Source organism: Megascapheus bottae, chromosome 23 (assembly GCF_031878675.1).
Source record: "Megascapheus bottae isolate mThoBot1 chromosome 23, mThoBot2.hap1, whole genome shotgun sequence".
NCBI lineage: Eukaryota > Metazoa > Chordata > Mammalia > Rodentia > Geomyidae > Megascapheus > Megascapheus bottae.
This window is the reverse complement of record NC_143531.1, coordinates 17,218,631-17,494,029: the sequence shown is the minus strand read 5'-3', so window position 1 is coordinate 17,494,029 and position 275,399 is coordinate 17,218,631. Positions and strand designations below refer to the sequence as shown.

The 275,399-nt window shown below is 38.4% G+C and overlaps 1 protein-coding gene across 5 annotated transcripts; it reads left to right on the top strand.

Moving 5' to 3' along the window:
• Positions 1-40,014: 40,014 nt before the first annotated feature.
• Positions 40,015-184,177, top strand: Pdlim5 (PDZ and LIM domain 5). Of its 5 annotated transcripts, XM_090356789.1 has the most exons (13): positions 40,015-40,143; positions 86,558-86,709; positions 118,470-118,512; positions 119,931-120,349; positions 129,888-129,905; positions 130,368-130,540; positions 130,970-131,006; positions 155,949-156,124; positions 166,939-167,113; positions 175,754-175,934; positions 177,902-178,022; positions 179,529-179,644; positions 180,639-184,177. In XM_090356789.1, the coding sequence occupies exons 1-13, from the start codon at positions 40,048-40,050 to the stop codon at positions 180,726-180,728; spliced, it is 1,797 nt and encodes a 598-aa protein (XP_090212915.1). In that variant the 5' UTR covers positions 40,015-40,047; the 3' UTR covers positions 180,729-184,177. The 5 variants fall into 5 exon arrangements, with proteins under 5 accessions (XP_090212915.1, XP_090212916.1, XP_090212918.1 ...); XM_090356790.1 differs by lacking the exon at positions 129,888-129,905; XM_090356792.1 differs by lacking the exons at positions 155,949-156,124; positions 166,939-167,113; positions 175,754-175,934; ... (1 more) ...; positions 179,529-179,644; positions 180,639-184,177 and adding an exon at positions 131,553-132,634 and having other exon boundaries at positions 120,258-120,349.
• Positions 184,178-275,399: the final 91,222 nt, after the last annotated feature.

Below are 275,399 nucleotides of genomic sequence, written 5' to 3'. Positions count from 1 at the left end.
CTCATACCAATCTAATCAAGTTTCACATATGTACATCGATTATGAAGATTATATTCTTCTTCCATCCTTCTACCTCTCTGTCAAACTCAGCCTAGGAATGTGTCAACTTGTGGGGCTGGGAGTTTGCCCTAGTGGTAGAGTGCTTACCTAGCATGCACAAAGACCCAGGTTCGATTCCTCGGTACCACATACATAGAAAAAAATCCAGGAATGGTGCTGAGGCTCAAGTGGTAGAGCTCTAGCCTTGAGAAAGTCCAACGACAGTGCTCAGGCCCTGAGCTCAGGGTCTCAAGCCCAGGACTGGCAAAAAAAAAATGTGTCAACTTCTTAGTAATATGCCTTGTTCATGGGGCTTGAACTCAGGGCCTGGGCACTGTCCCTGAGCACTTTCGCTCAAGCCACAACTTCACTTCCAGGTTTTGGGTGGTTAATTAAAGATAAGAGTCTTACAGACTTTCCAGTTCAGTCTGGCTTTGAACCATGATCTTCAGATCTCAGCCTCCTGAGTAGCTAGGATTACAGGTATGAGCCACCAGCACTCAGCTCCTTAGTATTCTTTTTGTTATAACGCATCTGAATTGTTCAAAAGAGTTTCATCACATACCTGTAGTACTTATTATTGTTTCTAACATATACTTTAGAGAATAAAAGATTTGGAATCATGAACTATACATCTACAGGGAACATTTTTGAGTCTTACAGTGACAGTCCATCCCATGAGGTCATTAATGCCTGAGAAAAGCAACGTGAACTATCAGTGGTAGACGGAACAGTGTAAATGAGGGATGTGGTTCTCAGTGCAAGGCCTCCTCTCCATTTCCATCCTCCCCTTCACACATCTATGCAAATTTTACCTAACAATGCACTAGTATCAGTATTATAATTTTCCTTTTAGCTGCTTACTGAGCACTGAAAGCCATCCTTCTGACAATATACTATTAAAGGACCTTTATACTAGTAAACAAAATATGCTTTCCCTATGGTCTTTCTGGAGAAAAAGAATTACATTTATTTCACATTTGTATTGATCATCATCTGCATTGACAGTTTGCTCAGGAATAAGAACTAACTTGTTATCTTTTATATTTTGCTGAATATGAATGTCTATGATAGCAGGGACCAACAATAATGTACCAGTCCTTCAATTAAGCCAATTTGGCTATTTTTTAACCTTTATAATGGTTTGAATGCACAATGTATTCAATGGAAACTCTGCTGTGCTTTTTTTTTTTTTTTGGCCAGTCCTGGGACTTGAATTCAGGGCCTGGGCATTGTCCCTAAGCCTCTCTGTGCTCCAGGCTAGCTCTCTACCACTTAAGCCACAGCACCACTTCACTTTTTCTGTTTATGTGGTCCTGAAGAACTGTACCCAGATTTCATGCATGCTAGACAAGCACTCTACCATTAAGTCACATTCCCAGCTTCTGTTTTGTTTTGCTTTGATTGAAGTTATTCTAGATAACTAAGAGAAGAGATTTACCAGGGTAACAGCTGAAGCAGCAGAGGTGAGTAACAGAGTGAACCACTAGACGGCGCTAGACCCCTCAACTGCCATAATTAGTGTCACTTCAGCAAAACTTACCCTATGCCTATTTCATCTTTCTTTCAGCTAATACGTAATCATTTTCTCCTCCCACAGAAAACATCTACTATGTCATTTCATTATCTTTGAAATCTCAGTCATTTATAGAAACCTAATTCCTGACAGAGTGAGATTGACAGAACATTAAGAATCAGTGACATTTTTATTATTTTGTTGAAATAACTTAGTCAGAGACACCTAGGATTTGGGAGGAAAATGATTTCTCTCATGTCTGTGTTTACAAGTACAATGAAGTCAGAGTTCTGAGTAAATGTTGATTGCTTTTTCACAAGGCACACTTTGCCCTTTATCCTAGCAAACAAGCAGGTGCCAATAGTGCCCCTTCGCTCAAAATAGCTCTCTACCAGCCTGTCTGTCACTCACCTAACATCCATTAGGGCAATGACCTCTAACCTTTTCTAAGCTAGGGATCTTTACAAGCACAATTTCACAGGCTTGGAGGTGGTAAGTCTTGAACTCTTATAAATGTTTAGTAAATATATACAAAGTAATACACATTTAAAATTTTGTAAATCTGTAAGATATATATAGAAGAAATAACAAATATATACTACAAAATAATGTAATTTCAGTAACACTTTTAAAATTTATTTTATTGTTATTCTAAAGGTTATGTACAGAGGGGTTATAGCCGCCTAAGTCAAGTAATGAGTACATTACTTTTTGGACAATGTTACCCCTTCCTTTGCTGTCTCTCATTTTTCCCCCCATTGGTATTGTCTTAGTTATACCAGTCTATTTGAAAAGGTGGCAGAAAAGTGTGAAAAATAAAAAATTTAAATAGTGGTAAAAGTCATTTCCTAAGCATGTTCTGTAGACCTGATACCATCTCATCTCCTAATCCTCACATGGAGCACAAGCTCTGGGCCTGTAGGGAACAATGCATCTTCACTTTAAACACAGAACTTTTTTTTTAATTGTCGGGTAATGTATAGGGGGGTTGGAGTTATAGAAGCCAGGTTGTAGATGTATTACTTTTCACACATTGATACCCTTTCTCATGTTTTTGTCCCCATTTTCCTCCCCCACCCACTTTTTTTGATCCCTGTTTTTGAAACTTTACCAATTCTTAGAAATGGAAAAATGTATATTTGTCTGCATAATGTAAAATGACCGGAGCTCCTGTCATGACTTGAGTTCTTGCACCTGAGGGTAGGTTCTAGCTGCCTACATGATCTTCCTATAAGTGTTTATCAAGGTTAAAGTTCTTGGATTTTTTTTTTTTGTCCTTGTTGGTTGTGGGACATGAACTCTGGGCCTGGGCACTGTCCCTGAGCTCTTCAGCTCATGGCTAGAGCTCTGCCACTTGAGCCACAGTGCCACTTCTGGCTTTTTCTGTGTATGTGGTACCGAGGAATCAAACCTGGGTCTTTGTGCATGCTAGGCAAGCACTCTATCACAGGCCAAACTCCTAGTGCCTAGTTTTGTTTTGGGATTTTTTTTTTTTAATTAAAAAATTTTAATGGGGCCTGAACTCAGGACATGGGCACTGACTAAGCTTTTGTGCTCAAGGCTGGTGATGTACCATTTGGCCTACAGCTCTACTCACAGTTTTTTTGATGGCTAATTTGAGATAAGAGTCTCATAGACTTTCCTGCCCAGGCTGGCTTTGAACTGCAATCCCCAGAACTCAGCCTCCTGAGTAGCTAGGATTACAGGCATGAGTCAGTGACTCCTGGAAAGGTTAGTTTTTGAAGTGTTCAAGGAAGTGTGATCTCTCAAAGACGTCAATTCCAAATACAGTGTCTGTTTGACCTGAACTTTGGTGTCCTACTAGGTATGTAATGTGCATTCTTAGCTCAAATTTCCTGCTAGTTTTGACATCATAGGTGAACTATCTACTGGCACTATTAAAAGAGTATCTGGAATCCTGGAGCTCTGAAGAGAGCCAACATTCCATAGCTGTGTCAGCTGACAGAAACTCTACCACTCAACCAGGAAGAGGCAAATTCAGTCTTTCAAAAAAGTAACTTACTATATACTCTTGTCCTGTAGCTTACTGAAATTTATGAACCAAAGTACAAAATTTCTTTGTTTTGCATTTTTGGATGTATCACACATTTTGTTTGCTATTGTTAGCTACATTTCTCTGCAGAGAATTACAAAAGAGCAAAACACTAGATGAGGTCTCCTTACAGATTTTCAATGTCATTGTATAAATATTTTACTGAAGGTTGATCTAAGAAGAAAAAGTTCAGTACTATTAAAATTGTGTTATGTAAAATGTGTAGATCACACCAGTGCAATTATTTTTGAAAAAGAATTTTTACCAAGTATGTTAGAGAAGATATTAAAATTGCAAAAGATTCCAATTTTAATACAAGTTTGAAGATATTTCTGAAGAGCTCACATATATTTAGATATTGAATCTCCTAAGAGTTTTCCCTAATTCCATTTGGGATATAGGGATTCTCTTTGATTTCTTTGGCAAAGTGCTCTAGCAGTCAATCTATTTTGTTTTTATTATTTTTTAAAATGTAGTGTCTCAAAGAACTATCAGCCAAATTCTGATCTCAGATGTGTGAGGTTATTGCATAGTCATACATTTTCAATTTTGAGGTACTCATGGCAAAGCATAGGACATGTGTATCACATGAAGTTGCATGAATGGACTCCCCAGAACTGAACTAGGGCTTTATTAGCACTAAGTTGTCGGGGTAATGTACAGAGGGGTTACAATTACATTCATCAAGTAGTAGGTGCATTACTTCTCACACATTGATACCCCTTCTCATGTTTTTGTTCCCGTTTCCCACTCCCACCCCTCCCAATTATCTTATTTCCCCCCTTCTTTTCCCTATTTCAAATAAACAAATAAACATATAGATAATATACCAGGTAACAAAATCACATACAGTAACCACATGAGATTAACCATCCTAGAGTTCATTATCTATATGACCTTATGTACATCAGTTTTGAGCAATTATAATCTTCTGCTAGGAGTGTCCTAGATGTGTACTAATTATTACAAATGAGGGAAACCATTGAGTTTATGTTCCTTTGGGTGTGGCTTACTTCAATTAACATATTTTTCCAAGTCTTTCCATTTCCTTACAAATGGGGCAATATCATTCTTTCTGATGGCAGCATAGAATTCCCTTGTGTATAAGTACCACATCTTCTTGATCCATTCATCTACGGAGGGGCATCTGGGTTTGTTCCATATCTTAGCTATGGTAAATAATGCTGCAATGAACATGGTTGTGCTGGGAAGTTTAGTATGCCCTTGTTTCTGGACATTTGGGTAAATGCCAAGGAGTGGGATTGCTGGGCATAGAGTAGCTCTATGTTTAGTTGTGGGTTGTTTTTTTTTTTTTTTTTTTTTGTGGAATCACCATACTGCTTTCCATAGTCGTGAACAAGTTTACACTCCCAGCAACAGTGTAGTAGTGATCCCTCCTGGCTACATCTTCTCCAGCATCTGTTGTTATTAGATTTCTTGATAATGGCCATTCTAACTGGAATGAGGTGGAATCTCAAAGTTGCTTTGAATTGCATTTCTTTTATGGCCAGAGATGTGGAGCATTTTTTTCATGTGTCTATAGACTATTCTTATTTCCTCTTCAGAGAAATCTCTCTTTAAGTCTTTGGGCCAACCTTTTAATGGGATGTTGTTTCTTTCAGGATTTGTTTTTGAGAGATTCAATATTTTGAGCTGTAGGTATATTTTAGATATGAGACCCTTGTCTGTTGTATGGCTAGTGGAGATCTTCTCCCACTCTGTAGGCTTTCTATTTATTTTGCTACCTATGTCCTTTGCCATATAGAAGCTCTGCAGTTTAATGCAGTCCCATTTAGCACAAAGCTTTTTGACTTGAGTAAAACAATCATAACTATGTTATTATCAAAGTGAAGTTCAAAAGTCTGACTATGTTATTAGTCTGAAGAAATCAAACTTTCCAAAAGACAACATTCAGCACCAAAAGCCTATTATGAAAACATCATATAACATGGACAAGTTAACCGATTCTCCCTTCCTCTGAGGGAGGTTATTTACTATCAACCAGAATGACTGTTCCCACTCTTGTCAAATATTCTTACTCTAGGCAAGTGTGGGAGTTATGTCTGTGGGTCCCAGTCTAACAAAGACAGAAGCTTTTCTGTAAAGTATTGGAGCTTGTATCACCCACCTTTTATTTTTTTTCCCAGTCTTGGGCTGGGCTCAGGGCCCGAGCACTGTCCTTGGACTTTCTCAAGGCTAGCACTCTACCACTTGAGCCTCGGCACCACTTCTGGCTTTTTTCTATGTATGTGGTACTGAGGAATCGAACCCGGGTATTCGTGCATGCTAGGCAAGCACTCTACCACTAGGCCAAACTCCTGGCCCATCAGCCACCTTTTTAAAGCTCCATGTGTGGTAGTGAGACTCAGTCGATTTTCAGTTGTATTTATAATCATAGACCCTTCGCTATTTATAGATTTCCCTGAAGTTTGAAGCTCATGGGTTGTGAATTGCAAATCTAGGCAAACCTTTACTTTCTGAGGTCCAGTGTGGGGATTCAGAGCCCTGTGGGAGCTGTGACTGAATGCAGAAAGTATTGCTGGATAGTAAGTGCAATGCCCTGGCCCACACAGGGTTCTCCGGAATTGGAAGCTCATGAGTTGATAATTACTAGTCTAGGATAACCTTTATTGTCTGAGGTCCAGAGAAAATGATTTGTACAAAGTCACACAACTCAGTTAATAAAACGGGGCTATAAAAATTAGCTAAATTACAAGTGTTTTAAGGTTCATCTTCCACAGTTTCTGCTACCCCTAAATTATAGATAAAAGTCCTCAGAATCATTGAAAGAAAACAAATTCCTCTGGTCATTCAGAGAAATATATTTTCTATGAAACTGGTCAGCTTAGTGCTGTTAGCACTATTACAAACTTATAAATAGAATACCTACACATGGCTGGACGTCAGTCTTAAGACATAAATAATGTTTAGTAGGTGTCAAAGCACGGCCTGGTTCTGTTAGATGTTTTCCTCAAGTGACCTCTACATGATAGTGGCAACCTATAGAATCAAAACCTCTCCAAGGAATTTAATACTGCCTGTCCGTGTGTTCTTCCTCAATTTGTCTTTCTTCCATTATCCTTCCCATAGCTCCACTGATCTCATCCAGGAATTATTAATGCTCATTCAGCTATGATTGACTAATATAACAGATCTTCCAAATGCTTTGGCAACTGTCACTTTTTAACTGAGTTTATCTGAAAGATGTGGCTCACATGGCAGAGAACCTGCCTAGGGGATGAGGCCTGAGTACTAGCTGAGTGAGAAGAGACAGTCATTTCTGTGTGGTTCAGCATCTAGACTGTCATTGCTTTCTGCCTCTTAGACCCATAACTCCTTTAAATTCATGAGCAGTTTTCAAATGATGGAAATATGAAGTCACAGCATTCTTTTTTACTGAGCCTGAACAAAACCTCTGAAGTCTCATGGATTAATGAGAAGGATCGGTGCGTGCAATGAGTCTTACTACCATTTCTGATTTAGGGGATGTGAAGTTAGAGACTAATATTTTATAACCTATCAAAGTAGCTCCTTTACTTTTTATATACATGTATATTTATACATATACATATAAGGATTTATCTATACCCATAATCATATAGATGATGGAGTATATATGTACTCTATACTGAAAGAAAAGAGAACATGTCAATAGTTTCAGTTTTTTGTTTTTGTCAGTCATGGGACTCGAACTCAAGGACTGGGTCCTGTCCCTGGGCTTTTTTTGCTCAAGGCTAGGGTTCTACCACTTTGAAACACAATACTACTTTTGCTGTTCCAGTGGTTAATTGGTGATAAGAGTCTCATAGACTTTCCTGAGTAGGCTGGCTTCAAACCATGATACTGAGATATCACAGCCTCTTGTTTTTTGTTTTTCTTTTTTGTTCCTTTCCTCCCCCCACCAATCCTGGGCTTGAACTCAGGGCCTGGGTGCTGTCCCTGAGCCAGTTTGTGCTCCAGGCTAACGCTCTACCACCTTAGCCACAGCACCACTGCAAGCCTTTTCTGTTTATGTGGTAATAAGGAATCAAACCTAGGGCTTTGTGCATGTGAGGAAAGCACTCTACCACTAAGATACATTCCCAGCCCAGATCTCAGTCTCTTGAGTAGCAAGGGCTGCAGGTGTGAGCTAGAGGTGTCCAGCTTAGTTTTAGCTTTATAACAAAGAAAGCAGGTACTTCCATTAGACTTGGTAAAAGGTAAAAAGTAGAAACTAGAAACAACAAGAATGCCTGAAGTTTTGCAAAGTGGAATTTTAGCCATATGTAGTATGTGTTTAATGAACATACCATTACTTTTTAAAAAAAAAATAAAAATGATAGAAAAAGTTCACCAAAATGAAGCTTTTCAAAAGCTGTCACAAGTATCTGACTCGAGCAAGAGTGTAGATTGTCTCAGGCAGACTTTGCTGTTAAAAATATTCCAGTGATGTATTTTTATAGCCAGGGGAGGGAAAATGTCCATAAATAGCCCTAGAACTATGGCCAAGAACTTAAGTTGCCAGTAAAAATATTAATTTGACCACCATCAGAAATATTTCAAATTTGGTGAGTACTTTAAAAGGCAAAAGTAAGAAGGAATGGAATTACAGTAATAATAGAAATTTGTACAAATATTTCCATTACCTATCTTGTGTATTTTTTTCTAATTTTCTCATTTCTCTTGCTATTTTCATATCCTTCATTTTCACCCCAAATTTAATTTTTATTCATCTTTGAGTTAAATGTTCTATTTTTTCTACTTGGATTTAAAACTTTTAAAATTGTTATTATAAAGGTGATATACAGGGATTACAGATATGTAACTCAGGTAATGAGTATGTTTCTTTCTTTCTTTTTCCTTTTCTTTTCTTTTTGCCAGTCCTGGGGCTTGAACTCAGGGCCTGGGTACTGTTCCCAAGCCTCTCTGTGCTCAAGTCTAGTGCTCTATCACTTGAGCCATAGCAAACTTCTGGCTTTTTCTGTGTATATGGTACTGAGGAGTTGAACCTAAGACTTCATGCATGCCAGGCTAGCACTCTACCACGAGGCCACACTCCTGGCCCATGAGTACATTTCTTTGTGGACAATATTAACCCTTCTTTCATCCTCTCCCAGTTTTTCCATCCTGTCCCCAAACAGATGCATAGTTCATTTTCAACATAGTCTAGTAAGTACCACTGCTAAATTGGTTCAGCCTCTGTCCCTTCATTTCTGTGCCTCCCCTTACACTCCCAAAGACATATAAAAGAGCAAACAGGACAAAATAAAACAAAAACAGCAAAGAAACTTCTGTTTCCATTTCCTGGAGTTCATTTCTATACTTCTTGAATTTTTAAAACTTCATCTGGCCAGGCGCTGATGGCTCATCAGGAGATTGAGATCTGAGGCTCTTGGTTGGAAGCCAGCCTGGGAAGGAAAGTCTGTGAGTCTCTTATCTCCAATTAAATCAGAGGAAAAACCAAAAGTGGCATTGTGGCTCAGGTGGTAGAATGCTAGCCTTGAGCAAAAGGAGCTCAGGGGCAGAGCCCAGGCCCAGAGTTCAAGCCTTAGGACCAACAAAGAAAGTAGAAAAACAAAACCCCTCCCCTGAATAACATTCTTTTTGAGTTTAAATCATCCAATGGTCCCTCATTGTTTCTATTTAAGGAGAAATGATTTAAGTGGGTGTGAAGGCTAGGAAGGGAAGATGTCGGCTTTCTCTATCTCCTCTCTTTCCTGCTAGAGGCGTTTCCTTGGGAGTGGACTGTGGTACTCAGCCAGGAGCTGAGACTTGACAGCTCTGGGCTCTAATCCCAACTCAGGTTTGGGACATTTCACCACTTTTCCTTTGAGAGCAGCCAGTGCGGAGCTGGTTCCACAGTACGGAGCACAGACCTTTGCAGAGGGCGCTGCCCCAGGCTGTGCAAGGAAGCAATTCATTGTGGCAGTTACAGCGCATGCCCCTGCCATCCTGCATTCCAGAGTAGCCACCAGAGTGAGGTGGGGCCTCTTTCGGGTAGCCTCTCTCATGTTAGTTGGAGAAAGAGCTAAGAAGGACCTGAGATTCTAGTTAGCTGCATTTCAGAACACTATAATCTGATTTATAGTGGCTTATAACGGACTAATGTCAGACACCAATGGCTTATGCCTTGTAATACTAGCTACTTAGTGAGAGGCTAAGATCTAACCATAGTTTCAGGCTAACTAAGGCAAACAAACTTTCAAAGTCTTATCTTCAGCAAACTAGCAAAAAGGCAGACGTGGAGACATGGCTCAATGGTACCATATTCGTTGTCTGTGAAACTGATGAAGCCCTGAGTTCAAGTCCCAGTGCTGGCATACATGGAAAAACGAATTGTAGTTATTTGATTGCAAATCCAATTAATTAGACAATAACTTTTTTTGAGGTCTCAAGTTAAAAATTGGTAAGTCCTAAGTCGAAGTCATAGGTTTCAGTTTAGGAGAGTTGCTTTAGTTCTTTGTTGATGCCTGACTTAGGGGAGGAGCAGGAACAGGAAGAGGGAATAAGCCTGCTCTTTAATCATCTATCTTAACTTCTGGTTTGGAAAAGCGATCTCCTTTATGCTTTTTGGATATGCAGAATATTCTCCCTTGTCTTAACATTGGCATGCTTAGCCTAATAGCACTTCTTTTTTTTTTTTTTTTTTTGGGTCAGTCCTGGGCTTGAGCTCAGGGCCTGAGCACTGTCCTTGGACTTTCTCAAGGCTAGAGCTCTACCACTTGAGCCTCAGCACCCCACTCCTGGCTTTTTTCTATGTATGTAGTATGGAGAAATTGAACCCAGGTCTTCGTGTGTGCTAGGCAAGCACTCTACCACTAAGCTGAGCTCCCGGCCTCACTAATAGCAGTTCTTACAAATTCCCTTCTGTTCCATTTTGTTTTTTTCTGTGTGTCTACTTTCATAGTTCTTTGGTCATTGCAGCAGGAGGAGTCCTCCTCCTAATTAACCATGGAAGAGAATCGAGTAAGCATTCTTCACAAAAGACTTCTCAACAAGCCGCCTTGGTCAGCTCTTTTTCTTTTTGTTTTGTCAGTTCTGGGGCTTGCACTCTGGGTCTGATCATAATCTCTGAGCTCTTCAGCTCAAGGCTAGCACTCTATCACTTGAGCCACAGCGTCACTTCTGGTTTTCTGGTGGTTAATTGGTGACAAGAGCCTCATGGATGTTTGTGCCTGGGCTGGCTTTCAACTGTGCTTCTCAGATCTCAACCTCCTGAGTCGTAGGAAGGCAAGTCCCCGCCTTTGGTCATGTACTTCTGAAAGCCAGCGAAGAGATCAGGTGTGAGCACAGTCTGTTTTCCTCACTTGTAGTTCCAAATACTTCCTGAGACTTTCACTTCAGACAGGATCTTGCAATGACTTTTCACGGCCTGCTCTCTGAAACCTCCAAGTCTTGTAGACATGTCTGGGATTGTGCAGAGGAACACAGAAGGATCACAAGTAGACTTAATTGGTTTCTCCCATTTCTCCTGGAGTTTAACTTAAGAAAATTGAGGTTTAGGGACAGGAAAAATTAGGCAGGGTTTCAGAAGCTGCTTCCTGGCTCACTGACAATGACCACTGAGAGTGAGCTCTATTTGTTAGTCTTCAAAACAAAGAAAGAAGAGCTACATCTCTGCTCCTTGCAAGGCATCTGTGCGTTTTGAGTGGCTTAGAAGCTGTCACCTTTGGCAAATATATAGAAGGTTAATAAAGCCCTTTGGAATTTTCATTTGCAAACCATTGTCACACATATACTTAAATGCATTCCCAGATGACCTGGAAATGGTAACTATTGGGTGTGAATAACAACGTGTGTTTCTCATGTGAAATGAGACGTCCTGCAAACAATACTAGGAACTGAGCCAGGACAAGTCATTTTCCTCTCTGGGTCCCTTTAGTGTAAGTGTTTCTCCCTCACCCTTCCCTGTCCTGCCCTCTGACTAATCTACTCACTCAAGATCTTTCCTGTCTATGCTGGAAAACAATGATACTTCAAATGCTCACTTCTTAGTAATTGTACCCCACATCCAGCCTCACCCATAAGGACATACAATAAACAGCATTCTGAAAATCTTTCAGTGTGGCTACCCTTTTCATGAACGTCACAGATTACTGAAAGAAGTATCTCCAAATTAAGCTTGGCTATTGGCCTTTCTGTTACAAAACTATTACCGTCAGAATGTACTGGAACCTGAACGAACGATTCCAGCTTTGAAGGATTTGATCTTAGCCCCTCTGATCCATCCAGCCAATGTCTACGCCAAGGAGTATTTCCCAATTCAGCAGAATCTTGTATTTTTTTTTCATATCTTGTGAAATACCCTTTTCTTGACCTTGATTGTTCAACTCGGTGGAACCCATTGTTAGCTGGATAGAAAACTGGACCTTTGCCAACACAGTAGGTGTACTGCCTGAGTCATTTCTCTTCTAGAAACAAGCCACCATCAACTAAGAAGTCTGGAAACATCTGTAAAAGATACTGCCTACAAAAAAAAAACCCCAAAAACACAAGCAGTTGGAGTTTGGTTCACTTTCTTCCCTTAGTGGAGTCTTTGGAAGACACCATATCTTCTGAAGACTTCATGCATGTTGCCTGGTGCTGGTGGCTCATGCCTGTAATTCTGGTGACTCAAGAGGCTGAGATCTGAGAATCATGGTTCAAAGCCAGCACAGGCAGGAAAGTTTGTGAGACTTTTATCTCCAATGAACTGCCAGAAGGCTAGAAGTGGAGGCGTGTAACTCAAGTGGTAGAATGCTAGCCTTAAGTGAAAAAGCTGTGGGATAGTGCCTTGGCCCTGAGTTAAAGCCCCAGGACACCCCCCCCCCACACACACACATTTTCATACACTCTCCACCAGCACCAGATCCACTGCATTAGACTGTACCTCCATCTTGCCTGTGCTCTTTAGAAGAATGCATTGCTAGCTACTCCTACTTCTATTTTGCCTCTTTTCCCTTTGTGATTTCCAGACCTTACTAGGCCTCCTGCTGTACTTACCAGCCTCCATTCCAAGTCTCTGTAATTCCCCACTTGACTGTATAATTTCTGCCCTTCAGGTCCCCTTCCTGTAATTGCCCTATTTTTTTTGTCTTATAATATATAGAAAATAATCACAACTGGAAACTACATTTAACAGTGAGTGTAAAGTGTCATTACTGTACAAGTTTACTAGGTAATTAACATTAACTGAACTTTGTTCTGATTCTCTAACATCCCATAATCCAGTCCAGGGCTTGGAAGGTGAGGTCTGGGTGCTCACAGACTAGGCTGTTGTTGGCTCATGACTGGGGCCACATGATGAAATTCACCTCTTGGGGTCACAGCAGAGATGTGACACAGATCTGCAGGTGCACTGAGCCAAGGGAATGCAGCCACACACTTGCTCAAAGAAAAGAGGGGACAAAGGCTAGCAGGAGGAGGCCTGCAAGCTGGAAAAAAAAAAGGCTGGGAGTTTGGCCTAGTGGTAGAGTACTTGCCTATCATGCACGAAGACCCGGATTTGTTTCCTTGGTACCACATACATAGAGAAAAGCTGAAAGTGGTGCTGAGCCTTGAAAAAGCCCGCGAACAGTACTCAGGCCCTGAGGTCAAGCCCAGGACTGGCAAAAATAAATAAATAAATACATAAATAGCCAGATAGTAGCCCCAAAACTTTTTAGTTTTCATACTTTCATATTTCCACTCACCCAGACACTCAGTTCCAGGAAACTGAGCTTCCAGCTAGCCACTCCCCTCTCTTTTGCTATTTTTCTTTTCTTTTGTTTTATAGATTTCTGTTTGCTTTACCCATTCTCCCCAAATGCAGTCTTGTAAATAGCTATTTTTAGAGACAGGGCAGGGGAAGTCTGGTTCATTTCATTCCTACCTAGTCCACAAGAATTCTTGTCCCCACTGTCATGTAATAAATAATGCTTTATAACATATTTCTCAAGTTCGCTATGTTTTCTCTTGATGGCAAAGCTATACATGTGTGTTGATCAATGGATACATAAGACATATTTCTGTTGTAAACATGTTGAAATGGCTCAGAAGAATTTTATGACTTGTGCTGTGGGTCACTTAGCAGGAAAACTCGTGGGGGTGGTGAAAAATTATGGGCTTATGTCTGAAACTTCAAATGTCTAAAAAGGAGAATATACAAGGCAAGGATTTTCATGAAGAATGTTATGCCAGTGAATTTTTTTGTTAAAAGATTTTATTAACACTGATTTTTTACATCATATTTCAAATGTCATGTTTAACAAACAAGTATTCAAGAAGAGAATCTCTATATTCAATCACTGTAGGCCAGTGAATTTTAGGTAGCATAGTGAATTATGAGGGTGTTGTACCATGTGCTAATTATGTTGCTTCCACCACCCCAATCTCCTCTCTTGTTTCACATCCTTAATGGCAGTATGAGGTAGAAACAGTTATTACCTTCATACCCATAATTACTAAGCCTTTGGCTTAATTTAAACACACACACACACACACACACACACACACACACAGAGGAATTAGGAGAGCTATCTTGTACTTGGTGAGCCTTAGCAATTGGGTCATTTACTCTCTTCTGGTATCATATTCCCCGCCATCATGTCCACTTCTTCTGAAGACCAGCACCCTCAAAAGTCAATTGAGGACCAGGAGTTTGGCCTAGTGGTAGAGTGCTTGGCTAACATGCACAAAGACCTGGGTTCGATTCCTTGGTACCATATACATAGAAAAAAAACCCGGAAGTGGTGCTGAGGCTCAAGTGTTAGAGCTCTAGCCTTGAGAAAGTCCAAGGACAGTGTTCAGGCCCTGAGCTCAAGACCAGGACTGGCAAAAAAAAAAAAAAAAAAAAAAAGACAATTGAGATTCACCAACCTATATGACAAAATGAGCATGTGTTTTTAGTGCTGGTCCTCAAACCCAGGACCTCATCATGCTGGGCAGGCTTTGTCCAGGCTACATCTCCAACTTTCAACTCATAGCTACCAACAGCAGAGCAAGGAGGAGATTCTGGGGTCAGATCTTAATGCTCCACATTGGTTATGGAAACAAGAAAGCCAACATGCACTGTCCAGGTCCTTATACTTATGATGGTTAACTTTGTGTGATAATTTGACTAGGGCATGGAATGTGGCGTACCCACATATTTCCTTGCTTTTGTTTGGGCTGAAAAGAGAATAGTAGTTAAACTGATAGATCGAGTAACGCAGATTACCTTTCTTAATTTGTATGGGCCTCATCCAAGCAGATGACCCCCCATAGAACAAATGGCTGACCCTTGCTCTAGTAAGAGAGCTCTCCTTTGTCTGATTGTCTTCAGACTGAAACAACAGCTCTGCCAGGGTCAGTCCAGCCTGTAAGCCTCTAGACTGGAATTACACTGGCTTCAGCTTCCATAATGGTATGAGTCAGCTCTTCCTAATAAATCTGTGTTGGCACACATGCATGTCATAGTGCTGTTTCTGCTCTCTCAAGAACGCTGGTTTCATCCATGATACCATGGAGAAAAGACACAAATACCATACGTTTTTTCTTATATGCAGAATTCATATTTAGGAGGGGAAAATCTTTTAAAAATTTATTTTATTGTTGGGGTGATGGGCAGAGGGGTTACAATTACATTCATCAGGCAGTGGGGGGAAAATCTTATGAAAGTAGGGAATTGGTGCTGTGGCTCCAGGGGTAGAGTGGTAGCGTTGAGCTGAAGATCTCAGGGACAGCACCCAGGCCTAGAGTTCAAGCCCCATGACCCCTACACACACATATTAAAAAAAATCTTATGAAAGTAGAAAGGACATGATTTGTGAAGAAGGAGGGGAGCAGTAAGAGGAAATACAAGGACAGAGTTGGGAGTATGATATGTTAAAGGACCTTATATCATATGTCATAGCAAAGCCCAACAAAATGCACCATGTAATATAGAAAAAATAATTTCAAAATTGAATTATTTTTCAATTGATCAACCTAAATACTTAGGAATTGAGCAATTAGTATTCATGTCTCAATTTAATCACGTAGTATATAAACACTCTAGGAATGCAATTTTGGTATTGATCCATAGTGATCTGAATGTTTTATAAACTATCGATATGAGTTGTATTTTATACAACTAAAGAGGGCAGAATTATCTTTTCTCATTGACCATGGTCTTTGTCTGAAACACTTCATCTATTTGTCTGTAACTTGATTTTGCTTGTAGTCTCAAAGTGGAATATGGCACATGGTATTTTCTTCTGTAGCAAGTCTCAACTGTTCTTACATACTTTGAAGTTTTCATTAGTAAGTTTGATTGTCATAAGAGGTTTTGTAGTTGACTTTTCGTTTAGAGCATGACACTTTGGAGGTGTTCATTCATGTAGTTAATTGATAAATACACAATGTCATGTTGAAACAGCATCTGCCACTTCAACAACCGTTGATTGCATTCCTCATGTAGTTATTTTAAGTTGGTTCCTCCAATTGATAAGCAAGTTTTGACATGGGACTTGTTCTATTGTAGTTAGTATACTGTAGACCAAGTTAGATTTTTTTAAAAATCTCATTTCCTTTCCTTTATGGTCTCTTAAAATTTGGTGCTCAGAACATGGAAAATCTAGAGAGAAATCTCAGTAAACAATTAAAAATAGAGCTGGTCATATAGCCCATGCCTGTAATCTTAGCTCCTTTGAACGTCGAGATCAGGAAATTGTAGTTTGAGGCCAATCCAGGCTAGAGAGTTATTGAGATTCTATCTCAGTCTATGGCTGAGCTCGATATCAACAGTGCCTGGCATCCTAGCCACAAAGGGAAACTTAAATAAGAAGATCATAATCCATACAGGCCGGGGCCTAAAGTTAGAGTCTATTTTGAAAATAATACCAGAAGAGACTGGTGATATTGTTCAGGTGCTAATGAGTTAGCTTAACAAGGTTGGAGCCCTCATTTTAAACCTTAGTTCTGGGGAGAGGGAAAGGAAAAAAAATAGAACTTCTTGGGAACACAAACTAATATGCAACTAATATGCTTACAATTTTCTGAAGTTGTTATTCCTCTAATACAATATTATGTATAAACTGAGGCCTCACCAATTCTAATTACATTTAGCTTTGTTTTTTTTTTTTCAAATGAACTGAACTGCACTGCAATCCTTTCCCCAGAATTTGAAACATCTAGATCCTTTTCTCCCAGCCACAGAACTTCAAAACAGAAGGATTCTTAGACAGTAGGAAGTGGGAAGTTAAAATATTTGGAGAGCTGGGAATGTGGCTGGGTTGTAGAGTGCTCACCTAGCATGCACGAAGCTCTGGATTGGTTTCCTCAGTACCATATAAACAGAAAAATCTGGAAGTGGTGCTGTGGCTCAAGTGGTAGAGTACTAGCTTTGAGCAAAAGAAGCTCAGGGACAGTGCTCAGGCCCTGAGTTCAAGCCCCAGGACTGGCAAAAAAAAAAAAAAAAAAGAAAAATAAAGAAAAAACCAATCAGTTTATAGACTTTTGAAATGTATGTTAGGGAAGCTTTCTTCATAGTTTAAGTATAAAATGAAAATGAGGGTGTTTTCAAAAATAGTAAAGAGAAAAGAATGGAAGGGAATGGTTTTTAAGATATGTAAGTAGGCAACACGTTTTCCTTATTGCCACCAAATTTCAGCTTTTCTCTTCATGGTTCTGTCCTCTAGCCCACTGAACCACAGTTCCCTTTGGTAAGTTGCATCAAATCTTTCTCTGTGTTTGTTGCTGCCACAACTGCCACAGAACACAATAGGCTTTGTAATTTATAAATGATAGAAGTTATTTCTCACAATTCCAGAGACAGCAAAGTACAAGTCCAATGTGTCAACCCAGTGGAACCCAGTGAGTCTCTATCTTCTGCTAATTGGACGAGCAAAGAATGGATTGGTGAGTTAATAATATGTAGAAGTAAAAAAAAGTAGAACAAAAATGGCAGCAAACGGGAGAGGACTTGGAAAGGCACTCTCAGCAGATTTTTGTAGTGCGCATGGAATATTATTGTGCTGTTTGAATGAATGCGATGATACAATTTCAAAGTCTATATTGTAGAATATCCGAGAAATCATGAAAAATCAAGAAGTAAGGCTAATGGAACATAAAATAATGAATCCAGATGAACCCAGGGAAAAAGAGATGACACAAGAACAGCGAAAAACAAGATACTTTAAAAATGTTACATTTCAAATAATCCAGCAATTAATTTTAATTCTACTTCTTGGTATTTACTCAGCTGATATGAAGCCTAGGACTACCAGCCAATTTATATAAGCCATACTCAACTCAAATATCTATCCATCAGCAGACAGATAAATTGGGTCAGATTTACATAATGACTACTATACAGCAATACAAAAGAGCAAACTACTTACATTTGAAAAACCATACCTGAATTTCAAAACTGTAATACTAAGGCAAAGAATCCATTCTACTGCTCCATAATCTTATGATTCTATTTATAAGACATATGAGAAACAGAAAAACTCTAGAAACAAGGAAGAAGAAAAGTAACTACCAAGAATCTGGAGTAGTGTGAGTAGCAAGACTAGGAAGAGGTATAAAAGAAATTTTGGGGTGATGGGATTATTCTGTATTCATTGTGGTCTTAAAGAAAAAAAAACTATACACATTTTCCAAGACTCTTTGAATGGTATATTTTAAATGACTACCTTATACACTGACAATATTAATGATTTGAAAATCCACCTCTTTAAAAATAGCAAGTTGACACTGTAAGCGAGCTAGTCAATACCCTTGAAATATGACCCCAGTATGGGAAGAAGTGTCACTCTTTGAAAGAATGTGCAGGGAAAAGATCAGTAGAATAGCCCTGTGTCCCAGGAATTCCAGGACTGGGTGTATTAATAGACACTCTAATCCCTTCTCTATAGGAATCTGTTAAAGTGTCTCTGAGAGCTTTGGCCACTGTCTTATCTAAACAGAAAGAGTGACTTCATCACAGCTTGTGTGTCACCTGATTTCATGTCCAAGGCATCAGGGGCCAGGACTAGCTGGAATACCCTTGTATTTGCAACCTAGTTTGGAGGAGCAAATAAGCAGGACTCTAGTAGTTAATAAAGGTCAACTGGTTTGGGTCTCTAGCAACCACTGGATTAGGGACAGACAACAGATACTTTTGAGATGGATGCATGTAAACCATTTTAGAGCCTGAGGCAGAGCATATCATGCTACAAGAGAAGCAGTGTGAGGAGAGCTGGGCAAAGAAAACCAGTGTTACACAGAGGCACCAGTCCAAGTCTTGGGCAAATATGAAGTTAGAAGGAGTTTAGAAGCACTTGTCTACTTATAAGGCTCACTGAGGGGTCAGAGTTTGGAGAGTATTTAATTCTGCTGAGAACCAGGTAACCTCAGTTGGCTTTTTATTCTGTCTGTTGATGTCTCCTCCCTGACATCACTATGTAATTCTTCCATGTTATTGTTGGTTGTCTTTTTGTGGGGAGCAGATAGAACAGAGTAATTGAACTCAGGTAGGTACTCTATTGCTTGAGCTATATCCCTATACCATTCCCTTGTTATCTGAATGTTTAAATTGGTTCAATAAAAGTAATTCATGCCTTTCACTAGGGTCTCAGGCCTGTAATCCTGACTACTCAGAAGGCTGAGTAGTTCAAAGCCAGCCCAGGCATGCGACTCTCATCTCCAATTAATCACCAAAAAAGTAAGAAGTAGAGCTAGAGGGTGGGAGTGGGGAGATTAATCCTCAGGGATATCACTCTAGAACCTGAGTTCAAGCTCCAGGACCAGCACCCCCAAGCAAAGTAATTGGTGAACAAAATAAAAATACTTGAGTGAACACAAAAATATATAAAAAAAGAAACTTGCAACCTACCATGTCTTCCCACTACTCCTGCCTGTTGCTTTCCAGAAACATAGCTAATACCAATGGCTCCTGACTGGGTAGACTGTCCCACTTCAGAGGGTATCCTCTAACCATCTGAGATTTCTTATGGCTAATTCTCATCATTTCACCAAGCATTACTCATGTTTCCCTTCAAATCTTTTGCTCTTCCATTGGTCAGCAAACAACACTGTCATTAGCATCCTAAGTATCTGGAATTAGAGCCATGAACCAGCAGTACTTTTTGCTGTATCATCACTTTAGAGTCAAGCTACATGCCTCTTCTAACTTGTTTCTTTCCTCTTCTTTGGCATTTGGGATTTCAATCCAGGACCATGGTCTTTTTCATGCTCTACTGCTTGAGTCATCACCTAATTGGTCTCTTTGATTCCACTTCCAAGTTTTAAAGTCTCTGCTTCTGAAATCATGCCGTACTCCTGGTGGTTTTGATTGTTTGTCTGTTTGCTTTTGCCTCTATTGACTTTCTAGTACACTGCAATGACACCCAAAGACTTCTTTTCATGACCTATAAAATGTAACATCACCTGGCTTTTGTCTGCTTCTTTGATCTCATACTCAATTCCTCTCCCACTAGTTCAGTATTTGTATTCTTACTGCATCAAAAACAAGTTTACATTATGTTTGGTGTGTATGTATGTGTATATGAAGGGGACTAATTAGAATAAATTGTATAGTTGAGTGGAAATGTAAGATTCTCCCATGTGTACCCAATGTTTGCTAATAAAAAATTTTAAAAAATGAATGCATTTCCTTCTTGAGATCTCTTCTGTATCTGTATCACTTTTTATTCTATTCAGGATATTCTTTAGGATCACTCAGTAGTCTGCTTAATTTTCACCTTAAAGAAGCTCTTTTTCAACAATCACATATTGTTCACAAACCCCACCCCTGCTTCATTCATCTTTACAGCTTTTATTATCACTTTAAAAATTATGTGCTCTCAATTTGGTTGCCTATGAGACACCAAAACACTAACCACTGAGGGTGTGACCTTGGTTTATCACTATAGTGACATCCCTCAAACAGTTTTGGTCACAGGGCAAGTATTCAGTAAATATGAATAAGCCTTGAGCATCTTTAGCTATCTAGCAACAATGAGTTGCTTACCACCATTTATTACGTATGTTCCTATTTGAACAGTCCTATTCTGTTTACAAATTCCAAATCAAGATATCACATTTGTAGCAGACAGCACTAACTAAAAAATATCTAACTCCAGGATTAATTTTTTTTAAATTGCCAATAATCTAATGCTCTGGAATGACTGACTATGAGTTGAAAACTTAGTCTTAAAGTAGACAAAGAAAGTAAATTAAAAAAACCCAATATTAATATGAGTCTACTTCAGAGATTATTTCATTTAATATTTTGGGGTGCACACCTCATTTAACATAGCTCCCAAAGGCCAGGTGCCAGTGGCTCTGTAATCATAGATACTCAGGCAGCTGAGATCTGAGAATTGCAGTTTGAAGCCATCCAGGACAGAAAAGTCATCATGAAACTCTTTTTTTTTTTTTTTTTTTGCCAGTCCTGGGCTTGAGCTCAGGGCCTGAGCACTGTCCTTGGGTTTTCTCAAGGCTAGAGCTCTGCCACTTGAGCCTCAGCACCATTTCCAGCATTTTTTCTACGTATGTGGTACCAAGGAATCGAACCCAGGTCTTCATGCATGCTAGGCAAGCACTTTAACCACTAGGCCAAACTACCGGCCTATCATGAAACTCTTATCTCCAATTAACCACTCAAAAACCAGAAGTGGGACTGTGGTTCAAAGTGATAGAGTGCTACCCTTGAGTAAAAAGAGCTCAGAGACAGCATCCAGGCCCTGAGTTCAAGCCCCACAACTGAAAAAAAAAATCTCTCAGAGGAATGCTGAGTCCCATCATGTTAAGCGCACATTTAGTATCTGGGCTATCATGTATCCTTGAGGCGGCAGTGCTCTATGTTAGGCTGGCTGTCTCCAATTCAGCTGGTCTGGGAACACTGGCAGAGGTGTGAATGTCTTCAAATGTCTATTAGTTTATTTCGATGCCCATCCTGGAACTTGAACTTAGAGCCTGGGTGCCCCTGTCCTTTTTTGCTCAAAGCTAGTACACAGTTGATGCCTGGCTGCTTTTGGTGCTTAACTGAAGATAAAAGTCTCATGAACTTTCCTGCTGAGGCTGGCTTTGAACATGATCCACACATCTCAGCCTTCTGAGTAGTTAGAATTACAGGTGTGAGCCACCAGTGCCAGGCTGCTTCCATCATTTTTGCCAAAAATGATACCTAGTCATCAAGTAAGATAGCTATTCATGGAAAATGATTTTCTCTGTCCATGGGGAATACAGATAAATGTAAGAGAATTTAGGACTTTGGTCTAAAGTGGCTGTTGGCAAACTTAATGTAAAAGAAGTCTTGCTTTGGATATAGCTTGCAAGAGTCATAGGCTTAAATGGCCCTCCCCAAGGAAAACTACCCAACTCTATTAGTCTAATGACCACACAATAGGAAATACATTGACATTCCCATGGAGAGGCAAAGAGAGCCAGGATGAGTGCACGAAACATGACTTGCCAGCATTTGTCTGGGGTTTATGTGAAATCTGTGGAAATTTGGTACTGGATGAGGTGCTGGACAGAAGCAGAAGTGGCCCTGTGGAGACTCCATAGCGATTACTCATCACAGACTTTCAAGCCAATGAAAACAAGCTAGCCTATTTCTAGAAGTCATTGTTATATTTGGAGACTTAGTAAATGGTAGCTGTCATAACTCATGGCATAACAGGACTTAACAGAATTAAGTTCCTGTCGGCCTCAGTCTTCCTGTTTGGAGGTCACTGTGGGTGTCTTCTTTAGTTCTCCTTTGTCCTGGACATGGCCTGTGTCACCTGATCCTAACATGGGAAAATGGATGGCCACTTTGGTGCCATGGTAAGCAAGCTAGGCTGGATGCTTCCTCTGAGCTGGTGCCTCATTCTTTTTCAGTTTATACACTACTGTCTGTACCCGAAATGCTGTTTGCATTCACTTAGATGCACTGCTATGTTGTTCGTGGATGCCATGAAATAGATTTTTTTTCCACTCCTGGGTCTGGGCACTGCCCTTGGACAGAGCCACAGCTCCACTTCTGGCTTTTTCTGTGTATATGGTTCCGAGTAATCACTCCCAGGGCTTCATGCATGCTAGGCGAGCACTCTACCAGTAGGCTACACTCCTGGCCCCAATGAAATTGATTTTTGTAAAAGTAAAGAAATGAGCTAGGGATGGTGGCGCATGCCTGTAATCCTAGCTGCTCAGGAGGCTGAGATCTGAGGATTGCAGTTCAAAGCCAGCCTTGGCACTACTGAAGACCTCTTATCTCCAATTAACCACTAGAGAACCAGAAGTGGCACTATAGTTCAAGTGGTAGGGAGGTATCCTCAAGCTGAAGAGCTCAAGCTGAAGGGCCTAGAGTTCAAGCCCCACAACTGACAAAAGAAAAATAAAAGATACAGAAATACTTTTATTTTGGGGCATCTATTATCAAATATAGACAGTCCCTGACTTCAGTGATTCAGTTGATGATATTTTTTTCCCAACTTGATAATTGTGTGAGAGTGATATGAATTTCATAGAAACACTGCTTTGCGTTTTGTCTTTTCTCTGGTTAGCCTTAGGTAATACCGCCTGCAGGACTTCAGAGTAGCCACAGCACATACTTAGCCATGTGACCATGTGGCTAACTACATGTGTGCTCTACAGTCTGCAGAAGTGGCACAGGTGAGTTATACCCAATGCTTTTTTTTTTTTGTCTGTTGTGGGGCTTGAACTCTAGGCCTGGGCTTGCTTTGTTCCTGAGCTCTTCAGCTCAAGGCTACCACCGCCCTACCCCTTGAGCCACAGTACCACTTCTGTTTTTCTGGTGGTTAATTGAAGATAAGAATCTCAATGGGCTTTAGTGTCTGGGCTGGCTTTGAGCTGCAATCCTCAGATATCAGCCTCCTGAGTAGCTAGGATTATAGGCATGAGCCACTGGGCCTGGCTTGCTTTTTTTGGTCAGTCGTGGGGCTTGAACTCAGGGCACTGTCCCTGAACTTTTCTGCTCAAGGCTAGCACTGGACTACTTTGAGCCACACACAGCTCCACTGCTTGCTTGCTGGTGATTAATTAGACATGAGTCTCATATATTTGCCTGGGCTGGCTTTGAACCATGATGCTCAGATCTCAGCCTCTTGAGTACCTAGGATTACAGGCAGTGAGCCACCAGCACCTGGCAATCTGGACATTTTAAATTAAATTGATACATATTTATTGAGCAATGATACTATAATAGTCACCTTCCTAAGATGTGGAGAAACTTTGAGGAAGAACAGCAAATCCTACTTTTCAAACAGCTTGCATTCTTATGAGGTTTATCTTAAGCCTCACTCCAAAGGGCTTACTTACTCAAGCACCTGAAGAATTTCACTATGACTCTCATCAACCAAGTTCGCTTTCTAGCACTGTCTGAAAAATAGATTCCCAGTAGTTGGCAGAGAGATGAACATAATTTTCAGTGGCCTAAAGATAAGATAGAGAGCATAATAATGTTACTTTCTTAAGCAGATGCCAGACACAGCAATGGTGAAATGGTATAAAACTACAGATCTCTATCTCCCAAGGAAGTGATAATAAAGGGCATGTGGACTTAGTAGTAGGTCAGCAAGTCTGAGCTTCTTTCTGTCATTATGGCTGTGGATGATAGGTGAGTTCTTAGCTAAACTTATTTCAAAATACACAGAAAAACATGCATTTTACTTACAAACTAATTTTGAAACACTGATGTTGGGGGCGGTGGGGCTACAGTTTTAGTTCAGTGTAGACCTGAATTTGAGGCAAGGTACATGAGAAAAAGGCATAGACATAACTTTTCTGAGGGAGATTATTAACATTCCAGTATAGGGGGAAATCACAGCTCTTGGTTTGGTTGATGTATGATTGCCGAAAACAATGTAGTGCTTTTCTTGGTCTCTGAGGACTTTTTGTGTTTTTTTTTTTGGCTCTTTTCAACACTCCATTACCTGTTATTACTTCCTTCCTTATTTTTCTTGGCACTCTCCAGAAGATTAAATAACAGACATTATCATTTATCTCTTTGAACCCACAGAAGTGGAGACATCATTTTATTTTAAGTGGAGGTAAGCGATATGTGGAAAGGTGGATGAAAAGTTTGAAGTCACTGACTTTAATTGATAAGTAGAAAAGCCACAGGACTTCAGGTGAAATTTCTTACACAGGAAGCAATGGGGAAATCTGACAGTGAAGCTTGTTAGGGAAGGGAACATGACTGTTCCATTCCCATCTCTTCCCTAGTGTGGAAAGAGAGAAGGAAAGAAATGGAGGGACGGAGGGTGAACAAATGCACAGTGGCATTCGTTAGATACTATGTCGACAATGAACTCTATAACTTGTGGGTGACGGAAAGGAAAACCTGGGGAGAGCAGGAAGGAAGAGGTAACACTATCCAAACAGAAATATACTCTTTGCCTGGCTTATATAACAGTAGCACCTCTGTGCATCACTTTTATAATAGGAATAAAATATTTAATAATAAAGAAAGAGAAAAGAAAAGAATCTTCCTCCTCCTACCTCTCCTCTTCATCCCTATCATCATCATCATCATCATCATCATCATCATCATCATCATCATCATCATCATTATTTTAGGTCTAGGCTCCATTAAAAAAAACAAACAAACAACTGAGGAGCTGCCTGGCTTTTGAAAGTTGACTTATCTCATTCAGTATGATGACCTCCAGTTCCATTTATTTTGCTGCAAGTGCCATAGTTTCATTTTTCTTTATGGCTGAGTAATTCTCCATGATGTATCTGTGTGTATGTAATACTTTTATCTGTTCATTGGTTAGCACCTTGATTGCATTTATGGAATTCTCACAATGAAACCACATATTATTCATGTATGTGAATTAAAAAATAAGATTACTCTTTAAAAAATTAAAATATTTTATTTAAATTGAAAGATTTCCTAAGCTCTTATGTCACTTAGACATGAGTCACTAGCAGGGAATGCCAGGCAAATTACTTAATCTTGGTAAATATGTGTGCATATGTATGTGCAAAGATGACATTGAAGCAATTAAGGGAAGTACCTCAAATACATAAATAAGACCATGCAGAATCTGACATGACAGGTGAGATATTCTCACTAGAAACGAGAGAAGAAAACTACTCCACTTCTGGCTTTTTGATAGTTAATTGGACCTAACAGTGTCATGGACTCTTTTTCTTTCGTTTTTTTGTTTTGTTTTGTTTTGTTGCCAGTCCTCGGGCTTAAACTCAGGGCCTGAGCACTGTGTTTGGGCTTTCTCAAGGCTAGAGCTCTACACTTGAGCCACAGCACCATTTCTGGCTTTTCCTTGTATGTAGTACCAAGGAATTGAACCCAGGTCTTCGTGCATGCTGGGCAAGCACTATACCAGTAGGCCAAACTCCCAGCCCCTTCATGGACTATTTTTTTTTTTTTTGCATGGCTGGCTTTGAACTTTAATCCTTAGATCTCAGTATCCTGAGTAGCAAGTATTATAGGATTACAAGAATGAGTGGCCAGCACCCTGTCGAATTTTTTTTTCTTTTGGTTGGTTGTGGGACTTGAACTCATATATAGCTTGGGTGCATGGCTCAGTGGTAGAGTGCTTGCCTAGCCCTGGGTTTGATTCCTTGGTACCACATACACAGGAAAAGCCAGAAATGGTGCTGCGGCTCAAGTGGCCAAGTGCTAGCCTTGCATAAAAAGTGTTCAAGGACAGTGTCCAGGCCCTGAGTTCAAGCTCCAGGATTGGCAAAAAATGTTTAAATATCATATTTTTTCATTTAGTTTATGACTGAATTTTATTTAAAACTTTGTATGAAGGGGCCGGGAGTTTGGCCTAGTGGTAGAGTGCTTGCTTAGCATGCACAAAGGCCCGGGTTCGATTCCTCGGTACCACATACATACAAAAAAAAAAAAGCTGGAATGGTGCTGAGGCTCAACTGGTAGAGCTCTAGCTTTGAGAAAGTCCAAGGACAATGCTCAGGCCCTGAGCACAAGCCCAGGACAGGCAAAAATAAATAAATAAAAATAAGACAGGTGTCTCTTTTCCTAATTTTTTTAAATTTTTTTTATTGTAATTAGTAAAAGGGTTACATGATATTTGCCAGATAGAAGGTGCATTAATTCACATACATTGATACCCTTTCACATGTCTTGGTACCCGTATCCCTCCCCCCCCCACACCCCCCACCCGTCTTGGTTTTCCTCCCTTCCCTATCAAATTTCAAATATCCAAATACAAATAAATTCAATAAATCAGATAACAAGGTGAGATACTATACCAATATGAGATAACCAAGGGACAGCAAAGGAGATGAGAGACAACATAGTACATTAAGGACAACAATCATTCATTTTTTTATTAAAAAAAAAAAACAACTTTGTATGAAAACTTCTCAATAATTATCAGTGATGCTGATGATGGATTCTGGGTAGTGAGTACCCTGGTAATCAATTCCATTATTCTTCTTGACAATCGCCTGACAGAAACAATTAACAACAAGAACTTCGAAACAAACCAGGAGATTAAAATTTCATCTCCAAGGAACTATAAAATGGAGGCGATATGACTTGTTCTTTGCCTGGATTTCCAGTGTGTCTGTTTCCATAACAAGCACAGCTTGTGCTCAGGTTACTCAGGCAGTGTGATCAAATGTCCCCAACTGGGCCTGGAGCGTGTGTTCCTTTGCCAGAAGGGACTATATTTGGATCTGTGCGTAACAGTTGGGCTCACGTTGTCATGAGCCAACGCATTTCTTTTCTAGGGTGGATTGGTGATTGCAGTAGTGTCCATATTGGCGTGTCCATGAAAGAGGATTTATTTATTTATTTATTTAGTCGATCCGGTGCTGGAACTCTAGGCCTGAGTTCTTCTCCTCAAGGCTACTGCCCTAGCCCTGAGCCAAGCCCCACTTCCGATTTTCTGGTGGTTAATTAGAAGAGTCTCAGGGATTTTGTGCCCAGGCTAGCTCTGAACCACGTTTCTCAGATCTCAGCCTCCTGAGTAGCTAGGATTACAGAGGTGAGCCACAGTGCCAGGCGGGATTTACTTTTTTTTTAGGTGGGTGTTTCTGCTCTTTGCATAGAAGTTGTCCCAGTGCACTTTGATCTTTGTCCATGTTTATACAAAGGACTCTTGTTTAAAACTGGTATGTTCTTGTCTTGGGGCCATGAACACCTTAGGGTCACAGTCTAAGTTGTAAAATGATAACTTATGGATCGAATTGTCATTATATAGCTATATATATATATTTAATAATGTACATTTCTTTACATTTTTTATTGTTATAAAGGTGATGTCCAGAGGACTTACAGTTACATAAGTCAAGTAAAGTGTGCATTTCTTTTTGGACAATGTCACCCTTCCCTCACTCTCTCCCAGTTGTTCCCTCCCATCCCCACCCACAAGTTGTAAAGTTCATTTTCAATACAGTGTCTAGTGAGTACCACAGCTGCAGTTGTTCAACCTTTGTTCCTCCATTTCTGTGCCTCCTCCTACCCCCATAATGACCAATAAATGAAAAAACAAGGCAAAGAAAAGAAAAACATCAAGGAAGAAAAACATCTCTTGTTTCCATTTCCTGGAGTTCATTGCAATAAATAATAGTTTATATGATCAGATTCATATAGACATTGCACTTTTGTGTTCCTCTCTTAAGAAAACATGCATTTCTAAATAATAACTTTATATATATAATATACAAATAATAAAATAACTATACTGAAAATAATTAGAATATAAAAATTTGTTAACATATCTAACAGAATGGTAAAACTTTACCAATTTATATGAGGGACTTGAGCATAGGTACCTGAGCATATTAAAGGTACCCCTTGGAATCCAAGGAGTGGTGGAACTGATACCTCTTAAAGACTTAGAGATTACAGTACTTTTAAAATATTATCTTTTGGGGCCAGGAGCATGGCCTAGCAGAAGTGTGCTTGCCTAGCATACACCAAGTCCTGGGTTTGATTTATCAGAACCACATACACAGAAAAAGCCAGAAGTGGCACTGTGGCTCAAATGACAGAGCACTAACCTTGAGCAAAAAGTGTCCAAGAACAGTGTTCAGGCCCTGAGTTCAAGTCACAGGACCGGCAAAAAAATAAAAATATTTTATTGAACCTCTGTGCTCAAAGCTCTACCACTTGAGCCACGGGCCAATTCAGTTTTCTCTGAGTAATTTATTAGAGATAAGAGTTTCTTGGTTGGCTTGAACTGTGGTCCTCAGATCCCAGCCTCCTGAGTAGCTAGGATCACAGATATAAGCCACTGGCATCTGGATTAAAATATTATCTCAAGTGGAGTGTTTATAATATTTAATATTATTTTTAATGTTTAATAATCCTGTAAGACTGTTTGTTCCATGGGTCTGTATCAAATGCTAAGATTAAACTTAAAAAAATAAAAGAAATTATGCTTTTGATTTTGTGTAGACCAAACTTTTTTGGGGGGGAAGTTCATTTAGTTTTTTATTAGTATGTACCAGTTGTGTAAGAGGATTTCAGCATGGTATTTTCATACATGCATACAATATTTCCCTGATTACTCTCTTTATCACTCTCCATTCCACTCCCAGCTTCTGAAAATATTTTCAGCAGGTTTTATTGCTCTATTTTCATGCATGAATATAAAGTACCTCAACCATATTCACTCTTCTTTGCCCTCTTCTAGGCCAATTCTGTTGGAACTTTCTGGCTAAATGAGATTGTTTTAGACAAAACTTTTTTTTTTTTCCAGATTGAATTTGTTTGGCTCATGTTGCTGGAGCAACCATTCACTGTGCATATTCTCATATTTTTTGTCTCTAGAAAAAAGTTTATAGGGGCCGGGAGTTTGGCCTAGTGGTAGAGTGCTTGCCTAACATGCACAAAGACCTGGGTTCAATTCCTTGGTACCATATACATAGAAAAAGCCGGAAGTGGTGCTGAGGCTCAAGTGGTAGAGCTCTAGCCTTGAGGCAGTCTAAGGACAGTGCTCAGGCCCTGAGCTCAAGCCCAGGACTGGCAACAAAAAAAAAAAAAAGGAAAAAAAAAAAGAAAAACGTTTATAGAGAAAAATTAGCATTCTGCAGAGATTTGAATTTGAGTTTTCACTCTTTTTCTCATCATGAAAATTTATTATTATTATTTATTATTATTATCAAGGGAGCCTTTTCTGAAGAGAAGTCTATAAATCTTGGTTGAAATCATGGTTTCAGCTTAAAATAAAATTTTTTCTATAGCCAGGTTTAGAAACTTATCTCTCAGTCCTGAAGCAGCTTTTATTATGATCTTGCTGAAACTTATTCAAAGAATCCTGTTTTTTTTTTAATGCAAAACTAGAAGTATTGCTGAAGAAATACAAATTACAACCACACTGATCCGAGTCAAAGAAATTTCTGGAGATAATTTTTTTTTTGCCAGTCCTGGCTTGAATTCAGGGCCTGAACACTGTTCTTAGATTTTCTCAAGGCTAGAGCTCTACCACTTGAGCCACAGCACCACTTCTGGCTTTTTCTTAATATGTGGTATCGAGGAATTGAACCTGGGTGTTCATGCATGGTAGGCAAGCACTCTACCATTAGGCAAAACTCCCAGCCCCTGGAGATACAATTTTCTACACTATTCACTCTGTAAATGCAGCTGTATATTTCAGTTAATACACATTCCTGTAGTCAATTTGCCTTTGTTGAAAACTGAGCTCTGCTAGAGTGAGTCAGCTGTATCATGGAGGAACAAGTTATATCTATTCTGTCCTTACCTGAAAACAATAGTACCTGGCTGTTAAGGTTGCTGTGAGCATGAAATAAGTAAATAAAAATTGAGAGGACTGGAGGCCTGGCTCCTGAGGTAAAGCATGTATTACATCCTGAGTTCAAATCACAGCATGGTCAACAAGGAGACAGAAGCTATTCACTACTGAAGTACTTATTTGGTGATTTGCCTCAAAGGTATCATCTTTGGTTATCATATTATATTACTTATTAACTTATTTTTGCTAGTTCATTAGAGACGAAAGTCTCATGGACTTTCCTGTCTGAGCTGGCTTTGAGCCACAGTCTTCAGATCTCAGCCTCCTAAGTAGCTAGGATTTACAAGTATGAGCCACAAACGCCCAGCTTATATATCAATGTATATAACAATCCAGTTTATATGTCAATTTATATAACCATGTATGTTCATAGAACAATGTTTATGTTTTAATATGTACTAATAATGTCCTCTTAACTTGCAGCTTATTATGAAAAATCAGATATTTTAATAGAAATATTGAACAAAAAAAAGAGCAAGCAGGAGTAGAACAAAATTATACCACATTGGAGCACACAAAGCTCCATTAGTAACATTTATATTTAGACTTTTAAAAATGTAACCTTCCATGCTGAGAGTTCAAGCTCTGAGTAACCTTTAACATATAAAGTGATATCTAACTGGAGTATGTTTTGTTTATAAATATCAGAAGTGCATTTAAAATGATTTTAAAGTCTGAGACGCAGATGTCAAAATTTGGCTACAGTATAGTTAAAAAACAGTTACAAAAGTATTTAGTCATATAGACTAAATAGATCATGAAAATATTTATCGATTCTAGCTTTGAATCTGGCAGATTAAGAAAGAATGACTCTTCCTTGCTTTCTTCAGCAGTTAACTTCTCTATCTGGGTGCAGCTTTGAGGAATTTCCCACAATTTTATGCCCATAGATATACAAATTATATAACACAGCAGAGTTTGGTATTATGTGTAAATTAAGTTGATTCTGGCTTTCATCCATATTCATCATCTTCATGCCCAGTTTATTTTGTGAGATGAGAGCTCACTGACTTTGTACCTGGGCTAGCCTAGAGCCAGGACCTTCCTGATTTCTACCTCCTCTCTGGAGTAGCTACAGGCATTTGCTACCTACTTTCTTGCTAACTAATTGGGTGACTGTACTTCAGGTCTATTTCTTACTTTCTGGATAACATCTTTATATATCAGTTCTTCTTGATGACTGGCCTGATGTATTTTCCAAAACCATTTACATGTTCTCTATCCTCTCAAGCATCTAGCAGATTCCTCAATAGTTTCAGTTTACTTGTGGGAAACATCATACTGGCTGCATCCTGATAGGATCTTGAGGACTAGATCTCTTCATTGGAAATTTCAAGCTCAGAACTCCTTCTTACTTTCTTTGTGATGCTACCTATCTGTCTTTTTCCTTATTCACACCCACCTACCAACTGAATCTTCATACTTATTTGCAGTTTCTTCTAAATCTGCTCCTTCAACAGCAATGATTATTAGCATCCCCAATACTGATACTGAAGTACTAAGAGCTAAATTCAATTTTTTTAAAAAAATTAAACTTTTAACTTCTTATTTGCCCATTTACTCTATTACCTGAACTTCCTTCATCTGCTCTTATCTCCTCCCTCTTTCTTTCATCCTGTGTTCATGGCTGCATTAATCCCGCTCTTCTCCAGGTTTCAATAATAGCCTCAGCATTGCCTGGTACCTTCTATTTCTCTTTATATTGCTAAATCCTTCTTCTCTATCCCCCTCTTCTCTGTTCCTCTCTCTTCTTTTCCCTTCCCTTTCCTTCTTCTCTTCCTTCTCTCCTCTTTCCCTTCCTTCCTTAGTTCTCTCCCTTTCTCTCACTCTCACTCTCTTCCTTCTCCTCCGCCTTTTCCCCTCTTTCCTCCCCCTCCTTCCTTTGCTCCCTTTCCTCCTAGTCCTCCTTCTCCTCCTCTTCCTCCTCCTCTATCTCCTCTATCTACCTCCTTTTCTCCTGCTTTTTCCTCCCCACCCCCAGAATACTGGGGAGTTAACCTCAGGGCCTTGTGCTTGCTTAGGCAGGCACTCCACTGCGTGAGCTAACCCCCTGGGTGTTGTTTGCTTAGCTTTATTTTTTTGGATAGGGTCTCACACTTTTGCCCAGGTCAGCCTCAGGCCTGCTAAGTAATTGGGACTTCACCACACTCTATTTGTTTGAGATGGTTTTCCTTAATTTTCCCTCCGGAGCTGCCCTCCAACAGTATTTGTTTCCTTCTCTACCTCTCAAGCATCTGAGCTAACAGGTTTCTACTACCATGCTCTGACCCATTTAAAAACATATTAGAAGAGTTAATGCTTTCTCCCCATTCTAAATATTAAAATTCATACCTGTGAGTAGTTTATTTGCTTCAGAATTAGGACTTGCATGGTTGAAATGACTTAGAGTAATGTAGAGATTTTTTTTTAAAGACTGGCAACTTATAGTATATTGGATATGAATGTAAAATCTTGACATGGTTATGCCATCTTGCAATTAAAAGTTTCTGTTATTTTTGAAGTACTGCAAGAGTTTCTGAGTCATAGACTGGATAGTAAAATGTACAAGTAAACATTTATACACTAAGGTAAATGGAATATTCTGAAAACTCTCTTTTGAAAAAAAGTTTGAGAATTTTTGGATTTTTTAATTCTCTCTCTAGCTTTTCAGATGCTTTTATTTTTGAAACCAGGGTTTAAACTTAAAGCCCCGTGCTTGCTTAGCTTGCTGGCTAGGCTGATTCTCTATTACTTGAGCTCAGATATTTGTTGTTTTGGAGATGGAGTCTAGTGAGCTTTTCTGCCTGCTGGCCTTGAACTACCTTATCCTCTAGAATCCAGTCCTAATCTCCTGAATGGTTAGGACTACATGTGCTGGGTTTGATGAGTTTAACCTTTTAATATGGCTTCTTTTGTGGTCAGTTCACTATTGCCTGGCCAATAAATCAACAAGACCAAGGATGCCAGATTACTCAGTGACTCCATTATCTTCCTGCTAGTGATGTCACAAAGTATCCTCCAAACCATAGTTAGCTATTTCATAAATATTGGTCATGAAAAACATGAGCTTCAGAATGACCCCAGTAACAATTCATTATAAAATAAGTTATGGTCTGTACCCTACTGGAACTGATTTAAGAATTTCGTCTTTACTCATTTCTATTAGCATCCCAACATTTACCTTACCTTATTTTTCTGTAAATTTCATTGGTATAGTAGTTTTTATATGATTTTATCTGCTGTCTTCTGTTTTTAGGATAGACAGTTACCAAATCTACCAAATCATAGTGTGTTGATGAAGAGGTTTCCGCCACCCCCCCATCCAGCTATGGGCCTTGAATTCAGGGCCTGGGTGCTGTCCCTGAGCTTTTTTTTTTTTTTTTTTGCCACTCCTGGGCTTGAGCTCAGGGCCTGAGCACTGTCCTTGGACTTTCTCAAGGCTAGAGCTCTACACTGGAGCTTCAGCACCACTTCTGGCTTTTTTTTTCTATGTATGTGGTGCCGAGGAATCAAACCGGGTCTTCGTGCATGCTAGGCAAGCACTCTACCACTAGGCCAAACTCCTGGCCCTCCCTGAGCTTTTTTATTCAAGGCTAGCATGCTACCACTTTGAACCACAGCTCCACTTCTGGTTTTCTGGTGGTTAACTGGATATAAAGGTTTCATGGGGATTTTCCCACAGAGGCTGGATTAAAACCACAATGCTAATGTTCCCTCTTTGACTTTTATGATACATTCTTCTGACTTTAATGATACATAAATTCTATCAGTTGGTTAGGAGCTGCCACTTCACATCTCCTTGGTTGCCAACCTGCTTTGTGATTGTTTATCCATGTCGTGAGCTCTCTAGTCCTGAAGCATTATATTAGAAGACTAAGGAAGGATGAAAACCAGTAGAAATAAAGAATAGAAAAATAAAATCAGCTACACTGATCATGTGCAGACTTATTTTGAGAAATCATTTCCCTAGAATACAGTATAATTATGAACATCACCCTTTATATCATATAAGGAAGGCAACGTAGAAGCGACTTAAAGCACACGGAAGGATATGTGTGAACCACTATCTTACATGAGGGCCAGTAGAATTTTGGCATTTGAAAGAATCCTGGAATTGATTCCAAGAAGAATACTGATGATGACTGTATAGTCTAGATCCTTATGATAACCTCCCAGGCTTATTTATTATTATAATTTCATTGAAGAAGAGTAAACTGAGGTAAGTTGCTACTACTTAGTACTTCTAGGTCTCAATTCCCTCACTCCGTAAACAAGACAAAGGGATATGTCTAGAGAAGTAGTTTTTAAACACAGCAGTTTAATAATTACTTGGAGGCCTGGGAAGAAATGCTTGTTTGAAAGGCTGGGGCCTACATCCAAGGATTGATTACAGGTCTGAATGGGACCCAGGAAACTAACTCTCACAAGTTGTCTGTGTCTTTTTTATTACAGGTAGTGTCTTAGAGGATACTCTGATAAGTATGAACCTAAGGAAGATGCCTAAGTTTGGCTCATTTCCTCTTTACCTCTTTGCAGTGGAGCAGCAAGAGGAGGTTCAAAGGGAAACTTGCAATGAGGACTAAGACAGTTGGAGACATCAGACTGTTCACTCTCTCCAGGCTCATCCCCACATGCTTATTCTTCCATAGATATCCTATTGTTTTTGCTGTCTTTGATGAATTTTCCTTGATGAAGGCTCCATTTACTTAGCAGCAACAAACAGTGGGGAAGCAAGTTGTAATTTACAAGGTTAAGCTTAGCACTGATCATATCCTAAAATTTCAATCCCTTGCAATTTTGCTTTTCTTATCTAAAAATTGAGATGATTGACCCTCCTTTTGCTGAAAGGATTTCAGCACTGCCTAGCATGCAAGAAGTTATTTGCAAATAGTTTCTACGTTTTTTTTTTCTTTTTGGGGGAGGGGATATTTTCTTTTCTATTAACTTACATTGGTTATACAGGAGGGTTTCAAAATGTAAGATAGATGGCAAGTCACTTTTTGTGTATTCACTGATCATTCTTCATATTTGCTCATGAGTAAATTCCTCCTGCTCATTCAAGTAACTTTACAGAAGCGAGGAAATGAGCTATGGATTGGGCTTAGAAAAAGAAGCTGAGGATATAGCAACTTTGGCTGTCATTTGCTATCACGGTCTTTTGGTGTGATGACAGATTTACCCTCTACATATTAAGACAGGCGATTTTCACCTTCCTGACAAGTGAACGTCAGGGTTTACACTTCTCAAGAGTTTATAAAGCTCTCTCACAATAAATAGATAAATAAATAAAAACCCAGGCAGTAGCCCTTCAGCTTGCATTGTCAGGGATTTATCCAAAGTCCCTTTCTATTTTTAATCAGAACAATGATTTGCCAGCCAACTTTCTGAGGGAGAGAAATGCACCCAAGTACAAAATAAGTGAAAGGCAAGGTCTTCGCCAGGTGCCATTGGGAATCCCTCTAAGACTACTCCCACCGAAACTCCACAGAGCTAAAGTTTTTCCCACGCAGTTTCCAGCGGGCCCCAGCAAGCCTGAGAGCTTAGCTTCTAGTTAACCATCTAGGCCTGGCCCCAGGAGAGGCGTGGCTAGACGCGGAGGAGGGCGTGGCCAGACCAAGGGGAGCGTCCCAGGAAAGGGGCGTGGTCGAGTATGGAGGGGCGTGGCCAAGCGTAGAGGGGCGTTTCTTCCTCCTATGGGGAGTGGCGGGCAGTGAGGGAGGCGGAAGTTCTCCGAAGGCCTTAGGGACCGCGCCAGCCGGGCGAGTCACTTGTCAGCGCTGGTCCGAGGCGGAGGCTGCCCCGCGCCGCTGCGGAGGTGAGTGAGTGAGTAAGTGGCCGGCCGCCCGCTGGGGAAAGCGGTGTCGTTTTCCTTTCCACAGGGGAGAAGGGAGAGAAGCGGGCGCTCTGCGCCGCCCCGCCGCGCGGGGCGTCTGCGGGACCGGGTGCGCCCGGCGCGCGGTGGCTCCTCAGGTGCGCGCGGCGCCGGGCGGCGGAGGCGGGGGCGGCGGAGGCGGGGACCGCGGCCCGGAGTCCGGCAGGAAGCCGGGGCCGGGAGCGCGGGAGTGGGCGTGAGGGGGACCGGCGAGTCCCCGGTAGTCCTCGCCGCCGGAGCCGGCCACGGCCGAGCGCGCACCGGACTTGGGGTGCATGCGCGGGTGCCGGGACGTGTGTGTGTGGGGGGGGGCGGTACTGAGAGGCTCCAGGGGTCCCGTCCGCACCCCACCCGGCCGGCCCCCCGGCATCCAGGACACCCCGGTCCCGGGTAGAGGTTGTGTTTGCTCTCCTCGTGGGAACCCCCCTCCCCAACCTCCCCCTCCGTTCCCCTTCCCCTCCCCAAATGTGAGCAATTGTGCAACCTGTGCGTTGCACACGGCTCCTGCGCGCAGAAATAAAACGCACTGGGTCGGGGGTGGGGGGGGTTAAAGGAAAAAAACAAAAAAAGCTACTCTTCCTTCGGGCTGGGGCACCACCTTGATGCCTTGCTTGGGTCCCTGTTGGGGAGTTTGGCAATAAGTGAGTAGCGGGTGGAGGAGAGGGAGGGGAAGCGGCGGGGGGGGGGGAGGGTGGCGGGGGCCAAAGTAAAACTAACTGGGCGCGGAAAGCTGAGGTTGTGCCGGGGCAGGGCAGGTCTAGGGTGTGTGATCACCAGATCCTATCCCGAATCCGCCTTCCTGACCGGAGGACGCCTGAACCCGCCTGCCACGGAAACAGCCGGCTCCCACAGCCTTATTTGGCCAACGAGTGCTAGGCGTGAACCTTCAGCTGGGAAACTGGCTCTTCAGCTGCCTTCGTCCAGGGCTGGTGGCTTCAGTTCCTCTGCTCCACCCCAGTTGTATCGCAAAAGGGCGAAGGAAGGGAATTTCGAGATAACTTTTTTGTTTTTGGAGGGGGGGGGTGCCTATTATGGGACTTGAACTCAGGGCCTGGGTTCTGGCCCTGAGCGTTTTTTGTTCAGTGTTAGCTAGCGTTCTACCCACTTGAACCACAGCCTTAAAATATTCCTTTTTAATGTCACCCTGTAGTTCTTCATGAGCTTCCTCTCCTCTACCTCCATTTCAATGAAGCTGATGGGAAAAATAAGTAAACTCCCTCTCCAGCAGTGTAAGACCCAAAGCAGTTATTTGTAAGACTTTCCGCCAAAGAAAAGCCAGTCCTATACAGAAATTCCAACATCATCTACATATCTGAGAGTGAAATAAGCTGCGATTTCCTGCCTGCTTCGTATTTTAGGAAGGCACTAATGCCCAGATGGAGGATACCTACAAAAGGCCAATAATAATATTGCCATTGCTTTGGTATCAGAATATTTTTAAGACAAATGAATTCCAAGTGAAGCCAACAGAGTAGAAAAGAAGTGACTTGATTGGTTATGTGGCTGTGAGGTGTCATTTTTTTTTTCTGCTCCAGTGCTAGGAATTTTAGTGACAGTGGGAGATGTTAGAATATCTGTAAAGAGAATTACTTATGTATACGTGGATACATAGATGGAATGCATTTTCTTGTAGGGAAGGTTGAGACCAAAGAGAGCTGAGTTTAAATTTCACATTCTTCTCTTGTCAGCAGTTAAAGTTTTTTTTTTTTTTTAAAAGATCATAGCTTGTGAAATATCAGTTGGTTTTATACATTTCTGATTTATGTTGTATATTAATATTGACTTCACCAACTATTTTATAGCAGAGAACAGTTGTAATATTTGTAGCTTCTTGGTAACCCCCCACTATTTGTTTTTGTCCTGTATCGATATGACTTCTGGCCCATTCTTAGGGTCTTTTCCTAGTGGTCTATGTCAGTCAGTTCAACACTAATATGGTACTGCCTAGTAATTCAATGTTATTCCATGCTTTTGGAAAAGATGATTAATTTTCTGAGTAGATGCAGCTCACCTTATCCCTTAACTAATTTTTTCTGAGGAGTAGTCTTAAAATATTTCCTCTTTGGAGAGGCAGTGTTTAAGGATATCCACAGCCATATCAGCTGGTATTAATTTGGTATGATGGGACAGAAAATTTTAATGGGTTAAAATACAAAAGCAATATGAAACATTTAAATAAGGCAGTGATTTGGTTTAATAGGTTGCATTTTCTAAGGAATTGGGTCTTAACAACTTCGCTTTAAAAAGTGACTTGTAAAAAAATTACAAGATTATAGTTATCATAAAGAAGAAAAAACCTCTTTTCCTTTTTCCATGAAGAAGAAACTATTAGGTTTCTCAGTATTTTAAAAAAGTTTTTTTTACTTCCAATGTCTTCTATCACTATAGCAATGAATGAAAAATTCCAAATCAGACTTTGTTTTCCTTTTGAAAATTATTTAACAGTACTACTATCTAGTCATTGTGAGCACATGAGCAGCAAAGAAAGCAGTGCTGGAGCACTGCTTGTGGAAGTTGCAATTCAGTCCCATGAATTAAGGCTAATCTTGTATTTTTGCCATTTTTGGTCATCACTTCCATATCTGCTAGTAAAGGTTGATTATCCTGTTCTTGATGATTTGTATCTATAAAACAAAACAAAACAATTACAACTAAAAATAAACCTGTTCTAAATTATTGCCTATCTTTACTTACCTGAAGGAAAAGTAAATATGCCCTTATGTGTGAAAAGTACCATATGTCCATATGAGAAAAGACAAATTAGGTTTTATAATTGGAGAGAACAACTAGGTGTACTAAGAGACCACTTTCCATTTTTAAAGGATTTAGTATTTAGAAAACATGACTGGTTGTCTACTGAATTTCTGCTCCTTTCATATGTTAGAGTAACCTAGAATTTAAGTAAATGGAATTGCAGACCTCCTGCCAACTTCAGGGAAAAGAATACGTGAGGTGAGGAAAAGGGAAAATCATTTTGAATTACAGCTGGAATGAAATCTTGTTTTGGGCTTGGAGTGTCTTTCAGTGGTTATAGTGCTTGCCTGGAATACAAAGGCTCTAAATTTGATCTCCAGTAAAGTGTGAATTCAATTAAAATTCAAATGAAAAAGAGCTACATGATTGTATTGTAGCAAGTTGCAAAACTTGTCAAGTACCTAGAAGTTAATTCAGATACAGAACTTTTAAACTGTAGAAATGGGCACGGGTCTAAAAACTATGTATTTACTAGCTCATATATTCTAGTACTGGGTTTTGAACTACCTGCTTGCTAGGCAGGTGCTGTGGCACTGAGCCACACCTTTGGTCTTTTTTTTTTTTTCTTTTTTTTTTTTTAACATTGGTTGTTTAAGATAGGGTCTTGATTGCTGTTAGGGTACTTACATAGACTTCTGTCCTGGAACGAGTCATGTGCTACCACTCCCAACTTCTTTTTGTTGAGATGGAGTTTTGTTTGACTTTTGTTTTGAAGTTGGAACCATGATTCACCTCCCATGTAGCTAGGATTACAGCTGCCTGCCACGAATCTTATGAACTTCCATCTTCCTATTTTCAGTTTACCAAGTAGGTGAGCTTACAAAACTGAATCACTTGAGCGCCTGGCTGTAGGTTCCTTTGGGTGAAATTAATGAAGAATTTAGACTTATTTCTTCTATCCCTTTATCTCATACCCAAATTCTAATCATGATTTAGTTGGCTTTTTTTTTTTTTTTTTTTTGGTCAGTCAGTTGTGGGGTTTGAACTCTGGGCCTGGGCCTTGTCCCTGAGCTCTTCAGCTCGAGGCTACTGCCCTACCCCTTGGGCCACAGCTTCACTTCTGATTTAGTTGGCTTTATAGTAAATATATTTCGATATTTAATTGGGCTTAAAATACACATTTTTGTTAACCATCTGATTTTCTTTCACAGTCTGATCTTCTATCACTGGACTTTGAGCCATTAGAACCATGAGCAACTACAGTGTGTCCTTGGTTGGCCCAGCTCCATGGGGGTTCCGGTTGCAAGGTGGCAAGGATTTCAACATGCCTCTGACAATCTCCAGTGTAAGGAAACTATCCAGATTTTCCTGCAGATGTTAATACAATATTTGGTTCTGGAAAATTTAGCGCTGGATCTCTGAATTCTTTATTGACCTGTCTATGCTTACAACACTTGTGGGGTTTGTTCACAGCAAACGTAGTTATCCAGTAAAGAATGGGGGTGGGAGACTTAAGCCAGGATAATTTTTGGTTTCACTTCTGCTTATTTTCATCCCTTTCCATATTAACAAAAATAAAATAGAAAAAGCAGTTAATTGAGAAGCAGATTTTAATTTGAACTGCCTCTAACTTGGGTGTTTTCTTCTAACTTGTTTCATATATATTCTATTGCAGTACAGTATTTGAGTGGTGCTTTTCAACTCCCAAAGCTACCTTTTTAAGATTGTTTATTGGGGCCAGGAGCATGGCCTAGTGGTAGAGTGCTTGCCTAGTGTGCAGGAAGACCCAGGTTTTATTCCTGGATACCACATACACAGAGAAAGCCAGAAATGGTGTTCAAGTGGTAGAGTGCTAGCCTTGAGGATTGCCTAAGGACAGTGCTCAGGCACTGAGTCCAAGCCCCAGGACTGGGGAAAAAAAAAAAAAAGATTGTTTATCATAATTGAATAAAGAGTTTTTGGTATTATTTTCTCAGCTCACTTTTCAGTAGAGGTAGGAGGCAATAGTGAAATGGCCAAAAGTGATTTGCTTTTGGAAAGAACACGAAGAAGGGCTTAGATTTCCAAGATTACCTGTAATAATTAGATTTGACTGTTTACCTCATTATGAATTTAGTTAAATGTATTCTGTGTATGTGTTTTGAGAATATTCATAATTGTGATCATACTGATGTGAATTATGATAGCTTCCATTTGTTTCTGTTTGGCATAACAGGCACTGTCTCGCTCATCACCAGTGGCTAAGTGTTACATTTAATTAATTGATAGCTTCCTAGAGTAAATTTTTCTTTTTTATATTAGACAAAGTTGAATTTCTGGTATTAAAATTCTGAACTGTGTATAGTAATGGTTATCATGTAATATTTTGATATATGTATACGATATATAATACTTAAGTCAGTTTAAACATATTTACTATTTCTTGGTGTGTGGTGCACGTGTGCGTGCATGCACATGTATTCGTGGGTGGGTGTAGGAGTGCAAGCCCCAGTACTGGCCTCAATGCTCTCATTTGGACTTTTTGCTCAAGACTGGCGCTTTACCACTTGAACCACATCCAGATTTTTGCTGTTTAATTGGAGAAAAGAGTCTCATGGAATTTTTTGCCTGGGTTGATTTTACTCCTTTATTCTCAGGTGTCAGACTCCAGCATAGCTAGGGATTATATCTGTAAGACATTGGTACCTTGCTAAACAGTTACTGTTTCTTAGTTGTATGTTTCGTTGGTAAATTTAATGTTGAATTTCTAAAGCCTTTCTTCTCCTAGATACATATTTCTATTCTTTTACTCAGTAGTAGCTTATTATATACATACAGTTTCATACTTTGCTTTTTTTTTTCTCAACAATTTGCCATGGAGAACTTTTTCTAGTAGGACATAAGGAGGCTCTTGTTTTGGAAGTAAAGTTTATTTAACCAGTTTCCCACTGGAAGGCATTTGTTTTTGTTTCCTATATTGCTAGTACAGACAGTGCTATAATAAATACTACGTAATGTGAATTCATAGGCATTTATGAATATATAGGTCATTTTGATAACTTGTCAGTTTACACCTTTGTCAAAGATGTATGAAAATACCAACTTAACGTTCCTTCTACTTTAGTCCCTGATTTTCCAAGAAACCTGGATTTTTGCCAAGTGTTGTAAATGTATCTTAATTCTCATGCTAGTCTGTAAAATAGTAGTGTTCATATTGTATAACACTTGTGCAACAGCAGGCCTGGTGTGGAAGAACTGGCTTTTAGCAGTTGCTCTGTGCTGATCCCTTAGCAATCCACTTTGACTTGAGTGTAGTTAGGCTACACACACACACACACACACACACACACACACTAGTTTAGCATAGCACCAGTAGCTTATATCTGTAATCTTAGCAATTCTGGGGGCTGAGATCTTAGGATTTCAGTTCAAAGCTGTAAGAGTCCATAAGATTCTTATCTCTAAATTAACCACCAAAAAGCCAGAAGTGGAGCTCTAGTAGTAGATCACTAAACTTGAGTGAAAAAGCTAAGGACAACATCCAAGCCCTGAATTTTAGCCCCAGGACCAGCACTCCTACGCCTCCCTTTTCCTCCCCTCAAAAAAAGATTAGTTTTTTTATTTCTACATACATGCATATTCTGAATTTTATGGTATATATAAATAAATAAATACACACACACACACACACACACACACACACACACACACATATATATATATATATATATATATATACTGAAAGATTAAAGGTAGCTTTTTTTCCCCCAGTCCTGGGCTTGAGCTCAGAGCCTGCGCACTGTCCTTGCACTTTCTCAAGACTAGAGCTCTACCACTGAGCCTCAGCACCACTTCCAGCTTTTTTTCTGTGTATGTGGTACAGAGGAATAGGATCCGTGTCTTCGTGGATGCTAGGCAAACACTCTACCACCAGGCCAAACTCCAGGCCCCTACAGATAAATTTTTAACACTTGTATATCCCTGTTAAAATACTACAAATCTCCTTTTACTAATGTATTTTCCATTGTTTCTTGGCCGTGGATTTGTTATCTTTGATTTCTCACCAATTTCTGTCTTGATTCCAGTTTTAATCAGATTTTGCAAGGAAATGTAAATAATCCAGCCTGCTAGTTTTAAGACCTTTCAGTGCTTGGGTGAAATTTTGTATATATGGTATCTGTATGAAATGTATGCTAGGAGTTATTGCTGTTTGAGTGAGGCAGTGCTTTTCTTCTAGATTAAGTCTGTTACGAGGACAAAATATTGTCCTAGTTTTATGTTAGTAGTTTTCTACATTAATTAATTGACTAGAGAAAGTTGTTGCTTCATTTAAAATACTTCAGTTTTGGCTGAAAAAAGAACGACAGATGAACACTAAGTGAAATAAACTTCGTCATTACTTTGTGGTTCAGTAATGGAGATGTAAATGGCATATGTAAATTATATGGCATCATGCCTTTAAAAAATTTTATGTGTTTCAATTTCCTGGCAGACGATTTGAGGTACAAGCTCTATGTGTGATGCAGATACAAGGGAACACTGTGTACATATATCTGTGCCCTCCCCTGGCACCCAGAAATGCTTTCCTTGTGTAGACAGAGTGCTAATTAAAGGGTTTTGAACGCACTGATTAAAAGAGACTGTGGTAACAAGCTGCTGAGTTATTTCTGTTCTCTTACAAAAGTCTCTGCCATCCACTGTGACCTTTTTGGGCCTTGTGCAGTAGAGCATGCAATTCACTCTGGGCCAGAGAGGATGGGTAGGGGAGGGGGAGGAGCAGAGGGAATGTTAGCTCAATTGGATCTAGCTGTTGCCCTTTCATTATAGTTATTTTTAACCCCTTGTGTGGTTCAGTTTCAACATGCCTAGTCATATTGCCTCATGAAGAGTTGTACCTAATCACGAATTTATATTGTGGTGAGATTATTAATGTTATAAATGTTAAACTCACTCCCATTTTAATTAGTTCTCTGGTTGTACTTATTCTGTTTTAGCAATGTATAATTACTGGGATATTTTGCAGTCATCATCAGTTCTTTCAATTAATAGTATTAAGAAGCAATTAAAAAGTGTCTTAAAACATGTAATTTAATAATTCCCTTGCTTTAATGATGCATATGAAATTGTTAGCAAGGTTTGGCACACAGTCATCTCTCAATTTTTGCCTTTATAATAATATAAAATTAAATGAAAAATGATCTGGAGACTCGAAACATTAAATCTCTTGTAGTTGTAGTGGACAAAGCAGATGTTTTTGCTTATAATTGAAAAATAAACAAGCTTATGCTTAGTGAGGCATCTTCATCTTTATTATTTATTTATTTATATTTATTATTTAGAGTTCAGAAGTATACTTTTTTCCCATCTATACTTTGTTGAGCCTCAAAAGGCCATTTGTTATTCCTTTATAACTTTGGAAGTCTGACATATCAAATTGTATTTGAGAAAAATAAGCCACTTGAATATACTATCTTCTTGAGTTTTTGTTGTGCTGGCATATAATTTGCTAAATATGACTTGTTTCATAAATAATCAAAAAGTATAAAACTTCATTCACAGTTGTTTATCATTTATATTGTATGAAATTTATATAGCATTTTGTCTCTGGATTTCTGAGATAGGATTGACAATTCCTGCTATTTTTATAAAAGGTCCTCAGATTACTAAAACTGCTTGGTCACATGTCATTGTCTTCAGGTTCCATCCTTAAAAAGGAGTGCTGGCTACAGGATTTTGCAGGCTCTTGTTATGACCCTGTGTTTATGGGAATTGCCCTGGAGCCCTGGAATGTGGGCTTTCATTGTAGCAATGTGGGTTCTTGGTCTAGGCCAGTATATTTTACAAGAGGAAATAGGAGACTTGTTGCACAATTCTAGGCCATATTCTGTCAAGTTGGTATTCCTCATGATGGAATTACAAGAAGGATTATATAGTTGTGAGTAACATCTTGAAAATTCAACACCATCAAGATGTAATTCTCTTGGCTGTGTGTTATTTTCTGATCTATAACATTAGAGTTTTATTATTATTATTATTATTATTATTATTTTTACTGTCAGTATTTGTAGTTCCCAAAAATGATCTCTGAGTTCTTTGTAAACACATTTTGGGAATTTTTTTTTATAGCAGGTAAGAATGAGATGGAATTTTTAAATACTCAAATAATGACTTTGATTCTCAGAAGAGGATAGATTTTTAACGAGTTAAGACAAAATTTTATTTGGATTTGAAAAGCAGCAGAAATTTATTTCCATTTTCTTGTGGAATCTTGTTTGGGAGTAAAAGAAAACGACAGAATTGTAAAACACTTGGCTTGTTAATTCATCTGTTCAGTGGTTATAGGATTACTTCCTAGAAGCTGCTGAAGAAGATACGAAGTACTGAAGAATACAAAGGTTGGGTAGTAAAGAATTTACTATAGTACCACAGTACAGATCGTGTTATAAGATCTGCTACATGGCAGTATTTGATGAAATGACAGACATACTAATCTTTCTTAGCTTTAGTGGGCATAAATCTTTTGTATTTGTGGGAATTTGCTTCCTTCAGAAGGTTTCAATGCAATTGAATTTGAGAGTCTCCACACCAACTTTCTCACTGCTAGCTTTTGGTGCAGAGTGAAGACTTTGCTTACCAATGCTTGGGTCTTACTGTCACTGTGAATATAGCTGAGTGATTGTCCAGACATGGCAGCTGCAATTCTCTTCCTGGAGGACAGACAGAAAGACAGTCCTGTGAAGCTGTAATGGGAGAACTGTCCTACCTTGAATAAATGGGCCCATTGTTGGTTGTAAGCTGTTGAGTATTTTCTTTTACTTTCCCTCCCAGCTTTCTCTGTCATTATGCCAAGTTAGAAAGTTAATTTAGTTTATGCAACCACATAATGTATATTTCACATGTGTCTTTCCTCTGCCTTTAAAACAGCAATTGACTTTTTTGTAGGGCTCTGAGGCTCGCTTTTCCCTATGTGATCACTTCCTATCTTCATGGTCATAAGTGTTAAGAATTTCACAAACATTCTGAAGGTATTTTTCTGGCCTGATATTTGTAAAGAAACAAAGATAGAAGTATTACAAAAAAAGCTTTACTTTAAAAAATGTTTTAAAAAAGCCATATAACGAATAACTTGTCCTTAATGTACTATGTTATCTCTCATCTCCTTTGCTGTCCCTTGGGTATCTCATATTGTTACAGTATCTCACTTGGTTATCTGATATATTGAATTTATTTATATTTGGTTATTTGAAATTTGATAGGGAAGGGGGGAAAACCAAGACGGGGGGGGGGAGGGTAATGGGTACCAAGACATGTGAAAGGGTATCAATGTATGTGAATTAATGCACCTTCTATCTGGCAAATATCATGTAACCCTTTTATTAATTACAATAAAAAATAAAAAAATTAAAAAAAACAAAATAAAAAAATGTTTTAAGAAATTTATCTTCCACTAATATAGATAAGTCTTCATCTTTTGAGGACTTTTTTTATTGGATTTTATTGATGGGGTGATGTATAGAGAGGTTACAGTTACATTGGACTTACCTATTTTATTCTTTTAAACAAATTTATCTCTCTTTTAAAAATTTTGCCAGTCCTGGGGCTTGAACTTAGGGTCTAAGCACTGTTTTTGGGCTTTTCTTAAGGGTAGAGCTCTACCACTTGAGCCACAGCACCACTTCTGATTTTTTCTGGTACTGAGGAATTGAACCTGGGTCTTCATTCATGCTAGGCAAGCATTCTACCACTAGGCCAAACTCTGAGCACAAATTTCTCTCTCTCTCTCTCTTTTTTTTTTTTGGTAGTCCTGGGCTTGAGCTCAGGGCCTAACCACTGTCCTTGGGTTTTTCTCAAGACTAGAGCTCTACCACTTGAGCCACATTACCGCTTCTGGCTTTTTTCTACATATGTGGTACCTGGGGATGGAACCCAGGTCTTTGTCCTTGCGAGGCAAGCACTCTACCACTAGGCCAAACTCCTGGCTCCCAAATTCCTCTTTCCAAAAGAGGAATTTTACTAGTAGACATGATTTTTGTATCTTATGAAGGAAAAGTACCATAGAGTTTGATTGAAGTAAGAATAACATGGTAGACCTAAGTAAAGAAGAGAGCCATATAATTACTCACTTGCTGATGAGTTAATTCTAGTTGCACCTATATAGACCGGGACTCTTTTCTGTCATATTTCCCCTCCCCCCCCCAAAAAAAAGAAGACTGGTTTTATTTTGTGATTGCTGTCAAAGTTGCCTCAGATGATCTTTCTGTATACTGGGTGGACTTGTTTTTGAGACCTTCAGGAAAAAAGAAGCTTGCTTTTATGGTGGTTCTCATTCAGGATGCATGAGTACACATGGGATGTCATTTTCCATGACATCTTGTTTGCATCCTGTTTACCCACAGTCCCATAGCCTCAGGACCAGTCATATCCTTTTCCCCAATTACAACTGCATGAAGGAGAAATCTAATATGATTTCATCAATCTAGAAGCAGACATGTAGACAAAAAAGGGTTTGTTCCTTGGGTGTTTTACAGGTGATTATTGTGTTTCAGCTTTGGCAGGTGAGACTTACGTCTGTATTTCAGTTTCTAAGAGGCAAAAAATATTGAATGTGTACTATGAACTTGACAAAACAAACTTGAGAAAATAAAACTTGATTAATAGCATGTGAAATATGATAATAAGCTTTCCTCTGAGGATTGAATCAGATGGGAGGATCTCAGTTCAAAGCCAGTCTGGGGCAGGAAGGTCTATGAGACTCTTATCTCCCGTTAACCACCTGAAAACCAGAAGTGGTACAGTAGAGCACTAGCCCTTGAGCTAAAGGAGCTTAGTGACAGTTCCCAGGCCCTGATTTCAAGCCCCACTACTGACCAAAAAAACAAACCAAAACAAACTCTGTTCCTTATTGTTCTCTTAGCACACATACTATTCTTCTTAGAAAAAAAAATCCTACTTTTTGTTCTCTTAACAGTAAATTTATCTTCATGTTTTTCATAGTTTCATTGTATTTGGATTTGTCATAACTTGTGTAACTACCTATTGATGGATGGTTAGGTTCTTTCTACTTTTGTGCTTTCTCTGATCTTGCAGTGTCATCTTTGTATGCATGTGCTCATATTTACACAAGTATGTATGTATTGCTGATTCAAAGGGTGGCCCATATTTGTAGTTGTGATTGACATTGCCAGATTTCTCTAGAGATTCTGTTGCCTACAGAGAGTGCCTGTTTCCTCATACTTGTGCTAGAGGGAGTTTCAGCAGACTTTGCAGTTTTCCAATCAGATGGGCATATTTCCACCTGCCTCCCTATTACAAGGTTTAATTACAAGTCTCTACTAAGGATTTTCTATGTTTTAAAGAGGTTCATTGTTTATTTTACAAGGAAACAAATGAAATAAAAATGTACTTCTTTAGATGATGCTATTTCTGAAGGATGCTATTTCTTTGATCTCCATCTAGAGCTCTTGTTTTTTGAAACTTTATGTAGCCTTTGCTGACCTTGTTTTTTGCTGTCATCTTACTACAGACACTCAAGTGCTATGATTACAGAAATATATGACCATACACAGCTTTGAAGAAATGGTGTTGCTGTAGACTGTTAGAAAAATTAAGCAAATCACACTTAATAGATTCAAGGTTGTTACCTTTGGAATTTCTTTTCTACCTTTTTTTTTTTGCCAGTCCTAAGCTTGAGCTCAGGGCCTGAGCACTGTCCTTGGATTTTCTCAAGGCTAGAGCTCTTCTGCTTGAGCCTCAACACCACTTCCGGCTTTTTTCTATGTATGTGGTACCGAGGAATCAAACCTGGGTCTTCATGCATGCTAGGCAAGCACTTTAACCACTAGGCCAAACTCCCGGCCCCGGCCTTTGGAATTTCTTCAGTAGCCTCGTTTCATATGGTCTTGAATCCCACTCTTCCCTCGATCGTTATGTGATATGAGTAGCAGTTGGCTATTATGCAGTGTTCAGTCTGGTTGTGGGGTACAGTAAATTGTCTTTTATGAAACTTACTGTGTTTTTATTGTCTACATTTATTAGCAAGAGAAACTTAACGGAAGTTGAATAGCCTTATAGAGTGCTGTTCATTTTGTAAGCCGGGCAGCGTGGAGGCCTTGCCAGTGTGTGCCACAATATAGTTCTTCATTGTAGTTGGATATAAATAGTGAAGTATATGTGTTGATAAACAAGGTAACAAGAAAGTGGAATGATACCAAGGATGTTTGTGTTTTATCAATAGGAAGAGAAAGGAGGAATTTCCTTCCAGTGGATTGCTGTCACTTTTTAAGTATGATGAGGAATTTTGTACTACGTTAGAACTTGCCATTTCAGAATCAACCCAGTTCTATTTACCAGAAAGATGAGTAGTTACTTCAGTGATGCTAGCAGTTTAATGCCATTTATCATTGCTTTTGCCCAGAGATTTAAGGTTGTGATTCAGTTTATTTGGGAAACTTTCTGTTACTGTAACAAACAGCTGAAATAATCAGCTTCTAGAGAAAAAGTTTATTTTGGCTCACAGTTTTCACAAATTTCAAGTCATGGGTTGGTGGACTGGTTTGCGTTGAGGCTTCTGGTTGGAGACCACCAACATCTCATGGCAAGAGCACATGAAATAGCAAAACTGTTTCCCTATGGATGACAGTGTTATATAGATATAATTTCCATTATGTTGACCATTCTCTTGAAGTCTCTTTGCTCCACTAACTTTCAAATATCCTATACTAAATAAATCTTCTTATACTAGGCATTTCTGTTGTATTTACTTGTAGCTCTATCCATTTTAGAACATTCCAGTTATTTGGTATTTAGTTTTCAGAGTGATACTTTAATATTTCAGCAGAAAGGGCATTTCCAAAATTTACATAAGGCTTTTCTTTTGTCTTTCATTTCCTCTTAGTTTGGTTCCTTATCATCAGACTGACATCTTGCCCAGGCAAGAATTTTAGAATCCTCCATTTAGTACACTCCTGTTTTATTTAAGAACTACAAGAGTTTTTGTCATTTGCTTAACTGCTCTGCTTGACATCCAGCTTGTATATAATTGGATCTTAAGTGATACAGTTGAGTTTATGATTCAAAATGGTAACTTTAATTACTAGAGCTCTTCAGTCTTTTTGCTTAATACTTTTGTTTCTTATCGTACAACAAATCCTTCTATGCCAGGTACTCTTCACAATATTTGATTCTTCTAACTCATAAGGATCTCCTTTATGTAAATAATCATGATAAAAATTTATTAAGACTTTGTTATTGTCTATGTTTTGTTCTAGATGTTTTGCACATGTTTGATGATCCAAACCTTATAACAGCCCCTTTGGGAAGTTTCTTGACTTTGAATCTCCAATTTATAGATAAAGTAATGGAGAGCAGGAAAGTTACATGCCCTAAATAACACAGGTAATAATTGGTGTTAGGCTCATGAATTGAAACAAATTGAATTAAGAAGTACTAATGCTTTTAGCTTTTCTAATGTTTTCTAAGAATAGATGATAGCCTTCACTAAGAGTGATGGCTACGTTTGTGTGTATTTGTAAGAGAGTAGGGGCTGTAGAGTCAAAGGATTGTATATATGGAATAACTGAGATTAGTAAAACAAAATTAGAACTAGTTTCCAGATGAGTTATCCAAATCATCAGTAAGATTTGAAAGTATTCTGGGACTTTTTCCCTTGAGTTTGAGTTTCAGGTATTTAGGGACTCAGTATTTATATTTAAAAAATTCTAAGTACTTCTTCTACATCTTTTTTTGCATTCTATGTTTTATATTGCTATTTGAGAACCATATGTAGGTTTTAAGTCTTTAAACAAATTATTTGAAAGGTTCTTTTTATTATAGAGTTGATGATACTTATATCATTGCAGCAAAAAAGTTAAGGCTAAGTTACTTAGATTCTGAATTGCCATCCACTAAGTAATGTGACAGTCTTCTTTTATCCCCAAACACAGTCTCTTTTATTAGTCTCTCAGAGTTGAGTTGCCATGAGTCAAGTATTGTATTTTAGAAGTAAATGGCAGTTTTAATAATAGGCTTAAGTTATATTTATGATGCTATAAACACTTTTTTCATGAATAAAAGGTTTGGAGAACTTGCTGGTTACATGCTACTTACTGTATTTTAATACTGTATAATACTGAATATGAAATTTGCCAGAGTACTATTTATATATGACTTTGTCATATACCTCAAAGTAAAGCCCAAATGGGCACATTAGATTTTAAAAGACTAGTTCTTTTAAGAGAATGGACCAGAGAGATTAGTTCCAATTTTTGTCTGTGTTAGATTTTAATTACACACACACACACACACACACACACACACATATCATATGTATATATGTCATATATATATATGATATATACTTAGTTAAGTCATGAGCCTCTCTGCTCAACTATAAAACCCACATTGTATGATATTTCTGGGGATTGCTGTGCATGAGAATTGTCAGTGTGATTTGTGACTATTGACCCTAATGCTATCAGAGGACAAATTAGAATTGCAATTGAGATTCTTCTAGATTTGTCAGTGTATATGATTGATGAGAGTTAACTGGGCAAGCATTTTGGGTTTCTTTGTGTTTTCTTTTTTTAAAGTTTTAATCGAGGTTTCAATTTTAAAGAAATGCCCCAGGATAAACTAATGTTAAAGGCATCTGCCCTTTCTGAGTGTTAATCAGAATTTGTTTTCTATATACATGTATAGAAAACTTTGTACTTCCATGCTTTTCTGCCATACACAGCACATGTACATGTATGTACACATGTTAGATTGCTGCTTTCATGGTTGCACTTTAAACAGCACTGTGGTTATTCTCTAGGTAGTTATTGCTTCACATAGTTTGCTCGCATTGTTTCCACATCTTCATACCCTGAAGCAATTGCTTGGCTTTGAAGTATTGCAGTTTTTAAATGTCCCTTTATGTGAAATCCCAGAACGGAGCCTCCCACCTCAGTTGTGTTAGAACCAGTGCAGAAATGTGATTATTAAGTAAAGAAATTGATTTCTGTGTGATCGTTTAATGAGAAAGTTGCTCTGAGCAGAGAGCTTGGTAGAACTTTCACTGTTTCCTCAGTATACCCTTGGTTTACTGTTGATTATATTTTGGGTGAGGAGGCAGTACCGGGGATTGAAGTCAGTCTCATGCATATTAGGCAGACATTCTGCCATGCAAGTTATGCCTCTAGGCTTTTTGCACTTTGGTTATTTCTGAGATTGGGTCTTGTTTTGACCAGAGGGACTGACTGTGCTCTTCCTGCTTGAATTTTCCTGGGTGACTGGGGATGATGAGGTGGTTCCTCTCTACCCAGTCATTGTGCTTCCTAACCCGACCCAGTCATTGGTTGAGATGAAGTCTTGAAAACTACTTCTTTTTTTTTTTTTTTTTTTGCCCCAGCTGGCCTCCAGTTGCCAGGTCCCATCTTTCAGCCTCTCAGCTCCCATTAGCTAGGATTACAAGCTTGACCCACCATGCTAGACATTTTGTTGTTGTTAAGAAAAAGAAAATGTGATTTAGCCTGCCCTTTCTATGTACAAAAATTCAGGCTTGTCTGGACATATGTGCAGGCTAGGAGAGCCTAAGAGGGGCAGGTGTTTGCATGTGCTGTTTGCATGAAAGATCAAGATCTCTGCATGAGAAGAAATTAGGGAAAGAGGTATTTGAGACTCATTGAAACTTCATCCATTGTTTTAATATGATTGCTATATTTAAAAAAAAGATGGTGAAAAAATAAGTATGCTGCACCAAGAATTTTGCCCCCTTTCTTAAATGGACCTACGTTCTCTGGATTGGCTTATACTGAAGGTGGTAGACAACAGCATGTCATGCTTACCGATCTTTCTTAATACATTAGTCTTTAGGTGTACAGGATCACCCTTCCTTCCTCCCTCCCTTATTCCCTTTGTTGGCAGGTTCTCTACCACTGAGGACTGGTGCCAGTTGAGAGTGGTTTTTGAATTTTTTTTTTTATTGAGGACATATGCAACTTGATATGGAACAGTGGAAGAAGCTTGCAGATAGAAAAGGATGTACCTTAGTTCTTCTGCATCTGAGACTTTTGCATCTGTGGTTGGGATCTATCAGAAAAACAGTTGCATCTGCACTGAACATGTGCAAAATTCTTTTATTTATTCTTTAAACAATATAGGGAAACAGCTATTCACATAGCATTTACATTGTATTCATTCCAAGGAATCTAGACACAACTTACAGTGTAAGAAGTTATATGTAAGAACTATGCCATTTTTTTAAAAATAGGGGACTTGAGTGCTTGATGATTTTGGTATACATAATGGGTCCTAGAACCCCTCTCCCTGGATACTCAGTGACTACTGTATCATGTAATTAGATTGAGAAGAAGACATGGTTGTTTAGTGCCACTGTAGCATTTCTAGACTGGGATTTAAGGAATACACAGAGGATACCCAGAAGTAACTACAGCTTACAGAATGTTTTATCAGGCAACGAGAGGCAGTTCACAAGTAAATAAATAAATGGGCAACTCAAGAAAGTGACATAATAGAGAGAAATTGGGAGATGGGATCTAAGGGTATGAGTTTACTTTAGATTGGCAGTCCACACATGCCATTTTGATTGAGAAGGCAACATGGACTAAAAGATACATGATGGGAAGAATCAGGAGAAGACATTGTAGATAGCCAGAACAGCCAGTTTGATAGATTTGCTTAATAAGTTCTCAAAGTACAAAAAGGAGACTAGTATAATGGAAGTGGAGTAGGCAAGAGGTAAGTGTAGTTGTGAGAGAGATGTGAGGTCTGGTGAGTTGTCAGGACAAGAGACAAAGAGGATAACTAGCGGTAAGAGAAGGAAAACACTTGGATATTTGAGATGGATTCTGGTTCTCTGGATTAGAGCTGAGCTGGTATAAGTAGATTATTATTATTATGATCATGCCATATCTACTGTTGATGAGTTTTGTAAATGGCTTTTGAGAGAAATTCCAGGGGCAGAATTCCAAAAACATTTTGAGCAGAGGACTAACTGTATAGTCTTCTAAGGTAACTGTTTGGAAGTACAATACTCATTTTAATATACTTGTTTTGAAAAGCATACCCATATTTTTAAATAGTTATTTTTGTACATGGATTACATTTTCTATTTTGTGCTTTTTAATTTTTATTGTAGGAAGCAGCTTTCTCCCAGATGGCTTCTGTTTTCATTTGCTTGTGATGTTATGACCTTTTCTACTTCAATGAAGAAATGTTGCATACACACTCAGAGGTTGTTTACAAATTATACTAGTAACACATTTGTCAGTCTGCCTTGAAGACAAAGTGAGTGTGAGGAAGTTTTTCCTAGGTAACATTTGTTGAGCTGGAGAAGATTCGAAAATATATATGCCTGTGTTTAAAAGGAATGGTATACCCTGTTGTTTGGTGCAGGCACTCATACAAGAGTTAAGATTTTTAAAATAAATGTTTCTAGTGAATGATATTACAAGATTTATTAGTTTTTATTTCTGAACATTCACAGAGGTCATTTGGTACTAGAAAAGGTCTGGCTAGTATATCAGTAAAGTCAGCATAGTAAACAAAGTGTGCGACTGTTCTGGCAGAGCTGTAGGTGCCCAGTGATAAGACATGCTGCCTGCATCACAGAATAGTAAAGGATGTCACTTCCTGCTTTATTCATAAGATGATGTTTTTGTATGTTTAGGGAACTAATACATTTATCTGTTAGTTTTGGAGTATATTTGTAAAGTAATGGCTTAAAAACCTACTTCTGACTGGTATCACATTAAATATTGCAAAATAATATAACATAAGCCAGGTGCTGTTGGCATATGCCAATAGCCCTAGCTATGTAGGTAGGAGATTAAGATGTGAGAACTGTGGGTCGAAGCCAACCCCGGGCAGGAAAGTCTACGAGATTCTTGTCTGGAAGTTCAATGGTAGACGAAGTGGTAGAGTTACAGCCTTAAGCAAAAAACTCAGTCACAGCATCTCAGCCCTGACTTCAAGCCCCAGGACTAACTTACACACACACACCTATCATGTTCAAATGCTACTTTTGTTACAATTTTCTTAATAACTTTTGAAACAATTTAATAGGATTGATTTCCAGTCCTAAAAAAACTTGAGATGACTAGAATTATGTAATAATAAATGACCAAACATCTATAAATTTTCAAAGCTAATTAGTTTTTTTTAAAAGGAATTGTATTTATAGAATATAATGTATATAATTCTGACAAGTGATTTATTAGAATGCCTTACACTGTAGGATTATGGTAGTCCTGCAATGACATTCTGCAGGCAGGAGAGTCAGGTTCTGGCAGATCCTGGGACTGAGAGACTGAAAGTCCTAGAACACCGATGCAATGACATTTGGAGGCTGAAGGCCTGGATGTATTCTGGAGAGTCTCAGCTGTGAATCCAATCTACTTGGATTCATGGCCTGAAGTTCGCTGGCTATGAGAGTAGCAGTAGACAGAGTTTTTCAGGAAGGGTGGAGTTTGCAGTCTGCTGGCTGGCTTCCTCATTCTTCCTTGTTTTGTTCCATTCAGTGCAGTTGGTTTCTGCAAATGCCTTCACAGGCACATCTAGAAATGTGCTTTACTAGTTTTCTAGTTGCTTCTTGATCCAGTCAAGTTGACAGTCGAGATTAACCATATAACATATTATCATTATGCTTTCATTGATTATTTTTACAGTGATTTTATAAGATTTCTCTCTATATCTGTATATATATGTATATATATATGTATGTATATATATATGTATATATTTTGCCAATCCTGGGGCCTGAACCCAGAGCCTGTGCAGTGTCCTTGGGCTTTCTCAAGGCTGCTAGTGCTCTACCATTTGAGTCACAGTATTACTTCCAGCCTTTTCTGTATATGTGGTACTGAGGAATCGAATTCAGGGCTTCATGCATGCTAGGCAAGCAGTCTACCACTAGGCCATGCTCCTGGCCCCTTGAACTGTATTTTATTTACTTTGAATGTAGTTATTACAGTGCCAGCTTTCAGCAGATGTATGTATGTGAAACCTGGCCCTGCAGTTTATTAATTGTATATATTTGGGCAGATACAAATTAACCATGTCCCAGGCTCTTGTCCTTTTAAGTGGGAAAATAGTTTTACATTATTGGATTTTTAAGAAAATTAAGTAAATTAACACATTTAAAGTTCTTAGGAAGATGCCTCATATATGGTAAGCAGCCACTTAAAGTTACCTTAACAGCACCAGTGTTATTCGTGCTATCATAATGTTACATTATACATCAACTATTTACTAGTAATATCTAATTAAAGAAAATTTGAAAGTTATTGATATGATATTTCATATTAATTCTGGCTTTCCTTTATTTTGTCAGTTATGGGACTGAACTCAGGGCCTGGACCTTGTGCCTCTTTGTGCTAAAGGCTGGTGCTCCACCTAATGAGCCACAGCTCCACTTTTGTTTTTTTAAGTGCTTAATTGGAGATAAGAGTGTCAGAGACTTTATTTCCGAGTTTGGCTTTGAATTGTGATCCTCACATCTCAGCCTTCTGAGTAGTTAGGATTAAAGATGTGATCCTCTGGTGCCTGGCTAATCATTAATCTTTTTCTCTTTCTCTTTTTTTTGTCAGTCATGGGGCTTGAATTCAGGGCCTAGGTGCTGTCCCTGAGTTTTTTTGGTTCAAGGTTAGTGCTGTATTACTTGAGCCACAGTGCCATTTCCAGTTTTCTGGTGGTTAATTGGAGATAAAAGCCTTATGGATATTTTTGTGCCTGGGCTGGCTTTGAACTGTGATCCTCAGATCTCAGCCTCCTGAGTAGCTAGGATCACAGGCTTTTGCTTGGCTGCAAAATATCTTTTTGCAGTGTTTGCATAATAAGTATTTGATGCAGGAATGGTCTGGCATCTACTCTTTTCAAGGAGATTTGAAATGAGGCTTAGCACCAGTAGAGCTTCTAAGTTTGCCATTCTTTCCCCAGTGATTACCGTTCATTTTGGTATTGTTTTCTTAGGAATTATTTTAATGTGACACAATATGCTATATTTTACATGAGAGGCAGTTGTTTTAGGGGACTCCTTTCTTCTCTGGCAAAGGATAAATTTGGTTAAAGAGAAACAATACCACTGAAGTGTAGACTAACAGCTAAGTCACTTGTTAGCTATTGATACTGTTGCATTCTATGAGTATTTGCCTTTGTATGTAGGTCTCTGTACCCCTAATCTGCTGTCCCAGTGCCAGTCAACTGAATGTTGTATGGGTATTTGATCCATCTACAATCATTTATAAACAAAGAAGATCTGTAGATGATCACATTGATAAACTGCGAATATTACAAATATAAAATATCACAAGTCTGAACATTAGCCATGGAATCACTGTTGCTCACTCATTTATTTGTTTGCTCATTATACAAATGTTCATTCAAAATTTGGAATGTTTCATATCATTCTAGGATCTGGAGTTACAACATGAATGAAGCAGTCTGTGCCCTTCCAGAGCTCTATTTAGGAGTGTGAAGAGACAGAGATCAAAGATAGCTTGTGAATAAATGGTATGAGGCCAAACAAGACAATAGGGGAATGGTCAACGAGTGTTACTAATTTGTTGGAAGTAAGTGAATAAGGCCCAATGGATAAAATGACATTGTCACCAGAGACATGAAGTCAGAGTAGAACATTTCATGCCTACAATAGTAAACGATTTTTTTTTTCCTCAAATCTAAAGCTCTGTAAATTGTAGTGGTATTCTGTTAGTTATTAGCATTTGAGGTTAAGAGGTAAATATTGGTATATCTATTATTATTATTATTATTATTATTATTGCCAGTCCTGTGCTTAAGCTCAGGGCTTGAGCACTGTCCTTGGACTTTCTCAAGGCTAGAACTCTACCACTTGAGCCTCAGCACCATTTTCGGCTTTTTTCTACGTATGTGGTACCGAGGAATCGAACCCGGATCTTTGTGCATGCTAGGCAAGCACGCTACCACTAGGCCAAACTCCCTGGTCCCAAGTCTATTATTTTTTATACAGAGGAAAGTAAATGAAAACACGGGTCAGATTAAATATTTATTTTAGTGATGAGGACTTCTTTGGAGTAGTGACCCTCATTTATTTTCATTGCTAGCATTCTAACACTAATAATGCTTACTTAAAAATTAGGGTGACCTAAAATTGTTTCTTTTCCTACTGTAAGTTTTTGTCTTTAGTCTATGGTTTAGCTCAACAAGGGAGATGGAGAAATTTTAGCATCAGTACTTTTCAGAGTGACATGTAGATCATTAGATATATATTAGTAAATATAATGTTTCAGATTCTTTAGAGATTTGTCAGCTAACACTTGAAATTGAAGTGTTAGTTTAAAGAATGTTTCCTAATAAACTTTGGCATCATTTGTTTATAGCTGGCATTCTTTATCTGGTGGACTGGTGATGATAGCCCAATTGTCTCGGCTGCTATTATAGACTGTGACCAAATTTTGTTTATTTCTACTATCTGTATGAGTTGTACAAAGGAGTTTCCACTTAACAAAGCAGCTTATGAATACAATGTATCCTGATCAAGGTCAGCCCTTTCAGCAATCTCACCCATCTCTTCCAACCCACCCCTTGCCTCACTTGAAATTTTAAATGAAAATAAAATTGTGAGATATTTTCTTTAGGATGGCAGTAATTCCAAAGTATTTCCTTTTATTATCACCATTACACATTCATTCCTTTTAGACTTACGTTTTATTATGGTTAGATCAGTATCTAAGTTATACTAATTAAAAGTTTCATAATTGGGTTTTTACGTCAGTGAACTCTTCCCCCTCCTTTTTGTTTTCTTTTTTTGGGGGGGCCAGAGGAGGTGCAGAGGCAAGAAGACATGTTAGGAATTTCCTCATCAAAGAAGATTGCTGTGTAAAGTAGGGAGGAGTTTATTCTAATGGAGAGCTACTTTCTAAATTCACTATAAATGGAATGTTCCAATCTAGAGGATATGCTTTTCCAATATTGGTAACAATTAAAATATTTACACTGATTTTTGCAAATGTGGTTCTTTTTTTTTATAGCGATACTTTATTTATTTATTTATTTATTTATTTATTTATTTATTTATTTATTTGCCAGTCCTGGGCCTTGAACTCAGGGCCTGAGCACTGTCCTTGGGCTTTCTCAAAGCTAGAGCTCTACCACTTGGGTCACAGCACCACTTCTGGCTTTTTTTTTATGTATATGGTACTGAGGAATTGAACCTGGGTCTTTGTGCATGTTAGGCAAGCACTCTACCACTAGGCCAAACTCCTGGCCCAAATGTGATTATTTTCTACAGAATTTAAAAATTGTATTTTATCAGCGCTTTTTCAAATATAATGGACTGTCGACTTACATGGTCAAATTTGGCTTTTCTCCAGAATGATGATTATTATTTGATTGGGATTAGTGTTGTAGTGCTCCTTAGAAGGAAAGTTAAAAAAAAAGAAAGTATGAAAGAAGTAGAAGTAGAATGGTGTTTACCAGGATTAAGAATCAAGAATGTTGTATAAGATATAGTTTCCCTTTTGTCAGATGGGAAACTCTGGATTTGGGGTACAACAGCGTGAATATGTGCATCACTACCAACTTTGCACTTAATGGCTAAGATGGCTTAAAAAATAGTAAAATAGCAGCAAATACTGAACTCCACACTTAAAAAATTACCTTATACATAAAGCACTACTTAGATTGATGTGACTCTTTTATTTGATCAATACAAAATGATTAGCTCATGGATTTCTTTTTGTAAGTTTCTAAGAACACATTTTAAATGTTTTTTTTTCTTAAAGTTTTCAAGGAAATTTTAACATTAAGCTAAGAATTGGTAGGTAGGCAGTGTTTATTGATGTTTACTTGAAATTGTAGGAGCTAAAATTTAGTCTTAGACATTGATATAGTTAGAGTAATGTGATTTCTTGACTAAATTGAGTAAAACGATATAGCTTGTATATTTAAAGTCAGTGTGTCACAATGCACAAGTCATCTTCCAATTCAATAATTCTGACAATTCAATTAAGTTTTGTTTTAAAACTTATTATGATAAATATCTATATGTACATTAACCTTCAGGCCATCTAAATGATTTAATAACCATTAAAGTTGTTTCATGTCTAAACTAAAGATAACACATATCATAAATATCATATATTCTGAATTTGGATAAGGTACTCTGATTATTGAGTATGGATGAGCATAACACTCTAGTTAGTGTAAATTGTTGAACTCTGAATCTGATTCTTCTCATATTGGATAGTAGATATCCACATCTATGCATACATGGCAGAATCATTTTCCTTGTTTCTTTACTGTTTTGCTATGTGTTATGACCTGAGGTGATTAATTATCCAGTAATTTCTAGTAAATCTAAATCAATAGTCTGTACGGAAGTAGGGCATGAAGAATTGTTTAATAGTTACAGCTTGTTGTCTGTATCTCTTGCTGTCTTTTTATTTGTAAAAGTTCTTTGGGACTGAGTTTCCTTGTCAAAAAAATAGTAGTAGGGCCGGGAGTTTGGCTTAGTGGTAGAGTGCTTGCCTAGAATGCACAAAGACTGGGGTTCAATTCCTCAGTACCACATACATAGAAAAAAGCCAGAAGTGGTGCTGAGGCTCAAGTGGTAGAGTTCTAGACTTGAGAAAGCCCAAGGGCAGTGCTCAGGCCCTGAGCTCAAGCCCAGGACTGCCCCCCCCCCCCAAAAAAAATAAAAAAATAGTAGTAGTAGTATATTTGTTAGGGTCTCTGTGAGAATTAGTTTATATTTTTGTAATGCTTCCATCACTCATTACATGGCAGAGTGTATACAATGTAAGTATATTTTGCTGTAGCTCTCATGGTTGGTATGGCTGCTAATATTTTAAGATAGAAAAGTATGTCAAATGATTTTGGGTGTCTAATCTAACCAGCTGCGCAGCCCTCCATCTCTTCCGAAGCTTGAGCATTACCGTTGTTTTAAGTCTGCTGGATGGAGATGGGGTAAGGGTAGAAAGCAGGTTTTAGATTTCAGGGACTTGGGTAGAGTTACCGTTGGCAACCATCCAGGCTTTTCTGGCCATATTGCCTTTGGCGTATTTTGGGTGGCCTTTGAGTACAGCTGCTTAAAGTAGAGCCAGCCCTGCTCTACTCTGGAATCTAGGGAATAGTTTTAAAGATTTTCAACACAAGGCCAGTAAAAGGCAACCTAAGCTAAATATAAGTTAGTGAATTTTGGCATGATGTCCAGTCTGAAGATGTACCTCCAACTTTGCTCACCAGTTTTGTTTTGTATGCTAAAGTGTTCTTCAGTTATTAAAAGTGGATTGGGATCTGAGAAGCACTTTTTGTATTTGGTCTTTTTTTGTGTGCTGGGGCTTGAGCCCAGTGTGTGGACACTGTCCTTGAGCTTGTTTTGCTCAAGGCTAGTGCTTTATCACTTGAACCACAGTTCTGCTTCCATTTTTATTTGTTTATTATTTGTTTTGGTAGCTTATTGGAGATAGAGTTTCACAGATTTTCTTGCCTAGGCTGGCTTTGAACCATGCTCCTCAGATCTTAGCTTCTTGAGTAGCTAGAATTGCAGTCATGAGCCACCAGTACCCAGCTTATTTATTTCACTTTTAATAGCAAGTTAGGTACTTGTTACTGGATAAAAGAAGGTTCTGTGACCATTTTTACATATACAGGTCATAGAGAAGTTCAGTCAGGCTGAAGTATTAGGATATGAGCAGGAATACCTGGCCACTGGCTAAATTTTATAGCACCAGTGATTTGTAATGACAGTGAAAGCCTTCAATTTGCAAAATACACAAAGAGTACTTTTCTAATTCATTTTCTTTTTTCATAGTTTTCTTATTCAATTTCTCCTCTTTCTTGGGGGGGCTAGTCAGAATCGTTTTTGTTTTTGTTTTTGTTTTTTTTTTTGCCAGTCTTGGGCATGGGCTCAGGGCTTGAGCACTGTCCTTGGACTTTCTCAAGGCTAGAGTTCTACCACTTGAGCCTCAGCACCACTTCCGGCTTTTTTCTATGTATGTGGTACCAAGGAATCGAACCCGGGTCTTCGTGCATGCTAGGCAAGCACTTTAACCACTAGGCCAAACTCCCGGCCCCTCAGAATCGTTTTTTAAGGAAGTTTTATATGGAGATCTTTGGATTGTTTTCAAGACAAATCAGGATAGAAGCTAAACTAATTTTTAGATTATCTTATACAGAAATGCTTTTTATGTCTTAAGTTTGTCATACATGAAGTCTATTCATGTCTGTCCATATTGTTAATATCATTTTTTGTTTTGAATGTTTTTAAATTTCAGCCCAAACATACTGGCAACAGTAGACATATGTATGTCTGAATTTCAAGATTTTGTATTCACAATGCTTTTTTTTTTTTGCTTGTTTGTTTTGTTTTTGGAGTTACTGGATCAAACCTGGGGCCTAGTGCATGGTTTGTTAATCACTGCTACTATATATTACCAGTTCCTCTCACCAAGTTTGGATCCATTTTGCTCCTGGTGAAAACTTCAGTAGAAGAAAAGTGAGAAGGCAATAGGAAAAGATCAAGGAAAAGTTAAAGTTAATGCTTGCTTATTCAGTTGGAAGTTACTAACTTCCAAGCCATCTTGTTATTTAGCTCCTCAATTTATTAAAGCATGATGCCACTGTTGGCTCACACCTGTAATCCTAGCTACTCAGGAGGCCAAGATCTGAGGATCTCTGTTCAAAGCCAGCCCAGGCACCAAAGTCTTTTCCATCAGAAAACTGGAAGTAGTGCTGTGGCTCAATGGGTAGAGCGGTAGCCAAGCCTGTAATCCTGTGTATTCCAAAGCTGAGATCTAAGGATCGTGGTTTAAACCCAGTCCAGGCAGGAAAGTTCATGAAACAATTTCTTATCTCCGATTAACCACCAAAAAAGCCAGAAGTAGAGTTATGGCTCACGTGGTATAGTTCTAGTCTTGAACCAAAAAAAAAAAGAGAGAGAGAGAGAGAGGGAAAGCTCAGGGATAGCACTGAGGCCCAGAGTTTAAAAAAGCCCCTGGGCCGGCATACATGTCTGCGTGCACGCACACACACACACACACACACACACACACACAGAGTATTAAACTATTTTTACTCATTACATGCAGTTTTTAAATAGATGGTGTACTACAGAGCATGTACTTAGTATTAAGTGATTCCAGATCATAACTTGCACATCTCAGTTTTCTGTGTTTGAATGTTGATGTGTGTTATTTTTATCCTTCTATAGAGAAAGGACACTAATGAATATTACTTTGAATTATCTTCCTCTTCTTTTAAAATCTGCTATTGAGGTCTTGCAATTGGAGCTAATTTCATCAGGGTCCAGTTAGGAAACTCGGTATTTTTAAAAGCAGGAAGTTTTTTACATTGGTAAAACAGATTTTGGCTGAAAAGCCAGATTGCATTTTAGTGGATTAATCTAGGTGGAGCAACAGGAAACCACTGCCATTCTTAGGACTAAAAGAGATGAGAAGATATAATGTTACCAGAGCTTGAATGCATAATTATATGGCAAGAATAAAAACTGTGGAGATGAGCTGGGCACTGGTGGCTCATGCCTGTAATCCTAGCTACTCAGGCTGAGATCTGAGGAGCACGGTTCAAAGCCAGCCAGATTCAAAAGTTAGGGAAACTCATGTCCAATAAACTATTCAGAAAAAACCAGAAGTGGCTCAAGTGGTAGAGTGCTAGCCTTGAGTACAGAGAGGCTCAGAGACAATGCCTAGGCTCCGAGTTCAAGCTCTAGGACTGGCAACCTCCCTTCCTCCCACCCCCCAAAAAACAAACCACTCACATACAACCAAAAAAACCTGCAGAGATGGCATGGGCCCAGAGTTGGACCACAGAGCCAAGGGCTGACAGAGGTGAGAGGAAACACTAGGGGTAGAATTGCCACCTCTGCTCTTGCCTCTTATTTATAAGACCTATCCAGGTACCAGGGAGCAAAGGAGCCTGGGGAATGTAGTTCCATGCTACATAGAGATGTCAAGAAAGAGAACAGACAAATGACCAGTACAGAGAATAAATAAATAGCAGATTATTTTCTTTCTCTTCAGAAGCTTGTATCTTTGCTTTTTGTGTGTGCTAGGACATTTTTCCTCCTTGGCTTGGGAACCTTTGTATAAGAAGGAAATGATAAGCATGGTGTTGTGTATGTCTGTGATCCCAGCACTCTGAAGGCATGATAATCACTATTAGTTAAAGGCCAATCTGGGCTACCTAGTAAAACTGTCTTGAAAGCCCAAAACTCCCCTAACTAAAAGAAAATGATCAAATATATATGGTCTCAAGTTTTTAATGAACCTTTTACATTAAATAGGATTAAATTGTTATATTTGGTATGTGCATTTTTTTATACATTTTTGACTATGCAATAGTTGTCATTTTTATTTGTTAACTTCCTTTTTGTTGAAGAAGGATTTGGAAGATTAGGAAGTCAATATTGTATATGCTTTTCTATGTGTGTGCCCACGCACAAGTGTGTGTGTGTGTGTGTGTGTGTGTGTGTGTGTGTGTGTGTGTGTGTGTGTGTATTTGGTCCTAGGACATGAATCATGGCATGGCCATTTTCCCTGAGCTTTTGTGCTCAAGGCTAATCATCTACCTATTCTGGATTTTTGGGTGGTTAATTGGAAATAATAGTCTCACAGACTTTACTGTGTCATTGAACCACAATTCTTAGATCTCAGTCTCAGCTAAGATTGCATACATGAATCCAGCTGGCTTTTGATATTTGAAAATTCAGTTCTTTTAAGCTCAAATATTTGAATTCAAATTCTTCTAGAATTAGTTTTGGTATGAGATTAATGCATATTTTCAATGCTGGTTAAAACAGCTTATTCTCATTTTTGAAAATTTAATCCTTTCTTCAAATTCTTTTGTTGATGCTGGATTTGTTTAAACTTCATAATGATCAAAGTAATATTCCAAATCATATTTGAAGTATTGTTTTTCATAATTTATTAACTTGTTGACCATAAGCAACACTTCTACTTTGAATTATTTATAGAGTGGCTATCTAAAGACATTTTACCTCATTTGTAAAAAATTAAAATGTTTTGAATGTCATCTGATTTTGGTAATCTTTAAGACTTTTAATATCAGCTAACAAACAGCTACAAGTTCAGTGTTGATGTGTTCATCTCTATTAATTGCTTTTTATGTACAGGTCTGTGAAATGGCTCATAATTTTCATTGTTAATAGTTTAGCTCACAGTATGGTGATTTTGTGAGGTATTTTCTTAGCATCACTTAATTATACAGAGGGGTTTCAGTTTAGCACATCCATTTATACATACAATCCACCTGTCATTCAAATATTTAATTATTCTTTATCTTTTTTATGGATACATTTATTGACTTGGTTCAAGTATGTCGTTAATTTAAAAAGTTTATTGGGGCCGAGAGTTTGGCCTAGTGGTTAAAGTGCTTGCCCAGCATGCACGAAGACCCGGGTTCGATTCCTTGGTACCACATACATAGGAAAAAAGCCGGAAGTGGTGCTGAGAAAATACAAGGACAGTACTCAGGCCCTGAGCTCAAGCCCAGGACTAGCAAAAATAAATAAATAAATAAATAAAAGTGTATTTAAAATTTATGTATGTGTGTATATTTTTCTTATATCTGTCACAGTCATTGTTCTATTTTTTTAAAAAACCTAATTTCTTTAAACTTTAATAATTTGCATTTATAGGCTCATGGATTTTGGTGTGTCTAATAAATAACTACAAAGATAAAATTCGTCATATATTCACTATCTAAAATCATCTTGAATGCCACACTTAGGAACTGGTGCTCCTTCCTTCTTCTTACCTCCTGTGTTGAAATCTAATCAGTTTCCCCACCAGGACCAGTTTGAAACCTTAGGAACACTTCCTGCGTGTGTCCAGAAACAAGGTACATTCTGTGCACAGTAAACTGCGCTGCTTTGGAGGTGTCTTAGTGTCTGACAACTTGGTATAGTCAGCTCAGCATTTCTGCCTTTCGGGTTCAAATTCCATTACGTGGAATGACATGTCATTTTGTAGAGTAGGGAATAAAAACAGAACTCAGAATCTGGATCATTGCTGATATGTTAAGTGTATTATTGCTAAATAGTGTTAATCAATGCCCAAATATCTTTTTCTTTATGCCAATAGGATTTAAACTTTCAGGGAAGGTCAGATGTGAAGATGATGTCATCAAAAAGAAAGGAGCGATTAAAAAAATTCCTGGGGTCGGGAGCGTAGCCTAATGGCAGAATGCTCACTTAGCATGCACAAAGCCCTGGGTTTGATTCATTGGTTTCACGTACACAGAAAAAGCTGGAAGTGGTGCTGTGGCTCAGGTGGCAGAGCACTAACCTTGAGCAAAAACTGTCCAAGGACAGTTCATAGGGCCCTGAGTTCAAGCCCCAGGACTGGCAAAAAAAATTCTAAAAATTTGTTAGGAAGGACTTCTAGTCAACAAATTGTTTGAAAGTAAGAACTTTGGAAGGAAAGAATTCAATTTACTTTGCATAGTTAATTGCTTTTATATTTCATATGTGGATTTTGTTTCACAAAATACTCTGTAAACAACAAGAAAGTTTTCATGTTACTCTATAAGGATTCCTCAAACTACAGTGCTGAGTGGAGCTGTATAACTTGCCTGTAGACACAGTCAGTGAGGAGGGAGATGGAGATACCAGAACCATGTGGACATTCACCTTCTGTTGTAGCATCAGATATGGTGTCTGGATCTAGTTCCATTTGCTAGCTGAGGTACATGAAGTTGGATATTGTATTTGTAATCCTTGAATTTACATAATGGGATAATTTGCTGTTCAACCTTCTTGACTGCTAAAGGATAACTTTCAACTTTATTTATTTTGCCTGTCCTGAGCACTGTCCTTGGGTTTTCTCAAGGCTAGAGCTCTACCACCTGAGCCACAGCACCACTTCTGGATTTTCCTATGTATGTAGTATCAAGGAATTGAACCCTGGTCTTCGTGCATGCTAGGCAAGCACTCTACCACTAGGCTACTCTCCCAGCCCAGCTAATATAATTTTTAACAAATACTTGAACTAAGAATTCATTACCTCTCTAAAGGTTTTCATAGGAGTCTAAATAAGAAAGCAATATCCAGGAGGCATTCCTGTATGCTTTCTAATACAATGTAGTTTTTGTGGCATTCTGTTTCCTTTAGTTTGGATATCATATGTGGTTGTATATATAAGTATATATATAAATAAGTATACTTATATATAACTATCAATATATATAATATAGAATATCTAAGCATATATAGTTATATAAATAAATATATACACACATATATTTTGGCTTTTTACTGGCTAATTGAAGATAAAGATTTCATGGATCTGCCAGGGCTGTCTTCAAACTGTGAGTCTCGGATCTTAACCTCTTGAGCAGTAGGGTTTTAGATATGAGCCACCAGTGTCCCAGTAGGAATTGCCTTTTGACCTATCTAACGTGAAGTCATTCTTGCCTGGTAAATGGGAATGCTGAAGTTTTTTGTGAGTGGGTTCTCTTCTCTTCCAAGTTTCTTCAGAAACTTGGCAAGGTGTGTGTGAGGTAGTTGGGAGAGGATCTCTTGAACCTGAGTCTCAGTAAATTCCATGTGGCAGAATTAGCTGGAGCTCTTTTAAGAAAACAAGATAGTTGTGCCTCACTCCAGATTTACTGACTTCTCCTTAACTAGAATAGGAAATGGGAATTTCTGTTCTTTGCAGGCTGTATGAGTGAATTCAGAGCAGATGTTTGAGAAATGCAGTTTCTCTGGATTCTCCAGCCTTCAACACAGCCTCCTTAAGTTGTATTTTGTATCATAGTGCTGAAATCACTGGTCCATTCCTGGCGTTGTTGACAGTGTTGCATTCTACCTTGCTGAATGGTGGTTCTGCATGTGAGTTCAACTTTTGGAGTGATTTTACATGAGTGTTCAATGATGAAAAAAGACTATTTGATAACTTTTTTTTTGAAATAATGTGTTTTTCTGCAGATAGCCAGGGCATTGTTTTATGTTTATGTGTCTTGTAAAATTCAGATTTAGTTCTTCTAGAACTTTTTATTACCTTCATTTTTATTGATGCTCACTTTTGTTTTTAAAGCTACTCTTTCTCAAAGCTTTTTTATACATGGGAGTCCAATTTTTGATTGATAAGTCATGCTGTTTTTTAACTTGGCTCTAAAGAGTTTAAAAGAATGTATGTCTATATAATATCTTTGCCTTTAAATGAAAGTCATAAGTAGCTACCAAGAAAAGATCTTCTGTTGATAATTTTGCTACAAAACTTTCACTTTCAGATAAAGTACATGAGCAAACACACCCTTGCATGAGCCGGGATCACTGTGCATTTAAAGTTGAACACTTACGTGTTTTGAAATCCTATCAGATCTCCAACAATACTAATTGCAGTTCAGGTGTCTTAGGGGTTTCTAGGTGAACATGTGGTTTGCATTCCTTTTCTCCACCCTTCTGTTTATTGGACTATTTGATTCGTCATGAAATGCATTACTCTTTACAAAAGCACATGCTGTAAAGCATTTGCCTTATGGGCAATTGCTTCTCTGTGAGTAACATAGATTAAGGGAATAAGTGAACAGAGTACAACTCATCTCCTTTTATGGAGAGAACTATTGTTGGAAGAATCGCTGTCACCACTCAGAAGAGTAAGGCACTTTAGAAGATGCCCTTTTTGGAATGGTCATGAAGGTGTTTTCCTTGTTGATGAAGTATAACCATGCAGGGCTTGGCAGTGCTTCTTTTGTATATTTTTATCTGTCAGAAGAGCCCTGTATTATCTATCTTTGTCATGGAGAACATGTTTTCCAAGTAGGACTTTTTACATGTGAAATGTAAATCTTGCAGTGTTTACTACCAGAGATCCTTGACATTGACTTTGAGATGTGGTCACTTTGTCATTATGGATGGAAGACAGTGATCATCACTTTATTGTGAACAAAGTCAGAGTCTGATCTTATTCTGACTCTGAGAGGGATAAACCTAACTAGCAATCCAGTGTTGGTTCTTAAGAGAATAACTCTTGTCTTGAGTTATTAAGGTGGTCCATAAATCATTATCTCACAGAACATCGTAACAATGACATTGATTATCCTTGTGTGATATTTTGGAATTGATATTATCATACTAGATAATCTCTTACTATTTCCTGTTCATATTTAAATCCTAGAATACTTTCCTTGTCTTTTTGGCCTGAAAACAAATTGGATATTGGATAATCTCTTTGGAATGTCTTTCAGTGCCAGTAAACTTGCTAGATGCATCACTTGCAGATTATATTACTGTTCGTTCATGGCTTGGAAGTTTTCAGTAACAGCTAAGATTTATATAACCCTTACATCTGAGAAGTGTTAACTGTGCTCTATATCTTTTTATAATATTGGTAAGATGAATGCTCACTTTATCATCTTTGTTTAATTGAAATTAGACATGCCAGAATCAGAGGCAGGAAAGAACCTCATAAAATGGAGATCTTCAGCTTCCTTTAAAAATACCCTGTTTTTATATATTTGTTAATATTATATTGAATTGATAAACTGTTTTCTTTTTTTAGTTGTATAGGGTGTTACTGTGTAGAGTGCATCCTCCTCCATTTCACCAACCCCACCCATTTCCTGATTGATAAATTATAATTGTATACATTTATGTGATATAATATGTTTTGATATATGTAAATAACAGAATGCTTAATTCAATCTAATATGCCCATTATCTTATGAACTTTATTTTTTGTGGTGAGACATTTTAAATTATGCTTCATTATTTTAGAATATATAGTAATATTTATGCTGATGAGCAGTAGATCTCAAAACTTATTCCTTGTTTTTTGGAGGTTCTTGGAATTGAACTCAGGGTCTTATCTTTGTTAGGCCTGTACTCTGCCACTTGAGCTACATATCCAGCTCTGCTTTTTGTTGATCATTTTGGAGATGAAGTCTAGCAACTTTTCTGACTAGGCTGGTCTCGAACCATGATCCTTCAGATCTCAACCTTCTGAGTAGCTAGCATTATAGGCCTGAGCCCCCAGTGCTGACTGATGATGATGTGTGTGTGTTTACTATAACATTTTAAAATAATGGCCCTTCACAGATAATTTGGGTTGTATATTTTATAAATTAGTGATATTTGAGCTCTTTGTTTTCCTCTTTCCCTAAGTCCCTTCAGAGGAAGGCTTCTATGATTAATCATTAGTACTGGCCATGGAAGATCTACCAAGGCGAAGTATTGGGAGGAATGAGTACTACATGTACCATCTTGGAAGGCAGACACAGGATAAGCTCCATTTCTCCTCCTCACATGAGCCTCTAAATGGGATTAGTATGTGTAAGATTAAGAGAACTGAAGAGATTTTAAAATGAGGAAGGAAGATGTTGGGGGATCTGTCTCATTTTTTCCCCCTTTCTGTCTCCCTTCCCTTCTTTTTCATCTCTTGCCCCTTTCCTCTTCTGTTTTCTCTACTACTTCCTGTTTTGGTCTAGCTGGTTAGAATTTTTGACTTCGGAATTTGTTTAAAAACTTGGATGGTGTTTGCTGTGTTCCTTTTGGAAGCTAACTGAGATTTAGGGTTAATCAAGATAGTTAATTTAGAGTTAAATTTTAAGGAGGAGAGATTTCCCTTCAAACTCATCCAGCCTACTTTATGTAAGCAAAAGGAACAGATAGCTGGGGTTTAGGGACTAAGCCTTCACAGATAAAACATGTGCCTTTGGCCAGAGTGTAAAATGTCTTATCTCTGGAGAGAGAGTGATAGATGATGAGCCATATGGAAGGACAGTCGAGTTGGGGATCACAAGATGGGTTTTGGAATCCCACTGTCTGGGTTCCTGCCACCCATCTGTGACCTTGCTCTGTGACCTTTCTCTGTGACCTTTGACTAGTAATTTGAGCTTTTCCTGTCTTATTTCCTCAGTTGTAAATTGGAAATAATAGCATTTTTCATTATTACTTTCAGTAGCATCATTATTATTCCTTTATCATTTTCAGCAGTATTACTAATGTTTTTGTGAGGTTAAGTGAGCTAATACATTTAAAATAGCTCTCCTGTATAATTTTTCCTTTTTGCCTTTTCCTTTTCATTGCTGGCATCAAGCTAGAACCAGGCAGCATGTTGATGTAGGTATGACATGGTGCTACTATCCCATTACTTTTCAGGAAAGGCATATGGTGAGGTTTCTTACTTTTTAATTGGTCATTTTGAAATTTCATTGGTTTTAATCAGCAATTGGTATTCATAATTGTGATTGACCTTTTGTTTTCAAGTTTAAAGGTGTTAGGTGGTGTAAGATGTTATTTAAATGATTTCTCTTGTCTCCAGGGAGTTATAGTGTCATACATCAAAAGCAGAGAAAGGTAGACTAGTAGTAAGAGATCTTATAGTCTAAAATAACTCCTACTACTTTTTGGTTTAACTGCTATAAAAGATTAGGACAGAAAAGTTCAGTGACTGGTAGACTCAATTTGGAAGATAACTTTTTCCCTCCCTCCTTCTCCTGGCAATACTATGTTTTAAACTCAGGGCCTGGGTGTTGTCCCTTAGCTTTTTCTCTCAAGGCTAGTGCCCTGCCAGTCAAGCCACAGCTCTATAGCTTTTTGGTGGATCACTCGAGAACTGGAGATAAAAGTCTTATGGACTTTTCTGCCTCCTGTGTAGTAACTTTCTGGAATGTTAATTCAGTATTTAAAGTATTACTACTACAAGAGCCCTTAACTTATCTTTGAGCAGTAGTAGATTTTTTTTTTTCTAGTCATGAGGGTTGAACTCAATGCCTGGATGCTGTCTCTGAGTTCTTTTCACTTAAGGTTTAATATTTTGAGCCACAGCCACTACCAGTTTTCTATGGTTAATTGGAGATAAGAGTCTCATGGACTTTCTTGCCCAAGCTGCCTTTGAACTACAATCCTCAAATCTCAACTTCCTGAGTAGCTAGGATTACAGTTATGAGCCACCAGTGCCAGGCCAGTAGTAGAATTGTTATGTGAGTTATTTAGATGTTGGTCTCTGACCATTCCTTGAATAATAATATTTTGTGGTAGATTTCCAGCATTCACAAGGAAGATGTTGTAGCTGGTGTCACTCCAGGTTGGGACAGAAATGGCAGTGAAATTGTCCAGGTCACCTGTGAATTTGTATTAGAGATCTGCCAAGCCTCTTATCCCACATGCTTATGTCACTTGGCCACCAGCTGGATTTCTTTTAGTACCAGTGAAGCCACTCAGGGTCTGAAGATTGTTCTGTTTTAAAAGGTCCTGACCTATGGCTACCTGTGCTAACTTTAGTGCCCCACACTTGCTTTTTCTCTGTCAAACAAGTAGGGCTGATCACTGGGACTTCTAACTCTGGATCATGAAGCATCTGCTGCTTTTGTATTCCATTCTGGTTTGCTTGTTCTCTTAGCTCCTGAATAGAAATTTAGAATATGCATTAATTTAATTGGAACATTTATATTTATTACAAAATGGTGAAAAGCAATGTCTACCTTTCAACGTATTTAAATTTTTCTATGGAGCCATTATTATTATGTCTTTTTTGTGTGTGTGTGTGTGAGGGGGGTCATGGGACTTGAACTCTGGGCCTGCACACTATCCCTGAGCTCTTTAGCTCAAGGCTACCACCCTACCCCTGGGCCTGGGCGTTGACCCTGAGCTCTTTAGTTCAAGGCTACCGCCCTACCCTTGAGCCAAGCCCCACTTCCCATTTTCTAGAGGTTAATTGGAGAAAAGAGTCTCAGATTCTTTTGTGCCTGGGCTGGCTTTGAACCTTGATCCTCAGATCTCAGTCTCCTGAGTAGCTAGGATTACAGGCAAGAGCCGCCACACCTGTCTCTTTATTATTATATCTTTTATGGAATAATTTAAGTATTCTCTACAGAAACAAATCACAAGGCCCAGAATAATCAGAATTACATCTGGTCTGGCCACTCTTTTTTCTTTCATTTGGTGGGTCTAATAGACAGCATGTCTTTTGAAGGCATGTTTTTTAATAATGTAAGTTTATAAATTCTGAACTCTAGATTCATAATCCCATTTCATCTTTGAGTATTCTCTACAAAAGGCAAAAATGTTTTCAATTTGCCTTAAATGACTGATGTGTAGTAATAATTGGAACTCCATAGTTGTAATATTGTGGAAAAAGGCCGTTAGAAACATGTAGCTAAAGTTGTTTTATGGTATCCTTTTGTCTGGTTGTTTATATACCAACCACTTATTGAATTCATGTTGTTTTTATTGTTTTCAGATTCATATGTCCACTGTCAATACAAAGGTGGTTTGTCTGTCTGTTTAAACATTCTCTGAAATAGGAGTCTTATTACCTTGCAAAGAAGTACACTTTATTTCTAGGAGCAGACATATGATATTAGACAAGTTGAGACTCATCATTGACTAAAATATCATAATTCTAGTTTGTTATTCTGTTGTACTCAATCTGCTCAGAACTAGCCATTTTCAAAGTTTCTGAGTTTTTCACTGGTTGTGGTTGCTTCTCTGGTACTGAATTATACATACCATTCTTGATGTCTCAGCCAAAAACTGACTGGGTAATTTATCAAAGAACAGAAAATTTCCCTCTCAATTATGGAGGCCAATCAACCTTCCTGCAGATTTCGTATTTGATGGGGATTCACTCTTTGCTTCAGACATGGAGCCTTGTAGCTGTGTTCATCTGTGTTGGAAGGGGTAACAAGTTTAATTTTGCCCTCAGGGCCTAATCACCTCCTAAAGACCCCTTATCTTCATGCTGTTTGATAGATTAGATTTCAATATAGAAATTTTTTAGGGGGGGTCAATAATATTCAGGCTTTAGCATGTCATGCAAAATTTCTTCCTTTCTCATATGTAAAATGAACTCACTGCATGTATACTCTGCAAATCTTGTGCAATATTAACTCAAAAGTCCAAAGATTCAGCGGTGTGTTTATCTGCCTGAGATATGAGTAAGATACCAAGTATGATTTATCCTGAGGCAAATTGCTCTCCAGCTGTGAACCTGTGAAGACAAACAAGTAATGTGTTTCCATGGGTGGACACTCCCAGTTCTTATAGGGAAAAATAGGAAGAAAGAAAGGAGTGGCTGATTCCAAGTAAATCTAAAATTCTACAGGGCAAATGGCATTACACCTTAAAGCTAATGTTTTCTGACTCCCTTCTCCAGACACACTTAGCTAAATGATGAGGTTCCTCAAGGTCTTAGGGGGGGATCCTTCTCCCTGGCCTTGCTGGGCAGAGCCTGTGCTTCGTTTCTCATGGGGTTGGATTCTGGTACCTTCAGCTCTTCCAGACTGGAAGAGCCTCAAAGGTTTTGACTTAAACAAGGATAAGGATCCTAGGAGGGTCAAAAGCTTGGCTCCTTAGATCAAATGGTAATGAACACTTCCCGGACTTCAAATAGTCTGTACTTGCCCATGTTCTCTGAGGACAAGACAGTGGTATGGTAGAAGAGCAGTGGAAAGAACCAGGATTTGACATGGTTAGATTTCTTGGAAATAATAAGGCATTCATTCAGGAGTGGTAGCTGTGTTCTATGCACTTCGTGGTAAAAAGAATGAAATCATTTTATTTGAGGGATACTTTTATTCTTCACAGGTTACTCATTGTCACATATTGCACCCTTCCTTAAATAACTTTTGGCAGCATTAGTATTATCGGCTGTGGTTTCCATCACTGTCTCCTTGTGCTGTTAATAAACACTTAACTGTGTAATACTCCCTGGGGGGGGGGGCGGTGATTGCACTTGCATGCTATCATGATAGTGGGCCCGAGCCCTGTCCTTGTACGTTCTCAAGGCTAGAGCTCTACCACTTGAGCCACAGCACCACTTGTGGCTTTTTTCTATGCATGTGGTACCGAGGAATCGAACCCCAGTCTTTGTGCATGCTGGGCAAGCACTCTACCTCTAGGCCCAAATTCCTGGCCCTGTATTTCATGTTTTTGTCTTTGACATGGTTCCACTTTTTGCCTTTTTTGTTTCTGCAGCTTCGTTGATACTCAACCACAATTATCACTAATTCTAAAAAAATCCTGAAGGCATCAATGTGTTTTAGTTGTTTGAGTTTTCAAGTTACTGATTAATTTGATATATTTCATCATTAGCCCAGAGTAGAATATCCTGTTCTTTTTTTTGTTTGCCCCTCTGCTGCAATGGTTTCCCTTCAGACATCTTCACATCATTCTGTTCTTCACATCATTCTGTTCTCTGTTCTAATGGCTCCTCTACAGGAATTACCCTCGCTGTCTTAATTTTATTATATTATCTTGGTCCCTCATGTACTCTTTCTCTGCTCCATTTTTCTTATATAAAGCTTAAAAATACTTATTTGTATTTCTTTATTTTTTTCTCTTTCCTTGGCTGAATTTAATTCCCTAAGGACAAGAAATTAATTTTGTTCATTGCTGAATTATCATGCTTATAGTAGCCTGACACTTACTAGGCTAGTGACCCTCCCCAGCCTTTCATGTAGCAATTGAAATGATAGATGGAATATTTGCCTCCCCTGCACTACTCTAATGATTTATTATTGTAGTCATTAGTAGCTAGTCCTCATGGAATCACTCAGAGTATGTATGATAAATAAGTAAATGCACAATTGAGTATTAAATGCCAGAAAGCTCACTTGTTCTGGATGGAACTAAGATTCTTATCCTGTAAATGAGTGTAGAAGAGGTCAGTAGACAAGCTAGATATTGCTCTGAAATGTCATCTTTTGGGGTTTATAATATTGACGTGATATAGGCGTTTTTATGGGCTGGTACTGGGGCTTGACCTCAGGGCATAGGTTTTGTCCCTGACTTACTTTCTGCTCAAGACAGGGGCTTTACTAGTGGAAGCACAGTTCTACTTCTGTTTTTTTTTTTCTTTTTTCTTCTTTTTTTTTGTTGTTGTTTTTGTATTTTTAGTGGAGATAAGGCTCTCACAGATTTTTCTGCCTGTATTGGCTTCAAATTGTAATCCCCAGGTCTCAGCCTCCTGAGTAGCTGGGATTATAGGCTTGAGCCAACAGTGCCTTATGTTCTAGGTTTTTGAGGCATTTGTATTTTCTAGAAGAGACAAGAGAAAATCATTTGTAAGTTCAATTTCAGTTTATATACCCTATATTTGCTGTAATTTCCTGTCTTGTATTTTTTCTTTTTTTGGTTCATCATCACGTTTTTGATGATTTTCCAGTTTGCATTTTTTGTGTGTGTGATTTGAAGCTTTTTCTTTTTTATAGTGTTATTTATATGTTTCAGTGTATAGCAAGCACCAGGTCTTTTAATAACTTCTAGTTTGACTTCTGAGCATTCAAATTTGCCTTGAGTCTTTTTAATCTATAGTTTTTGTTCTGTTACTATTTTAATCAGTTTTGTAGTAATCGTGTCTTTTGCTCAGAGCTTATTTTAAACATTTTATGTTCTAGAATTGATGTTTCATAATAGAGAAATACGAATCATGCATGAAGTAATGAGAGCAATAAAAATTGATTTTAACATTCATGTGTAAAAATACCAGTGACTTTAGATAAATGGAAGGGCCATGGAAGTACTTACTGGATAATATTTTTGACTTGAAAGTCACCATAGAAACATTTGATCCAGTCATCCTGTCCAGCTGACTAGAGGATTTCATGTTTTCTGTGTGACAATAATTTTATTCCTATTGTATCTGGTAATAAGAAAAATCTTGGTATAGAATCTGATTGGATTCAACTTCCATTTTTCTAGTAATTTGTTAAGAGTCTGCATACATGAGAGATGTTGGGAAACTAACCCGTACCACAGAGTGTAGGGATCTTTGCTATACAGAGAACTGTAGACAACGTCAAGTGAAATACTGTAAAACAGTGGATGAGAGAAAAGGCCATGCCTGTTTTCTCATAGATTTTCTTAGAATTAAAGGTAGTATCTTACTGGACTAGGTTCTCATTAAGTATTGATTTATGCTATGAAGATTATAGCTTTTTAAAATGGAATCCATTTTCTTAAGCTATGCGGATTTGCTATCAGTATGTGAAATCGTGATTTTTGTATCATTTTATATGGTCATTCTGTTTTAAGAGTTCTTTAGTTTTCTTGCTAATGGAGTTTTTGTTTGTTTGTTTTGAAACATCTTTAGTTTGTGGGTTTTGAAAGGCCTGGATTTCACCCCATGTTGTAGAATTATGCTGATGCTTGTGGTTGGGAACCACACTTTAAAAATCTGCTCTAAAGTTTCATTAAATCATAAGTTGTTAAAATTTTTCTTGGTCATGGAGGCCTTTAAGAGTTTGGGGAAAGTTATGGTCCAACTGGGTGGAGAATGCAGTACATCCTTAGAATTTGTATGTAAGTTTAAGTCTTTGAATAGAACCCATTGGAGAGGGAGATTTGTGAAGTGTAGTTACCAATGTTAATCTGCTCAGAAGTAAACTAGAGTTGACTAACTTACCCTTCGACACTTAGACACTTACCCTTACACCTGCGACAGCTTTTTACTATTTCCTTTAGTATTCCAGTGTACAGACACTGAAACACTGATCCCTGTATACATAATGAATTCATTTGGTATTGAGATAATAATGAATTGTTTCATTTTACAGATCACCATATTTGTAAATTTCTGGTAGAATTCTATTTTACTTATTAACTATAAAACACGGTAAACATCTTATCAATCTCTCCCCCATCCCGGTGAAGCTTGGGCTCTGGGCCAAGCTTCCCTGAGCTCTTCAGCTCAAGGCTACCACCCTACCCCTTGAGCCTCAGCACCACTTCCTGTTTTCTAGTGGTTAATTGGAGGTAAGTATCACTTGGTCTTTCGTGCCCAGGCTAGCTTTGAACCGTGGTCCTCAGATCTGAGCCTCCTGAGTAGCAAGGATTAAAGTGTGAGCCACCACGCCCAGCAGTATCTATCTATCTGTCTGTCTGTCTGTCTGTCTGTCTGTCTGTCTGTCTGTCTGTCTGTCTATCTATCTATCTATCTATCTATCTATCTATCTATCTGCCTATCTATCTATCTATCTATCTATCTATCTATCTATCTATCTATCCATCCATGAGGCTTGACACACTGTCTCAGCCCAAGACTAGGGTCTTACACTTTGACACCTAGTACCACTTCTGGGTTTTTGAGTACTTAATTGGAGATAAGAGTCATATGAGGACTTTTCTGCTCGGGCTGCTTTGAACCTCTAGCCTCAGATCTCAGCCTCCTGAGTAGCTGGGTTACAGGCATGAGCCACCAGTGTGCAGCCACAAATCTCTGACATAGACACATATGAGTAATTTATAAAATGAGTGTGTTATGTGACATTAATAGTGAATCACAGCCAAATAAGAGATACTAATTTTTTTTCAGTCTTGGGGCTTGAACTCAGGACCTGGGTACTACCCTTGGGCCTTGTCAAGGCTAGAGCTCTACCACTTGAGCCGCAGAAACACTTCTGGGTTTTTATATGTCTGTACTACAGAGGAATTGAATCGGGTCTTCGTGCATGCTAGGCAAGCATTCTACCACTAAGCCAAACTCCTGGCCCAGACGGGTTTGTTTTTGGTTTGGGGTTTGAATTCTGGGCTTGGGTGCTGACCCTGAGCTCTTCAGCTGAAGGCTACCTTGAACCTTCACAACCAGCCAGATATATTAATTTTCAAGAAGGCATTTTCTTTTTTTCAGTACTGGAATGATCTCAGTTCTTTGTGTTCACTTAGCTTGTTTGATTGGCTGGCACTCTACCACATGAGCCATGTCTTTAGCTCTGCTCTTTGCGGGTTAATTGAAGATATTATCAAACATTTCCTTTCCCTTTCCCTTTCCCTTTCCCTTTCCCTTTCCCTTTCCCTTCCCCTTCCCTTTCTCTTTACCCTTCTTCCCCTTCCCCCTTTTCCCCTTCTCCTTTCCCTTTCCCTTTTCCTTTCCCTATTTGTTTTTTTCTTGGCGGGGGGGTAAGAGGAGATGCTAGTCCTGAGGGGTTTGAATTCTGAGCCTGGACATTGTCCTTGAGTCTTTTGCTCAAGGCTAGTGGTCTACACTTGAGCCATACCTCTCCTTTGGCTTTCTGGTGATTAATTGGTGTTAATAATCGTGTAGACTTTCCAGCCTGAGCTGATGTCTAACCGTGCTTCTTGGATCTCAGCTTCCTGAGTAGCTAAGGTTATAAGCATGATTATTCTTTGATTCTCCAGATTTGAGCCTCCTGAATAGCTAGAATGACAGATATAAGCCACTTGTAGCAAGAAGACATACTTAGATTTTATTAGGACTGGATAGAGTAATCTATTTCAATAAATGATACGAAAGACTTACTAAAGAAATATTACCAGTAACTCTCTGTAGCTAAGTGACTACATAATGAAAGAGGCTTACTCACTACTAACTACTGCTGGGTTTGGGGATACATAATGCCAAGCACTTTGAGGTATTTACTTTGCTACCATATAAGGTATGTTCTTTAACTTTTGGGTAAAATTGGTTATAGTTTGACTCACAGTCCAAAGCCTGTACTTGAAGTATGCACATGAGTCAGAATTTTATTCACTTACTAGAAATCAGTGATTGTTTTTGTTTGTCTTATAAAAAGCCAAATCATTTACCCAGAAAACGGTATCAAATCTAAAGCAAGTTCAGATTTTTTTTTTTTTTTTTTTTTGCCCATCCTGGGCCTTGAGCTCAGGGTCAGAGCACTGTCCTTGGGCTTTCTTAAAGCTGGAACTCGGGCCGGGAGTTTGGCCTAGTCGTTAAAGTACTTGCCTAGCATGCATGAAGACCCGGGTTTAATTCCTCGGTACCGCATATAGAAAAAAGCCAGAAGTGGTGCTGAGGCTCAAGTGGTAGAGCTCTAGCCTTGAGAAAGTCCAAGGACAGTGCTCAGACCCTGAGCTCAAGCCCAGGACTGGCAAAAAAAAAAAAAAAAAAAAAAAAAAAGCTGGAACTCTACCACTTGAGTCAGAGTTTTTTTTTCTATGTATGTGGTACTGAGGAATTGAACGTGCATGCTAGGTAAGTACTCTACCACTGGGCCAAACACCTGACCCTGTAAGTTCAGATTTTTAAAGGAGCATGATTATATGAGATATCTATGTCAGTCAATTATCTTTCTGTAACCAAATTTCTGAGGCTAGGTACTTTATAAAGAAAAGAAATTAAGTTTTAGCTCACCATTTTGGAAGCTTGAAAGTCCAACATCAGATAACTCCCTTGGATCAGCCTCTAGGTAGTTCGTAGCTGGGTTGCCATAATGGTAGGTAGCATCATGGTGTAAGAGGAGACCCCCCCCCCCAAAAAAAAAAAAAAGCTAGAGAGAGTGACTAGTCTTGTTCCTTTTTTTTTGGCTTTAAACAACAAATTTATTTTCACAGTTCATTGTTCCTTTCTAATAATGCACTCTTGTGGACACTAACTCCAGATTTAAAATAACTATGTTATTCCCTTCCACGGGCATCATTGAGCATTGGCCTATGATCTACCTTGCACAACTTTTACCACCTTCTCACATTGTCACACGACTATGAAGCTTTTAGTATCTACCCAGTGAGAAAACCACATTCACAGTGTTACCTAAACCAAAGACAAGTATTTAAAATATGCTGTGTTATCTTTTGTAAGAGTGGTTGAAGTGCCAACACCATGTAACAAGAAATAGTGTAAGCAAAGGGTGGCTTTAAAGTATTAGTATTGTAGTGTAGCCTAATAAAGCGTGGAGTAAGAGTAAACAACTTGAGACTTCAAAAAGCTTTGTGGCTCAGTGCTGGTGGCTCAGCCTTCTCATCCTAGCTACTTGGGAGGCTAAGATTTTTTGAGGATCACAGTTTGAAGCCAGTCAGGCCAGAATAAAAAAATTCCCAAGATACTTCCTCAATGAAGAAATAGATGTGGTAGCCTGCCTCTGTGCATCATAGGTTCGTGGGTCTGGATTCAATGTTTTTGAAGTGGCAGAAAAATGTTTTTTTTGTTGTTGTTGTTGTTGTTCTTCTTCTTCTTCTTTTGCCAGTCCTGGCCTTGAGCTCAGGGCCTGAGCACTGTCCTTGAGTTTTCCCAAGGCTAGAGGTCTACCACTTGATTCAAAACACTACTTCCTGCTTTTTCTATGTATGTGGTACTGAGGAATCAAACCTGAGTCTTCGTGCATGCTAGGCAAGCACTCTACCACTAGGCCAAACTCCCAGCCCCAGAAAATACATCCTAAAACAAAATTAGATTGCTGGTTAGGTTGATTCTTCAAAAATAACAATTTTTTAGTGTTTTCACTCCTTCAAAAATATCATCATGCCATTTTACTAGCAGATATCTTCAGGTTTTGGTATCAAGCAGTGGTAGAAAAAACAATAACCTTTATTTTCCCATGGTTTAGTTCCCATGGTTTTTGACATGAGAAATTTCTGTTAGTATTTCTTGCTGGAACCATCTATTTGTTGTTCCTTTTTTTAAAATGAACCGAGTCTGATGGCATTCCTGCCATACCCATGGTCTTAGGGTCATGTGTTTCTAAGCATTCCATATTTGTTGAAAATATGTAGAAGGTTGAAAACACTATAGAACCAGTACTTTAGTAATGGTTCATTATGTGGATAAATGTTTTCTACTTGTTACCCACAGAGTATTTTTACATACTTAACATATTTTCAATAAATACTTTTTGTGTTGTTCTTGTTTTCTTGATTTTAAACTTATAGCTTATTTCTAAAGGAAGGCAAGTGGAGGATTTTGTTTGTAGATTGAGTATTCCTTTCATATAGAAGAATAAATTTCATTGGAGAATTCTAAGCCACTTCTTTGACTAAGTATTTTGCCTATTATAGAAAAGCTGAAGGCCATGCAGGAGCTGTATTATATGATCATTTTACAGAGAAGCCTTAGGAGTTAGACTGACTTCTAGTGGTATTGCCATAATGGCTTATAGCTTTATAAATGGAAGCTCTGTGGGCTTCTTTCTGTGAGGGAGATGTTATTAGGAGGTAGAGGATGATGGGAATGGTTAGTGTAATAGGAATATCTGATTCCATCTGGAGCCCATGTGGCATATTTCTTTGTGGTAAGATATATTTTCTATTAAGTGTATTTTTGAGACCCTTGTTTTATTAGTCTGCTGTATGAGATACCAGTATTTTATTTTCAATTCAGTTTTATTAAATATGCCGTTCTATATTTTCTGCTCTGTTAAAACATTTTAGGAGAAAACACTTCCAGACCACACATTTGAGTGAAGTATTTGGGAAGAATTTTAGTTATAAATTTCATTTGAGAATAATGTTTTAGTGATATCTTTAATAGTATGCATAAATATTGCTGTGGGGAAATTGATTCTAAATCATACTTAGTAATTATAGTTGCTTATGTTATTTTACCAGTGCAAATCAAAATGTAAATCTTTTCTATTTTTGTGACTACTTTGATGTATTGTTTACATCTAATATTGCATATATATGAATTTAGGTTATAACATACACAGAGGCCGGGCTCAGATATAGTTTTCCATCACTTAGACTATCATGTAGTCCCTTCTTCTCTGATTATCTTGCTTCCATATTTGACATTCTACATCCAGTGCCTCCCTTCATTCTCCCATGTCCTTGTTTTCTTTTTTTCCTGTTCTCCAGCACTCAACTAAGGACATCTTTACCATTCCCTGGGGATCTCTTAACTTTTTGGTACAGTGGCACTACCTTCTTCTGGAGAGCAGCAGGAGCTTACCATTGTGTGGCAGTAGTATGAATCACACTAGGGTTGTGGTTAGCTGTGAGTTAGTGGTGAGTTAGTGGTGAGGTGTTAGAGGAGTGGTTAGCTGTGAGTTAGTGGTGAGGTGCATCTGTGGCCTGTTTTTCTCTATTGCTGAATGAGGGGAAAGTTTAGGCTTGCAAAAGCAAAGGGAAGAGAATGAGTCAAAGAGTGGGGTGTTTGTCTTTCCTTTAATGAAGGACAAGAAAAGCCAGAAGGAGGTCTGACTGCACAGTGTAGAGAACTGTCTTCCTCTACTCTGTAGGCAGAGTGTAATAATGAAAAAGTGATTGTGAACATAGGTTATATATTTTGTGGTGTATACGGTGCTAAGTATGTGGTATTATACTATCCATTTTGAGAGAGAGATGGAGGGAGGGAGGAAGAGAGAGAGAGAGAGAGAGGGAGGGGGGGAGAGGGAGGGAGACCGCGCGCGCGCAAGAGAGAGAGATAGCGCTCAAGTAATCCTTTGTCACATATTTAGCCTGAATTTGAACTCATGTTCAAAACTATGGTCACTGATGTCTTCTTATTTGCTATATAGATATGGCAAGATATAACATTGAGCCTGTTTATAGCTCTGTTTCCAGATTAAAACTGCCTTGTAATAATAATGGGTTTTGAAAGTTCTTCTAAAGTCTTGACATTTTGCTGGTGCTCAATAAACAGTTCCAGTTATTGTTTCCTCAGGGTAGTAAAAGACGTCAAGGAGCTATCCTCAGTAAAGATATTAGTTTCTTTAAGAGCATACGATTGATCAGGTTTACCCCATCAGCAAGCAGAATTGAACTCAGAGGTAGTTCCAATATGGATAGCCACATCTGCAACTTCAAGAAGACCAGAAAGTAAGGTGGACTTTCATTATTGTTGCTAAGTCACAGAACTGCAATTATGTCCTTATGATAAAAGGAGAAGCATTTGCTTGCTTGTGTTTAGTTTGATTTATGCTGATCTTGATCCAGAAGCCTCCTGAGACTGCTTCCTTCCTACACATGGTGCAGTTCTGAAATACACATTACCATGTGACATGTATAAGACAAACTAGTGACAGGACCTTGCTGTTGCAGCAAACAAGGCAGGTTAACCAGACTTGCAAAAGCAGTAAAAGATGAGCTGTGAAAATAATAAATGACCTTGGACTTCCTCTTGTCTCACAATTTATCACAATGCTGCACACCATCCAGTTAAGAGACAAGAAGAAGTGTTTGTCCTTCTGATGAGCAAATGGCATAAGGAAGGGGTTTATGTGGTAACTGAAGCTTATAGGGTCTGCTTAGTGAGATTGAGTGCTATTTTTCCTAATGTCCTAAATTTCTCGGTACAGACAGTGTTTTAGTTGAGCTCTGAGTTTAATTTGTGGGAGTAGAAACCTGGGCACATGAAGGTGATTACAGATGGAAGAAAGATGCCAATGTTGAAAACCTGAGGTGATTAATATTACTGAGCTCAAAGACTATAAACAAAAAAGAATTTATGTGGGAGTTTAAATCTGTGAATGCTTATTTCCGCTTCTGCTGTTGGGGTCATGCTTTTTGTGACACTAGATAAAATACAATTACTTAGGAAAGTTATAGCATTTCTAGATATACTAAGAAGATGGTCTTATTATTTGGTAGTATGGGGTTTGAATTCAAGGCCTCAATGTGTGTGTGTGTGTGTGTGTGCATGTGCGTGTGTGCTGTACTGGGACTTGAACTTAGGGCCTTGTGCTCTCACTTAGTTTTTTTTGCTCAGAGTTGACACTTTTTTGAGCCACACCAAGGACTTCACTCTTGCTAGGCATGTGTGCTTGCATTTAAGCCACATTTCTAGCATTTTTTTATTTTACTTAATTTGTTGTTGTTGTTGTTGTTGGTGGTGGTGGTGGTGGTAGTGGTGGTAGTGGTGGTAGTGGTCATGGGGCTTGAACTCTGTGCCTGGATGCTGTCCCTGAGTTCTTTAGCTGAAGGCTGCTGCCCTACCCCTTGAGCCATAGCACCACTTGTGGTTTTCTGGTCATTAATTGGAGATAAGAGTCTCACAGACTTTAGTGCCTGGGCTGGCTATGAAATGTAATCCTCAGATCTCAGCCTCCCTAGTAGCTAGGATTATAGCAATTTTACTTAATTTTGAAATTGGGCCTTGCATTTTCACCCAGGGTCAGCCTTGGACCTCAGGTCTCTTCTTTGTGCCTCCTCGTATCCGGGAGTATATCTGTGAATCACCATGCCAATCTTCTTGGTTAAGATAGGGTCTCATTAACTTCTTTCCAGGCTGGCCTTGAACTCTGCTTCTCCTCATCTATACCTCTCACCTAGCTGGGATTATAGGCAAAACACATATTTTAATTTATCATGAATTTATGTTTTGTTCTTCTAAATAAAGTATGACAGTTGACTTACTTAGGTCAATTTAGCCTGATGGTATATTAAAGATTCAAATTTTTCAGATTGGAATGTATTTTGTTCTATTTATTGAGTAAAATCAGATTATTTTATCTAAATTTAATATGTTAAATCAATGTAATTATTTATTGATTCAATTTTTGTATTTAAGAGAACAGATCTCCTTGTGTTGCCCAAGTTAAACTTGATTACTTGGGTGTAGATTGTTCTTCTGAACAGCTAGAACTATAGGAATATATCACAGTACACCTGATTTTTTTAACTTAATAAGATCTAATTAAATATTTTTCTTAAACCTATAATTTTCAAGGCTCTTAGGGTAGACAACCTATAAGGTCCCTAACCGTAGGGACCTTAGTTGGAAATGGGTTGGTGACAAATTAGAGATGGTTTGTATTTCAGGCTTTAATTTTATTCTTCATGGTAGGAAGCAGAAGACATTTGAAACTTCTCTTCACCTATTTTATACATGGGGCATTGATATGAACAGAAGACCCTCGTGTTAAGGTCATGAGACCAATGTATTTGTCTATTTTCTGTTGCCAATAGCCTAACACCACAGATTGGGTGAGTTACACAGAGGTTTATTTTGACTCAGCATTCTGGAGTACAATGTGATGGCTGTGTTGGTAATCGTGTTCTTTTTGGCAGAGGCCCAGGATGGTGCAGGGTATCCATCCCATGGGAAGAGATGATGGTAATGATGATGATGATGATGGTGATGATGATGGTGATGATGATGGTGGTGGTGGTGGTGGTGGTGATGGTGATGGTGATGATAGTGTATGTTTGTGTGTGTTGCACTGAAAAAGAGGGATATATATATATATATATATATCACCAGGAATTATCATGGTGCTATACCGTAATTATGCAATCCTAAACCCTCTGGAAAGATCCACCTCATAACATCATCAGTTATCAGACTGGGTTTCCATAATGCCTCATGATGGAAATTGCAGTGCAGAAAATGGTTGCGGACATACTCAAATTAGACTCAAACAATGGTGGCCACCAGTGTGAAACTGTGGAGATAGATGAGAGGGGGTGGAATATGTAGAGTCTGAAGGGAGGGAAAGAAGCCAAGAGGAGGGCAGTAGGTAAGATCGAGGTCAGAGGGCTAGAAGGGAGGGGAATGGATGATTAATTAAATGTAACAGTTTCCTAACAGTACCTAAGAAAGGGGCAGCATTCATGGAGATATGCAGTATTTTTCTGTTTCATGATGTGAAAATAAGAGTGACAGAATAACAAGTCCTTGAAAGACAGAATTCTGAGGTTTTAGTTTTGAAAATTTGGAGATACTCGGATCTCAGGATCTACTATCCTATGAGCCAAAGGAGTAAGAAATATTTGTTATGAAATTGCCTTTGTTATGTTTAATACCTTTATGTAATTAGTGTATTAATTACATAGTGAATTAATATGTATTAATATCTTCATGTAACCTTAATGGCCTGGGAGTATTTAAATGATTTCTGTTGGGGTCATTTAGAATAAATACCGTAGATTTCAGTGTTTCTGTTTTTTTTTTAAACCAGTCCTGGGGCTTGAACTCAGGGCCTAGTCACTGTCCTTGAACTTTCTCAAGGCTAGAGCTCTACCACTTGAGCACAGCACCACTTCCAGCCTTTTCTGTATGTGGTACCAAGGAATCGAACCTGAGTCTGTTAAGCAATGCAGTTTCCTTCTGGTATGAGGAAGTGTGATTTTTCAAATCTGCATCTCTTATTCTTTGTTCTTTTCCTAATTCTTGGTTCCGTTTTTACAGTTGAAGGATGGGGGCAAGGCGTCCCAGGCCAACGTGAGAATAGGTGATGTGGTCATCAGTATTGATGGGGTCAGCGCACAAGGAATGACTCATCTGGAAGCACAGAACAAGATTAAGGCTTGTGCAGGCTCTTTGAATATGACTCTACAAAGGTACATTGCTTTCTGTTCGGTTCTCAGGGAGAAAAGAATACCGAAGGATGAGCTTTTCTGTGTCTTGAGCCCTGATGTTAACTGGACCACAGTTTCTAGTAGATAAATAAAACATATAGTTGTTGTTGTTGTTTTTTAAATCAGTCATGGGGCTTAAACTCTGGGTCTGGGTGCCATCCCTGAGCTCTTTAGCTCCACAGTGCCACTTCAGAACAACCAACGAATAAAACCGTTTAGCAATGTGAATACCAACAAGCGGAAACATGTTCTGTTCTGTGGAGGTAAAGACAGGAGGGGGCATACCAATGCAGAGATGACAGATGAGCAAATGCAGTCCTTATGTCAATGTACATTATGTAAAAATTGAACTATATAACTTGAGGTAGGGGTGAAATGAGGAGATTGGAGAACAATGAAAGGTTTGACATTGATTAAAATGATTTGTACTTATAAACTGATTCATGAAGTTGAAACCCCTCTATACAACTGTTGAGTAAAATTACAAAAAGACAAAAAACTAAAACCAGGGCTGGGAGTTTGGCCTAGTGGTAGAGTGCTTGCCTAGCATGCACGAAGACCTGGGTTTGATTCCTCGGTACCACATACATAGAAAAAAGCCGGAAGTGGTGCTGAAATGCAAGTGGTAGAGCTCTTGTCTTAAGAAAGTCCAAGGACAATGCTCAGGCCCTGAGCTCAAGCCCAGGACTGGCAAAAAAAAACCAAAACCAAAAACAAACAATTCCATGCTGAATCAGAATTTTTGAAAGTAAGAATCAGAATTATATTTGATTAAATATCCTGAGATAATGAATTACAATGTTAGAATGATTGCAGTAATGACAGTGAAAGAATGGAAAGAGGATGATTGAATGAGATGATGATTATGAAAGATTTTAAACAAGTTGGTTTTTTTTCCCTTAACTTTTGTGCTGCTGGGGCTTGAACTCAGGGCCTTATGTTCCTGCTTAGCCAACATTGATACTCTCATTGAACTACTCCTTCTACTACTACTTCTGGTACTTTGTTGACTTATTGAGAGAAGATTCTTGAGGATTTGTCTGTTTAGCTTGGTGTAAAATAGTGATCCTCAGATCCTTAGTAGCTAGGGTTATAGGTATGAGTCACCAGAAACTGTCTGCATTTTATCAAATCTGGAAAATATTAGCTACCTCTTGAAACATCTCATAGACTCCATAAATTACCATGAATATGGATGTCAGTTGACATCTTCCTAATGTGGTGTCTATAGAATCTTTTTTCTCTAGGAGCCTGTCTTGGAGATATTGATGTGGAAAACATTCTAGAAGTGCTGCTTTTTGCTGTTCATTTAGAGATTACTTAAAAGACTTATACAGATAAATTATACTTTTTTTTTGTCATGAATGGCAATTTAAAATTGAGAGGTAAGTTTTTAGAATTTTTACTTTTATACTATCAAGCATAAAATGTATCGTAACTTCCTAATCAGTTCCCTTTATATTGTTTTGGGGGAAGGGGCCGAGGAGAGACAATACTGGGGTTTTAACCCAGGTTTTTATGTTTGTAAGGCAGGTGCTCTGCCACTTGAGTACACCCTCAGTCCTTTTTGCTCTTATTTTTTAAAGTAAATCCTCTGATTTATGCTTCCTACACAACTGGGATTAAAACATGCATCACCACACCCAGCTGTGGATTGGGGTTTTTTCTTTTTTGTCATTGTTGGGGCTTGAACCAGGAGCTTGGACGCTGTCTCTGAGCCTCTTTGTGCTCAAGGTTAGCACTTAACCACTTAAGCCACAGCATCATTTCTGGCTTTTTCTGAGTAGTTTATTGGAGATGAGAGTCTCAGGGACTTTCTGCCCAAGCTGGCTTTGAACTGTGAACCTTAGCTCTCAGCTCCCTGAGTAGGTCAGATTACAGGCCCGAGCCACTAGTGGCTGGATTGAGACACAGTTTTGTGAACATTTTTGTTCAGGCTAACCTTGAACCTTGATCTTCCTGATCTAAGTGTCCCATTGCACCTGAATGTTCTTTTTTAAGTGAAAGAAGTCTCTGTCAGTGAAACCACTGAGTCAATAATTATGTGTATTTTAAATTTTGGTAGATGCTGGATATAAATTTTAATATATAGAAATAGTTAATGAGATAAAATAGTGTATTGCTACAATAACTGTTTTAGTGGCATCCTTCTGCTGTCTCTATTGAATCTTGTAACATACAGTTGCTACTAATTAAATGAAGCTCTCCATTTTTATTTATGGATATTTTTGCCAAGTTTGAATTTTGAAAGGGAACTAAGAACATAAGAAGCTTAGTTTATCTTGGATAGAAAGAAAACAATTTAAGTATTGATAATGTTGGGCTGATTCCCATATTCTAAGATTGAAAGTTTATATAATGGAATAAACTCTTTCTTGGACGAGGCATCATTTCTTTCATCTCTTAGCCTGCTTGTTTTTACATTGTCCTTCTTTTCTAACCCAAGACCCAGTATCTAATTTTCTATTGAAAACACTAGGTCTCATAGGAATAGATGAAAACCAGATGTTACCCTGTTTGGATGCATTTCCAACTCAAACAGTCTGCTACTGACTCTAGTAAAGATTTTTTTTTAAGCTACTTACTGTAAAATCTAACATGACCAGACCAACTTACAAAACCAACCTCTTATAAATACTTAAGAATTCTGTTTAACCTTATCTTCATATTTAGGGCCCCAAATAGAAGGGAGTTTGTTTTTTTGTGGTTTCTTTTGCCAGTCCTGGGCTTGAGCTCAGGACCTGAGCCCTGTCCTTGGACTTTCTCAAGGCTAGACTCTACCACTTGAGCTTCAGCACCACTTCCGGCTTTTTTCTATGCAGGTACCGAGGAATCAAACCATGGTCTTCGTGCATGCTAGGCAAGCACTCTACCACTAGGCCAAACTCCCGGCCCAGAAGGGAGAATTTTTAAGAGTTTTGTTATTAGTTCTCTTCATGTATTTGTACACTGCTTGGCTTATTAGGTTCGATTGGCCTTCTTTGGTAATGTGTGGATTTAAAAAAAAAATCATAGTATCATATTGAAAACGCTACTAAAGAAACAGTTTAGCTTTTTAAGGAAAAAATACAACACTGAAAAGTGATCTTTGATTTTTTTTCTGTACTCAGGCCAGTGTTTTCTAGGTTTCTCTCTTTTTTCTCACATTCTAGAAAACATTTATCAATTTGATCTGCATCCTTAATTGGCTCCCAGTCATTCCTTTATCCCAGTACTCACCAGCCAATCTGCTCTGCATTCTTTTTCCAAACTGGATTAGCTTTCTGTGTGCAACCCTTTTCTTCATAAACATAGTTGTTGTTTTTCTAATGTGGCATTTTCCAAAAACAGTAGGGATTACATGAAGGGTCTTCTTCCAAACGATGCTTGCAGGATAGTGAGTAGAGCAGGATGGTAAAGCAGGAGAAGCGAATGAAAATGTGAGTTCTGGGAATACCTAGCCTGTCCTGATTCAGCAGGGAGCTTGGGAAGAGAATTGCACCCTACATTGTCTTACCCTGAAGTAAGAGATGGGCTTTTGTTGGTGATTGGCAGCCAGTGGTTCTGGGTAGGGGTAGAGGAGCTCTGTTGTTCTCATGGAATGAATTGTAAATAGCAATGTAGGAGCACAGTGAGGGATGGGTGTGCCAAATGTATAGAAAGGTTCTTGAGGATTCAGGCTGGGTGCCAACAGCATAATCTTGAGCTTCTTTCCACATCTAAGTCTTCTGCACAGAACACTTAGGTTCTCTGTAATGATATCTTAAAGAGAGGTTTCTCACTGGCCCTCACACAGCTTTGTGTGTTCTCATGAAATGTGCTTCAGCTGTTTACTGCCATCGGGTGCCATCAGGACCACTAATCCCATCAGGACCCTCATTTTCTGCCTGTAGTGTCTTTCTACTGTTACAATTCATTTGTTTTTCCTCCTTTGAACTAAATGGAGCAGCATTTGCCATTCACTTCAACATTTAATTATATGCTCAAGGTATAACCAGAAGAAACAAGATTGATTCTGTGAGTCATGTACAAATAAACCTAATTAGTTAATAGTTGTAGCTAATGCTGCCTGTGTTATTAGTTAATTACTATCTACATGTATTCTATTTCTCTAACTAGACTTCTTGAAAGCAAAATCCACACTTCCTTTACTAGTTGTAGTTGATGGTAGTATTAGAGGCATTTGAAGGAATAGGGACATCAACATTGAAAGGAAAGGCCAGAGGAGGTAAACTCCTCGGTCATACTATTAGGGGCCCTGCCTTTACTGTGTAGCAGTGTAGAAACACCAAATCATTACTATTGCTGCATGAATGGTCCCTAGAGAATGTAAGAGGGGCATATCTGTCACTCCCTTCTAGTACAGGAGTTTGACTTCATGGCTTTATGGTCATTTGGCTTGTTTGCCAAGTTGGTGCTCTACTACTTGAACCACAGAGCCACTTCCAGTTTTTGAGTGGTTAATAGGAGATAAGGTCTCTCAGGAACTTTGCTGCTCAAGTTGACTTAGAATCATGATTCTCAGATCTCAGTCTCCTGAGTAGCTAGGATTATAGGTATGAGCACCTGGCCCATGCTCATTTTATTTTATTTTTGCCAGCCCCAAGCTTTGAACTCAGGACCTGAGCACTGTCCTTGGACTTTCTCAAGCCTGGAGTTCTACCACTTTAGCCACAGAACCATTTCTAGCTTTTTCTGTGTATGTGGTAACGAGGCTAAGGGTTTGTATATCATAGATACGTATTAATTTATGAAATAAAACATTGTATCTGTAGAGTCATAGGTTTTTATGTCTATGTAGTTGTGTTTATATTTCCAATACCATGTCCATAGCATTGGGTATGCAAATATTGAGTTCTTGCTCTTGTACTGTTTGGATCTAATAGCCACATATTAAGAATACCATGCATATAAATAATATTTTTAAATATGTTAGTTTTTTTAGATAATTCTTTGCATAAAACATTGACAAACCTGCCAGTAATTTAGTGTATGATTTTTAGCAAGTCATTGAACTCCTGGACCTTAATTTTCTTAACTATAAAACAAGGGCATGGGTGATTTCTAAATTCCCTTTTTGTAGTAAAAAAGTGTGGCTCTTGAAATGTACATGGATAAATTTTCTGCAGCTTGCTATTAGATCAAACTAAGGAGTTTGCTTATTTTGGCAGAGAGAATCAGGAAATTGGACTATGTTCATTGGAGCAATATTAAACTGTGCCAGGGTTAGCAGAATGACTTTATTACTTTAAGGTGAAAGGTAGGTTGGATGCATATTCAAGTAGCATTTAATCAGCACAAAATACCATAGGTGTTTATTCTTATTTTATATTTTTACACATGTCCTGTTGGAATTGCAGAAAGAAAACATCTAGTTATTCTAATCTCCCTTGTTTTTTACATTATTAGTAGTGACACATCTGTGGGCTCTTTCTGTTTCTGCTTTTGTTCCTCAGACTTCACTTACTATACATATAACTTGCCATGTTTGGAAATGAAAGATCTAGAAGACTTAAGTTTTGAAAAATATTGGTGTTCTATCTGTCTCCTTCCATCCTGCAAACAATGACAAATAACTTGTCAAAGGTCCAGTAACTACAACTAATGAGTGGCAGATTGGAATAATTTAATAAGCACATTCAGTTACATGAAAATAAAGAGAAAGTATTTGTTGATCCAGACTGAAGCTATTAGCTATCTTTTGTTTCATTTGAACAGATGGCTTAATTCTCTATTACTATTAATTTTATGGATTCAAATTTCCTAATAGCATGGATGAAGAATTTTTTAGAAATTTACAAGTTGGGTTTTTTCTTTCTTTTTTTTAAGATACAAAAATTTCAGTTTTCTATCTGGAATATTTCTGTTTGTAAGAATTTTAAACTTTTAGTTGGATTATGTTTTCTTTTGAAAATCTTAATACTTGAAGATAACCATTGAGGCTATTATTTTTCTTTTTGATGTTTCACCCATTTCTTTAAAAATCTCTGCAATTTGGCTTTTATTATTATTTTTTCCCTAGTTTGGGTTTTGTTCTAAACTCAGAGTTTCCAGCTTGCTTGGCTAGTCCTCTTCCACAGCCTCCTCAGTAACTAGAGTTATAGGAATGAGCCCACTGGCAACCAGATAATAATTTTAAAATAGGGTTTAAAGGACTATTTCCTTAGTATAATACTTGAAACGAGATTGTAATTGTCAGTAAAGCAATCAGTCATAGATTGAAAAGTGTTTATCATATATATCTATTTTTCTTTGGTTTAACAGGAATAAATATAGTAAAAAATAGACCTGAAGGTTTGATGTAGTTCATTGTTTGAGTAGCAGTTTGACAAGCAGATTTGGTAAATATCATTTGGTCAGAGTATATTTTATTTTATTTTTTGCCAGTCTTGGGCTTGAGCTCAGGGTCTGAGCACTGTCCTTGGACTTTCTCAGGGATAGAGTTCTACCACTTGAGCCTCAGCACCACTTCTGGCTTTTTTCTATGTATGTGGTACTAAGGAATCGAACCTGGGTCTTTGTGCATGCTAGGCAAGCACTCTACCACTAGGCCAAACTCCTAACCCCTCAGAGTGTATTTTAAATCTGGAAATTCAACACTTTGAACCTTGATGTTGAACACATGAGGTTATTTTTAAACATAAAAGTCTTATTTTTCTTAAGGAAAAATATTCCAATATTAGAAGCAAATGGAGAAAAAGTATACAAAATAATACATTTAAAGCATGTTTAAGCTGGGCACCGGTGGATCATGCCTGTAATTCTAGCTACTGAGGAGGCTGAGATCTGTCTCTAAGTAACCACCAGAACACTAGAAGTGACACTGTGACTCAAAATGGTTGAGTGCTAGCCTTGAGCAGAAGGAGCTCAGGGACAGTGCCTTGGTCCTGAGTTCAAACTCTACAATTGACAAAAATAAACAAAACAACAACAGAACTTGTTTAATTTTAAATACTTGAAAAAAAGTTTTTTGGATCATACTTAAAATTGCCATTTTAAAATACTATTTTACTGTATGGAATTCTTTGTGTATACAGAATGTTTTGAGAAAGCCACAAAACAGGTATAAAAGAGGGCAAATCCTAATAATACGCGTAATAATTACTGATATAAATCCTGGTTCTTTCACTTATTTGTATGTGCATAGGCAAGTAAAGTAACTGTGTTGCACTTCATTTGTAAAGGACACAGTAATGCCTAGGGCTGTTGTAATAGTTAAATGAAATAGTATATGTAGAGAACATAGGGAATATATGAGGTAAGTTTTCTCTTTTCCCTTTCTCCAGTTGATAAAATGAGTATTGCTATGATACCCACCTGCACTTTCTTCCAGGAAATAGTATACGTTAGGTTTCTTAGCAACACAAATGGGTGTGACTGGAGAGAACCAGGGGAAGGTTAGAGGGAAGTGAGGTGGTTATCTGAGAAAGAAAAATCAGACAAATTCTCTATTCTTACATAAGTAGGTTTTGGCCAGTTGTAATGAAAGTCTTTTCAAAGAGGACACAAAGCCTTTGTTTACTGCTAACTGCTGCTTTGCTTCAAAACTGTTGTCTTAACCAGTGATTTATGGCCATCTAGCAGGGAAAGTAGTGTTGCAAAGAAACCAGTAAATACTTAGCCTTGTTTACTCTGCCAATTCCTCACAACAAGGAATTACCAGGAATCATTCTGCAAACATCAGGAGAGTGGACTCTGTCTCAGGTGTTTTGCCAGATTATGCCTATAGGAGGTGTTCTGCTCCTTTCTCTTCTCATTGGAGGCTTGGTTTATGTACCAGTGTTGCTGCAGCTGCTTCTCAGATGGATGCCTCCAGGGCACCAAGAGGTGGAGGTGAAGGTGGAGGTGACAGGATTGTGAGTTCAAAGCCAGCTAGGACTACTACAGAAATATCCTGTCTTGGAAAAAAAAAATTATAGCTAGGCACAGGTGGCTCATACCTGTCTCTTAGTGACTCAGAAGGCTGAGATCAGAGTATGGCAGCTCAAACTATCCTGAGCAGGAAAGTTTGTGAGACTCTTATCTCCAGTTACTTACTAAAAAGCTGAAAGTGGATCTATGGCTCAAGTGATAGAGGGCCATCCCTGAGTAAAAATGTTAAAGGACAGTGCCCAGGCACTGAGTTCAAGCCCGAATACTGGCGTGTGCACACACACACATGCATGCGCGTGCGTGTGCGCGCGTGCACATACACACACACAATCACATATATAAATTAAAACATCTACGCCACACACACATGTACAAACAGAACTTACAGTGATTTTATGTATGGATAACTTATGAAAGCAAAACTATGTGCCAGTTACCTCCAGCTGCCTGAAGTATGGTTCCATTTGGAAGCCAATTGCCAAAAATATCTCAGCCATCTGAATGTAAATAAATGGAAGCTCAGGAGGTGCAGTGCAGCAGTGGGGGAAGGAAAAAGTGCAGATAGGACACAGACCACAAGACAGTTACAATGAGTAGGGTGACATGAAATGATTCTCCCAACATCATCTGCTTATTTGCAGAATCAAAGGAGGATTCTGCAACATTAGCATTAGATTATTCTATCTTCATTATCATTCAAAGTTGACTGGAAAAAACCTAACAGGGGGCCGGGAGTTTGGCCTAGTGGTTAAAGTGCTTGCCTAGCATGCATGAAGACCCAGGTTCGATTCCTCGGTACCACATACATAGAAAAAAGCCAGAAGTGGCGCTGAGGCTCAAGTGGTAGAGCTGTAGCCTTGCGAAAGTCCAAGGACAGTGCTCAGGCCCTGAGCTCAAGCCCAGGACTGGCAAAAAAAACCAAAAAAACAAAAAAACTAACAGGGATTAAAATGAGAGGCAAATGATAAATGCTAACATATTCACAATCAACTCTTCAAGAGCAGAAATATATAGTACATAAATTGTGTATATATAGTGCCTAACAATGTGTCAAACATTGTGTCAAACATTGTGACTTATAAAAAGACATTTATTGCTTTGCCTTGTAAAGAATGACACTTTTTGCATGAGTAGTTTTTTTTTCTGTTTTCTGGTAAGTTTGGAAATCTTAAAAAATTGTGAAGATCAAAATGGTGAAGATGAGACAAAAACTGACCATCAGCAGTCTTCGTTGGGTCCCAAATAAACTGTTTTGTCCATAGCTTAATGAGCTTTGGAAAACGTTGAAATCTAAGCCATCCCCAACTGTTCTCCTGTGGCTATGGTTGCCATTATCGTCCCAGAGACAGAAATAGCTCTAGCTTTATGTAAGTTGAAAAGTGAATGAAGGAGACTGCCTGTGTAAAACATATGTGTGGCATAATATTCATACTGTCAAAAGTGTCTTGGTTAATGTATTTTAAAGCCTCCATTAAACTGGCTTCATAAGTAGATTTCCAAATGTTACTGATTCTTTTTTTTCTGATCCTTTCTAATAATTTCTTTTTATCTGCTAAGAGCCCTATGAACAGTCTTTGTCTAGAACTAAAATGCACATGAAAAAGTCCTTTATTGCTTTAGTTATCTGTGTGTGTGAATTTTAATTTCTTGGGTAATATAGTCTAAGTGACTATTTCTACATTACAGTAAAAATCTACAAACCTTGGACATGGCACTGTGGCTTAGCATGATAGAGTACTAGCCTTGAACTGAAGAGATAGTGCTCAGGCCCACAGTTCAAGCCCCATGACTGGGGGTGGGGGGGGCAGGGTAAATCTACAAACCTCTGTCACCATCCTGTCTGACTTTATCTTAGCTATATTTACTGAAGTTGATAGCAGTTTTCATGTGAAACTCATCCTGTTACAATAAATTTGAGGGACTTTCCAGACTGTTGTTTTGATAAAATTAGTTTATATACACTGGGCTTTGAAACAGTGAATTGCTTACCAGTGAGTATTTTTATATTAAATAAAGTAGCTAACTGCCTCTCTCAAAATAGAATTTAAATCTCTTTGACATAGTAAAATATGGAACAATATCTTCTGCCCAGTTATCAAGGATTCTATAATGTTTATATAGATGTCCTTTTCTCTTGAGAAGCCTGCTCATAGCAGTATGTCAAAAAATTGTCTTCAAGATATCAAAACTTAATTATAGAATTTTGCTGGCATAATTTTTATTTTTAAATGTAAACTTGTTACTATACCGCTTACAGTTGGAATTACTTTAGTATTTTTTCTTATTTATTAATTTGAAAGCTTATATGAGTTCTAGTATCATTCAACTAACTTTGTTTCATTCACTTTTATTTATTTTTGCCAGTCCTGGGGTTTGAGCTCAGGGCCCGAACACTGTCCTTGGATACTTTTTGCTCAAGGCTAACGCCCTGCCACTTCAGCCACAGTGCCACTTCCAGCTTTTTCTGTGTATGTGGTACTGAGGAATTGAACTCAGGGCTTTGTGCATGCTAGGGAAGCACAACTAGGCCAAACTCCCAGCCCTGCATTCAACTTTTTAAGAATGTTCTATGTTGGGTTTTCTTTTGAGATTTGAAGGAAAAAGTGTGAACATTTCAGGTTCTGTGAGTTAAATAAATACAGCATATTAAATAAAATTTAAAAAGGCACTTGGTTTTCAATTCTTATTCTTAACGAGATACTAGGTTAAAAACTTTATATAGCAATCTTTTAATCGTGTGTGTGTGTGTGTGTGTGTGTGTGTGTGTGTGTGTTTGCTTTCCTTTATGCAATGATCAGGGAATGAGCAGATAAATTAGTGCATCTCTTCAATCCAGCAGCCCCTCTTACTAGCAAGAAACTGCCATATAAGCTGAGATTTTCATAATACAAGTATGCTTCATGGATGGTAGGCCTCTACAGATAGCAGCTGTAGCGTGGAGGTAGGAGGCTGAGTGGTCAAAGGTATCCCAGCAGTTAGTGAACATGGAATAGGTGATGAGTGGGAGGAGGAAAAGGGAGGTTCTTTGCAGAGAGGACAGCTAAGACAAAACCACCTTCAGTTCTGACAACGTATCAATAGGGTTGAAATGTATTCATCATCATTTCCATCATTGTCATCACCATTCTTATTATTTTTGAGTTGGAATTCTGCTGTGTTTCCTTAACTCTAGATCCTCCATCTCAGCCTTCCAAGTTGTTGGTTGGGCTTATAGGTATGTCTGTGAAACCTGGAATGAAATGCAGTTTATGAATGGGACAGGTAGATTAGGGAAGAGTGAGATGGTTGAGAGGGCTCAGATCTTGGCTGCTGTAGTAAAAATTTGCATTTTGTTTCTTAGTTAATGGGAAACTAAGGAATGACTAGCGATATATGTCAATGGTAGAGTGCAAGGCCCTGGGTTCTACCCCCAACACTGCTAAAACTAAAGATTTGATAATAATAAAAGTTTCTGTTAATACTTCTGAGCCGATATTGAGTCAGAGATACTTCTAAGTGCTTTACATATAATTTATTTTAGTTCTTCAAAAATGACATGAGGTTCAGAGCCATTATTCTTACTAAAGATGAGGAAAGTAGCAGGGGAGAACCAGAGCTTCAAAACCTGAGCCTGGAAAAAGAAAAGATTGGTTTGGAGCCTGTTCCACAAGACTAGGTGGAAACTGGGGAAGGCTAGTGCCAGGAGCGATTTGGGTGGAGGAGTGAGAGTTCATTTGGCTTCAGAGAAAGTCCCCAAACTGGTTAAGTAACTTTCTCTTGAGCAGCTGTGCCCATCCCTTCTTTGCCTTCTTTCTATCTTTTTTATCTCCCATGTGAAACTTCATTTTGTTCCTTTTGCTTAATGTCTCTTTACCTCTTAATAGGAGCACTTACTCACATAATAAATATTTGTCAGGCTCTTATAAGGACAGAGATGCTTCAGTTACCATGCAGTTAAAAGAAAAAGGAGGCTTAAGGACAAATCCTGTACCTAAGTCACTGTGAGAAAGGCCATTGAATGGCACAAGCTTCTGGCAGAGAAGCATGTGTCTTTGCCTGTATACTTGGTATTTCCTTAGTACATGAAAAAGTATGTGAAATAACTGCACCTGGCTAGTGAGGCCTCCCTCATTAGGTAGGGAGGCTGTAAAGTTAGAGCTTGATCTTTCTAGTGTACTTAACATTCTCTTTTTAGAATACCTCAAATCTAACACACACTCCTTCCCAATATTTTGACTTACTGAAAAAATAATCTCATATGCTTAAAACCTCATTCAAATCTACCACTGGACTTTAATCCTTATAGCACCGGTCATTCTTACTTTGTTTTCAGTAGTTTTCCTGACATTCCTTGTATACTTACCCTATGCTGTATCTCAGACCAAGTGCCTCTTCCTCTTTTAGGCAGCTGTTGGCATATCTTCATTCTTAATGCTTTGAATTAGCAAATGTAATTTGTATTATTTGTTGTATTTATCATTTAAAATATGTATGCATTATGAACTGGGTAGATCAAACTAATTGAGTTATACATTACTCACATACTTATCATTTTTTGTGGTAAGGACATTTAAAATATAGTTTCTTACCAATTTTCAAGAATGCAGTACATTGTTGTTAACATAATCACCACGTTGTACAGTAGATTTTCTACTCAGTGATTTTTGAGAATATGATACATTGCTATTACCCATAATCACTGTTATGCAATAGATGTCTTGAACTTACTGTTTCCACTGAAATTTTCTGTCCTTTACCAATATCTCCTAACCTACCCCCAACCATAAACACTGTTCTACTGTCAGCGTCCATGACTTCCCCAACAGCTTTAGTATGGGAATGCACTCCATTTATCTTTTTATGCCAGGTTTATTTTGTTTAAATTAAGTCCCTCAGATTTGTCGTAAAATGTAAAATTCCCCCCCTCCCACTCATACTGGATTGTGAACTCTGGTCCTTGTGCTTGCTAGACAGGTGCTCTCATAACTGAGCCACACATGTAGCCCTATTTTCTGCTAGTTATTTTTGGAACTAGGGTGTTGTTTACTGGGCATGTGCCTGGTGAAATATACCTGTGTGTCAGGCTTCCTGGGAGCTAGGAAAATATATCTGTGCCAACTTATCCAGTTCTTTGTTAAGAAGTGTGTCTTGGAAATTTTTCTGCCTAGACTAGCCTTGAATCACAATCTCCACAATCTCAGCCACCCAAGTGGTTAGGTTAATGGGTATGAACTACTGGTTCCCTGTCTTTCTTCCACTCCCCGCCCCCATGGTCAGTCTTGGAGCTGGAACTCTGGGCCTAGGCACAGTCCCTGAGCTCTTCAGCTCAAGGCTACCACTCTACCAATTGAGCCACACTGACACTTCCAGTTTTCTGGTGGTTAGTTGGAGATAAGAGTCTCATGGACTTTAGTGCCTGGGCTGGCTTTGGCTTTGAATTGTGATTCTCAGATCTCAGCCTCCTCAGTAGGTAGGATTCTAGGCATGAGTCACCTGAGCCTTCCTGCTTTTTTTTTTTTTTTTTTTGGTGCCAATCCTGGGCTTGGCTCAGGGCCTGAGTAATGTCCTTGGACTTTCTCAAGGCTAGGGCTCTACCACTTGAGCTTCAGCACCACTTCCAGCTTTTTTCTATATATGTGGTACTGAGGAATCGAACCTGGGTCTTTGTGCATGCTAGGCAGGCACTCTACCACTAGGCCAAACTCCCGGCCCCTGACTTTTTTTTTTTTAAATATAATTTATTGCTATTATCACTAAGGGGTTACCATTTCATAAGTCAGGTAATGGATTAAATTCTTTTTGATCATCCCTTTGTTCATCCTGTCTTCTTCTGTTAGGAAGTACATAGTAGAACTCAAACTTACCATGCTCAGGTCCTTGATGCAACCCCTAGCGCCAAAGTTTAATAATAATAATAATAATAATAATAAATAGTTTCAGATGTTTTTGTATCATTTTTCCTTTATCCATTCATTCATCTGTTGGTGGGCACTTGGATTGATTCCATGAGAGTTGTAAATAAATACTCAGTGAATATAGGTAATAGTGCAGAAAGTGTGAGCTATTTTCATTTCTCTCTGGTACACACACACACACACACACACACACACACACACACACTCCCTCCCTCTCTCTCTCTCTCTCTCCTTACTGGAGAACTGGGAATTTAATTTTTAACATTTTGAAAAACCTTCCTATAGATTGTGCATTGGCTGTACTCACTTATGTTGCCAGGAATAATAGGGATTGCTTCTTTTTCCTCTGTATCCATACCCATATTTGTCAGGTTGTAACCCTTCGTGTGTCTGTCTCCTAGTCTCAGCTTCTGTGGTTATTTTGCATCTTCTCCAATGTCTGGGTATTCTCTTCTGTCTCTTTTGAGATAGATTGTGATTGGGTTTGGGCCTACATGGACAATCCAGGAGGATTTCATCTCAATTGCTGTGACCTAGTTATATCTGGAAAAACCATTTTGGTAAATAGTTAATAGTCATGGGGACTGGGTGTTAGGACATGGACATATCTTATTGGGAGCTACCATTTAATCTCATTTTATAGGGAGCTCCCAGTAGATCTGACACTGGCCAGGCATTGCTATTAGGAGCCATGGCTCTCCACTTTCACTCTGTATTGCCCTATTTATTAAGTCTGTTTTTTATTTGTGAATTGGTTTCTTTTGAGTTATTATGCGTATGAGATCTGTCCTTTAAGGGGCATTTACAGCTGTTTCTGTTGTGGAATGTATGTGCATAAGAGTTACTGATGAATCTCTTTGATGGATGAACTTATCTCTAACAGAAGAAAAGGCAGCCTGCTACTTTGACAACTGAATGTTCCTCTAATAATGACTTTATCATGTACTGTCTATGATTAGCAAGGTGCTTCACATCTTAGAACCCATAAATTAGGAATGTCTATTTTGTAGTTAGCATCTTTCTTTCTTTCTTTCTTTACTTATCTGTTTATTCATTTTATTCGTTGTCAGTCTTGAGTATTGAACCAAGGGACTGAGCACTGTCCTCAAGTTTTTTTTAATTTAATTTAATTTTTTTTTTTTTGGTGAAGGCCAGTTCCTACTATTTGACAAACGGCTCCACTAATGGCTTTTTGCTGGTGAATTGGAGATAAGAGTCTCATGTACTTTCCTGTCGTGACTTGCTTTGGACCTCATCCTCAGATCTCAGCCTATTGAGTAGCTAGGATTATAGGCCACCAGCGCTGGGATTTTTACTTTTGTTTGTGGTATTGAATTTAAAGCCATATTCATACTGAGTAAATGCTCTACCACTGAGCTACATCCTTAACCTTGTTTTAGTTTAGTTTAAATAAACGGCAAGAAGTTTGCCATACTAAGCACCATGAATATTTTAAAAACACAATTCTAATATCTATGAATTTATTCAAGGTTATTTATGCCTCTAACCTGTAATAAATTTATTCTTTTTACAAGCATTTCTTTGTAGTACAAATAATGGAACTTGCTTCTTTAAAAAAATACATCAGCCTCTTTCATTGACTATGCACATATATGGTATCTTTTTAGAAGTCAGAAAAAATACTTGCTTTGCCTATTTGTGGTATCTCCCTCAACACACATTGGTTTTACTGTTTGTATATATTTTCCCTCAAGAAGAAAAAAAGATCATTCCTCTTACCCAGTGCCTGACACACATACCAAAAAGGGAAAAATTGCAAGAAAGAATGTTGTTCAGATCATTGGGTTATTGTACTTTTGTAGTGATAGCTCCTTTATAAGAAGATACTCTTGTTATGGTCACTGTTTCTTTTTAACAGCAGGACACTTTCTTTTTAAGAGCATTGCATTCCAATCTCCAATGTTTCTTAGATAGGAAACATAACTCATCTTTCATTTTTATCATCTTTAGAAGATGTTTTTTGGGAATTTGGGTTGGTAAAGCCAAGTGCTTTCAGATAGAGCTTTAAAAATATAGTTAAGACTATTAGATATGGTTGTATATGTTTTTTTGTCTACATTTTCTGGAAAGGACTGCCTTTCCTCCCAACTTTCTATTTTCTTGTTCTACTAAATTATCAATATTTGAGCAGTTTTCAAAAATAAATTTTTTAGAACAAAATGTTTCTTGAAACGTCTTATTTCTTGGCATTTTATAACATTCTTTGACTTTACTTTTAATGAAATCTTGTCTTCAATGGAGCTTAAATGGAATGTTCACTTGAATAGTATTTTGAAATATATGTTTATGTCCACTTTTATGTGGATACACAATTTATTTTGCTTCTCTGTGAATGTCCTTATATGATTGGGTTTATGAAATATTCTGGCTGGGCATTTGTGTTTTACATCGGTATTCCTAGGTACTCAAAAGCAGAGGTATGAGGATCCCGGTTTGAAGCCTGCCCAGTGAGACCATTTTCTTCAGTCAGCCACCAGAATACCGGAAGTGGTGCTGTGGCTAGTATTGAGTGAAAAAGCTCAGGGATAGCACCCAGACCCTGAGTTCAAGTCCCACTGCTGACACTAACCCCCCCCCAAATACATTTTGATCCAAGTGATATTATGATACCAGTACTGTACCTGCTATTAAGTTTCCTCTGAAAGTAGAAAAAAATTTTGTGTGCTACTACAAACTGTTTAAGGCATCATCCTATTCGCCATTTGTATACTCAACAGCAGAATAGTTTTCAAATGGTGGTAACTAGGTAGGAAAGAAGATGAGGAATATCTTATATGGCTTTTTTATTTTTCACATTGACTTAACATTTTTTTTTTACTGTTAAATGTTTGTACAGGAGATTATAATTCTGTAAGTCAGGTATGAGAACATTGTACTTGACCATTGTTACCTTTCCATTGTTCTTCCCTATATTCCCTCTCTCCAACCCCATCTTCAAGTTATATAGTTCAATTTTTATTTAAAAAAATTTAATCCCCCCCCTTTTTGTTGTTGGTTATGGGGCTTAAACTCTGGGCCTGGGCTCTTCAGTTAAATGCAGGCACTTTGAGCCACAGCAGTGCTTCTGGATTTCTGGTAGTTAATTGGAGGTAAGAGACTTATGGACTTCCATGGCCTGGCTGGCTTTGAGCCATGATCCTCAGATCTCAGCCTCCTGAGTAGCTAGGATCAAAGATGTGAGCCACTGGCACCCGGCTAATTTAGTTTTTACATAACGTACAATGAATATAATGACTGTATTTACTCCCTTTCCCTCCCTACATTTTTGTGCTACCCCTTTGTTCTCATTGCCAGACCATATTTCTGCTTGCACCGACTTTTAAAATGGAAATTAAAAGCTAAATAGCTTTTAGATGGCCAAATGGCCATCTTTGGAATTTATTTTGAAAATATTCTTTCTTTCAGTCCTGGGCTTGAGCTCAGGGCCTGAGCACTGTCCTTTGTCTTTCTCAAGGCTAGAGCTCTACCACTTGAGCCTCAGCACCACTTCTGGCTTTTTTTTTCTATGTATGTGGTACCAAGGAATTGAACCTGGGTCTTCATGGATGCTAGGCAAGCACTCTACCACTAGGCCAAACCCCTGGCCCCTAGACAGATTTTTCTCATATACTACTCTTTTGGAAATACTTTAGTGTGACTTAATTTTTTTATATTAAGTACAAATTTAATTTGTTGTTATCCATGGATACTTTAAACATATGTAGATGTTCTTAAGTTTTATGAACAGGCCATGTAAAATACTACTTTCTTTAGAAATTTAACACTAAATGTTGCAAGAGATACAAACATATTGGATATCTTACATTTTAAAAATGTTTATCTTGGAGGTTAAAGGGAAATTTAGGTTGTTGGTAAAAATTCACTTCTAAAAAATTCATTATACATAATTCTGAAGACCTTAATGTGCTTTATCCATTAAAATCCAAATATCTCAAATTAAAAAAAAATGGTTGCTTTTATTAAAATGTTTATTTATTTTTCGGTTGTGGGGGCTTGGATTCTGGGCCTAGGCACTGTCCCTGAGCTCTTCAGCTCAAGGGTACTGCCCTGCTCCTTGAGTTTGCTGGGTGTCTTTCTGTGTGACTTGCTAGTGCTTTACACAGATGACTACATTTCTATAAATACCTTTGTGTTTATAGAGCACCAGCATCATTAACGACTACTATTAGGAAAGGTTGATGTTTGACATGGCTTCTTATTCCAAGGATGTGCTGCATTACCAAAAAAGGTCTGTTCCCATCTTTCCCTGATACTTTCCTCACTATTCTCATGGCTAATGTTGATGACCTCTGGTTATTGAGTGCCAGGGTTTTGACCCTGGTAATATTTATGGCATTCCAACCTCTGCTTGGTTGTCTTGTTAACTGGTATATCATTCCTTTGCAAGCTTCTTTTGTGTGCAAGGCTAGCCCTCTACCACTTGAGCCATAGCAACACTTCCAGCTGCTGCTGCTGCTTCCCCACCCCCCTCCTCCACGTGTCCCTCCTTCCCCTTCCTCTCCTCCTTCTCTCCCCCCCCTTCTTCTTCTTGAACACTAAATGCAGCAGTAGTGCTCAGTAGACACTGTGTTATAAATGATTCTGTAACTTGTGGGTGGGAACAGGAGGGAAAAACTAGGAGTCAAGCAAAGGAATGTTCAAAAAGAAATGTATTTATTACCTGACGTATGTATGAAATGGTAACTCAACTGTACGTTATCTTAATAAAAGCAACAAGAATATTTAATAAAAAGATAAAGAAAGTTTGGGAATGGAAATGTGCATGACTAGTATATGGTTGTTCAGTAAATGAATCAGCATTTGAATCACATAACTTAGGTCAGGAAAGCCCTTGTCTACCCCTTAACTGTATTGTCATCCAGCATCCATTCTAAAGCCTTTACTTTTAAAACCCATTTCTTGTGATGCTTTTTATAAAGAGGTCTTTTTATTGTTACTGTTATTGTTGGCTATCTTAGGGATTGAACTCAAGACCTCTTACTTGCTAGGTTGATGCTCTAATTACCACTTGAGTAATGCCTCCAGCCCCTAAGGGGTCTTTAATAGGAAAGTCTTTATTTCAACACATTTGCCTGCAAGGCGATGGAAGTAATGGTACCAGTTTTACTCTAACTTACCCATTTAGGGGGCCAGTATAAAAAAAATAGGGATATTACTTATGTTTTTAGTAAGAGATTTGGTAGAAATAGCTCCTATACATATTATTTTCTAAAAATTCAGAAGTGGACAGGGATTGGATTGCTTTCAGGACAATTTTTAAAGGTAAGATAAAGGGAGGAAATAAATCGGTGAACTAAAAGGCATAGATATAAAGTGCCTGTTTACTCCCTTTGAATGACTCACACGATTCTGCTTTAAAAACATGTTAGGAATTCATCTAATCTTCTTAGGGCACACCCACTTCCCTCAGAGGCTAGTATAGTTTACAGATAAATTGGACTCATTAAGTCTCACTGCTTTTGCTATGTAGTCCTTTGCCAATGGTGACTTGATGTCCTGGCCACACTCTTCCTATTTTGTCTCAATTTCTTCCTTCCATAAATAAGTCACTAACTAACACATTTTTATCTAATCCTAAGCTTTGAATTGTCTTGTATCAATGGGTCCTTGAGTTGAAAAAGCTCCCTAGAGCACTATGAACTTATACAATGATGGTCATCTTGTCCTTTCTTTCATGTTTTGCTTTAATTGCTTTCCCTTCTTAGTTTCCTTCTAGGTACCCATAAATTATTATTTGAAACATCACTTTTGTTCCTTGTCCTAATATCAAAGACACTGCATGTAGTGTGTCATTTTTTGGAGCTTAATTTTCCAGAATTTTAAGATTTAGTTTAAAATAGACCTCTTGTTTTAAATATGTGTATACTAATCTGTGACTGCATATATATTACTTTTCTATGTAAAATATTTTTCTCAATTGTTATATTTTATGTTAGGACATTTTAGAAAATTTTATGCTTACCTGTTTTAATAGAAACTTGTAAATTACTTTCCTAGTATGTGCAGATTAAGTGAATCACAGATACAAAATTTAAAAAGTTTGTAAGCAAGGTTTGACATGCTTTTGTCCTTGTAAGATTATTTTTGAACCGTAGCTGTTGGCACATATCAAGAGATGTAAGGAAACAGTGCAACTTTGGCTAGAACTTATCACGATTCAGAATAACTTTGGCATATTATCTCCAAAGAAATTTTAGCTTTGTTGACACAGTTCAAAGTACTCCATCACAGATACCACAGGCTGATGTAAGCTTTCATGACTTGCACTTCAGAAATTTATAAGTTTGAACTCTAGAGAGTTAAAATTCTGAAACTCTTAATTTTTAAATAATATTGCACCTAATAGAAAGTCTCTGTACCTGCGAGCCCAAAAGTGAACAACATGTACAATTAATATGCTTTCATTTTTTCCCTCTTATTAGAAATTATCTATCGTGGGACCAGGAGTTTGGCCTAGTGGTAGCATGTCTGCCTACCATGCACAAAGGCCTGGATTTGATTCATCTGTACCACATACATAGAAAAAGCTGGAAGTGGTGCTATGGCTCAAGTGATAGAACTCTAGCCTTGAGAAAGCCCCAAGGACAGTGCTCAGGCCCTGAGTTTCAAACCCCAGGACTGGCAATTACAACAACAACAAAACAAAAAATGATCCATTTTCTTTGCACAAGCTAGAAGAAATTCAAGAAAATGTTGCCTAACTTTTCTTGGGACTATTTTCTACCTCAACTGAAGCTAAGAGCCTCAAGGGAATGACATTAAATAGATTAAAAAAAATTAAGAGCAGGAAATGACTCAAGTGCTAGAATGCCATCCTTGAGAAAAAAGTTCAGGGACAGTGCCCAGTCCCTGAGTTCAAGCACTAAGACTGACACAAAAACACACCCACGCACACCCACTCACACACCAAAATTCTCTAAAAGAGCAACAACAAGCCACCAAAAACCTTAAACTGAATTTAAAAAGCACAATTGAGACTACTGAGCCTCGTCCCCAGAGACTTTGATTATGAAATACTCTTTCTCTCTTCACAGCTATCTCGTTAAATTAATATTTAGATCTTTGATTAACCTATTCAAGTATCTGGTACCAATAACAGACTTTTGGGACAAAGCTGATGTTAAAGTAACCGTAATGAGGAGGTAATCTAACTAGCACCAGGTCCAATATATGACCCATAAAGTGAAAGTGATGAAGTCTGAGGTCAGCTTAAAAAGAAAAATCTTCGCATGTAGCTAAGCCCAAATTGTGTCTATAGGAGGAAATGGACTAGTCCAAGAGGCTTCTTTTGTTTTTGCCTCACAAATATGTTATTCTGTATACAAAGTCTGACTATTTTTTCCACTATGAACTGATTATTAAGATGTTATGTTGACAAAGAGATTGCATGATGAAATTTATTTATAACATGCTAGGGCTTTTGACTGTTCCTGAACAGTCTGAGACTGGATAATGGTTCCCAGTAGTCTCCTCATATGCAGAGTGATTGTGAAGCTGAGATGACCTGTGGATAAATACATATGTCTTTGGTTGTAAAGCAAACAATTTGATGACTATTATGAATCACTGAGGTTAACTATTTTCAAAATCTGAGGAGCTTAATGTCCTGGAAGTCATATATTATATTTAGTGACACTGTTTCTTGACAGTATAATATATATTGTAGTATAATTTTCAACTGTACACCAGTTGTCACATTGAGTGGTTGAGATATTTGTTTAAAGAAATGTGGATATCATTCTTGTGGTTGGAAAAACTGGGGAAAAATGAAGTTATTGTTTAAAGTTGTTTTTGAAGCTTATGTAATGAAATAGATTATATCTGAGTCGTAGATTCTTTTTAAAAATAAAGTAGACTTTAGTGTTCAAACTCTGTAAATATAACCTATTTGTATTTAAAAGTCATAAAGTATTAAAGTTACTTCCGATTATATATAAAATGACCTAAAAAGTGCTTATTATAAAAATCTCTAAAACATACTAAGTTCTGCTTTAGACAAAAATACATTTTCCTTCCTTCCTTCCTTCCTTCCTTCCTTCCTTCCTTCCTTCCTTCCTTCCTTCCTTCCTTCCTTCCTTCCTCTCTTTGCCAGTCTCGGTGCTTGAACTCAGGGCCTGGGCACTGTCCTTGGACACTTTTTGCTCAAGGCTGGTTGTCTGCCTCTTTAGCCACAGCACCACTTCTGGCTTTTTCTATGTATGTAGTATTGAGGAATCAAACCCAGGTTTTTGTGCATGCCAGGTGAGCACTCTACCACTAGGCTATGCTCCCAGCCCTTGCATGTATTTTTATTTTTTTAACCTTTTCTTACAATCTTTATTGAAGTTATACAAAAAGAATCCCCAAAAGTGAAAAAATACATAGTAAGTGTTGTACAAAGGACTTACTATTTCATAAGTCTGATAATGAGTACATTTCTTTTTGGACACTGTCACCCCTTCTTTCTATTCTCCTATTTCTCCTTCCTGTTCCTTCCCACCAATACTTTTTTTTGGGGGGGGGGTCAATTGTGGGGCTTGAACTCTGGACCTGAGCTCTGTCCTTGAGCTCTTCAGCTCAAGGCTAGCCCTGTACTACTTGAACCATAGCACCTCTTCTAGTTTTCTGGTGGTTAATTGGAATTAATTGGAGAGAAGAGTCTTAAGGACTTTAGTGCCTGGGCTGGTTTTGAACCACTGTCCTTAGATCTCAGCCTCATTAGTAGCTAGGATTTCAGGTGTGAGCCACCAGTGCCCAGCTTCTTTTTTGGTTTTTAATGTCAGTATTGGGGCTTGAACTAAAGACAGGGTGCTCTCCCTTAGCTTTTTACTCAAGGTTAGCCATCTATCATGTTAGCCACAGCTCCTTTTTTACTTGTTAATTGGAGATAAAAGTCTTAAGGACTTTTCTGCTTGGGCTGACTTCAAAGTATAATTTTTCAGGCTGAGCACCGGTGGCTTATGCCTGTAAAATCATATTCTTATGATTATTTGGACTAGACCTAAGAGGAAATAGACCAATGTATTGTTTTCTGTAATGGAATCTAAAAAGTTAGATTGATTGATTTTCATGAGTAAATTTAAGCCTAGGTAACCAGTCTAAGTGTATATAATTTTTGTTTCTTAAATCATTACAAATTCCAGAATCAAGTACTTTTATCAAACACAGACTGTAGCAGAAACCTAGGTTATAACAAATTGTTGGAAACTCTTGGAAGTTGAACCATACCTCTTGTAGTACTAGTGTTTTAACAGGCGAATCTGCCTTTACAAATATCTCTTCTAAATAGCTTCTTTCAGCCATTCTCATGAATGTTCTAACACATTTAACAGTGTTTTTTTTCCCTCCTAGCTCACATAAGGCATGTAATTCAACAAGAGCAGTGAGTCATGCTGCATCTTGTTTTCATAGAAACACCAAAGCCTAAGCATATGCCCTTGTTTGCTTTGGGGGTAGTTTTCCCTAGAAAACAGATCAGTGAGATGTTAAATCCCAATCTTATGTGACAGGCAGCTGAAAACAGGGTCATGGGTGAAACCAGCCAAATTCTTAGATGTTGTGCATGTCAAAACGGGACCCGGGCTTATAATGCAAGTTCAATTTTCTTCAAATATGGATCCCATCATTAATTGAGGTATGCAGCTTACCCACAGCTTTTGGGTGTGGCCCATGAACACAGCTGCCACTTTCATCACTAATTATTGTATTTTATTGTCCTGTATGACTGGGCCTTTGGGTTGTAACTTGTGATACCAAAAGAAGAGAAAGACTGTTAGGTGTACAGAAACATACACACACACACACACACACACACACACACACACAGAAAGACCTATTAGGCGTACAGAAACATACATACATACATACATACATGTTTTGGTCTTTTCTGTTTGTGTCACCCTAAGTTTTCTTTTTAAAATTTGCAGTTGGAAGCACTTTTGGAGGGAATTTTAATAGGGTAGATTTCTTCCTGGGTTTCTAGAACAAAGTTTGTTAACCAGTCTGCAAGAGTTCTTTGTCTGGGTGATTCCAGTACATTGCCTCTGATGGTAGGCACCCATAAATTCTATTCTATGACGAGTGTAGGTATTGCCCTTGTGTCTAATCATAGTGAAAGATCCGAAGGGAATTCAGAAAGGGAGCATGATTGAATTCGCCATGGTGTTTTACTTGTGAATGCTTTTTTTTTTTATTCATATGACATTACAGAATCAAATATAGTCACCCAGGATTGTTGGTCATCGAAGCATTTATTGAGAAGATGAATGGGTTTACTTTACTTTGGGGACTTGGGAATGATTCATTACTTTGAGTGATTTGGAACTCAGTTGTTCCATTTCTCATGACTCCCACACTTCCATCAATGCAGGAGCCAAGAAGAGATATTTTCTTTTCTTTTTAATTTAATTTTATTGTCAGGGTGATGTACAGAGGGATTACAGCTACATGTGTAAGGTAATAAGTACATTTCTTGTTGAACATTGTTAACCCCCCACCACGTTTTTCTCCCTAAGACTCCTGAGGGGATTTTTACAAAACTATGCTATGTTTAGTGCTAGACTCTTATCATAAAAGTATAGATCCTAGCCAGGCACTGGTAGCACATGCTTGAAACCCTAGGTACTCAGAAAGGTGAAATCTAAGAGTCGCAGTTCTCATGAGAACACTCAAAAAACTGAGAGTAGAGCTGTGGCTCAAAATTCTAGAGCACCAGCTTTAAGCAAAAGAGCTCAGGAACTGTACCCAGGCCCTGCATTCAAACCTCATAACTAATAAAAGCAAGCAAAACCAAAGGATTCTAAAAGAGAATTGTAACTGTCATTTAAGTTACTATGATGCTATTTATATAGAGAAAACATAAAAGGCTCCATACAGTCATTTCTCATTTAGTTTTTTGCAGTAATCCTGTGAGATAGGTAACTGTTGTTATTTTTTCCATCTTATAGTAACTTGTTTTAATATGAGCAACTTGTAAATGAAGAAGCTAGAGTTAGAATCTGACCGATCTGTTCTTAAATCAGTGGTACAGACCTGACAGCTCTGTTAACTGATCATCAGTATAGCCTGGCCCAAACAGGTGATTTTTAAAAATTTACTCATGCCTTGCCTGACTGTATATCCAGTGTTACTGTCAAGTTTATTTTCTAGTCTGTTTTATTTCTTCCTACCTTGTCATAAATAAGACCATACATATGTGACAAAGTCCAAATGACCAGCTAATTTCTACACATTATCTGAATGTCAAAGAATACTATGTACCCCGGTGCCAGTGGTTCTACGTACTCAGGAGGCTGAGATCTGAGGATCTCACACTGAGTGCTTCAGTCTATGGGAAAGCTATTCATGTTCCCATAAGCTTGAGGGAGAGGCCTTGGGGGTCAGTTTAGTCAGTCTAGCCTTTCTCTGCCCACGCTCTTGTATGTAAAGAACATAGCAGAATGCCTGACCTAAAGCAAGCAGCCTCCAGTGTACCTTACCCCACTGTGTGTGGGGGGGTGGGAGGGGGGAATCTTTAGTTATGGAAAGTATTTGGTATCTTCTTATTGTGCTGTTGCAATCTAATTATTTCCAAGGAAAGTTTTGAAAAGAAAAAGGGGGAAAAACCCACAAAACAAGAGATGAGCAAGAAAATACCACTTAATACCAATATCACATAATTTCTTACTTATCCTTCTTTAGGAAGTAAGATTGTTCTAGTTTTAAATATAGGAATCAAGGAAGCAGAGCTGGAGTAGATTAAATTAATAAATAAATCTAAATAAGTAAAAGCAGTAATTAATTAAATAGCTTAGAATCTGAATGCAAAACAAGAATTTTAAAAAATTATTAATATTTGTACTAAGAGAGCAGAAGACTTTGAAACCATATTTTCAGATGCTTCTATTTGTGTGCCTACTTTCAGAAATAATAGTAAAGCAAAAGTTAACAAAAGTAATTTGGGTAAAGAACTCCAGAGAATTGTGATTTGAAACAATGCGTAACTGTTAACTTTCTATTATCAACCATTTATTTTCAAACATGTTAATATATGTCATTCTGTAAATAATGATATATATGTATATATGTGCATATATATGCATGTGTGTGAATATCTATAACATGTAATCTCATTCATATATATGAATGTGAATGTATATATGCATGTATTTGTGTATATCTATTCATATATATATATATATATATATGAATGAGATTAGAAATTTCTAGAAAATTCTCAATTGAAGCTAAAAACAACTCCAAAGCAGAGATATGGGCTTTATTCCATCCTTTATTTTGAAATTCTCTACTAACTAAGACCAGTCAGAAGTTTCTTGATTATCTTCTATGATTTTAAGTTGGGCATTCTGTTCAAAACAGTAGCATGTAGATCCCAAAGCAATACGTTGTATGACTTCTTGTGGACATGTATGTAAATAAGGTTTTTAATGCATTGTTGAGCTCACAGTAAGACCCCAATAGATTATAGCTGTGATTCTAAGCCTGATAACTATTTATTTCACCTTTTAAAAATATAGTTTTATTGTTGTTATGAAGGTGTTGTACATAGGGTTTGCCATTTCATAAGTCAGGTAATAGTACATTGCTTTTTTGAACAATGTCATCCCTTTCTTCATTTTGTTCCAGTTTCCTCCTCCTGTCCCTGTCCACAGTTACATAGTTTATTTTCAAGTAGCGTATACTGAATACCATGCTTATGATTATTTTTATTTAGCCTTTAAAGTACATAGATAAATGCTCCACTGACCCTTCAATCTGATGTGACCATTTAGGTGAGTGAAGCTCAGCAGAACTAATTCCCTCCATCCCCAAAGCCCCACCATTATTCCTTGTCTCCCTCCATCCAGCAGTTCTTTAGCTTGGTGCTGAAAACTTCTCAAACAAACCATAAGCAACAGCGGTTCATTCACACTGTTCATATTCACCTTTAGGCAGAAAAGCAGTTATGTGGGGAAGGCCTGTTTTGGATACATCAGAACCAAGCCCAATTTCAGTTTCAGCCAAGGGACAGAGACCCTGCCTGGTACAAATGTCAGCCTTATTTCTTTTTAGTTCCAATATAATCTAGTAGAGAAGATGCAAGGGGAAGAAGATGAGTGTGTGTATCTATAGCATATGTGATACATTGTCTGGTAATAAGCTAATATGACCCATACATATCTAGTGTTTTCATTCATAGGAAATGCAGTAATATTCATGTATTCTCAAATTGTGTCGGCAGCCTCACTGAAACATGGCCACAGGAGATTGGAATGCTTCAGGTTTGTGATTAGAGGACAGTAGACTGACTGTAATAGCGTGGGAGAGCCATCCTTTGGCACTGTCTCAAGTGTTCACTTTTTTCCCCTTGGAGGTCCTTTGTTATTGCAAATTGACAACTTTGCAATTAAAGTGATTAATGATGTGCCCTAGTGTTTATGGGTCCTAAGGTCAGTGGGTCCAAAGATGGCTATGCTGTGGGAAACTTAGATAGAGCTCATCTCATAGGAGGTAAGCCAAATCCTTCCTCATTTCTCTATGATGGTTGGGAAGTTAAATACATTAGCCAGGATTAAATATATTGGACAAGATATTTGTATAATAAACACAGTGAGCAATATAAATAATGTCTATCAGGTTACTTCTGTTGCCTAATCCTTCATTCTTAAACATGAACTTGAAAATTCATTGGCTACTTCATTAATGTAACAATATTATTATATAAAACAGCCTAAGAAAAAGTGTACTAATTACAATAAGTATTAGTTAAAGCTGTGGTAATAATTACAATAAGTATTAGTTAAAGCTATGGTAAGTGTGGCTTCATTTGTGGGTGTTCTTAGGTTGCAATTTTGCTTGATTCTTTTGAAGCTCTAAGGTATGATGAATGAGCTGTTATTATTTTTTATGGCTTTCTTTATTTTATTCTGTTCTTCTGTTTATTGTTCTAACTAGGACATAACAGTTCTGGATTTTAATAAATCTATTATAAAATTCAGAACTTTCAGCTGTTCACCTAGAACTTCTGAAACTAGTCTTAATGTATAAGGTTGTTGTTGTTGTTGTTTTTTTTAATTTGGGTACTTCTTTTATTTAAACCAATCAACTTTTAAAAGATTGCTCTGGCCACACTGGCAGCTTTGTTCTTTGGATTCCACATACTGGGAAGAGTACTGAGCTAAGGCATTGGTGTCTCACCGTCCTGGCTGACTACTGTGCAGGACAGCCCACTAAGGGAAGGAGAATAATGAACATATTGTGAGCCTGTGGCACGAAGCCACTGCCAGGATTTTTGCTGACTTGAAACTCACACACTACACCAGTGTCCTGTGATGCTTACTGTAGTTCAAAGAGAGATACATGATTACATCATGATTTGAAGAAAAAAGTAGGAATAATGTTATAATTACACATCAGTTTTTAACTCTTCACTTATTTAAATATCTTTTTAAAAATTAGCCTTTTAAAAATGTAATCTCTGACAGGCTTCAGGATGTATCTAAAGAAAGAAAACATAATTATAAGAAATTTTATCTTAAAAAAATGCCTTTCCTTATTTACATATTAGAACTTACTCCCCAGGGAATGTTCCAAATAGGCATATTCCAGTTGGTTGAAGGAAACTGAATTTTCCTCTTTAAACATTGGTTGAATCATATTCCTATCTTTGATGGTCTAATTAAACATAAAATTCAAGAAAACACTAGATGAGTAAGATACTTTATGTTGTAAACAAAGGCTTTAAGGACTTAAAGACTGAAATATATTTTATTTTAGCTATTTGTAGGAGACCTAAGTGATCATTTTAGACTTTATAAAGATTGATTCTTTTAAAAAAATTGTTTGTAAGGTGTGTGTGTATGCATGTTTGTGTGCACGCACGCGCGTTTGTGTTACTGGGGTTTGAACTCAGGACTTTTTCTAGGCAGGTGCTGTTCCACTTCGGCCATGCTTCCAGCTTGTCTTTCTTCTGTTTTGGGCCAGAGCTTCCTATTTATACTTACCTGTTACCTCTGGAAGCATACCACCATGTCCTGCTATTGATTGATATAGGGTCTCGAAAACATTTTTCCCAGGGGTGTCAACAAATGATGATGTTCTCAATCTCTCCCTCTCGTTCTCCCTCTCCCTTTCTCAAGATTATAGAAATGAGTCATTGGCGCTCAGTTAAATATTTCTTAAAAATAGCCAGGTGTGGCAATGTACACCTGTAATTCTGTTGTCTTCCTCTCCCCCAGTTGACATGTAAATCATCTTCTCAAAGTTTAATGATTCTGTCCCATTTGATGGTTGTCCAGTATCAACTGTTTTCCAGTCTGTTTTTCCTACAAAAAGGTGTTTGCAGAATGGATTCAATGGGATTTTGAGGGCATGCTGCCATTCTTTTCCCTGATTGTTTATCTTAATTAATGTCACTGCGCTAGTGAGAATATCAGAAGAAAACATGGGCATGCATCCAAATTTGAGATTCTTTCTGTGAGTTCCAAATTTCATTGCTTTTAAAAATAGAATTTTCAGTTAATAAAATATATTAGGAATCATTTTTTTAAATGAATTCTCAACAAAGTAAGTTGGTTTCACTCCACAGTCAGCAAAACTGTTCTGGGCCTGTGGTGGATTTTTGCAGTGATATCTGTATATCTATTCAGTCTACGGGGAATGAGCTGAGGGCCAAATATTCTGTTTCTGAGCTGTATTCCCAGCCCTAAAACGCTTAATTAAAATGAGCATCAGTAAGAAACCAGTAAGGATGGTTTTCATAGAGATATAGATTCTTAGTTTGGCGACAACTTTAGTGACTGTTAGATACTTTATTTCTATTTTGCAGAGCTGAGGATGGAATCCAGAGCTTAGTGCATGTGAGGCAAGTGTTCTATACTGAGCCAAGTAAATTCCTTTTTACAAGTTAGTAGATTTTTTGAGTGGATTAAAAATAGCATACATTAGAAATTATTAGTTTATTAGTTGTTACATCTTCCCCATGTTTATAATATATTTCACTCTATTCTACTCCCCTTCTATCACTCCCTTTCCCCCTTCCTAAAACAAGTTAAAAAGTTTCTTTGTTCTCTTTTCATAGTTGCAAATAATCTATTTCAACTGTATTCATCTTCTTTCATCTTCCTTGTTAGCCTATCCTCCTTCCTCCTCCTACTCACATCCCCAAATTGCTTTTATATTGCTAGAAATAGTCCACATACCTCAAATGTCCAGGTAAAAAAGAAAAAATAAAGAAATGAAAGGATATTGGCTTCTTTGTTTTGGAAAATGCTCAATAATTTACTGGGTGGTATTTATGCTTAGATCCTTTGTGATTAACTTCTTGTGAAATTTCAATGAAAGGAAGGTTTCCACTGTGCTGTGCTTGAACTCATTTTTTTGTTCTGATAATCCTGTAAACTAAAAGAGAGATTGCCTGTTGAGAGTGGACATGGGAAGTTATATAACTGCACTGGGCACAACCTGTACTCTAGTATCTGGATGTTGGCATTCATTGTGGCCTCTTCCCTCAACCAATTGTTCAGTCAATGCTGCCACAGCTAACTAAATTAGTTGTGATTGGAAAATTCAGTTGCTGCTAATAATGTTGATCAGAGTTCAATACTAGGTTATCCTCCTAAAAATCCATACATAGCAATAGTGTTTTCTGTGTGTGATCTGTTGTGATAGTAAAACAATTCATGTTTTATACAGTAAAATTATTATGGCTTAATAATTACCTACTATCTTTGTATTTCTTTTTTCATATATTTTTATTGTAATTAATAATTTGCCAGATAGAAGGTGCATTAATTCACATACATTGATACCCTTTCTCATGTCTTGGTCCCCATTTCCCCCCCCCCCATCTTGTTTTCCCCCCTTCCCTATCCAATTTATCTTTATATTTCTTGAGTTCTAAACTTGATTGTTTTTGTCCTTGTATTGGTATGAGAGGAATGAAATAGATTCTGAAATATTAAAAAATAACATGCATTTAATCCTGAGTAAATATCATTTAAAGCATCAGAGGCTTTTCTGATAATTTTGTTAGTATTTTTGAATACAGACAGAGTTTTGATTTATTTTGTTTGTGCCAGATTGAGGCTTAAACTCGGGGCCAGGGCACTGTTCTTTAGTAGCTTTTCTGCTCAAGACTGGTCTTTAAAACTTGAGCCACAACTTCATTCCCTCCCTCTTCTTCCCCCTCCCCCCATTTCCTGGATCCTGGGGCTTGAACAGTGGGCCTAGCAGCTGCCCGAAGCTTTTGTCCTCAAGGCTAGTGCTCTACCACCTGAGTCTCTGCTTCACTTCTGGCTTGTTCTGTTAGTTTAGTGGAGATAGGACTCTCTAGGAGTTTTCTGCCTGGACTGTGTTTGAACCATGACTCACAGATTGCCTCCTGAGGAAGCTAGGATTAGAAGTGTGAGCCACCAGTGCCTGGTTTCAGACGTGTGTGTGTGTGTGTGTGTGTGTGTGTGTGTGTGTGTGTGTGTGTGAATAATTGAAAATAATTACTTCATAGAAACAGTTTTATTTTTATGAGAGAATTACACCAAACCAATTATTGTTAGTACTTAGTTTGTGATACCTAGAAAAGTACGTAGTATAAAAAAAAGCATATATTAAACTTAAAAATTTATTCAAATTTGTAAAGTGTCATGTATATGTAGACTTCCATCTGGCTTTCCTTTTTTTTTTTTTTCTTCCTGCCACATTCATGACTGATGACCTGGCTCCTGATGAGGAGCTCATATTTATTACACTTTATCTTAAGGTGTAGGATGACTGTCACTTAGCGATGAAACAATATGATTGGCTTCTAATAATTACCTGGTATATAAGGATATTGAGTTTTGTAACATTTGGCTTAACATGAACTAATTAGAAGATGGTGAAGAAAGAGACAGAAATGGAATTATAAAAATATACATGATGATGATTTAGCATATAGTGGTAAAGACTCCATTAATAAGAAACTTGTAAGTGTATAACAATTCATGTGTCTTAAAAATCTTCTCTCTTCTTCCTTTCCCCCAGAGCATCTGCTACATCCAAGCCTGAGCCAGTTACTGTTCAGAAGGTATGTTTCTAATCTCCTGTCACTGGGCTACAATTTGATTGTCCCTCCTGTGTTACTGTTTTTTTTTTTTTTTTCTGTTTCTATCTCAGGATATTGAAATTTAATTTTTAGTCTCAGTACAGTTTAATTAAATTGGAAATCAACAAGTACTACCATATATAATTATATTATTTCTAAAGCTATACACTACCAATAACTTAAGTCCTTATTTCTTATTTTCGTACTTTTCATTTTTCTGCTTTTAATCATGTGTTATAAAAAGAGTAAATAAGTAGTTACCCCAAATGAGATGGGGAGTTTTGATGCCATTCAGTCTAGCTCATGGATTAGGTTATTGGAAACTTCCCCCTTTTTCTCTTACAGATGCTCAAATTGTCTCAAGCTATTATTCATATTATCTGTTTAATTTATGCTTTCTGAGGTTTCTATCATCAGTATTTTGACAGTTTGTTGATTTACTGATTTATGTAGACATCAAGTTACTTGTTTTCCTCAATTACTTTTCACATTTTGTAGATTAATTTAACTTAAAACAGAAAGAATATATAATAAAATCGCCATTGTTTATTTTCTTTTTATTCTTCAATATCATAAAAGCTTACTTCAAAGAAAACAAGCTGTGGGATAAGGATTTATAAACACAAATTCTGATAATTTTAGGAGGAATTGATTTTTACTAGCTTTGGCTGCTAATAAAGAGAGAATATCTAACATAATTATATTCCTCAGAAGGCTGCTAAATAGTTATTTTGGAAAAGGAAAAGAATGTTTCTCCAAATCATATCTCAGAATACTCAGAGGAACAGAAGTGGATTATGGGGAAAAGGATTGATTTTCTCTTTGGATTTGGTTTATAAATTCTTATCCAAAATAACTAGAATGATTTCCATCTGAGTTCAGATGGAAATCATCTAGTTCCTTATTTTTTTTAATTGAAAAGTTTTAAATACATTGCTTCTTCACGAATCAAGTAATTGTACTGTGGAGAGCAATGACACATGTTTAAAAGATGAATTATAATTGACATTCTAAAATGTTTCACTTAGCAGTTATTTTGTTTATTGTGGTATATCTGAGAGACTTTCCTTTACAATATCTAAATTGATAGTGCTATGATGGCCTTCAGGCTTTTCAGTGTTTTTTTTTTTTTTTCTGCTTGGTTTCCTAAATGTTTTGGACTGTCTTTCATTTTTATAAATGAAAATATGCTTCTTGTTTGCATCTGTGCTGTGCATGTGTAGAACAGTTACCGTGCATGCTATGCCTGTTTCAACTCATTGTTTTTCCTGGAAATGTAACATTTGAGCTGCCAGTGTGATTGTGTTTGTCTTTTACAAGTCAACTGTGAGTTTCCAGTGAATATATTTTGCATGTATTTGGTATGTTTTTGTGCCTATGTTTATTTTTATTTCACATAGGGAGAACCTAAAGAAGTAGTTAAGCCTGTGCCCATTACATCTCCTGCTGTGTCCAAAGTCACTTCCACAACCAACATGGCCTACAATAAGGCACCTCGGCCCTTTGGTTCTGTGTCCTCACCAAAAGTCACCTCCATTCCATCACCATCGTCTGCCTTCACCCCAGCCCATGCCACCACCGCATCACATGCTTCCCCTCCACCTGTGGCTGCTGCTGTCACTCCTCCCCCATTTTCTGCATCTGGACTGCATGTTAACGCCAACTCTAGTGCTGACCAGTGTTCTGCACTGAGCACTGGTAAAACTGCAGTTAATGTCCCACGGCAGCCCACAGTCACCAGCGTGTGTTCCGAGCCTGCTCAGGAGCTAGCAGAGGGACAGAGAAGAGGATCCCAGGGTGACAGTAAACAGCAAAATGGGTAGGTGGCCAAGGGGACTTTCTGTTCTTACCAAAACTCTTCTTTCAGTTATTTCCAGGAAACACTTAGCCACATCCCCTCCAGTCAGCTGTTTACTGAAGGAACATGATGTTATCCTTGCTTCATTAACAGAAGTCTTTATGATACATACACAGAGCACCTTCTGCAAAGCAGTTATGTTTAATCAAATCCGATGATGCAGTCTCATGTCTTCTGAGCATGTAACATGCATTGTAACCTCTTTCTTCCACATCCTGGCACATTCAGCAGGCGGCACTTACAATGCAAGGCAAATTTTGAATGTTTCTTCATTAAACTTTTCAGGCTTTCATTGACCACATAAAACTTAAAAAATGGATTATAGTTATTCTCTTACTCGTATCACCTTAAGAAGAGATAAAAAAAAAAATAACAGAATCTGTAAAGTTCTTTCCCCCTGGAAAGTAGTTGAGAAAACAGAAAAAAATAACAAATCAACTTTTGACTTAGATCTATATATGAAGCATTACCTCAGAGCAAATAGCTTACACATCTGGAATGTTTTTTCTAAAAAAAAATCAGTAGTGATAAAACAACAAGGGATGTTTTAAGCATTCATAATTTTCCCCTTTGAGGGATTTTTTAAAGACTTATTTAAACTTGTCTAAAAAATTTGAGCTTTACAGGAATATATATATACATATATTTATATATAAATATAATATTCATATATATAATCTTCAACAGTCTTCAATTTTATATGGTTGTTGTGGTATTTTGAAACTCATTGAAGATACTGTAAGGCAGACATTTAGTTAAAAATCACTTTGATTAGATGAATTGTGGCAAAAAGGGGGAACTTTAAAATGGAAATAGTCTGCGTATGTACTAATTCTCACTCTTGCCAGTCTCCAGAAAAATATAATTAAAATAATTGTGTGGCTAGGTCTTTGTCATGAGCTCTAATCCCTTTTGAGTGTTAATTCAGAGAATGAAGAGGCTGTGCTTTCTGTAACCCTGCTACTATGGCAACTTGGGGCCTTGAAAGAGGTGACAGGGCTCCAGGCTGCTGTTGGGTGGGGAACAAGAGCTCTGGGAGACCAGTTACTGGGTTTTACAGTTGGCTTTGTGCTTGTGGGTGGCTTTTAAAAGTTTTGATGTATTTTGAGGAAGACGAGAGCCCCTCAAAGTCTGTTATTTCTTCTTTCATAGAAACAAGAGAATGCTGTGTAGCATTGAGCTGTGTTTGGTTGTATTTTTATTTTCTGTATATTTAGTTTAAGGCAATAGATTTTAGAGTAATTGAATTAGATAACCTGAAAAGAAAGATGCTACCTGTCAAACACTAGCCCCACAGAAAACTGAAATAGTTTACTATGTGTATGAAGTTCCACTGCCAGAGAAAAAGGTAGTAGTATCTTAAAGTAGTGTTTTGTCCAATTAGCAACTCTTGAAATTAGAAAAGTCTCCCTAATGGAAAACTGTAGTGGTCAAAACAAATTGAAGTTATGGAAAAGTCCTGGATTTAAAAAAAAAAACAAACTTCAATTTTGTGTTTTATAAGCCCAGTTTAGTGATTAGACTTGAAATGCCTTAAAGCTTATTTTCAAGCTGAAACTACTAGGCAGTGTTGTGGTTCCAGAGCTTTTGTGGTGGCATCTTTGTCTGCAGCATTTATTAAGCTCTGGCATGCTGTTCCGAATATGCAGAATCTAAGTAAAAGGGTTTATTACATGTTTTGCATTATTAACAAGCAAGTTATTGCTTTGCATTTGCCAATTGGCTATGTTTTAAGATGGCTTTATTTCAAATATTGTCCAGATGTTAGAACAGTGAAGACATGATTATTCCCCCAAACAAAGTAGGGGTTCTTTCAAAGATAAATTTTCTATATTCTTTCTCTCACTACCTTTAGATTAGAGAAATAAAAAATGAAATCACTTACTCACCACTGATAACAGTCAGTTGGAAGAGCAGGAGTTTTGTGATATTCCTAAATTTTTTCCTGCATCAAACTGATTTTCTCTTTAGCTTTTTACAGTTTTCTTTCCCAGATTTATATTTATATATATATATATGTATATATATAGGTATATATATATATATAGTTTTTGTTCAAAAGTGGTTGCTTTTTATTGGTTACTTTTTATTTATACAATGCATATTAGTAACTAAAATTTTGAGAGCTAAGAAAGATATAAAGCCAAATGCCTCTGTTGGCTCTACCTTAATCCAATAGGAGAATGGTTAGTGTTAATAATGATTAAAAGTGCTCGGCTACTATGCCAATTTTTATAGATATAGACATGTATGGGATGATATGTATGGGACTAAAACATAATCCTAAAAAAGAGCTTATTAATTAAATACCATTGCTAAGAAACAATTAGCTAAGTGCCCTATCACATAGGATGGAACCTGGAGATTATGTTGATATTTTTAGAATATTTCATGATTATGTAAGCATTCTTTTCCTTGTTGTAATTAATAATGCTTACGGCACTTTAGGAAATTTAACTTATTTTTCTACAAATCATTGCTCTGAGCATTCTGTTTTCTTTACTACTGAATGGGATTTTATATTCCAAACCAGAAGAGCAGCTCTCTTAAATAGTAGATTGCTTTTCCCTTTCTACAAGTCCTTACATTATAATGTGCCTCTGCTTTTAGGAGGTAAGTATTTGGTATTTGATATTAATTTTAATTTTGTTTTGACTGAAATTTCTTCTAACAGTTTCTATGTATTTTGAAGAAGCTGCCCTTTGGAAAACATAAGAACTAGGATATGGTAGTAATATTTTAAAATGCTTTTCTTTTTGCAGAAAACGCATGTGACAAAGTTAGTATTCACATTACTGGAGAGGAAATATGGTGATTTATATATGAGTAAACAGCATGAATGCCTGATTTTTGCAAAATGAAATAAAATTTTGCAAAAATGCTATAGTTTACAATAACCACATACAGTGTTTCCAGTCAGTTTGATTTGCATTGCTGTGTTGTGGTGAATTGCTTTACAGTAATACTGTGTTTAAGTTATTTCATGAAATGTATGTGGGGTTTGCTGTGTAATGCTTGGAAAGAGGCTAGGCCTGGGAAATGCAATTTTTAGTAACAAAGGCTATTAAAAGACAAAGATCAGAGTAGGAGAGAAATACAATCATTTGTACTTCCAGTAAATGGCATATGTAAAACTGAGCTGATTGCAAATTAATATCAAAAGCTATTATTTTATAGTTTTCTAACAATTTCCCTGGTTTCAATTCAAGTAGTATTGCTGGCCAGTTTAGATTTCTGTATGTATAGATAATAGAAAATCTGCATATTCTTGAAATTAGTTAACTGAGATAATTGTGAATTTATTAAATGTCTTAGCTAGTTGGCACAACCATTGGGAAGTCATTATGGTACAATTTTCAAATTTTGCTTTTGTGTGTGTTTGTATTGACGCTAAACTGCTAGTGTTTACTTGGCTTTAAAAAACAAAGCAATTAATCATCTGATAATACCACTTTAGATAGACTTAAAATTATTTTGTATCAATTAACTTGTTATTCTGCAAACATGCAGACATTTCCCTATAATGCTATAAAGTAGAATCAGGAATACAGAAAGTCTATCTTGGTATATACAAGTCTATCAGAATTAACTACTGAATTATTAGAGCAGCCTCTTTTATTAAGATTGATCCTACTGTATAATTTCATTTTATATATTCATAGAAATATTACACTCCAATATGTCCTTTAGCATTTATCTGTTTAAAGTTAACATATACAGCAGCTATCCATTTGCTAGATTCTAGTACAGATAATTTGATTTGCTAAAAACAGGATTTGAAAAACTAAAGTTAGATGTTTAAGTTCAATAGAATTTTTCAAAATTAAAGATTCAGATTCACTTATTAATGAATTATTACCTATTAATGATGATTATCATTAGTGATATATTATTATTTATGAGTATGATATATAGGATGCTAAAATAATATATCCCTAATATATTGAATTAATATAGCAATAATATAGCAATTAATGATTACATAAATAATATGTATTAGTTTACTATCCTTCATACTGGGCTTCTAATTACATTATATAATCTACTCTCATTTGAACTGGATTCTGAGGATTACATCGTTTTCTTAACTCGCCTGTTATGTTGAGTGTAGAGCTAAGATTTAAGCCTGGGTCTTTTGGAGCCAAAGTTTTTCTTTCACCATGTCATTGACTTATGACTTGGGCATACTCCTATTACTTTGAGTTAGCATTTATTTTTAGTTTTAATCAAGGCTATATGAATGAATTCATGAACATTAGTAATTGTTGGATCTGTCCTAAGAACATAACAGAGTTGTTTCCAGAGCACCTTTGAATATGTTAAACATTATCCCTTATAAGACACTTGAAGGATAGAAAAAATGCAATGCTCTGAACTGTTGGGAAAAGAAAGATTCTGTTAACTAAATTTGCCAAAGCAGAGAATGGCAGAATGGCTAGGATCAGGTCATCTGGCTGTCTCATTGACATGTCTGCCATTGTTGTATTTTCTTGAATAGTTGAAGCATGTTGATTGAAACACTCTTACTTCCATTAGATGCTCTTTATACAACATTTCCCTGCAACTTTTTTTGTTGTTGTTGTTTTTTGGTCAGTCATGAGGCTTGAACTCACAGGTTGGACGCTATCTCTAAGCTTTTATGTCCAAGGTTAGCGTTCTACCACTTTGAGCCATGTCTACCCTTCCAGTTTGGGGGTGGTTAATTGGAGATAAGAATCTCACTGGCTTCTGTGCCCAGGTTGGCTTCAAACTGTGATCCTCAGATCTCAGCCTTATGAGTAGCTAGGTTTATAGAAGTGAGCCACTGCTTCCCTTTCAATTTTATACTGATATAAAACATTTCCCCTCAATTTAAAAATATTTAAAGTCCTGGGGCTTGACTCAGGGCCTGGGCACTGCCCTTGGACACTTTTTGCTCAAGGCTAGTGTTGCTTCCACTTGAGTCACAGCATCACTTCTGGCTTTTTTTTTTGCGTATATGGTACTGAGGAATCAAACCCAGGGTTTCATGCATGCTAGACAAGCTCTCTACCACTAGGCCATACTCCCAGCCTCAAGAGAGGTTATTTTGTATAAGTATTTCTCTACTATTTAAAATAGCAAGGGAGAGAAGAGAATGCTTTACACGTTGACTAAATGACTACAGAACTATTGAGACGAACTGACTCCTGTATCTCATGTTCATGTGGTAGAAATAAGCCAGGTGTTGAGTTTACAGGTGTTGACTTTGACATATGGGAATATAGCAACACCCATCTTAATGTGAAAGCTGATAGTTTGTTTAGCATGAATTATTATTTACATGGAATACTTAAAACTGAAGAGTATTGTAATGTGTACTTACACTATGAAGTTTATACTTAGTTATCTATAATGGAATGCAAATGTATTTGCATTTTTAATAATCTTACTAGGCTATGTTAGAGAAATATATTGGCAAGTTTTCTCTCTTTGGGTATTGTTAACCAAGTTCCTTTACTATTTCATTTCAAATCAGGTAGATCTTTCTAGGCAATAATTACCAATATAATGCTGTAGTTCTTGCCTATTAACTCTAAAGTTCCAAAATTTGTTTTGGAATGAGGGTGGTGGTAATCAGACAGGCAAGGCTATGAGAATTGAGAAAAAGCCATTTTTCTTGGTCCTCTGTGCTCATTTTTTAAAAAAATTAACCAACATTTTAAGGGAAAATTACTCAAACAGTTTTTGTATTCATGTCATCAGCTTGACTTATATGTGATTACCTTTACATTTAATAGTTATACATTTAATAGTTATAAGACTGGAAGGTTTTTTCTTTTCTGATTTTAAAAGTGACTTTCACAGTTCTCTATTTCTATTTGTTATATCAAATTTCCCCATTCTTCGCCTTTTGTAGGGAACTCAATAACAATTTAAACTTCCACCAAGATGAATTTTTATTTAGCTATTTATTTTTTTGCCAGTCCTGCGCTTGAGCTCAGGGCCTGAGCACTGTCCTTGAACTTTCTCTAGGCCAGAACTCTACCACTTAAGCCTCAGCACGGCTTTTTTTTATGTATGTGGTACTGAGGAATCGAATCTGAGTCTTCATGCATAGGCCAAATTCCCAGCCTACCAATATGAATTTTATATGGATTTTATTATAGATACTTTTTTTTAGTAGGTAGACATTGGTTTTTCAATAACTTGAACCAGTACTACTAATAAATAAACTAGTTTTTAGTGTTGGGAGGATAGAAAACTAGTAAAAATGCCATCCAATCTTAATCAAAGCTTGACAATCTTAGCAGAATTTTAACTAACATTTGTATGTGTTTGGCTATATTTACATGACTATTTTGAAGCATGATTTTTGTGTATTGTCTTCTCTTAAATTCTTTGCTTTAAAAGTTGCTGTTTGTTTTCTTTTCTTTTTCCTCATCTCTGTTTTCCATCATCCTCAAAACATCCATATCTCTTCTATCACATCTTCCTTGTGTTTATTTCCCTCTACAGTAACCCTGGTACCATGTAAGTACTTAACTCCTGGTTTATTTTGTGATTTTCATGATTGTCCTTTTGTAATTTTCCATCTTGCTTTCAACCTTACTGTCATCAACAAATCCTTATTACTGTTATCTCATTCCCCCCCCCTCCCCAAATGTCAAGGAGCTATGAAACATGTTTTTCATGCTGAAGAACTTTTTATAAATATATATACATCAGGTATACCCATGTCTAGGCAGTGAAAAAACATAGAAGGCTTTTTTTTTTTTGCTAGTCCTGGGGCTTGAACTCAGGGCCTGAGTCATTGTCCTTGGGCCTTGGGCTTTACTCAAGGCAAGCACTCTACCACTTGAGCCGCAGCACCATTTCCGGCTTTTTCTGTGTATGTGGTACCAACGAATGGAACCAGGGCTTCATGCATGCTAGGCAAGCACTCTACCACTAGGCCATGTTCCTGGCCCAGGAGGCTAACTTTAGGGGATGAATATTATGTATATGCAAATTAGAGATGTAGTTTGGACCTCTCTTCTTTAGTATTTAAACTTTTCCTTTCTTTCTGTCTGTCTTTCTTTCTTTCTTTCTTTCTTTCTTTCTTTCTTTCTTTCTTTCTTTCTTTCTTTCTTTTTGTTTTTTTTTTTGTCAGTCCTAAGTCTTGAACTCAGGACATAGGCACGCTCCTTGAACTCTTCAGCTCCAGGATAGCACTCTACCACAGCGCCACAGTCTCACATGACTTTCATGCCCAGGCTGACCTTGAACCGTGATCCTCAGATCTTAGCCTCCTGAGTAGCTAGTATTACAGGCATGAGCCACTGGTGCCTGGTTTAGTATTTAAAAAAAAATTTTTTTTTTAGTTGGTTATGGGGCTTGGATTCTGGGCCTGGGCGCTGTCCCTGAGCTCTTCAGTTCAAGGGTATTGCCCTACTCCTTTAGATACAGTGCCACTTCTCATTTTCTAGTAGTTAATTGGAGATAAGAGTCTCACAGTTTTTTGTGCCCAGGCTAGATTTGAACAGTGATCCTCAGATCTCAGCTTCCTGAGTAGCTAGGATTACAGGTGTGAGCCATGATGCCTGGAGTATTTAAATTTCTTTAAAATTGTTGTTATAAAGGTGATGTACAGAAGAATAACAATTATATAAGTGTATTTTGTTTTTCTAACTTTGAAGGGATTTGCTAATTTTGAATGTCTATATTTTGAAGTGAATTACATCTACTATTTTGTGCACACATATTATTGATTCTGTTCCTTTGCATATGCAGATGACCCATAATCTTAATTGATGCACTGCAGTTATTTTTCTAGTCATCGTCAATGATGAGGATCATTATTGTGTGTTAGGAACAGTGGGAAGTACTTTACGTACATTATCTGTCTTATTTATTCCACAGGGCCATCTTTAGGATTCAATTTCCATTTCTCAAATGGAAAAACAGACTTAGAGAGTTAAGTGATTTGCATAAACATATTGGGTGGAGGATGCAATGTTCAAAACTTAGTCTGTTTGACTCTAAGGATGTTATTAAACTCCAAACCTACTGTATTCTTCATTGGGGAGAAACTCCATTGTACTGGAGTTTTGATAATGTTACTATCCACATGACAGCAATCGTGTGACATGCTGATACACTATATACTATGGTTTTCTAGCAGTGAATTAAAGCTTGTAGATCTTGCTACCCACAGCTGCCCATATTTAGAACACTTTACTCAGATCTTCTGCCAGTAGTCCAGTAGTTAAGGCTGACATTTTTTTTCTCTTCTGAACTTATACTCATAGATTCTAGCACTTTTTATTTGTCTTCTTTACAGGGGAAAGAAGTGGGGAATATTTTTTATGTTCTTAAAATGTTAAAGTAATGTAACTTGTAAATCCCTTAATATATACTTCATTCACATGAAAAAAAAAGAATGCTTTTAGCAAACTCAAAATTATTATTATTATTATTTTTTTGCCAGTCCTGTGGCTTGAGCTCAGGGCCTGAGCATTGTCCTTGGGCTTTCTCAAGGCTAGCACTCTACCACTTGAGCCACAGCACCACTTCTGGCTTTTTCTATGTATGTGAAGTGCTGAGGAATCGAACCCTGGTCTTCGTGCATGCTAGGCAAGGACTCTTACCACTAGGCCAAACTCCCAGCCCCAAACTCAAAATTCTTGAACTCTGTAGTTTATATATCTCTTTGACATATATTATTGCACTTAATCCTCAGAATAATGCTTCTTTTATTATTATTAATTTTTTTTTACCATACTGAGGTGCTAACTACATAGGTACTCTATCATTTCGGGCCACTCCCCTAGCCCTTTATGTTTTTTTTGGGGGGGGGGATAGTATCTCACTTTAGACCCAGGTAGCCTGGAGTTTGATCCTTCTAACGCACCAAACCTTAGTTGAGTAGAGTCTTGGAAGTTTTTCTCTGCCTTCCCCTCCCCTTTCCTGCTACCCAGGCTAATCTAGTACCAACCAACCCCCAATCTATTCTTGTTTCTCAAGAAGTTAGAAGAAGCTAGGATTGTAGTCTTGTGCCACCACATGTATCTGTATGCAGAACTCTTTTTTTCCCCTTTGCAGTTTAAGCAAGGATTTATTTTAGTGTAACAGGAAATGGGAGTTAAAGCTCTGTTTATGATTTTTAAAATAAATATCTCAGAGGTTTCTAGTATCCCATATATCTTCTTTGTGCTGATATTACAAATAGACTTTTATTTTTCAAGATAAATGATAGCTAGGTTTTTGACTGAGAAAACCATAGATGACAGTTTTGACCCTTTTCAGAATTACTTTTGGAATTTCTGGTTTAACCTGTAATAAAGCATTCATGGTTGATGGGATCCTTTAATTCTGTTAAAAAGCAAACTTTTCAAGCATCATTTTTATAACACAGGAAGACTGATACATGTTATTTCACATTTTTTTTATTTTGAATATTGTAGACTTTACATTTTCCTTTTATTTCTTATTCTTTTCTTTTCCTTTTCTTCATGTTGGAAATCTTTCTTCTGCTGCCTTCTTCTGCCAATTAAAAAAGGAAAATCCCACCTAAACGGTAATCTCTATGACATATATTCTTACCTACTAGTTTACATTAACATTATAAGTGAATTTATTTTACTAATTCAAGAAAGCTTAGTCTATTTTAGAAAGTATGATTAAAAAAACTGAGGCTGGGCCGGGAGTTTGGCCTAGTGGTTGAGTGCTTGCCTAGCATGCACGATGACCTGAGTTCGATTCCTCGGTTCCACATACATAGAAAAAAGCCAGAAGTGGTGCTGAGGCTCAAGTGGTAGAGCTCTAGCCTTGAGAAAGCCCAGGACTGGCAAAAAAAAAAAAAAAAAAACAAAAAAAAAAAAACAACTGAGGCCAAGTATATTTGCACAAGCTGACTATTTACATGAAAGGAATAGTGAGGATTAAATGTATTAATTATAAATAATTCACCACAGGATCTTTTATCCACAGAATGTAATTTAAAATGTTTTCATTGTTGTTTTCTTCTTTACATCCCTAGCCCACCAAGAAAACACATTGTGGAGCGCAATACAGAGTTTTACCACATACCCACTCACAGTGATGCCAGCAAGAAGAGACTGATGGAGGACACTGAGGACTGGCGCCCACGGACGGGAACAACTCAGTCTCGCTCTTTCCGAATCCTCGCCCAGATCACTGGGACTGACCATGGTAAGAATTCACTTCTAGGAAATTCTTTTTTCCATGTGAGTTGGGGATGGTTTCTTATTTTTTTGTCCACGTGGGTAGAGATCTTAAGGAATGAATATCCTTTGCCCCAGAAAGTGACCTTTAGACTTGTTGGCAGTCATTAGAAAACAATTCTGGGACATACTGTTCACTTTTAAATTAAGTTGTGTATAATACAGGTACTGTAACTAAGATGCCAAGTCTAGGAGACTTACATTGAGAAGACAAGAAGGAGAAGGAAGAGGAGGAGGAGGGGAGAGGAGAACTCTTGATCTAGTAGTTAGCCAGTGATAACATGATATGATGTTTTTTAAATTGCCTCTGAAACTTGGGACAGTTGATATTGATTGAGAGCAGTAATTACTTAAGTGGCTTTCAGGTAAATTAATGTTCAATATTGTTATATTTCAGTGAAGGAATCTGAAACTGACAATGTAAAGAAGGCAAAGTAAGTTCTTTGTTTTTTTTTTAATTGAATGATTCCCTTTCATGAATGGGCTGATTTGATTTTTACAGATTTTGAAGTTTAATGGTATGCCATTCTGTCTTTGCAAATTGGAGCTAAGCATTTCAGTGTGGTGCCACTTGTGACTTAATTGTACACCTTACAGATTTTCAAGTTAGTGATGTTGCCTCTGTTTATGTCTAAGGCATATTCTCTTTAGTGTTGAAAAAGGCATGAAATAAGAAATGTATTTGGGGATGCTTTGCTAACAGTTGATCTTTAGGAATGAGTTGATGTGTTGTCTCAGTTCACTTTGTGTCATACAGATTTATGTTTCCAAGAAGCTTCTGTAGACTTAACTTCTGTATTTCTAAAAATGTTCTACTCTTTAAACTCTTTGCTATTTAACAACAACAACAACAACAACAAAAACTGTGTGAAATGAGCTTTATTTATCAAGCATGTGTTCTGCATGGTGGAATTAGTATAGAACCTGTTTTCTTTCTATTTCTTATGACTCTTCTATCACTCTTGTTTTTATTTCCGCAGGGAAAAGATACCCCTTCACGTCTTTAGTCCCAAATACACAAAATTACGTGACTGGCACCATGAAGTTTCAGCACGTGCTCTTAACGTACAGTGATTTATGAGCCTTGCAACCCCAAGCAGCCAGCACATACCTTTTCACTCACCTTTACTTTTTCAACTTCATAGCAAAATCTGTATTACATTTGACCTCTGAAAAAGTAGAACTTTGCTATACCTTTCTAAGGAATTCCTATTGTGAAAACAAGAAAGATGAACCTGTTATGCCAATTGGTAGCTCACAAATGTTAAAGCAAAAAAAAAAATCAAGGGACTAGATTTATTCAGTGTGTTTACATCTGTTTTCATTATTGTTATGGTCATAATCTTGGAAAAAGAATTATTTTCCTAAGTGTATTTGGCTGGTAGATTGAAGCAGAGGCAGAAGAGCAAATAATGTCTTTATCTAATTTTGAAAATACTTCCTTTATGTTATTACATTTCGCAAGATTACTTTCAGGTCATTACTATGGAATACCCAAAATTGATTGTAAATTATTTTAAGTAAGCAAATGGGAGGAGACAAGATTAAACAGAAGACTTTATTAGATTTTTTTTTTTAATTTAAGAGTTAGGCATCCTATAAAGCAGGGACCGCTTGGAATGGCTATGTGAAAAGGGAGAGAGCAAGATTTTGCTCCTAAACAAAGCAAAGAAGAGAATTCTCTTCTTTTTTGCAGTAGGGAAACATAGTGTTCTTTTGGTTTGGTTAGATTAAAAATTCTATTTTCTACCAAAGTAATATATTTCAGTTTCAGGATAACAGATTTCGGGATGCATACTAGGAAGAGTTGTATAGAAAGGTAGATTTACTTTATTTGCAATTTATAGAAAGTAACAAAGTAAAATGCAGTTTAAATGATTTTACTTTGTATTATATCTGCTGTGTTTTGCTGCTAATCAATCCTAGGAAGTTATGTTTTGAGCAATACATTGAAGCCACATACCTGACCAGAAATGCATTGTGCCTTGTAATATAATGTATTATATATTAGATCTGCATCAGTAATAATTGCATTTTGATGTTTGGAAAAGTATTGTAATAAAGTTGCCTCTAACTTAGCTTTGTACTTGTCCTCTTTCCTTGAGGCTAGTAACTGTGCCATTGAGGATTTGTTATGGTATCATGAGTATATTAAATAATTATCTTGACATTTCATTTGAAAAATAATTTTTAGCTTTATGAAGTTGCTGAAAATTCATAAAGCATGTAATTCACGGCAAAGATCTATATTTTTTTTCCTTTGAAGTGTTACCTTACATTATGTAACATTGTTTGCAATAGTATAATATATAAAATAGGTAGACTGTTGATACAAAAAAGAATTATTCATTGTATGAAAATGATCACTAAAAATTCTTTATATATTTAATGATACATTTTTATTTATGTATAGTTTAATATTACTTTAGAGTAGGACAGATGCTTGATACCTTGAGAAACTAAATTTGTTTCAGTTAGTCATTTATTACTATTTAAAATTTAGCCCCTAAATGTTTGTGTCTAGGATTTTTTATGCTCGTTTCCTCTAAATGTCATGATATAGGATATCTTTCTTTTATTACACCAGTTCTTCTTCAGACACTAAGATGTCTTGCCTGCTGTGCTTTTAGGACCCTAACATCAATCCTAGTTATTACTATGTTTCTGTCCTCTGGAAGAAAATCGACTTTCCTAACCCAGGCTTTCCTGTACCTAATAATTCTTCCTCGATCTCAAAAGACAGTATTGGAAAGATTGAATTAAAGTCACATAAAAATGATATAGTAGGGTAGATGTGATACTTTTACCAAGAACCAAGTCTCTGAAAGAACTACTGAACTGATAGCACTACTAGAAAGAATTTTAGGTAAATTCTTTAATTTTTAATTCTTCCCTAAGACAGACAAAAGAACTTTCTATTTTGAAATAGAAACTAATGAAAACAAAAATTTTGCCCAGCTAAGTATTTTAATGTGTCATTGAAAGTACAGGCTTAGATAATTGAAGCATATGTGAGAATAGGAAGAGATGTTCAGCCAGGATCACAAAGGACATTTCCATCTGACCAAGTTGAATTCTGAGCTTCATGAGTCTTCTGGGACATTTTATATTTGTAGCTAAAAGCTAGCCAAGACTTATAAAAAGTTTCTGCAAAAATATTATTTTAAGTCTAGTGATCTAATTTATGACTTGTTTTTGTTTGTCTTACATAATCTTTCCCTATCAGAGGTTTGTATTGAATATAAAATTGGGAAGTTACTCTTTAGAATTTTCAACATTTAAAAAAAATAGTGTTCTACCAGTGAGAAGATGGAATGTGTCTTAAAAACAGTGGGATATCTTTTTGCTACTTCGAAAAATACATTGTAGGAACAAAACATACTCATTTTCATTTGTTCATCATTCTACCCCAAGGAAAGCTCTGTACAGAAACATCTTAGAGTTGATTATTACGTTATGATATGAAGATACAGAATAGCACTCCCTTCTGTTATTCAGTTATTTGAAAAAGAAAGAATATGGTGGCTTTCCCCCATATAATCTTACAATTATTGTGTTCCTGATGTGTGTTTACAAATCACATGAATCATAAATATTCATTCATTGTCTATTTTCATACTTTCAAATGAGTAATTACTGAGTATTGACATGCCAGACATGCATTTATATGCTCTCTGTACCGCAGTAAGTACAGAGATAAACAAGATGATTTGAGGTAATTTTTTTTTTGCCAAGATAATAAAATAGGTTAAGTCAATAAAACAAAACAAAACAAAACTGGCACAGGTAAGGTAGTATTGCTTTAGATTCTGTGTTGGACCCCTGAGGAAATGACCTTAACACCAGTGCTAGGGAGAGGGAAGGAAGTAAAGTTGACCGACCATGTGATGATCCGAGACTTTAAGACTTGGGAGAAGCAGGTCTGGTAACAACTGTGTCAAGTATTTCGAGCTGGAAGGACATGGGGCCGATATGTGGAAAACAGGAACATTCCAGGCAGAGAAAATGCTTAACCCTAGAGGGGAACAACTTAGATCCTCAATCAAACCACATTTAATTAAAATTAGAAAATCCGTAACCAAGGCCTGGGTTGGGGGGGGAGAAGGGAGGAGAAGGTGGTTATCAGCAATGATTGAGGGCTCTCCTACCATTTGTGTGAGGCGCTAGTCTCCACTGCTGCCTGCCCCCTTCCCCCCCAAAAAAAAATAAGAAAAAGGAAAAGGAAAGGATGGTCCAATGTCTGTTTTCAGCTTGCTAAATAAAATTCACACTTGCTAGGTGCTGGTGGTTCAGGCCTGTAATCCTAGGTACTGAGGAGGTTGAAATCTAAGGATCACAGTTTGAAGTCAGCTTGAGGAAGAAACTCATCCATCGGTCTCTTTATCTTCAGTAAGCTACCTAGAAAAAGCCGGAAGTGGTACTGTGGCTTAAGACTAGTGGTGTGCTAGCTTTACACAAAAGAAACTCGGGCCCTGAGTTCATGCCCCAAGACAGGCAACATGTATGCCTGTTTAGGGCCAGCCACAATTGCCATCAGTGAAATGTTTTTTCCACTGAGATTCAATGAGGTCCTGGAGAAGGGAGGCAGAGATGCACTGTGTATGTGTAACAAATAGGGAACAGAAACCAGATTCTGATACATTGACTATGATGTGCTATTCATAATTTAATGATAAACTTACTAGTTTAGTCCCATTTATAAAAAAGTTGGTTAAAATTGTTTGGAATTATTGTTTCTGTTTATCACATCCAAAAAATTTCCATACACCAAGAAAGTTTTTCCTGGATCACTGTTTCCAAAATAAGCACTAGAGGTGTTTCTCTTGTGCAGTAATGGGAAACAGGTGATGCTCTCGTGGTCCCAGTGATTCTTCTTGAGGAGCACTTCCCATGCTGAACTCCGTCCTGAGGGCTGATTTCTGGAGAATCTAATCTGCAACAGAATCAGATTCTTTAGATCCCAGTTCTCTTCAGCAGGGTCCTTTAATTCATCTTCTTGTTACTTTTTCTGTCTTCTGTCATTTTCTACCTCTTTTTAAAAAATTATTTTTCTCTTTTAATTTTATTTCTTCTATTTATTTATTTTTGTGTATGGTACTGAGGAATCGAACCCAGGACTTTATGAATTCTAGGCATACACTCTACCACCAAGTCACATTCCCAGCACCTCTCTCTTCTTAAGTCTTTAAAAATATCAGTTAAAGGTGCATGGAAATCAGAGGGAAGATGCATTTGTTTTTCGTTGTTGTTGTTTATTTGTGGATTACATTAGAAACCACCTAGGAATAATGAACAAATTTATATTTGAAAATTAAATATAATCAGAACTTTATCAATGAGACAAGAACCTTCAAAATGAAAATGAGGATTAACAGTAGAATCCAATGAATACTTAAAATAGTACCAAACTTTTCCTGAGAATTTGCATGTTGCAGTCTTCCATATGTAGGGATTAGCCCTTTAATCATCCACTTCCTATGTTTTTTTCATATATTTTTATTGTAATTAATAGAAGGGTTACATTATATTCGCCAGATAGAAGGTGCATTAATTCACATACATTGATACCCTTTCTCATGTCTTGGTCCCCATTTCCCTCCCCCCATCCCCACCTCTCATCTTGTTTCCCCTCCTTCCCTATCCAATTTCAAATAACCAAATATAAATATATCCAATATATCAGATAACAAAGTGAGATACTATAACAATATGAGATAACCAAGGGACAGCAAAAGAGATGAGAGATAACAGTACATTAAGGACAACAATCACTCATTATATGGCTTTTATTTCTATATCCTAGAGGTCCTTTCATTTAGCGTCCTACTATATGGCCTTATGTATCTAGGTTTTGCTCTATTGCAAATCTCTGCTAGGAGAGCCCAAGGTTTCTACTGATTATGACCGAACACATCTTATTTCTGCACATTGTTAAGAATTTATGACCATTTCTTTTCTTTAGGTGGGAGGAGACGGTACTGTTAAGTAGCCCTTAGTAATGTTCTGGGTTAAATGCAAATGCAGAAGGGTGGGTGCCACTGGAGGGGATAAAGATATTAAATATGTATGGTATCATGAAAAGAGCCACCCAGCACCAGACACTAATGGTAAACTATGGAGGAACTGGGCCGAGTGCACATGCCGCCTTCTCCATGTCTTATGGTTTCTTACAAGGCCAACCATTGTCTTTTTCTTATAGTGCATCCTCACTTTCGCCATCCGCACCCCGTCCTGGGAACTGACATAGTTCACACTTTTTTCTTTTTTCTTCTCTTTTTCTTTTTAACTCCTCTGGGATTTTCCTTTTCTAAATAGTAGAATGGATATTTATTCACATATCTCAGCTGTCCAACTGTAAGCTCATTGAAGACAAGAAGAGTCTTGTAAGTAATATAGCAGCAGTAAATAATATAAATGGAAATGTTTGATTTCAGCACTGAACACTTGTTAGACAGGTAACCTGCTACTTGAGCTCCAGCCCAAAGATGTATTTTTGTTTTTCAGTTTCAACTATATAGCATTACTAATAGTAATCTGCCATTTTAATGTTTATAAGCAAATAGCATTTTAGTTTAGTATAAAATTCTCTAAAATTATTATAATCAAAACATCGTTTTAACAATCTTTTATCTTTCTTGGTTAGGGAATGATACCACATATTGTGCCTGAGAATTATATGACTTCCCAATTTTCAAAAAATTAAAATACTTAATACTTCTTGTAGCAGAAAACCATTTTAGATTGGGGTCACCAATTATGCTGCATGAAACTGAAACCTTTATGGAGGGAAAAATGCAAAATAAAACACCTTTTTAAGGCTAAAGTACTCCCCAGGTCTGTGTCCATATCTGAATCTTCATTTAGTTGTGTCTGGTTTCATGTGAAGTACTAATATAATGTTCATGTGCTTTGGAGCTGACTGCCTTCAGAGTGGGGGTTGACAATGAAGAATAAATCCTGTTACTTCTTGAACAGAAACCTACCACTATGGCATATCCATTGACAATTTAGAATGAGAAATTTTATGCATATTTCCAAATGTGCTTTTATAACTTGAAAAACTTACAAAACACATCTGTGTATTCACAGATGTTAAGATGGCCTAGCAAAAGAGATTCATGGAGGCACATAGTTTGATGACTTACCCCAGGTCATCATTATTGTGTTTGGAAAAGCAGCCTCTGGTTCAGTATCCTGAAAGCATGTACCAGTTGACTTTATCTATCACCCTAAACTACTGTTTTCTAAGTTATGAAAGGGAAGTGGAAGTCATTCCCTAATGTGACATTTGCACATATTTTTGTGAGGTAAGAATTAACAACCACACTTCCCAAAAGACAGAATATCATCACTCCTATCATTTTGAAATTGAACTTAAAAATTAGTCAGAATCTGTTAGCTAATACCATGATACCCATTTTTAAAGAATTGTCTGCCAGGGCCAAGAGTGGTGCCTACTGGTAAAGTGCTTGCCTAGTACACACAAAGCCTTGGGTTTGATTCCTCAGTATCACATACACAGAGAAAGCTGAAAGTGGGGCTGTGGCTCAAGTGGTAGAATGCTAGCCTTGAGCAAAAAGTGTCCAAGGAAGGTGCCCAGGCCCTGAATCAAACCCCAGGACTGGGGAAAAAAAATCGTCTGCCAAGATATAAGAAAGATTTAAGGTGGGTATATAATCTAGTAATTTGTCCTAGTTGCAAAATATGGAATATTTGTACTGAATCTGCTTTTATTTACTGCTGGAAGTTTTACATGCATGCAAATATGGGGTTGGAGACTACTGTGTAAATGTCGCCATCTACTGAACTTAAGTAGTTACTGCACTTTAGTTCCTTATGTGCGTAGAAGCTTAAGAACCTGTATACATTCACACACAAATTGTTGAGCTCTCTAATTTTGAAAATACTTATCTTTTCCTCCAAAGTACACTTTTATTCATCCAAGTCAGTATTTGTAATATGAAAAATTACACCTCACAGTCCAGAATACGTACCAAGCAGATTTTTTTTCAGTTTAGTCATCTTTCTTCTTTGGTGCTGGTTTGGGTTCTTTTACACAACAGAGTTATTTTACTGAATTAAACCAGAAAATGAAAGGAGTTTGTTGTAAAACTCAATAGTGAGGATGACTTCTGAAGCTTAATGTGGGAAATTTGGCATCCATTCTTCAGTATCAACCAAAAAATCAGAACATGGCAACAGGTAGGAGCACAGATGACAGAGCCTTTGTCATGGTGAAGTATTCATTTTCTATATCTTGGTGCCACTTGATTTTACATATTTCTGTCATATCAAAGGTTTTAGAAGACCAAGTTCCATCTGCTTTACTTCATGTTTACATGAAGATTTGTTTGTTTTAGATAGTGTACTTTTATCAAAGGAAGTGAACAAATAATATTTCTGATATATAAAACATGCTAAGAGGTTCTAAAAGATGTTTATATATACACACATACACACATGTATATATATAATTTTTAGAATATCTACCACAGAAACTGTATGGCTTACAAACCTAATGTATGTGCAATATGACTCTTTACAAAAAACTGTTTTCCAATCCTGTGCACACGAGCCCAGGGTCACATGCATGCTAAGCAAGCACTCTGCCAAAATCCTGGATTCATTTTTTTATTTCATATATGCTTGGTTATACTAATCTATACATTAAATTTCTATAGCTTTTTTTCCCTCCTGAGCTAAGGACTGAACTCAGGGTCTTGCATTTACCAGGCAAGTGCTCTTCCACTGAGCTAAACCCCCAACCCCTGTGTTAAATTCTTAACAAAAATTTCACATACTTTTTGTAGACATTTATCGCACAGTCAGTCTCAATTCTCCATGTTTGGATCTTTCTGTTTTAGTATTTATTAATTGTACCCAACTTACTTATTTACTTCTGATGGGTTTGAATTTGTTTCTTTGAACAGAGACTATGTGAAAGCTAGGATAACTCTGGTGGAAATTTTGATTTAATGGTACATACTTTTTGTTTGTTTGTGGGTTGTGGAGTTGAACTCAGAGCTTGGGCATTGTCCCTGAGCTTTTTTGCTAAAGGCTAGCTAGCATTCTACTACTTGAAATCACAGTGCTACTTCAGATTTCTGGTCATTAACTGGCAATAACAGTTTCATGGACTTTCTTGCCGCAGCTGGCTTCAACCATGATCCTCAAATCTCAGCCTCCTGATTAGCTAGGATTATAACCATATGCCACTGGTGCCTGGCTTTATTTATTTTTCTAATATACTTTATTCATAAAAAGAAAGAAAATTGAGAATGAATTTCTTAAATATTTTAACACCTCCAGGTAGTTGCATATCATTAGTTAAACAATGGCATATTAGATGTTTCTATATAGAGAAAGCAGCACTTCTAAACAAACTTGCTGACATCAAAGTTATCTTTTAGATTCTAACAGGAAAAGAATCAAATGTTTCTTGCTAAAGTCAATGAAGCGTTTTACGAGGATATTGTAGCAGCACTGGTGATGTTAATGAAATGTACAGCAACCATGGAAAAATTCCTTCAAATATGAAAATTGAATCCACCAAATAACATTAATTCAAGTGGGGAAAGAGAAAAACTGAAGTGATATTGCTAGTGGTGTTGGTGGAATTAGGATTCATTGTTGGAAGAGTTAAATAAACATAGATAACCTAGAGTAGAGGCAAATACTGAAATAGTTTTGGGTTGATTTACATCCGGGAGAGAATTGATTTCTGTATACATGACCCTAAACAGTTTTGTCAAACGACTCCATCAGTAATTTCTAGCACAGCATAGTGACCACCTAGGTTTGTGAAGTAGTACTATTTACATTTATTTTAAACTTGGAACATGAGAAAGAAATTAAGAGTGGGGAGGGTGGATGGAGGGAAAGGGGGACAAAAACATGAGAAGGGGTATCAATGTTTGAGAAATAATGCACCCACTACCTGACAAATGTAACTGTAACCCCTCTGTACATTACCCTAACAATAAAAAATTAATATTAAAAAAGAAATTAAGAGTGGGAGAAGCAAGCTGTCAGAAAGAATGGCATCGCCTCATTTGTAAGGAAATGGAAAGACTTAGAAAAAATCATATTAAGTGAAGTAAGCCAGATTCAAAGGAACATAGGCCCAATAGTCTCCCTCATTTGTCATAATCAGTAGGAACCTTGGGCTCTCCTAGCAGAGATTCACAATAGAACAAAATCTACATACATAAGGCCATGTAGTATGACGCTAAATGTAAGGACCTCCAGGATATAGAAACAAAAGCCATATAATGAGTGATTGTGGTGCTTGATGTACTATATTATCTCTCATCTCTTTTACTGTCCCTTGGTTATCTCATATTATTACAATATTTCACCTTGTTATCTGATATATTTTATATATGCTCAATTGGTTGTTTGAAATAGGAGAGGGAAGGGGGAAATCAAGTTGTGAGGGGGAGGGGGAAGGGAAATGGGAAACAGGACATGAGAAAGGGTATCAATATTTGTGAAGTAATGTACCTTCTATCTGATGAATATAATGTAACCCTTCTATTAATTACAATAAAAGTATATGAAAAAAAGAGTTGGAGAAGCAAATATAGTACTGCTTTTCAAAAATGGAAACTCTGACTTTTAAAATATGGTCTAGTTTAAACTTGAGGTCACTTGAGAGAAAATTTAGAAGATATTCTTTCTATTTCTTTTCTTTCTGTTTTGTTTTTGTTTCAGTATTAGGCTTTGAACTCAGGGCTTCACCTTGGCTTTTATGTTTGAAACAGTATTTAACAGTTATGCACATAGGATTTACATTGCATGAAGCATTATAATTCATCTAGAGCCACTTACAATGGCGTAGACCTGAACTCCTCCTAGCTACATGGGAGACTGTGACAATACAGCAAGACCCTGTCCTTTTCTTTTTTACATTAAAAAAGTAAGAATTCTCAGATTTTTGGTACCCTCAGTTTGCTGAAACAAGGCTATAGCTATAAATTCTGTACACAATAAATAAATCCAAAAATGTGCTTTTGTTCCACTTACTCATCGCAGGGTTCTCAGTCTAGAGGCAGACATAGTATGGAAAAGCAGATAATACAGATTTAAATTATGATGTTATATGCAGGGCAGCATGATCAATACAATGAGGGGTGAGGAAGAAAAAGACTGCTGGACACTGGTTAGGGAAAAAGAAGATGCGTGAGACATGAGACACAAATCACCTGTCAGTGTCAGTCATGGGAATATGTAGGAGATATGCTCTCTAGACAAAGATCGAACCAGGAAGTGTGGCCTAGTGGTACAGTGCTTGCCTAGCATGCACAAAGCCCTTCTATGCCACATACACAGAAGAAAGCCAGAAGTGCTGCTGTGGCTCAAGTGGTAGAGTGTTAGCCTTGAGAAAGCTCAAGGACAGTTCAGGCTTAAGTTCAAGGAAAAAGGAAGGGGGGAAGGGAGACGGAAAGAATAGACAAAGGAGATCATATTGGTGTATTCAAGAACTCAAAGAAAATTGTTGTGAATGGCATATGGTAAATAAAGAGGACAGTGATGCAAAAATCAGTTAAGTAACAGTGGAGCAGATCTTTTATTGCCTTGTAGGGAATTTAGATTTTTCTCCCAAAGAAATATGCAACTCAGCAGAGGATTCCACTCATGGGAATAGCACTTAGTATATGTTTCTGAAGGTCATTTTTAATTCCTTGGACAATTAATTGAAAAGGAAGACATAATACAAGCAGGACATGGCAAGTTAGGAGTATTTTTTAAATTAAGGCAAGAGATGACACTGGCTGCAGCCATGGAGTTACTAATGGAGGTGAAGAGAACTGAATAGACTTGTTGAAGAAGAGCTGACATGGTTGTAGAAACTCGGAGAAGTGGGGATTATGGAGAGCACAGAATCACAAAGTTATTGCATTCACTAACAGTCCAGTTAGTAACAGTTAATTCTGCTCAGTGAACTTATGTCATCAAAAGGTAAAAGAAATTGGGCATCAGTGGCAATCTTAACTACTCAGGCGACTGAGATTTAAGGATGGAGGTTCAAAGCCAGCTGGGGCAGGAAAGTCCATGAGACTCTTATCTCTACTAAATTACCAAGAAACCTGCAAATGATGCTGTGGCTCAAGTGATTGGGCACTAGACTTGAGCAAAACAGAGCCCAGGGACAGTGCCTAGGCCCTGTTCAAGCCCCAGGACTGGCACATGAAAAAAGGAAGCGTAAGAAAGAAAGGTGCTTAAAATACAAGTTTCCAGGCATATTGTTCTTGCTGATGCAAAAGTAAAAGGTCATAGCTGGGTACAGTGGTTCACATCTGTAATCCTAGCTACTCAGGAGGCTGAGATCTGAGGTTCATGGTTCAAAGCCAGCCAGTGGACTAAAGACCAAAAGACTCTTATCTCCAATTAACCACTAGAAAACTGGAAGTGGTGCTGTGGCTCAGGGGTAGGGTGGTAGCCTTGAGCTGTAAAGCTCAGGGACATCACCTAGGCCCAGAGTTCAAGCCCCATGAGGTGTCAGGGGGAGTAACTTTGGAGAGCATACTGGAAGTAGTCCAGTCCTAAGGCTTAACATGGAAGAAATATATCATTAAACGGAAGAAATTAGGAAATTCAGTAGCAAGGTCGCTTAGTGATTCCACAGAATTCTATTAAAGTCACTAAGAAAGTTTTAAGGACAAGAGGAAGGCAGAGAGCCAGGGGCTAAAGCTCTTCAGGGTGAGATAGAGTAGATAAGGAGGTAGGTTAGGAGCGGGTAGTAATGAGATAACATCAGCCTCACAGGACTTGGAGTTTCGGTGGTAAAGGTAATTGGTCTTGTCAGAGAGCAGAAAGAGGGGAGGACTTCTGCTCCATTTCACCTCTGGTGAAAGGGAATATGAAAAAGGTTTGAAAGGAGAGAGTATAGTGGGTGATGGTGGGTTCTCAAAGGCCCAGTTGGATTTGGAGATGGGCAAAGCAGTAAAGAATAAGAGTAAGGAGATGATGGATGAGACAGGTGAACAGGTGAGAAGCAGGATGGGACTCCTCTCCAAGGGTAGGGAAAAATTTTAAACTCTATGAAGAGAGATTGGTGAGGTTAGAATATATGAAGATGGCACAATGTGGAAATTCAGGCATTGATTTATTTTTTGGTGAATGAATGAACGAAATAGTGATTGAATTGGGGGATTTAGGATATGTGTCCTATGAGCTAGAGAATACATGACTAATTAGCCATTGTTGATTAATGGTGGTAGGACAAAGACACTTTTACTTGATGTGCTGTTGAAGCTTTTTTAAGTCACCTGGCTTTTCCAAGGGCACCTGGTAGGCGGCTGTTGAATGTAAGGCATTCTAATGTTTATTAGTTTTAAAATAGATAACCCTATCAAATATGAGTAACATATAATTCATTATGAGTAATATATAATTTGTTTGTAGGATGTGGAAGAGAAGCCACTTTGAACTAAGAGATCTCTGAATTCACTGATAGGAAAGATTTAGGGAAGAAATTGCTAACACAGAGTGAGAAGGGTTAAAGTTGAGTTTCCCGCAACTACATAGAGTTGGGCTTTTTGGCAGGATTGTATTTTTTTTTTTAAGCAGCAGCTATGCCTTGAAGGTTTGCACACTATATTTAAAAAAATAGAGTTCAATGTCTATTCATCTTTGCCTGTCTTGCCTTTATACACAATAGCACATTTCCTCTAGAGAGATCAAGGAATGAAATCAGTAACTTGATTTCATAAAATGTTGACTTTGACACATAAGTAAATAAAGGTAATTGCTTTTAGGGAAAACAACAACGGGAACTGTGTGAAAGTTGAGGCACTCTCAAAGGTATGATGACACAGAATGTGTGGGCAAAGAGAAAACTTTCCTCAATTTAGCTGTCTTAATTCAGACTACTATGCCAAGAATACCCTAGGCTGAGTGACCTCAGAGTCAGACGTTTACTGCTTATAGTCTTAGAGGCTGGGGAAGATCAAGACTGGTAGATTCAAGATCTGGTGAGGGCTGTTTTGTGGTTTATAGAGTGCAGCTTTCTTCCTGTGTCTGTATGAGGGATGGGGCCAGGGAACCCCTGGCCTCTTATAAAAGCATTAATTTGCCTTCAAGACCTCATTGTTCACTTTCTGATACCATCATATGGGAGTTTAGAATGTCAACATCAGAGTTAGAGGAGATGCATCCTTTAGTATACAGCAGCAAATAATAAATTCCAGATCCATCAGCAAAATTCCTTTTGGGCTGGGTCCAGGTAGCTCATGCCTGTTATCCTAGCTACTCAGGAGGCTGAGGTCTAAGAATCAAGTTTTGAAGGCAAGACCTTTATCTGTGATGCTTAATCTATGATACCTCCAATTTTTGGGCAGTGAAAAGCTCCCCCCCCAATGGAAATATAACTAAAAAAATGGAATATAGCTTTGAGCTAAGAAAGGTAAGCAAGAGCATAATCCTGAAATGAAAGGACCTTCAGGATATGGAAACAAGAGCTATGTAATGTGTGATTGTTATTCTCAATGTACTTTGTTACTTCTCATCTCTTTGGTTGTCCCTTGGTTATTCTCATATTATTACAGTATCTTACCTTGTTATCAGGTATGTTGTATATATGTTTGTCTATTTGAAATAGGAAAGGGAAGGGGGGAAGCAAGATGAAGGGAGGGTGGTGGAGGGAGGAAAATGGGGACAAAAACTTGAGAAGGGGTATCAATATGTGTGAAGTAATGCACCCATCTGGCCAATATAACTGTAACCCCTCTATTAATTACAGTAAAAAAAATATGCAATTAAGAAAAGAGCATACCTGGAGATCAAACCCCAGAACTGATACACACATAAAATTCCTTTTGGGTCTTTTTGTCTTGCTGCTGTAAATATGCAGTACCTAGAACTCTAGTTCATTGGACTGTGAATTCAGCTCAGTAGTAGAGTTCTTGAAACCTTCCATAAGGCTGCAATTCAGTCCTCAGCAACACCACACACACACACACACACACACACACACACACACACACACACACACACACACACACTTTGTTTTAGCTACTATTTTCATCATTGCTTATTTATAGTTTTCTTGTTGCTTCTGATACACAGTTCTCCTTGAGATATGCATTTAGAGCATAGAAATGGCTGAAATCTGTTAAGAAATATATTTAGTTGTCTCATTGAATGCAAAATTTTACACTTGAGGTTTAGTTGATTTGATTTTCCAGAAGGGTGATTGCAGCTACAAGCAGACACTCAGTATTTACTATGAGGAACTTGCCTTTCCAGACAAATAATAGCTTTCTTGACTAAAATAAACCCCTCTGCTATGTCCTTGAACACTAAATGGCTGAATTCAGTCATGACTTGGATGTATTTCCAGATACTACTTTGAACATTTTCCTGTGTGAAAGTTGTTTCATGGAACAGTGAAAATGCCCCAGATAATTTCTTGTTTTTCCTTCTCTTACTTGATATAAAATGGGTATTTCGGAGTTTATGGATGTTTCCCCCTTATTTTGCAGTGTTGCAGACTTTTTATGTGAAGATGTAGTAAGTTGTCCTGTTCTTCGAATCATATCTGTATGGAGGTTAGCATTTACATTCTTAGTTGAGGACATAGCAAAAATAATTAAGGGAGAAGATTCAAAATGTGCATTGCTGCTTACCAGAAAGAGCTGATACACAATTGTGAATCTGGGACACTATGTGCTAGTGAGGGTTTAAACAGCTTTAAGTTGGAAAGAGTATAACCTCACTCTTTGAATGATGTGACTGCCAAGACAGAACACTTTGAAACTAAGGAACATTCAATGAAGTAATACATTTAAAAAGCAGAAAGTGGGAGAAAAACAGGGGAAGGAATAACTATATTCAAGAAGAAATATATTCACTATCTTATGTATGTAATTGTGACTCCTCTGTACATATTCCTAATGGTAAAGTTTTAATAAATGGCATAAAAATCAAGAAGAGGAGTGGGCAGTTTGTCACAGTTGGTTACACGCCCCTGTGGATGATGGGATGGTATAAGTATCTAAGTGGCAGTCAGAATCATGTAAACAGGTAGTAGAGTGGTATAGCAAGGGATTAAGAGATTTGGAAAGGAGTTGTTGTTTTTTTTTTTTTTTCCCATTTTTGATTTTGGGACTTTAACTCTGGACCTGGACGCAGTCCCTGAGCTCTTTAGCTCAAGGCTCACTCTACCCTCTTGAGCCACAGTACCACTTCCGGTTTTCTGGTGGTTAATATCTTTAGTGCCTGGGGTGGCTTTGAATGGTGATCCTCAGATCTCAGCAAGGATTGCAGGTGTGAGCCATCTCACCTGGCAGAAAGGGAATTTAATGGCATAGCACTTAGCCTTACAAGGTCAAAATGTTTGATTTTTTTCTTTTACAATAGTATGAGCATACTTAATGCTACAGAATGTACACTTTTAGTGGAAAATTTATGTGACATGGTTTTTACCATGACGAGCACAACAAAATACGAATTATCAACAAAATTTAGGCACCAAGGTTAGTGGTGATCTATGCAAGTGTGTGATTTTATTGTGTTGTGGAGTAAGCCACAATCAGAGCCATGTTGTAAGTGTGTGACAGAGAAATAGAAAAATAGGCAGAGGTAGTGTGCTATTGTTACTTTGTTTCAAGAGAACCTACAGTGTTTTCACCCAGGAGTGCAGAACATTCAGAGCCACATTCAGAGCCATGTTGGAAGGATGTGACAGTAAGAGAAATAGAAAAGTAGGCAAAGGTGGTATGCTGTTGTTATTTTGTTTTAAGAGAAGCTGTAGTGTTTTCACAGAGGAGTACAGAACACTCAGAGCCGAATGAAGAGAAGCCAGCTAAGGCACTTGAAAAGGAAAGAGACCGTGAATACTGCATAAAGGCTATGTTTTGGCACAATTAATTTTCAGGATTCAGGGAAAGTATCTTCTCACTTGTTCCTGTAGGATAGACTGAATAAGGTAAACCTGCCTGATTTTTCTGGGCCACACCTTTAGCAGGAGTCCACATTAAAAAGCACAGACATTTCAGAGAAACCCACAGTGCACAAATAGCTCTTTGTTCATTTTCCTAGAGGAAAAGCCAGCCAGCGGCAGTAAGCCCAGTTTTGCAGACATATCTGGGAAGGAACAAGTTCATGCCCCTCTAGTGAGAAATAAAAACTTACTTTAGCAACAAAGTAGAAAGTTTGTTTGCTGTAGAGGATATTTACTCCCTCGAGGGAATAAAAATGAAGGAATGTCAGAGGAGAATTCTGTCTGTTCTATATCAGATGCCTTAGTTTGAGATTTTGTTAGAAATCTAGTATCATTAGAGACTTGCTGTGAAAGTCCATGTGGAGAGAGCAAGGCAGACCTCCCAGGTGCACTTGTTTGAAATCCTGGAAATCTGGCTTTAAACCAGAGGGGAGAAAAATCACTTACTTATGCTGTCCGACATCTATAAAAATAAAGGAGGAAATTGAAAATAGGAGTGATTGTTCATAGTATTTCATGAGCTACATGAACTTTATTTTCGTATTTTCCCAGTCAACATAGCTCAATGAAGCATTAAAAAAAAAAATCTCTTCTTCTTTTTTTTTTTTTTTGGTTGAACATGGGACTTGAAGTCCAGGCCTGGGTGCTATTCCTGAGCTCTTCAGCTCAAAGCTAGCACTCCACAACTTGACCACAGTGCCACTTCTAGTTTTCCAAGATGGGTGGGAGCACCTGAGAGGGCCGAGCAGAGCCCAGTGGAAGTTCTCTGAAGAGCTGGTATCCCCTGATCATGGTACTTTTGAGCAGTGTCTAACAGTCTAAGCAGCATACAGCAAGACTTTTGTCTTGAGATGTTCACTCTGACATAGCTCAGCACCTTTTTCCCTCCCCCCTTTCTGTGAAGATCCAGATAGAAATACATTAAATTTTGTGGACCCTAAGATGTGTAATACTTACTTAACTCTTTCTTATTAAGGAAAGCAGCTGTAGATATGTAAATGAATGAACTTGGTGGTGGTATGTTAAAACTTCATTTGTATATGGAATTTTATGTATTTTCATACATAAAATTGAGCTTGGGGTCTGGGTCCTGTCCCTGAGCTTCCTTGTGCTCTAGGCTAGTGTTCTATCATTTGAGTCACACACTACTTCCAGCTTTTTCTGAGTGGCTTACTGGAGATGTGTCTCAAGGACGTTCCTGCTTAGGCTGACTTTGAACTGAGATCTGAAGATCTCAGTAGCTAGGATTGCAGGCATGAGTCACCAACACCCAGCAACATTCATATGTTAAACAATTAAAAGATGAAAACTATTCTTGTAGGTTAAGAGATGGCAAACCATATTAGACTTTGTAACATAATGTTTTACTCGTCTTTTTCTGTCTACCTTTTAAATGATGTTTTTGTTTCATATGACATTTTCTCAAGTTGTGTGCAGTGTTTACAACAGTAATAAAGAGATGACAGTTCTGGAAGGGACTGGAATATAGTCTGTGCTTAATTCTCTGTCTTAGTAACACTATGTAACTCTAGATCTCAACAGTCTCATGTATAAATAACATTTTTAGCTGCTATGAAGTATGTCATGAAGCTAGCTGGGAGAATTGGGTAATAGAAATAGGTAATAGAATTGGGTAACACAAATAGAATTGAGTAATAGAATAGGCTGACCCATTCCAAATCCCACCAGGCCTGGGCCAATACCTGTGGTGTTGGAAAACTTAAATTCATGGAGCCTGAATTGTTTTAAATCTTTCTCAATGCATGGTCAGTGAACAGGAATTCTCACCTGCCTTTTCTCCTCCATCCACATGGCCATAGTTGTGTTGAAGGACTGGGAGTTTGGCCTAGTGGTAGAGTGCTTGCCTAGCATGCACAAAAGCCCGGGTTTGATTCCTTGGTACCACATACATAGAAAAAAGCCAGAATTGGTGCTGAGCTCTAGCCTTGAGAAAGTCCAAGGACAGTGCTCAGGCCCTGAGCTCAAGCCCAGGACTGGCAAAAAAAACAAAAAACAAAAAAACAAAACCACAACAATAAACAGCCTATATTTCGTGGTGAGAAGAGGTCGTGTTTGGTTTTAACCACTTGCAGAATTGAACTAATGTGTATTTAAAAGATGATGTACATAATACTTCCTGGATTTTTTTTCATGAATGTTTTGGCTTGCTCTTTTTTTTCTTTCTTTCTGAACATATAGCCTTGGCAGTTTTCAGGAAGACATGTGTAAGACTGGAGCTCACCCGCCTGCCTCTTGCCAGGTGTTAAATCTGGGCAGACAAATAGCTACACTTCCTAAAGTGGCCTCTGCGTGTTCTAGGTAGAACTTTGACTTCTTGGTTTGTCTAAGGTTCAGTGCTGGTAAAGCACTGGTTACTAAAACGGTCTTGACTAAAACAGAAAAAGCTGTCATCAGCTACAGAACTGACCTCACTAATAATGTGAGAACGCTTGGTCCTCATCTCAGCACTGCTTCTCACTGCTTTTCAGCTAGTTATATTCTTGTTTGCTTTCTAATGCCTAATGTAGAACCAGGAAATTTGTGTGTTTTATTTACTTACCTTGTGTTTAAAGTCAACTTTTTGAGTTTGTCTTACGTATGCTCTTCTAAATCAGAGCATTTACCTAAGGCAGACAGTTTTTACGTTCCTAAACACCCAGACATGACTCTAAGAATATTCAGATTAGTAATGATACTTATGGGATTTTGGTAGTCCTTTTATATTACTATTTGTGACAAAAATATAAGGAAAAATCGATCATGGTCTCGTTTCTTATTCTTACAGGAGAAGGGTGCTTTAGTGTGTGTGCGTGCATGTGTATTTTTGACAGTTCTGGGATTTGAATTCAGAGCCTTCTGCCTTAGGAAGCGCTTACATGAGTAGTACTTCCAGCTCATTTTTGTTTTTATATTATTTTTTTGCAAGTCCTGGAGCTTGAACTCAGAGCCTGGGTACTGTCCCTGAGCCTGTCTGTGCTGAAAGCTAGCACTCTACCACCACTTCCAGCTTTTAATGTGTATGTGTTACCAAGGAGTCAAACCTAGGGCTTTGTGCATACTAGGCAAGCACTTTACCAGTAGGTCACACTTGAGCCATGTTTTTAGGCTATTTTTGAAATAGAGACTCACACGTTTTTCTTGCTTTTTTTTTGCCCAGTCCATCCTCAGATTTCCTACATCTCATACATAGCTGGGATCCAAGAAGTGAACCACCACACTTAGCATGTTTGTTGAGATGGAATCTTGCTCATTTTCTGCCCAGACTGACCTGAAACCATGCTCTCCCCAGTCTCTATCTCCAGAGTCAAGCCTATAGGCATGACTCACTGTGCCTAGCTAGGTGGTATGTTCTTTTAATCTGACTTCTTAATCATCTAAGTTCTTAGTTCTTATTATTCTCCATTATTTTCCCCAAAGAGTAACCATTGTTTGAAGATATAGAATGATACAGAATGGAAGAGAAACTCCCAAGTTAGGTCCCTTGGTAACTATTCTTCACCTTAACAACATATTGTCCTGCTCTGCCATGTTACCAGCTGTCTCTGCTCTCTTGAGACCCTCCTTTGCTTTTTGTTAAACACTGATAGCAGTGGATAGACATAAATTCAACTCAAAAAAAATCCATACTTGCAAAGATAAAATGCATGTATGTATAATTATTTGCAAATGCATGCACCACTTGTGGCTTTTTCCCTGTATGTGGGACCGAGGAATCAAACCCAAGGCTTCATGCATGCTAGATGAGCATCCTACCACTAAGCCACACTCCCGACCCTCTCAGATCTTTTGACACAGAGAGAAGACTAATCTCCACCTCACAACACAGTGGAGCTGCCATGCCACTAACCTGCATTGAGCACAACACAGAATTATTTAATGTTTAAGGGTTTTGAAGATTAAACTTTATTCCTGCATGTAAAAACTTTTACAGCTATACATGGCAGCTCACATTTATAATCCTACCTTAGATTGGGTAAATCGAAATTCAAGGCCTTCCCCCCCAAAAAGCTCTCACGACTCTATCTCAGGAATAAAAAGCTGGGTACAGTGGTGTGTGCTACCATCTTAGCTGTGCAAGCAAAAGGAAGATCATGATCCAGGTTGGATCATGTACATGATCCCTGGGCATGTACATGAGACCCTATGCAAAAAGGTAACTAAAGCAAAAAGTGCTTTGGTTGTGGCTCAGTTGGCAGGGCACCTGCCTAGCAAGCTCACAGCTTTGAATTCAAACACCAGTACTGAAAAACAAAACAAAACAAAAAACTTTAGAGCTAGAAAACAAAACCATGAAATCTGCAGATGGGGCTTTGATCATAGTCACTGCAATTTTTATTTATTTATTTTACTTTATTTTATGTATGTGGTACTGAGGAATCGAACCTGGGTCTTTGTGCATGCTAGGCAAGCACTCTACCACTAGGCCAAACTCACGGCCTCTTGTTTTTTTATTTTTGCTCAGATGTTTGTCCTCCCCAAACAACTCACTCTGAATAATTTACACTGACTCAGCATCCACAAACTGTTATTTCTAATTCATGTTAATGTATCTTGCTGCTTCTATACAGGCAGCTGTTGAACCTGCTTCTCCTGAAAACACAAGTCTTTTTAAACTGTCATGCTATAGGCATACTTCATCTCTCAGGTAACATTCTTGGCATAGAGACTTTTTTGGGGGTAAAAATACACATAACTTTCTTTCTGCTTATAGAAATTAAAGTCCACTTCACTATTCAGTGCAGGTCATTCTGCAGCTGGGTGGTACATAACTTTGCTAAAATTTTAGAGCTAGAGGGGATCAAGAATATTTCTATGCTAAAGTATCTGTTTTATATTATCGTCAAATTTTTAATTTCTGGAAGAAGTCACAGCCATGGTGAATAAATGACCTGAAGTCCTGTTACCTGATTGATAGTGCATGCCTTTATATCTAAATAGTAATATGGAATGGGGGCTATCTGCTATCGATTCTGCTTACCTGTTCTTCTGTCTTCTTCTCCTCTGTCTGTCTTTCCCTGCTCGTCAGAGTAAGCAGCTCCACAAGGAATGTGGACAGTTCTGTGGAAGGTTTTGGAGGCTCCTCTTCCCTCTCTTCTCCTGGCAGATATAGCAATGCAGCGCTGAGCAGGGCAGCTGCAGCTGTATCTGCCGCCCTTGCAGCAAGAACCAGGTAGAACCACAGGTGTCTCAGCAATCCTCCTGGTTTGATGTCACTTCGGGGCAGGGCACCCACTTGAGATGGTTGAAGCTCTGCGTGAGCCCTGCACTGTGGGTGATACACACACACACACACACACACACACACACACACACACACACACACACACACACACAAACACACACACATTCTCCCAGCTTGTGGGTAATTCCCAGGGGATTGTTGCTGTTGCTGCTGTTTATTTCTCCATCATTACCAAGTATGTACTGTTTTTTCTCTGCTGGATGGATTATTGCAAGTTGTGTGTTTATGGAATTCAAAGTTTTCATGATTTAGAGTGTCAGGGTATATTTGTTGGTATGTTTGTTTGTGTGTTGGTTTTGTACTTAAACTTAGGGTGATTTCCCTTGGCTTTTTTACTCAAGGCTAGTACTTTCCTGCTTTTTCACTTCTGGAATTTTGCTGGTTATTCAGAGATAAGAGTCTCACAGAAATTTTCTACCTAGTTTGGCTCAGAACCTTGATTTTCAGGTTTCAGCCTCCTGATTAGCACGAATTACATGAGCCACTGGCATCTATTTGACTTCCAGTTTTGGTATTTGTTGCAGAATAAAGATACGTGAAGTTTCTATTGCTGTTATCTTTGTCCAAACCCGAGGGTGGACTATATAACCTAATTACTCTGTCATAAATACCTTCCTATTTCCTTCTCCCCCTCCCCCCCAAAAAAGAGTTAAATCATTGTGGGGTTATTTTTTTAAACTTCTATATCTATCTAGTTTTAATTGCTTTCCGAAAGATTGCCTTGCTTAATTTTGGTGACAATTTACTCAACTTATCTAAATGATAAAATAGTACAGCAGGCCAAAGAGAGCCCCTCGTGGCTCTTAAAGCCTACTTTCTTGTATTGGAGTGTAAGTTTTCAATCACAACTCTTTCTCCAATGCTTGCCAGGCTCTCCAGTGCTGAAAGCTCTTTCTCACTCCTGGATGCACTTTGCATCAGCCCCATTTCCAAGCCTTTAGCTTTTCCTTGTCTTCAGGCCACCAGGACATCATCTGGTTCTCTCCAGGTTAAGGAAACCAGGTAACATGAGAGTACTTGTGTGCTTGCTGTGTTGCTTTCTCTAAAACCTAACCACAGCGTTAACCAGCAGGCTCTATGACAGAATCTGGGAGCCGATTTCTTCCCAGTTTTGAATTAACTGTAACCTCACTGCAGTGCTAATTTACTGCCTTTGTTTTTTATGACAACGAGCTCACCTGTTATTCCTTTTTGACACCTTTCATTGGCCCAATTGGTGTTTGGTGTGAAATTATGAGTAATCATGGTAATATTTAATTACAGTCTAATAGTGTCAATATTGCATGAATATAACAAATGACTTTAATATATTACAGAGCTTTCTACTTGCTAGGCAAGTAAATACTTAAATAATCAATGGCAAGAAGGTAAAGCTTTTGGAATAATGTAAAAAAAATTCATTTTGGTTGGCTGCTGTCTTATAGTTCTTAAGCATGAAGGCTTTGTTTAAAAAGGCAACTTTTTTTAAACCATATCTGAGTACTTCTTGAGTTAGTTTCCTGTTGTTGACAAGATTTGTGGGAAAAGCAGTTCATCGAGGGGAAAGGTTGGCTTTGATTTGTGAAATCAGGGGTTTCAGTCCATTGTTTGCTAGCTCTGTGGGGCCTGGGGCAGCTCATGGCCAGGAGGGAGGGTGGATAAACCTGCTCCCTTCCTGGGGTGTCAGGACATTCAATAGTGAGGAGGGGTTGTGTCCTTATATCCCCTTTTTGGTAGGACACACTCTCATGGGATTGACTTATTTCCTGCCTCCCTCCCTCCCTTCCTTCCTTCTTGCTTTCTACTAATGCATCTTGTCACAGCTAGTAAACAATCACCTGCCTACAGGACACTCCAGATCTAAGCCATAGCAGGGTTAAAATACATTGATCAATTTTTCTCCTATACTTAATGATTCAGCCTAAAACTCTCAAGTATAATGTATAAGTAAAACACGAGTCTTAATTATTCACTAAAAGTATAATCTCATTGAATTAACCCTATGAAATCAATGACAGAGTATAAAGCTATAATTATAACTAGTGTATGTGTATTTTGCAGATAGATGATCTGTCATCAAGCTAGCTCCAGATCATTTGATCAGTTTATTGATCAATCATTTTCTGATGTAATTAACAAGGCTGTCCTCTTCAATGTTACGGAAAAATTATTTATTATGGTTCTGGATTACTTTTGAAAAAATAGCCATGAGGTTTGTCCTCAGAACTTTCTAGTTGCTAAGTAAGACATCCGCCTGAGCCACCCACCCCATTCCTTTTTTTTCCATTAGTTATTTTTGAAGTAGGGCCTTACTTCCTGCCTTGGCCAGAGCTTAAATCATGATCCTATTTCATGCTTTTCACTGTAATGACCAGTGCAGACTAATGAAATACTTTATTTTCATTTCTTAGTAGGGAGCTCAGGGCAAGGTAGATATAATTGCTACTTTTGTTAATTGTGAATAGGATTTGATGGGCGTAGAGACATGGTGGAGAAAATACTTCTTATGAAAAGCATGGAAAAGGTGTCACATTTAGGACAGGGTGGCCAGCATACAGGAAGCTGATCACTGTGGTGGAGAGGAAGTCATGGTAGTCTAGTCTGTTTTTACCCCGATGTTAGTGTCTAACATTGGCATTGTCTTAGACAAGTTCTCTCTCTCTCCCTTACCACCAGGTGGCCAGTGGGTAGGGCAGCATGTGGCATACCTTAGGGGTTTGAATAACTGAGTACATAAATGAGCTTACAAGGGAAAGGGCCTAACCAGTTCCATGTCAGAGAAACTTAGTTCATCAAGAAAAATGGGTGTGTGCAAAGGCACTCATTAACGTCATTTCATAGAGGCTACCAAGGTTTACTTAGTAAGCCATTGCCTTCCTCTTGATGGTTCTTCTGAACTGCCAGTAGGAGTAGCTTATGGTTTAAATGGAAGGGTTACTTAAGCTTTTCTTTAGCCAACTTCACATAGTATTTCTTTTAAAGAGCATTTCCAAGGTATAAAACCAATGCTACCAGACTCCTTATCTTTTCTTACTTTTTTTCATTTAAATGAGAACAATCCATCAGTCATAATGTCAATGTTTTGCTTTCCTAAGATAAAAGGATGTCATTTTCCTTCACGATTTAATTCATTTGGAAAAGTAGAAGTGTTTGTTACTAAGGGAGGTTGAAACTGCCTCACCAACAATTGTCTCCTTATTTTGGTTTCAGCCCTGCTGAACACCCCACTTCAGCAGGAGCCTCACCCCAGATGGTGGCTGGAGGTCCGGACAGCACAGGCGTGAGTAGACCCAGCGTGGGCGGCCTCAGCACAACTGCTGCCTTCAAACCCGTAGCATCCACTGGCGCCATCAAGCCACCAAGCTGGCAGCGGCCAAGCCAAGCAGGTATTCCAATGAAATCTCTTACTCCTGGCTTTTCCCAAGCAAGTGCAGATATGAAAGGGTGTTCTTGGCTATGTGACAGAATTTACTAGTAAATCCTGTTCTCAGGCATCTGAGATTTTAGTTCAGACTATGAAGAGAAACTATCTTAGTCTTTATAGTATCTTCGAAACTTTCCCCATGTCTGATACAATTCAGTTTGTCTTTCATAATGATTCAATCTAGCATTGCCTTGATTCCCAATAATGTTCAAAGCAGATTTGGAACTGTAATCCTGGAGTCTTACTTATAACAAACTACTGTTGAGAGGTTCCCTTTGGAACCTATTATTTTTGGTCTTTATAGGTGTACAAACAACGTAAGTTCTATGCTGAGCTAAACAAGTCTTCCCATCCCTGTGACAAAATTCCTAAGCAAATCTCCTTAGGAAAGGAAGCATTTATTTTAGAACTTTAGTCTATTCACAGCTGGCTCCCTTGCTTTTAGGCTTTGGACAAGACAGAAATGTGGCAGAAGGGCTTGGGCCTTTTTCACTGTACTTTTGTTTATAATTTGTTTCATAAAACCATGTAGTACATGCTGCTAATTCACAAACAAACTATAAATACAGTTGTCCTCAGTGTCCCTGGAGGACTGGCCCAGCACTCCCTGCAGATACCAAAATCTATAGCTGCTCAAAAACCTTAATTGAAATAGCCCTCTATTTGCCTCTTACCCATATGCATGCATCCTCCTGTGCACTTTTGCTTCTCTAGATTACTTTTTTTTCTTTTACCAGTCCTCAGGCTTGAACTCATTGCCTGAGCCCTGTCCTTGGGCTTTATCAAGGCTAAAGCCCTACCACTTGATCCACAGCACCACTTCCAGCTTTATCTATGTATATGGTACTGAGGAATCAAACCCGCATCTTTGTGCATGCTAGACAAGTACTCTATCACTAGGCCAAACTCCTGGCCCTCCAGATCACTATTAATACCACATGTAGTATAAGTGATTTATAAGTAGCTGTCATGATGTTTCTTTAGTGAATATGTAAAGAAGACCAAATCCATTCCTGTTCAGAACAGACAGTAGTTCTAGTGTTTCATTTTGTTGGTTGTTGGACCTCCCATTGCGGAGACTGGATGCCGAGTACCGGAATGACTGTCTGTGTTGAGCAGGAAGCACAGACCAAGGCCTCTGGTATAGGGCATCTTGAAAGAGACTCTTCTATTAATTTTAAATTTAAATTGCAGGCTACCACTGTTAGCCATTGAGATTTGTAGACTCTTAACACCTTATCTCTTCTTATTATTCCTATTTTTAAATAATTGTACAAAGGGGTTTCATTTAAGATGTATTATTTGAGGGGAATATTCTGGCAAAGCATGTCCTATTTTGAGTTCTTTTAATTTGCTTATAGGTTCTGTAGGGTAGTGGGGACTCATAGTTATATTCTGTGTGTCTTAAATACAAAAAAAATGTTTTAGCTGTAATGATTGGGAAGTAACAGGAGAATATTTTGTAAGCAGGAAGAAAGAGTAAAGTCTTGAGGCAGAAAATGGAGGAAAGTAAGTATCTGTACTGCTCTTAGGAGTTCTGTTACTAAGAGGAATTCCATTTGATAGGGGGAATTCGTTGGTAATACACTATAACAAAACTGCCAGTAGAGGGCAATGGAATCCTTTATTCTCTGAGTAGATTTTTTTGGAATAACCAGCATGCAAATACCAGCAACTATATTAAAATTTAAAAGATTATGCCCCCCTCCAGAATGTATGTGTGACTATACTATGAAAAAAATACAGGTGTAAAACATACATAAAATAGAACAGTATAAAACAGTATTATCAGAATATTTTCCCATTGGGAACTCAGTGAAATAGATCACAATCCTTAGCTGAAATCAAGAAGTATTTTTTTAACTTCTTGTATTTATTTCATTCTAGGTTTTAGAAATGGGAAAGCCTGTAGATATTTTGGGCTCAAGATAAAGTGTTTTTCTCTCTTACAATTTACAGTTTAAAAAATAGAAGACAGGGGCCGGGAGTTTGGCCTAGTGGTTAAAGTGCTTGCCTAGCATGCATGAAGACCCAGGTTCGATTCCTCGGCACCACATACATAGAAAAAAGCCGGAAGTGGTGCTGAGGCTCAAGTGGTAGAGCTCTAGCCTTGAGAAAGTCCAAGGACAGTGCTCAGGCCCTGAGCTCACGCCCAGGACTGGTAAAAAAAAAAAAAAATAGAAGACAGATTTTTGAAAGTGTTTTAGTCATTCTTTTGTTTATGCAGTGGTGACTAATGCATTTTTAAAATTATGTGCTGAAAAACAAAGACGAAACAAAACAAAAAGAGACAGCACTGAAAAGACTGGGTGAAACCTGAAGAACTACCAGGGTATTTTGAGCCTGTCATCAGTTTCTATAATATTCAACGAATTTCTGATGTGACATTTTAGGTCATTTCACTTGTATTTGGTAGCCTGTATTACCCAGAAATCTTTCAAGCACTCAGTAATGTTATCCCAGTTGATAACTAGGAACTAAGTGTATATGTAACAGCATTATAGCTTAAATTGGATCACCTTTTTCTCAGAATATAGTTTAACATACACCCATTCCTGTTCCCCCACCATCTCAAAGACTTGGCCGCCATTCATAATGATCAGGTATTATAGGATGCAGAATGCTTAGAGATCAATAGTCTAGATGAAAATATGAAGACACAAAAGTCAGAGAATCAAAGCTTGAGTTTCACGCCAGTTAGCTGTACCACTGACCTGTGGCCTTCTGTGGTCAAGGAGTGTGTGGCTCCTGTGATAGAGCCCCTTCCTCACGAGCCCAGGATCCTGAGTTCAAATGCGAGATGGATGCCCACTTCTAAAACAAAAAAAAAGGACTACTTCTGCAAATAAGATTTAGTAATCTTGGAAACATTGACCTGAATCTAGAAAAAACACATGAAAGTTGAGATTTTTCTTCTTTTCAGAATTGAAAAAAGGCACTTTTTACATTTAACTTCTAATATTTGCATTTCTATTAAATATTTCCACATGAAATATTCATATGGCAGATGAAATGACTGTATCCATTGTTTTCAAAATCTTGATGAATTGAGAGGTAAAAGTTTAAAGAAATGTGTCCCTATGTAGATGACCTAGTTTTCCCATATAGTGTTTTTTTTTCCTTGAGTCTGTTTAAATTTAGGGCACCAGATTAGCTAAATTTAGCTCATTAGATGCAAATATATGTACAAAATATAATCTTATCAGATACAGTCTAACATTCTACACAAATCCAGTATTAAGGGTAAAAAGAACATTATATGTTGGAATAGATTAATTTGCTGATTTTAGTTTAATAACACAGAAAATGAAAATGATGTATGTACAGGAATATAAGCAATACTTTGCTAGATCAGGCCCAGTTTTCTTAACAGTTGGTGACCCCAAAGAGCAAAAGTTCATGTCATGTTTTATATGGGTTATAGAAGGTTATTTGTTTTGCTTTTGTGTTATCTTTATTTTTATTTTAGAAAGAAGTTGGTATATAGTGAAAACTACTGTTGTGCTTGAGATTTTCCCTCTGGAGTGCTGGGATTTTTGGCATATCCAACCATGCCCAGTTCTGAGGCTAAATTTGTGAGTCTGCATCTTTCTGGCTGGGAGTTTGGCCTAGTGGTAGAGTGCTTGCCTAGCATGCATGGAAGACCTGGGTTCAATTCCTCAGTACCACATACACAGGAAAAAAATAAAAGCATCTTTCGTTGTCTTTTATAGTGTTTTTGTGGTGACTAAATGATATAAAATATTAAAGTGTCTAGTTCATCATGGACTTGAAAATTTTCTCTTCCGTGATGGCGTTAACAACTTACTTACAATGTTACCGTCCAGCCCATCAGATGGCATGTGTCTGCTCTGCCTGAAACATTCTGAGCTGAGGTGGTCTGTGTTGTAAGACTTCTTACTAGGGCTGTCGTTCCCCTAAAAGCCAGCACCCCCACCTTAACCAGGCTCCCCATGTGTGATTGTTGTCGTGTTACCTGCAGTCCTGCCAGGCTGAAGCTCACAGTTGCATCCATTCCTTGATCACACGCTGTGTGCCACATGCAGGTCCCCATGCATGCTGCTTCAATTTGAAGTGCATTCCTGTCCCTTCTAGCCCTGACTAACCTCCATTCACCTGTTCATTTGACGTCTCTGTGAAGTCTTCATGAGCCTTTAGCCTGCTATGTAATTTTCCTTTCTGCTCCTACAAACCTGGTCACATCTTTGTCATAACCCTCGCATGTTCGTTTTAGTTGTTTGTGTGTGTTTACCACGGGTCTTACATCACTTGGAGGGCAGAGACCCAGGCCCCTGATCTTCATTTTGTGGTTCCTGAACAATGCCTGGCTTTCGGTGACTGAGTGAGTGAAGACATCAGACTTCCTTGTATTAGAAATTTGCATGTAAGTCAAAGGGACACAGCATTCTTTTGTCAAGGTATTGTTCTGTTTCCATTCTGGACTTGGAATTTCCCCAACAGTCACGTTCTGCTAAAGACAGCTATGAAAATACCAAATTGCGTATCAAGTATTAATCTGCCATATGTGTTAAAGGTTGCAGGGCTGGAGACATAGCTAAAGGTGTAGAGTGATCGCCTTGGAGGCATGAGGCCCTGAGTTCAAACCCAAGTGCTGCCAAAAAGGAAAAAAAAAGTCTTTAATCCCCCTTACCTAAATGGGGAACAAGATGTTACTTTCTTCTTCTTACTTTCTTATTTCTTCCAACTTTATCTTTGGGGGAGAAAAAAAAAAAGAACTAGAGCTGGTAGACCTAAGCAGTGAGAGTTTAACCAATGAATTACACTTCTAGAGCATGGTGGTAAGCTCATGCCAAGGAATGTGGCTCACAACATATGGGGCCCACGTAATGGAGTGCAGCAAATGTATTAGAGAGGTAGGCTCATCTGTTTTATCATTTTGGACAAATTAATTTGGATGTAAACTACCATGTTTAACACAGATATCAGCAACAAACATGCCAAGAAGAGTTAAATCAGATTATATGGCCCAGACCCCATGGGCATCGGAATCAATGTAGAGAATGAAATACTTAAATTTCAAAGAATGCAGTCTGGAGATAAGGCATGTATTTGTTTATAGTGAAGTCTTATTTAATTCATGGCTGACCTTTAATGTTTGTGGTAAAAACAAAATCACTTGTAGCTAACACTTTTAAGAAGGAAGTGTTGCAGACTGAGCAAATATATATAAAACTTCCCCTCCCCCACTTGCTTGCTCCTTGATCCTTCAGATAAGATTCTCCTTAATTCAACTGTAGTATACTATGCCTCTGGCATAGATTACATTTTAGAAATGAAGGAAATGTCTTTTCACTTGGTTATGGACAGAGCATTGGAGAGATCTGATAGGTCATTTCTTTTTCTTGTAGAATACTCAGATATACTTGTGTGATTTGATTAAATCAAAAGCTGAATAATGTGCATCTCAGCTATAAGTGGATATAAAATCTATCTCTTATTTGAAGTCTAAAGGAGATAGGGGTGAGAAAGGAAATTACTATTGCTACAACCATCCCAAATTTCATTGTAGGCTTTTGTGCTGCACTAATAAATCGAGATAACTAGATTTGCTTAGCTAAGATGGATAGATTTATTGGTTCCATTTCTAGATTTTTATGTGAATAAGTAAACTGCTACCAGTTGCGCGAATTTCATCTCTTCCAATAGTGTTTTATTGCCAGCTGCTTCCCCTGCATTTTGACATCATTAAACTAAACAGCACACTTGCCACAAAGGCCTCAGCAGAGCTGTCCATTGTCAAAACAAGTGCACATTTGTGAACACTCTTCTCTGTTGCCATTTTCCTTTCATTGTGACTAAAACTTTTTGTAAAGAAACATACCTAGATTTATTCACTGATAAAATATTATGCTTGGTCACATCTGGCTTACCCACCATCTATTTTTTTCTTTGCCAGTCCTGGGGCTTGAACTCAGGGCCTGGGCACGGTCGTTGGGCTTTCTCAAGGTAGTGCTCTGCTACTTGAGCCACAGCACCACTTCTGGCTTTTTCTATGTATATTGTACCAACGATCAAACCCAGAGCTTCATGAATGCTAGGCAAGCACTCTACTAGTAAGCCATACTCCTGCCCCACCCCTATTTATTTTTATAACTAAAGTTTTATTGAAGCCTTGCTTGTTTCTCTATGTATTTTCTGTGGCCTTTCTCATGCTACAGTGATAGAGTAGAACACTTAAGAGTCTACAATGTTAACTATTAGTCTTTCACACAGAAAAACTTTTCCTTGGTTCTTTACTCCTTTTTCAAAAAAAAAAAAAACAAAACAAGAAGCATATTTACCTCTTACAATTAAAGCATGGGCTTATCTTCCTATTATAAGATTACAAATCGAAATAATACTAAGGTTATTATATTGTGATAACTTGTTCACTTTTAATGATAAAGTTAGATCACCTCTCATATTTTCATAGGCAAGGCACATTTCTTTTACTCGTGACTTTGACCTAATGGAAGTTTTCTTTGTAAGGAAAGTTAATAGGGAGAAAGAAACGAGTGTGCGTGTGTGAACTGAACTTTGATGATGTATGATGTAAGAAATTAAAAAGAGAACGGAACGTAATCCAAGTGCCCATACTTACTTAAATTAAGACACCCTAGATCCAATATAATCTGGGTTCTTAGAGTTGAAAGGCTGGTTGCTAATGGAAGAGACCAACCTCCTGAAGTTGAGGAAATATTTGATACACAGTCTTGGTTGCACCTGTTCCAGTTCTTTATGGCATACATTCCAGCATTCTCCACCACTCAGAGAAATGATAATAGTTTAGTCTATCCAATTTGGCTTTTAATCACTGGGTTAAAGTCCTTGATTCCATTTAATAAAACTTGCACAAACCTCCTCAGAATATCCTCTGATCTTAAGTCTTGGCTTAACTTTTTCCATTTCTGCTGGATGTGATTTCACGCCTGGATCACAAAGAATAGCAGTTGTTTACGTTTTGAACAGAGCTTGGTGGACATAAAATGGACAGACCCCCATGCTTCTCTTGGTCACTCTGTATTTGTGGTGGTTAGGGAAGGAGCGGGGAGAAAGCTGCCATTTTGTGAGCAGTATGACACTTGTGCCCATCGTTGTTCCCCAGTCCAGAGCTTGCTGACATTTCTGTCATACCTTTGAGGACAGCCCTGAGCTGTATTTCATCTCCTTGTGAGTACCAGCGTATTATCTTGATGTGGCCCCATTATTTATACAAGCATAAGGTTAGCCTGGATGTTCTGAGCAGGAGCTTCCCTTATGCTGGGGCTACTTTGCTCTCATGCCATCAGCACACCTTGCTGGATGGTGACGTCTGTCTTCTTTATTTTGTGAGAGTAGCATTCATATTCATTGATATTTTAAATATTAGCCTTCTTCTGATAACAGCAATGGACTATTACTGGGATTTTACTAAAGAATTCAGATATTTTATGGTCATCCCTTTATTGGCAGCCAGTTTTCTTTTCTGTTTAACTTAATATCACAATACACTTTTAAAAGTTTTTCAAAATCTAAGGAATCCTGTAACTATTGTTTTATTTCAGGAGCTTTTCACCCATTGTTTATAAAGGCTAAAATCTAGGGAGCAAGATTTAGGACACGAAATACATACCACAATATGTAAATTAATCTTTCATAGAATAAATGGTTGCTGTGTCCTGATCTAACACAAAGAAAAATAAAGATGATGCTGGCAAAAGTAAAATGTTTAAGAAAAAAGGAGAAGAAAAAACAATGATCAAATAATACATTCATCCGTTTGAATATTCTTATTTCCACACTATAGTACCTTCATTAATTGTTCCTAAATTAGCAATTTTTAAAAATTCTTTATCTCTAATTGTAACCTGTAATCCAAAAAAGATACTGTTGAGGTAGCTGATATATAATAAAGTAGGGACTTCTTTGCTTTTTAACATTCTCAGATATAGGCTGGGAGTTTGGCCTAATGGTAGAGTGCTTGCCTAGCATGCAAGAAGACCTGGGTTTGATTCCTCAGTACCACATACGTAGCAAAAAGCCAGAAGTGGTGCTGTGGCTCAATTGGTAGAGCCTAGCCTTGAGAAAATCCAGGTACAGTGCTCAGGCCCTGAGCCCAAGCCCAGACTGGCAAAAAAAAAAAAAAAAAATCCTCAGATATAACACCATGACAAATACTTTTTTCAACCATGTACTGTGAATTAGTTACAGTTTACTTTTTTTTTTTTTGCCAGTCCTGGGGACTGAACTCAGGGCCTGAGCCCTGTCCCTCCCACTGGTTTGTCAAGTGAGCAGAGGCTGGGGGATTGGTACTTTATTCCCAGAAGCTGCCTGTTTTTCTGCTAGAGAAGTAAGAAATTCAGTCTGAGGACAAGAACATCAACACTGGGCTCTGGTGGCTCACACCTGTAATCCTAACTTCCCAGGAAGCTGAGTTCTGAGGATCGTGATTCCAAGACAGCTTGGGGAGGAAAGTCATGAGAACTTACCTCTAGTTGTTTATAAAGGCTGGAAGTGGTGCTGTAGCTCAAATGGTAGAGTACTAGCCTTGAGCAAAAGGAGCTTAGGGACAGTGCCCAGGCCCAGAGTTCAAGGCTCAGGACTGGCAAAAAAGAAAAAATATATGGCTGTCCCTATATTCATATGGGAAATAACCGTGCCTTGGAAATGTTCATGTTTATGGGCTAAGTACTTAGCCAGGCTTGCATCATATTGTATATGGGTGAATGTGCTAACACAGCTTCGAGAGGAATGAGAATGGCCCTGGTATCCGAAGTGGTTAAGGCTCTGCAGTAACAGAAAGCCAAGGCTTCTCTTCTGAGGAGCCGTAGTCGTTGGGTTCAGAGCCCTTCTACATGGTTTGAGAGGAAGTCGTGAGTTGGGTTTTTTTTTGTTTGTTTGTTTAAGAATGGCCTCTAATTTTAGGTAGGTTAGCTCCCCGTATTTCTTCTTAAGGCACAGGCCAGGTGGATCATGTCTCATTTTACAGTGACTAATGGAGAATTTGACACTCTGCTTGCTAAAAAACAACTCAGCACGTCAGGACTTCTGTGTAATCTGGAGTTTAAAAAAAGTGATTTGGAAACATTTTTATTTATTACTTTTTCATCTTCTATTTAAAAGGCAGTTTCCTGTTAGTTGATAAGAGTGTCTTTTTTAATTTAAATTTTATTTTTTGTGTGTTTTTGGTGCTAGTATTGGTGCCTGAGTTCAAGTAAAATAAATGTTTCCTAGTTACTGAGAACTGTCCTTTAGCTTGTTTGCTCAAGGCTAGTTGTGCTTTCCCACTTGAGCCATAGCTCTACTTCTACCTTAATTATGTTCTTATCCCCAATTCATTAATTGACCCTCAAACCTCAAATCTCAGTCTCCTCAGTGGTTAGGATTATGTGAACCACTTCTATCTGCAGGAGTATGTTTTTTGCACCTGTCTTTTCAGAGCTAACCTGGAGAAAAAAAGGATAATAGCAGGATGTCACTGAAGTGTAAAATATGTAGTCAAGGGTACAAGAGATACCAAGAACAAAAGGATGATTCTAAGGGGGATGGTCAGAACTTTTGGAGAAGGAGTGGAACAATTGTGTGAGCCTTGTAGGTAGGAGGCATTTCAGTGGCTGTAGTTCGTAGCAGCAGAGGCTGATACAGTATACTCAAGGGAGCCATGAGTCAAAGTCAGCATAGTGCTTAAGACCACTGAGTGTGGAGCCAAGGCAGTGCCAGTTCTAAACTACCTATTCTTTCTGTTTCTTAGCTTTTCTTCACCTCATATTTCCCATAATGTGCTCATTATATTGAAGTTGTGGACCTATTGTAGACAGTGGCGGCACAGATTAAGTATAATTAATACTCTGGTGAGGAATGTATAGGAAGGTATAGAAAACAGGTGCTTAGAGGATGGAGTGGCTTCACTGAGCACTGGACTCTCAGGACTGCATGCAGTGTGTTGAAGTGCTACAACTAGCAGAATAGGATGAAGAGAAGATCGTGATTAAGAGGCTTGTAGTACTCCAGACTGAATGGAATTCAAGACCAGGACTCAGTGAGGGAACCCAGGCTTGGATTAGAAAGGAAAGATCGACAGGAAAACATTTACTGAGAAACAGTTGCTAGGGTCTGAGGAGGAAGCCTTGGGGCCACAGGGGCAGAATGCCATCAGTGCCTGTCTAAGTGGGAGAACTCAAAATAGAGTTCTTCGGAAAAGCCACAGCATGTGCAAGAAGAGGAGACCAACTTCATATGTCATGAATTTAAAGACAATAACTGAAAATTTGGCATTGAAAGACTTATATGATGCTCTAAGAAGAGAAACAAAAGAGCCACATACAGTTGAGCATTGTACTGTTAAAATAAGTTGGGTGACAAAGGAAGCTGCATAAAGTAAACTTTTAATAATTTTCTTCATTGTTTCTTTAAAAGGAAGCATGAGCCTAAGAGTGGAAACATGTTCTTAACACAGTGGATTCTTGACGTATGGGCAGTGGTGGCCTGTTTGTAGCACTGTACATGTCCGTTTGTGCTGGGCTCAGAATTGTATATTTCAGTCTTTGGTGACAGTTAAGAGAATGAATTTAAAAATAAGGTCTTTTGGTAGATGGAAAACTTTGAGGAGGTGAACAAGGAAAGTTCTGTAGGGATGCAAACCAGAAGACAGAAATCAAGAAATGTCTCTGATAGAGTATGATCACGATGTGTTATTACCAATGCCCTGAGATTGTTAGTGTGTCTGTAGTCTGCTATTTAGTGATTAGGAGAAGTTTATATGTTCTCATTCTGATTCTCCTGTGATTTGACCCCTAGCACCTTCTACTGGAAGAATCTCAAACAGCGTTACTTCCTCAGGAGCAGGAACACCAGCCAACTCAGCTTCGGGGCAACCCCAGCCCACTGAACAAGATACCTTGGTGCAAAGGGCAGAGCACATTCCTGCAGGGAAGCGAACCCCAATGTGTGCCCACTGCAACCAGGTCATCAGGTGGGTTATTTTCTGAAGCATCCTGAAAAGTACATAGTAACAATATTGTAAGTTTTTAAAATGCTCCATGATATCTGTAGCTCTACTTAGTAAATTTATTCTTTCCCTAATGGTATTATGGTGACACACAAGGCCATCCAGTCGTCTCTTCTTGCCCTACAATCTCATCTTTCACCATGCTAAACGGATGGGGTTTTTTTTTTTGGACAGTCCTGGGTTTGAGCTCAGGGCCTGAACACTGTCCTTGGACTTTCTCAAGGCTAGAACTCTACCACTTGAGCCTCAGCACCACTTCCATTTTTTTTTTAAATGTATGTGGTACCGAGGAATTGAACCCAGGTCTTTGTGCATGCTAGGCACTCTACCTCTAGGCTAAACTCCTGGCTCCTAAACGGATATATGTATTTTTAATGTATTTAATAGGATATAACTGTGGGTCCCAGCCAAAAGTACCTCTAAAGGGCTAGCTTATAGAAATAAACTAATATAAAATTGAGCGTGCTTTATCCCAATAAGTAAAGCAATGTTTTTATTCTTCAGTTTAATATTAATAAAACAAAAACACTGGCTTATAAACTTTCTATAAATAATAGTACTCTGGCTGTTCAGACTGCTGTTTGGGGATACTGTATTCTGATTAAAACACTCTTTATAGATAGAAGTTACTGCTGTCATTTTTGTGCTGTCATGAGCAAGTAGAATTCTTGGATGAGATAAAAGATGTCCTGACCTGTCTAATTCTGTGATATCTTATAATTACTACTATTAATACTTCGGAAAAACTTAGTGAAGATGGAAAAATATGAAGATCTAAGTAGAAGTTAGCTTTATCACACCTATGTGCTTTGGCTTCAAATTTCATATGAGGATAGGATATAATTTTAATGCACAGACATCCTGCCATAAATATGTATTATGCTAATATTATAGACCAGCACTTACTGCTCCCTCACCTGTTAAATTTTGCATTGTTCTATATTATGCCGCACTTATCGTTTAAACATTAAAGCTTCACCTACTATGGAAGTTAATAGGGATGGGGATTAGTTCATGTAAGATCATGTAACAATAATTAGCATAGCACATTTGCCTGGAGCTCAGATGCCAGTGCAGCTTGAATAGATTGTGGTTAGGTCAGAAACCTGGCAGAAGCCTAATTCCAGTTCCTGGCCTAGGTGTCAATGTCACTTACCCAGGCAAAGAGGTGTAGATCAAGTGACATTCTCTTGGACACCTGTTTTCAAAACAAGCTGCAGTTGCAGGCTTAATCCTTAACACCGAATATTATACCCAGGCCAACTCTGAGAAGTGTAGGATTTAGTGTTTAATTTATATCATTAGTTTTCTTCAGTATAACTTCCTGTTTTATATTTAATTTTTTGATATTTCAAATTTTTAAAAATGATTCTTATATAAAGGCAAATTTTGTGTTTTGTTGTATTGGAGTCTTATTGTTTTGGAGTTTGGTTCCCCCCCACATTTTTTTTTTTTTTTTAGCAGTTAATTGTTTTGGAAAATATCAAAACCCTGAATGTTAGTACTGAGCTCATTATTGATATAGAACTATACAGTCTAATACTTCATAGTCAGATTACTCAGAATCTTTTGGTTTATTTGGATATTGAAATGTTTATGGGTCTCTAACCTAAATTATTTTGGAGGTACTACTTTAGCTACAAATGGATGGGGAGTTAAGGAGCTTTAAGTTTGCTGTGGAACATTTCAGTACAATGATGATAATATCCCTTGTCAACTTAGGCTCATGAGTAGATTGATTTAGGGGGCTGGTTTGATAAGACAGGATACAAAATCAGATGAACATAGCTGAAACAACATGAACATTCTAGCCTATTTCTTGAGTGTTACATCTACTGGCAAAAAAGTCTTTTGGCCATTTCTCATGGATGGAATTAACTGAGCCCTTTGTGTTTATCTTCTAAGCATCTTTGTAAAAGAAGTCAAATATATGATGCTACAATTTCTAAGTTGATATGGAATGCTTTTAAAAATGGCCACGTTACTATTGTTCTGTGTCTGCCTACCCGTCTGACTACATTCAGAAAACCCACTGTTTGTTTCAGTGAAAGATAAGTTTTAACACTAATGGTATGTTCTTAGTGACCTTCACCCCCTTTCAAACTTTTTCAGACAGAGTGTTATCTCAAGTTACTCCAAGGAGAAGCAAGCAGTTTGCTGCCTCTTTTACCATCCATTTCATTCTCAGAGTACTTCCTTATTTATTGTCCCTTCTGGTTGATATTACTTGAAAGTAGAAGATTTTCTCCAATGAATGATTATTTTTATTGTAGGAGTAAGACTTTCCCTTGGGTACCACTGATACAGAAATCGAAGGCATATTCCCTTACCTAAAGAAGGTTGTTCTGATGAACTGAAGTGTCTCACCATAGTCATATGTTGAAATTTAAACCTTCAATATCTCAGAAAATGACTGATGGAGGGACTCTGGTCTTTAGAGAGATCAGGTTGGTTATCAGGATGGGCCTTAATCTGATGTAATTAATGTCATTCTAAGAGGAGAGTCAGGCACTGACAAACCTAAAGGAAGTTCCAGGTGAAGATCCAGAGTAAATGGCTGTCTACATCCCAACACCAGAGACCTCGTGATTTGGGGGTTCTAACCTCTAACAGATTATTATTTAGGCGGTTTACTCTGTGAAAATTTGTTAAAGCATCTCACAACAACTAGAGAGAAACATAAACAAGCAGGTCCACAACAAAATTGAAATGACAGGTTTAATCTGGATAAGTCTTGGATTGTACAGGTACACAGAGAAGTAAGGATTATCTCACTTCAGTAAACTGGTTTCTTTCATTTGAAAAGAATGGCAAGTAATAAGATCAGAGCTGTAATTTTATACAAAAAAATCCATTTTAAACTTTAGTATAAATTGCCTTCCTGATAGCATTGTATATGAAGTTTTAATAGGGAGTCCTTGTCCTTGTGCATACAACAGGATGCACTTGTTGAAATTTGCAATTCCTTTTACCTTTTTGCTTGACATCACGGAAAATGAAGAAGATTGAAAGTTTTGTCCCAGAGTTCTTTCTCAACCAGTTGAATGCTTTAACTCTTCTCCCTTCTTTTCCTTTGTCAGTCAGCATAGTAAGTGCTCACTCTCCCAGGCAGTACTGTAAGAGATGACTGAATATTTTATTCCACTTTGCCCTTAACCAAGCCTGTCTGTCCAGTTCACAGATGGAAACCCAATCCTACCTGGGGCAGGTAGAACTTCTTTAGCATTAATCCTGTGTTAATGAATTTGTTAAATTAGTCTTTACTGAAACGGGAAGGGAACACTTTTGTTATAAGAAAAAAGGCTTTATTTAATCTATATAAGAGGACTTTAATGGGAAAGATGCCTTCTCTATAAAGTTCAGGAGATGTATGAAGCCAGTGTTTGCTCTGAGGGTACTGGGGTAAGGAAGGAAACCTACAAGAGCAAGGACCATTTTTGATTCCTGTTTTAAAGGCTCAGGGGACAGGGACTATGTTTACCATCTACAATTCCTTTTACCGTTATATTTGAATTTAAACTAATGAAGTCCTTCACATTGTTCTTTTAATATGCTGAATTGTTTTGTTAATACTGAACTCCAGGCCTGAAGGATATTTTTAAAAAGGCGTATAAGATTGCGTGAAATATAGCAGATAACCTTCTAAATTTCAAAAAGGATCAAAAGAATGAAATTCAGAGGTGAAGCTGTTAAAAACTAAGCTAGTGCTCTGGACAGTACCTAAATAATGATCTGTTGTCCTCAGGCCTATGGCCTGTGATTGGGGTAGACATTTGGCTTTCAACCTTCCTACCAGAAAAAAAGTTTTATCATCCACTGCACAACATACTAAAAATCTTTTTGCTCAAGAGAAGCAAAACTGTTCTTGTTTCAAAAATCTTTTTTGTTGTTGTTTTTTTCATTTTTTATTGTAATTAATAAAAGGGTTACATGATATTTGCCAGATAGAAGGTGCATTAATTCACATACATTGATACCCTTTCACATGTCTTGGTACCCATTACCCTCCCCCCACCCCACCCCCCGTCTTGGTTTCCCCCCCTTCCCTACCAAATTTCAAATAATCAAATACAAATAAATTCAATATATCAGATAACAGAGTGAGGTACTGTAACAATTTGAGATACCCAAGGGACAGCAAAGGAGATGAGAGATAACATAGTACATTACGGACAACAATCATTCCTTGTATGGCTTTTGTTTCAATATCCTGGAGGTCCTTCCAATTAGCTTCATACTATATGGCCTTACGTATCAAGGTTTTGCTCTATTGCAGATCTCTGCTAGTAGAGATCTCTACTGGTTATGACAAATGAGGGAAACCATTGAGCCTAAGTTCCTTTGAGTCTGGCTTACTTCACTTAATATGATTTTTTCTAAGTCTTTCCTTTTGCTAACAAATGGGGCAATGTCGTTTTTTCTGACAGCAGCATAGAATTCCATTGTGTACAAATACCACAACTTGTTGATCCACTCATCAACTGAGGGACATCTAGGTTGGTTCCATATCTTTGCTATGGTGAATAATGCTGCAATGAACATTGTTGTGCTAGTGGATTTAGTATGCCCTAGATTCTGGATGGTTGGGTAAATGCCAAGTAGTGGAATTGCTGGGTCATAGGGGAGTTCTATGTTTAGCCTTTTGAGGCACTGCCATACTGCTTTCCATAGTGGTTGAATGAGTTTGCACTCCCACCAACAGTGTAGTAGTGATCCCTCCTGGCCACATCCCCTCCAGCATCTGTTATTATTTGTTTTCCTGATCCTGGCCATTCTAGCTGGAGTGAGGTGGAATCTTAGAGTTGTTTTGATTTGCATTTCTTTTATGACCAGAGATATTGAGCATTTCTTCGTTGAGCATTTTCGTTTCTTCTTCAGAGAAGACTCTCTTTAAATCTTTGGCCCATTTTTTAATGGGATGGTTGTTTCTTTGGAGATTAGTTTCAAAAATCTTATAGGAGTTTTTCCATGGTATCACTGTGAAAATGACTGTGTGATCTCAGAACTTTGTAGAGTAGCCCATAGCTGTGTGATCGCAGAACTTTGTAGAGCAGTCCATAGCTGTCCTGAAGCAAATTAGGTGATATCTCCCACATCGCACTGTTCATAAAAGATTAATTCTTGGTCCAAGTGGAAGAAGGCCTATCTAGCAAGCATGGTATCCTGATTTCAAACCTCAGTTCCATAACAACAACAAAAAAAGATATAATTCTCATAATGAGAGTCCAGACCCAGATGTTAATAAGTTATTTTAGAAAAACTCATCTTTTTTTTTTCCCTCTCAGTTAAGCTTCCACAAGTACTTAGAGGAAAACTTTTCTTTTTAATTCTAGTTGCATACCAACACATATGCTTTAGTGCAATGGAGAGGTTTAGTTTGAGCAGACTTATTTTGAAATCTAAGGAGCCAGGTAACAGTACTGGCCTCTAAGGGGCAGTCAGCTATACAGGTAAGTTGAAGATGTGCCTGAATGAAAAATTCATTTTGCATTATAAATTGTCTTGAATCTGTTTTAATACCCATACAAAATGTAACATAAAACCCCAAAGTCCTTTTATACCCTATGCTGCAGACATCATGAATTTAGCTTGGGAGATTTTTTTTTTATGTGTATACAGTCAGGTAACTATGTGACAGAAAAGCTCAGCATACTCATAAAACTTGGTCTGGCTTTGAACAGCGTGGCTTTCTGATTTATCTGAAAGTAAACTGTGTGCCAAATATATACTGAGGAAACTGGATAAGGGAACTTGATGAGTAGGACTGTTTACACGTTAGATAAAAATAGGACAACATACTGAAGACAATTTAATTTTTTTACACTAAGCAATCTCTGTATACCCCTTTTCTGGTTCCTTCTAGTTGATGAAGGCATTCCTTATTAGTTTTAACAAAATAATAGTACCCTTAAGTTTAAAAAATGATAAATTGTCACAATTGTCAAAGGGCCACATGCACTCGCTTGTATAAAAGAGCATCATATTATTAATGAGAAACAAATTTTGGATATTAATCCAAATGCATATTTGTCTCCCATTTTGGAGACTGTCTTCAGTCTCCTTATTGTTTTCCTTGCTGTAAAGCAGCTTTTTCATTTGACTTGAGTCAATCCTTACTGTTATTTATTGAGCTATAGGACTTCTTTTTATGAAGTTATTGCCTATTCCTATATCCCAGAGTTTTCCCTATGTTTTTAATTTTATTAAAGTCTTTGATCAACATTGAACTGATATTAGTACAAGAATCTACTTTCAATCTTCTGCATGTGGATATCCAGTTTTCCCAGCACCATCTGTTGAGAAAGATATCTTTCTCAAGGTTTTTTTGTTTTGTTAGGTTCTGTTTCGTTTTTGTTTGCTTTTTAGCACCTTTGTCAAAAATCAGTTTGCTATAACTTTGGGGATTTCTGGGCCTTATAATCTGTTGTATTGGTCTCTGTGTTCATTTTTGTGTCAGTATCATGACTATGGCTCTATAGTATAGTTTGAACTTAGGTATTGTGAGATTTCCTGAAAACTGGAAGTGGCACTGTGGCTCAAATGGAAGAGTGCTAGTGTTGAGCTGATAAGCTCAAGGACAACTCCCAGGCCCAGAGTTCAAGTTCCACGACTGACCAAAAAGAAAACAGTTAACAAAATGTTTACCTAGAAAACACTATCTTCTCCTCACAGGGTGAAAAAATTCACCTTTTACCTTCTGATCTTTCAGAATTGAGGACTGGTTCAAAGTACTCATCAGAGAATTTGCAGATAGTTATTGAATAGCAAACTTTGCATTACTGTCAATGATTCACTAATGCTGTGGCTTTGTAATGCTCATTGCTGAGCATTACACTTTTTGTGTTAATCTGCCTAGAAATTCAGTGTCTGAACCCTTCTACAAGTTACCCTGTGGTCACTCCAATGTTGGTTGACAGTAGTAAGATCGAAGGCAGAAAATCAATTGACTGAAATATCTGGAAATTCAGTTGCCAGTGTTGGTTCACTCAGTGATTTTATGGTATTTGGTCATATCTCCTGAACATTCTGTCTCTTGGCCAACTCTCTCTGTTAAACTAAGTTTGTAATAACTGCCCTGGTCTTTCTCACAGGAATACTGCATGGGCAAATTAGATAAGTGTAAACGTGCCTCGGAGGTAAAGCCAATTTATGAATAAAAATTAATGTGATGCAGCTACTGAAAAGTGTGTTGCAGAGGCTAGAATGGTTCGTCTCTACAGGCTTCATGACTAGATAAGGCTACATAATGGGTTCCTGTCAAGTGAACCAAATCCATCTTATCAGTTCATGATTGCATAGTAGGTAATGGGAAAAGTCTCTTCAAAAACATTTGTTACCTTGATCCGGATGTGCAATAAAAATCAATATGGTTTAGGGAGGAGGAAAGGCCCAGTAGCTAAACAATAGTTGTAAAATTTCAGATACATAAAATGAATAAGCCCTAGAGATTTTCTGAATATGTGCATTTTAAAAATCTTTTGAGAATAGATCTCATGCTAAATGTACCTACCACAAAAAGATGATATTTAAAAAATCAGCCATATCTGAAATGGTTTCTAATAACTAATGGTTATAACTTTCTAAATGGTTTCAAATAACTCGTGATACAGAGTTTATAGAGTTTGTGGTTTGTTTTAGAGAATGAAAACTTGATGTTTAATGAAATTGAGAAAGAGGTAAATGACACAATGCATAGAAAAGAAATATTGACTATTATCTTTCATCTGATAATAATTATCACTATTTTTTTGGTTGGTCATGGAACTTGAACTCTGGGCCTGGGTGTTGTGCAGCTCTTCAGCTCAAGGCTACCACTCTCCACTCTACCCCTTGAGTCACAGCACCACTTCTGTTTTTCTAGTGGTTAATTGGAGATAAGATTCTTACAGACTTTTTAGTTCCTGTGCTGGCTTTGAATCTCAATCCTCAGATCTCAGCCTCCTGAATAGCTAGGATTACAAGTATGAACCACCATGTCCAGCATTATCATTATTTTGGTTATTGGGGCCGGAAGTTTCGCCTAGTGGTATAGTACTTGCCTAGCATGCACAAACAGCCAGTTTTGATTCCTGATATCACATACCTAGAAAAAGCCAAAGTGGTACTGCGGCTCAAGTAGTAGAGTACTAGCCTTGAGAAAGCTCAAGGGCAGTGCTCAGGCCCTAAGTTCAAGTCCCAGGACTAGCAAAAGAAGAGAAAAGACAAAAAAAACCCCAAACTTGATTATTACTAAATGTTTCTTTATTTTCTAAAAATATCAAGCACATCTCTCTTAAAAACACATTGTTGCTCTGGTGCTTTATTTTGGTCCCTGTTAAATCCTAATGCTCAGCCTTTGTCATGATATAGACATGTTGACTTATGGTAGCTCAGTAATCTCTACCTCTAAGTCCTCCAGTGATAGAGCGGGGTGAGGATGGTAATCTTAAAAGAAACCTGTAAGTGTTTGGTTTCTTTCCCCCTTGCCACATAAAGCAGCACCCTGTGACAAGTTCTGTGTGGGGAAATGAAGCAAATATTTGATTGGACATTGCATAAAAATGTCATATCCGTGCCGAGACACTACGATCATTAAGTCAAAGTTGATCTCCTTTCTTCTGGCAGGGGACCATTCCTGGTGGCACTGGGGAAATCTTGGCACCCAGAAGAATTTAACTGTGCTCACTGCAAAAATACCATGGCCTACATCGGATTTGTGGAGGAGAAGGGAGCTCTGTACTGTGAGCTGTGCTATGAGAAATTCTTTGCTCCTGAATGTGGTCGATGCCAAAGGAAGATCCTTGGAGTAAGTACGAGGAGCTATTTTTTTCATCCTTAGTGAGTTAATAAAGCAAAATAGTTGTTCTGTTATAAAACACTTTCACCATTTTTACTTGTTATTTTCTTTTTGTTTTATCAGCCCTGTCTGCTTTCATCAGTATTTATTATTGTAAAGCAAAACTAAATAGACCTCTGTACCAGGATATCGGACTCGTGGGGTTAGGCTGTCCTTGGTTTTGTCTTACTGAGTGCTGGCTTGTCTGGCGAAAGTCTCCGCTGTGGGGAAAACATAACTTTCTGTGGGTGTGCTACCTCTGCAGGACCCTGTTTGCTCAGGAATGAAGAGGGCGCCCAGGACCACACACATCACACTTCTCAGAACTGACACCTTCACTGTTTTAAATTAAATTCCAGGACTTTTATAAGAGCAGCAGCTCCCCACTTGTTGGGGTTCAAGCACAGGACACTGACCTCATGAAGTGTATAAAACATGAGACTTATAGTAGATACATTTTCCATGAATGCATATAATGTTTAAAAATGCAACTATAGTTTTGAATACATAGGTAATAGAAAAATCATTTCAAAGCACACCTTTTTTTTTTACAGCAAAGGAGTGATTTAAGAACTAGATGCTTGATAAATAATGAAGAATAAATGCATATGCTGTTCTAGAATATCTGGCTGTCAGTGATTGAATTAGGGACTAGGAGGCAAAAGTTGATTTTAAAAACACTTTGTTTATTGACCACTTTTTTTAAAGCCAGAAATAGTTTTGCTGAATTCTAATACTCTCAATAAGAAAATAAAGTCATGAAATTAATTTTTATTAATTGAGAAAAAAGTATGATATTTTTGTTGTTGTTGTTGTTGGTTTTGGTACTTGAACTCTAGGCCTGGGCATTGTCCCTGAGCTCTTCAGCTCAAGGCTACCTCGGTACCTCTTGAGCCACAGCACTACTTCCAGTTTTCTGGTGGTAAATTGGAGATAGAGTCTCACAAACTTTAGTGCCTGGGCTGGCTTTGAACCACAATTCTCAGATCTCAGCCTCCTGAGTAGCTAGGACTACAGGAGCGAGCCACTGTGCCTGGCTAAAAGTATGAATTGTTGAGTACATCTTTAATAAGTCTAAAACTGAGGATACTTTAAATAAGTATGTCATGTGAAATATTTCTGTTATTAAATAGTGCAATATATTGGGAATAAAGAGAATAAGAATTTCAGTTGTACCAAATGGCAGGTAATTAGTAATGTCAATGTGTTCTATGGATTCCAGAGTCTTAGGGTACTAAGGTTCTAGAATACAGAAAGAACCTAACTGTCCTTCAAAAACTATTTTTCTCAACTCAAAGAAATATTTCATTATTAAACCAACTCCCTCAGACCTCCTTTACTGATTAAAATTGGTCTCAAGTCTGTCATACCTGGCATGGTTAACAGAAGCCACTACAGATTAGAATTATGCTTTATGGTTCAAATTTTTGATATAGTAAGTGCTAGGGAATTCACAGCTGATTCCAAATGGCTAGCCATAAACTAAACTAATTGGATTATGCTAATTATATTAATAATTTATCCCTTCCATAATATACCAAAATATACATTTGTTTTCTTTTTCCAATGTTTTCCTTCCTTAATAGGAACCTATTAAGCTAGTGTTTTCTGACACTAGCTTTGAAAGAAAGCAGAATTCTGTAGTCACAATTAGGAAATACTTTATTTACCATCTATATAAAGTTTTAGTAACAATAATCATTCTCAAAAAATGCCATTGATTTGTCTTTGTGAAAAACACACATATCAGAATGCATAGGTGTCAGGGAAGTGTGAGTCTGTCTTTAAATACCTCCTGTTACTTTGAAGACAAGTTCAGGAGGAGGTGACTTGGTGTCTCTGCTTTAGGTTAGATTAGCTCTTTGTAAGTGTTGAGAGTAAGCTTTGGTGTATTTATTGTCATCTCTTTCTCTTACTCAATTTAACTTCTGTAACAGGAAGTCATCAATGCTTTGAAACAAACCTGGCATGTTTCCTGTTTTGTGTGTGTGGCCTGTGGAAAGCCCATTCGTAATAATGTGTTTCACCTGGAGGATGGTGAGCCGTACTGTGAGACTGGTAAGAGCATGAGTCCTTAGTTGAGGATTAAGTAAAGGTAAAATATTAACCCTTCTCTTGCTATAAGCTGTTAGACCACCTAGTTTCCCTAATTTTTCTGAAGGCATTTCATTCCATTCCAACTATATAGCAACATATAAAAATTGTTTATATCACTTGGTAAAAACAGATATTCCCAACTTCATTATGAGAACTAAAAATGTAAGTGTAAGCATTGCTCAGTAGGAAAAATATTTTGCTTGAAGCTCTAATAACTTATTGATATAATTTCAACTAAAACATGTAACTTAAGGCCACCTCTGCAGTCTAATAGTGACTTTTGGGTGGTTATAAACATGAGAAATGTTCAACTTCAGAATATGATATTGGTTTGCTTTTCAAGGCAACTGCCTTGAAAAGTCAACTTGGAATTCTTTGTTACTTCTACAGAATGGGAGGGTTATTTTGACTTAGATTGCTTCTCTGGCAGAATTATTTTTCATAAACTCAGCTCTCAGACCTATTTATTCCATTCTTTTATTAGCTGAGTTCTGTTTACCTTACTTTCCAATATCAGTGAAGTTTATAACACTTACTTATATTCTCTTTAGCTATTTTTCTACCACAAAATATATTGCAAGATGTGAATTCTCCCCGTTATCATACCTTTCCTACAGTCCTGTTATTAAGTTTAATTTTATTTTACCTTGGAACTCAAATTGTCATGCTAGGAAAGAGAATATTCCAGAATGATCAAGTTCATCAAGACCATCATTGTTAACTCTTTCCTTCCTGTATTAGTATTCTCTTAGACTCTTTTATTTTCACCTTCATTTTGGCTCCATAAGAAACAACCAGGATCTATTCCACATTAATCACCAAAAAGCACTTGAAATTCTCGAAAAACATACCATGCACCATTTGATATACGTTAGCTATCAGCTGCCTATACTATTCAATCAGGATATAATTGTACTAAATTTTCCTGAAGAGACTTTTTGTGTGTGGTTGTTGGTTAGTTGGTTTGCTTCTTAGTTCATTAGTTATCTTGACTGACAGTTCCTCTCTAGCCAGAATACAAATCTCGTCTTTCTACATGTAATGTATTCTAAAAAGTCAACTTCTTAAAACCCAAAGAATTACTTACAGAAAAGGAAAAATAGTACTGCATATTTATTTAAATGTTAATTCTAACACCTAACCTGTTATTTTTCTTCCTTTTTCCTTAACTTTTCAAATCAGCTTTTAACAGTCTTTTTTATATTAATAGATATTTCCACTATCCAAAAACATGGGGTTCAAAGTGAGAAGTATAATATGGAGAATACAATAAAGCATATCAAATTGTGTAAATAGTGATTGTCAATGGAAACCTGAACTCTCAAGCCAAATATTAGGCAGCTTGAAATTTTTGTAATTCCATTTATCTTTACCTTTAATATTTCATTTAGTTTACATTTTGTTACTGTTTTCTATGAATTATCAAACTTTGTAAAGTTTTGACTCATATCTCCTTCACTTCTATAGATTATTATGCCCTTTTTGGTACTATATGCCGTGGATGTGAATTTCCCATAGAAGCTGGGGACATGTTCCTGGAAGCCCTGGGCTATACCTGGCATGATACTTGCTTTGTATGCTCAGTAAGTAAACTCTGTTTTCCTAATAGAGAGTAGAATATGGCTAGTAGTAGAATATGGCTAGTTCTAGCACTGGAATCCTATAATCCTTAAAGACAAACATAACTTTATAGTGATTTTTAAAGTTATTTGTTACAATTTTGGTATTTTTTGAAATTATCAGAATTCTAACATAATCAGATTCTAACTCAAAGGAAATAATATTTTCACACATTTTGATCTGTAAGGAGAAGCTATATCTCTCTTAAAATATATATAGAAATGCTAAAAACTTTTTTTTTCTTTTTGTTTAAAAGAAAGTTACAAAAAACTTATCATTCATTTAACAACACTGATGATCAACTCTTGATTCTTTGATTTCCTTCTTTAGCACCAGCTCACGAATAGTCTTCTCCTTTGGAGACTATAATCAACGTGAGCAGGGCTTCTCATGGGCATTACAATGTGCAAAAGTTGTAGGAAAGACAAGAAACACAAATGTGGGTAACTTTTGTAACTGTCTATTAGCCAGATATTTGCTCAGTGAACCAGTGAATTAAAAAGATTTATTAATTCTCTCATGAATCAATAATTTCATTACTAAAGTAAATCTAAAAGAAATTTACTCCCTGTGAGTTCAGGGCAAACTAATGTTGGACCTGCACAGATTTGGCCAAGCAGTTGAGTTGTGTTTGTTCTCTATAACAAGAAATGGATACAGACACATTGCTTATAATTTGAGGAGAGAAAGTGTATTGAGTATTTTCTCTTTACGTATTAACTTTTCACTAGGACTAAGTGCTTCATTCTCAATATGGAGAAGTAATGATTAGTAATTTAAAGAAATTGAAATACATCCCCTAAAAGTCTTCCACTGCTCTTAAAGTCTACATGAAATGTCACAACAATCACACAATAATCATATGTCAGGGTGTGTAACATCCTCATGTGTAGTGTTTTGTCCTATGACCCACTAGAGAACTGATATTCTGATATTCTCTCAATACTTCTTTTCCAGGTATGCTGTGAAAGTTTGGAAGGTCAGACGTTCTTCTCCAAAAAGGACAAGCCTCTTTGCAAAAAGCATGCTCACTCTGTGAATTTTTGAAAGCCAACCAACTGTTGAGAAGAAATTTGGAAAAAAAAAAAAGGAAAAGAATTGAAATTACCAATTAAGTTTTAGATTATATTCATAAAGATTTGAAAACTAATAATAACCTTAAAAGATAAACTTTTATCATTAAAAACTAAGTCGATGAGGAAATACATACTTGGTTTTATAAAGAGAACAGTTTAGCATTGAGCAGTAATTTTCATATATTTTTTGTCCCCAAAATAATTTTAAAAAGCTAATTTTCTGATTGACTATTAAAGTCATCTTAGAATACATCCAAGAATGAAATTTTAGGAAAAATGCCTCTAGTTTTTATTCTGAAATAATTATACTTTCCTTGATAAGTAGTTATGAGAGAATCTGCAAAAGGTAGTAGAAATGATGCAAGCTTTATTAATAAGAGAATCATTTTTTTAAAAGGCTACTGTTTATCTTTAAGATAGTAAATAGGAATTTAAACAGAGTATTATCAGTAGGTAGTGTCAGTTTTATTAAAAATGTATGTAATTTCTTTTGGTCTTAGGATTGATCATTCCAGTAAGAAAAGCCAATGAGATTTTTGATCAAAAGGTGTCCAGCCAATAAGAGTGTTACATTCTTCTCTTATCTCCACCTTTCTCTCCAGAGCCGTATACAGCTTAAACATCTCAATTGTTACTTTTACTAGGAGTGTTTTTATTTACTGTGTGTACTTTATCACCTGTATAAGTCAAACTCCAATTTTTCCCCTCCTTTAGATTGAGATAGAGAGCTAACTGAAAATTTTGAAGCTCTAACAGTTTTCTCTCTGCTTCAAAAAAATAGGTAGTCGATGGGCAGGAGTTGTGGTAGCCAAAGGGTTGTGCCTAAAAAACAATCCAGAAGAACGACTTCCCCCTTTCCGATGATGAAAATCTAGCCACCTGTAGGCCTACAACACTGACTGAAAATTTGGGAGCTCTCCTTGCTAAGGATTTTTTTTTAATTTTATTTTACACATGGTTGGACAATTGTGATAAAATGGTGTGTATTTGGTGTGTGAGTTGGGGTTTCTTCTTTGGTTTGGACTTTTTGTAATGAGTGAACCACTTCCAAATGTGATCTTCAAATTTTGGAAGCTTTTATTCCCAGAGTTTTAGTGTTCTGGGAGGGGAGCTTGATGAATTACTCGGATTGCCTTGTTACTTTCTTCCCTAGTTGGATTAAAGAATTATGGAGATACCACCTGGAGACACAGAAACAATTGTGGTAAAATTGTGGGTACTACATTAATCTCTGCCCAATCAGAGAAGACATTGTGGCATTCAGTACACTTAGTAGCTTTCTCTTTGTTTCTAGAGTGGCTGAAAGTTCATGCTTTGTAATTGGCCTCTGTTTGGGACAAGGTGATTTTAAAGGCCAGGCAGTCCATAGATCCTTCCAGTCCCATCACTTAACCCCACTTTGTGCCCATTGTGTGCATGTTTGTTATAGAGGAGGTTTTGGGCTACACTATTTGTTTAACCTCCCTAAGAACTTTCAAGGCATCTGTCCTGAAAGCTGTCAATATATGGTCTAGCAGATTTATATGCAGATAATAATTGTCTACGAATAAAAGAATAGCAAGGGGTGGCACAGATGCAAACTGGATGCTTCTCCAATAGCAACTCCACACTACCTCCCCATCCTGCATCTTGTGTAGGGGGCAGGAACAGAATTGTGCATTATCTCAGCACTGCTGAAGCGCCACCTACAGGCTGCTTGCTGGTCCAAGATACCTGTCTTCATGTCAGTCTTTCACTCTGTGCATTACTGAATAAATAGGTGGTTTTGTTTTGCCATGTTTGCCTTTTGTAGTTGTTTGGTTTTACTTTTCTAGATTTTATGCCAAGATAATATTTGATAAACCAGTGGCATTTGGGTATGTTCTTCCAAGAATTTTATTTGACCTGGATTTCTCATCAAGTTATATTTCTTTAGGGATATATATCATTTTTATTAGACTTCTTTTGTTCTACACTTTATTCATGGAGCATAATGTATTTCTCCAGATTTTAAGTCTTATGAGAGTTGCATTGCTTCCTAAGTTATCATTATGTTCATATGCTTTATATCTGTATTCCTAAGTCAGTTAATCCTGTGAAATAAATACTGACCATAACCCAGAAGAATCCCTGTATTTTCTGGTGGGGAATGCCATGTTTAATTCACCAACATTAATATTTTAATAACTGATAGAGCACTTTATTCTTCTGGTGAGCTCCTTGAATATTTATTTTTCTGATTATAAATATTCTGTGTCTAGCAGGTATTTTTTTTGTTTTGCTTCTTTACTGTAGAGCATTGACTTGTACTCTCTCAAGATGTATATTTTGAAAGCTTGTACTTGATAAAAACACAGAGGGAAATATTAGCATATGACTCTAAAAAGCCTCTACTTGTATTTCCTTGTTCCCAAATTTTCATGATAGAGTCATATGTATAACATTTCTCTCGAGTTACATGGGTTTGGGGCTGCAACTTAAAAAAAAAAAAGAGCTAGGTTATTTAGGTTGCCTGTTGGCCCAGCATACATGATTTGTATTAAAGATCAAGATTATACCTGAAATTCAAAATGTAAAAGATTTTTTTAAAAAAAATCAGTTATTGGGTACAGTGGCTCATGTCTGTAATCCTAGCTACTCAGGAGGCTGGGCTGGGATCTGAGGTTCAAGGTTCAAAGTCAGCCTGGGCACAAAAGGACTTGAGACTCTTATCTCCATTTAACCTCTAGAAAATGGGAAGTGAGGCTTGGCTCAAGTGTCGGGTCGTAGCCTTGAGTTGAAGAGTTCAGGGACAGTGCCCAGGCCAGGTTCAAACCCCATGACCTACAAAAAAAAATTCAGTCATCAAAATATCAATGTAGTAGTGCCGCTTTTGCAGGGTGCTATTTTATAAGGAATGTCTTTATATGAAATAATTCATTTTCCCAGTTCAAGTCTGGATCCAAGATTATCCTAACATCCTCATGACCTGGAGTTTAGTTGAGCTGTTCCTGCAGAAGGAAAGAGAAAACTCATTGAATTATACCCATTTACTTCAGTATGAGCTTCACCCCAAATGTCTAAAGGTATTGGACTTAGATTCTTGAGGTATAATTTGCCTTACTAACTAATCTCTTCTGTTTCTATAAGTTTTTAAGTATATGTATATATATCTGCTGTATTTTGCTTTTGGATGTATTTTCTCATTAAAAAGACACATGAGAAATATAATCAGTGTAGTAATACCTTAATGGGCACATAATCAATAAATGGCTGCCATGGTGAAAACATGCTCTCCTGGTTTTTCTTTGTGAATGGCAAATGGTTATTAAGTTAACAGGGAGGGTAGGAGGCATGTTCTGTATTCCTGGGAGAGAAAAGCTGTAATAATTCCCCAGAGAATCCCTCTCGTGTGCTATTTACCCTTCAAAATAAATACCCTATAGCCTGAATATTTGAAAATTGTTTCGCTACTTGTTTGTTTTCATGTTCTCTATGTAGAATATACATTAAAATATTGGTAAGTTAGTAGATACATTCTCTTTAGACTATTTCTTGATAATATTTGTTGGAATAACTTCTTTGATCAGATATTACAGCATTTAGTAGATTTTGGTGAAGCTGCTATTGTCATGTGCATTGTGCTGGTCTAAATTAACCAGAAATTACTTTGAGTATATCTCTTCCTGGTCTCCTGAGCTGCCATAATGAGGCAGACTCACCTCTTCCTTGTTTGTTTGTTGGCTTGAGCAAGATTTTTTTCCCCAGTGTTATAAAGCTAAGAGGAATGTTTCTGTTACATGCTGTATCTTGTGAATAAGAAAGAAATGCAAGTCTATTTGCTCACAGTATATTAAACTCCAGAAGCCAAACTTTTAAGGGCATCAAGTCTGCATCTGACATTTTAATAGCTGCTGTTTGGTTTCTGTCAATCACGTCATTGCACATTAAAATGCACCAACAAAATAAGAGATCTGTCATTCCTTCATTAAGAAACAGTAATCCAGAACAAGATTTATAGGCTTAAGTCTCAACTGTGTGTTCACAATAATTCCCCATTCAGTGCTCAACCAGAGTAAGGCTCCCTGTTGTTCAGTGTTTTCTAGTCAAATGTCTCCAATATTGAGATTATCAAAGGTTTTCTTACAGAACGACATATAAACTCCTTTTGCCAGCAAAAGCTTAATTTAAGGTGGCGGTTTTCCTTTTTGAGTACTCTCAGACAAGATCTTGGTTATATCAGAAACACATAGGGACTGATGTATTATTAGCAGGCCTGGTGTTAATTAGGGAGAATTACCAGAAATAGTTCGCCTTGTGGAAATTTATTACAGAATCACACTTGACTGATGGCAGAATAGGAGTTGCTGAGCGAGAGCAGCTCCCCCTCATAACCACTAATTAATAGGGTGCCAAAATTCCGCAGAGGAGGTTTCATCCCTAGTGTGGGAGCCTCTCGAGGAAAATGGTTCCTGTGCAGTATTTAAATTTTAACAGAGGAAAGGGCCTGGGCTCAGGGATACCTAACAGAACCCTCAGTCTGCTAAGGTTTTAGGCTTATATGCATGCTGGTTTAACTCAGTCAGTGCCATGCTGAAATTGAGTGGTCTGGATGCCTGGAGTATTGAGAAGATGAGTGTGGGATTCCCTAATTTTAGTTTGTAAAAGACCATTTTTGTCTGTAGTATGAGGTCACTGAAATTTCCTCTCCATGCCATCCTGTGGAAACTATCCAGGTAGGTGGCAAGATTGCATGGATGGATAATTTATATGCTGGCCTGAACACCTTGAACTTGACTTGAGAATGTGACTACCTCAAGGTAGAGCTGTGGGAAAGCCTGCTCAATGAAGGCTTGCCAAGAAAACTATTGCTTCCTGTCTGCAAGCTGTTGTTGATGGTAGAAGAATAAACCATTTCCATGTCAGGAAACCACTGATTGTTGACCTCAGGGACAAAAGTAAAACAATTTAGAATTTACAGAGTATAAGTTTTCAATTTCTCAATTATCCCAAATATAATTCTCAGGGAAAACAAGTTCTTGAACTGACTGACTTGGTCCTCTTGCACCCATGTTTCTGTTCTTGTTTTTGTTGTTTGCATTCATCTTTGAAAGGACAAAATTTTTGTCATTTCCTGTCCACAGTGTCCTAATTGCATTCCAAATTAGTTTTCTATCTTTCTTCTAAACTTTTGCCCTCTAAATATTCTGGATTGGCATTTCCTTTTATTTCTTTTGCTCCTCAAATACAGGCTGGTACTATTGTAATTTAAAAGTCCTCTTGTTTCTTTGAAGTATTTGGATAGGCTGGACTAACTAAACTGGTTTCTGATTGACCCTGTTTGGAAGAAGAAAGCACCTGTTTCTTCCTAAATTAGAAAGTAATGGAAGTCTGCCAGTGATCATAGTTTTTTGCATAAGTAAAAGTATTCAGGTGCAATCTTTTGTGCTGAAATTATTGTAATTCCAGAGGCTTTCTCAGTCCTGTTTCCTTCTGGATCCTGAGCTGAAAGCTTCCTTAGGTGAAAGAAATGGAGAGAAGAACCCATGGAGCTTTTCAAGTATGTACTTTATAAGATACAAGTTAAATTTTGTCCTTTCTTAATTCTGTCCTGCTACATTACTAAGCTACCTCTTATTCATTTTGCTACTTCTCTTACAAAGTCTTCAAATAAAAAAAAAAAATGAGGGCCAGGAGTTTGGCCTAGCGGTAGTGTGCTTGCCTAGCATGCATGAAAATCCGGGTTCGATTCCTCGGTACCACATACATAGGGGGGAAAAAAAGCCGGAAGTGGTGCTGAGGCTCAAGTGGTAGAGCTCTAGCCTTGACAAAGTCCAAGGACAGTGCTCAGGCCCTGAGCTCAAGCCCAGGACTAGCAAAAAAAAAAAAAAAAAAAAATGAACTCTACAAGTAGGTGAAGGAGCAGTGAAGAGAGCCCGGTCCTTTCCCAAAGAAAACATTCCATTTCATGGGAATCAGTTAACACATGCTTATGCTTATAATATCAGGAGAAGCTTGGAAAGTAGAGAATTTTAATGCCCATTAGAAAATGACAATTCAAAAATTATTTTCCATCAACATACCACAGTGATGGGGTCAATTGCAGCCTCTGACAAAAATAATAATACACCAAGGAAAAGATGATATTGTTTAATTCACATTTGCTTTGCATCCTCCTGAATAGGCTAATTCCTACAGGTGCAGCTAGTGAGGCGTCAGGAATGATAAGAGCTGCTAGCTCCAGCAGACCCACCCTGTGCAATACTCTGTCTAGTGCCATTGCATGGCAGGGTCTGGGAGGCTTGCAGTGGAGAGTGGGTTCTTTAAGGGATAGTTGTGATGCACTCAGCCTCTCCGTAATGTGCCCTTAGCCTTGCGCTGTGTTTTCTCCACATTTCACAGTATGTCAAAACATCGGGGGACTAATGAGCCAAAGTTGATTTGAAGTGTCAGGAACACCAAATGTGATTATTAAACTAATTAGAAAGCGGTAGGAAATGCAATTAAAATTGCTTCCCCACGTGGAAGTCCACAATACCTTTTTTTTTTCTTTTTAAATAACATGTTAGAAAACAGGGTCACAATGGTTGAGCCTGGTGATGCTTGTAGGGTGGTGAGTTTAAAACATAGAAGATGACGAAGGTGTGAGGGGAGAGAAAATGTATATATGTTCCATTATACTGACAAGATTGTGCAAGATCTGTTGGTTTTATTAAACTGAAATAAAATCTGCCTTCTATTTAGTAATGTTGGGCAGATGCTGCTAAGTCCACAGAAAGCCCGCCTGCCCTGATTTGTGTTGGGTTTGACCTTTCCATCACTAAGAATGCTTCCATCAGTCTGGGGAGGATATGACTCTGTGACTTTCCACACTACTGCTGTGAAAAACATATTGAAGTGAAATTCACGCATGCCATATGCTGTGGCTAGAAATTACAGACTTGTCTGCTGGTGTTAAGGATTTGACCTATGGGAAGTGCTCACACCTGCTTCTTGCATTCAACTTGCTAATCCTTTGTTCGGAAATTGAGACCTAGTGTGAGGTGGGGGAATGGACTGCTATGACTTAAATGCTAAAATGCATGGGATCTGAAACTGGTCCAATCTAAAATAAACACGAGTGGGAAGGATGTACATTTCCATTACTTCCTGTGTCCACTCCCCTCCAGAAACCTGTGGGACTTGACTGTGCTCTCATTTGAGATCCATGACTTGCTTAAAGTGTTGGCTAGTGTTCCAAGACTGAAGGAAGAGTCCAGACAAGACTCAGATACCAAAAAATTTAAATATGGAAAAACCACTAAAAAGAATCTGGAAAAGACTGTAATAATGTCTACTTTCCTACTAGTAATTTGCATTCTTGGTCTAACACAATAGGGAGCTAGTGGCATATGATCAAGAGCTACAGTTGATCCCCAAACCAACATTTAAATTGTCAAAGCAGAAGCACTAGCCAGCACTAAACAGGTCTGGCAGTTTTACATAAACGTGAGACACGAGCTTGCAGAAGACCTTGTTCAGGGTAAACCAGCACTGACTGGCATTTGAGAGGCCGTGAGGGTGCGTCACGGTTACACTAGAAGGAACTCACCAGCAGGCATGCCACGGGCTAGCGAATAATCAAATCACTGCAAAAAAATTTTTAATGTTATTTAGCACTTATTTATGTAGGAGGGAGACTGAGCACTTTGAGGAAAGGAAGGGACCATGACAAGACCACAGTGTTAGGGCTCAAAATGCTCAGATTTAGTTAGCCCTCCTCCCCCACTCAGGCAGGGGCCACTTGCAGGGACTCCCAAATCTCCCTGGGGAACCTCAAACCTTACCTCTAAAATCCTTATCGGAGTCTCTATCCAACCCCATACATCTGTCTAGCAAATGACCACTGTGCCATTCTCTAGCATTCCCAGTGTGCATGGGGCTTCTTGTGGATGGATGCCCTATTATTTCCCAGTAGATGAATTTCTTTAACGTTCTTTCTTCCTTTAGGAAATGTGTGGCCTCAGTAAAGCTCTAGAATTTGGCTAAGTCTACGTTCCTCCCTTAGCGGGTCCAGCCCCTCTTGGAGGTTCTCATGTCATAACTGAGAACCAAGCCACAACCTACCCAGCCCTCCAAGACAAATTCAGATGCTAATCCTTTGTTCTGGAAATAGGACACATTGTGATACATGTGAGTAGAGTGTAAGACTGAAATGTTAAGTGATCCACATTAATTAAGGGTTACCATGACTTTGCTTATCACAGTGATTTCTAATACATATTGCTGTTTAGAAGCCTTACCATGAAAAATAAAAGTAACTGTGTTAACCATGTGTGTGTATGGGTGGGTGGGTGGGTGGGTGTACACACACACACACACACACACACACGCAGTTGTTGGTCATGGGGTTTGAACTCTGGGCCTGGGTGCTGTCCCTGAGCTCTTCAGCTCAAGGTTACTGCTCTATTACTTGAGCCACAGCACCACTTCCGGTTTTCTGGTAGTTAATTGGAGATAAGAGACTAATGGGCTTTCATTCTCGGGCTGACTTTGAACCACGATCCTCAGATCTCAGCCTCCTGAGCAGCTAGGATTGCAGGCGTAAACCACCGGTGTTAGATTTCCCAAGTATATTTGACTATGCATCCCTTTATTAAAACACAAAAACCAAACCCAAACACCCAAGTAATACCATAGGAAGCACACACTTGCCCTTTTCCTTTGTTCAGTTGAATGTTGAGTTGTGCCTGGCTTTATGTTTTATAGCAGTAGTTTGGAACTTGAATATATATATATCAAAAGCTGCTTGAGGTGTCTTCGTGACGGTGGGCAGATTTTAGGGCCCCTGCCAGTGCTTCTGACTTAGTGGTCTCTGATAGGAAGAAAATCTGTAACAATTTCTGACATAGTAGTTATCTAGCCCAGTACTTCGCACCTTAAGATACAACACATGAACACATGCCTTGGGCTTTTGTTCCAGACAGTTCTAGGCCTCACCGCAAGGTCCTGATTGGTGGAAATAGAGGCAGTGGTGGAAATAAATTTGCATTTCTAACAAGCTTCCAGGAGGAGCTGTCTGCCATCCAGCAGAAGGAGTTCTACTTTAGAAATCATGAAAACAAAATGGCTAAGGTACCTTCAGGTTTTCTCTCTTACTCTTATGTCTAAAACTGGAAAATTACTGTTAGATTTCTGAAAATTGAAACCTTACAAAAAATCTGCTTGGGAAAAAATTGTATTTTTTGCACTTTTTTCCCCCTCCTTTTCTTAAGATTTTTATTGTCTCAGCCAATCTGGAGTAGATCTGACAGATCTAACACTAGCTGTTAATGCAGCCAGAGCTGACAGCAGGTAAATTTAGAATGAAAGCATCATAGTGCATATGTGTAATCTCTGAATTCCTGAGATGGAGGCAGGAAGTTCACAAGTTCAAGACCAGGGCAGGTGAAACAAATAAAACTTGAATTCAAAAGCAAAAAGATGTGGCTCCAGTGGTGGTAGAGCTGTTAAAGTGTAAACTTTCAGTTCAACCGTAGGATCTCAAAAGCTCAAATGAAAGAATAGTTTTTTCCTTCATCGTGCTACATTAAGGATGTTATTTTCCCTAACCTCTAACTATAAATTTCTGGGCCAATGCATTTGAATTTCAATATGAAGAGCTAGCAGTAGTCATAATACAGACTATTGGTTTCTCACTCTGGTATAGGCACTTGGCCAATTTTAACCAGAACTTCCTTCCCCATAAAAATTAACTAGATCAGTGGCTTCCCTTTGCAAGGAAGTGTCTTTTGAATGCCACACATGAAATAAGAGAGGTAAGCTCTGGGTGCTTTAATCCTGAATGTCTTAGAAGTACTTTTAAAGATGCAAAACCACACAGAAGACTTGAGGGTCTTCACTTCTCAAGGATAGATAGTAGGTGGAAGGCCTCGGAAATGTCTTCCAAACGAACCCCAAACCATGTGTGGAAAATTTGGACCTATACTGTATAGGTCCATACATCCATTCCAGTGAGCCTAGCTTTTCCTGAAGGATACTCTTTGTATGAACTCCAAATCTATTTCTTCAGTGCTTTCCCCCTTTAAAGCTAACTTTCTGTTTTACTTTATTTCTTTTCAAAAACTATGGAAAGCTGCTTTGCTCTGGAGGGGCAGGGCAGAAAGGGGAAAAGTTGTCTACAGTCCTCAGGAGGTCTGGGGACTTGCTTTGTTTTCTTAGCTGTGTTGTGCAAATGAATTGAAGGTTTAACACTTAGGTGCTGTTTGAAGATTGCACACAGAGGCGAGGGTAGGGAGTCCCGGAAGTACAAGGCCAGCCAGCCTATCCCCAAGGCCCCTACTGTACAGCTGCTCAGAGAGTTGCAAAAGCTAAAATTTGTTGCCATGACTTAGACCTAAACAAACCAGTGCCTGTTCTGGTATGTAGATTCTGTTCTCCAAGGACACCCCTGCTCACTCATTCCATGGCCATCTGTGGACCCATGGCTTGAACTCATTGCTGCACCAGCTCTCCTTCTAAAGCTGCGCCTTGTTACATGATATAGTGTCTGTCATTTAGGACTGTAGACCCCGCCAGGCGGGAACAGGCCTGTGCCTCCTGCTTTCCCCAGCCATACTGGAAGCTCTGTCCTCAGGGGCCTTGCTGTGGGACCACCTTGCAAGCGTTAATACATTTCCCACTAAACCTGCTTGGATGAAATCCAATGTGAATGCTGCACGCAGCAGAGTGATGGATATTCCCGGATGCTGTTGCATTTGGGGGCTATAGGGTGCAATTCCTCCTCTTGTATATGTGGTCAGCCTTCTCTTCGAAGCCACCATTTCTCCTCTGTCCACACTGCAGGATAACTGTCTGCTTGATTTATTTCAATTTGGTGATGTCCTGTATTTGAGTTCCACCTTTGAGGGCCCAGAACAATTGTAAGGATAAGCTGGCCTCCAGGGAAGCAGGAAAATGACTCCTTCAGAAAACATGTTAAAGAAGAGCAGGCACATACACTGCTCTGATGGGTCATGGGTGCCATGCTTCACATCTGTAATCCAGGCTCCTCAAAGGCCGAGGTGGAGATGATGGCATTTTGAAGTCAGCCTGAGCAAAACCAGACCTCATCTCAACCCACCGATGGTAATTCACACCTGTCATTCCACCTGGGTGGGAAGTTCAGGTAGGAGGATCTTGATCTGATGTTTGCCCCAAGGGAAAAAAATTAGAGACCCTGTTTGAAAAAAATGACCAAAAAAAAAAAAGCTAAAAAGTTCTGGAGGCATGGCTCAAATGGTAGAGTGTTTGATTAGCCAAGCATGTGACCTTGAATTGCAGTACTGACCCAAAATAAAATTAAGTATAAGTAGCAAGTAAAAAAGCAGAGATATTTTTTTTATTAGAACTGCTTCCTTTGTGTATGCCTACCTATGTGTGTCACACACACTCACACAATTCTACAATTGGGTTGCTATATATTCCTGTTAACAAATCTTGTTCTACCTAGTAAGGTTTAAAAGTTGCAAAAAAGAAATGGTACTCTAGAGAAATCTCCAAGTCTTGAAGTTCGAGACAGAATTGCTCTGTTGAACCTTCCAGGAGTGATTGCTGTCAGGTTTGCAGACAAGCAACAAGGGAGGAAGCGCTTTCTTTGGTATCGAGTCACCCCTCCATGCTAAGAGCAAAATAAGAATGCTTGTCCCTGTGTGCTCCACTGTCAGTGAGCTAAGTAAGAGGACATGGTGCCTGGTGCGCCTTCCTGTGTTCATTTATTAAAGAAGACAGGTGGGAATGATGAGACACGTGACCATCCATCATTTTCATCACTGGGGATCGCGCAGAACAATGTAGAGGTCTCACATTCCAGGAGCAGAGACGCTATTAACTCACTAGCAACTGGCTAGAATGGGGAAGACTGGGTAGTCAGTGGAGCACAGGGAATACGGGTGTAGGACAGAACCAAAGGGAGGGGAGGAGCCTTATAGAATTTGGGAGAAGGTTCCTCCAGGCAAAGGAAAGAACCTGGCACATTTGAAGAATAGAGAGAGCCAGGGTGGCTGGCAAAGCACCAAGCGGAAGAGGCCCGGGAGGGGAGAGGTTACATGGGCCTTGTAGGGACCTGTAGGCCACTTAAGGCCTTTGGTTTTGACGCTAATGACATATAGTTGAGTTCTGTAGGTTGGTGTGTGTTATCCATAGCCTGTCTGTCTGCCTCTCCCCTTACTTGTGAGGCAGGTCTTTGGCAAGTGGTGAGCCATATTTCCAGTGTCAGATGAATGGAGGTCTGAGCGTGTCTGAAACATTACTAACCATCTTTGACTTTTACTATGATTTGTCACAGGGCAGGGCTTCCTGAATGGTCTATTTTGGGGCTTGCAAGAAAAATTATGTCGTTCTCATCTTGATGAAATTTCACAAGTCTGGACTCCCTATAATTTCCGTAATATAAAGTTTAGTAGTCTTCAATTTTCCTTTTCTTGTTTCTTGTTATTTCTGTGCCAGGAGGGAGCTTTACCTCCCAGAGCCAGCAGAACTATGACATGGGTCTTTGCTCAAATCAACTCTCAGGAGGTGGGCAGGGGTTCTTTCTTTCTTCCTTCCTTTCTTCCTTCCTTCCTTCCTTTCTTCCTTTCTTTCTCTTTCTTTCTTTCTTTCTTTCTCTTTCTTTCTTTCTTTCTTTCTTTCTTTCTTTCTTTCTTTCTTTCTTTCATGGAGGAATGCTCAAGTGATGGGATAAGGGAGAAAGACATGGGATGCTCTGGTATCAACTGTATGTCTGAAGAGCATGATGATCAGAAGTGGTGTTGAGGCTCTCTGTGGTAGAGCACTAGCCTTGAGTTAGAGCACTAGCTCAGGGACAATGCCCAGGCCCTGAGTTCAAGCATCGGGGCTGGCAAAAAATAAATAAATAAAAACTATGGAACAGTGCCCAGGTCTTAAGTTCAAACACCCCTCCCCCTCCCCCCACCACACACATACAAAGTGACATCCCGCAACTTACTATGAATGTGTTTGTTTATTGAGTTCTGATGACCCTAAGAATCTTGTATGATGGAGATGCCGGTTATGATGTGGTGAAGTAACTGTAGACTCTCATCCCTTAGCTCCCACTGCTAACATGGCTTCCTCGGTTCTTCTCCTCATCTCACCCTTTGCTGGTTGTCCTGAATTACTGTCCAGCCTGACCACATTCGTGGTGCTCTTCAAGCGACTTTCTGGCCACATCACAAAGTTTTCAACACTTTACAGTCAGTGCCCTCTAAGCACACATAAAGATGTTTTATATTCGGGCTTGTATTTGTTCCTTTCAGTCTCCAGGTACAACGGGTACATTTGGGCCTTTGTATGGCTAGATTTTACGGCCTTCCAAAGGTTATGAGCTGTTGGGGTTGATTGTGTGTTTAAGGAAGCAAGGCCTATGAAGGCTGTGTCCCCAGGGGCCACCCCCAGATCAATCCAATGTCAATCTAAGTCCCCCAAACACCTCTGATCAGTTCCGCTTCCAGATCACCACCTGTAGGTGACATCATGGGACTCACTGCAAATAAATCTCCAGAGAAACCCATGGCAGACAGATATTGAAATGGATTATCAGGGGAAGGCCTTTCTTATCTCCTGCGAGAGCAGAGTTTATCACTGAAGCAAGGCTTTGACAAGAAACACTCTCGGCATTGCTGTGAGCCTCGGTGAATCCAGACCCTTTCGCCATCGGGTCTGGATGTAGCCTAGAGCAGAATTAGAGCTGGATCTTGTTAGCCACTTATAACTGTACCACATTTCAGGTACAAAAGAAAGCAGCGGTGATATTACATGCTAGTAATAATTTCATTTTCTTTAATATGAATATTGTTGTTATTCACCCGGCAAAGTAAAAGAGGAGAGCTAGATGTGGCTACTGAGAAAGGAACTATCAAAAATATACTCTTTCCTAAGTCTGAATTACCCTGTGTGAATATTTTTATATTACTGCAAAGGGGCAGGTATGATTTTACTTAAGAGGTGATGCTTACAGTTTATACACAAGAAAGAATTGCTAATTTTAGTTTAAAGCTGGAGAAAGTAAGATTCAAAAAAGTTAAGTAGCTTCCAAAGGGAAGAACTGGAGCTTGCATCAGCATCTGTCTTTAAAGCTCAAGTGCCATGGCCTTCTCTAGAAATACTCTTGAACCCATTTGCTATTTCTGAAAAGGTGATGAAAAGGAATGACTATTTCCACCATATCATTCCATCCCTGTCCCCCAACTGTCAGAGCTGCATGATAGAATTGTGCTTCTTAGCATAGTCTCAGAAATTTTAAGCAAGGAGACTGGGCATGGATCCCAATGGAGAATTTTTTTCCCAACCTCCATATTGAAAACATTTTCAATATAGAAGCCAAGTACTAAAATCCTAAAGAGGATGCACTTAAAAGGTCAGAGTTCTGTCTTGCTTCAGAATAGAGATAGATTCTGTAACTTCTGAGCTTGTCCACTCTGCCTCTGTCCTGTGAGGAGTTGGGGGATTTTCCCTGGGCTTCTGAGATGGCTGGCCTGCAGATGCTTGTATGGCAGGCCCCTGATTGAATTGTGAAGAGCTAAGGGGGTGGGGGGCGGACTTCAGTAGGAAAGGAGCAAGAGGAGAGGCGTGTGAAGAAGCGAGGAAAAGGGTAATGTGACAATGAAAACAGACCTAACTAGCGGCACATTCTCCCTGATGTGATTCTAGCAATGCCTCACTCAAAACTTCCTACTTAGCAGGTTATGCTAGGGGGCAGAGACTGGGGTAAGTGAACATAGCAAGCATGCAATGATAGTGTAGGATGAACTTCAGCAACTGTATTTCATACTTGAAGAGAAGAAGCCCATCTAGGAACAGTGGTTTTACCCAAGGTTATATAGGCATTAGCAAGTGTTCATTTGTGAATTCTTGATTTGTGAATCAAATAATGCACTGTATCAGAAAGGTTTTGAATAAAGGCCCTAATAGAATAGCAAATTTAACAGTGAACTTGATGTTTTATTCTTTCCTATGTCCCCTTTATTATGACTGTTGAACAGAAATTGACTTTATATGCTTTCTTGGTAAGTCTCAATACTGTGGGAGATAGATTTTCATGTAAACGTGTGTGAATGTGTGTGTGTGTGTGTGTGTGTGTGTGTGTGTGTGTGTGTGTGTGTGATGAGTCTCAGGGACTTTGCTGCCTGGGTTGACTTTGAACCATGATTCTCAGATCTCAGCCTCCTGAGTGGCTAGAAGTACAGGTGTGAGCCACCAGGGCCCAGCTGTGTTAGAGGACGTGCCCAAAGTCTTGCCTTCAACACAGCGCCCCTCTGTTTGTGACAGCTGGTAAAAGTCTAGAAACGAGATCATACAGTCAATGTGTGGTTCTGTTTGGGAATTTCATGTAGCATTTCCAAAAAGCAATGCAACCTAGTAGTAGACAATTTGTTTTTCCAGTGTGGCTGGGGATTGAAGTCATGGTATTATACCACTGAGCCACAGTCCAGCCACAGAGCCTGTTCATCTTTAAACTTTACATGCTGCCATCCCTTCTGGAAATCGTGACAGAAAGAAAGAGTCTAATAAGATCAAAGCAATGAAAAGCACAGCATCCAAAGAGCTGCCAGCCTTTCCTGTATAAAGATTATTGACAATCTCATGTTTGTTTTCACATGCGTAAATATCACCAGGGTGTCTGATTTTTGTCATACTAACCTAGTATTTGGGAACAGCTCCCAACTATAAGCTGAAATAGATACACATATAGATACATGAGTAGAGATACAATAGGCATTAAGACTGAATTTTGATTATTGCTTTAGTTGCCTGCCAAGCTTTCTGAAGGATTTGATTTCATCTCCCAGAACCTGCAAAAAGCCATGACACCCCTGTATTTCTAAGCTGTCAGACACTGACCGACCAAAGATGTTTCTAGTTTGATCTCTATCACTCTGGAGCCAATTTCCAGCATCTTGCAGAAAGAGGCCATGTGACTCCTGCGCTGGAGTTTTGTGTATATCTGCATTTGATTTCTTCTCCCACAAGCTCTGTACCGGAGGTGCCTTGGCTGGCTGGTGGTCAAGAGTAAGGCAATTATGGAGTCTGACATTATTCTTGGAATGATTTTAAGCAAAATATCATAGTTCATCAAAACCTGTCTGCAAAATGCCAACAACTTAATAGTCATTTATGTACAGAAGGAAAAAATTATGCCCGCCAGACCACCTTCATGTGGGAGATTTGGCTATAAATTTTAAATATCCATTGTGAGAATTATATTATGTGTAAGGAAATCGACATCCTGCAGTTTTACAACTGTGCCTTAGAAGGGTAGAATGCACAAAGGCCCAGTACAAACAGAGAGACCAAGAAATGGAAGTAAACAGGCACATAAAAAGGCATCTCAGCAACTGCTGGCACCTCCTGCCCAGCTTTGGGGAGCAGACACGGTGTGTGTGGTTTTGAGACACAGAATAGTGTTGTGAAGTTCTGAATGTTAAACCCGGAACCACTGCCAGGGTCAGGCATCTCTATTGCAGTCTTGTGGGTCTCTCCACAAGCTGGGGAGGAAACTGTGAAATAATGAGATGTGATGTTGATGAGATTGAAGTTGTGTGAGTAGCTGCCCAGAGTTATGATATTGCCTATACCCTGCTCATGTCAATCAGAAAAGGTATTCCCTACAGAGGCAAATTACACAAGTGCTGCCCACGGGGCTTGCGAGTTAGAAAATGTTGCCCGCCTTGCCAGGCGCTGGTGGCTCACACCTGTAATTCTAGCTACTCAGGAGGCTGAAATTGGAGGATTGTGATTCAAAGCCTGCCTGGGTGGGAAAGTTTGCGAGGCTCTGAACTCCAATAGTCCATGAAACTCATCTCCAATTAATCACAAAATGCCACAAGTGGAGCTTTGGCTCAAGTGGTAGAGTGCTAGCCTTGAGCACAAAGCTCAGGAAAAGCACACAGGCCCAGAAATCAAGGCCCTGGGCCTTGATTGTCTGCCTGTCCCTTTTCAGAGTCCTCAGTGGGGATTCATCCCTGAGACAGTTTTTGCAGTGCAGGGACTAGAAAGGTGCCCCCTCCTCCAGGCAGACCTGTAATATCCAGTACCATTTCTTGTCTCCATCTCAGTCTGTTCAGGCACTATAACAAAAAACCATAGACTTACACTCACAGGTTTAACAGCAGACATTGATTTCTTATAAGTCTGGAGCCCCAAAGGAGTCACTGAGGCGAGTCTTCTTGCTGGCTTTGTTTTTACATGACAGACAGACAGACAGACAGACAGACAGACAGACAGACAGACAGTGATAGAGAGAGCAGGAGATAGAGAAAGATGGGGAGACAGAGAGAGAGAGGGAAGGAGGAGAGAGGGGAAGAAAGAGAGGTGAGGAGGGGGAAAGGAGTGGGAGAAGGAGAAGGAATGAAGGAGGGGAAAGAGGCGGGGAGAGGAATATGGGTCACCCCTCATTCTCAGGACTAGGCCCCAGACGCGCTGCAGTAGTGGGTGAGGCCAGGCCTCAAGCTGGGCCAGCATGAACCTTGAGGAGTCTCTCTGGGCTTGCTCCTCTGTCATAGCTGTGCACATTCCAGTGGGCTGGCTCCTCCGTCACCTGCACAGGGGATTCTAACCACGTTTCCTCCTTCATCTTCCTCCCCACCATCCCACCATATCCCCACCCTATGGACATGCTAAAAGCCCCCGGTGAGCAGGACAGAGACTTTGGAGCACACACAGGCAGTCACCAAGGCATGAGTGGAATGGGAAATTGACTTCTGGAAGCAGGAACTAACGGCTAGAAGTTAAGAGCAGGAAGGTGTCACAGAGAGCAGACAGGAAGTGGGCCAGGGAGGTGAACAAGCCATGGCTCCTGGGCCATGTAAGGAATTAGAACTGCCTTCTACAGATGGATTTTATGGCCTCCAAATCAAGGTGCCAGTACAGCTTCGGGGAGACTTTTCTTTCCCCCACTGCCTTAGCTTGTAGCCTCTTCTCCCCATCATCTCCCTCGTCCTCTGACTCTCTTGTGCCTCTCCAGTTCAGAGTTCTGGTGATTTCATCACTTCCACTTTGATGATCCAAGAATAATCTCACCTCCAAAGCCCCTTTGATTGGAGGAAGCAGATCCATAGATTCTGCCATTAGGCTCTGGGTGTGTAGGGGATTATCACCTGGCGATTCCAGCTATTACCAGATGCCTATGCCCGATTTAGCCCCAATTCCATTCTCTGGCTTACTAGAAACACAAGTCCAGGCCGTTGCTTAGTCCATCCCAAGCTTTGGTTTTATTATCTGTCAAATGGGGAGACACATTACTTCATCTCCTGGGGTTTTGAGGTTTCTAGTCAATAGTATACATCACTGCCTGTTCCTAGTAAAATGTTTTAAAATGCTAGATATTATCAACATTAATTTCTTTTCTTTGAACAGGAAGCCCTCATAAAGCTTGGTTCCCTTTGGTTAGAAGAGATTTTGAGGTTTATTATGGTACATCATTATTTTCTTAACAAAGTTTTTTGGTTATTAGTTTCCATAAAAGAAATTTATAGAATGTGCAAAGTTCAGAAATCATCACGATGCACAAGACAAAGTTTCAAAAGCTTTTCCAACAACCTTCCAACCTTTAATTTAGGGTCTGAGCGTGTACTCTGACATGCTTTGAGAGTTCATGTGAGTGGTTTCAGTGGGTAGGACTCAGTCCTGGATGTCCCTCTAGCAGTGCTCATTCTTCCCACTGCCTTTCAAGCCTTGGCAAAAATTGTTTGGGAAACCATCAAGATGAATTTAGAGATGGCATTATAAATTAAGGTTGCGTACTTGCACATTTCTCCCCAAAGCTCAATTCCCAGAACAAGACTAATTTCTTGCTTCTTCTTTCTTAGATGACATTTATATAATCAACTTCCTATAAGTTCTAAAGGATATGGAAGACTGGGTGCCATTGGCTCATGCCTATAATCCTAGCTAATCAAGAGGCTGAGATGTGAGATTCCAAGTTAGAAGCCAGCCCAGATAGACAAATTTAAGAGACTCTTATTTTCAATTAACCAGCAAAGAAAAAAAAAAGCCAGATGAAGAGATGTGGCCCAAGAGGTAGATCACTAGTTATTATCAAGGCGCTAGTGTCTGCACACACACACACACACACACACACACACACACACACACACACACACATCGATTTGCCATGAAAAATTTAAAAAGATCTAAGCAATAGTCTGGGCATCAAGGTGAGGTTCTATTATATCCTGTGGTGTTCTTTCTCTTGGCCAGGCAGCAGGTCTCCAAGACAAGTAAAGTCTTCTACAGGCACAGTGACTACAGGCACTGGGGCGTACAACCCAGCACATCATTGTATTTATTTGCGTGCTTTGACAAAAATTAGAAGACAAATTGAGATAGCTAAAACAGTTGTCCCTGTCATTCCGGTACATGCTTTTTCCAATATACACACGTGCATTCCCATACCTATACATACACACATTCAAGAACGTAGGAAGGCCAGGCATCAGTGTCTCATACCTGTAATTCTAGCTACTCAGCAGGCGGAGATCTGAGGATTGTGGTTCAAAGCCAGCCCAGGCAGGCTAGTCCATGAGACTCATAGCTCCAGTTAACTACCAGACAACCAAAAGTGGCTCTGAGGCTGGAAGTGGTAGAGTATTAGCCTTGAGTGTAAAGGCTCCGTGACAGCACCTAATCCCTAAGTTCAAGCCTCATGACTAACAAAAATGAAAAAAAAAAGAAAGAAAAGAAAAAGAATGCGGGGTGGAAAGCCTAGAGACTAGAACATAGGTGAATTGACACAACAAAAAGAATAATGTCTTTACTGAAGCCATTGCTAGGAGCTGTGAACTTGTTCTTGAGTGTTAATAATCTAAAGAACAATCATTAAGTAATCAGATTGATCTCTAACAAATACACCAGAAACTCTACTTCTGATGGCTTTTGTTCACCCATCTATCCCATCTATCCATTGCTCCACATGTCTTATCTATATTGTTAAATGATTTGAATTTTCATACAGAAGTAGATGCTAAGCTCTTAAGATCACACAGTCAACATAGTTGCATGCTTTTACAGGATTGATAGCTCCTGAGTTAGATTTCTGAAACTTAAATGGTTATTAATGCTCTAAAAGAATGAACTATATTAAACTTAAAGCAGGCCTTGAAGCAGCAGTGACACAAGCATAGACAAGTTGATCAACCTAATACAAAAACCCACCCTAGAGGGCTCAGGTTCAAAATTGTGAACCTATGAAAATTTCACCTGCAGTAAGGCCAGCTGGAGGAAGTCATCTTTACAAAGAGTGCTACTGACAGTGTATGGTCAAACAGGAAAACTTGGCATTATAATTTATATCACATATAAAAATTGATTTCAAGTATATAAAGATGTAGCAAGAATATACAAATGAAATATATGAAAATGTACTGGTTTAGGCAACATATGAGTTTTTAAATACCACACACATAGGAAGATATTGACAAATCCTTCCTCATGAAAAGTAAAACTGAGGTTTCTCAAAGGCCATTGGTTGATTTAAAGTGAAAAGATTTAAGACACACCAGGAAAGAAGATAATTTCAAACTCTAAGTCAACAAGTCAGTTTGAAACAAAAGCTTCATTTTGTATGCAATAGTTATTAACAAAAATGAGATACACATTTAAACAGAGTATCTAATTTTAAAGGCTTACAGTATATATTTCCATATAAAATTATAAAATGCTATATATGTATACATTTAGATCTTGTTTGCTATACAGAATCTAATTTTAAGAACAAAGTTATTTTGTGTGTATGTGGATACTGGGGCTTGAAATAAAAGGGTCTCTCACTCATTTTTACTCAGGGCTGGCACTCTACCACTTTAGCCAGTCTTCCACTTCTGGCTTTTTGATGGTTAATTGGAGATAAGAGCCTCGTAGTCTTTCCTGCCTAGTCTGGCATTCAATCACAATCCTGAGATCTCAGCCTCCTAAGAAGCTAAAATTACAGATGTGAGCCACCAATGTTCAGGAGAACCACATATTTTTAGAGGAGGTTGTAACTGATAAACTTTTCTATAAATTGACTTACTGTATATGGACTAAGTGAAAACTAACCTCTCTCATTTTTGTGGACAGATGGAACATGGTAGTTTTGAAATGTTGTTATAAGAAGCATGGTATAATGTGGTGATTGAACTCAAGTTTAAAAATTAGAATTTAGAAAACTGGATGGCAGGAAGAAACATAACAAATTTACCCTTAGTTGTTGCTACTTCCTACCTGTTTTATCCATGTGGGCTCCTTGATTTCCATTTACATGGAGTCCTCATTCCTTTCTAGACACATGTTTGAATGAAATGGGTCCAGGGTTCTCATTGATAGTTATAGCACCCAAGTTTAATCACTTTGTGTATGTATGGCATTGAGCTAAGCACTATTTATTTCCTTTTGTTTATTATAATCCTAGGGGCTCTGTGCTAATCTTAATATCCCTGCTTCCTAATTGAATGCTGAACCACAAATACTGTGTAATTTCTCTTGCAATTAAATGTCTAGTAAGTTTCATTTTCAAAAAGTTTTTTTGATTCAAGTAATAATCATTGCCCTCTCTCTCTCTCTCTCTCTCTCTCTCTCTCTCTCTCTCTCTCTCTCTCTCTCTCTCTCTGACTAAATAATGTCTTCTAAACACATTTGTTTTCTGGATTTGATTTATCTTCTTTGCATGACCATTGATGGCCCTAAGTAGCACTGGAATATTCTGAGTTAAAAAAAAGTGTATGAAGGGGAAACAAGCTAGTAATAATGAAATATTTTCCCATTCAGATAAAGTAATAATTGAACACTCATAGAAAATTCGTGTTTCAAGTGCTTTCACACTCTTGGCCACAAAATCTGTGGCCAATAGGTAATGGCTTCTTCTCTTTTACTCTCTCCATGGCTTCTCCATATAAACAAATCAAGTTGAGTTCTTTAGAAAAAAGAAGCAGAGAATGGAGAAAATACCATGTGCCTCTCCCGCTCTAGAAATTCTCCCATACACTAAGATTCATCTGGTTCACTCCAATGTAGTCATACCTCGTGCTAAATTCCTGACATTAGTCCATGCAGGTTGAAAAATAGCCCTAGCATCCAGTCATTTCTACTAACTAGCAGTTGTGACCTTCCTCTATAGACACTCCAACTCTCTTCACAATCTAGCAGCTCAAGGAATAAGGGTGAGCTTAGTAAGGGCATTTTGAATCTTCCATCATGTCTACACAGCATCAGTTATATGATACATCCATCGTCATCTCTGCACCTCTCATTCTTTATCCAAAGTCTCCATCTCTGGTGTTTGGTTTATAGGAGCAAACTCTGTGCTCAAATGAGAAATTAATGACTATCTGACTAAACAAGATGTGTACAGCTTGGGCCTCTTACTTTTGATTTCACAAGTCCACCAAGAGCTTCTTCATCACAGAGCTTCCTGTTTTCTGCTGGCCCATGTCCACTCAGCAAAGCAAATCTGCAGAGCAGCTTTCTCCATTGCCTTTCCTACCTTTCTTGTCTTCTCAATGGCAAGTCTTTTCTTATGAACTCAACTGATGTATCTTGCACGGAGTGACATGATTTGCTGATATAGGCAAAGTTTCACCTTTGTGCCATAACATCCAGGAGAAGTTAACTGCTTTTACTTCATAACGAGGAGAAAGCCTTAGAGATGCTATTCTTTGGCAAAATCCTGAATTTCTTTTCCTCATTTCTCTTTGTAATGGCCATTTTTAATAAATTGTAAAAAACCAAGTGTGGCATCTCCACTAGGAGACGGGAGTGGATCCATTCTAATGGAAGCATGGCTAAGCTAGTACCTGAGGATAGCTGGTGGCAAGTGCTGGGTGAGTTCTCGAAGGGTCTGAATCTCAGATGAGTGAAATCCTGATGTACTATGATATATGTATCAATTTGACTAGAGTATGGCCCTTAGTTACTGTCAATTTATTTCAATAAATTACTCATAAAACTCTCATTTGGATGTTATTTCTCTTTTTAATCTTATTATCTTTATTCCTTTGAGGCAACATTACTATTATATGCATACAAATTGAAAGTTGTTACACATTCATTTCTTTTTAGTTGCTATCAGTTGCTTTATAATTTTGATGATTGTTCATATGCATAAATTCTTGATGAACTCAATATGATGTATTTTGTCATCAAATCAATATTACTTATTTTTGTCATCATTAAAGTACTTTTTAATAACTGTTATCTTAAAAAAGCAATTCCAGTAACCATTTCCTCTTTTAAAGGAAGAAGCATCAACTAGATAACTAATATGGTACAGGGACTGACATCCTTTTTATTTTTTCTGTATGTAGATATGTGTCTAATTTTATCTTAGAAGCAGTTACAAAAATAACAGACAAAAGCAATAAATACACTTAAGTGTTATATTTTCCAAAATAATCATAATATTTATGCATAACTAACACGTAGCAAGTTCAGGATAAAAACCCAGACAATCTGGCTCCAGAGTTAAAATACATGAGTGGTCAACTAAGAGACTGCCCTTTCCTGACGCCAAAACCCAATTCCATTCCTATACACCATGTGCTCTTCTGAGAACATCTGTTAAAAAAAAGGTTCCCCATTGTTCCCAGCAATAAGGGCTTCTGGAATTGCTTTTGAAATCAAGGCCTAGCTAAACAGCTCGTGAATACTGTTAAAGACTTAGTTCATATTGAAAGTTCACACTGAAATGAAATTATAATGCTCATCACTTCATGTTCTTCAAATGTGTCGTCAATTATCTTTCGTGATTTATAAATCACATTTATATTCCATATAGCAGGCTGCCTTTGAAAATGATTTCATTTTCTTTTCCAAATTTCAGTCCTTCGTCAAGAAAGCCTTTTGGCTATATGTCTGATTAAAAACTCAATATGGAGCAGGGGAGTTTGGCCTAGTGGTAGAGTGCTTGCCTAGCATGCACAAAGACCCAGGTTCGATTTCTTGATACCACATGGAAAAAAGGCGGAAGTGGTGCTGAGGCTCAAGTGATAGAGCTCTGGCCTGAGGAAGTCCAAGGACAGTGCTCAGGCCCTGAGCTCAAGCCCAGGACGGGCAAAAAAATAAATAAATAAAAAAAAATCTCAAAAAAAAACCCCCTCAAGTGCGGTTGTGGCTCAAGGAGTAGGGCAGTAGCCTTGAGCTGAAGAGCTCCAGGACAGTGCCCAGGCCCAGAGTTCAAGCCCCATGACATATAAAAAAACCCCTCAATATGAACATTTTTTTTTTTTGATAGTGGTGGAGCTCGAACTCTGGGCCTGGGCACTGTCCCTGAGCTCTTGAGTTCAAAGCCACAGCCCTATCCCTGAGCCACAGTCCCACTTTCAGTTTTCTAGTGGTTAATTGGAGATAAGAGTCTCAGGTTCTTTAGTGCCCAGGCTGGCTTTGAACCGAGATCCTCAGATCTCAACCCCCTGTGTAGCTAGGATTACAGGAGTGAGTCGCCACACCCAGCTATCAACATTCTTTTCATCTGTTTACAGCAAATAAACTATACATCATGCTCTTGGATGTGTATATTTTTAGGTTTCTGTTAAAAATATTAAAGATTTTCTAAGTACTTAATCCTGAATTGTAACATCTTTTAACACTCATCTCCATGAGATTATTATTTTGCTTATTGTAGACAATACTACCAGTGTGGTTAGTGTTTAGAAGATTAAATACATCCATTTTCTCATCTAGTACTAAGTCTTTTAATTCTACCTTTTACCATTCTCCTCTTTCAAATTGTAGAGCTTTTGGAACTATTGATTGGAGATGGGGTTGCCAGTATACGAGCTGAAACTCAGAGCCTAGGCACTGTCTTTTAGTTTTGTAGCTCAAGGTTAGTATTCTACCATTTGAGCTACAGCTCCACTTCTTGCTTTTTGGTAGTTAATTGGAGATAAGAGTCTAAGACTTTTCTTCACAGGCTGGGCTGGCTTCCAATTGTGATCCTCAGATCGTAGCCTCCTGGGTAACAGGATTACAGAAGTGATGTGCCAGCAACTACTGGCTCTTGTTCTGATGTTTACAAGTTAATAATGAATGGGTTAAGTTTAATCGTCACTGAAACATTTAATATATTTTCAAAATAACTTCTCAATGTGTTCTTATTAGTTTTACTAAATTAGCAGAAAACTGAGTTCTTCCTCCAGAGCTATCGTACATATTTCTATCATATTCTTGTTTCCAGCTTGTCTGAGACCCATGGAATTTATACCTCTAGTCTATGTTTGATTTGGTATTATGCATTGAGAGTACTTTTCTGATTAATAAATAAAATTATAGGTTATCTAGATCATGTAGACCCTTTAAAAATTGTTATTTATTATAAATACCCTGACTAAGCCTGGAACTATACTTTGTGATGTTTTAAAGTTTGATAATAAGTTTGATAAACTGTTTTACATGCCTAAACATGTTCTGAGGGCAAAACAAAACAAAACACAACCAAACTGTGAGGTGCTGGGGGCGAGAGTCAGGAAATAAGAGTGTTCCTCTTACCTTTATAAATTCAGTGCTTTGTGAAACCATGTGTCTGGATCCAGGCAGAGTTTTTTAGGTTTTTACATTTTTAAAAATATTCTTCTGACCCTCTATGTTTAAACAAAACATTGCCATGTGGGAATCAGAACACACTGTCTGAAGGGAGGAAGTCATTATTTTTATGAAGTTACTTTACAATTCTATGACAGGACAGTTTATTTGCTAAAGCAAATATATCTTTTCTGGAGGACTGAAAAGGTACTTTTTCTGAGCATTTGGAATAATTATTATGTCCTTTGCCGCTACTCAACTTATAAAATGAAGAGTCATCTTACAAACAAATTTTGTGCATGGACTTGCAATTTTTTTTCTAGGAATATGTTTACCATGCTTTCCTTTCTGTCGCTATGTATATAAACAATTTAGTACATTAGTAACTGAACAGATAGCACTTTTCCAAAACCCATGACAATATTGAACATGAGCTGTGAACCTGGGGCTCAAACTTTGTATAAAGTGAATAAAGACAAATCTGTTGGTTTTCTTTTTAGATTCTATGTGGGAGAAGGTTTTCTTAGCATTTCTTCTTTTGTCCTTTGAGAACTTTTCTGAAATGGCCAGTTGTATATCACAGCTTATTTTAGACAAGCCGCTTCATGTATAATTCAGAACCCATTGTCAAGAGACAGAATGACATTCTTCCAGTTAGGGACAATTTGAGTGTGACCATCTACTTTATCTTTATGTGTACACTCCCTGACATCTAGCTGTGACAATATCCATTCATGTCTTGGGGTGCTTCCCTTGATGACCTCCTCTCCCCTCTTACTCTTCTTCATTCAAGGACCTGTGTCAGCCTCACAGCCACCCCCTGACTTCGGGCCCCAAGGTCCCTACCCTCCTGGAACAGCTCTCTCCAGCTTACTCAACATTGCCTTCATTGTTCTCTTCTTTGAGTTCCCAATTTCATAGAAAACTTGAATGACTTTGGGACCTGCTCCTTTCTAGTGCACCGGCGGGTCAATCCTTGCTGTCTACCTTTTTTTTTGTACGCACTCCACAAGTCCAAGCCCTGCTCCAAACTTGTTTCCCACCCAAGCTTTCTCATGCCCTTATTGACCTTGACCCGACCTTGAAAGACAGCCCTGCACTTTCTCCACGTCCTCCCTGCCCAGGAAAGATGTCTCTACCAACATCCAATGTACCACTTATGATTGTGACTACTTTTTTGAGTGAATTGTAAAGGAAATACTGAATTTCTATTTTAAAGTCCATTTAACATGTCTTAGATTTTATTCCAAAGAAGAACAGAAGACACTCCCCAAATCATTTGCTTTTTCTTCCTGTTGGTGTCCAAATCAGCTGAAATCTTACAAAGGGTTTGTATTCCCCTGACTCTTTGGTGCTGAGTCTCTTTGAAGGAACATGACCAATACACAGTGAAAAGTTTTTTGGCTGTTCTTTGTGTATATTGAATTAATTAGCACCTAATAATTACTCAGGATACTTCAATGAATAATTCATGCACAGATGTACAGATGAAAAGAGCTTGATTCGTGGAGGTGGGTGGACATTTGCAAGTTCTGGAGTAACTATTCCTTAATTTATTCTTTCATTGCTTAATGAAGCAGTATTGATTATATATTCTGTACAGGATTTGATAAAGAAGTTTACAATTGATAAGGCAGTATAAATAATGAAGTACACACATGTGTACTGCTCTTTCCTGCTTGAATTTGTCTTTTTGTGGAAAGGACAAAAATCCCTTTGAAATATATGGCTTTCACTAAATTATGAAATCTATTTTATGGTCTAATGCCACATAAAAGCTTCAGTTTTTTTGTGCTGTAAAATATAGTAAGATACTTTAAATCTTAAATATTCTTGCTTGTAAGTGAAAGTAAAAATTCAGGATCTGGTCAAGCCCTTTCGATGGCTTTTGGAACAGGTGCTGGGGTAAAGCTGTGAAAACAGAAAGCTGAGTGCCAAGAATTCCCATGGCCTTCAAGAATGGAACGAACAAAACCTGAGGGTGGTCCGACAGCTACTGCCAAATGACATAGCTCGCCCTAGTCACTGTATATTTTGAGAGCAAATGCACTGCAATAATGAAACTCTTATTTTTACATTTTTGAAAAGCAAGGTCTCCAACAGTTGTGAGGGTTTTCTGTTTTTTGAAAGAGGAATTGCCCACGTGGCTCTGAAGCAGTGATTTTTCATCAGGAAAAGAGAAGCTGAAAATGTTTGCTGTTTCCAGTGCTGAGCCTCCCCGCACTCAGTTCTCTGTGAGAACTCCCAGGGAAGGTGGGTGTGTTGCGGGGGGTGTCACTGCTCTTACACAGGAGATTGTGTGCAAACGAGTTTGTGTGCTTGCAGTGTGGACGTCTCTGTGACGGTCCTATGAGGTCCACCATGACGTTGGAAAGGTTGTGGAATTTAAAGTGTTTGGGATTTTCAGTTGATTAGAATTGTTCCATTTATGGTATTAACATGAACCAGGTAAAATTTAAGAAAGAGGACTATGATAAGAAATTAAGACTAAAACAAAAGAAAAAACTGGGGGGTCGGTCATGGGGTGCTATCCCCGAGATCTTCAGCTCAAGGCTACTACCCTACCCCTGAGCCAAGGGCCACTTCTGGTTTTCTAGTCCTTACTTGGAGATCAGAGTCTCACGGTTTTTAATGCCCAGGCTGGCTTTGAACGGTGATCCTTAGATTTCAGCCTCCTCCTGTGTAGCTAGGATTATAGGTGTGAGCTACTGCGCTCCAAAACCAAATTGAATAAGAGAAATTTCAGGAGAAAGAGAGGAATCAGAAATGTGGGTGTGGCTCCAATACTGTGTCTCTGAACAGCCAGGTGGGATGAGGGCTTGGCATGTGAGAAAGCAGAGAGAATGAGACTTTATAAATAGTGTACAGATGCACCACTGTGTTCGGCAGTTTGGCTGTTGCTGTGATCAAACCTGATATAAATGACCACCTGAGAGGAAATTATTTACCTTGACTCAGAGGGATCCTGTTCTTGGGCAAAGCATCAAGGCAGTAGAAGATGGTGGTTTGTAGTGCTGTTCATCTCATGGCAGACAGGAAACAGAAAGTGCAATATCAAGAAGGGTTTGGACAACAATCTAGCCACCCCCTCCCCACTACCCCTTCCAGTCCATTTCTTCTGAATAGGCTCCATCTTCCACAGTTTTACCATGTCCCAATAAGCAATTCAAATGTTTACCAAATGCTCTATTCCAGTGTTTAATTTCATCACTAGAATAGACCATTTATTTAAGTGCCCTATGACTTATTGTTTCTAGAAACATCCTCACAGAGGTGTACCTTATGAATCTTATAGGGGTTTATTAATCCAACCATGATGAAACTCAAAATTAACCATCATATTCATAAATTCTAGGAACGATTTCATCTCTCTGCCTGTAACAGACAGGTAATAGAAGTGAAAAATGTTGATCCTGTATAAGCTTTTATTTCTTCCCTACTAGAAATAAGTTGAAGAAGAGATTTTTATTTGTTGGAATTCTATGACTTCTTTTAACTTTTTTTTTTAATGGTTCTGAGGCTTGAACTCAGGGGCTGGGCTCTCTCAGTGAGCTCATTCCTTTCAGTAATTCATTGAGGGTTTTTGCCTTGAAACAATATTTTGCTGATGGCGATTTTCTATTTTATTCATTCCTCTTCTATTTACTAAGTGTTCTGTGACTTCACGGGGGTAGGGGCTGAAGGTATGTATATGCATACCCATCTTGGGGCTTGAAAAATAAAGCAACCCAGGGTGGTATCCTGAGTTTTTAAGCTCAAGGTTAGCACTCTACCACTTGATCCCCAGCCTCACTTCTGGCTTTTTAAAATCTCACTGACTTTTCTGCTCAGACTGGCTTCAAACCATGCTCTTCTTCCTCCTGTGTAGGTAGGATTACAGGCATGAGACAACATTGCCTGGCTCTCTATATGATTTCTTAATACTTCATCCAGTTTGTCATAATGATACTCATCTTATAGAAAACAATATTTTTTACAAGAAATGACACTTACTAAGTTATTAAAATCCAGATTGAATGAGTAAGGTTTTCTGTATAGAACTAATTGTTCCCAATAGGTGCCTAATTGCTAATAGTGAATGCTTCCCTTTATTTCAGCCTGAAAGCTGTGTGCTGTAGCTCATGCCCATAATCCTTGCTACTCAGGAGGCTGAGATCTGAGGATTATGGTTCAAAGCCAGCCCAGGCACTAAAAAACCTGTGAAACTCATCACCAATTAAATACTAGAAAATCAGAAGTGGCACTGTGGCTCAAGGGGTTGGGTAGTAGCCTTGAGCTGAGGAGCTCAGGGACAGCGCCCAGGCCTAGAGTTCAAGTCCCACAGCAAAAAAAATGCCATATAGAAGCTGGGAAAGATAGAACCTGTTTTGTGACAATAGATGTACAAATACAGGCAACTAAAGTAAGTAGATATACAGAAGGAAATAAAGCCCACAGAATTAGAGAATTTATTCTGTTAGAATCCTAATTCATCACATGACATATGCTTAAATCAATTAATTGCCCAAAGTTAGTCGATGATGTGGTGTGAGAGGAAATGTGTTTAAAATATTTGTAAAGTAGCAAGGAAAAGGGTATGGCTCCTTTAAGAAATCTGTACTGCAAGCTTTGGGACTGATTTCCAGGAGGAGGCAACTCTCAGGAAGAGTGGAGACAACTTACAGAATAATTTGCTACCCTTCTGACAGAAACACAAAATGCACAGAGGCTCTGAGGTCTAGCCTCTTGGTCAGAAGCAGCCCTAGGGGGAGAAAAATTAAGAACCTAGAGTAACCAGAAGGTGTTAAGGAGGCAATAAAACCTTTTCCTCTGCATGGCAGCCAGGAACTGGCTGAAGGAGAAGGTGCCAGGGGCCATGAAAATGTCCAATAATTCGAACCTATGGCAACTTTTCAGATCACATAACTGATAAAACACCATATAAAATGAAGAAAATATTCCTAATTTAGGAAGTTGTGGAGCAAATGAAATAAATGTCAGATCAATTCAGCAGTGATTTCTTATTTAGTAAGTGGTGAATAAATGAGTCTTCATTTTTGGAACAAACATCCATTGACTTTTTCCTATAGTTTTACACTTTACCATTTTGGGCCCTAGTTTTCTAAACTCATAAACTCAATTGTACTAATTACTTCTAAAGTGTCTTTTCACCCTGGCATATACTGCCATAGGTCAAGAATTTAAAACAAAGAACTCTACACTGGACTTTTACGAAGGAGAAATCAATTGCCTCTAGTCATTTATTTGTTAAGGACTTGTAGTAGGCACTGAAGTCTAGATAAATAATGTTCATTTCTTGGATGTATTGAGATTTAAATTCCATTTTGACAGATGACCATGCACATAAAACTGTTAACATAGAGTAAGAATAGAGGAGGAAAAGAAAGGGTAAACTTTTCATGAATAAAAGGCTGATCTCAATAGATTATTCTAGTCTTGGTTTATGAAGAATCAGAAGCAATTTACCAAGCATACACTAGGTAAAGTTTGACTGAATGAAGTGTGGGTGTAGGGATGTGTATGATGGTTTATGAATAAGCATTATACTTTGGTGTAAGGAGAAGAAAAGATTGAATGTGAGCTAAGTTAAAATGGGACAAGACTAGATTTTGGTCTTTATGACCAACAGGGAGCCATTGTGATTTTCATTGAAAGAATTGCATGGTAAGGCGGTATTCATAAGTATTTGTCAACAGAGTAGTGATGGAGAAAACAGCGAAAATGATCTTGTTTTAACGTTTCAAGTAGGTGAAGTAATGGCTTGGGCTTGGGCTGGACCGATGGGCATAGAAAGGAAAAAAAAAAGATTTTCATAGGCATTTTGGAACTGTGTTAGCGTCTATAAGTTTTACAAGTTACATATTAAAATGCAGAAAGAACGCCAGAGGTCTGGAACCTACTAAAGGAAGCAGGAAGTGAAAGAAATTGCAGTCAAAGAGACAGGAAGAGATTAGAGTATATTGAACTTGTGCCATAAGAGTTGGGTATTATGCAAAGTGTGAAAGGAGACTGCTGGGGAAAGGTTTGCAGACCATCTGACTTATGTTTTTGCTCTGATTGTTCAGTGTCAGAATTTGAATAGGATAACAGTTAAAAAAAAATAAAAATAAAAACCCTATAGCAGTAGTCTCCATGAGAGAAGATGGTAGTACTAAGATAAAATGATGATAAGATGGGATTTATGATAAGTGTTCTCTCTTCATCCTTCATATTTCTTTATATCTTTCACACAGAGGTACTGATGGTTTTCTAGACAATCATTTCTAGATGACACCGCTCAGAAAAGGAAGAAATCTTGGACAATGGCACTAGTGTCTACTTCTAGAATCAAGGGAGGCAGAAATAGTAGACATAGTGAAGTTTAGGGTACTCTAAGTTCAAGGTGCCTCTTTGGTAAGGCAGTCTATTATGTCTAGTCATTTATTAATGAAGGACTTATAGTAGGCACTAAAGTCTACATAAATAATGTTCATTTCTTGATTGCATTTCGATCTGAATACCATGCAAACAAAACTATTAACATAGAGTAAGAGTAGAGGAGGAAAAGAAAGGGTTAGTTTTTCATGAATAAAATGGCTGATCTGAGTAAAGAGAATAGTGTCATCCAGTCCTCTTTTCATCATCCTTTGGGAAATGGGACTTGAGGTATTGATGCAAAAAAATGCCAATAGTCTAGCAAACACTACTGAGTAAGAAACTTTTGTTTACAACTCAAATATATGATTCTTCTGCCATCCACAAAATTGAGATAGTTTCAACTTGTTAGCTTGAAGGGAATATGAAATCTCAGACCTCTCACAATTCTTTAAAGGAGGGTTAGCCTTTCCAATGACCTGGATAATATCAGCGGTCCAGTGATATTATAAGAAGTGAATAGCTAGTAGCACAGAACTCACAATAGTTAACTGTTTGAAGTTCAATTTTTCTAAGAGAAGGTCAGGCAAACATGGGGAAAGTCAGTGGTCAATAGAAAATAGAACTTTCATCCTCAAGATGATGACACAAAACCAAGATAGACTTATAGTTCTAGGAGTTGGCTGAAATCTTACATAAACAGACCAGGAATTATTTAAAAAGAGTTATCACACTAATGAACCCAATTTATGAGCCAGGAAATGAAAAGGAAGGAAAATTCTGGTGAGGAAAACAAAACATAGAAATAAATGCAGGAGTCTGAGAGATTGTATAAATAATAAATTAGTAGAAAGAGAAGTTAACTTTTTTTGCCAGTCCTGGGATTGAGCTCAGGGCCTGCACATTATCTTTGGGTTTTCTCAAGGCTAGAGCTCTACCACTTGAGCCTCAGCACTACTTCTGGCTTTTTTCTATGTATGTGGTACAGAGAAATCAAACCTGGGTCTTTGTGTATGCTAGGCAAGCACTCTACCACTAAGCCAAACTCCCAGTCCCAGAAGTTAACTTTTAAAAAGTGTATTTGGGGGGCCGGGAGTTTGGCCTAGTAGTTAAAGTGCTTGTCTAGCATGCATGAAAACCCGGGTTCGATTCCTTGGTACCACATACATAGAAAAAAGCCGGAAGTGATGCTGAGGCTCAAGTGGTAGAGCTCTAGCCTTGAGAAAGTCCAAGGACAGTGCTCAGGCCCTGAGCCCAAGCCCAGGACTGGCAAAAAAAAAGTGTATTTGGCAAAAATTCAAACAAAAAAGTGAAGAGTCAAAGAAGCATCCATCTGTTCCAACTAGAAAGAATGTAGGAACAGGGCTTTGACAGCTAAAGATATATACAGTTGCTTAACTTAATATCTTCATCAAATTTAGAATAATCTGAGAATGAAGGATAAGATATGGGCAGATTATTTTAAAACAGGTTCGGGGATCTATTTCTTCCTGGAGTTGCCACAGCACTGTTCAATATGGTTAAATCATGTTAATGTTAATCTTTATTATAAGCACTCCTTTCAACCCTTATTTTTCCTTCAAAGAAGCTGAGAGTTGGGGATCAGGCCCAATAAATAACTGTTAGGCCTTTCCATGGAATTCTCAAGTGGAGGACTATTCAAGTGAAGGACTCTTAGCCAAGTAGCTAGCAGGACTGCCTTCATGACAGCCCTGGCTTAGGTCACTCTACAGGCACCATGAAGAAGCTGTATAACAACCATGGCTGCTTGTTGGTAAAGAGCCACTCTAGTTCCTGAAGCCACTGCTCCAGTAAACAGCTTGTATGGTACATTTTGCCATCAAAAAACCTTAGTGAGCTCCTCTAGATGACTCTGTAGCCCTTTCTGCCAGAAGACATGATAAGAGAGATTCTGAGATATCCTAAATTTAATTACAAGGTAGAGGAAAGTAGAGATAAAGGATTTAGTCAATTTGCCAGGGGCTGCTTTGAATCAAGATCCTAAGATCTCAGCCTCCTTAAATAGCTAGGATTACAGGTGTGAGCCAGCAGGCTGTGCACTTACTTTTAAACAGGTCCCTTGATAGTCCAAATGGTGCTTTGGTGAAATTTATATAAAGATGCCCCTTTTTGGGGTGAGGAATCATTTTTTTTCCTACTTATCATTTGGATATGTATAACATAATTTGAAGGCTTAGGTTCATGAAATTTCTTTTTGGTAAAAGCTTCTACGTATATCATATTTTGAGTCCTGCCTGTGGTTGCTTTGGTAGTGCCAGCGCAGATGACTGTGGGCTTTGTATGTCCCTCTGGCTGGATGTTCTTCATGGCTTCACACAACCAGCCCCACCAGGCTTGTGGCTTGGTGGGAAGAATTTTAGCTGCCCCCTCCCCACCCCAGTCCCCTGAGCTCAGTACCCGGTACAGGCAATAACCTGAATAACCACATTCCATGGTCTTGGTGAAAGCTTTGATTCTTGTTTCCTTCCTTCCTTCCTTCCTCCCTTCCTTCCTCCCTTCCTTCCTTCCTTCCTTCCTTCCTTCCTTCCTTCCTTCCTTCCTTCCTTCCTTCCTTCTTTCCTTCCTCATTTCTTCCCTTCCTCCCTCCCTCCCTCCCTTCTTGTCTTCCTTCCTTCCTTCCTTCCTTCCTTCCTTCCTTCCTGCCTTCCTGCCTTCCTGCCTTCCTGCCTTCCTGCCTTCCTGCCTTCCTGCCTTCCTCCCTCCCCACTCCCTCCCTCTCTCCCTCCCACCCTTCCTTCCTTCTATTATCAACAAACACAGGCTTATTTTTCTTGACTCTTTAAAGTAAATTTGATTTTTCTTCCTATTCTATCATTTAAAAATAGTCCTGCCTCCTTTGAAGTTTTTACATCATTTCTACATACCTAAGAAGGATAAAAATGTATTTCCGTAAGCAAATCATTCTGTGTACACCTTATGAAACAGAGCTGTGGTTTTTCTTCCTGTTTGCCTTGTTTCTGTCCGTATCCTATGTGAGGACATGGCTGTGTCATGGAATCACAGCACTGTGAGGACGACTAGTGGGAGAGGTGGCTTTTCAGTCTGTTTTGGCATTGATGGGGAGAGCTAAGTCTGTGCTTGGGAGTGTCCCTCCACCTTGCCCTTTTCTACAGGCTCTGCAGTCTCTGTTTCCCACTCTTCTTTCCTGTAAAGGGAGTGTGATAAACCACATAACTGGCTATGAATCCTACACCTGCCAAAACTTGCTTCTGAATCCTGGCACATAACGCTTCATCATGCATGATTATGCTCGTTTATGTAACAGCACAGTCACTCAACCACACACACACACACACACACACACACACACACACACATATGTATACATATATACACACATATTATATATATATATATATATCACATTGGAAGCCAGACACTCTGGCTTATTGAGACAGATTGTCCTGGATGGCTGGCTTTACAGGTGTGAGCCACCATATCCAGTCAAAGAAAGATTTTTAAGTCAAATGTTGGAAACTTTGGCTCATATAAATATGACTGATGCAGTAAAACAATTTGACTAGTTTAAGTACAATGATCACAGTGATTGTTTTTGGTATAATGTGTTCTGTTTATCCATAAAGTTACTGTTCTTGTGGGTAGCAGAGTTGAAACCAGACATGAGGTCGCAGTTTGCACCTCCAGTTAATTTGGGTACCATGTCATTGTACGCAATTCTTCATTGAATCTATGCTCAGTGATGGGTGTTGAGAAGCAGCAAGAGCTTGACTTTTCTCCCACATGGCTAGTGGGGAATATAATTGAGACATTATTCAAAGTAGAATTGCTTTTCTATCATTGTCCATCAAAACATTTAAAACAGAGAGATCACTTTAGCAGGTGTCAAACTAACATTGAGTCGAAACAGAAAGAATGGCAAAGTTACTTAACATTTAGGAAAATGTATTTTTAATACTGGATAATTCAAAATAATGAATTTCATGATCTCATGCCTCTTTCATGAAAAAGAAAGATGATGAGGTACATCTAAACCAGATATATGAATTGAGTCATTTTCATGAGAGTAAACAGTATACTCTAATATGACTCAAACAGAAAGTTTCTTAATGGCATAAAAGCCATGCATAAATTAGGACATCATGTAGGTCTCTTGGTCTAGCGATAGGATGTGTTCTGAGAAATATATTGTTGGTGATTTGCTGCCTCATCACACAGTATATGTACACCAGTTGGATTTCATAGCCTTCTATATATCTAGGCTTTATTATAACCCCATATAACTACACTGTGGCTGTATTTCCATTTTATTGAAAACTCAGTTCTCAATATCACATTTTTTTTTATCATAGCCTAAAAGCTATGTTGGTCTCTAATACAGTCACTCGGACTTTCCATCACTGCTGAGAGCAAGCCTTCAAGTAGGCCAAGAATTTTGCAGAAATCAGTTCCTGTGCAAGTGCTTTCTCATTTATCACCTCTGAAAGAACATTTAGCAAGTGATGTAACTTTTGTCTGAGGACCAGGTAAATTCCTGCTCAAACATTAGCTGAAGCTAGAGACTTCCTTTCTTAGGAAGGGAAGGCTTGCCTTCCAACTTTAATCTGTGTGAGGAACTAAATTCATTTGGTTAAGTGATTAAGTTTCTTTCCCTAAAATAAAAATCTATCACTTAGGGCTTAACAGTTTCATATCCCCAGTAAGAACTATGGCATGCAGCATTAGCCAAAGTGTTAAGGTATTTAAAGCTAAAAGCAAAACAAAGCAAAAAAAATGGGGATGGGTGTGAATCACTAGAAATATTCCTCCCAGTGAAATCGTATAAAAGCTTTTATGTGAACTATGAATCTGGAATATTTGGACCTTGACAGGGAAAGTTGATTTAGCTGGCAGAATACCCTGCTTTTTTTTTCCTTGTTGTTTTTATGTTGTGTTGGTTTATAGGAAAGAAACTGGACTTTAAAATGAAGTGGAGATTTTTCCATATGTGGAAAGAGGTTTCTTTCTGAGAGAAAATTCCAGGGGTTTAGCTATATTTGAGTTGGAAATCATTGTCAACAGGTGAAACAAGTCCTGGAAAGAGAAGCCGTCTGAATCAGACGACCTTAGTACCTGAGATCAAACTAGACAAATCTCTCTATCCTCCACTTGACTTTGTTGTTGTTATTCAAAGCTAGTGCTCTACAACTTGAACCACAACTGCACTTCTGGCTTTTTGCTGGTTAATTTCAGTGAAGAGTCTTTCAGATTAGTTTGCCCAGGATGGCTTTGAACTATGATCCTCAGATCTCAGCCTCCTGAATATCTGAGATTATAGGCATGAACCATCAGCACCCGACTTTTCCACTTGATTTTTTTTTGGCAGTGACTTTGAGTGGGCAAAGGAAATAAGAAGCAGGCATTCTGTTGGAGCACAAAAGGAAAGATCCTGCTCCACCAAACCCTGGCCACACCACCAATTTTAATGGAACCTTTTCATTTTTAATACCGCTTGGAATTTGGAAGGAAAGTGAGAAAATCTTCTCTGTTTTATCACTTATGCTGGATGTCAAATCAGGAAAAAAAATAGCACCCATGGGTATTTTAATATTTATTTCTACTTAAAAAAGAATAGGAATAGAGCAAGGAAAACCGGTGTGTATGTGTGCCCCACAGATGGCTGCTTTTCTCAGTGAGGGGAGCTGGTTGGATGCTGCTGGGGCCCCTGTGTCTACTTTTTATTTACTTCATGAAAACAGCTTCAGAAATATGTAATAGTACTGGGGCCCATTGCGTGTTTGATAAATGCATTTGAATGCATGATAGCTCAATTTACTCTATGCACCCACAACACCTGTCATGCTGTTCTCTTTTCTACCTGCAGGAACTTCAGGCTCTTCAGTGCCTCATGTGGTGTCGGTGATTTCTGGGAATTTTAAAGGAATAGCGTTTATTTTTTGTTTTTTTGTTTGTTTGTTTTGTTTTTTTGTCAATTGTGGGACTTGAACTCTGCCTGGGCAATGTTCCTGAGCTCTTCAGCTCAAGGCTACAGTGCCCCACAATCCAGTTTTCTGGTATTTATTGGAGATAAGAGTCTCATAGACCTTTTGGTGCCCTGGCTGGCTTTGAATCGCGATCCTCAGATCTCAGCCTTCTGAGTAGCTAGGATTACAGGCATGAGCCACCGCGCTCTATAGGAAAAACTTTCTTATACCAGATCCTCTTTTGATTTCTACCAACTAGAAACTATAGAAGGCATCTGTCAAGCATATTGTATATGTCTGTGTGTCTGTGTGTTATAACTAGGGTTTGAACTCATGGCCTCATTCTAGTGTTCTGCCACTTGAGCCACATTCCTAGCCATCTTGCTTTTAGTTTTCCAGGTTGAGTCTTGTGCTTTTGCCCCAGACTGGGCAGGAACTTTGATCCTTCCAGGCCTGTATCACCACTAAGCTAGAATATTCACTAAGTGTGCAGTGACCTGCACTTCTGAACAGGGGGTCCAGGTCCGTGAGGGCTGTGAAAGTTGTTGATACACAAAGGTGAATCATTCTTTTTGTCCCCATCCAGTGTAGCATGGTTTTTTATCTTGTCCATCCTGAAAAATCACAACTTCAGATTCTTAATGTAATTTAAGTGAAGACATCGTAGTGATTAAACACACTTTGGGATCCAAACATCTCTCTATATTTTTATGTTAATTGATCTTGGTTTGCAATGCAAAAAAATAAAAAAGGCCCTATGAGGAATCCACTGCCATAGTAAAACTTGAACTTTCATGATGACCTGTCATTACTTTGTTTGTCCTAAGAATAAGGAAATTCCAACTAGAATTAGGCTTCAGACTGGTTGTCTAATGTTTCCTTTTTGTTTTTGCCAGTCCTGGCTCTTGAACTCAGGGCCTGAGCACTGTCCTTGAGTTTTTTCAAGGTTAGCACTCTACTACCTGAGCCACAGCACCACTTCTGGCTTTTTATATGTATGTAGTACCAAGCAATGGAACTCAGCACTTCGTACATGCTAAGCAAGCACTCTACCACTAGGCTACATTCCTGGTCCCTAAGCGTCCTTTCCCCCCTCCCGCTGATTTCTCATCTCTCTACTCACTTATCTTAAAACTTCTAAGCACTTCAAAGGTAGATAAATATATGCTTAAACATCCTTGTGGTCCTTGTATTGCATGTATTCATGACAACTTGTTCTTCCAAATGTACTCAAACTCTATCATTGAGAAGTGACTGTGGACCAGGGGTTGTTTTAGGCACATGTATTTTGTGAATAAATATTTACATGTTGGCTTTTCTGGCAAGCAGTAAGTACCAAAAGGAATAGTAATCTGTTGATCCAGAGTCCAATATCTGCCATAGAATAATAAACCGTTAGTAAGTAGTCACTGACTATATAAATTGATGTATGCAAGAAGTCATTTTGAGGCTAATAATTAGACATCCCACCTCGTTGGCCTATATTAAGTCTATGGAGTTAGTGCTCATTGTCTTTATCTAGGTTACTCAAAATAATGTCTCTGCATCAGTGGTAGCAACAATGTCTTGGAGCTTGATACAAATCCAGTAGCTCAGGCCCCAAGGCACAACTGTTAAATCTTCACTTTAACAAGCTCCCTGGTAATTTGTTTGACATTAGAGCTACGAAGCCTTGTTGTCTCTGCCCCAGGCCTGCTGGATTACCTGATCTAGGCCTCCGTCAGATGTTTAATCCTTTTAGTCTGTACCTGATGCTTTTTCAAAACTGTCTGAAAATCATTCTTCCTCTGGCTCCTCTGCTCCTCTCCTACCCGCCAAGCGTCCTGGCGATTAACTGAGACTTCTTGTTTCCCTGCTTGAAGGGCAAAGGTTTCCTTCAGGAAGCTCAGCCAATCCCGAATGTGGTAATCTTTCTAGAAAGGCGTGAAAAGCAACCTTCTCTTTTTATTCACCAAGAAACTGCTGGGAATATTTGGGAAGCCGTGTTAAACTCTTCAGGATAAAGACTGAGCCACTGGTACACTGCTTGATTAGGGAATGTAAGGCCCTAAGACAGATTCCCCAGCCTGGAAAAAAATGCTAATAAACTTTTCATGGTTTGTAGGCTACAAATTTGATGGCAGTCATATTTGTGGTGAGGGGCAAAATGTTCATTGTCTGTACTCTCTGTGTACTGGAAGATAAAATGATTTCTCCATGTGTTGATGTTGAATGAAAATTCCTTTAAAATTTTTATTGTATTTTATTGTTGGTGTAATGTATAGCGGGGTTAGAGTTATGTTTGTCAGGTAGTGGGTGCATTACTTCTCAAACATTGATACCCCTTCTCATGTTTTTGTCCCCCTTACCTCTCCCCACCCCTTCCCAATCATCTTATTTTTCCCCTTCCCTTCCCTATTTCAAATAAACAAATAAACATCTATACAGGCAACAAAGTAAGATACAGTAACCACATGAGATTAATCACAAGGGGAAAAACAGAGAAAAGAAATAAACTTCATGTAGTATATTAAGAACAATAATCACAAAGATAAATCTCTTATTTTCATGAAAATTCCTTATATGTCAATTAGGTCACCCTTTCAAACTAGCTACAGTCCAGGCAGCAGAAAAAGGAATGATACACACAAACAAAGGCTCCTCACACAACATTTTCACTCAATCTTCAGTGACCAGAAATCACTTAAGTGGCCCCACTTACTTGTCAAGGAGACTCAAACTTACAGGATTTATTCTGGGTGTCAGTTTACCTACTTAAGCATTGGGGTTCTACCTGATCACTGATGATTCACGCCTGCAGTCCCAGCCACTCAGGAGGTTGAAACCTGAGCTTTACTGTTTGAAACCAGCCCAGGCAGAGAGTCTATGAGACTCTTCTCTCCAAATTAAGCATGGAAAGAGCTAGAAGTAGACCTGTGGCTCAAGTGACAGCCTTAAGCAAAAAAAGACAACAGCCAGTTGCTGAGTTCAAGCCCCAGGATTGCAAACTTACACACACACACACACACACACACACACACACACACACACACACACACACACACACTTGGGGTTCTTTTCCACAGAAGAATAGCTATGTGTAAGCAGTGAGTGGTGCATATTATATGTAATACCAAAACTTCCTTGGCCTTATTAGCATAATCTTTTGGCTTCCTTTCTTGTGGTTGTCTTTTGCCTCTTGTAGAAGACAAACAATCCAGCTGTGAAAATGTTGCTTTCTCTTCCAGGCAGCATCACACTATGAGGAGCGGCCATATGATCTCAAGAGCTCTCGCTTTTCTCAGTAACCACTCAGTATAATCCCTGGTTCACAGATGCTAACATCTCTCCAGAGACCCCAGCCCCATTCTCAGCTCTGTCAGCCCTTCTCATCCCCACCCATTTATGGGGTTCACTGGAGCCTCAGGAGGTGGGGTGATCTTTCCATGCCAGTCCCAGCTTCATCCCTGTGATTCATGATCTCAAAGCACAATGCTTTTCAAGATGTGGTCCAAGGGCCGTGGTGCCCATAAAGTCCATAAAATCAACATTGTTTTCATAACAATGTAGGATGCTATTTGCCTTTGCTTTATTTTATTTTTCTTGACCAAACACCCATATGTATGGCAGAGCTTTCTAGAGCCTATGGGCCATGTGATTCCCATGACAGACTGGATGTAGTAGCAGATAGCACAATCCAGCTGTCTTCCATTAAGCTACATGTTAAAAAAGAAGAGACATTATTATTTAGAAGTAAAAACCATAGTATTTGAAATTTATTTTAATTTCTCATATATAGGAAGAAAATCTCTTTGTGGAACTCTCCCAAATCATATGAGAGTATAAAGGTTTCTAGAGTCAAAAGCTTTCAGAAATTTTTTAGTAGGAAAATGACAAAAGGAAGGGAAGGAAAAGGAAGGGGAGGGAAGGAAAGGAAAAGAAAAACACCCCACTGGCCCAGAATTATTTTCTTAGCCTGGTGAAAATATGCTCACCTTCTAAGCATAATGCAAGAAGAGAAGGACAGAGAGCTCAGGATATCTCCAAGCTCATCTCTCCCATGTAAACAAAATCCTTCACCACATCTCCAATCCAGCTAATCATGTCTAAAACTAAATTTCCTCATTTCCTTCCCAAACCAGTTCTACTTCCCTTCTTACTGTTCCAGAAAATGACATCATAATTTGCTCATTTTCTCAAACTTGAAGCTTAAAAACAAAACTTGATATTCCTCTCTTCTGTTCTCCTATGTAAAAACTTACTACCTTCTGTCATTCCTATTCTGTTAATGGCTCTCAAATCTGTCCACTGACTTCTAACCACAGTGCCACTCTTCTAGGCCACTAAGAGCTTGAATTCTGATGACTATAATGGCTTCTAAGCATTTGTGTCCCTAGTTCTGTCTTCCTCCATCTCTCTTCCACAGTTCACTCTAGTTGTTTTAAAACTAAATTGAATCGTGTTGAATCCCATCAGAAACCATCTGTTGATTCCTCCTTGGCCCCAGGTAAAGCAGGGCCTCCTTCAAACGACTCTCCTTATAAGCATATCTTCTTTTCCCAAGATCAACGTATAAAGCAGGTGCTACTGTGAACATTATCATCCTATTTATTTATTTATTTATTTATTTATTTTGCCAGTCCTGGGCTTGAGCTCAGGACTTGAGCCCTGTCCTTGGACTTTCTCAAGGCTAGAGCTCTACCACTTGAGCCTCAGCACCACTTCCAGGTTTTTTCTATGTATGTGGTACCGAGGAATCCAACCTGGGTCTTCGTGCATGCTAGGCAAGCACTCTATCACTAGGCCAAACTCCCGGCCCCTATCATCCTCTTTTAAGAGAAAGATACTAACTGATGGAGAGAGTGCTTGCACAGTATGTGTCAAGCAAAAGGTCTCTGTGAGAATGAGATAAGGGTTTTGTAGTAGCATGAATACATAGAGAATTTTAAGTTGCTGGAAAAGGAGATCTGATGGAGAAATTGGAAGGTCAGAGCACTCACCAGCCGCTCAGAATATATACTTTTTAATATACTTTTTATTATAAGTCACCAGATAGGACAATGAAGATGAGCAAGTCTACAAGTAGCCATTTCCTTGGTGGGTATAGTGAAGCATCTGGTGACGATCCCAGGGCTGGTTCAACCTAAAGATGAGAAGCGTTAGAAATGGAATGGAGTAGGAAAAGAAGTAGGAATCCTTTGGGTACCCTGTCAACTGTCCTCAGTTGTGATGATCTCAGAGGGTCATGGCTGCTGTTCCCACTTCTTCCTCCTAAACCTTGTTCAGGTTCACTATCCAGCTGAGGCTAACAGAGAACTATTCATGGGGTGAAAGTGTGAAACTCCCAATTTGCTGGGATAATAATGGAATGATTCCACATACCTGAAGTCATCAAGACACAGCTCGCAGGAGTCTCAGTAGGCCATGAACATAGTCAGCCTGGCTTAGTTCCAACACAGTCCACTGATTTTTTTTCCTCCATAGTCTGGCTCATAATAACCTTGCTCTCCTCTGCTTTCACTGCATCCTGTTGTGTGTCATCTACTTCAGCCACTCAAGGCTACTTTGAGGGACCCTCGCATACAAAGCTCTTCTGACTTTTGCCCATGTGCTACTTCCTGCGCTAGGAAACTCTGCCTCTTCTTGCCCTTGATCTTACCAAGTGTTGTTTGTTTTTTTGGTCTCAGCTAGGCCCTTGCTGTTTCCCATACTACTTCCCGATTCCCGAAAGGGTTAACTTATCCTACATGTGATGAGATCTAATGTTCGTTGTGATCTTAGGACTCCAGATCCCCACCCCCCCCCCAGAACAGTAGCCTGTCTGTCTTTCTCATAGTCATACATCTAATACACAGCACAGTGGCTAACAGATAACAAATAACCACATATGTACAATTTTCTCAAACTTCCTTTCTTCTCTATAAACACAGTTGAAGTAAGGATTTTGTCTTGCCTGATGTATCTAAGACATCTAATGTCATATCTTGTTTCGCATTGGTTGAATTAATGAAACCAAAAGTAGTGGGAAAAGAAAACAAATCTCAGAAAATCAGTCACATCCATCCTCTGCATGGTCATTTCGGACCATTAGACTCAGTGTTCATCTTTTCAGACAAGAGTTACTAAGGTATAATTATGCTATGAAATTCTAGGGTTTTTTTAATACTCTGGTTTGAATCATGACACAGTAAAACTGTGAATTTTGAAAGGCTTCAAGGATATCCAGTCATTAGAATTGGAATAAAATCATAGCTATTAGAAGATAAGCAAAGCATGGACTTATTTTGCAAATCCTCACTGACCCTTTCCTGTTGGATTTGGATAGTGGGGGGTAGAAGGATATAGTTCTCTCACTCCTGAGTTCTGTTTAAATCCAGGGAATGAAATAATTATAGTACCCATTTGCAAGAGGCTGCAGTCCAGATGCAGAACACAGAATTAGCAATGTGTTTTCTATGAAAATATACTGGCTTCCATAGGAAAACCAAAGCAAAAGAATATGTCATGCATTAAAGTTACCCTAAATCTCTATAAGTCCGTGTATGAGAGAAGAAATAAGAGGAAATTATGTGAACAAGACTGTGACTGAGAAAAATATCTGTAATGTGTATGTAATGGTTGTTTTAGTATGTCACAGGTAAGGGATCTGAACATTTTTTTTTTGCCAGTCCTGGGCTTGGGCTCAGGGCCTGAGCACTGTCCCTGGATTTTCTCAAGGCTAGGGCTCTACCACTTGAGCCACAGAACCACTTCTGGCTTTTTGCTACGTATGTGGTACCAAGGAATCAAACCCCGGTCCTCGTGCATGCTGGGCAAGCACTCTATGACTAGGCCAAACTCCTGGCCCTAGAATCTGAACAATTTTGAAGGTAAAATCAATACTATCATTCACTTAAGCCAGCCATTACAAGAGGATAAGCCTTGGAGAGATAAAGGAGAAAGTCTGAAATGAGTGGTTAATCGGTCCTCAGCATTTTATTTATTTTTAGGTTAAACAAAATGTTAGTTCACAAATGAGAGGTGTTAACAGTGTACAAGAATCAGGCTAGTGCTTGTATTCTCTTTAAGAAGGATAACTATTTATTAGTGTGAGGTTGTATTCCTGAGCTTGGTGTATCCAACACTTAAAGTGTTGGCCGAACTTGGATGAAACTTGAGATGTTCATGATGGGACCACAATTGTAGAAATTCACACGCAGAGATTGATTATTTTGTTGTTGTTTAAACATATGATTAAGGTTGAGAGAGAGGGAAAGAGAGAGAGAGAGAGAGAGAGAGAGAGAGAGAGAGAGAGAGAGAGAGAGAGAGAGAGAGAGAGAGAGAGGATACGGTTGAATCTAGGTTAGGTCAAGCCTTGTTGTGGTTATGTAGAAATGGATGCTGCCTTTTCAAAAACATAGTAAAATCCAGGAATCTACCAATCAAATGTCTGTTTTCTTTTTCTTTTTTTTTGGTGGGGAAAATATACATACTTTTAAATGTACATTTCCATAGAATACACATGAATATGATGGTTACTTTGCAAGTATATACAGACATAAAATTTAGTGATAGAAGAGGAAAATATAAACACATGGCTCTCCTGGGAAAGTAAGAAAATATAAAGTGTGGGTGACTATTTAGAAGCATCTGTTTTCTTAGAGGTATACTGATTTGCACTTTCAAATAGTTTTTTCCATATATTTTTTATTGTAATTAATAGAAGGATTACATTATATTCGCCAGATAGAAGGTGCATTAATTCACATACATTGATACCCTTTCTCATGTCTTGGTCCCCATTTCCCTCCCCCCACTCCCACCCCTCATCTTGTTTTCCCCCCTTCCCTATCCAATTATTTGGAAAGTGATAAAATAGAACGTAAAGGAATTCTGAGGTGTGTATCTTCTCTTCTAACACATCGCAAAGCTGTGAGGTAATTAGATTCCTAAACTTGCCCCCTCTCTCTGAGCATGCCCCCATGCAACACCATCACTCCACATGAGTATCTTCCTGAAGGATAAACATTATTCAAGCCACAACAAAATGATATTGTTTAAGTAATACCCTTGGTGGCCTCTACAATATCTGCCTTTCATAGATACTGTGTACCAGACACAAGGCTATTAAGCTGTTAAATGTAGAAATTATGAATATCAGTACTTATTAACTATTATGCTGGGTTAAAGATACAGAATCAAGCCCAGAAATAAAAGCAAGCACATGCTTTCATAGAAATTGATTTTCAACAAAAAAGCCAACAGCAGACAATGGGGGAAACGACAACCTCTGATAAATGGTGTTGGGATGTTTGTGTGTCTATGTAAAGACTAAGTTATGGTGTGTCATTCATCTCATAAACAAATATTCAAATCAAAATGGACCAAAGATATCAATGTCAGACCTGAAATTGATGCTGGGTTTTGTTTGGTGTTGATTCTTGGAGAGCGCATTTTCTCTTTTGGTTCTCTCCTTCCTTGACTCCCATTCTCCTGTGCTCCTGTCCATGATTAGCTGCTTGAACCTTCTGAAGAAGGAGAACTGCCAAGTTTGCAATGTGTTGTGGACATCATTTATGGCATGGAAATCCATGTAACTCTCAGTGTGGTAATGTGAATAGGTTCATGGCACGTCATCTGATGCATTGTGGTAGTATCATGATTTAGAATATTCACAAGAAACTTTTAAAACTGTCTTCTTATTGTTAATGTGGCTACCTTCCAACTCTTAATATGGATATCTTCCAATGTTTGATGATGATGATGATGATGATGATGATGATAATGCTCTATCACTGAACTAGCCTGTTTATGGGACTGCTTATTTTGAAATTAGGCCTTGCTTCCTGCCTGAGCACGTTGGTGAGAAAGGGTCTGTCGTGTATGCCTGGGTTGGCTATGATCTGCCATCCTTCCGGTGTCACCCTCCCAAAAAGCTTGGATTATAGGTTTGTGCCACTGGTGCTTGACTTGATATTATTATGATCATTATTGTTGTATTTTTTTGTCAGTTGTGGGGCCTGGGCATTGTCCTTGAGCTTTCTTTGCACAAGGTTAGCATTCTAGCACTTAGAGTCACGGCACCATTTCATATATATATATATATATATATATATATATATATATATAGAGAGAGAGAGAGAGAGAGAGAGAGAGAGAGAGAGCTTTATAGCTTACACTGTGTTGTGTTTATATAGAGCACAATCTCTGAGACAGAGTGTTAAAGTTCTTTTCTAGTTTTGAACAATTTCATTCACTTAGTCCAGTAGAATGGAAAGATATTTTTAAATTTTTATTTATTTATTTATTTATTTTTGCTTTGTAAGATTCAAAAATCCATTTGACCTTTAAGGTTTCATCAATGAACCGGTCTCTGTGTGTTTTAGTTGCCTAAAATTCCATGCTTTGGTTGCTGTGTGGGGCTCCTTGAGGACCCATTGTGAATTACTGTGAGTCAGACAAAACGCACAAAAGTTCCAAGTCTGGCAATGGTTTCAGGAGGAAAAAAGTCATCAGGAATATGAGACTCAGAAGAAACAGATGCAAGAAACACTTTTTTATAAGTTTTGTTACAGACTTTTTCCTAATTTTCCACTTGTTGGAATTATGTAGGTGTACAGATCAGGATGATTCACAAGAAAAGAAAAAGATGATTGGGCTTTAGGATTTTTTTTAAAGTTCCCCAAATGGGTAATATTGCCTTGACATTATATTCAAATGTGACTTCAGAAGGATTAATTTATAGCAGGGGCTTGAATTAGTTGATGTGTATAAATTGCTTAATTTTATATCTATTCTGGCTGAGAATAACTGAACAAACGTTGACAGAAAAAGAAAGGAAAATCTTTTTAGCATTTCCACTGCATGTATTTTTTTCATAGTTTATGGCTTGTTTCTATTCAAACTGAGGATTCTATTTTTAAATATACTTTAGCTTACATAGAAGACAAAATTAATTATAGGACTAAAAGGAAATCAAGTATGTAGAAAACAGAAGTTTTAGAAATGAAGAATCGTTTAATGCATTTTCCCCCCTGGTCATGGGGCTTGATCTCAGGGCCTGGGATCTGTCCCTGAGCTTCTTTCCCTCAAGGGAAAGCTACATCTCCACTTGCAGTTTTCTGGTGGTTAATTGGAGATAAAGTCTCATGGTTGCTGGCTTTGAACCACCATCCTCAGATCTCAGCCTTGAGAGTGGTAGGATTATAGGCATGAGCCACTGGCATCTGGATTGATAAATACTTTAATTGTGAGATTATTCATGGTAATATTAGGCACCAGAATAAATGAGCAGTAATATACCAATTGTTATCTGATTAACTTCTCGCTAGCAAAAAGTGGTACATACATAAAACACAAGAGCAGACATGGCAAGAAAAAAAGAAAAAAAAAGAAGTGCGTAGAGCCTTTAAGAAGTTCACAGGTTGGCAGAGGGCTTAGCCAGGAAGCATAGATAATGACTCAGAGAGGGAAAATTTAAAGCCATAGATCTGTTGGCTCTCAGAACCCAGGTACCATCATCTTCTCTTGCCCACTTGCTCTTATGGTCACAAAATATGAAGGGCTAGCACACCATTTCCCACCCTTCCTAGAACTAAGCTCGCACGTTGTATGAGAGTCAAGATCTTTAGGAAATCTTTCGTGTCTGTTCATTGTAAACGCACACTGGTCTTGGCTGTTTTAGTGACATTTATAATATTGAAGTGCTGAACCTGGATTACTGGATTTTAAATTCTGCCTTGGGATATGAGCTAGCATCTGTGTGCCACCCTTTCCTTATTTGTAAAAGGGAGCTAAAACAATATCTCACATTAATGGGGCCTTAGTGTGATCAGGAATGTGATTACCAAGTACTGTGCTGGGAATATGGTCTAATGCCTCGAACCAAGATTTCTAGTACTCATACATTGGCAATGATCAATTGAAACACCCTTGTAAAACAATCGAAAATAATAAACAATACACTTACTAAGAATTGGTGTTCATTCCAGCAGCTCCCATGCCACTATCAGTTGCACATTATCATATTAATAAGCAAGGACTTCAATACTCTAAAATTGTTGGCAGGTTGAATCTCTGTTTTATATTTATAAAGTTGAGGCATAGTAATTGGTCATTAGACAAACATGTGAGAATGACGTGAAGGACAACAGAAAAAGATCTCTTCCTTCTGCTGAATTATTTCTTTCATCTGACTCTCAAACGACTGCAGAAGACTCAGGCTTTCGATTTGAGAGAGAAATCATTTAGAAGCACACATTCTTGGCTGTCACCTAACATTATACATCTTGATCTACCATAAAACATGGAAGGGGTGCCGTCTTTATCATTGAGGAAGGAGTGGGAGATGGAAAGGGAGGACGGTGGGGGAAGAATGTCAGTGATGAAGAAAGGAAATGAGGAGCCCAGGAATAGGCCACTTTCCCAATTTGGTCTGTCCAACTTCTTTACATGTCAATTCCCCACATAGAGTCCAGTGTGCCTGGGCAAATGGCTTTCTTAGTAAGAAATATATCTTCAAATATGTCGCTTATGATGACCTGGGGTTCTCTTGTATAGTCAGAGGCAAATAAAAAATACATATTGTTATTATAAATGTACAGAGGGGTTACAGTTACTTGAGTCAGGAAAAGAATATCACCCCTACCCTCACTGTCGCCCAGTTTTTTCCTCCTATTCCCTACCCACAAGTTTATTTCCAACCTAATGTCTGGTGAGCACCACTGCTGCATGTGTTTATACTTTGTCCCTCCATTTCTGTGCTCCCTTCTCTTCCCTTCCCTTCCCAAAGATAAACATGAACAAACAAGAAAACAAAACAAAACAGCACAAAGAAAAAAAAACCTCATTTTTATTTCCTGGAGTTCATTTCAATCAATATTATTTTATATGATCACATACGCATAGGCATTGTGCCTTGTGTTCCTCTCCTGAGAATATCTTCTCGCTATGTGCGAATGCGTAGGTATCTATGTAAGTTGTCATGTCCTAGAGCGTTTTAATATGAACTTCTCTGTATAAGAGAAAACATGCTCCACTTGTGTCTCTGAGCTCGGCTTACTTCACTTAACACAACTTGTTCTAGGTCCATCCATTTCCCTGAAAATAACATCATGAGGCGATTCTTTTCCATTTTCTTTTAGCAGCCTTGGGGCTTGAAATCAAGGCCTCGACACTGTCCCTAAGTTTTTCACCCAGACAACCACCACTACTTTTGGTTTTCTGTTGGAGATAAGAGTCTCATAGACTTTCCATTCTGGGTTGGCTTTGAACTACCATTCTCAGACCTCAGCCTCCTGAGTAGCTAGGATTACAGGTGTATGCCACCAGCGCCCTATCAATTTATTTTTTAAAATCCTGCCTCAACTAAAATTTTCCACGTCACCAAACCAGGCTCCTATCTTCCTCCTCTCTGCTGCTTTTGGAAGTACCACCCTTTTAGGCTGCAAAGCAGGTAATAAAGGGTTTCCTACCACATCTGTCTGCAGCCTCTTTCAAATCCGCTTGTAATCTGGCAGTTTTGCTATTGCCTTGGTTTCTTTTTTATTCTTAACTCTTTTAATTTTGTATTTCCAATTATCCCTTCCCAGAAATCTTTTAAAGATCTAAAACAAACAAACAAAACAAAGCAAAACCCAAAAACAATTCTTCCCTCTACCCTCCTGGCATATACACACACACACACACACACACACACACACACACACACACACACATATATATCTGCAATAACTCACTTTCATGTAAAAAAGAAGAATCCATCTTAGCATGTCACCAAAAGTCATTTCTGAACACCTGCTTAGATTAAGAGACCATCCCTGCCACCTTCTCCCTGTCCCTGGGGTAGCAGCCTGGAGCCACCAGCTGTTCTGTAATCATGCTACACGTGTTCACACTGTTTGCTTGGAATGCATGCTCTGTGTTTTAGCTCCCTTTGGTATCTAAATATCCTTCAGGACCTGTATAAAAATTTCCCCCATGTGATTTGGATTTAAAAATATCTTCTCCTTTGCTATCCAGTTCATTTCATGGCAGTTTATGTCAGCAGAAACTCCCAGGGAGAATGTACATCTGTCAAATAAAAGTTATTAGTGGCTCACACAGAAGGAGGAGTCAATCAGATTGCTTTTGTCTTTTAATCTAGTTAATGTCAGAGAATGGAAACTGAGGTGGGGAATTTGATGGTGGCTCAGGAGTCAAGGTAGTTTGGCTGTTTCAAGACCAGTTCTGAAATGAAGAAAGGGAAGGAGTGGGAGGAGGTTTGGAGGAGGATGGTGGTGGGGAGGGCAGATGTGTAAAGTGGACCTTGGAATACCTGGGCCTAATAAGGTGCATGAGATGTTGCAATTATTGATTTCACTTTCTAAGAAAATTTTCTGCCAGACATCTTTTTTCTTTCAGTCTGAAAGCCATATTGTAGACCCAGGATGGGTGGGTGGATTTATATAAAACATGTCAGCAAACGTCACCTGCTATGCATTTTCTTTTTTATTATTAACTATATTTTTATTGTAATTAATAGAAGGGTTACATTATATTCGCCAGATAGGCGCATTACGTCACAAGCATTGATCCCCCTTCTCATGTTGTATTTTCTTTATAATTAATTGCATCCATTTCCCTAGGTAAGTGAAAAGATTTTATTCAACATCTAACATAAAAAGATTCAGTAGGAATAAAGCAATTGAAATAGAGCAAGGTGCTCTATTTCCCATCCTTGAGTTCAAGTCCCAGTACCGCAAAACAAAACAAACAAAACATAAAAGGAAAACAGTGGATCAGAACTGAATAATAGATTGAAAGATGAGAAAGAATGGAAGAAAGCTACTTCAAGGTGAAATTAAGATTTCTTTAAGATAATGATGGAACGGGTGACTGACCAAAGTACTTGCATAGACCTATTAAATTATAACCCCCTTGTACAACTTTTAAAAATTCAATATAATATGTTGAAAGAAAGACATCTTGAATCACACACTTACTGGGGGTAACCTGTAAATATATTTGGAAGATGGGGGGAAAACTTACAAAAGGAAGAAATAACTTTTGCTGGGAAACAGGAAGCCTAAAGATAGCAAAATGTTTGGGACTCCGTGAGAAATACAGTTGGTAAAATACCTGATTTTGAAGGGATTAACTATTCTCTCCAATCTTCTGAGATTGTGAATTACCTTATTTTTTAATATTTACTCCTGGAATCATTTCAACCCTTAAAAACATACCAAGAAGTCAGGTGCCAGTGGCTCAGGCTTGTAATCCTAGCTACTCAGGAAGCAGAGCTCTGAGGCAGCTGGAAGCCAATGCACGCGTGAGACTGATGTCTAATTACCCAGAAAAAGAAGAAAAAGAAAACAAAACAAAAAAAGAAAAAGAAAAAGAAAAAAAGTGGCACAGGTGGTAAAGTGCCAGCCTTTAGTGAAAAAGCCAAAGGGGAGCTCAAGACCTCTAGTTAAAGTTCCAAGCCAGCAAGCAAACAACAACAGAAAAACCACAAAATAAAACAGAAGAACACTAAGTGAGGGCTTGCTTGCTGGCATTTCCAAAGTAACCTGGACCAACTCATCCAACACCAAATGCAAAGCGTTTCCATTCTCTTGCTAAGTCTCCCCGTGTGTGTGTGTGTGTGTGTGTGTGTGTGTGTGTGTGTGTGTGTGTGTGTGTGTGTGTGTGTGTGTGTGTCCTGGTGTATTCAAAGTATCGGTCTGTGGGAAGGAAACAATTCATTTTCCCTGGGGGACCCTCTCCAGCTAAAGCCCCCTCCCACCTGAGCTGCGGGCAGAACTTGGGGTGTGCCGCTTTTTTGATTTTTCTTTCTCTTGCTTTTTGTTGAACGAGGTGTGTACCCAGCCTTTCCCTAACTCCTCAAAAAGTGCTCAAGGCTCAACCCCCCCTCCCCCCCAAAAAAACCCAGCAGAAACCCTTGCCATTTGCCAGGTTCGGGGAACCCCTTCTCCCCAGGCCACCGGGCGGCACTAGCAAGGAGGATCTTTGTTCCTCCAGGCTGGGGAGTTTGGGGGAGAGCCGGCCGTGGACCTCGGGAGCCCCCGGAGGGGCGCAGCGACGCGGGCTGGGTCGCCGCGGCCTCGGTATCGGGGCGCGCGAGGCAGCGGGCGGGAGTGGCGCGAGGCGCAGCCCCCGGGCTCCGTGTGCGTGGTCACTAGTGGGAGCTGGCGAGGGCGAGCGCAGGAGCCGAGGCGCCGGCGAGCGAGCGCGGGGAGACGCGGGGCCGGCGGCAGCCAGCGGCGGCGGCGGCCCGAAGTTGGCGGAGGCGCGGGGCGCGGAGGTGCGCGCGCGGGGCGCGGCGGGGCGGCGCGGGGGCCGCGGGAGCCGGGGCGCAGCGGCGGGTGAGTACAGTGGGGGTGCGGAGACTTGGGGAGGGGGGCGGTGGGTTCCGGTGCTGGGGGGGGGCGGCGCTCGGATCGGAGTGGAGAGCGGGGGGTCCCGGGCTGGGACGACTGATGTGTGTGTGTTAGGGTGCAGGCTTTGTGCGCTCATATTCTGCCAAGGGGATCCCCGAAACCTCGCGGGCCAGGACTTTGGGGGATCCTTGGCCGCCGAGCGGGAAGGGACACGTGCTTCTCGGAGCGGAGAAAGAGGGACCGAGCGCCTCGGCGGCGGGGAATGGGGGACCCCCGAAGGGCTGGGACGAGGAGGGGCTGTGGGAAATCGGGGAGCCCTGCGGGAGAGGTTGGGGGGACCCCGGGCGCGCCGGGACACCGGGACCCGCGGGCACCTGTGTGCGAAGCCTGGGACGGCTGGGGGGTGGGAGGAGAAAGTGGCCTGGGGGCTTGGCGTGGTCTTTCAGCCTGTGGAGGCTGCCTTTCTCCCTTCCGGCCCTCCGGTCTGTCCGGCTGTCTGTCCGTCTGTCTCACTCTCTCCCCAGCCCTGCCTTGCCCTGCCCTGCTTTGTAAGTCTCCACGCATCACCCCCTGCCTTCCCTCTGCATCTTCTCCAGCCTGACTTTGTGCTCCTGGTCTCATCAGCCCGCCTTCCCTCCTTCTCTGGCTCCAGGCACCCATCTCCAAGTCCATCCTTCAGTCTGTCTGTCCGCCTCACGCTCCCCACTTCCATCCTATCCCTTGCCGGTGGTGTTAGGATGTCGGACAGAGAACCCTCTCCCCCCACCCCATCGGCCCCCTGCAGTGGTGTGCGGGGCTGTGGGCTCTGCGGGCTGCCCCCGTGGGTGGGCTTCCTCCAGCCCACCATTCCCTGGAGTTCTTAAGGCGCTAAAATCACCGAGGTGAGGGCAGGGACTCCAGCAGCCAGAAAAGTGCCAGAGGAGGAAAACAGAAGTGAGCCTTTCATTGCCTCCCACATACAAAGAGAACCTTCCAGACGTCTGTGCAATGAAGCAGAGCCACCTGAGAGAAGGTTCCGGAATTCTAGAATCGCACAGACAAAAGATTCCCCTAGTAACTGGGGGGGGGGGGGGGTCTGCTGAAAAGTTTTTTTTTTTTTTAAATAATGTAAAAGAAAGTTTAGTGGAAACCTCTTGCTGTTCAGAATGGAACCCCAATAACTTAATCTCTGTTTTCTTACACGCATGCAAGAAAAACATATAATTTTACACATAAATATGCACATATGTAAGAAAAAATATATTAGGATCCCAGTGACAACTTTCCTAATTTTTGTTTTGAGAAAATTATGGAAACTATCCTGTGCCAATCTTATGCATTTGTACTTAAGACTGTATTCTGACTTGGTTCTTTCATACATGTTCACACTCTAGTGATCAGGAAGAATTATTTCTAACTGCAAAGAAAATAGGAGAAGGATTTGCGAGTAATTTTAAAACTTGAGACATTCCAGGGATCAATAATTTCTTTGGAAAACTCATTATAGGGATGTTTTGAAGGATATTACATATTAGTGAAATATGCAAGTTATTATACACTTAGATCCTTGTACTAGGCAAAGAAAGTTTGTGTGTTGTAAGCAAACTGTAGTAGAAATGGCCTTTTTCTTTTGACAAAATAGAAAACATATTTGGGAAATTAATTGCTCTGATTTTTTTTTATGGTTTTCTTTACTTCTGCATAATGCACCTTTGTTTTTTTTCTTCTTTTTTTTGATGTTGTTTTTAGCAAAAATATAGCCTAGGGCTACACAACTTGATACAGTGTGTTACTTGTCTAATCTGAATTACCGTTTCGAAAAACCACCTTTTCCTTTTGGCCACATGATAGATGTTGATATGATCTCATTACTCATGTGCTAGGGGCTGCTGATGGCTATTAATGGCACTGGTTTGTGATTTTAAATCAAAATGTTAGTTTTTTTGTGTGAGTTAAGATCTTGATTTATGTCATGTTAATGAATCATCACTATTTATAGGGGCTCTGTCACCTTGTCTGCCCGCCACTGCCCAGGGTTTAGCTCAGGTTGCCTCAAACTCCCTGTTAGGTTCCTGTGGCGATGTGACATGTAACTGCTGCCATGGCATGTGCCTGTGTGTCTCAAAATGCTCCAATCTTTAAATAATACTTATTAAAAGGAAACTGACTTAGGTTTTTCCACATAAACTTTGAAAACTGTATGAGAAAGCTTGATGAAAGTATTTTTATATATGCTAGTTTTAGTTCTCTGAAAATATGTCCCTGTAATTCCTCCCCTGACTACCCAACTTGCATTTCTCATCCATAGGAAAGACAGCCATTACCCATTCCAATGTAATTAAATCTGTCCACAGTATTTTTTTTATTTTTTTATTTTTTTGCCAGTCCTGGGCTTGCGCTCAGGGCCTGAGCCCTGTCCTTGTACTTTCTCAAGGCTAGAGCTCTACCACTTGAGCCTCAGCATCTCTTCTGGCTTTTTTCTATGTATGTGGTACCGAGGAATCGAACCCGGCCAAACTCCCGGCCCCCTGTCCGCAGTTTTTGTAAGCACCTTCTCTATATCTTTCAGGCTTCTGGATCTATTTCTCTTTGTGCCTATCCTTTGGCAATATAACCACTTGCTTGCCTTTACTCACCAGGATCGTCCTTTCTTGAGATAAAATAGGGTTTCTCTTACATATGATATAGTTCTTGGTATTCTTCGTTAGCACAGAATAATAGCAAATTATAAACTTAAGTATGAAGGGTTAGAGAGAATATTTCATCACATGTACTAATAAGAGATGAAGAAATGAGAAGAGTTTGAAGAGCAATTCAGAAGTAGGGAAACCACAAGCCTGTGGAATTGAGTCTTGGTGCATTTTTCCTGGCGCCATAGTTGTTTTCATTAGACATACACTTGCTTTCTTTCAGTTGAAGTGGGTACATCTGTCTATGATTATAAGTTAATGGGAATAATCTAAGCCATAAAGATTTCTTTTCACATCAGTCAGTTAAAGCCATAAATGAAATATGCCAATTTGTAAGAAGTGATAATGGCTTGTGATACATATACACACAGGTAATTCCTTGTGAGGAGATGAGTTTCTATATTTCTGTTATGTGCTAGGCATTGTTTTTGGTTATCTTGGGCAGAAGAATTTCCCTGCAAGAATTTGAACTTTCTGAACTTGCATGTTCATCTCTATTACTTTTGGTATATATGGGGAAGTGAAGAGAAAAGGAAAAGATTGGATCACAAAATGGCTCTATTAGAAGTTTGTGTGTGTGTGTGTGTGTGTGTGTGTGTGTGTGTGTGTGTGTGTGTGTGTGTGTGCCAGTTCTGGGGCTGGATTCTGAGCTTTTTGCTATAGGCTAGCACTCTTATCACTTAAAGCTACAGCTTCACTTCCAGTTACTTTGAGATACGAGTCTCAAGGACTTCAAATTGTGACTCACAGATCTCAGCCTTCTGAGTTGGTAGAATTACAGGCATAAATCACCAGCTCCCACCATTAGTTATATATGTACACAATAGATGTATAATATACTCATATAACAGCATTTAACAGCCAGAGCAATAAATCTGTATATTTTACACATATTTTCCTATAAATTTTTGTGTGATAAAAGACTAACATATGATAAAAGACTAATATAACTTTAAATTTGAAGACTACTCTTCTTGAGATTCTTCAACCTTCTTTACAGTTGTTTTCATAATCAGGTACTCTTTAGCTTTTTGGGGGGGGGTTGATTAAAATAGTTAAAAATAGGAGATGCTGATTTTGCCCAAGGAATTTTCAGTTTCTGTGTGCTGCATTTGACAAGATGGCAAAAAAAAAATGGAGTGAAAGAAAGATAAGCCAGACTTGCGCTATGAAATAGGAATATTGTGATGAGCTCTCAAGGCTGGTTAGCAACTTCTGGAAAGCAGATTAGGGAGGAAACTTGAATTAGCATCTCTCACTTCTTCCTGGGCAAAGGAGATGTGGCTATAGAGGAAAGTCAGCCAAGCTGAATCCCTCCAAGATTCTAGTGGTCTTCCTCTCTGTCCATCAGCTTTGAAACCTTCAGGTGCTTCTTGAAAGTCATCACTGTGAAGTGACACATTTCCTTTGTACTTGGTACATAGTTATGCAATGATGTATATACCATTTGTATTTTTCAGTGAGTCAATAGCTGCATGTTGACGGCAGGCCTTAGGAGGGAAGTAGCAAGTTTGGAAAAGGTTTTTCTGGAGATTTTATTTACTTACTGGCTGGAGGGAAAATGATACAATCCTATTTGTAGATATCTTTATAAAATATTTTTGCCTGGTTGCTTGAGATAAATGTTTTAGTCACCTTTAGAGCATTTAGAAAGATCAAGACTTAACAAGTAAAGAAATACCTGTCACAAGTTAACTCAATGATTAATAAGTCTAAAGTGATTCCATGTAAGACTGCAGTGGTGGTACTTAATTTTTTAAAAAATCTGCATAGAAATCAGTAACTTCCATCTAACGAATATACCTTATAATCGTCTATAAAAGTTACTAACTTAATCTGTTCCCCCTCGAAACAAGCTACTATTCTGTTGTCTAACACATTAACGTTATTTCATTTTTATGTCTGCAGTTAATCAATTGTCCCTGTTTTTCCTTTCTGTCTTATCCTAGCTTTGTACTCTGTGCCTGATCTGTCTGGGCTCTGTATCAGATATCGTATATTTACCTCTCCAAGTCTGTTCTGAACACTTCTACCTCATGTCCTCTGCCCAGGGAGATAACTGGATGAACCCCCCCTGACTCCCAAATGACTTAATTTACTGAGGGAAGCCAACAGCAGAACAGAGGGAGGATGGAGAGTGAAGCTGTTGGCTCTCATGGCTCCCTTTCTTCTAGGACCAATTGGGCTGCTGTGTCCTCATATTCCCAGTCTCTGCATCTCTCAAGGGATCTTTGGTAGGATTTCCCCTGATCTATGGATTAATTCCTTCACCTGTACTGACTTTTTTTTTTTTTTGCCAGTCCTAGGGTGTGAACTCAGGGTCTTGCACTGTCCTTGGACTTTCGGCTTTCTCAAGGCTAGAGTTCTACCACTTGAGCTTTTTCTATGTCTGTGGTACCAAGGAATCGAACCCAGGTATTTGTGCATGCTAGGCCAGCACTCCACCAGTAGGCCAAACTCTTGGCCCATACTTGTACTAACTTTGATTTACTGCATTACACTTGGGGTCTTTTTACAGTCTTTCCCACACCTTATTAATTTTTTTTTTTTAAGTAGAGCCTCCTCCTCTGTCAGGAGCTGTGTCTTTTTTTTTTTTTCTGTTGATTCAGCTTCTGAAATCCTCTCCCCCTTTGGAACATTTTTTGTGTTGGTAAGTTCAGTGGGCCCCTCTTTTATTTCACATCTGCTTCCCATCCCTTCAGAGTTGCTATTAGAAAAATTCTTCAATGTCAATCAGTTTTTTTGGTTCAGCCTTTTTGTTATTTTATAGTCTATGTGTTTTTTACAGATAAACTTTGTTTCACTCACTCATTTTTTCATTCATAAATATAATGCATAGGGCCAGGTATTGTGGAAACAGAAAAGGCATATCTATACCCCTGTTTGGGATATAGATTGGCAATGTGAATTACATATTTTATAACTTGTATTTCCATTGATCCATATGTTGGCAAGATGTTCTGTCAGTACATGTGCTTTGAAACATAGTTAATGTATAATCAGATAGTGAAAACTCATAGTGTTTTTCATCTCCTTACTAGTGATATATTAGGATTTTTGAGAAATATGATAAGCACAAAACAGATAACTTAAAAGGATCAGTATGGCTACCACAACTTCTGGAAATTATATAGCCATTTGGAGCTTTATGGCATCAAAATCCCTTTGTAAGACACGAGTGGCTCATGCCTATAATTCTAGCTACTCAGGATGCTAAGATCTGAGGGTCATGGTTCAAAGCTAGCTGGGGGCAAGAAAGCTTGGGAAACACTTATCACCTATAAACTACTATTTTTTTTTTTTTTGCCAGTCCTGGGCTTGAGCTCAGGGCCTGAGCCTGTCCTTGGACTTTCTCAAGGCTAGAGCTCTACCACTTGAGCCTCAGCACCACTTCCGGCTTTTTTTTTCTATGCATGTGGTACTAAGGAATCGAACGCGGGTCTTCATGCATGCTAGGCAAGCACTTTAACCACTAGGCCAAACTCTCGGCCCCCTACTATTTTTTTTTTTTTAAGCTAAAAGTTGAGTTGTGGTTTAAGTGGTAGAATGCTAGCCTTAAGCAACAGAAGCTCTGGGACAGCAACCAGGCTCTATATCAGGCCCCAGGTCCAGACACACACCTCTTCAGCTCTTAGAGTAGTCTGGAGATGACAGTGGTGTTTATAAAGTGTTAAGGAAACAAGAGGCATACAGTAAATCCAGGGGCATGCTTGCTGAGCAAGTGAACAGCCGATTGGTTCAATCTGAGAATTCCAGGAACTTTTAAGTTGCAGACTTTTCTGAGATAGTATTATGTACATTTATTATGTACTTTATTATGGGTATTTATTCTGGAAATATTGATAATCCTCAAATGGGGTTTTTGACCACGAGACTTTTTATTTTTATGTGTATACCTAATATCCTTGTGAGTACATTTGGAGGGAGAAATCAATACAAATACTTGACTAAACATTTTCATCAATCTATTTTCTCCTGAAAGAAAGAGATTCCTCTCAGGACTCCAGGACTCACACTGCTCACGACTGGTCATAGGGTAGGAACCTAGTTTCTGATTTTCTTCTTAAAGGGGAAGGGGAATGTTTTTTGTTCGTTTGGGGAAGTAGGGCAGTGCTGGAGTACTGGGGATTGAATTCAAGGCCTCCTGCTTGCTAGGCAGGCACTCTGCCGCTTGGGCTATGTGTCTAGCTACTGCCACCGCCTCTGCCTCTCCCTCTTCTTCCTCTTCCTCTTCTTCTTTTTCTTCCCCTTCCCCTCCCCCCTCCTCCTTCTTCTTCTTTGCATTTGTCGTTTTTCAGGTAGGGTCTCACTTTATACCTGGGCTGGCTGGAACTGTGGTCCTCCTCTTTCTGCTTCCCAGTGACACTGCGGTCATCAGCATGAGTCATTGTGCCAGCCATTGTGTGGGATGGCATCAGTGTGCCACTCGGCACAGTCATTAGTTGAGATGGAGTCTCTCCAACTTTTATACCCAGCCTGGCTGTGGACAGTGAGCCTCTGTTGGCTCCCAAGTAGCTAGAATTAAAGACTTGAACCGCTGTGTCCAGGTTACTGTTCTTTTTTTAATTATGAAGAATTCATATTCATAGAAATAAATTGAGAAACAGGGCACCAATGAAGAGAAATGATTGACTCGTAATGCACATAAATAGTCACTATTAGTGGGGTTCTGGTGGCTCACACCTGAAATACTAGCTACTCAGGAGGCTGAGATCTAAGCATTATTGTTCGAAGCCAGTCCCAGGCAGGAAAGTCTCTGGGAGACTCTTATGTCCAGTAAACTACTCAGAAAAAGCCAGACATGGTACTGTGGCTCAAGGGGTAGGGCGGTAACCTTGAGCTGAAGAGCTCAGGGACAACGCCCAGGCCAAATAGGTCCCAAGTTCAAGCCCCAGGACTGGCAAAAAACCAATATTTTGGATATATAACTTTTAAACTAAATTTAGAACATGACATAATGTTCTTTTGTGTTTTTTCTTTGTTCTCTTGACTTTATTTATATAATAATTCTCATTCCAACACATGCAGGGCTTTCTGGCCTTCCTGTGATTGGTAATCTGCATTTCAAAAGAGCGTCCCTCTGCACTTACCAAATTTTGAAGTCAGAGACTGCATGAACACAGGACAGAGTATCTCACACAAGTTTCTCCCTCATCCTAAGTGTTCTCAGAAATTGGAACCACCTGGTCAGTGGTTGTCGGTTGTCGGTTAAAGACCTGTTGTGGGCGACCTAAGGTTGCTTCATTTTATGAGTCATGCCAGTGTAAAAGCCAGCACCAGATGGACTTGAAAGAACCCATGAGCAGGTTGTTGGGAAGCATGACATTGCATGCAGATTAAAGTCCAAATGATTCCCAAATACAGACTTAGGTAGCTGCTATCGAATGTCTAAAGAGAAAATTGACATCATGGCATGCTGGAAGCAGAATTCTAATGATTTACTGGGAACAAACCTTGTCTCAAGAAGCTTCAGGTAATCAGAAATAATACTGGGTTTCTATGGGCAGTACATAAGGTAAAAGCAGTAGACATAGGAGCTGATGTTTGCTATGTGCATTTCACAAGCCAATGTAACTATAGCAGTTACATGTGTTTATGGAGTGGCACTCTACCACCATTTTGAGTGATCATTTCACTCATGGTTCAATCTATTAGTCCATTAAAAAGTTATCATTAACATCTGTAACAAATGACAATATGTTAACTCTGTCTGAAGAGGAAAACCATACTACATTGTTTAATTGAATTAAATTAGCTTTCCAGAGAAATTTACCTAGGAGCGGTTTCTGGAACCAATTTGGAAAATGATCTTTGTATTCTGTAGCATTTACGTTTGATTATGTTTTTCTAAGTAATTCTCTATGGACCTGATTCACTTCTTGTTTCAGTCATCTGACCCTAGTGATTCTTGTTGCCTACAAATAATAAGGCATTTCCGACCCCATAATTGTGTATATATGAGATAATATAGGCTTTCTCCTTAAATTTAGATAGTACAAGAAATTCTTGATTCTATAACATAAAATTACTTGATCTTAATCATTTTAGCCTTCTGTGGAGTATCTAAAATTTGTATGAATCAAACTATTCAAAATGTTTTATTGGTTTAACATCTGGTACCTTTAGTAATAAAAGCAAGAACTGCTTAACATTTTTGTTTTTGTAAAATTGGAAGATAATTCAGAACTACTTCTAGATAATTACCTTGAGGGTTTTTGTACTTTAGTTCTGTTCAGACCTAGTGCTCCCTGCTTTTTATATCCTCTCAGTTCTGTTGCAGTCTGTTGTTTTACAAAGCCAGGAAGAAACTGGTGATTGCTGTGAAAAACTCAACCTTCAAGTTTTCCAGCTATAAAACATATACCTTGCGATCGTGAGATGTCACTTGTACAATAGGTAGGAGGATTATAATTTATGCTGACATTTCTTGACTTTTTCAGAATTAGCAGTTTAATGATAAAACCAATTTCATCAGGTAAAACAGTCTTTGCTTTATGTGCCACAGTCTGAATTTTAGGATGGCAGTTTTCCCATAAATTCTAAGATACATAAATGTGTATTTGCATTCTCTTTGTTGTCTGCATCTCTCTCTTCCTCTCCACTTTTCTCACTTTGCACTCAATTTGAAAACATTGTTTTCCGTGAACTTTTCTTGGAGCCGAAGGGGATTTAAACAAAATGTTTTCTATCCAGAACATCCAGTGAATTTTTTTCACTAGCTCTACCACACTCTGGAGTTTGACTAAAGTAGTGTCATTTGAAATGACAATTTGACATTAGGTAAGCATGATCTTAGTATTTTTGTTAATATTATAAAGGAGTGGTAACCAAATACACTTTGGTTTTGTCATGAAATCACTTCTTTGGTTGTACAGTTACTCAAAATGTTTTTATGAGATGTTCATGCTGTAAGTGTATAAACAAAAATGTTCCCCTGGCCAGAAGCTAACAATAGCATGGCCGCCTATTACATATAATAATTTACAGATACCATTTATATCTAGATGATTTTTTCCTTATACAACCTCTCCAATTACTAAAAATTTACAATTACACCATACATTTTAAAGCATCAAAACCTGTGACCCCTGTTTTATTTGAAATTTGATGCATTTAAACTTGGGATTTGAAAGTTGTTATTACACATTTTAAATATCTTTAAACTTCCCAACATGCATCCTGATTTAGCATGAAGCTATAAATTCTTTGACACAGATCTCCTAAACCTGGAAGGTATATAATGCAATTTAACAATAATATTTTATACCTTTATCTTGGGAATAATGCTTTTCTTCCATATAAGAAGTGTTAAATATTTATGTAACCCAAATGGATTTGATGTCATCTTATAATCCAGTCTTGCTGTAGAGAGAGAAAGATGTTTAAACTCAGAGATGATGGACTAACAAAAACAATGCAAAGCATAAATAGACTGAAAATGGAAGAGAAAATGAGAAATGGTTGAGAACATTTAAGAAGTGTCCAGTCTATTTGGTCTGCTGTTTCTTTATGTAGTGCTCTGAGGGGCTACTTAGGCCTAGGTAAGATTGGTGTTCCATGATTTACTTTTGAAAAATAGTATTATCGCCTACAAATATCTGAGTTTCACTCAACCTAAAACACAGTGGTATACAGTGTGAAATGACCTGCTCCACTCTCGGAAGCAATGCTCCATTGCTTAGATTTATACTTTGTTTCTCAGCCAGAAGTGGATATACTGTTTGCAGTATGGCAGCAGTTAGTTGTATATTTGGCCATTGTACTCTGCCGTCAATCGTGGTGCAGTTTCTTTACATATTGGTCCCGTTTGTGCTTAGCCTTCATCTTGCTAGATGGAATGAGAACTGCTCTTGGTTGTTTCTGTTTATTTATTTTTATTTTTTATTTTGCCAGTGCTGGGGTTTGAACTCAGGGCCTGAGTACTGTCCTTGGGTTTTCTCAAGGCTAGAGCTCTCTCATTGGAGCCACAATACCATTTCCAACTTTTTCTACGTATGTGGTGCCAGGGAATTGAACTTTGTGCATGCTAGGCCAGCACTCTACCACTAGGCCAAACTCCCGGCCCCAGTTGTTTCTCTTTATATGTCTGCCTATGCTCCATTCGCTCACGAGGGCTTTATCCACAAGGCTTTCCTTACTTTCTATTTCCCACTGTTTTTTTTTTCTTCTTCTTCTATGAAAGCAGGGTAATAGTTACTTTTGTTGAGCTGCCAATTGGAGTTCCCAGTTTTATTAAACCACAGCTCCACTTAACATGTTAGTAAAATTGAACTTTCATTTATTTTTTTTATTTTTTGTTGTCTGCTTGCTTTTGTGTTGCTGGAGACCAAACTTTGGCCTGTGCAGGTTAGGTAAGTACTCTACCACTGAGCTCTGGTTTTAAATACCATTATTTAGTTGAGAACCATGATTTTTTTTCATATATTTTTTATTGTAATTAATAGAAGGGTTACATGATATTTGCCAGATAGTGCATTAACTCCCTTACATTGATACCCTTTCACATGTCTTGGTCCCCATTTCCCTCCCTCCTCACCCCCACCGCTCATCTTGTTTTCCCCCGTTCCCTATCCAATTTCAAATAACCAAATACAAATATATCCGATATATCAGGAGAACCATGGTTTTTTATTTAAATAATTTTCATGCCTGTGATAGCCTTTTGGGTTGCAGGAATATATTAATGAAAGCATCCTAGAGGTGAGGTTTTAAACCCCTTTTTAATGATAACTAAAGCTTCTTATCTGGAAAATATAGTAACATGATAGTGTTCCAATTTCAACCTTATTTGCCTTTCCCCCCAGTAACTCATAAAGTTTTGGAAATCTCTTAGGTGATCCCACTGGTTAGCATTTCATCATACTGGAAAAACTTAGTATCTTTTACAGACATGGAAAATTTAATCTATATTTCCTTTTCTACATCATTTGTGGAGATGGTAAATGAGAGCCCTTCTAGCTCCTTCCCTATTTATGTTTTTCTCGCCAAAGCAGAGCCTTTTACACTTTGTTTCTCCATAAGCCTCCATCTCCTCCTATGATGACTAAGTTATTTTTAATAAGTTTTATGGCACTGCTTTGTTAAAAAAAAAAAAAAAACAACCGAATGGAGTATCCTGACCAGTTTTTCCCTTGAGGCATTCTACAGTTTTGAATTTGTCAAGTCATGATCATGGCTAAAAAATATCAAAACCAGCCACCTCTGTTTGCCGAATTCTTCCAGAGCCTTTATGCTTTAGCACATACGGGTCTCAAAAACTTTACTAGATTGCTAAGAAGTAACTGTAATGCTAAGTTAGGAAAGCTTGATAAGAGGTGAGATTCAGAATGAATGTGGATGGTGAAAATGAAATGATATAAAGGAGAGAGGGAATCATCATACTTCCTAAATTCTAGGCATTGCCTCTGCTACCATGGCAGACCTGAGTTATTAGCTTCTCATTTTTTATATGGAGGAATTTAAATCACATGGGCAGCTAGGATTCTCACATGGGAATCTGTGCTTCGTTACCTATGAGTGGTGATCAACACTCAGTCGTGTGGTTCGGGAGCTCACACAGTCCCTGGAGGTCAGGGGAGATACAGGCATCAATGAATGAGGTTCAGGAGGCTGAGTACATATGGAAGTTGTTAGAATATAGGAGATGTTTGATAAAGAACATGTCAAAAGAGATGTGTCGTTGATCACTTTTCAGGATGAGTGATGGAGAAAGAGAGAAGGTATTTAAAGGTTTGGGGAAAAAGAGACTGTCAGTTTTGCGTGAGATAGTCTCTCTTCCCTTTTCATTTATGTTGTGTTTGTGTTCACAGAGTACTGGCAGTGAGTTTGGGGAGCAAAGATATTACATCTCTACTAAAACACCCTTTTCACTCAATTCACATGTTGAATGTGTGGTATATATGTGGAGAGGTTGAGTAGATCTGAAATGAACCATAATGATGTTTTAGTGAATTACAGTAATTGGATAGCTCAGGTGATTTGTTAAGATTAGAAGAATGCAAGATAAGGAGAGAGAATCATTTGAAATTGATCAGTTTATCAGGCATGATGTTGGGAAGCTTTGATTATTTTGAAGGAAATACGTTCGGGAGTACCTCATTACATAGCTTGACAAATGGCTGACATTGAATATTGAGAAGAATTACTCTGCGGTGTACTGAAACTATAATGAAAACCTTCAAAGAGAGGCTCCAATCTGGAAACTCTTCTAAATAAATTTTTTTATGTAAATGATGCTTGATGACTAGAATATATCCTGATGGATGTGCCTGAAGTTGCCTGTAAGTTTTTCCAGGTTTGTTTGTAAACAAACAAACCATGTTTCTTTGTCATTTCCTGCTGCTTCCTGGCTTTGTAGGACTTTTCTAGGAGGACACCTCCTCCTTGTTACACATAGAGTATGAGGATGGTCATTATTATCATTATTATTATTGCAGAATAAAAATGTAATAGAGTGGTGGTAGAGTCCAGCTGAAGCAGTTATTGAATTAAAAGTGAAAATTTTCCTTTCCAAAATAACAAGGCCAGATAGATTTTTAACATAGAATCCAAGTGATTTGTGTGTGGGGGGGCAAGCAAGACTTAAAGTAGATTTTGGCAATAAAAGTAAGACAGAAATATTTCTATTGAAAACACAGTATTTAAGATGAAGACATTATATGTAGATGTCAAAATATTTTGTGAGTTCCCCAAATGCTCTCTGGTTTTTCAAAGGAGAAGAAATTCAAAGGATTATGCCAAACATACTAAGGTGTAGTATCCTTTGTATACAATAGAAAGCTTCCTTGCTCCTTATATTCCAAAATACAATTTTTCCATTATGGAAAATCATATTTAAGTCAAACATAAATAATCAGATATCTGCTTCACTAATGACCTAGCTTATTTTAAAATCACGTTACTGGGTTTAACCATATGACCTTTATTTGGCAACCTTGTGTATTATGGAGGCTGGTTTTCCTTGTCAAGGGTATTTCCTTTTATTTGTTTTAATTTTACCTGCCATTTAAGTCATTGAATGACCCTTGGTAATTTTATTAGGGAGCCATATAATAAGGAAGGACTAGTTGATTATTTTTATTTTAACTTTCATAATCTCATAGAACTCAGTTCTTCTTTGTGTTGCCATTTCTCAGGTCAAATAATAATTCTTCTGTAATTTCTCATTACGGTAATGGATGCTGTAGAAGAATATGCCTCCATGCATTTAGTATTCTTCTTTTAGCTGTTCGTCTCTGTTCTCGCTCCTGTTGAAAAGAGCAGAGAACTGGGAGTCAGTGACAGGCTATAATTGGTTTTAGAATAGCAGGTTGGCCACTTTAAGTGGAGTTAGCTAATCTGGATCTGTGATGCTATTGTCTGTCCCTGAGGGACAAACCCTAATCTGGATTCAGGATTTTAGGATGGCATTCGTTCCTTTACTGCAAGCCACTATTGACTCTTTGATCTATCTCTTCCCTTCAGGTAATATTTTTTTTTTGAAATTTCAGAGATCAAAGTGAATGTCCCTAAATTTTAAGTCCTTTCCCAATGTTTGAGTTCTTAAGATTTTATAATTCCTTGTAGGAGATTGACACTTAAAAATTAAAATTAAAGCCAGGTGCCAGTGGTTTATCCCTGTAATCCTAGCTACTCAGGAGGCTGAGATCTGAGGATTATGGTTCCAAGACAGTCCAAGGAAGAAAAGAACCTGTGAGACTTTAGCTCTAGTTAGCCCAGTCAAAAAATTGGAAGTATCACTGTAGTTTAAGTGGTAGAGCTCAGCTCTAGCCTTGAGCAAAAACAAGCTCAAGTCCTACAACTGACAAAAAAAATGATACTCTGTATACATTTTCACATTCTTACTGATAAGTATTTTATTTGGCAAGTAATTCAGGTCATTAGGATATAATTCTGCCATCATATGTATTTGATTCTTTAAAAAAATCTATTGTAAGGGTGATGTATGGAGGGGTTACAGTTATTTGTGTGAGGTAGTGAGTACATTATTTCTTGAACATTGTTACCCCATCCCATGATTTTTCTCCCACTTTCAGTCCCCTCACCCACTCCAAGTTGTAATGTTCATTTCCAACATATTGTCTGGTGAATATGATTGATACACTGGTTCATCCTTTGCCCTTTGTCTTATCATCTTGTTTTTCCCCCTTTAGATTATTTTCTAAGAAATTTGAAGCAGTTGTTGAAAATATTTTGTTAAGAAGTCAAGTTTACTTTCATGTTGATTACTGAGTTTTTATTTTTATTTATTTATTTTGTTGGTATTGAGTTTGCAAAGCAAACACTTTAGTATTGATCCACACGCTAACCACCTTTAGATTTTTTATTATATTTTTTTTCAGATAGGGTTTCAAGGTTTTGCCTGGGTCCAGCTTTGGCCAGTAATTCTCCTATCTCTGCCTGCTGAGTAGCTGGGATTACAGCTGTGATGCTTGCTTCTGGCTTGCTCTTTGAGAAAGGGTCATATTAACAATTTTTCCTAGGTGGTTTCAAAGTGAAATCCCCTTATCTGTCTCACTACCATCTAGGATCATTGTAGGAGTTGCTGAACCTGCCTACCTATGTTAGATGACAATGGCTTAATTTTATGTGAGACAAAATATGCAGTACTTGCCAGGCTGTCATACATTCAGTTCTGTGGATAATTTCTCCATCTGCCTTATTGTTTATCTTTGTTCCTTTGTCTACCACTATTCTCAAAGCCTCATGCTGATGGCTCATGCCTGGAATCCTGGCTACTCTGAAGGCTAACAGCTGAGGATGAGGATTGTGGTAAGAAGCCAGTCCAGGCTGGAAAGTCTGTGAGACTCCAATCTCTAACTACCACCCCAAAATCCCCTAAAACAGAAATGGAGCTGTGGCTCAAATGGTAAAACACTAGCCTTGAGCCGAAGAAGAAAAAAACAAAAAAGCTCAGGGATTGTGTCCAGGTCCTGAGTTCAAGCCTCAGGACTGGTACACACAGGATATTACAGAAGAAAGTAATTTTCTTGTAATTTTGATTAAACCACTGTGATCTTCAGAAGAAAATGTTTGGGTTTGTAGTCTAACATTCAGTGTCCTCTTCTGCAGAACAGGGATAAAAATAACTAGTCAGAAAGGATGTTGTGAAAATTGAAAATCTACAGTTATAGTGAGTACATAATAAATGTTTAATACTTCCCCGCTTTAGATGTTTCTGTGGAATATATGCACTCAGCCTACTTTATCAGGTTTTATGTGGGATTGACCTACTAAAATAGTATAAAGAAAAGATGTAAAGTGAATTGATCATTTTTATTGAGAGTTATTTTCTTATGACCTATTTTCAACTGCAAGCATTTTTAGGTCACAAATGTTCATAATAAAATATGGGCATCCAACTAGAACTAAGAACTTCTTAGAGAGGAATCTATTTTCTTTCCTTATTATTCAATTTGGAATCCTTCTACCTGTGTTTCAAATGTCTGCCCCTAAAAACCCAGTTTGTTTATTAAAGGAAGAGGATAAATTGTGTGTTTTTATTCTCTGGGTGAATTTTCCTCTACAAGGGTTAAGAAAATGCCTGTCAAACTTTTGGCTTGTAGAATGTGAGTAGTAAGCAAGTGTTTAGTTGCATGACCAGATCAGTTTGCAGTGTCTCAGTGCCTTAATTAAAGTTTTATTAAACTGTGTCAACCATGATCCACTTTGGATTAGAAAGTAGATGGACATCTGTTTCAAATATTATTACTTCAGTTAGCAATTAATAGTCTTTTTTTTCTTTGAAAGTCAGAACATTCCTCTTTGTCTCCTTGCTCTTCCTTCTGTCTTAAAGTATTTTTAAGATTCAGATTATTTCAAAATTCACCCTAATAGTTTCTAGTATGTCTCCCTCTTTCTCTCTTTCAAAATCAAGACAGAAGGTGAATAAATGTTTACTCTCATCCCCTTGTTTTGATGTTTCTGTGAAGTGTGTACACTAGATTTCCAGATTTCTACTGTTTTGACCTACTCTTATTCACACTACATCAATATTGGTGGTGTTTTGCTTACTGACTAAAGAACACAAAGCACTTTAATTTTCTTTCTTTCTTTTTTCTTCCTTTGGCCAGTCATGGGGCTTGAACTTAGGGCCTGGTTACTGTCTCTAAACTCTTGCTCAAAACTGGCACTCTACCACTTTGAGCCACAGTGCCATTTTCTGGTGGTGAATTGGAGCTAAAGAGTCTCCTGGGCTTTCCTGTGTGGGCTGGCCTTCACCCGAGATTCCCAGATTTCAGCCTCCTGAGTAGTTAACATTACAGGTGTGAGTCACCCATAAGTATCTATTTTTTTAAAAAAGCTTTCCCTCAATGACCTTCCAGTAACCTTGAGGAAACGGAGTTCTTATGCTCATTGTTTGTTCCACCTGTGGTTCTGAAGAGGTATCCTCCATCATATTCAATCACGTAGAACTATTTAACGTTATCTAGAAAGAGAAAAAAAGGCAGTTAAATTTTGTATTAAACCATGCTTAGTCAGGTGGTGGAAAGTAAAACTTGTTAGAACCTAAAATGCAGAATGAATTTACCTTGTATATTGCTATATCTTGGTTCTGCATGATTTGTTCATTTATTGACTATAGCCAATAGAAACTTTATAAAACTCAGGAAAGAGGCCAAAAAAGGCAAAAAAAGACCACATAGAAGTGGTCTTGTTGTGCCTGTCATTACCATTTTGATTTGTCCCATTTATTGTTTCTCATGCATTATTTCTAGACCATTGAGCAAAGTGGGAAACTGCCATCCTGATTTTGTAGCTTTGGTTTTCACTTGACATATCAGGGATTCCTCATGTTTTTAAATATGCTCTAAAATAACTAATTTTATAAATAACAAGAAAAAATATTCATGGACATTTTTGTATGTGTATTGTACTCATTATAAGTAATAATTATAATAACATTTTTGTGAGTAGACTTTTCATGTATACATGAATGCTTTTCTCCTCTCTTCCTATACTTGCTTATTTCTGAGCTTTTACATTTAGTTCTGCTGGTCTATTCATCTCTTGTGCAATATTATACTGTCTGATTGCTTAAGTTTCATTGTGAGTGTAGGTGCTTAGCCAGACAAATCCCTTCATGTTTTCTCTGTCTTTATTGAAGTCTTGGCTACAGACCTTTTTGTCTGTAAACATTCATTCATCCATTCATCCATTCATTTATTTGGGTTGGACAGGGGTTTGACTTCAGTCTTGTGTTTGCTAGGCAAGCACTTTTCTACTTGGGCCACTCGCTCAACCCATTTTCCTGACTTTTTTCAGCTAGAGTCTCACATTTGCCCAAAGTTGTAATTGGATTATGAGCCTCTCAGCCCATTAGGGCTGAAACATGGGACATCATACCTGGTATTTCTTTTCATTTAATTTCTTTCTTTTTAATGCTATCCTCGGAAGCAGAAACATTGTTCAACTTCAGTAATATTCAGCCTATTTTTTTGTGTGATTTATGCTTTGCTACCATATTAGCATCATGTATTAGAATTGTTCAGAAAAATAGAATGTATAAAATCTCTATCTCTGTTATGTTCTATATAGTTAAATTCTATAATTATATATGTAGATATATACATATATAAACCCATAGAATATATGTATACATGTCTCTGTATATGTGTATATATTTCTATAGAGACATATGTGTAGACATATATATATATACACACATAATTTATAACAAGAGAGTTACTAGATTGGCTTGCATTATCAAATAGCCATCTCCAGGCTGGAGAGCCAGGGGAACTAGTAGCTTCTCAGTCCAAGAAGCTCAAAGCCTCAGGACAAGGAGGAGCAGTGGTGTGGCCTGAGTTCTTGGCTGAAGCCCAGGATGGCTCTCTGGAAAGTTGCTGGTACAAATCCACATTCAAAGGCATAAAGTCTTAAGTCTGCAAATGAGACAACAGCTGGGTGCTGGTGGCTTATACCTGTTATCCTAATCACTGAGATCTGGAAGATCACAGTTCAAAGGTAAGCCTGGGCAGAAAAGTCCATGATATTTCTTCTACAAAATAACCAGCAAAAATGCTGAGCTAGAAGTGTGACTCAAGTGGTCAAGCACCAACTGAGGAAGCAAGCTGAGCAAAAGGGAGACTCTGAACTGGCCAGGATGTTAACTTTGTACCCAGCACCTCCATACCATGGAACTACACCAAGCCAAAGATGAAGGGTTGAGATCAGATCCTGGTTGAAGTTGTTTTCTTTCTGTCTTTTGAATATGGTAACCCAGTTTCTTCTGGCCTCCCTTGTTTCTGAGAAGTTTGCTGCCAGGGACAGACATTTTCTTGTATGTGACAAGTCATTCTTGTTTTTCTGCTTTCCAGATGGTTCTCTCATTTTTTTTTTTTTTGTCTTTCAGTTGTTAGTCTGATGTGTCTGGGTGTGGAGCTCTGTGTTTATTCTATATGGGGTTTGGAGTACTTTCTGGATTATTCCTGTTAATGAATGTTTCATCAAACTGGAGAAGTGTTCAGCTCCTATTCCAATATATCTTTCTTGATCCACTTCTTCTCTTTTTAATTTCTAGCACTCTCATTTGTCATGTTTGTCCCATTTACCACATGCTGTCCCACACTTCTCTGTGGCTCTGCTTATTTTTCTTTATTTATCACCACCTGTTCTTAGGTTATATAATTTCAATTAACTTACTTTTCTGCCAGTTCAAAAATACAGTTACACTCCAAAACTCTTCACTTGATTCTTGCAGGGTTTTTGCTGCTTTTTTGTTGTTGATTATTATTATTTTTTTAAGCCTCCAGAATTTCCCTTCTAAAAACAGCTTATATCTCTTTAGGTATTCCCAGTATGAAGAGAGGTGGCCGAGGCTTGCCTGCTTGCCTGACTGCCTTCCTTTCATCCTCCCCTACCCTCTCTCTTGCTCTCCCTCTGTATCTTCTCTCTCTTTCTGGCTATTCTTTCTTTCTTTCTCCCTTCCTTTTTTTTTGGTCAGTTGTGGAGCTTGAACTCAGGCCTGGGCACTGTTCTGAGCGATTGTGCTCAAGGCTAGTGCTCTACTACTTTGAGCCACAGCACCACTTCTGGTTTTTGATAGTTAATTGGAAATAAAAGTCTAAGGGCCTTTCCTGCCTGGGCTGGGTCGAATGGCACAGATCTCAGCGTCCCAAGTATCTGGAATTACAGATGTGAGCCACTGGCATTGAACTTTGTTCCTTTTGGTTCTTTGCACCTATTTATAATAGTTACTTTATAATAGTTGCTAAATTTAACATTGGAGATCTGTCACACATGGGATCTACCAGCCTGAGGCATGTTTTAAATTTATGCGTCCCAGTTGCTATTTGTCTCATAATACCTTTGTTGTTGCTAAGCTAGACATTTTAGGAAATATAGCAGCTCAGGAATATGGTATTTTCTATCCTGCTGGTACTAATATTTGTTATTTGTTTAGTGGAATATTTTAATATTTTTCCTCTTGCAAAAGTGGTGACTGAAGTGTCTTTTGAGAGGTGCAGGTGGAGGCCTGTGCATGAGTCCATTGGGGATGGCTGTGGCTTTAGCAGAGCTAGCTGAGTGTTACCCCTGGAGCTTTAAGCTCCACTAATTGTCGATTGCTCTATTGTTGTTATGGTGCTCCAGGGCATAAATTGCTACATAGTCTGATCTAAGGAATTCAGGTCAGTTTGTAGGATCAGTCTTTGAGGTTTGTATTGATCCAGGGACAGCTCTTTGCTTTATTTTCCATAGTTCTCTTTGCTCAACTGTCTGGCCTGTGGTATAGTTTTTGTTTCTCTTATGGCTACCAGCTTCTCTTAATTGATTATTACCAACATGCTCATTGTTTCTAGAGCTCCCTCAGGGCTTGAACTTCCCTGTACTCCCCTGGTCTAGGTTTGCAGATTTAGGGAAGTCTCTGGGTCACTGAGTAGGGGGTACTGTAACTTGCTTCTCTTAGAGTTAGACCATTGTTTTGTGAGTAGAGTGCTGGGGTCTCAGTTTCTTAGCTTGCCAGTCCTGATGTGAAAACTTTCTGTGAATGGGTGAGCAGGCCTCTGGAGCCTCTGTGTTCTGTGCTGTTTGGGGTGAACCCCCTCTGGGTGAGGTCCGAAAGAAGAAGGAGATGTTGATCTCTTGGTTATCCTCAAAGGGGATTCAATCTTTGTTACTGAGAGCTAGGGATATGAGAAATGTTAGTGGATACTACCTATTTTAGGGACGGCATCTTCTTCCTTGACAGGGGTCTGAGGAAGGAGAAGACCCATTTTCTGCGAAATAAAAAATAACTAAAGACAGAGTTTCCTGAGATTAAGCTTGAGGTAGGGAAGGCATTGGGAAAGGAGAACGTGCTAAGTGTGTTTTCTTGTACGACTGAATTGATCTTGATTTACTATATGTGTTTATGACATTTCCAAAGACCTAAAATTAGAAAAAGTTAAAATTTTACCAATGTGGTTTATTGGGCTGGTGAGTGGCTTCAGAGAACACATTGTAGATGCTGATTATTGTGTGAATAGTTTTTAATTGATTAATTTCCTTTTGTTCCTGAGAGACATAAGAATGATGGTTGCAAACAATGGTAAGAGGTGGGGAGTTCAACTTTTTTTTTTTGATAAGTTTATATGAGATCAGAACATTGTATTCTTTGAGATTTGAAGGCCATGTTCTTTGAATGTTTGGTAGAACTTTGCAAAACCATTTGAATCTGTGGCAGCCATTTTATACTACGCATTAGATTTATTGGTGATGAGGTTTCTAGCTTTCAGTCTCTGTTTGAACCAGTGTCAAAGTTGTATTTTTTTTTCACAGATTTGCTCTTTTGTCTAACTTTGAATATGTGTATGAGCATAAAGTTTATATCATGTTCCATTGTTCCACATGCATTTGACTTAAATCATGATCGCTTATGGTGCTTCCTATTTAGAATGGACCCAGTTAGAACTCAGGACTTCATGGCTGTAACAGCCCTGGGCATTTTCACTGAAATTGTTTTGTTGGTCCTCAGGTCATCCTAATCTGCATTTACAAGCTTTGGTGCTATTTTCATATGCCCTGAGGCAGAAGCCCTTATGAACCCTTGCAGACCATGGTCTAATTTTTCTGAAATTCAGGGCCTCAGGCATTTTCTAGAAGTTGCTTAGAGGAGTCAGGTAGTATAGCTGGAAAGTCTGAGACGTTTATGTGCTGTAGTACATCGTGGTAGGGGACAGGTGTGAGTGACTTCTTCATGATTTCTTGTAAGGCTACAGCTTGTTAATGGACTATTTTACAGTTCTCCCTCTCATCTCACTTACATTACCCTCCCTCTTGCTTACCAGCAGTCACTAGTATATATTTATAATACACATGGTATAGTAATTAGATATTATATAATATGCATTTTATGATTATATAACATATATCATATACCCTATAGAATGTATAACGTATATATTATATCATATGTGTAATATATGTAATATGTAAAGTATGACATTATATATTATATATATAGTATATATATATATATATATTTCTTTGACTTAAGAGTCCTCTTGCATCTTGAAGTCATACTCATGGCATTAGAGTCACAGTCATACTATGTTTCACAAACCCCAGAAGCATCTGCCTACAAGGGTGGAATGTCCTATGGAATGGCAAAAATAGCTCAGTAAAGGCAGCAGCTGTGGATGGCTCTGTGGATTTGAACACCCTACAGATGGTATACGCTGGTAACAGACCACAAGAATCTGAATCTCAAGGAGTGGAAGTTGCCTTTGCCTTCTGTGCCCGTCACGATGTTCTGCTTTGCAGACTCTGTTGCTATAGTCTTAGAGTCTCAGGGTAAGATGTCCTGATTGCTGTGGGCGAGGATGAAGAGCACTCATTAGAGAGTGAGGACTGGAAAGTATGACTGCCACCTACTCTTCCCGTTGCTCTCTCTGTGTGATCACGAACCGGTAAGCCTAAAGTACTGGCTAGAGCAACAGAACTCAACTCCAGCAGGAGCTAAGGTAACGAGTGCCCAGGGACAGGGAGGCATGCCTTTTGCCTTGGGATTCACTGAGTTGTCTTCTGCTTTTCCTCTGCCTAGTAGTAACCGTGATCAGACAAACTCAGATCAGTATAGTCTGGTAGAGGGCAGGCAGTTTTAGGCTCTAGATCCTAGGGCCAGCATGTCAGCCCTTTCAGAGGAGTGTCAAGATATCTAAAGTTGAAATAAGGAGGAAGCAGTAAGTACAGCTTTATAGGACCAGGTCCTCATTTGGGTATAATCTTTACTGAACAGTTATATCTATATTTCTCAGCACATAATTTGCTGAAAAATAACCAAAGCAATATTGGATTATGCTCCTACTTTTCAGGAGCAAACAACAACATTTCTTGTCTGCAGTCATAGAAGAGGGGAAAGAGGACCTATCTGACTGCACAGAGAATGCTACAGAGCAAATCACGGACTGATAGTTTGAAAGATAATTCTACTGTGGGTTAACTAACAATTAAATGAAGTAAAATAATTACATCATGCTTATATTTGGTCAAAGGGAAAATTGGACAGCAGCAGGCAAGCAGAATTATAGAATGTTAGTCTCTGTCTTGGCTTTTTGAATTTTGTGTTTGGCAGATTCATGTTTGAAAAGTAGAGATATTTCTTGTCCTGTTTGGGGAGTAATCAATAAATGATGTTAAGGTTTGTTTATGTTAGCATTAAAAATGCATTAAAAATATGCTGTGCAATTAGCAGGGTTCACGTGCCCAGAACAGAAGATTTGTCACTGTTCTAATAGTAGATTTTGTAGAATCGCCACCCTAGTGCGATTTAAAGATCAACCTGTTTTTGAATGGTCTATACACCGAGTACTAATCTTTATTGAGCAGAACATATTGTAAGTCTTCCTGACATTATCTATGAAGAAGAAATTAAAAACTTGATGTTTAAACATTTTTTAAAGGCTTAGGACTGAATAAATAAAGTGATATTTGAATATATCCTTTTCTTACTTTTTATTGTCCTTAAAACAGATTTTAAGCCTGGCTTGTACCTGTAATCCTAGCTAATCAGGAGGCTGAGATCTGAGCATCATAGGTTGAAGCCAGCCAGGGTAGGAAAGTCGGTGAGACTCTTTCCCTGACTGCAGTTGCTTATGTCATTTGATGAGAAATCTTTGTTATGGTAGTTAGTGGAGGATTTTGTAGTAACTGGGAAATTGTTCTAGTTGTATTATTTCATTGGCCAAACTGGCCTAGCTTTTGAGTTTTACAAATTTACCAGCTAAATGTGTTCCCCAGCTCTCAAACAAGCATAAAGAGAAAATAGCCTACTATGGTCTTGAAGTATCATCATTCCCTTTATGGATCTCCACTGTTGATGGTGCACTTAAAAACTCTGTTCACCATCACCCTCAAAGTTCTCATCATATCAGCCTTCCCCCATCCCACTTTTTTTTTTCTCTTTTGCTCCCTCAGATGTGATTAGGAGCCAAGAACAGCACCATTGACATATTTTAACTTGTGGATGGACCTTTGGCAGATTAGCTGCCTCTGTCCTAAGTGATGACTTTTTTAGTGACATCTGCCATTGGGTCAGAGGTGCAGAGTGTTTAGTCAAAGAGCTGATAATTGGAGGTGTTGGCTGTGGAGCAGGTTGTGAACTACAGGCTGTGATTTACCCTTGAGTCCTTCAGGATTGAGAGAAAGAAGGGTTGTCTTTTTTGAAACTCCTGTTTCACCTTTGTATTTCAGAGTAACATAAGTTGATCCTGAGAATCAGTTCACCCATGTTTGTCCTCAAGCTTTGCTTTGGCAAGAGCAGAAAAGAAGAGAGGCAGTTTCTTCAGCTAGATGTGTGGCTTTTGTGTCATAAAGTGTTATAGCCTTTTGTTCAGCATCTCAGCAGTGGTCTAGCACCTTCTCTGTCTCCTGAAGTGTTCTTTTAAGTTGGAAGCTAAAGAAACTCAAAGGCTTGCTCCCAGAATTCAGTTTTCAATGCTGACTCCTCCTACTGGACATTCAATAAGGATTTGTTCCCTCTGCTGCTCTTTTTTTTAATTTGTAGCTTTTAATAATTGTACAGAATAATGGATTACATTCTCTGTTGTTCTTCTTGGTGGCTGAAAAGATCCTATCTTTGAGTACAGCATTGAATAGAACTCAATATGACTCTATGGGGCAATCATCCTGACCCATTCTTTGTCTCCAGTGAGAGAATACAGTGAGAAATGACTTCAGCTTCCTAAGGAAGTGGAAGCCAGAATTTGATTTTCATGCAATTTAAAATGACTGTAGGTTTTTTTTTTTTTTTGCCAGTCATGGGGCTTTGAACTCAGTATCTGAGCACTGTCCTTGGACTTTTTCTTAAGGCTAGAGCTCTACCACTTGAGCCACAGCACCACTTCCAGCTTTTTTTCTATGTATGTGGTAGCGAGGAATCAAACCCAGGCCTTCATGCATGCTAAGCAAGCACTCTACCATTAGGCCAAACTCCCGGCCCTGACTATAGGGTTTTAATTCCTCACTTTTCCCCTGCCTTCTTCTGAGTATGCTTCATTCAGTAGGTATCAGTTCAGTGGACATTTGATCAGAATAGTATAATATTTCTGGTTGAAGAAGTAAGTATGATTTGATTAGGTAGAACTGCAAGAAACCCCACATTTCTCTCATTTGCTTCCATGAGAATGGCCTCTTTGAGAATGGCACTGTTTCATTGCTGTGACTACAGGAAGAAATTCCGGACTGTTTTCAATATCTGGTTGGCTATCATATTCAGGCATGGCTCTTTTGGCAAGATTTACCAAATCAGCGGTCATCTGTACAAGAAGAGCTTTCAGATTCAGAATAGTATCTTATATTAGAGCTTATATTTGAATGATGTAGGGGAGATGATCTATGCAGTTTCAAGAGATTGGTAAATAGCTCAATTGTAGATGTTTAGCTTGTGGTGGAAATCAGAATTATTTTAAAGTCTTTCAGTTGTTTTTCTATTTTCTCTGGTTAGCAAATGACCTTTCTGTGAATCTGTCAGGGAAGTGTTAGCATCTAGCATGAGCTAAGCACTGTCAATGACAAATGAGAACCATGAAAGAGTGGAGCTGGTTAAATTCAGGAAGTGTCGCTTTGGTTATAGGTAGACTAGTTGCCTGCCATACTTGAGGTAAAGGGCGGGTATTGTGTACATTGAGATTAGTGCATGTTTGGCTTTCTAGAACACAGGTCATTGATTCTGGTTGAACTCCAAGAATTTGTAATGGGAATAGCCTGGCTTAGACCTATGACCCCAAGAACATTGTAAGAAGCAGGGGCTTGCTGCAAAGCTCCGGTGGATCCACTTTGGAATTTCCACAGCTACCCAGAAACCAGGTAAATTGTTTAGCCTCTGGTAAACTCAGTAGTTGTTTCTAAAATATTTTCTTAGGGATCATTGTCACCTCAGGAGTCCAATCTAATCTAAAGTTATCTTGTGATAGAAGGTAAGTGAAGTCAGGGGAATGAGTCCAAATAGGGAAGGCTTTATGGTGAATGTGGAATTTGAGTAGGGTTTGCTGAAAGGTGCTGAACAGAGGACAGAGACCAGGAAGTAATTCCAGACTGAGTGTCTTAATGGAAGTTCTGAGAAGAATATAGGATAATGATTTGTGAGGGAAAGGGAATCCACAAATTTTTTTAATGTTACAACTTGGATACACAGAGAGATGTATATTTTGCATATAATCCATTGGGGCTTTCTAACTCATTTTGTTATAGTTGTTTTGAAATAAGATCTTGATGCATAGCCCGAGCTGGCCTTGAATTTACCATCCTTCTTCATTAACTGCTGGGATTATAGGCATGTATCACCAGGTCTGGAAAACTGGACTTTCCAATAGGCTTGCTTTTCATTGCTTATCAAGGAAAGGACTAATTTATTAAGTTCATGTGGATTAAACGTGGGTTGTGACTTTTTTTTCTGGGAAACATCATTCATCCCTTAGCTTGCTCACCATTCTTCCTAGCAGTAAACCAAGATGAGAAGTGTGGGATATTGAAAATGGGAGGAACAGATTTGCAAACCTTATGTCCTTTGAGGCACACTTCTTGCTTCCCTAGTCCCTGAATGATCTAATGACCTCTGATGCATACCTTTGGCTTGCAGTTGATGAATTTATGGCCCATTCATTTTTCTTTCCCTCACTGACTACTCCCAAGCCGACAGATTCCAAGATCTTCTTGGCCCTTGCTCAACAAGAGGACCTCAGGACCTTTGGCTGTGACTCACACTTGATTTCTTCCTGAGAACTTGACCTTGTTCAATTTCATATACTTCAGATGACAGGAGTGATCTCTCTCTAAGAAACTTCCTGGCCATCTTCATTCCAATAACTTAATTTGCCCTATCGTATAACCATTTCAGGAAAGCTGAGCCTCAGTGTCTCCTCTTCTAGAAGTTGATGTCTCTCACAGGAGAGTTAGAGCAAGCAAGCTGAATGAGATCTGAGTAGTGGAAAATGGACATGTGTTGACTCATTCTGGTTCTTTCCCTTCTTTTTTCTTTTCTTTTGTTTTATATATATATATATATATATGTGTGTGTGTGTATATATATATATATATATATACATATGGCAGATCTCCGTTCTCTCAAGTTTTCTTTAATGTGTGACACTCAATTTTAGCTCAACAGAGAGGGAAAAGAAAGGACAAAGGGACTTTAAGATAATAATACTTGCAAAGTTTTTGTTTCAATGTAAAAATCTTATTTTCTGAATGTCAGAAGTTGAATATTTCTTCTATCTTTGATGTTTGCATATCCATTTCTCTTGTGATAAATCTTAAAATTGTCCAACAAAGAAGCCCATACTAGATTTTAGGAAAAAGGTCATATGCTTACAAAGTCAAAAGCTAAAAACCACATTAACATTTTATATGTTATTAGTAGTATAAAGGAATGACTCCTGAAAATTGGCCCCATTTCTCTTAACCAGATTTTTCCAAACAATTCTCTTGCTAGTATGAAATTTAAAATTATTCCATCCAGTAGAGACTTATGGCCAAGAATATCTGCCATTTGGAGAGTCACAACAAATATTAATTTATTGAACCTTTTGAAAAGTTCAGGGTTACATTTTGACCAAGGAGCTATCTTTAAAAACTACCAAATACGCCTGGTGCAGTGGCTCATGCCTGTTATCCTAGCTACTCAAGAGGCTGAGATCTGAGATCACAGTTCTAAGCTAGCAAGAGCACTACAGACTGTGAAACTCTTATCTCCAATTAATCACGAGAAAATGGGAAGTAGGGCTGTGGCTCAAGGGGTAGGGTGGTAGCCTTGAGCTGAAGAGCTCAGGGACCGTGCCCAGGCCCAGAGTTCAAGTCCCATGACCCCCACACACACAAAACCTCCAACAAACAACAGCAACAATAACAACAAAACAACCACCAATATTACTGATTCCTAATAGAAAGCAATTTTTTAAACCCATATCAATGCTTAGCAGTGGTCATGCTAAGAGCTCAAGCTGAAGAGAAATTAGAGTGGCTGTCCATATAGTTTGTTTGATAGCATTTTGTTTTTAACTTTTTATTTCGCCAAGAACCATTATCAGGTTGTAATGAGAGTATTTTTTTCAAAGTAAGTGTGTAGCTTGAATTTGTTCATCCAGTATTTACTTTGAATCAAGCTCTAGGTTGAAATCATTTTCTTTGTGAACCATTTTTTTTGGTAAAGTGGTTTATGTGATATGGAAACTATTTTATAACTCGTATACCTACGCAGTAAGTCTTTTGTTAGATCCAATTAAAGTTCTTTCTTCTGATAAAAAGTGAGATTGAAATGTTTCACTTGGCTACAGGCAGACAAATTCACTTGGGACCTCTACTGCGTCAGCTTTCTGCAGATAAGGAGTAAAATATTAATAATATTTATATTTATGTAATTATAGAATTCACAGAAATAGCAAGGATATGCCTTTTTCTTGAATAATATATCATTAGTACTGATTTAAGGATTCCTCCATCATCTACAAAATGAGCAAATATATTTGGCCTGATGTAGTAAGAAATAGAATTATGTAATTAAATAGTATTGAGAGGTAAGAGAAATTGAAAGAGAATGTTTGTCTCCCATATATGGAAGTAGAGAAATGAGGGTGGAAAAAAATAGTTGTTTTGTTGCAAGTATAACTGTGATTTTTGTTTTTAACCTTTGTAAACTGGCCAGCAAGCATTTGGGTAACTTTTTGTTTTGAAACTCAAAAATTTGCTTTATAGGAAGATTGCAAATATTATGGTTGTTGAATCCCTTGTTGCCCCTATATAACAATCCTTTTTTCTTTTGCTTTCCGGTTTTTTTTTTTTTTTTTTTTGTGGGTCATGGGGCTTGAACTCTGCCTGGGCACTGTCCCTGAGCTCTTCAGCTCAAGGCTACCATCTTACCCCTTGAGCCAAGTCCTACTTCCCTTTTTCTAGAGGATAATTGGAGATAAGAGTCTCAGGTCCTTTTGTGCCCATGCTGGCTTTGAACCTTTGATCCTCAGATATCAGCCTCCTGAGTAGCTAGGATTATAGGCGAACACATTTTTTCTTTGGAAGGAAATAGTCAAGGAAATTAATAAACATGAAGAAGCAACATTGATATTTGATAAGGAAATTGGAGTGATTGAAGATGCGTGTGAGCTAGAGTTTTGTCTCTGATGACTCTTTCTTTCCAAGCGGAATGGTTTGAGTCCATGAGCGCTTATAATAGTTATATGCAATTATAATAGTTTTATGTAAGTTCTACTTATACTGCCTCTTCCAGAAGTCAAAACAGGTTTTAAATACAAAAGTCATAGTATAATGGTGATGGTCCAAGGAAGATACAGATAGAGATGCTGGAAAATGCTGTATTTTAACCTGAAAATGGACAAATCTGCTTTGTACTAGGCTTTAATTTTTTAAAATTAAAATCCTTTAATGGGCTCTTATTAGCTATACAGGGATTTCATTGCTTGTTTTGAAATTCTGTATCTGAACACCTAAGTTGCAGCTAGAATTATATATAAAGAATGAAAAAAGTGAGTAAATAGAGATGTAGGTGATATTAATAATAATAATAGTACAACACAATGTTTTAGAGGTAGCTTCGCTGTGGTAGATTTGTCTGGTATTTTCATTGTGTGGACATTAGCAACAAACTGTACATTTTTGAGTCCAGTGCAAGTCAACAAATACTTTTCCAAGCAATACATCTTGTGAGATGACTTGTGTAGCTCAATTTAGCTTGATTGAAAAGAACAAAACAAAACTTAAAAAAATTAAATGGGATATTGCCCTTCCTGTGTTGAGTATGTCATAAGGGAGTCTACCTAAAGTTCACATGCAGTTGAGTAAAGGCACTTAAAAATATTCCACCAATTCATTCAGTGTTCACATTGAATTTCTCTATTTAGGTTCCGTATTTAACACATTTTTTCCCCTCTTAACTGGAGGTGCAGTTATTCTCTTGGACTATAGTTCTTGTTGTTTAGCAGACAATAGCTGCTGAATTTGAGAGGAATTAATTCCAGCTCTTAAAGAATGTTTCTTCAAGAGTTTCTCCCTATGGTTTGAGGTAACTGAGCAGTAACTTATCTCTCATGGCTTTGAATGGTAAAACAGTCCCTTTGCTGTGAGCTGTCAGGACAGTTTGTGAGGCAGACACTGCTCTCATTCCTGGCAGTTCCTTCTCCCTTTCCTTCCCCTGTCTGCATCCTGTTTCTATGTGATAGCTGGAAACACAAATACCACAGTTTGTTACGTTCTAGTGATGTGATGTTCCTCACTATGCTCAGGACTTCCAGGACATATACTTAGATGCTGAGTTCAATTTGAGTCAGATAAACACCAAATGGCTTTTTAAAACAAGACTCATATGTCCCAAATATTACATGTAAAATAGTTCTGAAATTCAATTGTAATTGCTTGTCTTGTATTTTATTTATTAACTATGACAACCGTCATACTTTATTTGGAGTGTTCTTTTTTTTTTTCATTTCATTCAATAAGAACACTCTTCTGGCCATTTTTGTGTCACACTGTGATGATCAACTACAACTCAGTTAAGTGGCTCCTTGGTGGAAAATCAAATGACTTCAATGTAATTAGTATTCTGTGATTGAGGCTGACTTTTTTTTTAAAGGAAAATTGATAGCCCAGACTTACTCTGAAGGCTTTGGTATGTGGGAACTGCTAAGCTTCAGTACCTTGGTCATGACAAATATCAGAGAGGAACTTTTGCATCCAAATGTTTTCTGTATAAAAGGCCCACCCACCACATGTATTTGTAGAAGGAAATGATTTATTGCCACCTATGAAAGTGCCCTGCCTACTTCTCTCAAGATGTGGTGCCAGTGTTTCCATATGAACATAATGTTACCGTATTTAGAGATGTGGAAATTTCATTTTTCATAGAATTTATAGGGATTTTTTGAGATGTTAAGGGTCCTCATAAAGTCCTGGTACTGTTGAAAATCTTGAAAATAATTAACTTTGAAGACTGGGAGATAGCAAAAACGAAATGTACTCATTACCTGATTTATGAAATAATAGCCTCTCTATACAATAAAAACAATAAAAATTTGAGAAAAATAAAATATTTAACTTTCAGAGTTCTTAGATATATTTCATGCTTTTCTTTTTTCTAGGTTATGTGGTCTACTTTTTTGTCAGCAGACTCTGATTTGTACTCTCCTTCATTAAACATACATTGATTGCTCAGTAGCTGTTGGCTGGGTATGACTGAGTTGGCATTTCTTTTCCTAGTCTTCTAGAATTTCGAAGTCAATTTGGGCAGAGAAATTCTTACACCATGCACTCTGACACATGGTCCATGCTATCAGAGAGGACACAGACAGGAAGGAGGACAAAAATGTTTTTGAGAAAAGCGTAAAGTTTTCACAGAAAAGAGAGCATAGACTTTGGGACAACAACAGGTTTTGCCAAGACTGGGAAATGTTAGCAAGTATAAAGCTAAACATAAAAAAATGAAAAAAAGAAGAGCAAATTAGTGATAGTTATGAAGGTACAGGAGGTGATTTGGAATCTAGAATGGTGAAAAGTGGGAAGTGTGACGGTTTGGGGAGGAATTATGGAATGTGTGCCTGTCCTAATAGACTGGACTGTCTGATAGACTGTGTTTTTGCTATTTTTTTTTCTGTATATACTTGGGAAACTGTGGGAGGACTTAAACAGTGTAATGAATCAATTAGATCGACTCCTTCCTTCCTTCCTTCCTTCCTTCCTTCCTTCCTTCCTTCCTTCCTTCCTTTCTTTCTTTTTTTTTGTCAGTCGTGAGGTTTGAACACTGGGCCTGAGTGCTGTCTCTGAGCTCTTCAGCTGAAGGCTACCATCCTATCCCTTGGGCCACAGCACCATTTCTGGTTTTCTAATGGTTAATTGGAGATAAGAGTTTCATGGTCTTTAGTGCCTGGGCTGGCTTTGAACCAGGATCCTCAGATCTCAGCCTCCTGAGTAGCTAGGATGACAGGCGTAAGCCATCACGCCCGGATCTGTGGATCCTTATTTTCAAAGGATGGTTCTATCACCTCTGTAGATGACCTGCCTATGTTGAAAGGGCTGAGGCTGGGAGAGGCTGATAAGAGAAATGACTTGAAGTGATTACTTCAGTACTTTGTGGATCTTTCCTTTTTGAAAGTGTCTCTTTTATGAGAAATTGAAAATATAACTGTGCAATTGGGTAGTATATTGACCCAAACACTGATAATTTTACATTGGTGTAATTTATAGCTTATATCATGTGCCAAATCTCACAATACATAAGAGTTCACAAGAAATGAACACAACCTTTTTATTTTTTTAATTAAAAAATTTTATTGTAAAGGTGATGTAGAGAGGGGGTTACAGTTACAAAAATAAGGGAATGAGCATAATTCTTCTTAACCACAACCTTCTTTCTAATTTTGTGACATTTGCTTCTCCTAGTACACTACAGTTTTATCTCACATAGGGGTTTTAAACACTGTTCTGATTTTATTCATTAATTTGTTAAACACCAACATGTGCTCAGAAATAATCTTAGGTCATAAAGACAGATGATAGAATCACAGGCTGTATGGGGTTTATATTCTACTAGGGGTGACGGGCACCATATCAAATAAACTAGAAGATACACACAGTGGCAGACTGTGATGAAGAACTATGCTGCCAGCTGAAACTGGGTGGGGGGCATGTGTCACTTGAGGGGCATTGATCATTATACAAGGGTCATGAAAAGGAAGCAGTGAGAAACAGGCTATGTAGCTTCCTGGTCTAGGTAAGGCAACGGTCAGTGGCTGGCTGGAGAGGAATATGATGGTGTGGCTAGAAGAGAATGATAGAGAGGTTGTGTAAGGAGAGGTCTGGGAGGGGTTCAGAATGCACATCCACTGGCTGTTGTCACATTCTTGGCATGTTCTATGGATTGAATAGGATGGAGAGTTTTAAGTAGGTGAAGCATTACCTACTTTTTCAAATATGGCCTTTGCTTAGTGTTGAGAGTCGTCTAGTGGCCCAAGGTGGGATGCAAAAACCCATGCTAGCCTGGCAGCACAGTTGAGAGAGCAAATGGCGGATTAGAACAGCTGATGGTGGTGGAGGTGGTGAGCAGGTGTCACATTGAGACTTGGTGCTGACAGACTGGACATGTGGTGAGAGCAAGGGGAGCCAGCACGTCAAGATGGGAAAGCTCAGGACTTTTACATTTTGTGTGTTGGATTCATAGATGGATTTGCCAACCGGGACAGGTTGTACATACAAGACTGCAGGTTGAGGTTGAAGTTTGATTATGTTGTGACTATTTGGAGAGCAAAGTGGAGTTAATTTAAAGCTGGAAGCAAAAAATTCAACGATCAGCTCGTAAGTGTTTACAAAAATGATAACATTCTAATATGAATAAGGATATATTATAAAAATGATTTTTATAAATGCTTCTCATCTTTGAAAAAAGATTCCCGTTTTTCGTGAATAGTAATGCGCATCTGAAGCATGGCTCATCTTTAATTTGAAATTCAGGAAGTGAGCTTTTCCAGTTTGCAGGATGCTATTGCCATAATAAACATCACACTTAACTGTGTTTACTTGTCTTTTGCTTTTCAGCAATAAGTTTGTGACAGTGTCACACATTGAGTGCCAACTCTCCAATTTCTCAGTTCATGCAAGTGTGGGCACTGAGTACATTTGCCTCTCCAGTTTATTAGCTGACTGCACTTAAGCAAATTATTTAATATGCCTGTGTCTTGTTTTCCTACTAGTAAATTAGAATGAATGCAAGTGTAGCTGTGAAATTTATATATGCTAATGCATAGAAAATGCTTAGAGTTTGTCCCTGTGTGTCTAAACTTACTCTAGGCACTTTGCTGTGTAATTTTAAGTGACTTTGTACAGAATACATTTCCCCCCCCCCCCGTTGGTTGTGGGGCTTGGACTTTGGGCCTGGGTGCTGTGCCTGAGCTCTTCAGCTCAAAGCTACTGCCCTATCCCTTTGAGCTTTAGCACCACTTCCGGTTTTCTAGTGATTAATTGGAGATCCTCAGATCTCAGCCTCCTGAGTAGCTAGGATTACAGGCATGAGCCTGTCTGGCAACAGAATACTTTTGCCACACAAAATGAAAACATTATGGGAGACAAAATTTTAATTTGACTCGACCAAAGTGTTCTTTTATTTTTTTAGTTTTCTTCTCAGGTTCATTCATTTACGTATTTGGTGTATCTTTCTGTCACTTTTCCATCCTGCAGGATGTTTTAGGTGGTTATGCATTTGTCTTTTGGCATACTGGCTACACAGATGCTCTACCACTTGAGTCACAGACTAATCCTTTTGACATTATTTCATTAGTTTCAGATAGGGTCATATGTATTTCCTGGACCGGCTGAGACTGTGTTCTATACCTCCCATGTAGGTGGGATTAAAGATGTGTGTGCCACATCTGGCATTGGTTATACTGTTTTGTTTTTTTCTCATGTTTGTTTTTTGTAGGTTGTAAAGATTGAATTTAGGGCCTGGGTGCTGTCCTTGAGCTCTCTTTGCTCAAGGCTAGCACTTTATCACTTAGAGCTATGAAACCACTTCCAGTTTTCTGGTGGTTAATTAGAGATAAGAATCTCAATGACTTTTCTGCCCAGACTGGCTTTGAACCACCATCCTCAGATCTCCTGAGTAGTTAGGATTACAGGCATGAGACACCAGCACCTGGCTTTGATAATACTAAGTTTAATATAATGAAAGTGACTTGGTCTTATCTCCATCCATGGATGTTTGAAATATTATATTTATAAACAGTACCATCATGTGTTTTTTGAATAGTGCATATTTCTCAGTAAATAATTCAATTTGCACTTATTTCTTTGTAGTAAATTCTTAAAGTGGAATAGGTGTGTGTATATGTGTGTATGTATATATATGCACATATATTTTGTATATATGATCCTTTATCTGGAAACATTTTACCAATTTTTCCCCAAACTATGAAGCATGCATACCTTCATATTATACATAGTCAGATGGAGGAAGACGCATAAGAAAGTGAATTTTCACAGAAAAGAATTCTATATTTATCATCTAGACCTCAAGTGTGTTTAGCTTTGGGTCAGATCATACAGTTTTTTTAGGTCAGTCCTTCTCTGTCTTCCAAGTAATGGGCTCAGATACATTTTCTCTTCTTTTTTTTTTTCCCTAAAAAAAGGCATTTCCTAAGATGGAACAAAAAATCTCAAGTCCTGAGACCACTGACTAACCCTCCTTTACATTACAACTCTTCTCTGTGACTTCTCGGTCTCTGATGACTGTTGAGCCCTAGAGGTGGCTAAGGAATTGAACTGATAGGAAGTAAATAGCTCAGTGAGTGACCAGATCTGATGCCAGTTAGATTTCAGCTGGAATCTCAATGTGAACTCCAAAAGAAGGAACAGTGTGGGAATTCAGGCTCTGGGGCTCAGCCAAGGGAAGTATTTTTAGCTGTGGGTCTTTTCATCACCCCTCTGGTGACACCACTCCAGCAGCTGCTTACTCTGTGCGTGTGTAAACAAGTTCTTGTCCCTCTTCCTGGAGGACCTGGAGCTGAAACCCTTCTTCAGTCCTTCACAAATATAGCATTGGTGGGGCCCTTTCACTCTAATCTGCACTCTTGAGATTTTTCAAGTACATGCTGACAGGGATTTTGTGAGAATATGTAAATATCTGTTTAATGATCACAAGCAAGGGTTTGAGTCCGGAGCTTACCCAGTGCTGTGTGTTTGGATACAGTGAATAGCGCTTTATTAGTGGAACTAAAGTTTTGTTTTTTTTTTTTAAAGGTTGGCTTGAACATTTTTACTTAGTTGTAGTTGGAGGAGAGCTTTCTTGCCCAAATGCACAGCTTCTAAAACAGCCTGTCATCCTGAGTGTGTTGATGTCGCCTCACCATTCTTCTGAGCTCTGTAGTATGCCTTAGGATTCATGGCACTAGAATGAAACTCAATGGACTGAATATTTTTGGATTGATTATTTATTTATTCATTTATTTTTGTGCTGGTATTGAGGCTTGAACTCAGAGCCAGGGAACTTTCCATTTGCTTTTTTGTTGCTGTTCAAAGTTAGTACTCTACCACTCAAACCACAGCTTCATGTTGTTTTGTTAGTTAATTGGAGATAAGTGTTTCATGAACTGGTCTGGCCAGGCTGGCTTTGAATAACCAGGAGCCTCCTATCTCAGCATCTGAGTTGTTAGGATGGCAAGCATGGCTACTGGTGCCCAGCTTTTCCTAGATTTCTTATCAGTATTATAAACCACAAGGAAATAAGATATTTGAGGGAGGCCTGGGATTCTTGGAGCATCTTGTTCAGTGTATTCTTCTGTTCCTCTTTCCATTCTTCCTTGAAGATCCTTTTTATAGACTGGTAGAGGGGAAAACTGGGATTTTTCTAGAGTGCTAGGCCTTATCTGTGTGGAGCTAGGATTTCAACTGTATGGCCGGATTACCAAATTCCCGGTTAATCTTACTCCCAAATTGGTTATTAAGTTTAAAGAATCATTGGAATAAAAGAACACACACACACAACACACACCACACAGACACAGACACAGACACAGACACAGACACACACACACACACACACACACACACACACACACACACAAATCTTTGTTTTCTTGAAGAGCTTCCAGTAGCTCTGAATTGCTGCAAATATTCCTCTTTTTACAGCCCTTGTCTTTTACTGGGGGCAGGGGAGGAAGTAAACTCCCTTTGTTGCTTGTTCTCAGGTTGATTCATGGTGGTAACCACTTAATGTCTTATGGTTATATTTTATTTTATTGGGAGGAGATGCTGGTAATGGGGCTCAAACTCAGGCATTGAGCTTTGTCCCTTAGTTTTTTTTTTTTGTTTTCTCAAGGCTGTGTTCTCCTACTTGAGCCATGGCTCTGCTTCCTAGTATCTGATGAGTACCTCTTAAAATATAGCAGTGATTTTTTTTTTTTTTTTTTTTAGTACCGGAAGCCCTTCCTCTGAGGTCTTAAAAGAGATCAGAACTTACAAAGAAGAGCACATACTTATTCCCAGAGATCATTTGTACATCAAGATGTAAAATAAAAACATGTCAGAAATGTAGATTGTATAATCAGTTCATATGAGTATTAAGAAAAGTCAGAAATACCTAATCTCATGGACTCATGATCCTTCATGAGTCAAAAAGACATGCAGACTGTTTAGAAACAAGAACCTGGTTCATTTTACTCTTAGCACTCACTTCAACTTAATAAAACATGTTGCTAAAATTAGAGATTTCAAAACCACGGTATTCACAATAATTGGAATAATGGATTCTGGGAGAGATGATTAGAACTACCACTGTGCTTTAACTCTTACCAGCTGTGGCATGGCACTCCGTTCCTTGTCTTGAGATTTCTGTCTACAAGCTTAAAAGCATCTGTTTGTCAAATGGAACGAATACATAAGTGTCACTGGATTAGCACTTCAGAATTTCATGTTTACACATATATTTCACAACCCTCCTTAATATGCTTTAAGTCTGGCTGAGCCTTATTTATGTGTTACACAGCAATACTCAGATCCATAATCTATAGCTACTTTCTTTTAAAATAAAATTTATTGCCACCAAAATTTGTGGCAAAAAAATAAAGCCAAAAGGTGTTACAATCTACTAATTGAAAGCAAATATTCTGTAGCAAGTAAATGTGAGCAAGCACTTAAGAGCTAGGCTTTATTTAACTTTTTAAAACAGTTCAATGTTAATAAAACGATTTAATAGTATTAACAAAGGTTTTTCAAAAAATCACTTTAGCATTTAGAATATATATGTATATGTATCTCATGTAATTATTTTTTGTGTGTTTATACTGAATCTCTAATCACAAATTCATATAAAAGAGTTAATGCTTATCTTAAGAGAATGTAAGAGAATATAAGATGTTATTCTTAGATCTAAGGATCTTAATCAAAATTTCCAAGACTTCAGTGAAATAAAGTATTAAATTTAATTTTGGAAAACATTTCTTGAATGCCTACTATGTTTCTATCAAGTAATATGCACGTGAGAACAAAGAGTCAAGTGCTAATTTGTACGGATTTAATTCTACTATAACATCAAAGCTTTTTTCTTCTTCTTTTCTTTTTCTTGTGGGTCATGGGGCTTGAACTCTGGGCCAGGGCATTGTCCCTGAGCTCTTCAGCTCAAGGTTACCACCTTACCCCTTGAGCCAGGGGGCCACTTCCACTTTTCTAGTGATTAATTGGAGATAAGAGCCTCATGTTCTTTAGTGTGGGGCTGGCTTTGAACTGAGATCCTCAGATTTCAGCCTCCCGAGTAAGTAGGATTACAGGTATGAGCTACCATGCCCCGCAAGGTAGTTAAAGCTTTTTAAGTGCATTCTTGTTTTGAAGGTTGAATGTACAATATATCATTGGATAGTTTTGGGGCTTGAGTTTTGTTTTACTTTTGTGTTTTTGTAAATCCATGCCTCATGCATTCCTTCAGATCATGGGATCTTGGGCAAGTAAATCTTCCAACTCTATTTCCTTTCCTCTCCTCCAGTTACTGAACACTCCTGTGTGCCAGTCCCAGCTCTGTGCTTGTACTTAACCATGTGACTATTTCTCCTTGTCTTAGGCCCACTTGTGCAGTAACAACAGAGTATCTGAATCTGGGAAGTTTCTAAAGAGCAGGAATTGATTGGCTCTTAATTCTGGAGAGTGGGGAGTCCAAGATCATGGCACTGGTATCTTCCTGTTTTGTGACCACATGGCAGAAAGGGCAAGAGCAGAGGGCCAAAAGAGCTCCCCACTCGCCCTTTGGAGTGACATTAACCTCACCTCCCAGCACCGCAGTGAGAGGGAGAAGTCTTCACAACAAAGCACTCTTAAGTCCCTTCAACTCTGGGGGTGCCATTCTTTTCCTTCCTTCCTTCCTTCCTTCCTTCCTTCCTTCCTTCCTTCCTTCCTTCCTTCCTCCCTCCCTCCCTCCCTCCCTCCCTCCTTCCCTCCCTCCCTCTTTCCCTCCTTTCCTCTTTCCCTCCCTCCCTTCCTCCCTGCCTCCTTCTCTCTCTTTTTCTTTCTTTTTTCTTTTCTTTTTTTTTTTTGCCAGTCCTGGCTTGAACTCAGGGCCTGAGCACTGTCCTTGGGTTTTCTTAAGTCTAGAGTTCTACCACTTGAGCCATAGCACCACTTCTGGCTTTTTCTATGTATGTGGTACCAAGGATTCAAACCTGGGTCTTCGTGCATGCTAGATAAGCACTCTACCACTAGGCCAAACTCCCGGCCCTTTTTTATTATATTTTATTGTCAAGGGAACATATAGAGGGTGTTACAGTTACAAAAATAAGGGAATGAGCATAATTCTTCTTAACCACAACCTTCTTTCTAATTTTGTGACATTTGCTTCTCCTAGTACACTACAGTTTTATCTCACATAGGGGTTTTAAACACTGTTCTGATTTTATTCATTAATTTGTTGAACACCAACATGTGCTCAGAAATAATCTTAGGTCATAAAGACAGATGATAGAATCACAGGCTGTATGGGGTTTGTATTCTACTAGGGGTGACAGGCACCATATCAAATAAACTAGAAGATACACACAGTGGCAGACTGTGATGAAGAACTATGCTGCCAGCTGAAACTGGGTGGGGGGCATGTGTCACTTGAGGGGCATTGATCATTATACAAGGGTCATGAAAAGGAAGCAGTGAGAAACAGGCTATATAGCTTCCTGGTCTAGGTAAGGCAACGGTCAGTGGCTGGATGGAGAGGAATATGATGGTGTGGCTAGAAGAGAATGATAGAGAGGTTGTGTAAGGAGAGGTCTGGGAGGGGTTCAGAATGCACATCCACTGGCTGTTGTCACATTCTTGGCATGTTCTATGGATTGAATAGGATGGAGAGTTTTAAGTAGGTGAAGCATTACCTAGTTTTTCAACGATGGCCTTTGCTTACATTAGTTCTTGAACATTGATACTCCTTCTGATGTTTTCTTCTCCCTTTCCCTCCCTCTCTCCCCCCACACCTCCCAATATCTTGTTTTTTCCCTTTCTCTATTTCAAATAATGGGGCACCACTTCTGACCTGAATGACCTCAGCATGAGAGAGGTCTACAGGCCTATCCAAATACCATGGCCTCAGGCTTAGTCACAACATGACTGGTCTGGAATGCAGACAACTGGGATACCTGCCTGTTCTTACTTTGTCTCTCCAGCACTGTTGCTGTACCATATCTCCTGAAGCAGTGCAGAAATCAGTAAGACTTTTTTTTTAGTATTTTACTACTTCTGCTCTTACTTCCAGTCTTTCTACTGTGGTTTTGTGACTTTTTTTTTGTCAGCTAAGCTCTGAGTGATGAGTTTATGTGAGGGGGAAATGATATTGCTAAAGTGTAGAATTCAACTAGAATTGCATTTTTGACTCCTGGTTAAAAGTATTGGTGTAAACACAAAATGTTTTCAAGTTCATTTTTTTTTCTTTTCTTTTTTTTGGTATCATTGTTAGCTAAATATTTCTACAGGCAATCATTATTTATCCCATAATATAAGCTTTCTTGTCAACTAGAAACACTTTTAAATACTTAGTTGAAATATTTTGAAATCATTTGTTATTGAGGTTATGTTACCAGTTCTCTTCTGGCATCCTAAATTAGTCTCACCAAAACAGCAACAAAAATGATTAAAGAATTCAAAGACAATGCTAGTTTTCAAAGGCTTGGTTAACACTAGCCTAGAGTATGGAGTCCTTTGGGTTAGACAGAGAACTGACTTAATGGAAAATGAGCTATTTCCCCATGCCTACTCCCTTTTCTTTGGTGGTCTGATAGATGCTGTGCATGGACAGGTGTGAACTATAAGTAAAAGCTGGAAGAAAACCTTTGGGGAGCCCTACCCCCTTAAATCAGAAGTTAAAAGTGATTTTCAGAGACAGTCGACAAAGGCGAAGAAAGTAAGCGTCATAGTTGATGAATTCAAAGGAAGGATACCCGGAATGACACACTGAGCTCTTTATTACGAACACAACTCAGCCTTCCTGTTTGGCTGGGATCCTATGGCAGGATCCTGCATATACTTCTCCATTTCTGTCTGAGAAGTAAAATAGAGAAAAGGTTTGCTATGTTTGTCTCAGCCCCTCTTACCCCCCGACTGAAAATTCATTTATCCTAGCAACCTTTTGGGTTTCTAAAGTTCAAAGTCTCACTGGGTGTTCACATTTCCTTCAGAATTGTAGAGAAGTAAAACTAAATTTTACTCGAGCTGTGTGTAGAATGATTAAACATTTTAAGCAGTTTTATTTGAACTTTGATGCATTAACATAGCATTATCCTGATGAACCTGGCAATTGCCAAGACTTTCCCAGGCGTCTAGTTAGAGGAGCTATGAAAACTATCTTCACCGTAGACTTATCTTTTCTTTCCCCACAGATTCACCAGTTACTTCAGAGAAACAAAGCATTTCACAGTGGAAGGAAGACATCTGCATACCTTATTTAGAACATTTTACTCAT

Bases quoted from the DNA above. Each gene is read 5' to 3' on its own strand.
- Pdlim5 (XM_090356789.1), top strand. From the start codon at position 40,048: ATGAGCAACTACAGTGTGTCCTTGGTTGGCCCAGCTCCATGGGGGTTC. The intron at 86,710-118,469 runs GTACATTGCTTT...CCTTTCCCCCAG, and splicing joins TTGAATATGACTCTACAAAG to AGCATCTGCTACATCCAAGC. The intron at 178,023-179,528 runs GTAAGAGCATGA...TCACTTCTATAG, and splicing joins TGAGCCGTACTGTGAGACTG to ATTATTATGCCCTTTTTGGT.